Consider the following 285,000-nt stretch of genomic DNA (forward strand, 5'->3'; position numbering starts at 1 on the left):
GGGGGGGGAGAGAGGGAGGGGGAGGAGGGGGGGGGAGGGAGAGAGAGAGAGGGAGAGAGACAGGGAGAAGGAAAGGGAGAGAGAGGAAGAGAGAGGGAGAGAGAGAAGGAGAGAGAGAGGGAGAGAGACAGGGAGAGACAGGGAGAAGGAAAGGGAGAGAGAGAGGAAGAGAGAGAGGAGAAGAGAGAGAGAGAGAGAGAGAGAGAGAGAGAGAGAGAGAGAGAGAGAGAGAGAGAGAGAATGTGGACTTCTCCAGAAGTGCAGGAAGTCTTGATACTCTTCGGGTTGTTCTGGAGTTTTCTGTGGACTGAGAGATGATCAGGGTTTTGACATAAAGGAAGAAATTTGAACTTTTAGTGGTCCTTCTTCCCATCCTTATCACAACTCTTTGTTCCCGCTGGAGCCTCTTCTCTCCAGAGGGGCTGCATCCTTCCCGAACCTGTGCCAAATTAGAGCCTTATCTGAGTCCGTTTCTGTGTCCACAAAGTGTGCCTGGCAATAATGCTTCTAGCTGCTTGAGGGCTCGTGACAGATAACTTCTTCAAATTCCATCTTGGTTTTATTATGTCCCAAGAACTTTCTGCCAGTCGGCCGGCCCCCACCCACCCAAATTCCTACCTGCTTTAAAGATCTGCTCATTATAAATAGCACTTTTCAAAATAATAATTTAAAAAATCTCGATGTTTTTCTTTGGATATTTTCAAGACTTTGTGTTGAAATTGCAAGTTAAGTCTAATAAATATTTGTAAACTGAGATCTGCCAAAGCTGGCCTGTTTCTATGACCCATAGAAATGCTTTCTCATTTATAAGTGGTTGAAAAAGAAACTCACAAGAATACTATTTCATAACACAGGAAAACACTATGACAGTCGATGGAGCCACTCCTCTGTGCACCGTCTAGTCCTGCATGGCAGAGGTCCCGGTTGGCTCACAAGCCTCAAAATATTTGACCTTCTAGAAGGAAAAGAATGTTGACATTTGGCCTGGAGTCATCACTGTTAATATTTTATCCTGTTGTTTTCTCTCTGGCCCAAACATTTGTTTTAATCTGACACCTTTCCACTCAGGGCTGCCTTAGGGTTTTGGTTTTGTTTTTTTTTTTTTTTTGGGGGGGGGGTACACCCAATAGTGCTCAGGGCTTACTCCTGGCACTGTGCTCAGGGATCACTCCTGGCCAGGCTCAGGTGTCATATGAGATGCCCGGATCAAATCCAGGCCGGTCACATGCAAGGCAAGCAGCTACTGGCTGTTTCCTTAAATCCAAGGCTGAAACGGCCAGATTCAGATGCAATGAAGTGCTAGCCACAAGGACAGAATTTGGAAGTGACCCGATAACAATGGCATTTTCCACAGAGACGGGAGCTGGGACTCTTCACTTGAAAATTTGGAGCCTTGGGCTCTCCTGAACCTCTGCTTCCTGCAGTCTGGAAAGCAGTTTATCCTCAGAAAGTGTTTCTTACCAGAGGAGAAAAAGCCTCAGAGGGATCTCATTTTTTCCATAGCTTGTGGCTTGGCTGACTCAACCCAGCCTTTCCCTGAGTCACAAGTTTTTCCCCTTTTGGAGGAGCAGAGTCCCCACCCAGCCTTTCCACCCACAGCTGGCCCCTGCTGGGGGCGGCTGACTGCAGAATGAGGAGTCTGGGGCTTTCTGGACACAGGCTTCTGTAGAAGTTGCTTCTTGGATGAATGATTCTTTGTTTGGGATTTATTTACAAACAGCTCCTTGACTGTTGCAATAGCTGCAAGAGAATAAGGACCAAAAAATTTGTAACTAGACAATTGTGCAACTATGCATACAAACTTGGATCTATATATTGCATGTATATACACTGCATTCATATTTATACACATACATAACTATGTCATATGTCAATTATATCTTAACAGAAATTCTTGGGTTTTGGGGTTTTTTTTTTTTCTTTTTGGGTCACACTGAGCAATGTACAGGGGATACTCCTGGCTCTGCACTCAGGAATTACTCCTGGCAGTGCTCGGGGGACCATATAGGATGTTGGGAATTGAACCCTGGTCAGCCTTTTGCAAGGCAAATGCCCGACCCACTGTGCTATCGCTCCAGCCCCCCCCCCCCAAATTCTTGTTTTTTATCAAAGATCATGGAAAGAAAGAAAGAAAGAAAGAAAGAAAGAAAGAAAGAAAGAAAGAAAGAAAGAAAGAAAGAAAGAAAGAAAGAAAGAAAGAAAGAAAGAAAGAAAGAAGGGAGGGAGGGAGGGAGGGAGGGAGGGAGGGAGGGAGGGGGGAGGGAGGGAGGGGGGAGGGAGGGAGGAAGGAAGGAAGGAAGGAAGGAAGGAAGGAAGGAAGGAAGGAAGGAAGGAAGGAAGGAAGGAAGGAAGGAAGGAAGGAAGGAAGGAAGGGTTAAACTTCCCAGAAACCTAGTATTACTTGGTAATTCAGGGGGCACATCTGAGTGGCTGCCTCCTTAGCTCAGTTGGGAGGGCAGGAGTGTGGGTGAGGGGGACAAGGAAGGAGGCCAGTGGAGGAACTGTGGGCAGGTGTGAATGAAGCAAGTGCAAAGGCCCAGAGAATGGAAGAACCTTGCAGTTGCGAGGAACAGGAAGAAGTCAAGTGTGAGATGAAGTGGTGCGTGAAATCCAAGTGTGGCTAAGTCAACCCTTGGAGCTGTGAGGCCCTAGGATTCCATCGGGACTCTGTGCTGGGTACATGGAACTCCTTAAATTGGCATGTTTTTCTTTCTGAGTACGTTGGAAAGCTTTTACTGTTAAAAAAAAAAAAAACTTTAACATACGAGGTACCTAGAATGCTGATTTTTAAAATGCTGGTATTTCTGATGAGAGACGGGGACCATGAGAGCTAGCAGCAGGCAGGGTCGCCAGAGGGAGCTGAAGGCACTGACAGCAATTTCAAGCCCCCCCTCCCCGTCCCGATTATTCCCTGGTCCCCCGTTCCGATTTTTCCCTGTGCCCCGCCCCCCCCCCCGCTCCGCCCCCTCCCCCCCCCAACACTCCCCGGTTATTCCCTGGCCCGCATCCCCGCCCTCGGTTCCTGTTCAGCTTTTGGGTCCAGCTCGGTCTGCAACAGAGTGACCGCGGCCAGGGTGCAGGCCGAGGCCGGGGTGCAGCGTGAGCCAGGGGGCGCCCTCCCGGGGCCGGGACACGCCCTCCCTGCACCCCGACTCAAAGTTCGGCCGCGCCGCCCCCCGCGCGTCGCCGGCGCTCGGGGACTCGGGAGTCGCGGGCCAGGCTCCGCCCGGTTGGCCCAAGGGCCGCGAGGGCGTGTCCCGGGCGGCTGGGGCCGCGGCGCGGTGGGAGCGGCTGCGCTTGGGCCTGGGCCGCGGCCGGCCAAGGGGCGCGCACTGGGCGCGGGACGCGGACGCCGGCCCCGAGCGGCTGCAGAGGGACCAGCGCATCTGCGTGGGACGGCGCGCGGGGCTGCGGGTCCGCGCGGCTCTGCCGGGGCTCGGGGCAGAGAAGAGCAAGGCGCTCTCGGGACAGGTAAGGCGCTGCTGGGGTCCCCGGGGGTGCGCCCCGGGGTCTGCCCCAAGCAGGGCAGGTAACTTGTGTTCCGGGCCTGACCCCTGTCTCAGACCCCGGGCTGCTGGCTCCGAAGTGCTGGGCGGGGGCAACTCTTCCCACCCGCGGGAGAGGGAAAGCGAGTGTGGTCGCGCTTCCCAGCTGGCCACCCTTCCGTGAGAGTGGGCCAAGGGAGAGAGGGCACTGCCCAGAAAGCACTGCTGGGATCTCCTTCCCCTTAGATGGTCTTCCCATTGTGTGTGTGGGGGGGGGATGGGGAGGGGGCAAAGAAAACCTCTTTGGATTTTCACCCCTCTTTGACGGGAAAGAGGTGTCGTCAGCCACCTTCTGCAGGTGCAGCAAAACTTCCTGGTCACTGCAACTTGATCCCCTGATCTCTGCAGCCCAGAGAACTAAAATTCTTCGGAATTAAAAAAAATAATAAAATAAAAATGACCTGTTGTCTCCAGGGAATAGGGTCAGAGGCTCGGGGAGGGGAGGTTCCTCCGTGGGGTCATTCTTGGCTCGTACTTTCTATGAATTACTGGGTGTTCCTGGGCATGTAATTTATACTGGGGTCTGTGCCAAGATGACTTCAGCCAGAGTGTCAGAGTAGCCAAGACCAGGTAATTGGAGTCTTTCCGTCTCTGGTCAACAAGTTTCAGGGGCTCATGATTATTTTGGAGCAGGACTGGGACCTTGGCAGTGACTTTGATGATTGGGGAACTAGCCTGATGCAGTGTTTGAGGATTAAAAGAAATATTTTTTGAGCAATACTGGTGACTTTCCACATGGCTATGTTTTTTGTGGAAGAAAGCCTTCCAGGAAATAAGAGGCCTGGGGGCTGGCGCTATAGTACAGTGGGGAGGGTGTTTGCCTTGCATGGGCCTGACCCGGGTTCAATCCTGGGCATCCCAGATGGTCCCCTGAGCACAACCAGGAGTATTTCCTGAGTGCAGAGCCAGGAATAACCCCTGAGCATCACTGGGTTTGACCTAAAAGCCAAATAAATAAATAAATAAATAAATAAATAAATAAAGTAAGAAAGAAAAGAAATAGAGGCCTGGACGAGGCATGAGGGTGGCTCTGTGGAAGTAGATGACAGTGGGTCATGGAGAAGAATTCCAGTCCTTTTAGCCTGGAGCCTCTGAGACTGCCCTATAGCACCTTGCACCTTGCTGCTTACACTTTTCTGTGTAGTTCTCCTAGCTCAGCCCTAAAAGCTGTCCAAGGACCCGCCTGTGTGACAAGGTCCTCACGGTGAGACTGAGACTGCCCCTATAGCACCTTGCACCTTGCTGCTTACACTTTTCTGTGTAGTTCTCCTAGCTCAGCCCTCAAAGCTGTCCAAGGACCAGCCTGTGTGACAAGGTCCTCACAGTGACAAAGTGGAAGGACCCCTTTCCTCAGCCAGGCTCCCGTGACCTGGCACTCACCCTTTATCTTCACGGAGCTTAAGCCTCACAGCAGAAATGATCTTATTGATGACTTTCCGGCTTGGCTGTCCCAGCAGCCGAGCTACCTGTGATAGGCTGGGCCTGGCTCCCTGCTCTAGCCTGGTGCCGGGCACAGGGGAGGATTTGGTTAAATCCTTGGAATGTGAGATCAGGAGGACATGGAATCAGAGTGTGGGCTGTGTGGGGGCTGGCTGGAAGGAGGGACAGAGGATAAGTCAGTCCTGTCCACTTAGGGATAGGAATCCTGACTCCTTCCCTGAGTTTGGCCAGGTGCTCTTTCTTCTAACGGGTCTCTGAAGCCCCGTGCCAGGCCTCGTCCTCCCGTGCTAGGCACCACAGGTCTCAGGAACATGGGCATCCCCCGCACCAGCAGCCGTCAGTCATAGACCAGCCTCAAGTCCTTTGTAGAGAGCCCTGGGAAATATGAGACGGTAGTTCCATCCCCTCCCCTCTGGGCACAGTGTCACTGCCCACTGCGCTTCCCTACCCTAGACCCTGTCCATGTCCTCCACGCCTCCTAAGCAGGATGGGCTGGCCTACAGAACTCCCCAAATTGCCACAGGCAGATAGGGTCAGCTGCCTCTCTCTCTCTCTCTCTCTCTCTCCCACACACACACACACACACACACACACACACACACACACACACACACACCACACACACTTTTCTCTCCCCCTCTCTCCCCACCCTCTCTCTCTCTCCTGTGATAGGTAGGTCTGGTGTTTCAACTTCTGTCAGGTGGTTTGACGCATGGGTGTGCCCAAGGAAACATGTTCTCACCTCAGCTTCTGACAGGCCCCGGGGAGCAGCCCCATGTGGCCTGCAGGCTGGCATCCCTTGATGTTGAGGTTCAGAATTCTGTACCCAGGCACTATCCTCTTGAAGATCTTAAATTTAGAAGAGAAAGAAAAGGAAGCTCGTGTTCCTGCTTCCTAGAATTTATTGGGACTAAGATTAGATGGCATTTTTCTGCTTCCTTTTCTCAGTAGATTAAAAGGTGAAGCCTTACTTGTTCTCTCCCTGCTGCATTACATCTAGCCCCCAACCCCCACCCCTGGGCACCTTTTCCTGATTTTGTTCATAGCTACCATTTTTTCAAAAAAATGTTCTTAACCATTTTCAAGTTTCCTGTGTTAAAAGCATTTCCGTTGTTGTGAAACAAATTTTTATAATTCTTTTCATCTTATAAAACTGAAATCCTATATGCGATAAATAACAAGTCTCCGTTCCCCACCCCCAGGCTTCTGATAACCACCATGCTACTTCCTGTTTCTTTGAATTCAGCTCCTATAGGTCCCGGCATACATGGAGTTCTACTCCTTTGGTCATTTCGTGATTGGTCGGCTTCCTGGAGTATCGCATCCTCCGGGCTCACCCCCTGGAGCACGTGTTGCTTACTTGGGATCACCTTCCTTTCTAAGGCTGCACCACACCGGGCAGGTGGGGCTGCATTCTGCTTCTCAGTCTGCAGTCACAGGCACGTAGCTGCTCATATGAATAATGTGGTTATGAACATGGGGGAGCAGATACCTCTTCAACAGCCTCTCTTAGCTTCTTTTAGATGTATACCTAATTATAGGGCTGCTGGATTATGTGGAAGTTCTATTTTTAATATTTTTCAGGAATTTCATGGCAGAGGCAATACATTCAGCATTCCTGCATCTTGAGCACAGAGTCTCAACTTCTCCACGTTCACCGACTTTTTTGCTTTATTTTTTTTTTCTTAAGAGCCATTCTCAGAAGTTAGGTTTATCCTACCTATTATTATTCAGAGGTACATTCTTGAACACTTTGGGGATGTTGTTTCGAGAATCATGGCACCACATTTTTTTTTCTGCTTTTTTGGGTCACACCTGGCGATGCACAGGGGTTACTCCTGGCTTTGCACTCAGGAATTACTCCTGGCAGTGCTCAGGGGACCATATGGGATGCTGGGAATCGAACCCGGGTCGGCCGCGTGCAAGGCAAACGCCCTACCCGCTGTGCTATTGCTCCAGCTCCTCTTGGCATCACATTTTGCTTATCATTTTGTAGGTTGCTTTGGCTCGGTCCATTTAATGTCTGTTGCCACTCCTTGTTGACCAGGTAGATCAGCCTGTCTTCCGCTTTAAGTAGAACCTGTGGTCTTCTCTGGTCTTTGCTGCAGAGACTACCTCCACTTTCCCTTTCGGACACTCTGAGTTTCTCCTCACTGATCTCTCATCTGATCCATCCCAAGCCCTCCAAACTTAGCCGAGGGTTCTTAGGAGAGCTCTGCAATGTTGCCAGATGATTCATATCAGGGACCCAATGATTAGTGGGAGGAGGACCCCAGACCGTCACTGATCAGACACTAAGTTTGCAACACACAGCCAAGATCAACCTCAAGAGAGCAGGTCTGATGAGGTGATGTGGGCAGCATTTCTCAGGACAACATGTGGTCTTGAGAGGGCCAGTGGTATATGACTTGGGGCCAAGCACCCATGTGGTGCTATGTGGTGCCTTGCCTCTATGCTAGGACTTGCTCTGGCATCCCATGGGGAATCCAACATGCTGAACTGCGTGTGACCCAGGATGTCCTAGAAACAGTGCAGGATGGGCTCGACCTAGCCCAGATGTGCTGTGTGTATCTATGTGTGCAGATGCTGGTGACGGGGTAGCTCCCACTTGTTTCCTCTGCAGAAGGAAGAACTGAATCATGCTTGCCCCATATGGGGCCCTGACGGGAGAGTTTGCAAAGGTTCATTCATTCACTAACCTCTTAAGAAGTATCCACTAAGTGCTTGGCAATGCTCAAGCCCTGGGGACATAGCACTGGACAAGAAAAGTTACCTCCTCCCAAGAGCCTAGAATTGAGTCTGGAAAATAGTAACTATGGAGAGACAATGAAATGTCATGGAAATAAGATATAAATAAAGTCACAGTGAGGGGTGGGGGCCAGTAAACTCCTGGAAAGGACAGTTAGAAAACATTGTAGGCTTTATGGCCCCAGGGTTACATTACCACTACTGAGCTCTGCCTTTACATCGTGAGAACAGCCAGACCGCTGTACGTGAGAGTGGCTGTGTTCCAATAAAACTTTATTGACAAAACACAGGCTGAGGGCCATCTTTGACCCTTAAGCCACAGACTGCTGCAGGAGCTGGCTGCAGGGAAATGCCGCCTGAGCTGGAACTCTGAGTGGTGCCTTCTGTCTCCAGCACCCTGGGCTCCCCAATTTCAGAGCCTCAATGTCTCTCCTCTCCAGGCAGGAGTCTGCCTCGAAGGTTTGTGTGAGGACTAGAGAGATGGCTGTGTTCTTTCTGGAGAAAGGACACAGCCTGTGGTGGCTGCAGAGATCCCTGGGCTCACAGGCTGAGTCAGTGGTAACAGGGTTAGTAACCATTTCGCTTGTTGGCTAAGGTGTGGGTGATGGGATAGAGTCACAGACACCTTTCCACCCGGGGCAGGTCCAAAGTTCTGGCTATGTAGTGCCTTGGGAGCAGCTAGTGAGAGTTGAACTTCAGAGTCCCCGCCTTCCTGCCCCGTGGCCCTAATACCACTCAGCCACGTTCCACCCCTACCCCCGAGTCCCCTAGGGGGTAGGGGTGGAACTCTGCTGCCCAGAGTTCTGGCCTGTTCTGCCACACAACTTTGCTGCTGCTATCCCACTGAAGGCAGGGGACTCTGCTTCCACCACCACCACCACCCCTGCTCCAGTCCTGGGGGTCAAGTTTCTTAGGTGGGTGGGCTCACTGGGCTGCAGAGAGGTACTGCGTGGGCTGGCTGGCTCGGGGGCATCTGCAAGTTGGGGGTGTGGGCAGAGTGGTCCTCACCCCCAGCCCGCGACAGCTCAAGCCTTTTTTTGCCGTTCCTCCCACAGCCCATCCCCGGAGAAGATGGACTATCTGGCCAACACGGAGATCAACAGCCAGCGCATTGCTGCAGTGGAGAACTGCTTTGGGGCATCGGGGCAGCCACTGGCCCTGCCGGGCCGCGTGCTCCTCGGCGAGGGCGTGCTGACCAAGGAGTGCCGCAAGAAGGCCAAGCCCCGCATCTTCTTCCTCTTCAACGACATCTTAGTGTACGGCAGCATCGTGCTGAACAAACGCAAGTACCGCAGCCAGCACATCATCCCCCTGGAGGAGGTGACCCTGGAGCCGCTGCCCGAGACCCTGCAGGCCAAGAACCGCTGGATGATCAAGACGGCCAAGAAGTCCTTCGTGGTGTCTGCCGCCTCCACCACGGAGCGCCAGGAGTGGATCAGCCACATTGAGGAGTGCGTGCGGCGGCAGCTGCTGGCCACGGGCCGCCCACCCAGCACGGAACACGCCGCACCCTGGATCCCCGACAAGGCCACGGACATCTGCATGCGCTGCACGCAGACTCGCTTCTCCGCCATTACCCGGCGCCACCACTGCCGCAAGTGTGGCTTTGTGGTCTGTGCGGAGTGCTCCCGGGAGCGCTTCCTCCTGCCGCGCCTCTCCCCCAAGCCCCTGCGTGTCTGCAGCCTCTGCTACCGGGAATTGGCCACCCAGAAACAGAAGGAGGAAGAGGAGGAGGAGGAGGAGGAGGAGGAGGAGCGGGGCATGGGGCCCGCTGGGCAGCTGACCCACCTGGCTGGGGCCGTCTGCACGGCATCCAGTGGGGACGATGATGACTCCGATGAAGACAAGGAGGGTATTGTGGATGGCGACTGGCCTGGCCAAGTGAAGTTCTATGCCTCAGGCATCTCCTGGTCATCCTTTCACAGCTGACCTGGGCCTGCGGACAGGAAGGCAGTGCATCCTGGTACTTGTGCCAAACCCGTTCACCCCCAGCCTCGTCCCCTGAGGGTGGCAGACTCTACAGAAGTGACTTTCCCTCTGGACTGACCCGGTGCCTTTTCGCTGGATGTTGACATCCTCCTATAGATCCTCTCTCCTCTCCGCAAACCCCAAAGACCCTCAGGCATCTTGGGAACAGATGCCATTTCTCAGCCCCACAAGCTCTGTTCCTGGCTAGCCTTGAATGAGCAAACCCCAGGGGGCAGAGGAAGATGGGACTAGAGTGAAGTCCCCACTGCTCTGAGACGCCAGCACACGTCAGCAAGGACTGGGAATGCTGGAAGGCCTGCCCAGCTCATCGCTAGTGTCCACCTGCCTGGCGGTGCAGGACACATGAGCAGGACACAATCGAGCTCCCGGGACCAGGGAAGAGACTGCTGTACTGTGTTGCTCTCCAGGTCCCAACCGCAGCCTACCCACAGCCCAGGTGCCCTGTGTGGGCCTCTGGCTGCACCTCTCCTCCGTTCGGGTATGTACCACCCCTCATCCTATCCCTTCTCCCACCCAGTGGCTGGCAAAAGTAGTGGCTTCTGTTAGGACTCTTCATTGCATGTGACAGAAATATGCCCAGACTAATGAAATAAAAAGTGTATTGACTCAGACGGTCTAAGATTACTCTTCATTGGCTTCACTGAGGGCTGGAGCCATGCTGGGTGGCAAATGTCCATGCCAGGTGTTCCTGGGAATGCTGGCAGCACTTGGGGACAGACACTTGTACCATACTTTAGGAGGTGCCCTGCGGACACAGCCTGGTGTCTGTCCTGTGGCACTAGTCCTGAGGTGGTAGGTCTGCAGCCCCATCCCTTGCCATGAGGGGCCAGGGGGTGTCTCGGAATGGGCAGACAGTGAGCAAGGGACACCTGGAGCCCTTGTTTCCTCAGCCTGGGTTTTCCAGGGATACACGTCTCCCGGGCAGCCTGCCGAGGAGATGGTGCTGATGTCAAGTGGCCCAGGGTCAGCCACTGGCCTTGCTCTGAGCGATTGTGCCGGACTCGCGATGCATCTCCTTCCGCCTGGCTGCTGAGTTAAAGGTTATTAAGACGGTGCCCTGCAGGAGTGTCCGTGCTAGTCGTTTCCCAGTTGCCTGGTTGGCCTGGAACAGAGTCCACTGCGGCTCGGAGGAGGGTCACTGCTATTACTGTTAGCAGGAAGTAGTGACTGTCGTCAGGGAAGCTGCCCCCAACCCAGCACGGTGCTGTGAGTCACCATGACTTGGTCCATGGCTGGTGAATTGTCCTCAAGCCACATTTTGTTTTTTCTTTATGGGTCACATCCGGCAATGCTCAGGCCTTACTCCTGGCTTTGAACTCAGGAGTTACTCCTGGAGGTGCTCAGGGAACCATATGGGATGCCAGGGATCGAACCCAGGTCGGTCGCATGCAAGCCAAACGCCCTCCCTGCTGTACTATGGCTCAAGCCAAATCTTAAGCATTCACACAAGCAGAGCCAAACGGGCTCCTCCATGCGCTCTGGGCAGTGGGTGACCTGCTTCCAGGGCTGAGGCACCAAGCGTGGTGACAGGTACCGTCCCCAAGGGAGGGCAAAGTATATAGTCCAAGGTGCAGAGGACCAGGTGGAGAGGGTCAAAGGTGCTTCCAGAAATGATTTACAAGCCTATCGCTTCCCTGAGCCGCACCAACTGGTCCCGGCCAGGGTGAGGGTCAGTGTCCAAGACTGAATGGACAGCTACTCAGACAACAGGCCTGGATGCCCTGTATTTTGATCATAGCGCTGGGGCTGGGGTAGGGAGCATCCAGTTCAGACACAGGCTTCTTAGATGCTGGCCCTGGCCCTGGCGCCCGCCTTGCCTGGGAACTCCCAGGAGGAAAGTGGGAAAAGCACCGGAGGATGTTCATCTGGGTGGCAGAGGACAGCCCGCAGCTCAGCGCGCTCCAATATTGGTTGCAACGGTGCCAAGGGCACAGGAGTGGGCAGCGGGGCAGCCTGACGGATGGCCATGCCTTTCTCACCAGGGCTGGACCCTCATCCCAGCCCAGACCTGCTCACCTTCCGTCACATACTCCCATCCCAGTCTGCAGCTTCTGAGCCTCAAGGCGTTGGAATTAAAGGGATCCAAGAATTCAGATGCCAACCACCTTTGGAGCTCCTTATTCTTGCACTGACCCGTGCTGCCCAGGGGCTGGGACCCAGCTGTGAGTGAGACACAAAGTCCCTGCTCTTCGGAAGCTGGCAGGGGATGGGCGGGGAGTGGAGGGGGGTGGTGACAGACAGACAAGGAGAGGGGCCTGAGTGAAGGGGCAGGGACTGAGACCTGACGGGGAGGTGGGGGAGGTGAGGGCAAGGGGAGCTAAGTGTGAGTTAAGAACGAGCGACCCACGCCGGGGATGTCATCAGACAGCAGCGCGTGCCAAGGCCCTGAGGGAGAGACTGTGACTGGCTGTTGCAGTGACTGAGCAGCCACCAACTCGCCTGAGCCCCCTATGGGGTGTGCTAGGCTCCATGGCGGCCCCTTTACAGCCATCCGCACGGTGGGCGGAAGATGGCAGCCTCAGTTTCCTCCTCTGTGCCTGAGTCTTCACCAGCTTGACTGTCTTCACCGGCTCTGAAAGGCTGGCCCCTTCCCGGGTGTTCTGGACGGCAGCAGATGGGGTGCCAGGAAGCAAAACCAACCTTCCGAGCCTGACCTCAGTGATGCTGAGTGTGGACCATGTCCCCAGCCACCAGCGTGAGGCTGCGCTGGATGACCCCCGTAGCGCGCAGAGAGGAAGGTCTTGGGAAGAATCGGGAGCTCCCGGACTGGGAGGTGGAAGGCGCTGCCTCCGGAAACCTCATTTCTGACTGGTTGGCAACTGCATCAATCTGGCAGGGGCCAAAGGTCAGGCACCGTCTCCCCCCACCAGGATATGCTCAGAAGGGGCTTTGCTTTGGGGAAGACTGCCCTGTGGTCTCACCTCCCTCCCCAGCAGTGCTCTGGAGCTGACCGTGGTCAAGGCCTTGCTCTTGGCCACGGCACTGCCCCATGCCTGGAGTTCTCAGATAGAAGCTGAGGCCCGCCCGGCTGCAGGACTCGGTCAGTTGGGTCTGTGTCCGGGCAAGGGCACAACTCTCCTGCCAGCCCCTGCCTGTCCACTGCTGGTGAATCTTTCTCCCCCCCTCTATACCTAATCCTCAGATGGGCTTCCAGCCCCTGGGAGGGGTCCTGCTCCGGAAGATGCAGATGCAAGTCTGAGGAGCAAGCAGCCATGTTCAAGGGTTATTGCTGCTGAATGAGCAGTAGCTGCTGTTTTGTCAAACCCGTCTCTATGTTCCCCGGGAGGTGAGCCACCACGTGCAAGGCGTTCTGAGATGCAGAGCAGATGCCTAAGCCCTTTAAGGGCAGACAAAGCCAATGAATGGACAGCTGTGATCAGGGAGGACTTTCTGGAGGAGGCAGTATTTATTCTACCTCAGAGGTGGGTAGTAGGGTCTTATCAGAGATAAGGGTAGAGTACACAAGAATGAGGTTTTTGGGTTTGGGTTTAAGTTTGCCATTCTTTCCTGTTCCTTACCCTAAACATTGGTTGACTGAATGAGTCTAAGACTGAGGGTATAGTAATGGAGTAGCTACAGAGTCTCACCCGTGGAACCTCCAGTCGAGACTGATGACAGCCGTGACGCTGGCCTCTGTCCGGTGGGGGCAGGGCCCAGCCCTCAACACTGGCCATTGCTCCCACAGGTGTCCCCGCCCAGACAGAGCTTTCTGGACTGATGATGTCAGTCGTTTTTACAGGACTGGCTTCAGAGCATTTCTTCCACCTGGCCTCTCCCCTGCCCCAGCTATTCTCTGGGGGGGGGGGAAGGGGCACAGGGAGGTTGGGGCCACGCCTGCCCCCACACCAGGCAGGGAGGGCAAGACTGCAAGGCTGACCCAGTTCTCAGCCAGGATCTTATGTCTCAGGCCACACTTGCAAACCAAGGCAGCCACTTCCTCTGGCCTTCCTTTGAACTGCAGGTAGGCAGGAAGTGATTCTCCGGGGGGCTGTGAGTAGGGCAGGGGCCGCCTCTGCATCCAGGGCTTTGCACCCTGGGTTCCAGCAGGTTCTGGGCCGCTGAAGCCGCCTCCTCAGTGTGTGCCAGCCAGCTCCCTTCTTTCTCTGGACCCTGGCTCCCGGGGACAGTGGTGAGGGGGATAAAAAGTATCATACTCTTCATGTGCGTCCTGAAACGATGCTGGGGCCCTGTGACCAGGCACTGCCCAGAGGACAAACACGGGCTGGGGGCTGGGGGAGAGGGCTCCACTCGCTAAGTCAAACAGAACAGGCGTTTGTACTTCTTGGGCTCCTCACTATTAGTGGCCTCCATCATTCTCCCCTCTCTACCCCTGGACTTCAGTCCTTCCTGCAGATCCCAGAGAATATGTCATCTCCACCCTGAAGTCTTCCTGGGTTTCCCCCAAGCATAGCTATCCTTTCTGTGCTCCCAGGGCACCCTGCAGTCCTGGTTTCGGCTCCCCTACCCTCCACCATCCCCAAAGTGTCCTAGTGGGTCTGTGCCCATGGAAGCTGCCTTCAGCCCGGAGCTGTCGGAGGGAGAGAGCAGCTGAGGCATCCTTCAGCTGCAGCCTCCACAGGCCTCGCAGCCCAGAGCCCCGCACTGCTGGCCATTCCGCAGACGCTTCTCTTTGAAAAAAACCACGGGACATTTGCAAGGGGCTGGAGTGGTGGGGACAGTGGAAGCCCCTGTGTCCCAGACTGGCCCTATCATCTGCTTCCAAGCTGCTGGCCTTGCCTCTTCAGCACCGGTGTAGGCCCTCAAGCCTGGCACAGGGTCTCCTGGCCTCTGCACAGCACCCTTCTGGGTCACCACAGCCCAAACTCAGGGCGACTGGGGCGTTAAGGCCCGAACCAGCATTCCCAGGGCCCCTGGGAGGAGTTCAAGCGCAGCCTTTTGGGACTGCGTGGGCTACTCGCTGATGGTGCTCATTGCCATTCTCCTGGAGGATGCCAGGCTGCTGTGTGCCCTGGAAGGGAGGGCGCCCTGTCCCACTGCAGCTGAGGGCCAGGCCCGAGTGCCAGTGAGCACGGACGCAGACTCCCCTGGGCTGCCCCTCCAGGGAGAGCTGGGCTGCGGGATTGCCTCCTCCCCTCGGGCTGGCTTTCGGATCACTCCAGAAGGAAGAACAGGAAGATGCACTCAGGAAGGGAGGGGGAAACCCCCAGCAGGACTCTCCGGTGCTCCCTCCACTGCCTCACTATCTGCATGGGGAACTGAGCCCCCCATGTGTAGGCTGCCCCGATGCCCACAGTGCCCAGAGATCAGGGTCACTGCCACTGTGGCCAGGGCTCGTGAGCGCCTCTCAGCATCCTGTGTCCTGCTGGCTCCCTCACTGCTGTGGGACGGAGGCTCAGTAGACCAAGAAAAACATTTCTTTTTTTCTTTTTTTTTTCTGCTTTTTGGGTCACACTCGGCGATAGTCAGGGGTTACTCCTGGCTCTGCACTCAGGAATTACCCCTGGCGGTGCTCAGGGGACCATATGGGATGCTGGGAATCGAACGCGGGTCGGCCACATGCAAGGCAAACACCCTACCTGCTGTGCTATTGCTCCAGCCCCAGACCAAGAAAAACATTTCTATGCAAACCAACAACAACAACAACAACAAAATCAAAGGGAAACTTAAGTCTTTGCAGCATCAGCTCAGGGGTCTTCCACACCTGAACCCAAAGTAACCGGCTTTCCTGAGAAGAGTTCTTACCCATGGTGGTTCCCAAGATGGCGAGGGAAAGCTGGGGAAAGGGGCCTTCAGGCTGCTCCCCTTCCTCCCCCACACAGCCCAGCTTAGCATGACCCTTGAGCCCCCACAGCAGTAGCCTGGATATGGGAACTAAGAATCCTTGTAGACAGACACACACACACACAGACTCACTCACACACAAACATACACATCACACACTTACACATACACAAACTCACAACACTCACACACACACACACACACACACTATGCAGTTCACATATTACCAGCATCCTTAAACACCAAAATGCCTTCCCTGTATCCCAAGCAGTAGGTCGCCTCCTGGGGTCCCCCTACTCAGACAGCACCAGAAACTTGGTTCCAGACCAATCCTACCACTTGCTGAGAATTTTTTCCCCCAAGACCTCAGAGCTAGTTGGAGAGAGACGGAAGCAGAGTCGCTCAGGGCAGAGGGGCTGCGCCCTAGGCACAAGGGAGAGTGGGATTACACAGCGGCCACCCCGGAGTGAAGTGGGGGAGTGGAGGTCATCGCCCCTGGGAGGGGCACCTGTGTTCACCCTTGCTATGCTCTTCCATCACGAGGCCCAGGTGTTGTGGAAGAATTCAATGTATGTATGGGGTGCCTCTATGAACCACACACACACACACACACACACACACACACACACACACACACACACACACACACACAGAGCTCCTGAAACCCTGTGCTCTCCTGATACAAACAGAGGACACCTCAGAAGTGGTCCTGACAGAACTTGGAATTCCCTTTGATGTACTGGCTGGTGTCATTGTGTCTGTTCCAATGAGACAGAGTCCAGGCTCCCACACTTACTTGACCTACTGGCCCCTTTTCAGAAAAAAAAAAAAAAGAAAAGAAAAGAAAACACCTCAATCAGCATCCGGCTGGAAATCTGCCTTCTTTTTTTTTTTTTTTGCTTTTTGGGTCACACCTGGCGATGCACAGTGGTTACTCCTGGCTCTGCACTCAGGAATTACCCCTGGCCGTGCTCAGGGGACCATATGGGATGCTGGGATTCGAACCCGGGTCGGCCGCGTGCAAGGCAAACGCCCTACCCGCTGTGCTATCTCTCCAGCCCAATCTGCCTTCTTTACCTGAACAAACAGAAAGGTCCCTGGATTCACGCAGCCCTCTTGGAATGGTTTCAGCCATGCTGGAAAAACTCTGGCTTAGTGGGGTTTCTGGGTGGGAGCTGGTGGGCAGGAAGGATGGAAGCTTGGAGCTTCCAGCCCCACTCCCTGTCCTCTGTCGAAATTGAGTCAATGGAAACTGAATTCAAAGGGAACAGCACCTAACCAAACAAAAAACAAAAAACAGAACAAAAAAACTGGAGTGATAGCACAGCGGGTAGGGCGTTTGCCTTGCACGCGGCCGACCCGGGCTCTATTCCTAGTATCCCATATGGTCCCCTGAGCACTATCAGGGGTAATTCCTGAGTGCAGAGCCAGGAGTAACCCCTGTGCATCGTCGGGTGCGACCCAAAAGGCCAAAAAAAAAAAAAAAACCACAAAGGGAACGGCACCTTTGAATTCCCTAGAGTACGTAGTTCAAAGATGGTGAAACACAGCTTTTAGGACGGAGAGGGTGATGCTGTGGGAACAGTGGTCCTCCCCCTGCCTGTCCTGAGCATCTCTGCATTGAACTTTACAATAAATCAGTAAGAATGAGGAAATGCTCCCTGGAGCCCTCTGAGTAACTCAAGCAGATGATCCAGCCCAAGGAGAGGACCGTGAGAACCCTGATTTTCAGCCGGTCAGTCAGAGCACAGGTGACGACTCGGAATTGGCATCTAAGAGGAAGCACTCAAGTGGGACTAAACCATCACCAACCATCAGCCCACATCAACTGCAGTTGGTGTCACAATGGGATTGAGTGGCAGGACTTCCTGTCGCTGTTTCGGAGAACTGCTCTGAGGGGCAAAAAGTCCCCTGTCTGGTGCCCAGGCCACTGGGATGAGAGGAGTGGTCTGTGGTTTGCTGCCCTGGAGGGGCTCTCTTCCTCTCTTGGCCTCAGATTCAGCACAAACAATGCAGACATAAGCCTGGCTCTAGAAATGGCACAAAATGGCATAGATAGAACCCGCCGGATAACCATGGGACACTGGAGTAACAGGCTGCACAGAGAGAGCAGTTCTGAATCACTGATGAAGTCCAACTCAGGAGGGCCGTGGAGAATACCCCGTGGCAAGCCGGCCACCAGGTGCATGTGGGCCGGGGGCACTGTGCACATTTCATTGAAATCAGGAGAAATCCACCCAACAGCGAATAGCTCCAAGACAGGAAAACAGCACTCCAAGGCAAAACAGACACTGCTGTTCCCTGGATTCAAGTCCAAAACAATGCGATGTCCCAGTTAGGAATCCTTTGCTGTCTCACGCACAGACTGACTATCTCATGCATCAGAACACCAAGGTGCAAACGTCATTTAGACACAAACCTGATTAGAGAGACAAGCTGAGAGCCGCACTGGGCGTTGTGAAAGCACCCGTGTCCCAACAGGTCCTGATGTTTCTGCATTGAGGAAAATCAAGTCACCTAAGGCTTGAGGACTCTGAGGTGGAGAAACACGTGGCTCAGAAGTACCATGCTGAGTACTTACCTGCTTACCTCTGGCTTTCCTGGGGAGTAGCCTCCACCCGGGAGAGTGTACACAGGAAGATGCTGCTGCAAGCTCTCCTGAATCAGCACCAGCTCAAGACCAGACCAAGAGGCTTGACTGCCTCTGAGGAATAACTGAGACTCATTTCTAGCATCATGAAGTTTTTGTTTCTGTTTTTAAGAGCAACTGTGTTTATCTTTAGCCCCAACACTATGCCTGCGAGTTGGTAGCGTGTCTATGTATGAAAACTCCACACATTGAGCTGGGTCATTCCCAGTTTTCATCATACATTTTGGTGGACCTACACAGTCACTTCTGTGCAGTGCAGAATTCAATGTGCAACAGCCAGGCCGTGGGGTGTATGGGTGTGCAGTCTTAGCAGACTCTACAGCTTCTCCACTTTCAGCAGGGGAGGGTGCTGGCGAGATCGTCACCAACACTCACCACACTCAGCATGCTGGGTCTTTTTCAGATTTGCTCTAGCAGGGAACAGGCATGGAGGCCTCAGACTTGGCCCTGACCTAGCAGCTGGCCAGCCCGGCTCAGAGCAAGCAGACTTCTCTATAGTGTGTTGAGATGATGTGGGTCTTATGCGGTGCCCACGAGAAGTGGTCAGAGTATCTGTGGGGAAAGCAGAATCGAGAAGGGCAATCTGCCTGCCAGCTTTGTTTAATTTTTTTTAAAAAAAATTTAAGTTGTTTAATTAATTTTTATGTATCCATTCAGCAAAACTTATTAAATATCTAACACTGGGATATAGCTGCAAACTTTCTGGACAAAAATCGTCCCACACTCTTATCCTACTGAATTTAAATGTTGATTATATTCCCTCGTAGTTCTGGCATCTTTTCCTATCGAGAAAGTATTCCAGCCCCAAAGGGTCACACTGTTCTACCTGCCTCTTTTTTTGTTTATTTGTTCTTGTTTTTTGTTTTTGGATCACACTCGGCAATGCACAGGGGTCACTCCTGGCTTTGCACTCAGAAATTACTCCTGGCGGTGCTCAGGGGACCATATGGGATGCTGGGAATCGAACCTAGGTCGACCGCAGGCAAGGCAAATGTTCTACCCACTGTACTATCGCTCCGGCCCCCTACCTGTGAGTAGGCTCAGTGATGTGCCTCTTCTCTTCTGAAAAGATGTTGCCACTCAGGTGGAATATATCCAGAGATATATTCCACCTGAGTGAAATTATATATTTAATTTATGTAATTATATACTTAATTCATCTGTAGATAGAGATGAATTCAACTAGAGTTCACTAGATGTTAAAAGCAAGTTTGCTCTCATCAGAGCACTGCATCCTTGACAGTCTTGTACTTTTCTCCTTGAACACCACCTTTGACTGCAGTGTTTTTACCAATCACTCATTTCACTTCCTTTGCAACACACAACAAACACATTTTCTTTTTACTGGGCTTGTAAGAGCTGTTTTTACCCTCTTGCATAGAGCAGTCAGGCTATAGAACATAAGCGTGCAGGGCTAAGTAGAATCCATTTTAGATTAAATGGGCAGGTCAGACTTCACCAAATAGGTGAATCTGAGCCAAGAACTGAAGGAAATAAGACAGATATTTTGGAGAACATTAAAAGCAAAGGAAGAAACACCTGCAATTGCCAATTGCCCTGGGGTAGTCGGATAAGAGGGGGGCGGGGGAAGGAAGGAAGCATGGGTAGAGCAGAGTAGGAGAGCATGTGTGCATGGGGTGAACATGGGAGAGAAGAGGAGAAGATGATGAAGAGGAGGGGGGTAGGTTCTAAGGGCACTGGAAATACTTTGACCTTTCTTGGAGATTGACATGGGAGCTGAAGGGAGGCTTTCAGCAGAGAAGTGACATCCCTGACTCACCTTTTAGCAGGACCCATAGGTGCAGCGAAGCTGACCAGGCAGAAGGGGCACCTGAGAAAGAGAAAGTGGAACTGTCTGTCAGGTGATAGCATGATCTTTGGCTCAACAGATTTTTGCTGATGGATTGAGAAGGAAATGTGGGAGTCAAAGCAAGCAGGCAACTGGAAACAGGTAGGTGCTAACCACTGAGATCCATAGGCAAAAAAAGAAGTTGTTTGAGGTTGCTCGTTCTTTATGTACTGTGTGTGTGGTTGTTGTTTTTAAACATTGAGGAATGAAGAGGGATTGGCCAGTGTATGTTGATGAGATTAGGTGGCAGTTGTATATCCAAGAGCAGAGAGCAGGAGGAAAGGAATCCGGCAAACACAAGTAGTAGGCAGGCCCTTCCAGGCTGGGAGTGAAGTGAGAACAAAGAAAGGGCAGAAAATTAGCCTGGGCACCCCATTTTTGCAGCAGAGGTAAGGAGGATCAGGAGACCCAGGGTGAGGAAGGTGCGCAGTGGAGAGGGCGACCAACTGCTAAGCTTAGATGAGGACTAAGAACTGACCCTACCTGCTGTACTATTGCTGTGGCTCCTGTAAATACTATGTTTTGCCTATTCACACATCAGTTGGCGGAAATTTGTTTTATTATCCATTTGGGGGATATTATGAAAAATGCGGCTAGCAAACGCTCATGTTCAAGTGTTTTGCGGCCATATCCTTTCAATTTTCTTTGGAACATTCCCAGAAGTGGAATTTCTCATGGTAACTCTATGTTTAATATTTGGGTAAACTGTAAAATAGTTTTCTAAAGTAGCTGTACCCTTTTGCATTCCCACAAGTGATATATTTCTTCCCTAATTTTTTCCCAAAGTCATCCACACTTGTTTTTTTTAATTCTACATATCCTCATAGGGGAGAAGTGATGTCTCATGGAGTTTGATGGCATCTTCTCAGTTGCATACTGGCCACTTGAACACCTTCACTGGAGAAATGTCTATTAAAATTCTTTGTTCATTTAAAATTGAGTTGTTTGTCTTTTATTATTGGGTTGTAAGATATCTTTATATATTCTTGATTCTAGATTCTTCAGAAACAGAGTTTGTTATTATTCCCTCCCATTCTGTGACTTTTCCCCACTTTCTTGATAGATGTTGTAACACAAATATTTCAGCTTAAGTTCCATTTATTTATTTTAATGTTTTATTTTTGGCTTACATCCAGTGTTGCTTGGGACTTACAGCTAAGAGGTAGTGTTTAGGGGATTCTATGGTGCTGGATACCAAACCTGGGGCCTCTGCGTATCAAGCATATCTAGGCCCTATCTATTTTTCTTTTATCATTTATACTTTTCTGTCATATCTATAAAATCATTGCCCAATCCTAGTTATTAAAAAGTTATTCCAGGGGGCTGGAGTGATAGCACAGCGGGTAGGGTGTTTGCCTTGCATGTGGCTGACCCGAGTTTGATTCTCAGCATCCTATATGGTCCCCAGAGCACTGCCAGGAGTGATTCCTGAGTGCATCAGCTAGGAGTAACCCCTCTGCATCGCCAGGTGTAACCCAAAAAGGAAAAACAAAAGTCATTCCAAAGATTTTAGCACCTACATTTTAGTCTAGGTCCATTTTGAGTTAATTTTTAATATGGTAAAATAACATCCAAGTTCATTTTTTGCATATGGCTATACACTTACCCTAGCACCATTTATTGAAAAGACAATGATTCCCCCACTGAATTGCGTTGGCATCCTGGTTGAAATTTTGTTTTTAAATATAGGAGAAATAATGCACATGTGCATGCTAGTGGGACCAGCCCCGTACAGAGGAGGAAATGATGATGAAGAGGAAGGAGTTTGTCTGGGGTAGTGTCCTCAGTGGGAGAGTGGAGGAACCCAGGGCTCAGGGGATGGGCTGGTGTGATTCAAGAACAAGGTCAGTTCACGGGAAGGGGAAGAGAGAAGGTGTAGTGAACGTTCTCCACTGGATGCTTCCCTTTTCTCAGTGAAAGAGGAATCAAAGTTACAACTGTGGGGAGAGAGAGACAGAGACAGAGACAGAGAGACACAGACAGACAGAGACAAAGAGAGAGGAGAGGAAGAGGAGTTGGGAGCTGAGGAGAAGAGGTGAGTGGGAGTAGAAATAAATTGGAAATACATCTAAATGCCAGCAACACTGTAGTCCCCTCTGCTCATCAGGACAATGAGCTGAAAGTGAGACCAATTGGTGTGACTCAGTGATTTTCTTTGTCACACTCCAGCTAGGCAGGTGCGGTGGGCTCTGGGGTGGCATTCCTGGTGGCATCCTCTGTGGCAGAGCTCCCCAATGCCTGGCTCTCAGTGACTACTGCCAGTCACCCTCTTCTAAAAGTGATCAGGACCCTCCATGAAGGGGTGCTTCACCCCCACAGATGACATGTCATCTTGTCATCTCAAGGCAGAGAGATGACTGGGGATGAGGGAAGTCACGTTACTAAGCCCTCTCCCCTCCCAACTCCCTGCCTGTGTCAGTCTCCATGATAAAGAGCCACCGACTGGGCAGGAGCTCCACAGCTCATGAACTTCATGGTTCTGGTGGCTGCAAGGTTGAGAGCAGAGTGCAAGCAGGTCAGTCTCCCGTGTGGTCCTCTGCCCGGCCTGCAGAGGCACCTTTTCACTGACTCCTCATGATTGAGTTTCAAGTCATAAAATGATCGAGCACCCATCTCTCCATCAGTGTACCTTTTCCACTACCAATGTCCCCAGTATGCCTCCCGCCAGCCCCACCCCACCCCTTGCCTCTATGGTAAGCAACTTCCTTCTTACTTTCTCTCTCTATTTTTGGGCATTACTATAAAAACTCGGCCTAGTAGAGAGAGGCTCCTAAAATCTCAAGGATAGGACGAATGGAGAGGTTGCTAAGACCGCTCGAGAAATTTGATGATCAACGGGACAATGATGATGATGATGATGACTATAAAAACAATAACAAAAAAAAAAAACAGTAACAACAAGTCTCACAATGGAGATGTTACTGGTGCCTGCTCAAGCATATTGATGAACAACAGGAAGACAGTGTTACAGTGCTACTATTTGCAAGACAGATACTGAGAGGCCATCGTGTTCGGTCCTTTATCTACTTTCAGCACACATTTCCCATCTCAAGCGGTCCCTCCAACCATCATTGGCTTAGTGATCCCTTTTCTATCCCAGTTGCCTACTCTCATATGCTCATGAGGCAGGCTCTCAACCATGGAGCAGTCTTCCTGGCCCTTGTAAATCACCATGTCTTCATAAAAAATTAAATTGAAAGAAGTGTGAGTTGCATATATCATTTTATTTTATTTTTTTGCATATATCATTTTAAATACTCTAGTAAGCATGTTTAAAATTTTTTTTATTTTAATTTTTGGTTTGCGGGCCATAACCGGCAGTGCTCATGGGTGCCCTGGCTCTGCACTCAGGAATTACTCTTGATGGGTTTGGGGGACTGTAAGAGGTGCCAAGGATTGAATCTGGGTCAGGTATAATGCAACTCTCCAACGAATGAAGTCACATTATCTCCTGGCCGCAAACTGGAAACACTGCAGGAACCCACCAACCAACAATCAACAAAACAGCCCGCTTTCCTGGCGTGGAGATCCCATGTGCATGCTGTGTGGTTCCTCTGCGGAGATTCCGTGTGGTCTGGCAGTCAAGTCCCCGGCGCTGGGACGCACCAGGAGAGCGTGCGCCCTGTGCCCACTAGATGGCGCCCCCCAATAACGAATGCGGACAGCAGGCTTCCTTCCGTCCCTCCCTCTTCCGCGCAGCAACGTATTCTGGCCAATTTATCGCCAAGCCAGACTTCTCAAAAATAAATAAATAGATGAATAAATGAATAAAGAAAAAAAGACAAAGAAAAAAGTTCATTCTAGCTAAAAACACACCATCTGCCTGTGAAAATTCTCAGTTGGTAGAGCCACATCAACACCCAAGACAGGTGAATAGCCAGCCCTGAGCAGATGGTTTCCTTTTGTAATTGCTGGTTTCTCCCACCAAGTCTTCCTCTCTGAAGCCCCTCCCCCTGCTTTCCAACCTGTCCACCTGCTTGCCATGGCCCCACTGGTCACAGGTGGGGACAGGCTGCAGACAGCCTCGGAGGTGTCCACAGGACTCAGTAACAATGTTGCACTGCCGTCCCATTGTTCATCAATTTGCTCCAGCGGGCACCAGTAACGTCTCCGTTGTGAGACTTGTTGTTACTGTTTTTGGCATATCAGATATGCCACAGGCAGCTTGCCAGGCTCTGCTGTGTGGGCAAGGTACTCTAGGTACCTTGCCGGGCTCTCCGAGATGGATGGAGGAATCGAACCTGGGTCGGCCACGTGCAAGGCAAACGCCCTATCTGCTGTGCTATCGCTCCAGCCCGTACTACTCAGTACCCTCAGAAAATGTTTAAGACACTCTCAGTCTATTCCTTGGCGTAATGGGATGTGTGTCCCCAAGCCCTGTTCTTGGGAGAGTACTAATTTATCAGTATTGTATGGAAAGAATTTGGCCAAATACAACAGTGGCTAAAAATATTGCATACTTTCGAATCCAACAACTTCACTATGTAGACTCTATCCGAAAGACGACCATTTTCCAAATTATGAACAGTATATTAATACAAAAATGTCCACTGCAGCATCGTAACAGTAAAAACCATACAAAGAAAAACATACCAGGGAACTCAAATTATGTTACAGAGTATTATACAATCTTTTTAACGTACGTTTACAAGGAATTTAAAATTACATACACCACATATGTTGTTTAATGTTTGTTGGTAAAATGTTCAAAGAGGTCTAACAAGAATGCAAACACAATGGGGCTGGAGGAATAGGACAGCAGGTAGGGCGTTTGCCTTGCACGTGGCCGACCCGGGGTTTTATTCCCAGCATCCCATATGGTCCCCTGAGTGTCACCAGGAGTGATTCCTGAGTGCATGAGCCAGGACTAACCCCGGTGCAATGCCGGGTGTGACCCAAAAAGAAAAAAAAAAGTGCAAACACAAAAGAAATAAATACATGTAGCACAATAAAAGATCCTATAGTCAGAAATCTTTCTCTCCTGCTGTCTTCTATGTTTTGTGCCAGGCTGGTAATATGTATTCAAAAACACATGAACAAAATTTTTACTAAGAAATCTACAGCTAACCCCCCAGAGACAAGGAGAGTCTGAGGGGAAATCACAGAAAGGTTTCCAGCATCAAGGCAAGACAGAGCCCCAGGCCCCACTGCCCGACAGCAACGCTTGTCCCCTGAGGACACAGCTGGGTATTCTCCTCCCTGTGCCAGAATGCGGGTGGCTTTGCTGCCTTGATTTTCTCAAGAGCATCAGTTCTAGTCAGTCTCAGAATTTGTTGTTCAAAATGAAAAGTGAAGTACTGAATCCAAACTGTCTTTCTGGTTGCATTTTTGTGCTATCCACACTCATCATGGTTTTCAATGCTTTACCAATAGCATTCTGCATTAAAAAAAAAAAAGAGGGCAGTGTCAAAGGCCACTAAAACTATTTTTTTTAAATGGGGAGGATAATAAACCCTAAATTTGAATTATTAGTTCAAGGGAGCACATGAAAGCCTTATTTGGCACCAGTAGCAGAAATGATCAGTTCAATAAGTAAAGCTACTCATTTGACACACATAGAAAAGCCCCTTTCTCATCCCTACCCTGTCCCACCCAGTCGGGCAGCGTATGGGAGCTCAGAGCGGTTTCCTCAGTGCCTGGAGGGGGACACAAGACCCTTCGAGAGAGAGCCACTGGGCAGCCATTCCTCTGAGCACTTATCTTCCCCCCTTATCACTGTGGGCTCTAGTTCACTGACGTTGTCTTGACACATGTGCTGGAACATTCCTCAGCACGCCAGCCTCCTCTGTGGAGAGAGCCCTGGGTCCCGGGGAGGGGTGGGCCGTGGAGGGTGGAGGGTGAGGGAGGAGAAGGGGAACTTCCTCTAATTCCTCAAAGCCACAAATCTGGTTCCTTCCTTTTTGTTCCAAGCCTAGAAGTCTTTATACAGAACACGCTGAAAAAAGGGCTGTTCAGAAAAAAAAATAAAGGTTTATTATAATTTGATGACATAAGGAGCAAGATGTGATTCCAAAAAGCAACTGGATAATTTTCTTGGGGAAATTTTAGGGTGGGGACATTTCTTAGTGTTTCCGATCCTGCCTACCACTGAATGTTCTAGATTTAAAAGCAAGCGCCACACCTGCAGAGGGAGAGAGGACGCGCCCAGGCCTGCAGGGTGGGAGAAGGTGATGGCCCCCTCCCTGAGGCCAGCTGGGGGTCTCCGAGCCAGGAGGGTGCCCTGTCTCAGAGGCAGAGCTGACTCCAGCCTGGATTGCTCCGAGGTCCGAAGACTTCTGGCCCTGCATGGGAAGCCTCTGGTGCAGTCCAGACCTGTCAGGTTATTCTCCCGGCGACCTTCTCTGTCTCCTATTTGAGGGGCGTAGATTCACACAACCGAGGCACAGCGACAGCCGTCCGCCAGGGTGCAGAGGCCACAGCAAACGCATCTCCAGGATCATTCCCAAGCCTGATTCAGCACGGCAGCAGCCCCTTTAGCAGGCGACTGTATTCACATTTCCAGTCTGACTCCGAGGATGCGAGATTTCCCTCACGCCCAGGCACCTCTCTCTGCGCCCGGAGAGCCCCACGGTCCCGGGAGGAGCAGCCCTAGTCATCGTACTGAATCTCGGCCTGGAGCTCCTTGCTGACGTAGTTCACCAGCATCGCCAGCAGCTGCTGCTGCAGCATCTCACTGCCCATGACCAGCGTGGTCAGCTGCACCGCGTCGGTCCAGTCTAGGTGCCTGACGATGGCCGAGGCCTCGTGAAAGAGCTTCTGCTGCTCGGACGGCGGCAGCTCCATTAGGATCTGAGGAATTGGCTTAAACTGTCCACTGGTCATCCAGGCCCCTAATAGGCCCCCGACAGCGCCCCCTAGAAAACAAGAATGGGTCAGTTAGTTGAGCCTGGTCATACATGATGGCCTCGGGTTTTGCTGAGAACCAGCCTGTGGTCCTGACCAGTGGGAACATTCAGGAGTGGTTCAAGCAGGCACAGTTGCAGGCCTCCTTCTCCTCCTCCAGCCAGCGTGCAGAGCAGAGGTGAATGTGGCCTTTGCACCGTCTGGCTCAGATTGTCCCCACCCAAGCACACTGGAGCAATAGCACAGCGGTTGGGCTTTTGCCTTTCACGCGGCCGACCCGAGTTCGATTCCTCCGCCCCTCTCGAAGAGCCCGGCAAGCTACCGAGAGTATCGAGCTCGCACGGCAGAGCCTGGCAAGCTACCCGTGCATATTGGATACGCCAAAAACAGTAACAATAAGTCTCTCAATGAGAGACGATACTGGTGCCCGTTCGAACAAATCGATGAGCAACAGGGATGACAGTGACAGTGACAAGCACACACCCTTCCCGAAGTGCCACATCCACAGAGTCCACGCAAAGCGTTTCCCATCTCAGACCCTCTCACTGGACTCCTCCGGGAACCCTCTTGACCAAAGGCCAGGCCCGAGAGCACGGGCGTCCAAGGAGAGAGCCCGTCTGGTGATGAGACGGAGTTCCTCTCATCAAGTGACCCTTTCGAAAACTTCTAATGAAGTCACATAGATATGGGACCCTGGGGACAGAGAAGCAATGTTCTTCATTTATCTGCTCCAAAGTTGTATGATGATAAGCAACGAAGAAAAGCGAACATGTTTTTAGTTTGCTCAAACTTATTACACACTATTTCAGAACCTAGAGCCCCGGTGCCCATCAAATCGGGCTGAGTACAGCCCACTGCAGGAAGGTACCCTGGGCAGAGTCTTACTCAAGTGCCATCAGGGGCCTGGAGGTACCAGAAAGGCAGAGTGGGTGGGTGGTGACCGGAGTGTGGGAGCCCTGTCAAGAGAGCCAGCAGCTACCCCTTGCCAGCCAACCGGGATCATACAGAGCCCTAGCTCTGCAAAGTGCCATGGTTTTATTTTATTTCTTTCTTTTTATTTATTTATTTATTTATTTATTTATTTGAATTTTTTTATTGAGTCACCATGTGGAAAGTTACAAAGTTTTCAGGTTTAAGTCTCAGTTATACAATGCTCGAATACCCATCCCTTCACCAGTGCACATATTCCACCACCAAGAATCACAGTATAGCTCCACCCTGCACCCCCACACCCCTAGCCCCCCCATGCCCCTATCTCCCCCAGCCCCCCGCCTGTGTAACTAATAAATTTCACTTTACTTTCACGTTGATTGCATTCAGTATTTCAACAAAACTCACTATTATTTATTTATTTTTTTGCTTTTGGGGTCCCAGCTGGCGATGCACAGGGGGTTACTCCTGGCTCTGCACTCAGGAATTACTCCTGGCGGTGCTCAGGGGACCATATGGGATACTGGGAATTGAACCTGGGTTGGCCGCATGCAAGGCAAACGCCCTACCCGCTGTTCTATTGCTCCAGCCCCAAAGCGTCATGGTTTTAAAATAACAGTAACCAGATACATAAACGCTGGTGACTAGGAAGAACAGAGCTGGGAGGAGAAGCAGCTTGACGGTGAGGCTGCCCACGGGGAGCCTCCCAAGGATGACAGGTGCCACGGACTCCGAAATGGTGCAATGAGAAGCTCCCCTCTGCTGCACTCTTTCCAAAGAGCCAGAATTCCTTGTCTTGTCATGAACCCCAGACCAAGGGCTGTTCTGTAATTACCTGCCAGGGCTCCTCCTTGAACCAATCGGGCTCAGGTGCTGAAAGATGGCATCTATGCAGGTAACTCAATCTCTGGCACCACATTTTCCTCCCCGCTCCCCGCCCCAAACATCTCTGGGTGCAGCCTTGGAAGTCCCTGAGCACTAGTGAGGTCGCCAAGAATTGCCGGAAGTGGGGCTGGAGCGATAGCACAGTGGGTAGGGCATTTGCTTTGCATGTGGCTGACCTGGGTTCAATTCCCAGCATCCCACATGGTCCCCCAAGCACCACCAGGAGTAATTCCCGATCACAGAGCCAGGAGTAACCCCTGAGCATCGCTGGTGTGACCCAAAAAGCAAAAATAATTAAAAAATTAAAAGAATTTTTCTTCTATTATTATCAGAAGGGACCCATGAGTACAGCGTGGGAAGTCCCCCCAAGAAAACAACTATCAAGGTCATGAAAAAATCAAGCAAAGTCTAAGAAACTGTCCCAGACCAGGGGAGGCTAAAGGAACATAATGATAAAATGCGCCATGGCATCACAAGCGTGATCTGGGACAGATCACCACCAAGAGTCTGGGGCAGAAGATCATTAAGGCAAAACCCTGTGAAACGCAGCCCGGAAAAGCAGGGAGTAACTAGCCAGAGTGTGTTCTTAGTTTTGATAAAAATTCCATGGTAATCTACTATATTAACAGTAGCGGCAATGACACTGGGTCAGGGACACAGGACAATTCATCCTACTTTTGCGACTCCTTTGTAAATCTGGTATTATTCTGAAATTTATTTATTTATTTATTTATTTATTTATTTATTTATTTTTGCTTTTTTGGGTCACACCTGGCAATGCACAGGGGTTACTCCTGACTCATGCACTCAGGAATTACCCCTGGTGGTGCTCAGGGGACCATACGGGATGCTGGGAATAGAACCCGGGTCGGCCGCGGGCAAGGCAAGCGCCCTACCCGCTGTGCTATTGCTCCAGCCCCTTATTCTGAAATTTAAAAAGTCCATCTGAGGGGCTGGAGTGATAGCACAGCAGGTAGGGTGTTTGCCTTGCACGCGGCCGATCCGGGTTCAATTCCCAGCATCCCACATGGTCCCTCAAAACCACCAGGAGTAATTCCTGAGCGCATGAGCCAAGAGTAACCCCTGTGCATTGCCGGGTGTGACCCAAAAAGCAAACAAACAAAAAAGAAACAGTCTGTCTGAAAGCAGCTGAAACCCTGAGAGTCCACCTGCAGGTAGGGTCGCCTTCGGGAGCCAGGAAGCCCACGGAGGCCAGCCCCCAGGCGAGCAGCGGAACCTGCCCCCACCGGCTTCCCTCCTGCACCAGGGGGAAATCAGAGTCTGGGAGAAAAACCCAGTAATTTACGAGTTTTCCCCAACTTTTCCCCATGACACCAGTGAAACACTTAGCACCAACAAGAGTTGCATGCATCTGCACTAAACCTTTATGAGAACATCAATATTTGATTTAAAGCAGCACTTAATGCAAAATATCACCAGACATATCGACCAGCCAATTACTAACTCTTGGGGAAAAAAAGAAGAAAATTCCTTTGTTTTCTTGGTAAAATGATGCTGCTGCCCATGACCAGGGGTTGTGAGTTCTCCTCGCAGACACGCTGTGTTCTTCTCCCATTTCTATTCATCTGGATAAAATATGTGCTCCCCAAATGGAATCTGGGCACCACGGCAAGGTCGGTGACACCAGCAAGCCCTCCCTGAGCACAAGAGATATATGGGACAAAGACAATGTGCATCCTGAGGGAGCTTGTCTTCTCCCTGGCTAGCTAGACCGCCAGAAGCTGAAGCCAAGACTCACCCATTCACAGGATGGAAGGAACTATGATCAGGGCACTGTCAATCCTGCTCACGGAGGAAGGAACAGAGCAGGAGGGCTTAGGGATCAGGGAACCAGAATTCCACAAAAGGATTTCCCCTGACTCTGAGCGCTAGGCTGCTGGGCACAGAGGAGGCAGTTAGTGAGTGGACGCTGAGAACATAGGAAGTCTGCCTTCAGCAGATGTCCTGGTAGCACAGGGTCCAGTTGGGGCCACCTCAAGGTGACCTTACCTGGGCCTTCCCGTGGTTAGACCCCAAGTTAGAGGGGAGGGGCTAGCTTTTTTTGGTTTTTATTTGGGTCACACCTGGCGATGCAAAGGGGTTATTCCCGGCTTTGCACTCAGTAATTACTCCTGGCAGTGCTCGGAGGACCATATGGGATGCTGGGAACCAAACCTGGGGTTGGCCGAGTGCAAGGCAAATACCCTACCTGCCGTATCCCCGGGGGCCAGCTCTTTGGCACTATTCTAGCCCACGATTCAGGCCACAGCCCTGAGACAGGTAGATCTTCCATGGCCTGGCACGCAGTTATTCTTCCTACTTCTAACGCGCAAAAACAGAAACGTCATCAAGCTCCAAGGAATGCTGGGGCCATTAGCCAAAATACCAGAAACAAATGCCCAAGTTGAAGGAGGCAAGTTGAAGGAGTGTGTGTGTGTGGGAGGGAGAGTAAGGAGGGGAGTGTCGGGGCGGGGAAAGGGGGAGGATGGCCATTCTAGAAGGGTCTGTTGCTTTTCCTACATTGGACCATTTGCCGTCTGACAGGAGCGACTCTGAACAAGCTGGCTTGTGTGTACCAGTCAGAAAGAATCTGCTTCTAGAATGCGCTGGGCAAGTCTTACTTCCCCATTCTCTTCTGAAGTGGCAAGTAAGAGTTGATGGGAGAGGGGCTGGAGTGATAGCACAGCGGGTAGGGCGTTTGCCTTGTACGAAGCCGACCCGGGTTCGATTCCCAGCATCCCATATGGTCCCCTGAGCACCGCCAGGAGTAATTCCTGAGTGCAGATCCAGGAGTAACCCCTGTGCATTGCCGGGTGTGACCCAAAAAGGAAAAAAAAAAGAGTTGACGGGAGAGGGAAGGCTGCCATCTGAGGGTGGGGGGTGTCCTCCAGGGTTGCATGGCATCAGAGCACTTGGCACACCGGGGACAACGGGAGTGAGCCGCTACTGAGACGAGCTTCACTGTTAACAGGACCAAGGATGAACCCACGATCTCTGCACAGAGGCGCGTGGCGCCCCCTGATGAAGTCTCTGTGGCTCTGAAAGCCTGTTCAGGACCCCCTCCCCCGCCACGCCCCCGCCACGCCCCCGCCACGCCCCTGCCACGCCCCCACCACGTCCCCGCCACGTCCCCGCCACGGCCCCCATCAACGAGTCTGGGTATCCCTCAAGGCACCTGCACTTACCCACAGCCAGTCCCGGTGGGCCACCGACCAAACCGCCAACAAAGGCCACAGCCCCCGTGACCAGGGCGCCCCTGCCAGAGTGCTTCACGGCCGCCTTCATCTTCCTCTTCTCGGAGATGGAGCAGAGCAGCTTCATCATCTCTCCCACCAGGAGGGGCATCTCTGAAGCTGCAAGGAAGACACCCACAGGCAAAGTTTGAAGGAGCGTTAAGAGTATTTCTTAGGCAGAGAAAGTTCTTCCTCAAGCTTTGGGGGCCCCCCTTTTTCGACAGGGAATCGCACGGCCAGCACCCAGTCGGGGGACAAGCTGTCACAGAGAAAGAAGGCAGGGCCAGCAGAGGGAGCAGAAGGCCTTCCTGCCCTCTATTTTGTAATTCCTAACAGCTTAAAGCAACAGCACTTGCCACTCGCTCCAGGGACAAGCCACCCAGTCCCTCTGACCCCTGCATCAGCGGCCTTTCCACGGGCACAAGCATACCGTCACACAAAGCCTGGCAGAGCCTGGAACTTCTCACAGGTTCTGGGTGACAGGGCTTCCCAGCTCAAGCCAAGCCAGAGAGAGGGAAAGGACAGGCCTCTGCCACCACATTGGTCCGGTGCAGGTGCCCGATTCGCCATCCGGATGACAGGCAAGCTACCAACATGCTGGATTCCTGTGGAGTGTCAGGAGAATGGGCACAAGGGTGGAGCAGAGAGGGCTCTCAGTCTGCCCGTTCTGGTAGCAACACACAGCCACGCACACCTCTAAGTGACTCTAGTCACACGTCAGACAGAAAACACTGCATGATGCAACCAACGAACTCACCAGAGAATAAAAGAAACCCAAGGAGTCACACACGTACACGGATGTGGGGAAAGATAGGTGGAAAAGGCCCATGTGGGACAGTGACCTTTAGAACAAGTCTCTGGGGTCAGGAAATTGTCACACTGGCAAGAAAGCAGCAGGCTGGGAGGAGGTAGGGTGGGTTCGGGGAGGGGACTGGTATTGGTAGGGAAGTGGGCCGGGCCAGCTGTGTCTCAGATCCCCAGGGAAGGTCCCTGACGGGTTTAGAAAGTAAAACCAAAATGGTCCCGAGCTTCTCCTCCAGCCTAGCTGGACCCGAGGCTCAGGAACAATTTTTTCTTCCCCAGCTGCTTTCACTCCTGAAAAGGTATGATTGAGAAAGGCAAATAACTGCTCAGTAACTTTTGTTCATTCGAGGTGTTTTTTTTTTTTTGACCCCAAAATAATCTAGAGTAAAACATAGTGTCAAATTATCCTCCCAGGTCTGAGACTTTTGACCCAGATCATCTCTTTTGTCACGTTTCCAGCGCTTCTCTGTAATCCCAGGAAGGTAAAGCCCGTCACATGCTCTCGGCCCTGTTTGTCGCTTTCCTCCTCTATTTCTTTTCTAGATATCAGCGATCACATGCACAGACACGAGGAAGGCCTTGTAAACCAACGTACAGGGAGATTCTGCTTCTGGGTGGGTGAGGCAGGTGGCTTGGGAGTAATACCCGGAAGTGCTCATGGCTTACTCCTAGCTCTGTGCTTGGTGGGGGCCACTCTTATCCATGCTGGAGGCCCTTATTGCAATATTGGGGATCAAATCTGGGACAGCCGCAGGCAAGGCAAAAGCACCTTCAAGCCTGTACTATCTCTCCAGCTTCAGAATTCTGCATTTCTAAGAAGCCCCCTCTTTAGACTCCTTTAAGGCTCCAGAAGAGCTTGACTCCCGGACAACTGATGCCGGTTACTCACTCTTTTTTTTTTTTTTTTTTTTTTTTTTTTTGCTTTTTGGGTCACACCCAGCGATGCTCAGGGGTTATTCCTGGCTTTGCACTCAGGAATTACTCCTGGCAGTGCTCGGGGGACCATATGGGATGCCGGGGATCGAACCCGGGTCGGCCGCGTGCAAGGCAAATGCCCTACCCGCTGTGCTATCGCTCCGGCCCCCGGTTACTCACTCTTTACGCTCAGAAATTACAAACGGGAGGCCCGCTCCTGTGTCTGTCTGACCAGGCAGGGCCTAAGAGGCAGAGGACAGGTAGCCCCTGCCGGTTGCCCACGAACTTGCAGGGGAGTTTGGGTCTGTTCCTGCTCTGCACCAACATCTGCTGGCTTCCAAGACCCTCTGCTCACCGGTGGTGACCGCCTGCAGCAGCAGGGCAGCAAAGGACTTCTCATCTTTCTTGAAAACGAAAGCCCCTTTCACTCTTCTGGAAGCCAAAACCTGTCCCAACATAAATGTCACTATAGTAAAATCACCTGACAGCAACAGGACTGCACCGGGCAGAGGCCTCTCAGACATGGCAGTGACTGAAAAGTTATTTTTGCAAAACAAAGTCATTCCATTTATATATATATGATAGCAAGATAACCAAAGGAATGAGGTTCGTGGTATAATCTTTCAATAAGCTTTTGTAGACACATGCCTACAATAATAGCTAATCAACTTCGAGCTTACCTCCAGTTCTTCCCCAGCTTTTCACCTGTCCCTGGAAGGGAAACCCCCCTGAGAATGGAGGCAGCTTCCTGTTCTCAAGTCACAAAGTCCCTGGGCCCCACCAGGCTTCATCTGCACAGCAGCTGCCTGCCGGGCCTTGCACTCTGCACACCAATCCTAAAGCCAGGCCTCTGTCCAACAAGGACCTGCACTCTCAAAAACAGTTTCTGCACAGCAAGAAAACACAGGTAAAAAGCAGGAAATAGACATCTACCCACTTCACCTTCTATTGTCTACTAAAAACAACCCCAGCTTCTAAGCTGCTCTGAATGACTCTAAGTTGAAACCCACGGGGGCTAATACGGCATCATTGTGCAAATGCTGCTTCCAACCTCCATTTAGTCCTGGAGGACCAGTGCGAGGCTCAAGCCCTGGGCTGTGCAGATCTGCAGGGCCAGCAGGTGCCCCTGCGTGTGAGGGCGGGCAGGGGGGAAGAAGTGGCCTGACTCCTACTGAGTTCAATAGTTCTACCCCGCAGGCAGACACCTCATTGTGGCTGCCCGATACAAGAGGAAGCCGGTTTTATTTCCTAGCAAGAATCATTTTTAGAAGTTGAGCATCAATAGGTTAGTTGTGAAACAAAGATCTCTAATCCCGTCTCCTGAGCCCCGCGACAAAGCTCCCCTCCTGACTTCCTCAGGAAACCAGGCCTGCATCTCTTTCTCCCACCCCACTGCTGCTCTGTCTGCAGGGCAGAGGGAGGCAAGTAAGAGGGAGGTGCGGGGATCCGTCCACAGGGGACAGACCTCCCAGGAGTGGAAGTGGACCCCCACTTAGCTTGGAAGCAGGTCTGCGGACACCAAAGGGTTATGCTCACAGGAAGCCCATCTGCCAGGCGCAGGGAAGACGAAGGTAAACCTGAACTCCTGTGTCTCACAACCAGGCGTGCTGTCTGCAGGTGACAGCAGGGACCCGGGGGAGGGGCAGCACAGCTGTGATTGCAGAGAGAGGTCCTCTACCGGCCCTGTTCCGAAAACCACTCTAAGTGGACTTGTTCCTGACATCTCAGTACTTCCTTCTCTGGTGGGTTTACAAACCCCCACGTGCCCTGACTTGCATAGGCCTTGGCTTCCCATGTCTCCTGGACCTAGCAAAAGTCACATGTGGGACACCAGCACACACTGATGGACTCACCCCAACCTCTGTCATTGTTTCCGGTATGGGGAGGCCAGGAGATTCAACTCACCCTTCAGATCCTTGACTTCTCTTGAAAACTCGGAAAAGCAAGCCAGCAGACCTGGCTTCCTGCTGGGCAAACACAGCCCTCTCCCGCGGGGGCCCTCCAGGGGCCCGACCAAAGATCAAGCCCTAACCAGCCTTGCACGGTATCTGGGTTTCTGTTTCCTTGTCCTTTTCTCAAAGGCTGAAAAGCACTGGCAACCACCCAACCTAACCACCTCCCAAGTGACCATCCTTCTCTAACTATTTCTAGGTGAGATCCCCTGGTTGGTCCACTTTGGATAAGGCCATGTGGGCCGAAACCAGCGGGCGGGGATCCTGCCAGCTTCATACACAGCCAGTACTGGGACCGGTCACACACTGTCCTACACACCGTACACACACACACACACACACACACACACACACACACACACACACACACACACACACACACACACACACACACACACACACACCTGAATGGCTGCTGGGTCTCCCTCCCGCACCCCCCACCCCGCACCCCTCCACCTCCCACCCTGTCCAGGTGCCAGATTCATACATAGCCAGTACTGGGACCGGTCACACACGGTCCTACACACCATGCGCGCACACACACACACACACACACACACACCCGAATGGCTGCTGGGTCTCCCTCCCGCACCCCTCCACCCCCCACCCTGTCCAGGCGCCAGTGGGAGGAGGCCCTGCAGCATCTGCTGACTTCTAGTAGGTCTTTGGCCTCCCTGTGCCTCAGTGTCCCCATCCGGGCAAGGAACACACTGAGCGTCCAGCAGCACAAAGCGGTGATCAGGCTCCGGACCGGCGCTGCGCCCTTAACCCGGCGGGGCGCTGGGGACCCCTTTACCTGCGGGGCGGCCTCGGCCCGCCCGGCTGCCCGCTCCGCTCCGCGCAGGGAGGGTCCCCGGCGCGCGCTCGCTCCGCCCTCCCGCCTTCCGGGCGGCGCGGGCACCTTCCGGGTCGCCGGGACGGGCCCTGCGTGGGGAGCCCCCGCCCCTCGGCCGCTCACCCGCGGTCCGGATGGGTCCTGGGCACCGTCTCGGGCCCGGAGACCCCACTTCCCGCGGGGCGCGCTCGGGTGATGCCGCGGCGCGCGGCGCGCGGCCCCTGAGGCTTGCAGGGGAAAGGGGAGGCCCAGCCGCGGGGCCCAGCTGAGGTCCAGGCGCCTCGGGGAGAGGAGGAGCGCCAAGGGCGAGAGAGGGCAGGATGTGGTCACCGACCGAGCAGAGGCTTGTGTGCAGCAGGTCCGGGTTTGCACCCCGGCACTGCATGGCCCCCAGCACCCCCGGAGCGACCCCCGTCGGCCCCCCAGTCTCCGCACCAGTATTCCCTAGCACCGCAGGGTGAGGCCCAAAGGGAAGGGGGGAAAGGGAGAGGGGGATAGGGAAATGCATTAGAGGGCCCTAGGGCTTTATGTTTTTTTGTTTTTTTTTTGTTTTTTTTTTTTTTTTGCTTTTTGGGTCACACCTGGCAATGCACAGGGGTTACTCCTGGCTCTGCACTCAGGAATTACCCCTGGCCATGCTCAGGGGACCATATGGGATGCTGGGATTTGAACCCGGGTCAGCCGCGTGCAAGGCAAACGCCCTACCCACTGTGCTATCTCTCCAGCTTTAAAACCGTCTCAAATATGAAAAAAATAAGGCTTCTGGGGACTTTCTGTAACACTCCCGGTTTATCCCGACACGGTTCTGGCTGTCACCGCCAAAGGCATGGGCCCTGCCCAAGGACACCCCCGCCCCGAGTGTCCGGCTGGAACGGAAACGTGGTGCTTCTAACTAGCTTCCTTCTGTCGCGTCTATTTCCCTTCAGTCTCCGTTATGAGAGAGCCCCCCGCCCCCCACTCCAAAGCGTTCACCAGGGTTCCCCCATGGGCCAGGGTGAAGTGACCCTATCAGTTCCTAAATAGAGAATTTCGCCTGAGTTTTAAGAACGAAACTAAGACGAGTCCAGCTGGGTGGGTGACTGACCGCAGGCGTACATCCGTCCCTTCCCCCGTGGCCAGCTCCCTCTGGTGGCACTTTGGAAAATGAGACCTATGGACTCCGTAACCCCAGCTGAGCGGAAAAACGCTGGAATAGAGGGCGACTTGGCAGGGGAGGGAGGGTCTAGAAAAGTGAGCTTTAAAAGGAACAGAATGGGAGACTAACACCCAAGAAGAGTGGCGATAAGTACCCGGAGGATTACTCCACTGCTTGGAGGCTGGCCTCACATGCTGGGTAAAGAAGCAGCTCTGATAGAGAAGGGACCACCAAGCAAAGGGTGCTAGGCGGGCCCACCAGGGATGGGAGATACGGGCTGAAAATAGACTATAGACTGAACAGTGATGCCTACTTAATACCTCTGTAGCATACCACAACACGCAGTAGGGGAGAGCGAGCAAAAGGGAATGCCCTGCCACAGAGGCCGGGTGGGGTGAAAGGGACAGGGTGGGGGTGGTGGGAGGGATGCCGGGACCATTGGTGGTGGAAAATGGGCACCGGTGGAGGGATGGGTACTCAACCATTGTATGACTGAAACGTAAGCATGAAAATTTGTAAGTCTGTAACTTTATCTCACGGTGATTGCCTAATAAATTTTCTTTTTTAAAGTGAGCTCTAGAAGTAGTATAAACCACCCCAAAAGTGGTCTGGGACTTTGGTCCTCATGGAAAAGTCATAAAATGACTGCACGGAAGAAGCCCCTTAGGGACAGAGTAACCCTCTGCTCCCCAGGGCAGCCAGGCCCCTTCGGGGTCTCCGGGAGCAAGGGGGGTGTGATTGCAGTGGCCCAGCAAGCAGCTCCCACCTTCCTCAGCCTCCAGTCATCTGCACTAGTGGGTGGCAAAAGTCAGTCAACCTCTTTATACCTCAGTTTCCTGTTTTGTGAAATAATCATAGGGCCTTGTTTAGGGTGTCCTGAAGATTCAGAAAGAAATAAAAAGCAATCTAGATTGTTCTTTTTTTAAATCATAAGCTTTGTTTGTCTGGTTTGGGGGCCACATCCAGCAATGGTTAGGGCTTGTTCCCAGTGGCACTCGGAAAATAGAACCTAGTGTGGTAGGCAGATTGGTAGGGGGGCCTGCTAGTATTCTTTGGGGAAATAATAATAAAACTTAAGAATATGTTTTCTACCCCTGAAATAGCCCAAAGACATGAAGTTGATATCACTTTGACATATAGAGATCCTAATTCTTTGGAGAAGAAAAATCGAGGCACTACCCAGATGCAGAAATTGGAGGATCCACCCAAGGAAGGCCGGACCCCTCAGAAAAGAAGTTCACTGTATCACTGTCACTGTCATCTCATTGTTCATCGATTTATTCGAGCGGGCGTCAGTAACATCTTCATTTGTCCCAGCCCTGAGATTTTTAGCAGTCTCTCCTTACTTGTTTTTCCCAACGATTGGAGGCTCTTTTCAGAGTCAGGGGAATGAGACCTGTTATTTGTTACTGTATTTGGCATATTAAATATACCAGGGGGAGCTTGCCAGAGAAGAAGTTACAAAAGAAAAAAAAGTCTATAAGATTATGAAAAGACCATCAACGGTGCAAGAGATGATATTGTAGAAGACCATCAACAATGCAAGGCTTTCCTGTGACAGTGCCCAGATTAAGTTTTATGCATACAAAACTCAGGGGCGGGGTGGGGGGGGAGAACATTTGGAGGAACTGTATAAAAGCTCTTCTGAAAGCCATTTTTCAAGTTTATTCTTCAAGCCTATGTTCTCCCTTGAACACACATCCCACCTTCTTCTTCTCCTCCTCCTCCTCCTCTTCCTTCTCTTCTCCTCCTCCTCCTCCTCCTCCTCCTCCTCCTCCTCCTTTCCTCTCACATCTTTCTAAGCAAGATTTGTTCAATAAATCTACCTTGCTTCACTATTATTATTATTATTATTATTATTATTATTATTATTATTATTTTGCTTTTTGGGCCACACCCGGAGATGCACAGGAGTTACTCCTGTCTTTGCACTCAGGAATTACTCCTGACGGTGCTCAGGGGACCATATGGGATGCTGGAAATCGAACCCGGGTCGGCCTCATGCAAGGCAAACGCCCTACCAGCTGTATTATCGCTCCAATATTTTACCTCCTCTGAAATTCCTTTCTGTGAAGGAAAGGCAATGAACTCAGAACACCAGTGCCAAGGTTAGGGTTGGTTTTCCTCTCCTGCAAAGGGTAATTCCTGATTCCATACTCCCTGAAAAAATCAGGTGGTGGGATCATCTCCCATGCTGTGGCAGAACAAGTGGGCATCAGGTGCAGTTTAATGGCTACCTCGTGGGGCTGGGGGATTGTGAGTGTCTGTTGTGAAGGTGCTCGTGGCAGACTTTATCAGTCCTGACCCAAGCCAGGTATTGCCCTGAGAGTGGGTCGCCAAGATGGTTGGGCAGAGAGGAGGCACTCTTTCCTTCCTCACGCCCCACTTTATTGAGCCACCTACAAACAGGCTTCCTACATGCAAAGTGTCCACTCAAGTCCTTTGAAGTATCTCCCCAGCTGTCAGGTTTTTATTAATACCTATTAAAAGGCATTAGTAGTCTAAAGTATAATTAATCAAAGGCATTCATAATCTTAAGTCTACCTTAGATAATTCCTGTTTACATCCCCAAAGTATGGGGCCTGAGCAATAGTAGAGAGGGCAGGGTTTGCCCAGCCGACCTGGATTCAGTCTCAGGAATCTCATATGGTCCCCTGAGCACTGCCAGGAGTCATTCCTGAGTGCTGGGCCAGGAGTAAGCCCTGTACATTGCTGGGTGTGGCCCCAATATAAACATTCCAAAGGGCATGAAAATACCTTTAACATATCTCTAAAATCCAAAATGTGCGGCTCAGTCAGTCAGATGAACCCTGTGGCTAGGCAGTGGCTGGAATTATTTTTTCTTACATCACAGCTTTCAAGCACCTATAAATAGGCAAGGCTCCAGGGGATAGCTCAGTGGCAAAACATCTCTCTTGTGAGCACTAGGCCAAGAGTGCCACTGCACACGTCAAGCATAGTCCTGGCTGTTTTGTGCCTATGACCCCAGGAGCCACAAGAGATTTCTGTCTGCACCACTACTAATGGGTGCAAACGTTGCTGAGTACCACTACCACATAGTTGTGTGAGAACATCAGCCAGAATTGCAATGCTTCAGGGAGCACAGGTGTGAGTACCACAAACTGATATCCAGAAAGTACTCAGGCACCATAGCTAAAACAGACCATAACAACTAAATTTGCAAGTCTAAAGTGTATGTGAGGGAGAGCCTCCGCGCCTACTGACTGTGATCCTGAGGTCTCCTAACCCATTTTGGCACCAGAGCGGATGCTTGCAGCCATCCATTTTGACTGTGAACTGAGCTAAAATATTAGAAACCCAAAACTCAAAGTCTTCACTCTTAGCAATGAAGAGAAATTATTAGATGATGCTTATTCAGCAGGCCTGATTGTTGGGGAAAATTTCCAATCAACAATAGTGAGTTCTGTATGGAAATATGAAATGTACTCAATATATAGAGAGAATAATGGGAATATCATTAGCTACATAGATGGGGGGTGGGGTGGGAGGGGTTGTATTGGGGTTCTTGGTGGTGGAACGGGTGCACTGGTGAAGGGATGGTGGTTTAATCAGTATTTGACTGTGACTTAAACCTGAAAGCTTTGTATTTTTTTTCTTGTTTTCACGGTGGTTCAATAAAATATTTCTTTAAAAAAAATAAAATAAAATAAAAAAGAAAAATAAATAAAGTGTATGTGAGGGGGCCGGAGCGATAGCACAGCGGGTAGGGTGTTTGCCTTGCACGCGGCCAACCCGGGTTCGATCCCCGGCATCCCATATGGTCCCCCAAGCACCGCCAGGAGTAATTCCTGAGTGCAAAGCCAGGAGTAACCCCTGTGCATCGCTGGGTGTGACCCAAAAAGCAATAAATAAAGTGTATGTGAGCCCCAGTCATATATGAAGGAAGAGAAGAGTTGGGGTAAACTTTATAATGCTCCCCGTTCCCTATAAACCCAGAGTTTCCCTCTGTGCTAGATTGTGTTCATAGGGCAGCTAAGATAGAACTTTGCAGGTTCCTGAGAAGTTTATCCAGAAACTCAGAAAAAAATTAGGAACTGGATTACTCAACTTTGGAAAAGTGAAGTACTTTGCCAAAATTGAGCAATTCAGTTCCTAATTTATATGGGTCTTTCTGGATAAACTCACTCATCCAGACCCAGGGGTGTGTGATTCATAGGCAGGGTACACACACACACACACACACACACACACACACACACACACACACACACACACACACACCTGCAACCTCTTAGCAAAAGCTTATGTCATTTTAATGATTTCAGCCCAGTTACATGTGGGCATGTGGGAACTTTGCTGCACTCACAAGAAATTCTCATTTCCAGTCCTCCAGCGCCATGTAAACTCATCTACCAGCCATGCTTCAAAGACTCATAAGTAAATCTCAAAAGAGATCAACAGGGCCGGAGCGATAGCACAGCGGGTAGGGCGTTTGCCTTGCACGAGGCCGACCCGGGTTCGATCCCCGGCATCCCATATGGTCCCCCAAGCACCGCCAGGAGTAATTCCTGAGTGCAAAGCCAGGAGTAACCCCTGAGCATCGCTGGGTGTGACCCAAAAAGCAAAAAAAAAAAAAAAAGAGATCAACAAACTGTGAAAGATTTTTTTTCCAGACACCCATGTATGGCTGAGACATCATGGGTACCCTAGAGGGGTTGGGCCCCGGCAGCCACTTGCTTCCACACTCCAAAATCACCGCCATGGCCCCACTCAAAATCTACTGCCTCAGGACTGCGCCTCATCCAGAGATTAATCTGCTGAAAATTTCAGATATGCAGGGTTTGTGACTGAAATCTCCAGGCTTTCATGCAGTTGGGATGGGCTACTTTCTCCCACGTCCTTGTACTTCCGGAAGCCCCGTAATCATATAGACACACACCCCAAAGCCACCGCCCAGTGAAAAATTTAACTCTAGCTGTATCACCCCATAAAAAATTTTGGACTTCCTGGAGCACATGGCAGCAAGACATCTCAAACTACAACATTGATATACTAGTAGAAGCACACCAGATTGGATAGAATGTAACACAAAAGGCAACCAATGTCAATGAACAAAATATAAACACAGCAGGCTCAACCTGTAACAACATCTTAGCAATCTCTTATACATGGACTTAAAGTCTCCATGGTGAGATACAATTTACACTAATTTTCTTCTAAGGAAACGTTTTGATAATTCTGTTAGCAAATTATTGATAACAAATGTTTGATAACAAAGAAAGTAAAATAAATTACTGAGGGCTGCCATAGGGGCAGGATTAAGTGGTGGTTGGGAAAATTGGAGACAATGGTGGAGAGAAGATGTAATGATGGTGGTATGGATGTTGGAATATTGAATGCCTGTAACAAATCGTCATGAACAACTTTGTAAATCACAGTGTTTATATAAAAAGTGGGGGGAAATTTACATATGTAGGCCTTATATATTCCATGTAAACTACAAAATATGTTAACACAAAATTGCTTTAAAAGTTTTAATGGTGGGTGAGACATGATTATTACCATAATGAGAGCCAAGTAAAAAATAAAATTTAATGTAATATACTTTCGATTTCAGGGTTGAAAACGTATAAATGTAAATGAGAATAGGCATTATTGTATCATTTTAATTTTCTTATTTTGGTATATTGGATATGCCAAAAATAGTAACAATAAGTCTCTCAATGAGAGACGTTACTGGTGCCTGTTCGACCAAATCGATGAGCAACGGGATGACAGTTTCTTACTTACATAGGTCTAAATCATGTATTAATCACAAATTGACTCTTACTGATTTATTTTCTGATCTTTCTATTTGACATTTCTTAAAGCTTTGTTGGAACAAATGTTATAAAATAAATTTGCTATGTGCCTAAGGGATTGGGAGGGAAACTGGGGATATTGGTAGAGGAAAGTTTATACTGGTGGTGTCGGAACGCTAAATGCTTGAAACAATTGTAAAATAAGCAACTTTTTAAATCACAGTGTTTTTAATAAAAATTAATTAAAAAAGAAAGAAATCCAGCGCCAGAGCAGGCAGGGCATTTCCTTTGCATACAGCTGACCCAGGTTCAATCCCCAGCACAGCATCCCATATGGTGCCCTGAGCACTGCCAGAATTATTTCCTGAGTGCAGAGTCAGCATCACTAGGTGTGACCCAAAACGTCAAAAATCAGAAAGAAAGAAAGAAAGAAAGAAAGAAAGAAAGAAAGAAAGAAAGAAAGAAAGAAAGAAAGAAAGAAAGAAAGAAAGAAAGAAACGAAGAAACGAAGGAAGGAAGGGTAGGATATCATTGGTTTGTCCTTTCTCCCTTGCCACAGAGTTTGGGCTTATCTGGTAATAATCTCTAAACAATTTTAGACAACATTGGTATGTCCTGTTCCCCTTGCCACAAGGAGCTTAGGTATATTGGGTCACGCCCATCAAGATGCCCCCGAGTCACCCCCATTCCTTTGTTTATCTGTAACCACTTCTATGCTTTCTTCCCCAACCAGTTAAAGAGCTTTTCCCCTAATCAGACTCTGTTAATTTGTAAGGTCAGACCTTGCTAGGACAGTGAACTTGTATTGTAAGTTAATATTGCCTTGCTCCTCTCCTTCTGTCTTTTGAATAGTTTACTTTAAAGCAATGTCCTTTTTGTATAGACAAAGAAAGACAGTTGTTAATATGCTTTGGTAACATGGGATTTAATTGGCTTCGAATATTATTCACTCCCGGGCATCTGCTTTCTCGACTTAAGCCTCAGCTGCCCTTACTTCCTAGCACCCCCAAAAGCAGGGTCCCGATGAGGGACAGGACGGACCCAAGGCAAGTGGTGAGTTATGTGCTACCCTGGCATCAAGATGGGCCTGGCCAAAGTGCCTAATGCTTAACTATATGTTAAGAACTTGGTCATGGACATGTCATGTCATGATCCAAAAGCAACAATGAGACTAGGACCCTGCTAGGGATAGGAAAGACTAATCTGGCCTGAGCACTGTAGTCTGAGATCGAGATGACCCCAGGAGAGCAATTCTATCAGCTTAATGCATCTCTTGCTATGTCCATACAAGATGATTAATATTATGAACGCTTATATGTTAGTTGGACAAGAAGAGGAGAAACACACCAATGGGATTCTGCTCTTGGGTGGGTGTCCTGCTGAAAGAGAATCTGTCCTAGAAGAAGCATCCCCTGAGGGAAAGAACTTTACCCCTATTGATTGTGACCACACCAATGTGTAAGCCCCAATCCCTCATGCTTGGGGATTTAACTAGGCTGAAAGAGCGGGCTAGGGGCCAGTCCAGTGCCAGATCTGGAGAAGCCAGATCGAGATCCAGATCCAGAGGAGAAAGAGAATGAAGTAGCATGGGGGAGGAAGAAACAGGAGGAGAATCAGAGGAGAATGGAGATGGGAATGGAATAAACTGCATCTGAGACCAACCAGCCTGGCTCCATTCCTTCCTTCGCCTGCCTCATCATCGCCATCAACCTCCCCGGATTAGGGGAAGCTGCTGGAGACTACCAAATGCAGGCAGCGGGAGAAATAAAGCACCGCTGCCCTGTGCCCTGTGCGGTGCCCTCCTTTCCTCCTTTTTGTGTTTTTACACAGGAAGAAAGGAAGGAAGAAAGGAAAAGGAAAGAAATCCTTCTTATCACTTGAGTGTCTCATAATTTGACTTAGTCATGATGCCATCTACCTGGTAATAGTACCAGATTCTATAAACTGCCCTTCCCCATTCAGATGCAAATCAAAACTTTTAAATATGACTTGTGCTTCCGATTGGAGGTCCCCAAGAATTTTTTTTCATTCAATTAATTTATTAGCACAAAACACAGAACTCAGAGAAATACTTACTAACTAGATTACTGGATTATTATAAAATGGAAACTCACAAACAGCCAGATGAAGAAATGGGTAGGGTAAGGTATGTGAGAAGACCTCAGCTTATCCTTGCCCTCTCCATGTGCCATTCTCCCAGAACCCCTATGTATTCGCCAACACAGTGGTTCTCCCAAACTTGTCCTGTTGAGTTTTTATGGAAGCTTCATTAGAGAGACACAACTGACTAAAGCCTCAGTCATTGCAATTGATTCAAGTCAAGTCTGACAATCAAAAGATTGATTCTCCTGGCAGCTGGCTCCCATCTTGGGTGGTAGAGTCTCCTCATTAGGAAATTCCAAGGATTTTTAAGCACTCTGTGCATTGGGGAGGTATGGGGATAGGATGAGATTTTCCACAACTTTGATGGTTACATGAAACCTCAGTGGGAGAAACAGTCTTAGAAGGATTTCAAACGTGATTTCAAATCAAACTAAAGATAATTTCTACGTGCTGAGCTGACTGAACACTGGCTGGCAGTGTTTTATTTCTGGGGATATTTTATTTCCTAATGATTCTATAGTTCAACTGTTCAGATCCCTTAAGCTCCTTCTAACTGAATTTTTACCAGCCAGTACTTTTTTTTTTATCAATTTGTAGTCATACTTTACTCCCAACTTATCTAAGGGAGGAATTTTACCTCCAAATTGTCAAGTGCTCCCTTATAGATTTCTGAGTGCCTGAGAAGTCTTCTCTTGAGGTTTTTGTCATGGATTTAGGTGTTAGTAGAGTTTGGGAGGAGGAGGTTTCCTGTCTTATGTAAGAAGCTTCATTTTCTCATAGATGAGACTACAGAGGAGTTCTCTAGGTTTATCCTTAGATGTTTCAAGACAGCAAAGTCCCAGGACCTGTTAAGGAGTAACTGCAATATCCTTAAGCCCAATCCATGAACTGTATTAATTTATTTTTCCAGAAAGGGATACATTCTTTTTTTTTAATTTTTAAATTTTATTTTCATGAAGTTGTTCACAATAATTAATTACATTCAATATTTCAACACCAATCCCACCACCATTACAACTTCCCACCACCATTATTTCAAAGTTCCCACCTCCACTCAAACCTGCCCCACAGGCAGAGGCTAGATAATTTATTCTGTATTGCTTGTTATGCATAGTATAAGATGTCTGTTAGGGTCTATCTCACAGTGATTCAACAAAGAAGCCAAGTAAAAATTTAGTTAAAGTGTGACTTCAAACTCCTGGAATTCTGAAAATTTAAATAATTGGCGTTCAGAGCCAAGAAAAAGATATGTTCTTAATTTAATTATTATCTCTGCAGTTTACAGTTTATCCCTCCCCACATCTTCACTTATATGACACCATTAAAATTGTATCTTGGGACATGAAAGATAGTATACTTTTCTGCTATGGGGCTGACCCTGTCCTCAGTACCACAGATGGTCCTCTGAGTATTGCCAGGAGTGACCCCTGGGGATAGAGCCAGGAATAAGCCTGTCGCATTGCCAGGTATGCCCAATGTCCCTGCTAAATGGCATCTTGCAGGGTCAGGGATGAGGCAGAGTGGTGGAGCACTTGTATAACTGCAAAAATAATTTTTAAAAAGATCATGCCTTGGAGTTGTGGCCATAGCTGAAGGACTAGTGTGCATATGCTTCAAGCAGGAGGCTGAGTTCAATCCAGCACCGTATAGTCCCCTGAGCCCCACCAGAATATCCTCTAAGCACGGAGACAGGAGTAGTCCCTGAGCATCTCCAGGTGTAGCCAAATACTCCATAAAACAAAATAAAGTAAGGAAATGTTTGGTTCTTGAGCCGCAACATGGAGGTGCTCAGGAGTTACTCGGAGTGTTGATTGGGGCATCATGTGGAATTGGGAAGTCCAGCCCAGGCCAGCATGCAGGGCAGGTGCTCTACCACTACGACACAACCCCCAGACCTGTTTAGTTTTTTATTTGTTTGTTTGTTTGTTTGAGTTTGGACCACACCTGACAGTGCTTGCAGTCATTCCTGGCAGTGTTTGGGCTACCATGCAGTGCCGGGAACTGAACCCAGGGTTCCTGCATGCAAAGCATATGCTCCAGGCCGTTGACTTGTCTCTTCCTTCCCTCAGTTCATTTTAAATTAAATGTGCTGATGGTGCCCTTTTTTCATGATTTGAAATTGGTATCAGTGATGACCTAATATATATTTTATAATGTCTCACATTCTGCAAACTAAGCAGTATGTCCAGTGGTCCCAGGTGTGTGGTTTTATAACTTTGAAAAATCAGATGTTAGTTCTGATTTATGGTGATTACCTGTAGGTTTTAGAAAGTCATGATACAATCTAAAAGTTTCCACTGTCCTCCTCCATTCCTGAACGCCCATGATCCTGGAGGCCAACTAACTACTTTCGGCACCCAGCGGCTTCTTGCAGAAATGCCTCTAGACTGTGAACTAAGCTATGGCCCCAGGCCACCCTGGGAGGGGAAAGATTTTTCTCTTTCAGCCTGGAAAGGTTTTTCTCTCTCGGCCTTTCCTTTTCCAGGTGGCATGGCGACCACCATCTTATGAGGCCCACTAAACAGAGGTACAAGCTTGCAATGATGCGACTTCTGGCAGAAATTTCTCTAGACTTAATTACTAAAATACCAGAAATCCAAAACCTCATATGCTCCTCATTCTCAGCAATGGAAAACAAATTATCAAATGATGCCTTTTCGGCAGGTCTGATTGTTGGGGGAAATTTCCAAATAATAATAGTGAGTTTTCTGTTGAAATATTGAATGTAATCAAAGTAAAGATAAAGTAAAGTAAAAATCATCAGCCATACAGCTGGGGTGGGGGTGGGGGTGGGATGGGAGGTATACTGGGGTTCTTGGTGATGGAACATGTGTACTGGTGAAAGGATGGGAGTTTGATCATTGTATGACTGAGACTTAAGCCTGAAAGCTTTGTAACTTTTCACATGGTGATTCAATAAATTTTTTTTTAATTTTTAAAAATTAAAAAAATTTAAAACTAAAAGTTTCCACTGTCAGTGGGGTTAATCCATTGAGAGGCAAAGTAATGGCTAGAGAAACAGCTCTATTAACAACCAGGTGGGTTCACGTTTTAGGATTCATCCTGCCTGAACAGTGTCAAGGATTTAGGAGTTTTGTTTATTCCTCTTCCTGACAAAACCCCCAAAAAACACCAAAAAAAAAAAAAAAGACAAAAACAGAGACAAAACTTAGAGGACACTCCAGAATTAGCAAAAGTTAAAACAGATTGGGTTGATGACAGTAGTTAAGAGGGTGTGACAACTTCTCCTTGGGAAAAGTCACATCTTTACATTCTCTTGGTGCTGACTGGGCCAGAACAGAACTTTATGAATACTTTTGTACTAACACGGGCCTTAGGCGCCATTCTAGACAGTGGCTCAGTTAAGTCTGCAGAGTGTGGAGTCTCCTTGATCGCCGCTCACCTTTCTCATCATTAGCTTACTGAAAATCACACTCCTTCATGTTTCTCAGCGTTTTGGTTTTCTTTTTTGTACATGCGATATATGTTCACTGAATGTTCCTCAACTATGCCTGCTCTTCATTCAATGTGACTATGCATTAGTTTTCTGGAAAACTGCTACTGAGTCACTTTCGTTTTGCTGTGCGTAAAATCAGCCTCTTCTCTGAAGCTGTTCGGAAGCTTTGCTGATAGATATCCTCCCCAATTTAAGTTGATTTATTTATTTTTATTTTTATTTATTTATTTATTTATTTTATTAGTGAATCACCATGAGTTACAGTTACAAACTTATGAACTTTCATGTTTGCATTTTGTTTATATTCCTCCACCAGTGCCCAGTCCCCTCCCCCAATGTTCCCAGTATCTCTCCCACGCTCCCACCCCATTAAGTTGATTTTTTGACAATAAAGCTCTTCTTTCTATCCAGGTGTCCCTGTGCTTTATTTATTTTTTTTTTGACACAATGGACACAAGCAGCAGCTCACATAGAGAAATAACAGGGAAGTTTATTTTTATCTTTTTACTTAAAAAATCTTCACACAGTCGGGGCTGGAGCAATAGCACAGCAGGTTTGGCATTTGCCTTGCATGCGGCTGACCCGGGTTCGAATCCCAGCATCCCATATGGTCCCTTGAGCACCGCCAGGAGTAATTCCTGAGTGAAGAGCCAGGAGTAACCCCTGTGCATCACTGGGTGTGACCCAAAAAGAAAAAAAATTTTCACACAGTGACCAGAGCAATAGTATAGTGCATAAGTCGTTTGCCTGGTACGTGGCCAACACAGGTTCCATTCCCAATATTCCATCTGGTCCCCAAGTACCATGAGGAGTGATTCCTGAGTGCAGAGCCAGGAGTAAGTCCTGAGTACCATTGGGTGTGGCCCAAAAACAATTTAAAAAATCTTTATGAAGGTACTGTGATTTACAATACTGTTAATGACAGTTCCGTTCATCCATCATTCCAAGACCACATGCACCAACAGAGTACCCACTTCTCTCTGCGAAGGTGCTAAATATTCCTCCCATTCAAACCTCATATCTGTAAATTTATTTCTGTGAACCAACTCTCTGGGTCCAGTGCCTTTGGCAATTTTTTGCTCCCTTACCATGTACCTTTAAATCTCCATATGAGAGAGATCATTCTGACTCATCTCTCCTCCTTCTTTTTTTCTGACTGACTTCACTCAGCTTGATATCCTCTAATTCCATCTATGTCATGGAAGATTGCATGATTTTGTTCTCTATTACAGCTGTATAGATAGTATTCCACTGTGTATATATACTACAGCTTCTTGATCCATTCATCTGTAGTGGGACATTTGGGTTATTTCTGTATCTTAGCTAGAATGAACATAGGTGTGCATATATGCTTTTGAATTAATGCTTTTGTGTTTCAGCTGCTAGAAGCCAAGAAGTGGCATCTCTGGTTCATGTGGGAGTTCTATTCCTACTACACTTGGAGAAATCTCCATAGCGCTTTCCATAGACGATGAATCAGACAATATTCACCAACAGTGAGTGAAGGTAATTTCTCACCACAACCCTACCAACACTATCTGTTTCCAGACTTTTGATGTATGCTACTCTCGCTAGTGTGAGATGATATGTCACTTTTCTTTTGATTTGCATTTCCTTAATCATACGTGATCAAAAACACTTGTTCATATTTCTACTGGTTATTCACATATCTTCTTTGGGGGAAGTGTCTGTTTATCTCTTTTCTGAATTTTTGGATGGGAATTTTGAATTCTTTTTTTTTTTTTTTGGTTTTTGGGTCACACCCAGCAATGCACAGGGGTTACTCCTGGTTCTGCACTCAGGAATTACCCCTGGTGGTGCTCAGGGGACCATATGGGATGCTGGGATTAGAACCCGGGTCGGCCGCGTGCAAGGCAAATGCCCTACACGCTGTGCTATTGCTCCAGCCCCGGGAATGTTGAATTCTTTTGTTGTTGTTAAACTTCCAGAGCTTTTCAATTAGGTCATGGATATTAGACAAAACTTTTTAATTTGATGTAGTCAAATTGGTATATTTTTGATTTTTTGGTCTTTGCCTTTGTGGTCATGTCTCTGAAGACACTTCTAAGGTCATTCCCTGAGTAGTTCTATGTTTTTTTTAATATATTTTATAAATTTTGCTTTAAAATTGAAGTCATAAATCTACCCTAAATTTACTGTTGTAAATAGCATGAGATATAATTCCAATTTTCCCAACACCATTGATTGAAAAGATTCCCTTTATTCCACTTTATTTACTTAATTCCTTTGTCATGGATGAACTGTTCATAAAGTTTAACTCAGGACTCTCAATTCTGTTCCATTAATTGGCAGGTGGGGCTATCTTTAGTCCAGTACCATGCAGTTTAGATTATTATAGTTTTGTAGTATAATCCAAGGTCAGTAAATACAATACCTCTCATCTTTTTTCCTTAGAACTGCTTTGGCCATTCAGAAAGTTTTATGACTCCAGGGCTGCAGGAATAGTACATCAGGTAGGGAGTTTTCCTTGCAAGCAGCCAATCTGGTTTAGATCCCGGGAATCCCATTTGGTCCTATGAGCTTGCCAGGAGTGATCCCTGAGTTCAGAGCCAAGAGTAAGCCCTGAGCATCACCAGGTGTGACTCAAACAAAAACAACAACAAAATTGTTTTGATCCATACAAATTTTAGTAGTTTTTTTTAAGTCTTTGAAAAATGTAATTGGAATTTTATTAAGGATTAAAATTTTACAAAAAACATTCATCAAAACTGTATCATGTCTTGGGAAAAAGGCCATTTAGACAACGTTGATTTTTATAATCCATGAGCAGGAAATATCTTTCTGTTTGCTGGTGTCTTTTTCTATTTCATTCAGTAATGATTTTTAGTTTTCATAGTATAAGTCTTTCATTTCTCTTTTAAAGTTGATTTCTAGCTATTTGATATATTTAGATAATATTTTGAATCAGATAAATTGTGCTTTTAACTTCTATTCCTTTTAGTTAATTATTTTTATATAGAAATGCCACAGGTTTTTAAATTTAATTTTGTAACCTGCTATCCTGTGTTGGTTTATTGTTTCTAAGAGTTTTGTTTGGTGGGATCTTTAGAGTTTTCAACATATATTGTCATGTCACCTACAAAGATCGATAGTTTAACTTTTTTTTAATTGCCTAGTTTTAATATCTTTTTCCTATTTAATTGCTGTAAAACTTCCAAAACTATGTTGAATAAAAGAGGTAAGAGTGGACAATATTACCTTGTGCCTGATCTCTGTAGAAAGACTTTTTTTTTTACCAAATATGGTTGTAGATTTGTTGCAGATGGCTATTATTATCTTTTTTGTTTGTTTGCTTGCTTATTTATTTTGTTTTGAGGTCACACCTGGGGATGTCCAGGCTTACTTCTGGTTCTAAGTTCAGGGATCATTTCTGGCAGTGTTTAGGGGCCCAGAGCAGGTACTAGTTATCAAATCCGGTCAGCTGCGTGCAAGGCAAACACTCTACCCACTGTAGTATGCGCCTGCTCTGATCATTATTATCTTGATGTATATTCCTCTGCTCTATGTTTGGGAGGTTTTGCTTTATTTTTTAATCATGAATGGATATTGGATCATTTCAAAGGCCTTGTAAGTGTCAAATAATATAATCTTGCAATCTTTATATTTTCCATTTTGATATTGTGTATTATATGAATTGATTTACATATATAATGAACTATCATTGTATCTTCATAATGAACCTCACTTGATTATGGCACATAATTCTTTAGACACATTGTTGGATTTGGTTCTCTAAGGTCATCAGTGATATTGGTCTATAATTCTCTTTTTTTTTTCTTTTTTTTTTCTTTTTGGACTGATGCTCAGGCGTTACTCCTAGCTCTGCACTCAGGAATTACTCCTGGCCATTCTTGGGGGACCATATGGAATGCTGAGAATTGAACCTGGATGGGCCACGTGCAAGGCAAATGCCCTAACCACTGTACTATCACTCCAGCCCCTATAATTCTCTTTCTTTATAGTGTCTCTTTATGGTTTTGGTACTAGAGTACTACTAATGGTTTCATAGAAGCTACTGAGGAGGATTTCTATTTCTTCAATATTTTGGAATAGCTTAAGTAATTTTTGAAGTTTTTTATAGAAATCACTAGTGAATTCATCTGGACCCAAGCTTTTGTCCTTGTGGAGACTTTTTATTTCCTTATTCATGATTGATCTAATTCCTATTGGTTTTCTACTTCCTCTTGATTCAATCTTGGGAGTATAATACAAAAAATTCATCTACTCTCAAGCTTGGTGGCAAAAAGTTGTTCATAGCAACCTCTTCTGATCTTTTATATTTCTGAGGTATCTGTTGCAATTTTTTTCCAACCATCTCTGATTCAGTTTATTTGTTTTTCTCTCTTTTCTTCTTTGTGAATTTTAAAGTCTTTGTCTATCTTATTTATTCTTTCAAAGAATGATCTTCTGGTTTCATCGACTCTTTGTACTGGTTTTTTATTTTCTATAACATTGATGTTAGCTCTAGTTTCTATTATGTTCTGCTTTCTAATTACTTTGGGATTCATTTGATGCTCTTTTTCTAACTTCAAGAACTGAAAGGTTAGGTTGTTGCTTTGTGCTTTTCTTAAATACCTGGTATGAACTTAAATAGATATGATCTTTCCTCTAAGCACTTCATTTGCTATGTCCCATAGGTTTTTGGTAGTTTGTGGTCCTCATTCTCATTTATTTTGATGAATTGTTTTTCCCTCTATGACTTTCTCTTTGATTCAATTGTTATTTTAAAACTGTTTTTCAGTTTCCAAATATTTAACTTTTATTTTGCTTTCTTTTATTATTTGTTTCCATTTTTGTGCCTTTGCTATCTTGAGAAGATATTTGGTATAATTTCTATTTTTGTGATTTTAGTTCAAGTTGTGGCCCAGCATGTGACCAATCCTGGATAATGTTTCATGTGCCCTGGAGAGATTGTGTATTTGATCTCTGGGTGATGGAGGGTCCTGATTATGTCTTTTACTCTGTCAGTTTTCTGGTTCCTCATTAAGGGCTCTGGATTCTTTACTGATATTTCGTCTGTTTGATCTGTCCAAAGATGAGAGTGGAAAGTTGAAATCTCCCAATTCTATTGTGCTGCCATTGATGTAGCTCTTCAGACTATTAGAGTTGTTTTGTAAACTCTGATACCCTTTTATTTGGTGCATATATGTTGATTAGAGTTAAGTCTTCTTGATCTGTTGATCCCTAAATCAGTATGTAATGACCCTCCCTATCTTTTATGATCTTCTTTAGTTTAATGCTATTTGGAACCAGTATGGCAGCCCCTGGCTTTTTTTTAGTTGTCTATGAACCAGTATCTATTCATTCACTGTAAACCTGTATTTATCATGAAGAGAACGATCTTCTATCCATTTACAATGAGCCTGTGTTTATCATGGGAGTTTAAGTGTGCTTCCAGTGTGTATATCTTAGGAGACTTTAGGTATGTGATTCTAATCTAGAGATACTCTAATTTCTAATTTGCAACAACAAAAGGTTGGGTTTTGTTTACTGATCCGTCCTGCTATTCTGTGTCATTTTATGGGTAAATTTAGTCCATTGACACTTAGAGAAATTATTGACATAAACGAAAATGTTGCCACATCTATTTGAGAAGTCTGGTTATTTGTATTGTTCAATGTTTCCTTTTTATATGTGGTCATTCACTGTCCTTGTCAGGACTGGATTAAATTCCAAATATGTCCTCAGCTGCTATTTATTTGAATTTTTTTTTGCTTTTTGGGTAACACCTGGCAATGCACAGGGGTTACTCCTGGCTCATGCACTCAGGAATTACTCCTGGCGGTGCTTGGGGGACCATATGGGATGCTGGGAATCGAACCCAGGTTGGCTGCGTGCAAGGCAAACGCCTTACTCACTGTGCTATCACTCCAGCCCCCATTTTTGAAATTTTGAGAATGTTTTGATCCCTCCTTCCACTTTGAGTGACTATCTTGCTAGGTAGAAGATTCTTAGTTAGAGGTTCTCTTCTTTCAATGTTTTTTATATATTATTCTATTCTTTCATTGGTTATATTATTTCATTTGAGAAGTTTGCTGTGAATCTAACACTTCTTCCATTATATATGAGATTTTGCTTCTTTCTCTTATCTCTATTAGTCTCTGTCGATGGTTCTTGTCATTCAGATTACTAAATATCTTGATGCTATTTTGTTCAGTTTATTCTGGTTAGTACTCTGTGCCTCTCGGATCAATGCTCCCAATTAACTGTTCAAGGTGGGGCAATTTTCACTGTTAGTCCTTCCCTCTCTCTACCCTTTCTGGAGTTCATTTTATTCTGGCATTGTTCCTCTTGGCATTGTCCCTGTCCCATATATTCTCTTCACCTTTTCCCATTCTCTTTTTCATTCCCTCTTCTGTCTTGCTGGGGATGTTTACTGTATTTTCAATTTACTGATATGCTTTTCAGCTTCATCCATACTCCTTCTGAGGATTTCTACTCCATTCATAAGTTTCTTTACTCCTATTTAAATTATTTTTTTTCAATCAGATTCTCTTCAAGTTTACTGATTTTCTGCTCAAATGTCATTTTCTAATCAATGATCATTGATATGACTGTTATCCTAAAGTCTTCCTCAAGCAGATCATAGAGGTCTGATGTCATTGTCTATAGGTGCTACATTCACTGGTGACAGGGCTTGGGCTGGGCCAGTTCTGTAAATGTCCAGACAGTACTCGCGGGCTGTTGCTGGGAATAGGCGGGTGTCTGGTAGAGGCTGGAACCTTTGTTACCATGGCAGGCATGTCTAGGTTCCATGTTTTAATGTTAGTGGGGTTTTTTTTTGTTTTGTTTGCTTGTTTGTTTGTTTTGTGTGGTGATAAGCTAAAGTCTGAGAATTTCCAACAAGATTTTAAGTGCGGGAAGATGGTGGAGTACAGTTGTGGCCAAGTGGTTCAGGGTTTTTGAGGGGTGAGGGTAATTGATCTTCTTCAAAGTTTGGGGCAGCACAGGTGGAAGATTCAAAGACCCACCCAGGCACAACCCAAACGGGGGCCCAAGGAAGAGTTCCAGCTCAGGAACCCCTTCTTCAACTATTGCAGGAACCCAGATCATGTTGCATGCAGGAAGTCTAGTTTTAGAAAGTTATAGACCAACTGCTAGGAGTAATTCCTGAATGCAGAGCCAGGAGTAAACCCTGGGTATCTCCAAATGTGGTCCTCACACACCCGCCCCCCCAAAAAAAGAAAGAAAAAGGAAAGTGGCATACCAATGGAGTGATCAATAAATTTTCTTATGTTCTGGTCCTCTGACACATGTCCTCTGATGTATATGCTGTATCTTGTATTTCTTTAAAGCCAGAGAAAGATTTCTGTTTAAGGACACTGCCCACAAGCTGTGTATCTGGTGCAGGATTTGTAAGGGGAAATCAAGCATTTTTCACATTGTCATCATTCCATTCTCAGAGAAGTTTGATGGTTTTAATTTTGAACCCAGGAGCAGAGATATAGTACATGGGTTAAACCACATGCAGCCTACTCCAGATTAATCCCTGGCATCAGATGACCCCAGAGTATCACCATAGCCCAGGTAATGTCTGCCGCCTCAGGGCCTAAACAACGCTGCATACTCAGTCTCTGGCATTGAACTGTAGGCCTCACCAGGATGGGCCCCCAGGTCTCTTAAGTATGCTTAGGATACAAAGCCCCCACCTCACACACACTATTTTTAAAATTTAGCTCGCCTTTTGGGAACAGTTTTGGTGGCAAGTTCGCAGTAACCAATGGATAGGGTTTGTTTGGTTAAATCTTATCCTTTTGACTTTTCCTGGACAATTGTGCAAATATATGGAATAATGAGGCACTTAATTTTTTTTTTACTTAGACAACTCTTTTGATTTTGGTATCATTTTACATATCTGGAGTGCCCTTCTTCATGAAGGTCCCTGGATCTATTTGGAAGCATGTAGGATACACTGTTTGAAGCCCGTGTCCCACTGATGCTTTTGAGTATTGGTGGGGTTCTCTCTGATCACCACCTTGTTGATAGTAGATGGGCCCTTCTTATCATACTTCCTGTTGAAGCTATTCTGTCAGTCCTGTATGGGAAAGGAAGAGCATAGGATATTGTAAGATGGAGAAAGTAAGGTTGCAGTTACAACTTCTGGGTCACCTAGATCAGTCAGTGTTCTCTTCATTTTATATTATCTCTATGTTTTTTGGTGCTTAAGGGCTCCCAATGATCTTTACCAAGTAGTCACTTGTCTCAAGTCACCCACAAAGCCAGGATTTTAGGTTTTGATCCCCATATTCTGGTTCCAGGGCACTCTTTGAGATATTCATCCTGGCAGTGGGCAACATCATTTCCAGGGTTTATACTCTTTGTTTCATCCGAAAAGTGTCCAGCACATACTAGGTATATTAACTTTCAGGATCCCATAACAAAGCCACATACTGGCAGCTTAAAACCACTATTTAGTGTCTAATTGCTTTGGAGATAAGAAGTTTAGGATATTGTCAGGACTCCACTCACTATTTACTTGTAGGAATCTTCTTTGCCTTAGCTTGAAGCTGAATGGCTATGATGACATGGTATTCTCCTTGTATATTTGATTGTAAATCTTATAAGGGCACTGGTCATATTAGATTAAGGACTTCATCTTAGCTTGATAATCACTGTAACACTGTCATCCCATTGTTCATCGTTTTGCTTGAGCAGGCACTAGTAACGTCTCCATTCGTCCTGAGATTTTAGCAGCCTCTCCTTAAGCATCTTTCCCAATGATTGGAAGCTTCTTTCAGGGTCAGGGGAATGAGACCTGCTATTGTCACTGTTTTTGACATATCGAATACACCACAGGGAGCTTGCCAGGCTCTGCCATGCGGGCGGGATTCTCTCGGTAGCTTGCTGAGCTCCCTGAGAGGCGTATATATTTATTTCCCTCTATGATAATGTGTGGCATGTCTGCAAAGTGGCCGCACAGTCCAGAAATATGTTCATCATGTGTGAGGCTCGGCCTGAGCATGTAGAAAGCGGCCTGGAGTGTGCGGCGGTTGGGTAGTGGAGGTTGGCTGCAAGGCTGGGTCCCTTGGGGCAGGGAGGGCTCTCACCCACCCCCCTCTGGGGTACCCCAAGTGAAAACAGCCTGGCACGGAGTCTGGTAGCATGGTTATGGGGGTTTCATAATTTGATAATACCTGCAAAAATTATTTTCAAATAAAATTACATTCCCAAGCATTTGGAGGACTTTAACTTCTTTCTTTGGGATCAACAATTCAACCCATAACACCAAATGTTCATCAAATGCCAGCTATGATGACTATCATCTGAGAACACACTTGTTACACAGCTGCACACTGGAAAGAACAGCCTTGGGGCCAGAGCAATAGTACAGTGGGTAGAATGTTTACTTTGCATGCAGCTAACCCAGGTTCTATCTCTGGAACCCCCATACAATCCCCTGAAGCCACCAGGAGTGATCCCTGAGCACACAGTCAGGAGTAAGCTCTGATCACAGTCAGTTGAGTCTGACCCAAAAATAAACAAACAAACAAACAGGACAGGTTGGCCCAGGCCAGAGGCATTGTGTGAAGCTGCTGCCTTCACTCTTGAGAGAGCTGAATTCTAAAAGGGTTGTTGAGGGACAAGGTGGCTTTGAGACTGATAATGAGCTAGTCCCCGACTTCATTGCTATTTCTTTAAATAATTAATTTCTCTTCTTCCTTGGTGTTTACATCCTTCAAATATTTGTAGATGGTTATCATGTCCCTTTAGTCATCACTTAGCACCACTCTACATATTTACCATGGTGTTGAGTGGATGTTATCCTCCTCCTCCTCACCATCATTATTATTTCCTTCTTGTGCACTCCCTTAGTCCCTTAGCCATCGTCGTCGTCGCTGTATGAATTCCCTCCAGGTTCCCAACTCTCTTCCGGTGCTAAATTGCCTAGAATGGAACTGTAGATGCCAGTAGTGGAGTCAAGAGAGTAATTTTATGCTCCTTTGTAATTTTCATTGACTTACCCAATGTCACATTAAATAAGCAGCCATGCTAAGAAAAAGGAGCACACTCACTTCCCAAATGCCCCTCCAAGAAAATTCTTCTTATCCTTGCTCCATTCAGGTAATGTCTCATCAGTTTCCTCCACTCAAAATAAACACACGAAACTCTGTGCTCATGACAGACTAGGACTGCGGAGGACTACAGGAGGGAAAGAGTTGGAAAATGTTTGGATAATACAAAGTAGCAAGAGCAGCAGCAACAGCAAAGCCTTCAGAATGAGATTAGATTCCTGCAGACTGTTTGAAAGGTCAGTTGTTTTTATTTTTTATTTCTATTTATTTATTTTGCTTTCTGGGTCACACCTGGCAATTCACAGGAGTTACTCCTGGCTCTGCACTCAGGAATCACCCCTGGCGGTGCTCAGAGGACCATATGGGATGCTGGGAATCGAACCGGGGTCGGTCGCGTGCAAGGCAAATACCCTACCCACTGTACTATTGCTCCATCCCCAAGGTCAGCTGTTTTTAAAAGCTAGACATTCTAAGTTAGAGTTTACAAAATAAAATGGTAGAATTGAGACTCACCCTAAACTATATTTGTTGAAAGAACATAAAAGCCCTACTTTAATCCACTATTAGGTTTTAGTATTCCAAATGAAGTGTAGGACTCAGCCGGACAGTTCCTTGGAGATGGGCCACAGATGCTCAGTACAGGCTTGGGAAGGTCGTGCTACCATAAAAGACTTTTAAAAAAAGAAAAGAAAGGGCAAGTCCACCTTGTCTCTCATGGCAGGTCTCAATGAAGAGCTCTCCTGTACTCCGAAGACTTATTCCTAGTCTGAGAAGAATGAGTTTCAATGATTCTGTTGATCATGCAATTCTCATGCAAGCAGTATTTCTATAAATATCCTGTTTCAGTTATAATACAGTTTCTGGAACAATTGGAGTTTTATTGTATTACCATATCTGTTATAATAGATGTTTTATTACAAAAAATTATGGCAGTCACTATTATGATTCTGAAGTTTTTATTTTATATTGCTCATAGGTTGGAAATTCTTCCAAGAAGTTTATTATTTGGGATTTTTTAAAATTTGCTTATTTTTTTGAGGGGGAGGAAAGGGGCTACATCCTGCAATACGTAGGGGTTACTCCTGGCTGTGTACTCAGGAATTACTTCTGCAGGTGCTCGGGGGATCCTATATGGATACCAGGGATTGAACCCAGGTAGAACTATCTCTCTAGCCATTTGTTTGCTGTTCTTTAAACTTTGACTTTTTAAAATTTCGTTCTGCATCAGAATGTTTTATTTTGCACCAGTACATGTGTTAGCTTGGAAGTTATCATGGCATTTCATTTGTTCATCATTAGCCTGTGATACACACAATTTTTTAAAATGTTATCTAGGTTGTCCTATATATAACTGTACGCTTTAGTCTCCTTAGACTTTCAGAATAAATACCAAGACTGGGTAGCTTACATTGCACATTTTATCTCTCACAGATCTTCAGCCGAAAGTCCAATACCAAGGTGCCCATAAATGTAGATTTCTCTTCTCTTGGCTTGCAAGTAACTGGCATTCCATTGTGTGCTCATTTGATCTCGACTTTGTGCATGGGTCAGGGACAGACTCTCTCAGATGTCTCTTCTCCTATAAACATTAATTCTATTAATCCTATGACCTCATTTTACCTTAACTGCTCCCTTTTAGATCCTTACCCAAATAAAGTCTCACTGGCATTAGGTTTCAACAGAAGGATTTTGGAGACACACATTCAATTCATAGCACCATGATACTTTTATTATTATTAGTGAATAAATTCCAGAGCCCTCATATTAAATGAAACTGATAACTCTATTTTGAGAAAGAATAAGTAATCCTGGGAAGAGTGGCAATAGAGGACTTGAACTTTAAGTACTGTTACTAGATACGATCCAATTTGAAATTATACCCTGTTTTAAATCTCTTGGCCTGGAGGAGAGCATTGGGAATTGAAGCTTTTCTTGACTAATTCATCAGCCCTGGCGCCTCAATCTAGAGCCCATTCCCAAACCCTCAGCTTTTTGGTTTGTTGGTTTTATTTTATTTATTTATTTATTTTGCTTTATGGGTCACACCTGGCAATGCACAGGGGTTACTCCTGACTCTGCACTCAGGAATCACCCCTGGCGGTGCTCAGAGGACTATATGGGATGCTGGGAATCGAACCCGGGTTGGCCGCGTGCAAGGCAAACGCCCTACCTGCTGTACTATTGCTCCAGCCCCGGTTTTAATAGTGATGAACCTGGCCTGGAAGAAGATATGACCTCTGGGAAAAGGTGATTCTCAAACCTAGGACATCAAGTCTGGCTCGAAGACCAGTGGACTCTGAAAAGCCTCAAAATGCACATGCCTGCATCCCTCCAGCACCAACAGAATCCTGAGTTCAAACACTGTTTCCTGGTGTCACTGTTGAAACAGCTGCTTTGCCGAGAGCCCAGAACTCAAGAGGCGGCAATGCTGTCTCTGCTGATGGTGATGAGCTATGGACTGAGCATCTCTGAACCCCGGGGAAAACAAACACACCCTCATCACTGGCCTCCTCTCTAGCTAGAGGCCAGCTCAACCTGCACTAGGCTTCTCAACGCCCGCCGAGAGAGAGGACGGGATCTCCCACAGATATATTTAGTGACAGGTTCAGAATAAAAATCCAGCCTCTGGCTCTTCACCTCTCATTCCCACAGTTCTTCTGGTCCTGAAGAGCAGAAATTTACCCGGCATTGCTAGTACTGAGAGGGGTCGGGGGTGGGGGGTGGGTACTGAACGCTAAGTTTGCAGGCAGGAGGCCGAGACAAGTAAAACACATCTCAATGTGTCATAGCCGGTCACACTTGCCCTGAATAGGTTGAAAATTGGAAAAGTATTCGGGACCTCGTTCAGCATGGAAAACGTTTGGATGGTTTGAGGCTCCCAAAGGAGAAGCGCCCTGGGATTCTCAAGGCAGCCTTTGAGGCGCAGCTCCTTTTGCTGGATGAGTCTCGGATCTGTCTTTAAAGTCTCAACACACACCCCTCCCCCACATGACACGACCCCTGCCTGTCCGCAGCTCACTCTCCCACCCACTGTCCACTATAAAGGACGCCTGCCTCGGAGGGGCGGGGTGTTAACGGGAAAGGCCCTGTTTTGCCCCCGCAGTGTACCCTGGCTTTGCCGCAGGCCCATTCTTCCCTTAACCAGCGCAGCTATCTGGGAGCCTCCAGGCTCTGAGAAGGGGCACTCCGGGTGATGCCCGTGTTCTCTCTGCCAGTTTCTGTGTGTCAGGAATTCAGAGGCGCTGAGTGCAGTGACCCCGACGCTGCACGCCCAGTTGCTCTTTCTGCAGGGAACGGCTCCCCTTCCCTGGTCCGAGACGCAGGCAGGACCAGGCCCTGCAGCAGCCCGCACCCATGTGGTCTTCCTGCCGCAAGGCGTTTCTTTGCCTCTTGCTTTTAAGCCTAGGCTAAGGGGAAGCCACAGCCACGTGCGCCAGAGCTCTGGGACCACGCCCGGTGGACGCGCCTGCGGTGCGGGCGACGCACCAAGATGGTCTGAACATGCCAGGTGGTATCTCTCAAGTAAGCTCTTCAGTTGATCTCCAGAAACCTCAAAGGTGTCAGCGCCCACACAATAGGAGCAAACAGATTTGCAAATAATAAGGCGGCAGACAACAGGGCGAAGGGCCGGGGCGTGCAAAAACGGAATCCGCGCGCCCCAAAGTGGCTGCGCCTGGGCTGTCGGGTCCCCTTGCTCCAGTCCAAAGACATAGGTTCCACATCCCGTCTGTGCCCGGGAGGGAGGGCACCACATTCGGTGAGACAAAGGGCTGAGCCCGGCAGCCGAGGTGCGCTGCGGGGAAAATAATTAAACTGGAAGGAAATGCAGTGCGGCTCGGAAAGGAAAGCACAACGCACTCCCAAACCGTGCCCGTTGTTTTCACCGGGCTGCTTTCTACGTTCCATCAAACAATTTGCAAGCCATTTCTGTAAAATAAGCAAACAGTGGCTGAATGTTTATTAATGTTAAATGAAGTCTTCTTCTTCTTCGTGATTGAGACCACTCAGTCCCCTGCAGAAGGCAACGCTAGCAAAAGGAAGGTCTCTGGTCCCAAGTTCCAGCTGCCTAGGCTGAGCTGAGCCTGGTGGTCGGCCTCTGGGAAAGGCCATAGTTTGTTCTGGCTACAGCCTTGGCTGTGCCCGTCAGAGGAGGACCCTGTCCCCTCGCAATATGCACCAAGGACTCAAGAACCAGGAAGGGGTAGGCAGAGCTGCAGGGTAAGGGACTGTTAACTTTGCCCTTGCGAGATAAGCATACTGGTCGCAAAGGCTGCAAGTTGCAACTTTCTAAAAGGATAATATTTTCTAGAAGATGCTTTTCTAAATTTTCTATGGAGACATCAGTTGTTAGATTAAGGAACATCAATATCACTATATTTGTTACTATTGTTGCATAAGCTACAAAAACATAGTGACCTTGGGAAACAATACACGTTTAATATTCCTTATAGTTTCTATGAATTGGGAGCTGGGGAGTGCGGTCCGTTCTCTGGGCAGTTCTAACCTGCATTCCCTCATGAAGGTGCAGTCCTGTGGATGCTTGACTGGGACAGGAGAACCCACTTTACTGGCAAGGAGACCCAGGTCCTCTACACATGGACAGCTCCCTGTAAGGGCCAGGCTGGGTCTTCATCATTTACAGACATACCCTGAAGAGAAGGATTCAAAAAATATAGCAGAAGCCTCACTATTTTTATAATTCAGTTTGGGAGGGTGTGTACTATCACGTTTTCAACATACTATTGATTATAAAGCCCAGCAACTGTCAGAATGGCAGCAGATACACAAAAATATGACTCGAAGGATCATTGAGTGCCATCGTGGAAACTGGGTACCATATTGGTTATCAGTAGTATTATCCTGTAGAAGTGTTTTATCTGTAGGAGAATGTTACATGACCAAACATCCATTTGTTATTCACCTTTCTAGTCCATGCAAACCACAGGTGTGTGTTATCTTGACTGGTATCCCCTATCACAGCCAAAGCAGCAATCCATCCAACAAACATCAGCTCAGTGTCCTCTCAGTGCCAGCCCCTTTTCTCCCTTAGAAGGAGGAAGGCCTAAATGGAAAAATGAGTTGCTTCTGCAGTTATTGTGCTGTAGAACAAACTATAGGCAGTTCTGTTCATCAAAGGGTTCAGAGGGACTGGGGCCATAGCACAATGGCCATAGCACAATGCCTTGCACGTGGCAGACCCGGGTTCGATTCCCAGCATCTCATATGGTCCCCTGAGCACTGCCAGGAGCAATTCCTGAGTGCAGAGCCAGGAGTAACCCCTGTGCATCGCCGGGTGTGACCCAAAAAGAAAAAAAATATTTTAAAAAATTAAAAAAAAAAAGGGTTCAGAGAAAACCCTAAAGCCTTAATGCCTTGGTCCTCCCAAAGTAGAAATCTGAAATCAAGCATTCAATAAGGTGACTGCAGGTCAAACCTTTGAGTAAAAGTAGAACCTGGTAAAGATGAATCCCATCTATATAGAATACTTGTTCAACACCCTTCATCCTAGAACGTACAACACAGGAGAGGAACTTATTATGTCTATTTACCCCCTGTATCTTTGCTACTGAAAGAATGGCTGGTGCATAGTCGGTGCTCACTAATAACTATCATTAGCACTGTAGCACTGCCTTCCTGTTGTTCATCGATTTACTTGAGTGGGCACCAGTAACGTCTCCATTGTGAGACTTGTTGTTACTGTTTTTTGGCATATCAAATATGCCAGAGGTAGCTTGCCAGGCTCTGCCATGAGGGCGAGATACTCTCAGTAGCTTGCTGGGCTCTCAGAGAGGGACAGAGGAATTGAACTCAGGTTGGCTGCGTGCAAGGCAAATGCTCTACCTGCTGTGCTATCGCTCCAGTACAATAACTATCATTAATAATCATTATTTAACAGTTATAAGACTATTAATAGTCATAAAACCCCAAGTTCTTTAGGTTTAATAGAAGTCACTCTTAACATTAATAAATAAAGCCGACACAGCTATCAATCCATTTACAGTGGAATATCAACACAGAATCCTAAAGATGGCTGGAAAGGAGATAATAAGAGCAAACTCTCTGCCTCTCTTAGGATGAGTCCTGGAGCCGGGCCTTCATTTCTCTCCTAGTTCCCCTCTGCTCCAGCAATGGTAGTCTTAGCTCAGCTTGCAGATAACAGAATATCCAGATTTCCCCAGGTTCTTCTCTAAAGCATCTTGAACACAAGGACCATTGTACCACAGATTGAACTGAGGCCTGATGGGGCATACTGAATTACACTGGCCCTTGAAAAGCACAGGGCTGGGGGTTGGAGCAATAGTTCAGCAGGTAGGGTGTTTGCCTTGCACATGGCCAGCCCAGGTTCAATCCCTGGCATCCCATATGGTCCCCCAAATACTGTCAGGAGTAATTCCTGAGTGCAGAGCCAGTGGTAACCCCTGAGTATCACTGGGTATAACCCAAAAAGCAAAAAAAAAAAAGACAGAGAGAGAAGCACAGGGCCCAGCCAATGGCATTCCATATCATTGGGCCTTTTGCTGTTTTCTTTCCATAAATCAGCCTTAGTCAAGGGAAAAACATGGGATAGGAACATTGATTTGATCTCTGGCACTGCATGGCCCCCTGAGCACTGCCCGGTGAAACCTGGAGACCCCCAAGCATTGTTGTGGCCTTGCTAGCTCCTGGCACAACAGTGCCAGAGCATCAGTACTTGAGCCCTCTAGCCCTGTTAGCCAAGAATCACAGGAGCCTGTACAGTACTCAGGAAGCTCCCCCCATCCTGCCCTGTCCCGATTCCCTAGGAAAAAGATCCCCACTGGGCCAACCTTCATCTTCATCCCCAAATCTTCCTGTCCTCTCCTTTCCAGGTGAGGCCATGCTTACCCACTCTATGTCAGCAGAAGATGGGGTCCAGAGCTCTCAGTTAACACCTAACCTCCAGTGTGGTCAAGATCTGGTCTGGGGCTGGAGCGATAGTACAGCGGGTAGGGCGTTTGCCTTGCACTCGGCAGACCTGGATTCGATTCCCAGCATCTCATATGGTCCTCTGAGCACTGCCAGGGGTGATTCCTGAGTGTAGAGCCAGGAGTAACCCTTGTGCATTGCCAGGTGTGACTCAAAAAGCAAAAACAACAACAACAACAACAACAAAACAACAAAGAAGATTTGATGCTTCCCTATTTTCTAAATGCAGAAAACAATGGAGAAAAGGGTTTATTGTATTTCCATAATTAATCATGGAGTATCCTTTCCATCTTTAGAAGATAAAAGCTTCCTAGTTCAATTTTGTTTTCTTAATAAAATTTTTTCATTATACATATCCATATATACACACACATATATCCACAAGACTGCTGATGAAAACAAAATTTTATGCAAAAAACAAACAAATCTCAACTAAGTCTTTTCAAGATCTGTTGGTATTTTCTATACTGTCACTTGGCAGAACAGTTTGTTGTTCATGCTCTGACTTGGGAACTTTCTGAGATGGACTGTTCTCAAAAAACTGTTTTTCAGAGAGGTGGCGCAAACAAGTGAGTCACAGTCATTCTGTGGACAGGTGGACTGAGAAAGAAGTTCAGAGGGCATTTTAGAGTGATTTACAACATCTCTAAAAAGAAATTTAGCATCATCCTTTATCCTCTGTAGAGTCTGGAGCTAAATTCACACCTTTTTTTTCTCCCCATCACTTAAAATCAAAATTTTGCCCTTAATACCTCTTTTCAGAACTGCACCAAAAAAGATGATGTCTCCTCTTGCATATGAATTACCCAAAGTGTACGAGAGTAAACCCCACAGGAGTGCACTGAAGTCTTAGTCCAACTACATTAAAAGCTGCTAAGCTCGGATTAGGGCAAAGGAGTCCTTTCATTTTAGAAGACACTTAGGACAGTTTATATCACCCAGCACAGATGCACTGAAATTGACTGTGGGTGGAACTATAAAGAGAGCATATGCTACAGTCTTTGTTTCTGAGCCAGGTAGGATGATGAATTCTGATGTGGGACTAAGGCAAACCACGGCATCTGTCTCCCCTGCACACACCTGTCTGGACAATGGTCTCAGACCCTCTTTCACCATGCATCTGAAGCAACTGTCCCATTTTCAGTTGAGATCATACAGATGGATTCTCAATTATTTGATGAAAGGAGTGAACAACACAAAGCAAGATGTTTTATCTAAATATAAAGGTATTACAGGTTTGTTCTCCAACTATTGCAGATACATTTTGACTTCTTCTTTAAAAGAAAAAAAAAAGAAGAAACTTTTTCCTTTTTCTCTTCCTAATTTCTACCTACCCTACGTATTTTTGGCTTCACTGCTAAACATCTTCAAGACATGAATGAGAGATGCCACAAGGGGGTGTCAGAGATCAGGAAATCCGGAAGCCGATTTGAAGCTAAGTCAAAAGGCAACTTTGCATTTTAATCTAATAAACTAAGCAGTTCAGCTTGGGAGAACCATACTTTGATAATAGCTCATATCTTTGCTACAATGAATTTCTATCATAGCCAATTTGATTAATGTATGTACCCAGCGGTTCTATGGACATACACTTATCAAATTGGTCGAAGAACCCAAATCTCTGTATAAGCATCAAGAATTTTAATTACTGAGGCCAGAGTGACTGTACAGTGGGCATGGTGCTTTGTCTTGCACATGGTGGATCTAGGTTAGATTTCTGGAAGTCCATATGATCCTCCAAGCCCTCCAGGAATGAACACAGAGTGCAGAGCCCGGAATAAGTCCTGAGTACCACTAGGCATGGTTCCAAAACATATAAGCAAACAAACAAAAGAATTTTAAGTTTTTTGTGTTCTTATCCCCTTAAGAGTCTCTTGGCCCCATGCCTGGCTGTCTTCACCAGGGGCCCCTCGGAGGGGATGTGCTTCAGTTTCCCTCCCCTCCCCAAGCAGAGCACCTGCAGCCCAAGACCTCCGAATCCCAGCCACAGCCATGCTCAAGGCCCCTCTCCACATGCTCTGACGAGCCTCATTGCATGAAGGAACCGGCAAAGGAACCCAGGTGTGTGGGACCTGGGGCTGAGACCTCCAAGCCTGCTCGGATTGGAACTGGGCCTCTTCCACCCAGATCCCCCATTTTCCAGTAGCTAGGTGGTCACACCCAGAAACTGCCCCTGGCTCCATGTAATCCCACCAACAGCCAACATCCAGAGACTTAAAACCAAGCTCTCGGAAGTGTGCGGCCTCGAAGCCTACTTCTCCCTCTAGGAGAACCTGGCAAGCTACCAAGAGAGTTTCCTGCCCACATGGGAGAGCCTTGCAAACTCCCCATGGTGTATTCATATGCCAAAACCAGTAACAATATTGGGTCTCATTACCCTGACCCTGAAAGAGCCTCCAATGCAGCACCTTTGGAAAGGACGAGTAAAGAAAATCTCAGGGCTAGGACGAATGGAGATGTTACTGAGACTGCTCAAGAAATTCGACCATCAACGGGATGATGATGATGATGATGATGATGATGATGATGATGATGATGATGATGGTGATGACCACTAGGCATGGTCCAAAACAAATAAGCAAACAAATAAAAGAATTTTAAGTTCTTTGTGTTCTTCTCCCCTTACACCTTACACAAGCAGAAATCTTAGTTATCTACGTCAGTCCTTTTCTGAGTCAGTTGATTTAGAGATACTCTTAACAGGGGTCCTTTACAAAGGAAGGCCCAAGAAAGGGACTCTGGCAGGGTGAGCTTATTTGAGGGATAAGAACAAGGACGGACACAAGAGAAACTAACGATGGGCCAGTGCAAGGGTGTGTATCAAGGCTGGCTGGTTGCTGCTGTAGACAACCACGGATCAATCTCTGGAGACTTTTGAGAGTTTCTGGAAGGGAGTCTCAGAACTCCCTGCCTGGCCTCCCTTTGCTGAGAGTTCCTGGGGAATATTTATCTAAACTTTCAGGTTCATATGTGATATGTGTGCCCAATGGGCATTTTCTCTCTCCACGTCACAGCATTAGGGAAACCTGGGGCCAAAGTAAAAAAAAAAAAAAAAAAGACATGCTCAAAGCAAGGTGCTGTCTGGTCAAAGTAAACCAAAGCCTGCTCAATCCCTTCACCACAGCCCCAGCTAGAGTCAGAGTTGAAACCAGATATTGTTGGACCCAAGAAATGGCAGAAATAGTTCACCCGATGTACTGCTCAGATGCACTCAACCTGAATTAAAAGTAACATGTCACCAAGTCTTCAGGGCATAGGGTAGCCAAACTATGACTGAAAATGGAAGCAGAACCAAAATCCTTCAACTCCCTCCTATTCTAAATTTTTCTGGTCCTGACTGATATCATCTGAGTGCCAGATAAGGTGACTCTACCTTCCAGAGTTCTCAGTTCCTGCTTGCCTTTTTTTTTTTTTTTTTGCTTTTGGGATCATACCCAGCAATGCACACAAGGGTTACTCCTGGATCTGCGCTCAGGAAACACTCCTGGCAGTGCTGGGGGGGACCATATGGGATGCTGGGAATCGAACCCGGGTCGTCCGCGTGCAGGCAAATGCCCTACCCGCTGTGCTATCGCTCCAGCCCCCCTGCTTGCTCTATCTTTGCTTCTGTGACATTCCATCTGCCTGTATTAGAGGACACAGCCTCCCATCAACCCCCCTGACACTGAACAAGCTGGCCCCGCCTCAGTGCAGGCTACAGTGCCTAATGGCAGTCAAGATTTATTTCCTCTGCTGCTATAATCATTACTTTGCTTTTCACTGTGGTAAAATATAATCAGTATACAATTCATTGGCACTAATTATACCCACAATGTGATATGACCATTACTACTCCCGACTTCCAAACCTTTTTTCATCTCACCTAACAGAAACTTTACACAATTGAGAACTTTGTAACTTAACCCTCCCCCTCCCAGACACTAGGAATTTCTGGGCTACTTCCTGTCAATTCACCGATTCTATAAATTCCTGTAAGTAGAATTATATAACATTTGACCCTTTGTGACTGACTTATTTTATTAAACATAATGTTCTCAAGGTTTATCTGTGGTGTACCATGAATTAGAATTGCATTCCTTTTTATGGCTAAATAATATTCTTTCGGGGTCTGAGCAAGTACAGCGGGTAGGGCATTTGCCTTGCATGTGGCCAACCCAGGTATGATCCTTGGCATCTCATATGGTCCCCCGAACACCACCAGGAGTAATTCATGAGTACAGAGCCAGGAATAACCCCTGAGCATTGCTAGGTGTGACCCAAAAGGCCAAAAAAGAAAAAAATTCCACTGGTTTGTTTGGTTTTGGTTTGGGGGTCATAGCTAGTGGTACTCAGGGTTACTCCTGGTTCTGTTCTCAGAGATCACTCCTGGTGGGGCTCAGGTGACCATATAGGGTTTGGGGGATGAATCTGGCTCTGTTGCGTGCAAGGCAAGGCAAGCACCCTATATGCATGTATGGCTTACCTGTACATGCCAGCAACTGGAAGCACCATTCCTGCATAGTTAGGGAGGGAAACACTATGACAATGGTTGCAGGAAGTGGTCATTCTGGAGGAGAGGGGCTACTGAAAGGACGTAAAGTATTATACATGAAGCCCTATCACTAATGCTACTGTAATCCACAGTGCCTAAAAAAATTTATAAGTGCCTATCATAGAGGCAGACTAGTGGGTGACAGGGAAACGGGACATTGGAGAAGAGAAGTGGACACTGGTGAAGGAATTGGTGTTGGAACATTGTCTGAAACTCAATCATGAAAATCTCTGTAATTCATAATGACTGAATAAAAAATAAAAATTAAAAGAAAACTTTTAAAAGAACTGATATTTGATATGCCAAAAAAGGTAACAACAAGTCTCACAATGGAGATGTTACTGGTGCCCGCTCAAGCACATCAATAAACAACAGGACGACAGTGCTACAGTGCTACAGTTATTTCCTATGGTGGCTGAACCATTGTGTTTATTTATTTGGGGATACTCACTGTGATCTCTGGGGGCTACTTCCAGTGATGCTCAAGGATCAAGCTGAGATCAAATCCAGGCCTCTGGTGTGCAAAACAAGTGCTCCAGCCCTGTGAGCTATCTCTCCAGCCCCCAAAATGACTAGGATTTGGTTTCTTTGCTTTTTTGTGGTGCTGGGGATCACCTCACACATACATGACAAGTGCTCTATGGCTGAACTACATGCTCTCTAGCATGCCCCATTTTGTATTACCAGCAATCGTGCACAGGATTTCAATATCTTCACATCTTCAGCATTAATTCTTTTCAATAATAATAATCTAACGACTTTAAAGTAGTATTTCATCATGGTTTTGGTCTGTCTTTCCCTCACGGTTAATATTACGGAGCTTCTTTTCATATGCTTATTTTCTATTTTGCGTAGCTTCTTTAGAGCTTCTATTCAAGTCCCCTGACCATTTTCAATTAACTTGCTAGTTTGTTTTTGGATTGTAGGAGCTCCTGCGTATTCTGGTTATTAAACCCTCACCGAAGGGGCCAGAGAGGTGGCCCAGTGGTTGAGTACTTGCTCGGCATCTGTGAGACCAGGTTTGATTCCTGAACCTGCCACACAAAAATAAAACTAGAATGGTGGGCTCCCAGGTGATGCTCAGGTTGTATGAGCCCCACAGGTGATGCTGAGTCAACTGTGAGTGTGTTTCAGTCCCAGGCCTGAGGATGAGATGTTACATCTCAGCATCCGGAATTCAGGGCATCTGGCCATCTCAGGCTGTCCTGTCATGCTGCAGATAACTGACTGAGTCCTCGGCACAGAACGCTTTTTGGTGCGTCTTAACAGAAGTCTATGCCATCTTCAACCTCAGGTTTAATTGCTGCTGTCCACACTCCCCGGCTCCGCGTGGTGGCAGTAGTTCAGCCTCTGTTCACCTGCAGGAGGCAGAAGTCTGTCATGTCTCAGTTGATAACCAGGAGCCAGTTTTCAGCGTTCCTAGCAGCAGGACCAACAATGTACTGCAAATGCTAAAGGCCTATGCTGTAACTCCCATATACGGCTCACCACAGACCTCACGGGCAGGTTACCCATCAGCATGGCTGCAGGGAAAAATCAGATTTCTGTGGCGCAATCTCTGGTTCCCACATCCTCAAAGCTGACAGACGGGCAATCTTCTGATAAATGCATTAGAGAAATCACTGGGTGCTGCCCTACAGTTCTGGATACTAAACTCTCCTTCTTTCAAAGCAGTAGGTTCTTACCTTACAAGGGGCCCCCTAGCATGTCCCATACCAGTGGGGCCTCCATCCATCTTGATAATTTGCAAGTCCCTTCAGTGCTCATAGGATTCCCTTTCTATCCTTGGCACACATGCACCTTCTCACTCGGACAACCAGTTTTTTGCCACATGCAGCTCACCAGTCCGCTGGGCCTAGTGTTCCAACAGGGCTACACTCTCCGGGACACAGTGAGACCGTGAGCACTGAGGTGTGAATTTATTTATGCTCTTCAAATTCTTAGTTTACTAATGCCATTTGGAGGGCAGGCGTTAGGCAGGACCCCCATTTGGTTCCCAACCCTCAGCACAGTCCCTGGCACATGGCAAAAGTCAGTCAACATTGATCGGCTTGACTGATGAATTCAGGAATCAAAGTTATCCCCTTGGAACTTCCCTCAAGATATGAGGAAGTTTACCAGTTGCCCGTGTAGAGTAGATGTCCTCAGGGCCCAAAAAGCAGCTTATGGAAAGTTTTAATAAGATCTGTATATTAGACAATAATACCTTTTAGATTAGAGCAATAGCACAGCGGATAGGGCATTTGCCTTACACGAGGCTGACCCAGGTTTGATTCCTCCATCCCTCTCGGAGAGCCCGGCAAGCTACCAAGAGTATCCTGCCCGCACGGCAGAACCTGGCAAGCTATCCGTGGCATATTCAATATGCCAAAAACAGTAACAACAAGTCTCACAATGGAGAAGTCACTGGTGCCTGCTCGAGCAAATTGATGAACAATGGGATTGACAGTGCGACAATGCTACAGTGCTACAATACCTTATCAGTGATTCTTTCCTGATTTTAATAATTGAGCTGCATTTGTATAAGAGAATATTCTTGTTTTTAGGAAATATAAACATAGTGAACTAAAATTTAGGTTATAATTTCCAATATATACTAAATTTTAGGACAGAATAGATCAACTATATTTTACGTATAGCATTTATTTTTACTATACAGTGATTTATTTTATATATAACTTTTACATTTTTATCTGTAACTTTTAGGAAGAAAGGAAATATACAGTCAAAACTAATCTTAAGTAGTTCAGGAAAAATTATATATCTATTTCAGTTGCTAGAGAATAATAAAAAAACTAATATGATGACATGAACACAGTCAGAGCATCTGACTGCAAGGAGGATCTGAGTTCTTTGTCCAATTATTGCTACTTCTATGAGAGTTGGAGAAAATTCAAAATTAATTCAAATAAATTATTTCTATGAGAAGATTTTATCATTAATAAACCAATAAGTTTCATTAAGTTCAAAAGCAAGAAACAAATATTGACTCCTTGAAAGTGACTCTGGGATGTTCCCTGGGAATAAAAATGGAACAAAAAGTCCCAAACAGATTCTACTTTAAGTGGGTACAAAATAGGATTTGCAATTATCTTTGAAATGAAACCTCTCAACCATTAAAAATGTTTTTGTCAGTGTGTTAGTGAACTAAAATTTTGGTTATAATTTCTATTACATGTTAAATTTTAGGATAGAATAGATCAACTGTATTTTACTTATAACATTTATTTTTACTATACAATTACTTACTTTATACATGACATATATTTTTATCTGTAACTTTCATTCTGACACCCTTTAATTACAGGAGAATTTTTCTGACACCCTTTAATTACAGGATCATCACAAAAAGATCACTTTTCTAATAACCCGCGAGGCATCAACTAAGTTTCCATTGCTCCAGCCCCATCCTTACTCGCCCTGTGGGGCTCCATCCTCTCCTGCAGGGGGAGCACGGGCTCTTCCAATGACCCGCTGGGGTTCACGTCCATCCATCCTTCCACTTGGGAAATCCTCATCCTCATCAGGTCTTTATAGCTCAGTCGCTGAGTGATTTGCTCCCCTTTTTATTGTCTTGAACACATTGCAATCAGCCCCTATGCTGACATATGAGATAGGGAAATATTCCTATGTTAAGAAGATACAGAAGCATTTGTTTGGGTTCGGTTTGGGAGCTGTGCTCTGGGTTTACTCCTCTCTTTGCACTCAGGAATCACTCCTGGGAGGACTTGGGGGACTACGTGGGGTGCCAGGGGTCAAACACAGATTGGCCACGTGCAAGGCAAATGCCCTACCTGCTGTAGTATCACTCCAGCCCCCAAAAGTTTGAGTGATGTGTGCACATGTCTACAGGATTTCTGCTTCCTTGTAAGGGAGAAGGCCCCAGGGACAAGGAGACAGAGAAGACAGAGCCACACATTAGGGGCTTGCTCGGACACCTGTGTCCTATGTCCTATGAGCAGCTCAGCACTCACTGATTCGGCAGGCCAAACTGGAGTCAGGGATCTTTGTGGTATGTTGCTGCCTTGTTTTGCCATCAGAGAATAACCAAGAAGGGTCGGAGACCTTTATGCAAGGCCAGTGGCTTCTTTAAGTTGACAATGGTTCTTACTGTGTAATCCAAATACTCCTTTTTCCTGGGAGTTCCTCCATTGTTAACTGTTAGGATTCACACACAGTGACTCTTTATTTATTATTTTTGGGGAGGTTTTGAGTCCTCATATTTTTATTTAAAAAATTTTTTTTCACAGTGACTCTTAAGTGAAGTTGGGGGGTTTAAGAGGGATCAAAAGGATGGATGGTGAAGGGAGTTTTGTAATTTCCCTTCAGGCCAGTGGAACCCCAACACAGGGATGCACACACCACAGCACCTTGTGCAAACAGCAGCGTGTCAGCCACCAGGAGGGAGCCCTGAGGGAACCACAGTGTCGGGTGATGCTGATGATGGGACAGTGGACACTCATCAGCCTCTTCACAAACGGCTTTCCTGGAGGGGGCGGAGGGTGGAGGTGGTGCTGGTCGTATGGGCACTCTGCATGTGCAGACAAGGGGGACTTCTGAGCCTTCATTCAGTTCTGTTATGGACCTTAAACATTTCTTAAAAATAGTAAAGTCACTATATGACAGAAATCCAATCATAAATAACTTCACAAGTGTGCTTATCACTGTGATTCAATTAAAAAATAATAATAAAGCCTTGGGGTCAGAGAGATATTACAGCAGGAGGGGTACTTGCCAGGCAAGTGGCCAATCGAGTAGTTCCTAAAACAAAAACAAAAGGTTTTATTTTCTTTTATTTATTTAATTTTACTTTGTGTGTTACACCCGGCAATACTCAGGGGTTACTCCTGGCTCTGCACTCAGGAAGTACTCCTGGCAGTGCACAGGAGTATGTTCATATGCTGGGGATTGAACCCAGGTTGGCCACATGAAAGGCAAATGCCCTCCCTGCTATGTTATCACTTGGACCCTCATTTTTACTTTACTAATTTTATTAATTTATTAATTAATTTATAAGTATATTGGCAGAGAGTCTCTTGCCCGCGCATCTGGCTGTCTTCCCCGGGGCCCCTTAGAGGGGGTAGGCTTCAGCTTCCCTCCCCTCCCTGAGCAGAGCTCCTGAGGCTGAAGACCTCCAGAGCCTAGCCACAGCCATGCTCAAGGTCCCTCTCCACACATTCAGGTGAGTCTCACGCATGAAGGTACTAGCAGAGGAACCCAGGTGGTTGGGACCTGGAGCTGAGACCTCCAAGCTTGCTTGGATCAGGACTGGGCCTCTTCCGCCCAGATTTCCCATTTTCCAGTAGCTAGGTGGTCACACCCAGAAACTGGCCCCAGCACCGTGTAATCCCACCAACGGCCAACATCCAGAGACTTAAAACCAAGCTTCCAGAAGGTAGCTTGCGGCCCCGAAGCCTACTTCTCCCTCTGGGAGAACCTGGCAAGCTACCGAGAGTTTCCTGCCCACATGGGAGAGCCTCACAAACTCCCCATGGTGTACTCATATGCCAAAACCAGTAACAATGCTGGGTCTCATTCCCCTGACCCTGAAAGAGCTTCCAATGCATCGTTGGAAAGGGCAAGTAAAGAGAGACTCCTAAAATTTCAAGGCTAGGACAAATGGAGACTTTACTGAGACCACTTGAGAAATTCAATGATCAACGGGATGATGATGATGATGATGATGATGATGATGATGATGATGATGATGATGATTAATTTATTGGGCTGGAGTAATAGATAGTACAGCGGGTAGGGCATTTGCCTTGCATGCCGCCAAACTGAGTTTGATTCCTCCGCCCCTCTCAGAGAGCCAGGCATGTATATTTGATATGAACCCATGGTGTATTTGATATGCCCAAAACAGTAACAAGTCTCACAATGGAGATGTTACTGGTGCCCGCTCGAGCAAATTGATGAACAATGAGATGACAGTGATACAATGACAGTGATTAAAGGGTTGCAGGTCCACATCTGATGGTGCTCAGGGCTTACTCCTGGCTCAGGGATTAATTCTGCATTAATTCTTCAGGGATCAAACCAGGGCCAGTCGCTTGGAAAGTCAAGCACCTTACCTCCTGTACTATCTCTACAAAACCAAAAAATTCTTTGAAGATAAAAATCAAATTTAAAACTAGTAAAGGCCTGCAGAGGGCGCTCCTGTACACGCGTGTGAAAGGACGTGCCGAGCGGATTTGAGCTGAGGATTCCGGTTGGCCTCCAGCTCTGTCCGAAACAATATGGGAAGGGGTGGGGAGAATGTCGCTTGAAAACTGATCAGTTTGACTTAAAATTTAGTCCAGGTGAGAGAAGCAGAGATGAGGAGTGAGGGTAGGGGGCACTGGGAGGTAGCATAGATCAGGCAAATGTTTATATTCCCCCCAAATTCACACGTTGAAACCCCAGTGACTACAGTGATGATATTTATTAGAAGCGTCCTTGGGAGGAGAGGAGGTTTCGTCAGGTGACAAGCCTGGGCCATGGGGACGGGTTAGGAAGTTGAGGTGGCAACGAAGTGCTCTCTCGCATTGCTCTCTCGCTCTCTCACTCTCCTCTCCCTCCCTCCCTCCCTTGCCCCTCTCTCTCTTCCTCTCCACTCTCTCTCCTCTCTCTCCCCCTCTCTCCCCTCTCTCTTCCCCCCTCCTCTCTCTTTTTCGCTCTCTCTCACTCTCTTTTTCTCTCTCTCCCTCCCTCTCTCCTCTCTTTCCCTCTCTTCTCTCTGTCTGTCTCTCCCTCTCCCTCTCCCTCTCTCTCTCTCTCTTTCTCTCTCTCTCTCTCTCTCTCTTTCTCTCTCTCTCTCTCTCTCTCTCTCTCTCTCTCTCTCTCTCTCTCTCTCTCTCTCTCTCTCTCTCTCTCTCTCCTCTCTCTTCTCTCCTCTCTCTGCTCTATGAAGGCCCTGGCGGTGGTATCTGCAAGCCTGAAACCAGATTTCTAACCCCCAGGCCCTGGAGAACCCAGTGATTTCTGTGGTTTCTGACCTGGATGGGAGGTTGTGGGGTGCAGGGGTGCAGAAGGTGGGCAGCAGGGTGGGGCACGGCAAGAAGCAGACAGGGAAGCGGGTGGGATCCACCTGATGGTGCTTCAATGTGAGGTAGGCAGAAAGGGGCCTCTGGGCGACTATTGGATCTGGACCCATGCAGGTGACTGAGCTGCTCTGGGAGGGTTGCAGAGAGCTTCAAGGGGGGTGGGGGGTGGGGGCAGGGTCCTGGAGGTCAGACTCCGGAGCTCTGGCCAACAGGTGTCTGGGCAAGGAGGGGATGGAGGGTAGGGGTCTGAAGCCTAGAGGGTCTATAGCTACCCACGAAACCCCTCTTCACAGCCCACCCATACACTTCCCGACCTGCCCTAGCCCTTAATGCCACTCACTCAGATTGTGTGTCCAGCAAAGCCCTCTGGGCTGTCCCAGAGACATGAACTAGGAACCATGATCCTTTCCCAGCTGTTGATGCTCGTTCCATCTGCCCTGGGCAGTCTTTTTACTGCTGCTCCAAACCTAGTGAGACCCCCCTCTCCTTCATTCTTCCTTTGAACTCCCTGGTCTCCCTGGAGCCTTCTTCTACTGTCCAAGAGCTGAGTGTAAAATGGTTCAAGTGGTAGTGCAAATGCCAGGCCCTCAGTTCAATCCCTGGGGCCACATGGCCCCCAGAGCACTGCTGCGTGTGGCCCTAGTTAAAAAAAAAAGCACTGTAGCACTGTCGCCCCATTGTTCATCGATTTGCTTATGTGGTCACCAGTAACGTCGCCATTGTGAGACTTGTTGTTACTGTTTTTGGCATATCGAATACACCACGGGGAGCTTGCCAGGCTCCGACTTGTGTGCTCTCTGTAGCTAGCCAGGCTCTCTGAGAAGGGCGGAGGAATCGAACCCAGGTCAGCCGCGTGCAAGGCAAACACCCTACCCGCCGTGCTATCAAAGCATAAGAGTTGAGTCGATTCTGTCTGTTTCTCCAGGCAGGAAATGGACAAGGAGATTTCTGCAGGGGAGCCAGGAGATCCAAGCGCACAAGGAGAGACTTGGCCCAAGAACAGGCAAGAACGGTGACGGTGGGTGCGGAAGGCTTCGCTGTCAGAATTCAGAGCTTGGCACTTAGCTTCATCTGAAAATATTTGCCGACCTATTATGAGTAACAATATTTGCAGCTTAAAATGCCTTTACCCTCCGCAGCTCCAAAGTACGAAGAGGAGCTTCCGCCCCGGCAAAGATGTGCTTGCTGGGATAGAGCAAATTGACACAAGGAGCTTAAATCCTAATTGTTGGCGCCTCCTGCTCTGAGCCTCCCCAGGGTCGCCGAGGACCCGCTGTCAAACACATTAGAGAACAGCAAGGAGGGGGGCCACAGTCCCAGGGCACAATACCCCCACTTCCTCCTCTGATGTGGTGGGGTGAGGGTCAGTGAGGAGAGAAGAGATCCAGAAAACAATTGGTTCCTTAAAAAAACACAGTGGGGGGGAGGGGAATGATAGTATGGTAGGTAGGGTGCTTGCCTTTCAAGTGACCCACTAGGGTTCGATCCCTGGCACCCCGTAGGGTCCCCCGAGCCCCACTAGGAGAGATCCCTGAGCACAGAGCCAGAAATCAGTTCTGAGCACAGGCAGGTGTGCCCCCCCCACCCCCCGCAAACAAAAATCCAATTGCTGATACCTCAGTTAACTAGATTATTTTAGGGAGAAATTATTTGAAAATCCAGGGCGCGTAGAAGGTACAGCGGCCTTCTGAGGGACTGTCCCGTTTCCTGTAGCCAGGAGTTTGGTTTCTGTCTCAGCTGAGCACTTGGCAAAGCCTTCTTGGAAGACTTTTCACTGACAACCGACCAAGGTCCTGCCGTGGCCACCCTGTTCTCAGCACCACTATGAGTTACCACAGGCTAGAGGTCTGCCCTGAGGAGGTGGCCAAAGTTCAGAAAAGAAACAAAGAAAATGGAACAAGGAAGAGGCTGGGAAAGCCGGCTGCCTTGGAGAAGGAAATCCAGGAAGGTGTCCTGGAGGAGGTGGGTCCTACCTACACTTGACACCAAATGACGAGAAGGAGCCAAGAAAGGGCCTAGGGGGGGAAACAGGTGAGTTGAAGGAGCAGCCAGAACAAAGGTGCAGGAGTCAAGTGCAGGACTGGAAGGTGGATGTCTGGGGGCACCTGGGAACCTGTAAGAACGGCTCTTGTTGGCCGTTGCTAACCTTTCTTAACCAGGCACCCAGACCCCACACCACACACAGGAAGTGGGAGCAGAGGCTGGGCCAGGTCCTTAGGAAACACCTTCAGGACCAAGGTCCCAGAGCTTCCAAGCTCCACCGCTGTTCCCCACAAAAGGAGATGTTTCCAGCAAACAGATAACGAACCACTGCAGCCTTGTCGAGCGTGCAAAGCTTGTTATTGCTTACCCAGAACATCCCCCCTTTGGATCCTGAGCAGGACCAGGCAGGACTCTGGGACTCTTGTCAGTTCTCCGACTTCAGGGAGAGAATCTGATCCCTCTCTCACCCCACCCCAGGTGAAGTGGGGGCAGCCGGCTGGCAGAGGCTATGTCTGATGTCATTCTCATCTCTCCAGTGTTTTGATGTACCCATTAAAGAGAAGCAGCTGAAGAGCCTTAAAGCACAGCCACATCAGGTTCCTCAGAGACAGAGATGATCGTAGGATAGGGAGAGACCAGCAGGTTGAGAACCAGATGATAATATACATGGAAAGATAAGGATAATGATAGATAAACAGAAAGATTAGTGATCGATGGTAACAGAGAATGAGAGAGGAATTATATGCACACACATACCTACATAGGACAATGATAGATAGATAGATGGTGGATAGGTGAAGAAATTGAAACTATCTTCTGAAAATGGGGAGGCCCCAACATATTGGCCCATGCGGCACAGTCCTGGAGTGTGGTTTTGTGACATCTGCAGCAGACCAGGAAGGACTTGGAGTCCAGGACCTTCACTGTGTGGACAGGAAGGCATCATTCAGTTGCCTGCAGTCTCCAGGTTCAGGACCCAAGTCTTGGGGACATTTTTCAGGGGTGGCTGCGATGAAGATTTGTGGGGACGCAGTGGGCACCAGATCTCATCTCACTTCCTGGAGGAGAGGTGGAGCTGGCCCTGGAGAGCAGCTGGTGTGAGATGCATTTTGCTGGGCCCACAATCTCTGGAGCCCATGTCAGTCCAGGGCAGGGACTGAGCACAATTGGGGAAAGGTCTGTCACCTCCAAGGCCAACCTAGAGCCTGCCACATCCTTAAATATTGACTTCCTGGACACGGGACCTGCTGATGTGACCAATCAATGGGGATGTGGAACTCAGGCCTGCTTTGTTCTGCCCAGAGCTGATGGAGGGCTCAGTTCCCAGGGGCATACGTCCTGAAGCACCGCCTAGCTCTATGTGAACAGACAGGCTGGCTCCACAGGGGGTCGGCAACTGCATCTGTCACATCTGATGGCCAAGCCAGGACCTCCGATGTCTTTTTCAGAATCCAAAGAATGATTTGCTGAAATTCACCCCCCTTTTTCCTGTGTAATAAAGGTTCTTTCTGGTAACCCAGGCTCGCCTGCTTCTTGCAGACGTCTCAAGTTCTGGTTATCCACATGATTCCTGGCCCTGGATGGTGCCCCACTCAGAGCTCCCAGTTTCAAGGTCTTCCTGCTATTATTCCAGACTCACTCTCCCTTAAGTAAAGGAGCTGTAGACCAGGAGTTGGATATAGAGGACTCTGTCCCCCAGGTCACCCTCTAGGGGAGTGTGTGTGTGGTTTGAGGTCAAGGTGCGGGGGGAGGGGGGGTGCGCATCTACAGTTCACAATGCAGTCAAGGGGCTTTTCAGTTCCTTGTCTGTATTTTTACATGCAGATTATTTCATATACGGCTTCTGATGGACTCATTTACTGAGAAGCTAAAGATACTCTTAAATGCCTAAAAATAAACCTGAACTGCTAAAAATTCAGATTTTTCTCTCCTTCGCCTCCACCAGCTGGGCCTGTCTGCTTTCACTCCAACACCATCAGGAGCTACAAACAAGATTTACAAAAGCGAACAAGTTTACACGGGCCTGATTAGCAGATTCTCTTTTATCTTCAATTTGCCAAAACATTTTGAGGATGTTATTATCGAGACAGACTCTTTTTCATTCCTTCTTTTTCCCTTCTTCCTTTTCTCCCTCCCTTCTTTTTCTTCCTTTCTTCTATCCTTTCCTCCCTCTCTCCTCTGACCCTCTTTATTTCTCCTTTTTTCCCCTCCCCTTTTTCCTAATTTTTGTGACTTGTGCTCTTTAATTTAGTGTTTAGGAAACGTTTTGCCCAAATGCAACCTTGCAAAATTTTAGAGCTGGATCTGCTATATCTCCTTTGTTTATTTCATTATTTTAAGAGACTTCTGGTTTTTATGAACACCGTTTGGATCACCTGAAGGCCAGTTAAGAATAAACCTGTTAACCAATAAATTACATTCACCCTCATTTCCAGAGGAACCCTTTTAAATAAATATCTGCCATAGAAATAAATCAGATAAATTAATAAGAGCTCCCTCTCCCCCCTCAACCCAAACAGTGACCAGTAATGGTTATCAGACCAGTTAAAAGAATAAACCTATTAAATAAATAAATTTGCTCTACACCAATTTATGTCACCAATGTACTTAAGGGGAAACCTTTTAAAGGAGTAGATTTACAGTGCACACACAGAGATCTCCACTGGGTATGTGTAATTATGCATAAGAAAGGCATTACTTTTAAAGTGGATGAATGGGCGATACTTTTTTGATTTACTGTTAGAAACAGAAAAATGGTAATGGCATGAAATAAGCGTTTGCAAACCCATTTTGGAAGACAGGAAATGCTTGATTTACCTAGGGCACCCATCATGTTCTGTATTTCAGATCGAAGTAGATAAATGGCAAGGCAAATGGATATTTGGGGGGAAATCTATAGCCTTTCTGTCAACTCTGCAAGTTAAATGTTTGGAATAAAAACGCAGAGAGTGTCTATGTGCGAGGAAGGAATCACGATTCATCAGCAATCTGGCAAATGGAAGTGGGAAGAGCTTACCTGGAGAGGTGAGGGACTCCAGGCACATCTGGGGTCCAGAGAATCTAGCTTCCCCCCAGCCCCTAAACCATGCCTCCAGTGCTCTTCTTACTCAACTCCTACCAGCCCTTGCAACTCTGCTATGCTCCACCCACCTGAAGGAGAAGGGGGCTGAGCACTAGAGCCATGGGCTATTATTCCCTAATCATTACCATATGCAAGTTCTTAGTAAACACCAACTTGAACATGCACCTTTGCCCGTTGCTATTTATAGACACCTACAAGAAACATCTGCATTATTTCCAGAGGCAGAAAGTCAATCTATAGAGATCAGTTCAGGATCCCAGGAGTCATGTTTGCACTCAAATAAAAGATCGAAATTAGAGCACAACCCCTGCTTTTCCCAACTAGAGATCTTCCCTTCCAGGATCTCATGAGCTGTGTCCTCCGTTTTACCCTTTTGCACACAGCAGAACTATGCTAGTCAAATGATCAGGTGAGGCAAGATGGGGCCCAGATTTCAGTTCCAGCTCTGCATGCGAATTACTAGCAGAGAGTCACAAAGCCTTAGCTTCTGCACCTCCAAAATGAGTATCATCAAGGTTGGGAGCTGGAACGATAGCACAGCGGGGAGGGCGTTTGCTTTGCATACGGCTGATCCAGGTTCAATCCCCGGCATCCCATATGGTCCCGCCACCACTACCAGGAGTAATTTCTGAGTAACTCCTGAGCATCGCTGGGTATGACCCAAAAAGAAAAAAGAAAAAAAAGGTCGGAAGTCAGGGCACTTACCATGGCCTTTGGTCAGTAAAGACGAACAATTACCACGTTGCTGGAAGCCAAAGAAAAAGGTTAGGTTTGGCCGGGTTGTCACCGGATGTGCCTCATGGCTGCATCCCAGACGTTCTGAGGAGCCGATGAGGAAAAAAGGATGCAGTCAGGGCTGGGCACGCAGAACGGAGCAGGTGAGTGGGCCAGGATGGAGAGTCAAGTGAAGAGCCAGAAGAGGAATGGCCGGGCAAAGGTCTGGAGGCAGCAAAGCGCACAGAGGATCTGGGAGGCTGGAAGGAGCGTTCTGCACGCCCTGGGCGCCCTGGTCAGAACACTTGACACAGAATGCGTCTCTGGAGGGGCTCTCATGACAGACAGACAGCCACCCCCTCAGCCCACCCCAACCACGCCTCTAGTGAGCAGCTGGGAGGGCCCCGAGCACCGTCCTCTGGGGGTCTCTGGGTGGATGGTTTCTGATGGGTGCAGACTGCCCTGCCTTCTGCCTGCACAGCCGTGTCCCAGGGAGGGCCGCCTGGCCCTCGCCCTCCGCCCCGCCGGGGTCCTCTTTACGCAGGCTCAGCGAAGAGGCCAGCTGAGAGCGTGCGGGAATCTGGAGCTGGCAGATTTACACAGTCAGACGAGCTAATATCTTTTGACCGGCTTAAGAATAAATACAGCCCAACAAATTGTCGTTTTTATGGGTATTTACAACCGAGGCACTTTGTAAACCTAAGAACTAATATTTCCCACAGGAAATCTGGCTCTCAATTTTTGATAAATTATTGGAAATTCAAACCAAACCCAGCCCCAGGGTTCTTTCCTCACTCCTTTAGGCTCCAGAGGCGTGGCCTTCAAGCACAACAGAGGCTTGCCTCAGCCTGACTCACAGGAGGGCCTGGGCAGACTGAGGGCACTTAATTAAACGATGATGCCATTAGTAATGATCACAAGCGCTTATGTAGCAATTACTGTGCCCCAGGCACTCTTCCAAGTTGTTGTCAAGTATTAACTCAACAAACGTATCGTGCAGGGACCATCACTATTCCCATTTTGCAGATGAGGAGACTGAGGCAGAGATGCTGAAAGTCAGACTCTCCAATTGGGTCCCCGATCCCAGAAACAAAAATAAAATTAACATTTAAGAAGAAAAAAATGAAGCCTTTAAATGCCTCTAAACCTCTAGCGCATGTTGGGGTGAGGCTCATGTGCCTTGCCCGTGTGGGATCCTGGGTTAGATCCCAGCACCTTGTACCTGAAGGGTACAGGCCCTGTCCCAGACCAGCTGCAAGCCACAAGGAGCATGGAAAGTGCTGCTTTGGGCAGACATAGGGCAGGGGCACACGCAGGGCAGGCGTGTCCTCTGCCTGCCTGGCCCTTCTCAGATGGGCTTTCCAATCTTGCTGCTGGTGCACCGCTAACAATTTTAACCCCCCCCCCACCCAGATGTTAGGGAGTGGGGGCCCAGGTACCTCACCACCCACTTTTCACTCATGCCTTGTCCAGGGAGGTCAGGGAAGGTCAGGGAAGGTCATCCACCTGCACAGAATGAAAGGTAGAGCACGTGTTCTTGTGGCGTGAGGGTGACCCTCTCCCTAAGGCTGTGCACTGCCATGCCCCTCCCAGAGCCTCAGAGGAGCCCTGGTAGGGGTGCCATCCCAGGAGGACCCCCTACTCCCAGCCTAGGCTCAGGCTCTGGACCCTGCAGGTCAGACCTCTGCCTAGCTCAGGGGCCAGAGTCTGTGTGGCCCCACCTCCCCAGTTTTCACACACACACACACACACACACACACACACACACACACACACACACACACACACACCTCCTCCTGTCACTTCTTGGGCCCCCAAGGTCATGAGGAGGGCATTTCTGAGGTCCAGGCCATAAGGGAGGTATTCTAGCAGGCCTCGAGGCTAGACTAGGCAGGAAGCAGGGTGACCCGGGCCAGGGACTTCCCTCTGATAAGGACTAAATATCCCAGCAGAGACACTCTCACCCTTTGCTTCTTGGGGTGGATTGGCAACAGGCTTTATTTCTTCTCTTCTCTCCAGTCTGGGCTTGTCAGTGATCTGCTTCACATTTGATGACACAAAGTGTCACTGAGCCCAGTTGCCACTCACATCAGGCAGGACCAGCAACCGGAAGAAGCTATGCCAAGGCAGATGCATGGGTCCGTGGCGAGCCCTGCACCCAGCCGCACCCCGCCCCCAAACTAGGCTTGGCTGCAGAGGATGAGTAGAGTTGAGCCCGGAAATGACCTCTGGACAGTTCACTCTGCCCTAAACCATGATCCCCTGGCACCCGGGAAAGAGGTCAAATGAAAGGCAGGTTTTTGAGAAGTGGGCTTTTAGCCCCGGAATCCCTCTGGCACGGAAGTGTTTGCCTCCATGAGCACAGTTAGGGCTGCCTCCCGGGAAGCTGGGGTGCCCACAGCTCCCCCCCACCCCGCACCCGCTATCCCGGCTGTGACAAACAGGCATCTCCGCCCCTTCAATGTTGTTCCAGAGAACAACAATCCAAAACAAACATCCCAACTCAGCAAACATACTTTTTTGACAGCTTGAACATTAGAAGAAAAAAAAGAGCCAACAAATGTTGCCTCCACAGCAGAACCCTCTCCCCATGTGCTCAGCCTGGGGACTCCCTTGGTCACTGCTCGGGATGGCAAGCTCCTCCATCCTCCAACGCCTGCCTGGCTGGGGTCCGAGGAGCAGGCCCGACTCAGGATGTGACCACCAGGCCCTGACTATCCCAGGTGGCCTGGGAGGTGGCCCTAACTAGGGACCTGGGATTGTCTGGGCTTCTAGCCTGAGCCGGGGAACATGGGCAGAGGACACAGAAAGAGAAGGAAGAGGGCATTTTGGTCACTGAGGAGAACAGTGCCACCTGCCAGCCGGTCCCGCAGTCATACAACCCCCGTGTTGGACCCCTCTGGACTCCACGTAAAAAACAGAGAGGGTGATTTGATTTGATGCCTTCCAGGTCCTGAGAGGGATCCTGGGGTTGTCCATGTTGTCCACAGACTCAGGGAGCAACTGGCTGTGCATGTTGGGGCTGATGAGTTGAGTCAAGGTGATGCCTGGGACAGAAATGCGGCGGGAGAAATTCAGGAGGAGAAACCCAGCCCCTCCTATGGGATGAGGACATGTGGGGGAGAGCAGCCTTGCTGGGCAAGGAAGTTGAGGCAGTACCAGACACTTACTCAGAGTCGGGCCTCTCTTTCTGCACACGAGACAGAGCAAAGCCTCACAAGGTCTGCGCCTGAGCTGACATAGGGATATTACGGACCGAACAGCATGCCCTCCAAAATCCATATGCTGGATCGATAGCCAGTATGACAGCCAGTACGGTATCCCTCATCCCTCAGAATGTGCTGGAACTCGGAGGTGGCCTTTAAAGAAGTAGTGAAGTTACTGCTTTATAGGTGGGAGAAAGGGTGTGTCAGGGCCACGTGACTGATGTCCTGAGGAGACAAAGATGCAGACAGTCAGAGCGACAACCATGGGGAGACCTGAGTCAATTAAAGAGAAACCCCAGGTGACCAATGTGCAGCCCCAGATCTGTGAGCAAGTAAGCCCCTATGCTAAGTACCCCCTGCCCCTTAATAGTTATTGCAGTCCCAGCAAACAAATGATGTGGAGAGTCACCCAATCAGGCCTGGAGGGAGGTTTACCCCTTCCCATATGCCCTTCTGGGATGTTCCTGCTTACGGAAGAAGAACTTCCCTTTCCCATGTTTTCCCTGCTGCCCAGGGCTGGCAAAGGGCAAGGGCTAGGCCAGGCTTTTAGCATTTCTTGGTCCTTCTCCATCAATTTTTTTTTTTTTTTGCTTTTGGGATCACACCTGGCAATGCACAGGAGTTACTCCTGGCTTTGCACTCAGGAATTACTCCTGGCAGTGCTCAGGGGACTATATAGGATGCTGGGAATCGAATCTGGTTTGGCCATATTCAAAGCAAACACCTTTCCCACTATGTTATCGCTCCAGCCCCTCCATCAAATATTTTATATGGTGTGATACTTCACACCATCTGGCTATCCTTCGAGTATAATCAGTATGGCTCTATTTTGGGGAAAACTAACAGAAGAATACTTTCACCTCCCTTGTTCCGGACACTGTGCCTCTGGTAATACAACCAAATTGAGCACTGGTTCTCTATCACTCTTGGCTCTGGTGCCGAACTGCATGTCCAGCACACCGTTTCACACAGACTCTTCCAGAGCAGGTCCTTCACTGCTTCTGGGTCTTCCCCTGGGGCTGGAGGGCCCCACGTTTATTCTATTTAAGCCTAGTCATGGACGTTATTGTGAGCCTGAGCCTGGGAGCGGGCACTGGTGTGGCAGGGGTGGGTGAGGAGGTGCTAAGCACAAGTGCCCTGCCACTCTGCATCTGCAGTGCTGGCTGCTAGACCTCCCGCCATCCCCACGTGGGCCACCCTTCAGCATGCCCTTGGCAGTTAGAGGAAAGGTCTCTCTCCTCCTGAACGTCCTTGCTCTGTGAAGCTAGAGTTGCTCCCATTCCATCAAGTCATTTGGCTTCCCCCAAGGTCCAGCTTTGGTTCCCCCTAAAGAAATGAAAAGAAAGCTGCATCCATTCACTGGATGTGTCCATTTGAGGGCCCTACTTTCGTGAGCTGCAGCGGTCAGGGCCGCACTGTCGATCACACTCACCTAGAGTCACAAACCCCAAGACCCACTGGCCGTGTCTGCATTCCTTGCAGACTTGCCCGTTCTGATACTTGAGCAGTGCAATCTTTGGCCAGTGGGTAAAAAACAACTTGAACTCTCGTCCCATCAAAACACCCACTCTGAAATCAGAGGCCAAAGAGCTATTTTTCCTAAGCACACATGCAAAGCACCTGAGACCATCAGAGTGTATTTGTTAACCCCACACTGCCAGAGCTTATGTGGACACAGGCACCGTCAGGAACCCCAGAGTCCACATGACAGACTCAGACACGTGGCGACCAGGAGCAGGCGTCGTCAGAAGTGTTCCTGGAGGTACACCGCCTCAGGGCCCCTTGGCAGTCAGGGCAGAGAGAGCCGTTGCTTCTTCAGAGCCCACACAGGATGGAGAGGGCTTCGCTCTGTTCTGAAAGTCCATGGGATGAGTCAGAGGAACCAAGTGTTTTGTGGGATCGCATCACTGCGGGAGACAGCGGCAGGCAAGCATCCCCGGCCAGCCCTCTTCGGGGAGGTGAGGCTCTCCCTGGCCCTCCTGGGGTCTCCTTCCCTCTGAACTGGGTTCTCAGCACCCAGCACACTGGAATTTCCTGTCTGCGGCATGTTCTGGGTCGGAAGCAGTGCTCCCAGCAGAGTTCTTTAGCTAGGGGTGTGATTCCCCATCCTATAGGACCTGTGACAATGTCTGGGCTCCTGTAGAATTTGCCTGAAGATGGGTTTTTTTGATTCTTACAAACCTGGGGCAAAGGTTTCACTGTTATCTGGTAGGCAGAGGACGAGAACTTAGGATGAGGATGGCATAAGAACAAAGATTTGGGGGTGGGGGAGGTTGCACAGAATGTCAACCGACTCAAGGTATAGCTTTGCTCTGAGCCCGGGGAGGCTGTGGGAACTGTCTGTGGAGCAGAGGATCAACAGCACCTGGAAAAATGGGCTGGGGTACCCCTCCCCTAAGAGGGACAGAGCAGAGCAGAGTGGAAGTGGGGGCGGGTGAAGAGGTTGGGCAAAAGGGTTGGCTCCAAGTGGCCATGTTCTGGTGTGGCACTCCAGAGACTGAGAGTTCTAGAACGAACTCAGGGCTTCAGGAAAGCAGAGAAGTTTATTCCAGCATGTTCCAGTTGGATTTGTAACCTAGACATTTAGGCAGACTGCGCCTGCACCAACATCCCTCACAAACCATGCTCAGCCAAAAAACTGGGTAGGGGGCTGAGCAGGTGGGGCAGGGAGAGGACCCTGCAGGATCTGCAGGCAGTGGGGGCTGGGCTGATCTGTGCAGGTGACTTGCCAGGTGCAGGAGGTGCTCAGAATAGGCGACCATCACCACCAACAGCGATTGTCATGGGGATGTGCAAAGGAACGGGGAGGTAGGTAGGAGCTGCGGGTCAAGTCTGCTATGGAGTTTTTAAATTTTATTTATTTTATTTTAGTTTAGTTTTTTGCTTTTTGGGTCATACCCGGTGTTGTACAGGGGTTACTCCTGGCTCTGCACTCAGGAATTACTCCCAGCGGTGCTCAGGGGACCATATGAGATGCTGGGAATCGAACCCGGGTCGGCCGCGTGCAAGACAAACGCCCTACCCGGTGTGCTATCGCTCCAGCCCTGCTGTGGAGTTTTAAGTTGTCTCCTGGTGGCCCTTAACTTGAGGTACCCGGGCCCTGCTGCCCCCAGGTGGGAGGTCTTCTTTTGCCATCAGCTTTGAGTGCTGCCAGGACATGCACACTCCCCACCCCCACCCCAGGGAGAATGCACACTGGAATTTGAGTCTAGAAACAGTGCAGCAGCAAATCTTTGAAAATCATCACTAGGCCCAGATAAGGAAACTGAGGCAGCAACTTGTGTCAAGTGCCTTACATGGAGGGAGAGGACAGGCCTGGTTTAGCCGGACTGGCCGGTTCCTACAGCTCTGTCAGTGCCTTACCACCCGCTGCCCCTCGGGTGTGGGAGGGGAGGGCCTTCCAAATACCAGCATTCTTGAGTCTCCAGGGTTGCATCCAGGCTCTGCCTCACTGACTACAGAGCTGTCACAGAGGCCCCTGCTGTCACAGGGCCTGGCCTGTGTAGGTGCCACCACAGGCGCTGTTGGTTCTAATCCACAGAGGGCCATGTGAGATGGCTCAGGGGGTGGGTACCAAAGTGGGGAGCCAGGATAACCATGAGTAGAAGTGTTCACTTTCCACCCAACCTCCTGTGTGGCAAGAAAGTCCCACCTTTATTCTCTGAGAGCCTTTTTCTCAGTCCTGAGGCCAGCTACGTTACTGATCAAAGGGTTCCTTTGGAGTCTTGACCGGGAGACAGCTCAAGAGAGGGTCCTTACTATCAGGGAGTGGTCCAAAGAGCTTCGAGAAGAAACCTCCACCCCCCTCCACCCCCCAACTGGGCCTCTGCCTGTGTTGCATCTTGCAAAAATTAAAATTAGTCATCTTCCAGAAAGCCCCGTTTCAACCCATGAAGACCCACAGAAGATTCATACAGACCCTCCACTGTCACTAGGCCCAGGCAGGTTTTCATGAACAAGGCAATGGTTGCTTCTGGCCTGTTCTTGGCCTGGAATAAGAATGCGAGCTGGGGGCTAAAGTGGTAGTACAGTGGTTAGGGCTTTTGCCTTGCGCGCAGTCGACTCGGGTTCAATTCCCAGCATCCCATATGGTCTCCCCGAGCACCGACAGGAGTAATTCCTGAGTGCATGAGCCAGGAGTGACCCCTGTGCATCACCAGGTGTGACCCGAAAAGAAAAAAAAAATGCAAGTTGATTGAGACCAGAGAGATACTACAGCAGGGAGGACATTTGCCTTGTGCATGCCTTGCACATGGCCAACCCAGGTTTAATCTCCAGCACTGCATATGAACCCCAAGCCCCACCCACATCACCCCAGACTGAAAGGTCTGGAATAAACCCTGAGCACAGCCAAGTGTAGGTCACACACACACACACACAAAAAAAAATGTGAACTGACTTGAATGCAGAATCCTGGCATGTTGGTCAGGGGGAAGGGAGTGGGGCGGTCATGTCTGTTCAGGTTGGGGAGTTGAAAACAAAGACTACTGAGCTTTGCTCAAGAGTCAGACCCAGGAGCTGGAGCGATAGTACAGTGGGAAGGGCGTTTGTCTTGCATGCGACTGACCAGATCAATCCATGGCATCCCATGTGGCCCTCCCCAGCAACGAGAGCAGAGTCAGGCAGGAGTCAGGCCTCACCATCACTGGGTGTGAACCAAAAAGCTGAAGAAAAAAATAAAAAAGGATTCGAGACAAGCTCTGGACCCCTTTTGCCTGGACTCCAGCTGGACTCCAACTTTGCAAATTTGGGCAGGTTCTGTAACATCTCTGTGCCTCAGTTCTCCCTTCTTTAAAGTGGGGGCAGCTGGAGAGCCTCTTAGATCAGTAAGGCAGCATAAATGAGTGCTTAGCATGATTGTGTTAGTTTATACCAAGTCCTAATTCTCATCATCATTATAGATGGATGCACATATTATCATTGCTCTTGGGCTGAGTGTGAGTTTAAGGGAAATCTGACAACCAGCAGAAAGGGGGCATCGCCTGGAGAAAGATCTGAGAATGAACTGGGTATTTCTGAGCCAGAGGGACAGGACAATTGGCCTGGATACAGGCTCCTCCAGGCAGTGGAGGCAAGCAGGAGCAGCAAGGGACCGCCCTATCCCCACTCCCAGCACGGGCACTAAGCAGGCTGCTCCTCCTCCTCCTCCTTCTTCATTCTCTCTATTTTTTTCTTTTGAGAAAGAAAACTCATCTTGCAACAGTATGCGGCAGCCAGTAAAAACACGTTAATCTTTAACGTGTTAGCAAAACAGCCTCCAATTTGAATATTGGCTCTTCCTCCCATCTGTGGCAGTCTGCAGATATTTTAGAGTGGCAGTGTGCCTCATCCACACGCCAGCCGGCTGCGGGTGCCCTAGTGCCTCAGTGCCTCCCCCCCACCCCCCCCCCCCGACAGCAAGGCCCCCTATCCCAGACTCTGCATCCCACCCCCAGCCCTCTCCACTGCCTCTGCAGAGTATGAGATCCACAGAGGGCTCATCCCACCACCTCCTAGTTTGTCCCAAGTAAGCCCTAGGTTCGCAGATTGTGCAGACTGGCAAAATTATCCCCCTCCCCAACTGGAGAAACCATGATTTGTCAAGGAAAACTGAGAGAGAGAGAGAGAGAGAGAGAGAGAGAGAGAGAGAGAGAGAGAGAGAGAGAGAGAAGCAGCATCTGAGATCCCCTTTAATTCATCCAAGAAAGAAAGGAAACCTTGATATCCAAAAGAGATGTTCTGAACAAAAAATAAAAATAAAAAACAGGTCTTTAAACTGAGCTCAGGACAATCAAGTCCATAAGGAACTAAAACCAACCCTAGGGAATTTGTTGCTTGACTCAGAGGGTTGTGAATGCAGCACTCTAGGTGTGCCCACTGGCCCCCAAAGAAGTGTGGGTTGACAGTCCCCAATTGCCCTTGGAGACAACCACATCCTAAAGCTTAGTCTTTGGGAAACATACGCAGCTCCAGAGCTTGTCAAGTGGCAAAGAATCTAGGGAGGAATAAATAGCAATATTTTATAAGTTTTAAATTGCTATTTTAACACAAATACCAGAGCAACTATAGCATAAATCAACAGAGACACCCAAAAGTATGTTTGTACAAGAAATGTAATAAGCTGGTATAAAAAACAGTGTCAACTGGTGCAGATGGCAGAAAAAGCCAATATTCAAATGTATGCTGTTTTACTAACACATTAAAGATCAACATTTTGCTACCTGCTGCTCATGATAGCAGGATTTTTTAAAAAAACACACACACAACACACACATAGACTTGTGCGTGATATTCTAACCCAGAGAATGAAAGATTCTTAAAGAAATTGTCAAGCACTTTCTATCCTTCATCTGGTGGTTTTAAAGCTTCCATGATTCCGAGAAAAATTTGCATCTGAGAATGTGGCTTCCCCCCCGCCACCCCCCGCCTGATGTTTGAGGAAACTGGGAAAGGCAGAGGCGAAAAATGTCAGGGTTGGAGTCCTCAGTGGTCTCCAGGATTGATTAGGGGAGTGGGGAGGGCAGCATTTTCCTCGCTGCATGTTCATGGGGCCCTCTCTCTGCACAGCACACGGGGCCTCTTTCAAGGTGCCTCTGCAGGTGAGCTGCAAGACCTGAAGACCCCACAGAGCCACTTCAAGGTGATCAGGACGGGGGAGCATTAGCCTGTCATGGCGTATGGGCAGAAGGAGGCGCAGAGAGTCTAAAGGGAGTAGATGAGGAATCCGGATCTGCAGAGTGAGCTCATTCCCCACTAGAGGCTGTCTGAGAGCTTCAGTTGCACTGGGCTCAAGCAGCCTGAGCTCAAATCCTAGCTCCGGCGCACCTCCCCTGGGCTGTGCTCTGATTTTGTTTTTGTTTTGCTTGGGCATGGGGGATTGAGCCACACCCAGCAGGGCTCGGAATCTATAGAGCCAGGAGCACACACGGTGTGGTCGTGGGCATCTAAGCCAGGGCTCCCACAGGCAAGACGAGAGCCTTAACCCCTGGATTATTTCTCCAGTGCTCCCCATGGACAGGTCATCATCTCTAGGAGCATCTCCTGCTTAGTCTGAGAAATAAAAACATCAAGCCCTTCCCAAGGCCGGGTTCTGAAGTCCGAGTGGGAGAGAGAGGAAAGAGATGATCAGTGAAGAGCTAGCCTGCCTGCCCTGAGCCCAGGCTTCCAGACTATGCGTTACCAAAACAGATGGCCACCCTGCCCCCACACACAGGGCCCTCAGGACACTCAACCTCAGCCCTTGTGCTCTCCACTTTCGGCTCTCACTTCATGAGCCAGTTGACCTGACCCAGAGCTGGTCTCTCTGCTCTCTCTCTCTCTCTCTCTCTCTCTCTCTCTCTCTCTCTCTCTCTCTCTCTTTCTCTCTCCCCCTCCCTCTCTCTCTCTGGTGCGTTCTCTTTTTCTTTGGTTTGCTTTGGTGTTTGGGGCCACACCTGACAGTGCTCAGGAGTTGCTGCTCCTGGCTCCACACTCAAGAATGACCCCTGGGTTCTCAGAACCGAGCAGCTCCCTGCAGAGATGCCTTAGACCTTAATTATTTAACATGTTAGAATTCCAGGAGCAGACCCATGCTATTCATAACAAGCAACACAAAATAAATTATCTAGCATCTGTCTGTTGGACAGGTTTGAGTGGTGGTGGGAAAATTCGAAATAATGGTAGTGGGAAGGTGTAATGGTGGTGGGATTGGTGTTGAAATATTGAATGTGATCCATTATTGTGAACAACTTTATGAAAATAAAATTAAAAAAAAAAAGGGTTACTCCTTGGGATGCTTGAGGAACCATATGAGATGCTGGGAATCAAACTCATGTCCGCTACCCACTGTACTGTCTCTCCAGCCCCCAAATCTCTCTGGTCTTTTGAGTAACCCTGAAGCCGAACACTGAAACATCGCAAGGATTTGAGCAGTGCTGTTCCACATGCCAGTAAATATGTGTGGATTCCAGAGGGACAGACGGGGAAACTCATGGTGACCGCAGTGTATCCACCAAAGAGACCGAACCCAGAGTCTACTGACAGTCCACACAGGAGGAAAAAGAGACACCTGTGCAGGGCAAAGGAGAGTCTACACTGACACCCTGTGCAGTCCTTGGGGTATGTGAACATTTGATTTTTTTTTTTGCTTTTTTTGGGTCACACCTGGTGATGCACAGGGGTTACTCCTGGCTCTGCACTCAGGAATTACTCCTGGCGGTGCTCAGGGGACCATATGGGATGCTGGGAATTGAACCTGGGTCGGCTGCGTGCAAGGCAAACGCCCTACCCCCTGTGCTATCGCTCCAGCCCCAGGGGGTATGTGAACATTTGAACCTGTGCCCTCGGTGGCCAGACACAATCCCAGGAGAAGCACTAAGCCCCATGTCCAAAGTCACTCCTCAATGGCCCTGTGTACCCACCCTCAAGGGGCCATTCAGGAGAATTGGACTGATGTACTGTGGGGCTGAACCACACTTAGTGAATGATACACTTACCACAAGATCATTGTGATTTGAGTGGTTTTGTTTTGTTTTGCTTTTTGAGGGAGGCATACCTGGCGGTGCTCAGGGCTTAATCCTGGCTCTGCACCCAGGGATCACTCCTAATGGGGCTTGGGGGACTAAATGGGGTGAGAGATCGAACCCAGGTTGACTGCTTGCAAGGAAGCATTGTACCTACTGTATTATCACCTGACCCCGTCATTGTCATTATTTTAATATCCTCCCAATCCTCATGAAGTACACTACAATCCTCTCAACACTGCTCTGGTCTAATGCAGTAACTGCAATAGCACATGGTACACGCTCCATTCATTGAACTATCTCTCAGCTCCAGTGTCTTTATTTCTTGGGAAATACCTTTTTTTTTTTTCCTTTTTGGGTCACACCCGGCGATGCACAGGGGTTACTCGGCTCTGCACTCAGGAATTACTCCTAGCTGTGCTCAAGGGACCATATGGGATGCTGGGAATCGAACCCGGGTTGGCTGCGTGCAAGGCAAATGCCCTACCCGCTGTGCTATCCAGCCCCAGGGAAAATACCTTTTATAAACTGTTGTTTAAGTCAATAGGCAAGGGCTAACGAAAGAGGGATGGTCAGAGTGGACCACAGTGGACCTGGGCTGACCTGCCCCCACTCCGCTCCTTCAGGGCAGGGCGGGAGCGAATGCCAGAGGCCCGCATTAGTCACAGTTACTCCCACACTCCCGTCCAAGGGCCCTGGCATGCCTCCCGCTGCAGAGAGGAGCCAGAAGCGACACCAACACCAGCACCCTATTAGGTTGCCACTTTCCCGTAATGAATGTGACTTTAGCAACTTTGCTGAGTGTTTTTAAAAAACAGCTTCTTTTCACCAAGGCATCATTACCAGCAAACTTGTTACAGCTTCCAAACCAGCTTCACAAAATCACCTGCAACTCACAGTTACAAAGTACCTCCGTCTTCACAAGTGCCTACACACACTCAATGGGGACAGTTAGCTGAGGAGGAATGCCTGTTGTAGTGCCAGCATGCTCTTTGAGTCCAGCAGAGACCAGACAGGGCAGGAAACATCTATGCTTCCCCACATCAGTTTGACAACTGACTCGGCACCTCATCACATGAAAATGCCGCAGATGTTGATGGTACCCGAAATTATTGCAGTTGGGTCTCTCCACGGTGACCCAGTTATCCAACCTTTCTCCTCTGTATTTAGACAGATGATAGATTATTAAGAGGATGGAGAGATGATAGATTAAAATACTGATGAGAGAGAAATTTGCAATCACAAGATATATTTTTCATCTTTTTTTCTATCAATAAATGGTACAATATTACTCCTCGCCTTACCTTTCCCCACTTTCCCAACACATGCCTTGGAGCTCTTCCTTTGCTGCTCTGTGCTATGAATCACACTGGGAGCTTAATCAGGGGGGCATGCCAAAGGGCAAGTGGAGGCTGGAACCAGGAATCAGCCCTGATCACCGCCCATGTCAGCCCAGAGGCAGGCCTTTTGGGAATTCACCTGCCCAGAGGGAGTTAATTTCTGGGACCCACACCGTTGCAGTCAGGCTGGCTGATCTGTGTACTCCCTGGAGCGCAATGACAAGTGGCAATTCCATGTCGAGTAACTGAGTATTTCAGACGTTTTTAATTGTTCATCAGGCATAATTCCACCTGAACATCCTTGTCCTCGCCTCCTTTGAGCTGTGTCTCCAGGTAGCTGCTGTGAGCTCACCAGAATGCTTATTGTGCCTTTTCAAGGATGCTGGGACTCCAGGGAGAGAAAGAATGAGTATGAGCAGGAGAGAGAGAAGAAAAGTCTTTGCCATAGAGGTAGGCTGGACGGGGGGCGGGGGGTGCTGGGGGGAGGGAAACTGGGTGGATAGATAGATGGGTGAATGGGTGGGTGGGTGATGCATGCATGCATGCCTCAAACAGAGGATAAATTGGTGTGGATATTGATGGTGGGAAATGCACACTGGTGAAGGGAAGGTGTCAGAACACTATATGACTGAAACCCAATTATAAGCAACTTTGTAACTGCATATGTTCATGGTGATTCAATGTTTTAAAAAAAGTAAATCTCTGATTCAGAGTGATATTACAGTGGATGGGCACTTGCTTGTATGCAGCCAACTGGGGGTGGATCCCCAGAACTCTGTGTGGTCCCCCAAGCCCTGCCAGGAGTGACCCCTGAACTCCAGAGACAGGAGTAATCCCTAAGCACTGCTGGGTGTTTCCAACTCCCTACCACCACCACCACCACCACCACACCAATCACATAAAAATTTGAAAAGTTGTCACTGTTTAATACTTGGGAGAAATCACATCAAAAGTAAAATACAGACACAACAGCCAAGTGCAGACATAGCAACACTGGTCCCACTCACCCCCAAACTCTCCCTGTCTCTCCAGCACCTACAGCACACACACACACACACACACACACACACACACACACACACATACACACTTCCCTGCACATACCTGCACTCACAACATTTTCACTGGATTCTAGAACTGAGCTTGATGCAGGCCATACTTCCATACTTTGAATTGTTATTTATAGCTGGATCAATAAACTTATCACAATCTAATCAATACATGTCTTCCTTTGTCAAATAAGACTGAAGCTAAGGTGGCTTCCAGTTACAAGACTTGATATGGATTGTTGGAGTGCTGAGAATACCAAGGCTTTTCCTATTATCCCTGGACATATGTCCCCCAAATGCTGTTATGTACTGCCCCCCATTGCTCAAACACCAGCTGCCTCCTTTCTAAAACAATCCCCTCAGCCATACAATTGACAAGTCATTTTTTGTTTTGTTTTCTTTTCTTTTCTTTTTGGGTCACATCTAATGATGCACAGGGGTTACTCCTGGCTCTGCACTCAGAATTACTCCTGGTGGTGCTCAGGGGACCATATGGGATGCTGGGAATCGAACCTGGGTCGGCCGTGTACAAGGCAAACGTCCTACCCTCTGTGCTATCGCTCCAGCTTCGCAAGTTGTTTTTTTTTATACTAGTGATGTGAGTCATGGGTCTGACTACATGGAACTGCTTTGATGACTCCAGGGCCTGCGGTTTGCTGAGGTTGCGGGGCTATTTTCACAGCCTGGTGCCCTGGCCGTGCTGGAGAGCTGGTTAGTGGAAGTTCTGATTATCCAAGTACTGAGCAGGTGCCTTTGCCTGTATTTATGCAAGAGATCAAACTAGACGTGAGCCACATGTAATCTGAAAATGGGGCTTCTTCAACCACATCCCCATTCCCTCCCCTTTCTGTTGTTGGAAGAGAAAGTATCAAAGTCCCCAAAAAGTCACATAACATTCTTGGGGTTCATGAACAGTCTTTCAGGGACAGATGGGGTGCTCCTGCAGGATAATTTCCTGTTCTCATCTCCCTTCCAACCGGTCCCACTCCCTTCTGGGTCCTCCCATCGACTCCTGGCCCTCTTCTGCATCCTTAAGTCCATCCCTGTTGTCCTGCTAAGGGGAGTGAGCTCTTGGTAAGAGGCAAGCAGGGAAGGAGGAGGCTGGAATCTGCTGGGGGCAGCTAGAAACCAGGGAAATCCAAAGATGCTAGAGCTGCCAGAGTTGAGAAGGAAGGAGCCCCAACCCCCTGCCCCACCCATACCTGCATTCTGTTCCCGCAGCCTCCGTGAGTGTGAGACTGCTTTTGTGACTTCAAAGCCACTATGCTTGCAGGCATGTGTACAGCAAGCCCCAGAAACTCATGCGGGAATGTGTCCAGAACTCACCATCAGTCTTCCAGTCTTCCACAGGCTCAACCTTTCGCCTCCTTCCCCACATAGATATCCTTGCACCCAGAGGGCATAAGCAATTCTTAGCCCAAGGATTCCAGCAAGTGAACCGAAAGCCACACAGAACGAGAACTAGGCACCCTTCAGCCTCCTCGAGTGACCAGTCTTCCCCAGAGTGGGTGCCTCTCCACCCAGGGGATCTGGTCCAAACAGGGACATGGGGGAGAGGCTGTACTAGCCTGGAATAATGCTCCCAGCAGCACCTTTTTGCTTGTTCGTTTAAAGAGGGCCCATTCCTGGAGGTGCTGGGTCACTTTGCATTTATTTTCCCCTCTGGAAAGGGATCAAAGACATTTGGAAACTTCTTCTCTAGACCAGTGTTTCTCCACCGGGGTCATATGTCCTCCTACCATGGGCTCTCAGGACAGTCCAAGGGGGACAAAGGTGAAAATTGTATAAATGGGAACCCATGGATGAGACTAGGAGGCTATCGGGTAGAATAAGGGTGGGGGTCACGGAAAGGAAACAGGCCAAATGGGGGCTTTGATTGGGAAAAGGTTGAGAAGCAGTGTTCTAGACCTTGGCCAGAGGCTCCTCTGCTTTGTTGGCTTCCCCCAACACCCCCTTCAGCTCCCTACCACTTCTCTCTCCTCCTGGTCTGCCCGCTGGGCTTTCCCAAGGAAGTAATGGAGTGTAGTACCAGGAGAGCACTTCCTCCTCCCACGGGTAGGCACGAGTGCTGGCTTCTACCTCCATCCAATGGGGGCACCATCCACCCTCCTCCCACGGCACCCTAGTCAAGCCTGGGGCGCGGGGGCAGGTGATGACCAGGCTGAAGTGTAGGGAGAGAGCATTGAGGGGAATAGTGGGAGACCGGGCTGCCTGAGGGACCAGAATGGGTAAGGAAGGCATTGAGAGCCAGACCACACGGGGAGAGGGGGGTTGGGGCGGGGGAGGTCGACCTCAGGTGGTATAACTGCTGGAAACCTGAGCAGAGAGCCTTTGAGAGGGACAAGAGAGGAAATTGCTATGCCCGGGTCCCCTGGGTCTTGGCTCCATGACCTGTGACCTGTAGTCCTGGCCCTCCCAGGAGAGAAAGGCAGAAGCTACAGGGGCACTAGCCTGTTGTCATGAAACTGGCATCCACTGGAAGGGCACAGCCAGCCCACACACTGATACAGTGAGAGCAGGGAGAAAAAGAGTGTGACCGTTGATGTTTCAGGTGAATTTATTGTATAAGCTTTGAATTCAAGAAGACTTGTGTGTTTGGCGGTCACAACCAACAGTGCTCAGAGTGTGGGGGAGGAGCTCAGAGGTTGCTCAGGGGACGCTGTAGTATCAGGGATCGAACCCGGTTCTCTCACAAGCCAGGCATTTGAGCTGTCGTCCCAGCCCGAGGAAGAATGCTAAAAGCCGCCTCTGAAGAGGCATAAGGTGAGTTAGGAAAATAGAATATGCTCTCCCACAGGTTAGGGTGTCCAGCGGGGGATACCTATCCACCTGCATTTATGCAGTATCAAATTTTTAGAGAAAAATACAAATGTCTTGGTGAAAAGAAAGTAGGGTGTCGGGGGTGAGCAGTGATGGAGGGGGGCTGTTGCTTAGGAATTTTCTTGGGGAGAAACATCACTCATGCCGAAATCTGAGAGATCAGCTCTTCACACAGACCAGCGACTAAGAAGAGTCTTTGGGGGCCAGGTAGGGTGCTTGTCTTGCACACAGCCTACCGGGGTTCAATCCCTGGCACCCTAATGCACCCTATACAGGCCCCCAGGCATGTCAGAAGTGTTCCCTGAGCACAGAGTCAGGAGTCAGCCCTGAGCACTGCTGGGTATGGCCCGATTCCTTCTCCCTTTTTCTTTTCTTTTTTTTTTTTCCCCCAACATTATCCGTGAGGAGGAGATACGGTATTGCTGGTTCCTGGGGGTCCTGGAGATATATGTATATATATATATATATATATATATATATATATGTATATATATGTGTGTGTGTCAGGATATATATAATATATATTACCAAAAACAGTAATATATATTATATATGTTAAAATGTATATTAAAATAAAGTTTTTGGTAGAAATAACAGGGTCTTGATCTGGAAGACAGAAATAAGACCAGACTACTGAAGGGGAAGGTGGGTGTAATGAAGGGAGTTGGGTTTTGTCTCCGGAGATATGGGGAAAGGTCTTAGACTGAGATTCCAGGATTCTGTGATGAGAAGAAGCCCCCCACCCCCACCTCAGCCTCCCTCAGATGCCTTTTCAGAGTCCCAGTTTTGGCAGGCCTTCTGCGGCAGAGCAAAGTTGTGGCATAGTTCGACTGGTTCTGTGGGAGGCAGTGGAGACATCTGCTACATTGTAGACACACTTGGACACTTTTCAACACAGTGTTCAGCCTATAATTTCCTACTGCTCCACGCAATGCGAGTGGGGAGAGGCCGCTGGGCAGCTTCAGCAGCAGAAGTAGAGAGGGGACACGTGGCTCCGGGCCGGCGGGAGCACCCAGGTAAGGGATGGCATTTAGGCAGTGGACCCACCGGTGTGTCTGTTCTGAAGCTCCTCTTCCACCCCTCTGGCCTGGGCTTTCAAGGACCTTTCCACAGAATACTTTTTCTTTCTTTTTTTTTATATATATGCACAGTGGTTGAGCATTCGCCTTTCACGTGGCCGACCCGGGTTCAATTCCTCCGCCCCTCTCGGAGAGCCCAGCAAGCTACTGAGAGTATCCCGCCCGCACAGCAGAGCCTGGCAAGCTACCCGTGGCGTATTCAATATGCCAAAAACAGTAACAAGTCTCACAATGGAAACGTTACTGGTGCCCGCTCAAACAAATCAATGAACAACGGGATGACAGTGTTAGTGACAGATATCTAATATATAAATTATGTATTTATATGTAAATATAAATATTCTATATTAATAGTAATATAATATATAATATATTAATATATATGGAGCAATAGCACAGCAGGTACGGCATTTGCCTTGCACGTGGTCAACCCAGGTTTGATTCCTCCATCTTTCTCAGAGAGCCTGGCAAGCTACTAAGATATCCTGCCTGCACGACAGAGCCTGGAAAGCTGCCTGTGGCATATTCGTATGCCAAAAACAGTAACAAATCTCACAGTGGAGACGTTACTGGTGCCAGCTCAAGTAAATAGATGAGCAACAGGACGACAGTGCTACAGTGCTAAAGTAGTTCACAATATTTCACTATATTCAATATCCAAGCACCAATCCCACCACCATTATACATTCCCACCACCATATTTCAGATGTTTCCATCCCAAACCCCTATCGCTGCCCCAAATCAGAATCAAAATAATATATTTGGCATTGTTTGTTATGAAAAACCACTAAAAATGATACAAAAAGTATCCTTAGAGGAAAGAGGGTGAAGATTGTTGTATTTCACCCAGGGGACATTAAGCCTTTATAAAAGTAAAAAGAGCACAGCAGGTAGGGAAGGAAGGAGAGGAAGGGGAGGGAAGTGGGAGGGAGGAAGGAGGGAAGGAAGGAAGGAAGGAAGGAAGGAAGGAAGGAAGGAAGGAAGGAAGGAAGGAAGGAAGGAAGGAAGGAAAGAAGGAAGGAAGGAAGGAAGGAAGGAAGGAAGGAAGGGAGGGAGGGAGGAAGGGAGGGAGGGAGGGAGGAAGGGAGGGAGGGAGGAAGGGAGGGAGGGAGGGAGGGAGGGAGGGAGGAAGGGAGGAAGGAAGGAAGGAAGGAAGGAAGGAAGAAAAGGAGAGAGGGAGGGAGGGAGGAAGGAAGGAAGGAAGGAGGGAAGGAAGGAAGGAAGGAAGGAAGGAAGGAAGGAAGGAAGGAAGGAAGGAAGGAAGGAAGGAAGGAAGGAAGGAAGGGAGGGAGGGAGGGAGGGAGGAAGAAAGGAAGGAAGGAAGGAAGGAAGGAAGGAAGGAAGGAAGGAAGGAAGGAAGGAAGGAAGGAAGGAAGGAAGGAAGGAAGGGAAGAAGATGTAAAACATCTGGTATCTATTAACTGGCATGGAATTCTCAGAAAAAGGTGCCCTCCTAGGCTAGTGAACTTCTAAGGATCATGGCAGAATGGGTTTGTACAGCGCACTGCTGTGAATTTAAAAAGTGTGGGTGCATAACGTATGTATTTGGTGGCTGAGACCTGCTTCCCCAGGCTGACCGGCAATGAGAGACAAAGGAACAGGGCCACAGGCTGGTTGGTAGTAAGAGACTGTTTATTTCTCTCTTTTCCCCTTCTTCTCTCTTACAGCATTATATAGAAATCCTGAAGGTGGGATACATATAGGTGGGTTTAAACATGATCATAACAATAAACAGATGTAAAGTCCCTCCTTCAGGGGAAGTTCTAGGAGATTAATTCAGGGACAAAAATCTTATCTGGGGGTTCAATACTCTAGATTACTAGGAGATCTGCTCAAGCGTGGGATTCCAACAAAGGTATATTGCTTTCTCCTTTCGTTAGCTAGTAATCCATTTGTTTCTGGTCATTTATATGAACACACGATATACTGTAAGATATCTCTGGATGAGATATAAGAGATATACTGAGCTTAAAGGGTAGCTCTTCCTGGGGATATCTTGCTACACTTCCCAGATTACAGACCTCAGGCCAGGTTAATCTTTCCTAACCCCAGCAGGGTCCTTATTCAGTTACTTCTTTTTGAGTCATGACAGAGTTTGTTCCCATGACAGTGCTCTTAACATTATTGTACTTCAGTGGTGCTTAGCCTGTCCCTTTTCAATGCCAGGGTTGTTTGCCACTTGTCCTAGGTCCATCCAAGTCCCTCACTAGGACCCTCCTTTTAAGGGTGTTAGGAGGTCAGGGTAACTGAGGCTTAAGTCAAGTCAATATGATGGATGTCCAGGAGTAAATATTATTTGGAGTCCATTAACTCCCATGTTACAAAAGCCTAGCATCGACTCTCTTCCAGTGTCTATATAAAAAGGACATTGCTACACCATGCAAAGGACACAAAGGAAAATGAAGAGCAATATAGGATTATTAGTGCCTGATGGAATTGGGTATGCCTCAGGAGCACTGTGGCGGGAGTAACTCAATAAACCTAAGCTCCCTGTGGGAGGACTAAGAACAAACCAATGTTATTCAACACACTGTAGGCACAACTCTGTGTGGCAACCTTAAGCAGGATGTCAGAACTGGATTAGTAGACTTTGTCAGCCCACTTAAATGCCTCTGCTCTGGAACTGAGAAGTTGTGTGTGTGTGTGTGTGTGTGTGTGTGTGTGTGTGTCTCAGGGGGGACAGGGGGCAGGGGCTAGCAGGGACATGTGGGTAGGGGGAGAGTGCCCGAGGACTTCCCATACTCCTCCTGCCAGGCAGAAACTCTGCCCGCCCGTAGGAAGGAGCACTCCACAAAGCAGCCAGGGCAGAGCGACAGGAAGTACTTCATCAGCAGAAGGAACTGCATGGATTCCCAACTCGAACCCGGGCCTTGGGGCTGCTGCTGCCTGGCGGACAGGACTCAACCACCACCCCCTCCCAGCCCACCTAGGGGGGCAGTTCACCGCACGCCAATTACAGGAGCCAATTAATTCGCACTTAACGGGGATATTTTCTTTTACTGCACAGAACTGAGGGGCATAAAACCCTGATTCCTCTTCTGTGGCTTGATCCTGCTCTCCATGTGCTCATATCATTTAATAACTCCTGGTGCAGACCGAGGGCCAGATCTGCGCCGGGCGCTGGGGAGGCACACAGGCCGTTCCCCATCAACAATCTGGTGAGGAGGCCAGGCTGGCCATGCTGTTTACACTTCCATTTCCCCTCTGCGGCTCCCAGAAGTTTCCATAAAACCAGATGTAGGTAATCAAAGATTTCCCAGCCCCGAGCAGCTCTGCTCCTAAAGGCTTCCACGGAGGCTGCTCCCTCTGCTGGGGTTTGCGGCTCCAAAAGGCCCTTAAAGCCGTCCTCAATCTCTCCCCAGGAAGGGCGCGGCCGGCTCGCCTGTAGACCTGCAATCATTTGTCGACTATTTTATGGTCAATAATAATAGTAATTGCACCGTGGCTGTCCCTGGACGCTTTTCCCGTTACAGTCGGAGTACGTGGTATGCGACCCCGCGGCCGAGCAGGGCCTCCTGAGCAACATGCTTCTTTTCCACTTTGCAGTCAGAAGGAAGGCAGCTGACTCAGGGAGGTGTCTCCGTGCCATCTCCACGGAGATTGGACCCTTCCTTGGGGGGAGCTTTGCCTCACACTCCTCAGGCAGGCAGCTAGCATGATTGTGTCCTGGGCACCTTTGGGGAATGGTGCCAAGAGACCAAGGGGAACGCTGATTGAGCTCTGCCACTTCACTCCCTAGGCTCCAAGACCTGGCGCCGCCCACACCGGTGCAGATGGGGGTCCTCGGGGACAAAGGCTGGACTCCCCACAAGGCTCCAGAGCACCCAAGTCCTGGGCTTCCTGTCCTTGCTCCCCCGCAGGTCACCACATTTGTGCCAATGTGAACGAGGCAGGTGGTGACTTCAACGCCCAACAGCACAGACTGCGCATGTGCGCAGTTGGGTGTTCCGTCTCCTCACCATCTCATCCCCCTTTCCTGAAAACGCCCTTTTCGAGGAATTTCCTCATGGATATAGTCTTGGCAAGAGGGTGACCCCTTGCCAGGAGGTAGCCCCCCGCCCCCTGCTGCTTCCTCACAGTACAGAGACCAGGGTGAGCATAGCCCTGATTCTGCCCAACTTCAGAGACCTCCAGGGCGGGGGTGAGAACTCTTCCGGGGGAGGGGGGAAAGAGAAGAGGGGGCAGGAGAGAGGTACAAAGGGCAGCCCGTTTTCTGCAGGGAATTCTCTTGGTGGATGGAGTCAGTTCTATAGTCCGCAGCCGTGAGTCATCCCTGGGGGTGATCAGACTTCAGGGGGCCGGAGCACCTGCTGTGTGCCAGCCCCCTCTGCCGGCTTTGTGATTGGCATGGTATTATTATCAGTGGCAAGCTATCATTACCCACTTCCCTAATGAGGATCCTGAGGTACTGATCATTCTGGAATAAAATCCTCTTGCAAGGCTGCTGACCACGGTGGATCGGGGAGCTGCAGCCGCTGGCGCCCAGATGGTCCCCAGGGAGGGGGTCCAGCAGGCCGTTCCCAGAGTGGGGGGCCAGGAGACTGGTCGGGTTTTTGCCATGTGAGGGGGGGGGGAAATGAGCTCTCCTTACCAGACAAGAATGACAATTTACAGGAAATTATGCTCTGAATTCATAATCTGGAATGAGCGGAAATGGTATTCTATAGTAATCCATCCCAACTGACTCGCTATTGTACACGCACCTGCTAACAGTTTTTAAGCTGGGACTTTATGGAAAGGACATTTTGATCGCTTTTGAAGTTTGCTGAGCAATTCCCCCCCTCTCTCCGGCATACGGCCTTTGTGCTGGAAATTTCCCTTGCGGCCTCCTGCAGCACCGGCAGACAGGCACGTGGCCCGCACACGAGCACGCACACAGCCGCAGCCCCTCGCGTGGCGGGACTCTGGTGGGGGTTCGCAGGTGCTAAGCTGAGCGATGGAAGCTGGGAGAGAGAAATAGCAGTTGGCACCTGTGCGTGCTTGCCTAAGGAGCTGCAAATGGGTACCCGCTGGATTTAGAAATGCTTCTCGGTGTTAGGTTGAGGGAGAGAGGGCAGGGGAGGGAGGGCACAGGGCGGCTGAGGTGCCCCAGCTGTGCAGGGTCCTGAGGACCACAAGATGCCGGGCAGGGAAGGTGACCAGCAATTATTCACCTGATCAATATGCTCGGTCTCAGCTGCACCACAGAAACCACTCAGGGGAGACTTCAGGCCTCCCACTGAAGGGCAGAGGGGGCATGAGGCAGGAATCATGTTGCCCACATGCTTTCGTGCCTTGCCTGGTGCCTGGATCCGAGTGAGAACTGAGGGAGCACTTCTGGCCTGAGTCAGCCCTGTGAGAGGATCCTCACATGGCAACTCACACTGATCCAGGCAGGGGGGCCCTGGGTTCCCAGGGCCTGCTCTTTTGAGGCCCCACTGACACAGAGGCTCAGAGGATGGCGGGGAGGGGGGGTGTTGAGGAGGGGCCTAGGTAGAGACAGCAGGGGGGTTATTTCCACTGGAACATCAGAAAAGTGAGGGTCATGCCAACGCATGCCCTGGCAATGCGAGGGAGTGGACTGAGAATGTGTACTGAAGCTCTCTCCGTGGGAACAAAAATCTAGGATCATCCCAAATTCACCGCAGAGGGGACTGATAAATAAGCTATAGAAACTTGATCCCAAGAAAAGCAAGGAACACGGAGCTGAGCCCTTCTGCAGAGGAGGTTCCAAGAAATGATCATCCCAATAAAGAAGGAGGAGCCAGGGAGACAACTCAACCCACAGCGTCCATGCCTACCATGTGGAAGGCCCTGAGTCTGACCACTGCACCTCCTGGCCACCAGGCATTGCCAGATGTTGTCCTCATGGCCCTCCAGCAGTCCACTGCTGGGCGTACAACTAACATAGCACTGTAGCACTGTCATCCCATTGCTCATCGATTTGCTCGAGCGGGCACCAGTAATGTCTCCATTGTGAGACTTGTTACTGTATTTGGCATATCCAATAGGCCCTGGGTAGCTTGCCAGGCTCTGCCATGCGGGCAAGATACTCTTGGTAGTTTGCCAGGCTCTCTAAGAGGGATGGAGGAATCGAACCCAGGTTGGCAGCGTGCAAGGCAAATGCCTACCCGCTGTGCTATCGCTCCGGTCCAGAGAAGTAAAATCTAGAAGGCAGTGAACGTCCTGAAAGAGAAAGTAGAATACAGGCTCGAGACTACAGAAGTGGAGAACTGTTTCATGCTCTCTCAATGTGTCATTTGAGGAAAAGTACTAGTCAGAGCCAAGGACAAAGTCTTAGTCATCTATCGGACTCCATGACAGGGGAGGAAGTGTATGTGTGTGTGTGTGTATGTGTGTGTGTGTGTGTGTGTGAGAGAGAGAGAGAGAGAGAGAGAAGAGAGAGAGAGAAAATGTCCTGATATTCTACTGCCAGTAGCAATAGTATTGTCCGAAAGCTCAGAATTAAAGCAGACAATTTACTTACCAATATGTCATTAACAACCAACATCTAGACCCAAACTCTGAGGGCCTTATGAACATTTTTTATAAGAAAATACAAACAGCACACACAATGTGATTCTATTTTTTTTTAATTGTATAAAACAACAGAGCTGTGGGCTGGAGCAATAGCACAGCAGGTAGTGCGTTTGCCTTGCACGCGGCCAACCCGGGTTTGAATCCCAGCATCCCATATGGTCCCCTGAGCACCGCCAGGAGTGGTTCCTGAGTGCAGAGCCAGGAGTGGCCCCTGTGCATCACTGGGTGTGACCCAAAAAGCAAAAAACAAACAAACAAACAAAAAAAACAGAGCTGTGATCAGGCACATGCAGTATAGAAATATACCTCATGACGATGGGCTGAAGTGATAGCACAGCAGGTAGGATGTTTGCCTTGCACGTGGCCGACCCGGGTTCGATTCCTCCATCCTTCTTGGAGAGCCCAGCAAGCTACCAAGAGTACCTCGCTCGCACGGCAGAGCCTGGCAAGCTACCCGTGGCCTATTGGATATGCCCAAAACAGTAACAAGTCTTACAATGGAGACATTACTGGTGCCTGCTCGAGTAAATCAATGAACAACTGGACAACAGGGCTGCAGTGCTACCTCACGTTCAGAAAAAGTTGTGAAAAGGAGTGCTCTCCACACCACCCTTGATCACTCCAGAGCTGGGAAGCAGTGGGAGAGTTCATCTTATCCATAACATCTGCATTTTTCTCTTCCTTACTATGATGATATGTTCATCATGGATGCTTCAGCACTTGAAAAGTAATAATTCCTTTAAAAGCAAGAAAAAAAAGATACTCAGCATTCAAGCCCAAGTTAAATACTCTTCTTCCTGGAAGACCTGCTCAGCGCCCCACTTATTCCAAACACATGAGATCTCTTCCTCACTGAGCTTCCCGAGTAACTCCTGGTTAGATTTGCAGACTGGCCACTAGTTCAAACTCCCTGTGTCCCACATGCCTGGGAAGTTCGGGCTATCCTGCCATTTGCATCTGGAAGCTTTGCTGCCTGATTTCCCACACCACAATCAATTTCCAACCAGTTATTTATAAATCCCACAACAGTGGGTTGAACCCACAGCAAACATCACAACTGAAAAGAAATGGAAGAGAATCCCGGTGACCACCATCTTCCAGAACCCAATGAAAAGCCCAGGTACTTGGAATTAGTGATGGCAAACTCCAGGCCTCCTGGGTTGGGCGGCGGAGGGGAGGGGGGTGCTGGTCCTTCCCATTTCCCTGCCCTTATGGGACCCTGGATGTCACGCCCATGAGCTGCCTCCGGTGTCTATTTAAGCTCATTAATGGCCATGATCCAGAGACCCACAAAAGAATCTTGGAACTGAGCAGCTCGCTACAGAGATTTCTCCAGACCCTAATTATCTCAAACTTTATATTTCTAGAAGTGAGAGTGGCTGTGCAACATCCTATGTTATTCATATCAGGCAATACAAATAAATTATCTAGCATCTGCCTATTTGGCAGGTTTGAGTGATGGTGGGAAATTCAAAATAATCATAGTGGGAAGGTGTGATGGTGATGTGACTAGTGTTGAAATATTGAACATAATCCATTACTGTGAACAACTTTATGGAAATTAAAAAATAAAAAAAGAAATGGAAGAGTCCCATGGTCACAAAATGCTACCTCTGGTGGGCATGTGTATAAACACCACCACCATAACATGTGTGCTTCCACACAAAGTGCAAACCCCAAAGAGCACATGCCAAGCACTGCAGCTCAAGTGACAACCCCAGCAAGCACTACAACCAGGGATGTGCCTCTCAGTCTGGTGTGACCCCAGCAGGCACCACAGTTAGACATGTGTGAGTTGGGGCCAGAGAGATAATACAGTAGGTAGGGCATTTGTCTTGCATGTGACCCACCTGAGTTCCATACCCGGCATCCCCATATAGTCCCCCAGGCCCTCATTAATAAGTCCTGAGTGCGGAGCCAGGAGTAAGCCCTGAGCACTGCCTGCACTGTCTGGTGTGGCCCCCCAAACAAACAAAACAAATACAAATAAATGTATGAGCACCACACTCAGACATGTATGCAGCCTCCCATCATTACAATACCACCAGAGTGACAAAAAGAAGGAGGAGAAGACAGAGGATAATAAATTAAAAAAAAATTTTTTTTCTACAGTGTCATTCAGTCCCATATGCCATTGTCTTCTGCCATGGACTGGGGCAAAGGAGGCTGAGGTCTATGGCTGAGGCTGCGGTCAGGGAGGCCAGCTGGCTTCCCATGGGAACACTGATAACTGCATTATGGCCAAAGAGAGAGTTCAATAGGCTGAGTATACGTGTTACATCTGGGGGGCCCAGGGTCTATCCGTAGCCCCACATGTTCCCCCAAGCACCTCAGGGAGTGACCCCTGAGGACAGACAGTAGCAGTCCTGAAAATCACTGGGTATGAGTCAAAAATAAAAACAAAACAAAAGAACTGCAGAGCTAGAGAGATCATTTAGGGTTAGGGTGCTCGCCTTGCATGCAGCTGACCTGGGTTTGATCCCTGGCATCACATATGGTACGTTTGTGCACCACCAGGAGTAGTTCCTGAGGGAAGAGCCAGGAGTAACCCCTGAGCATTGCTGGGTGTGACATAAAATCCCCCCAAACCCAAAACAATAACAACAAAAAGAACGCATCAAAAGCATTACAAATGGTGGCAAGGATTTAAAGAAACCAGAACCCTTGTTTACTGGTAATAAAAATATAAAAATTGGGGCTGGAGCGATAGCACAGTGGGTAGGGTGTTTGCCTTGCACGCGGCCAACCCAGGTTCGATTCCCAGCACCCCATATGGTCCCCTGAGCACCACCAGGGGTAATTCCTGAGTGTAGAGCCAGGAGTAATCCCTGTGCATCGCCAGGTGTGACCCAAAAAGCAAAAAAAAAAAAAAAAAGAATATAAAAATGATGCAGCTTCTTTGGGAAACACACTGGCAGCTCCTAAACTAATCAGCATTACCATATAATCTAGCAGTTTCACTCCTAGGTACAGATGCCAGAGAAATAAAAACATACTTTCCCACAAAAACTTGTACCCGGATGTTTGTAGCAGCATTATTCACAATTATCAAGAGATAAACACAAGCTAAATGTCCATAACTGTTCATGGATAAGTCAAGCACAGTATGTACATAATGGATTATCAGTCATAGGAATACCACAACATAAACCTTTAAAAGCATTATGTTAAGTAAAATAAGTCAGTCACAAAAAGATCATATGCAATACATAATACATACTATATGTTCCAGTCTATAAAAATTCAGACCAGAAAAATGTAAGAGACAGAAAGTAGATTAGTGGTTGTTTAAGACTGGAAAAAAGGGGGCTGCAGCGATAGCACAGCGGGTAGGGCGTTTGCCTTGCACGCGGCTGACCCGGGTTCGATCCCTAGCATCCCATATGGTCCCCTGAGCACCACCAGGGGTAATTCCTGAGTGCAGGGCCAGGAGTAATCCCTGAGCATCGCCGGGTGTGACCCAAAAAGGAAAAAAAAAAAAAGACTCGAAAGAGGGCCTTAGGGTGGTAATCATTTAAAATGGAAATGTCATGAGATTGCTTTGTGATGACTGGACATATCTGCAAAATACTAACATTCATGAAATTATTCAGCTTCTTAGTATTATTATTTATCATCTTTTTTTAATCACACCTGACAGTGCTTGGGGATGATTCCTAGTCTGAGGAGTAACTTGGGGTCACTCAGTGCCAAGGATGGAAAACAGGGCTCCCACAAGCAAAATATGTGGTCCGGCCCTTTGATCTAACCACCTGGCCTGAAATATTTACTTTATTTAATTTTCAATTGATTTATTTTCAATTGAATCACATGAATTACAAAATTACAAGGTTGAGTTCCAGGCATGTGATGTTCAACACCAATTCCTTCACCAATGTCCACCTCCCTCCACCAATGTCCCATCCCCAGTCTCACTACTGGCATTTTCCCTCCTGCCCAGCCTGCTTCTACTTTTCCTTTTAGGCACTGTAGTTTACAACACTGTTGCTAATAAGGCATCATGAACTCTACCCCCTTTAACACCTAATCCTTTTCCAGGATGACCCTGGGTTTGATCATCCTGGGTTTGACCCATCTCTTCCATCTCCATCATTATTTATTTTAAATGTGTGAATTATATGATTTGGAGTACATCTCAGTAAGGTTGCTTCCAAAAGGAGCAAAAGCAAATGCATTTCAACCAGCGGACAAACCCAGAGCGCCCTATGTCCTATGAGACAACTGATCTGTAGTGGCCCAACAGTCAGAGTAATGTGAAGAAAGGGGTGTACACGGGGATAGAAGCTGTTCTACATAGAAAGAGAATGAAGATAAGACACAACAACCCACCCACAGTGATGCCAGGACTTCGACTGGACCCCGGTTGAAAAACAAAAACTGAGAGTCAACAGGGGGGGGGAGTCATTTAACATCGACTAGATAATAAATGAAATAATGAATGGGATTCCAAGATGCGTACATGCTATTTTGTTTATGAAGAAACATTTCTTTTCTTAGGAGACGCATGCAGAAGTACTTAAGTTTGAAGTTTCAGGATACCTGAAATTGCATAGCAAAAATTAAATGTATTTGAGGAGAAAATGAGAATAAGGAAATATTATATAGCAAAATATTAACAGTTGGTGATTCTAAGCAGAAGTGCAGAAGTTAACGAATATTCATTATATTATCCTTTTGATGTTCTGATAAATTTAATAAATGAGTCAGAAAATGATCATTTTTCTTTTGTATTTCTTTCCTAGACCCTGGATATTGCTTTAATGATAATCTTCTTTATCCCACATCTACAAATTCAATAAAGTTCAGTTCTGGAGGCCAGACACTCTGGGACTCTGAGCCCCACCAGCCCTTTGCCTCCCTGGGGATCACAGCAGTCCGCAAGAGTCTGTTCCCTACATGTCAGCTCAGAGTCTTCCCATCAGCCTGAGGAAGGTAACGCTCATCTTAGTCTGCACCCCCATTCTGTGTCTCCCAGCTCCGCCTCTGCCCCATCTCACAATTTCTCAGATGAGTTCCCAATCCCAGGGTGTTCCCCGTGCCTTTCCCTCTGCTCAGAGCCCCCTCTTACTGCCAGTTCCCTCAGTTCAGCTTCCCAGCTCAAGTATCAGATATTTCAGAGGGGTCCCCCTTGACATTGTCCCTTCTTCCCAGCTCAGACAAGACTCAAAGATGCTCGCCCTGCTTCTAGAGTATGCCCGGCCCTGTCCTAACCTAAGGACTAACATGACCGAGGGCTCTGTGACTACGTTCTGATCTGAAATGAGGGGTGCCCTGATGACAGTCTCAGCTTCCTGTAGATGGTATCCTCAGGATATCTCCTGCTTGTTGACATATGAATCCCATACATTAAAACAGGAAATGTTTCCTACTAGTGTCTGAGATGTGGTCCTTGATATGGCCAGTGTCTCCATGAGGACTCAAGGGCAAGGCAGCCAGGGGTTGCCCACTTCTCCCTAACCTGAGCACACAGGAGTGTGTTGTAAGGAAAATTACACCAATGGGGAACTACTTTGATAGAGGAAGAAAGAGCATTTCTCTTTGCCCCTCAAGCCAGTAAGCCAGGCTCCAACCACTTCTGAGACCTGCCTACTGGTGGTCTTGTATGATCGGCACAAGCCTAACTGCTGGCTTTTGGGTGAGCCGCCCGTATTAGAGGGTGTGGACACAGAGAACATCCCCAGTCCCCCTGAAAAAGATGCGAATGCCCTAGCATCGGCTTGTTGTAGCGTTCAGGCTCCCTCTGCTGCTCTTCCGGGATTGCCTTTAACATAGAGTCACAGCTCCACCCTATTGGGTTTGCCAGGACAGGTGGTGACAGAAAGTTAAAGGCCTGACCCAACACAGAAATAGAAGCCCGAGATTTGACTCCTTCTGTTCCTCTGTGTTGATCTCGACACCACTCCTTCACACAGCTATATGTTAAATGTAGCTTTCAGAGAACCCAAACATGCAACTGACCTCTGTTCATCCTTCTTCTAAGGCAAAAGGGTTTCCTTACAGCTAAGAATGAATGTCCTGGCTGGAGAAATAGTATGGTGGGTAAGGAGCTTGCCTCGCACGTGGCCGACCCGGGTTCATTCCCCCAGCATCCCATATAGTCCATATAGCCCCCTGACCATGCCAAAAGTGATTCCTGAGTGCAGAGTCAGGAGTAAACCCTGAGCACCACTGAGTGTGCCGCCCCCCACCCCTGACACACACACACACATACACACACAAGAAAAGAATGTCCTTCAACTGTGGGCAGGGCCAGCTTCCATGTGCCAGTTGTCTTACACTGTGAAGACAACAGGCCAGGCAGGTCCTGAAAAGGGACGACTAACATCCTAAGGATGCTGGAAGTTCATGGAGGAGGGTCCTCCAGAGATGCCCCTTGTTTCTGTGTGGTCTTAGGTAGCCACTTTCCCTTTCTGGACTGCCAAGAGCATGAAGGGTGATGGCCACATATCAGTATGTTCGTGGCATGGAGGTGAGGGGGCAGGAAAGAAAACTAGGACTTTTATAAGGAGTCCAGAGATGGGCCACCTCCCCTGAAGAGAGGGGAGCGCTCCCTTGCTGCCTCTGCCTAATATTCACCAGCTCTAAGCCCTGGGACTGTGGCCTACTTTCTTAGCAGGGGATGTTCTCATTTTTTCTTTTTGGGTCACATCTGGTGATGCACAGGGGTTACTCCGGGCTCTGCACTCAGGAATTGCTCCTGGTGGTGCTCAGGGAACCATATGGGATGCTGGGATTCGAACCCAGGTTGGCCGCATGCAAGGCAAATGCCCTACCCGCTGTGCTATCGCTCCAGCCCCGGATGTTCTCATTTTGTGAACATTATCTTACCTGTTCATTTATTCTACCTGGTCCTAACTTTGGCCAAGCCACCATCTTATTTGACTTGAGCCACTGTTTTCTGTGCCTCCAGAACGTGTTCACTGCATGCATCTATACTCTCCTTGGAGATAGTTAAATACACATATAAGATGACCCACTCTCCTACTTAGAAACCTTCCAGGATGTCAAGTAGTAGTAGAGCAATATCCAGATTTCCTCCTACCACTTTGAAGGTCTCAAAACATTCACCTGCCTGCCTCTCTCTCACATTCCTCCCCGCCTCCACCACCACCTCAGTCTATTGTTGCTCTCTCAATCCATGCTTTTTGCTATTTCACTAACACACCCACACACCAGTTTGCCCTTTGTACACCACATTCCCTCTGCCTCGGACACTTTCCACACAGTTCTTCTTTCCTATGTTGCATATGCTCATACTCAGGGCTCAGGTCAAATACCTTCCGTTGGAAAGTGCTTCCTGACAGGTATGTGCTCCCCATACAGTTACTCTCACAAGTCCTTGTAACTGGTGGGATCCATCTTATCTTGTTGGTCTCCTTAGCTGTGCCCACTCTTCCACCCTAAAGACACTTCTTTGATCATCTCTTCCCTCCACCCCTGTGAGAGAACTGACTTTGGCACATGGCAGTGCGTTGAATACTGCATGGACGTATGTATTGTGGTGGATGGATGGTGAATGGATGGATGGATGGATGAATGGATGGATGGATGGATGGATGGATGGATGGATGGATGGATGGATGGATGGATGGATGGAAGCTGGCATACTTCACTAGTATAGGCAAGTGGAAGGCGTGTGTGGCTCTGTTGGCTGAGGGAGCTCTTTAGATGAAGACCAGGAGGGTGCAGTGTGCTTCTGTTGTCTTCCGTTTCGTGTTTTCACCATATGGTATGCAGCATTCTGGGCTGCACTGCAGATGCTCTAACTTGGAACTTTCTTGCTTTTGTGTGTTAATAACATAAAGATGGAATAGAGTTTACCACACATTTTGTGTTTGCTAACTATCTACATATATATATACATATACATATATATATGCATATATATAACAGACTGTACTAGCCAACCTACTTGTGAAGCGGAAAGAAAACAGAGCAACTAGAGAGAGGGGGGAGCAGCAAGGCAAGTGTTAGCTGAGAATGTGGCCAAATCTCCAGTGGGATACCGTGTGCTTCTCCAGAGAGGCTCCAGGCAGGAAGTGTGGAGCAGGTGGGAAAGAGAGAACTTAGGGACCCATGACCCCATTCATTACCTCCCCGAACACGACGTACACGGGGTGTTTGGCTGGGCTCCTGGCCCTGTAGCTTCCTGCATCTTGTGGTTTCCTCCCTACCTCACCCTCAGCCCCCAGACACCTGACAGATGTCACTCCCATATGGGCCACGCTGCCTCTCATCTCTGGGTTCTCTCTTCTACACTCTCACCCACAAGGCATGCGGTCTGCTCACTCACCTCCTGGCCTTTATTTTCTATCTTTCACTCAAATATTCGAATCCTGAGGGTCTCCTGTATGCTGCTCTGACAGAAAAGGGCCTGAAACTTGTAAACAAGCATATAATTACAAAACATATCCAGTGCCACAAAGAATGAAAAATAGGAGCTTAAATGAAAGGAGAAAATTAAGCATGTATTCTATCATTTGAGCTCTATTTTATTTTTATTTATTTATTTATTTATTTATTGCTTTTTGGGTCACACCTGAAGATGCACAGGGGTCACTCCTGGCTCTGTACTCAGGAATTAACCCTGGTGGTGCTCAGGGGACCATACAGGATGCTGGGAATCAAATCTGGGTCGGCCACATGCAAGGCAAACGCCCTACCCGCTGTGCTATCACTCCAGCCCCTGAGCTCTATTTTAGGGCAACCAACCAGCTTGATTACTATGGGGAGTTTAATTAATTAATTAGGCTTGTTTGGGTCACACCCAGCAATGCTCAGGGCTTACCCCTGGCTTTGCACTCAGGAATCACTCCCGGCAGTGCTGAGGGGAACATATGGGATGTCGGGGATAGAACCCGGGTCAGCCGCATGCAAGGCAAATGCCCTCCTCGCTGGACTATCACTCCGGCCTCTGGGAAGTTTCTTTAGAGAAGACACAGTGAACGCATTCAGAAGAGTGTGTGGCACTTGGGGTGGAGACATGGTTCAGCTGACAAAGGTTTAGCACCACCCCAGAGGTGACTATCAAGCAGAATAACTTAGAATCTGTTTTGTTAAAGTTCTTTACAGACCACTCCCTATCGCATATCAAGGTGGACGACTCGCACACACTGTCCGCCCAGAGTCTGGCTCTAATATGGAAGTAATGAGGGAAAAAGAGAACCACTATTTTGCAAGCCCTAATCAAATAACTATCCCAGGAAATATTTGTCAGTGGATATACTATTAAGTGCAGGGTGATGAATAGTTTCTCCACGGAAGGATGAGATTATCACCACCTGAGTCCACTGGGAATCTCCAGGGGGAACCACCAGCCCCCCTTCAGAGGCAGAGCTGGCCCACGAAGCAGCTCAACTGCAGACAAGAATGGAATCTGCCTGGATTCCATGAGTGCGGGCATTTGCCTACAGGGAATACAAGAACCAAGAAGTGAAACAGCTCCATGAAGAAGCACACGGAAGAATCTAGAACATGTGAAGATGATGGAGGAGATGCCCTGCAGCAAGAGTAATCAAGATGGTATTTTTTTTTTAATTTTTTATTGAGTCACCATGTGGAAAGTTACAAAGTTTTCAGGTTTAAATCTCAGTTATACAATGCTCGAATACCCATCCCTTCACCAGTGAGATGGTATTTTTCTAGAGAGGAAAGTAAAGGATTCGCTCACCTGGTGTGCTGGGCGAATCCTGTTGAGACTGATTTACATCACTGTTTTTTAAAAAAAACGGATTTGACACTGAATGCCCTGAACAAACACCATGACCTCTTATTACCTGTATTGCAAACCATAATACACAAAAGAGAAAGGAGAGAGTGAGCAAGAAGGAAAATGCCTCCCATAGAGGGAGGGAGTCTGGGGGCAAGGGGGTGTTGGTGGTGGGAAATGTCCACTGGTGGAGGGATGGGTGCTGGATCATTGTATGACTGAAACCCAGTTATGAACAGTTTTGTAATGGTCTATCTCACAGATACTCAATTACAATTTTTTTTTAAAGTAATATGGAGTTCATGCCCAATTCAATCGGTTTAATCAATGGCTGAATAAATTGCACCTGGGTTTGATTCCTTCGTCCCGCTCACAGAGCCTGGCAAGCTACTGAGAGTATCCCACACGGCAGAGCCTGGCAAGCTACCCGTGGCGTATTCGATATGCCAAAAACAACAAGTCTCACAGTGGAGACGTTACTGGTGCCCGCTTGAGCAAATCAATGAGCAATGGTATGATACCTACATAAATATAAAATAAAATGCATAAAAATAAATTTCTTAAAAATGTATTTAAGGGGCTGGAGTGATCGCACAGTGGGGAGGGCATGTGCCTTGCATGTGGACCCACCCAGGTTCAATCCCTGGCATCCCATATGGTTCTCCAGCACTGCCAGGAGAAATTCCTGAGTGCCTGAGTGCAGGGTCAGGAGTAAACCCTGAACATTGCTGGGTGTGACCCAAAAAGACAACAAAATAAATAATATATTTGAGACAACTGGGAAATACGACTTTTAGACAGTCATAAACGATTCCAAGAATCATCCATTCTGTTAGGCATACTACTGCACCAGGGTTATGTAAGACAACAAGCACACGTTATAGAAGTGCACTGAAAATTTTAATGGGGAGTTCACCTGAAAATGCCTTAGCAAAGAAAACCAAAGTCCTCAGGGGTCCATGAAACTAGTGAGACTGAAGTTTTGTTACTGAATCTGTAGTGTAAGTAGATGAGGGTTTGCTTGTTTGAAACTTTTACAATAAACAAAAACAAATCCAACCTGCTTGGGTGGATGAGAGGTGAGAGGCAGTCACTGACTTGAGGTGGAGACCATCTGACTGAGACAGTGTGTCCCAGGAAAGGCCTCCTCTCGGGTGGGTGCTCGGGGGCAGGATGGATGTTGAAGGAGCCTCACTGGACCGCTGTGGCGCCTGTGGAGAAAAGGAGCAGCCACACCAAAGAAGCCGGCTCCAGGGAAGGCAGGAAAGGGGACATGAGCAGGCAGACTGGGGCAAAGGGAGAGGTTGGAAAAAGGCCCAGAACTCTATGACCTGACCCTCAAGACCCCAGACCACAGGACGAGAGGGACCGTTTCAGAAGGAGGGGCTGGTTCTTAAGAGAGGAGACACTTTTCTAAAATGAGCAACAAAGCCTCTATGGTTTTCAGAAGAAGAAAGTTTGCTTGGATATGCCTAAGTAAGTTTCTTTTATTTTTAATCAGTGAATCACCGTGAGGGTACAGTTACAAATTTACATATTTTCGTGCTTGTGTTTCAGTCATGCAATGCTTGAGAATCTATCCCTCCACCAGTGCCCATTCTCCACCACCGATGATCCCAGTATCCCTCCCACCCCCTAATCCCATCCCCCTCCACCCCACCCTGCCTCTGTGGCAGGGCATTCCCTTTTGTTATCTCTCCTTTTGGGTGTTGTGGTTTGCAATAGAGGTACTGAGTGGCCATCGTGTTCAATCTATAGTCTACTTTCAACACGCATCTCCCATCCTGAGCAGGTCCTCCAACTACACTTTACTTGGTGTTCCTTTCTCTTTCTAAGCTGCCTCTTCCCCCAGCATGTGAGGCTGGCCTCCAAACCATGGAGCAAACCTCCTGGTCCTTATTTCTACTATTCTTGGATGTTAGTCTCCTATTCTGTTATTTTACATTCCACAGATGAGTGCAATCTTTCTATGTCTGTCTCTCTCTTTCTGACTCATCTCACTTAGCATGATACTTTCCATGTTGATCCACTTATATGCAAAGTTCATGACTTCATTTTTTCTAACAGCTGCATAGTATTCCATTGTGTAGATGTACCAAAGTTTCTTTAGCCAGTCATCTGTTCTCGGGCACTCATTTTTTTTCCAGATTCTGGCTATTGTAAACAGTGCTGCAATGAACATATAAGTGCAGGTGTCATTTGACTATACTTTTTTGCCTCTCCGGGATATATTCCTAGCAGTGGTATTGCTGGGTCAAATGGGAGCTCAATTTCTAATTTTTTGAGAAGCATTCATATTGTTTTCCAAAAGTAATGAACTAGTTGGCATTCCTACCAGCAATGTAGCAGCACTAAGTTTCTTTTACTCATACCTCCGGGTCGGGGAATCAAACCCGGTCTCCCGCATGACAGGTAGGGATACTCACCACTATACTAATGAGGATGATAGTAACTTTCTTTCAAAGAGCCACCATAGGAAAACATGCAAGGGACAGTACAGGCAGCAGTTATTGCTCACAGGACAGTAGCGAGAAGAGACATGGAGAGATTGGAAATATTCTGGGGCCAGCAAGCCACTGCCAGCCTGCTCTGGTGAAGGGTCAAATTAAAAGGAAGCTCAAGCGAAACACCAGCTTTGGACTTTGAGCAACTGAGCTAAGGGTGGTACTGAGTGGAGAAGAAGGTGGGGCAGGGTGGGGAATCCGGAGCTCACCTTCTGGGCATCTTGTAATGCCTGGAGACCAGGAGCGGAGAGGTGAGTGAGCAGGTTCAGGCTGCAAGGTAGTGGAACCAGACCAGCTGTGGAGAGAGAAGCTGGAACTTAAATGCAAAAGGAGGAGCCAAAAGTCCTGAGGAACAAAAAGCCAGGGAATGGAATAGAAACCTGGCAGGCATAATGGCTCTCAAAAAGATGGGAGTGGGCTGCCATGCCCATCACTCTTGGGTGGGCTGAGATATCACTGTCAGTGTCACTGCCAACCCATTCATTGCTCATCGATTTGCTCTAGTGGGCACCAGTAACATCTCCATTGTGAGACTTGTTACTGTTTTTGGCATATTGAATACGCCACAGTTAGCTTGTCAGGCTCTGCCGTGCGGGTAAGATACTCTCGGTAGCTTGCCGGGCTCTCCGAGAGAGATGGAGGAATTGAACCCGGGTCGGACGCTTGCAAAGCAAATGCCCTACCCACTGTGCTATCACTCCAGCGCGGGCTGAGACATATGCCTAGAAAGAGCATATTAAAACCGTGCTAGCCCTCATCTCCCTAAATGGGGACCAGGAACCCTGCTGCCCAGCACTGCCCACCCCTATCATCTGTGTGATGACCAGGGGCTTTTGTTTCTCCTTTCCTGGGGGTGAGGTGGAGGAGCATCTTAAGGGCAGAGTCAGCGGAAGTAAATCCTGCAGTCACTCAACATCCGTTTGACAATACCTCCTACAGGTGAAGCTCATGAAAATGACACTGTCACCTGCTTAGGGACTTGTCTTCCTTCCACTCGTGAGGCTGTATGTTTGTTTCCTTTTTTGTTTGTTTGGGGCCACACCCAGCAGTATTCAGGGCTTACTCTTGGCTCTGTGCTCAGTGGTCACTCCTGGCAGGGCTTAGGGGACCACATGGGGTTCTGGGCATAGAACCTGGGTTGACTGAATGCCAGGCAGAGGTCTTCCCTGTGGCTGCACTATCAGTCCAGCCACTGATTTATTTTAAGTCATACTTGTTTTAAGTCACACTCAAGTGTGCTTAGGAGCTGCTTAGGAAATACTCCCAACTCTGTGCTCAGAACTGCTCCTTGCATAGTTCAAAGCAAGAGCACCAACCCTTTGAGCTATTGCTCCATCCCAGAGGCTGCAAGTTTGATCCCAAGCACTGCCCCACTTCTGCCAGTGTCCCTGGTGCACCCTACCCATGGGTGTGACCCCCATACAATGAGACAAACATAGCAAAAGGAAGCGGGAAATGGTACTGTATAGCACAGCGGGTAGGCGTTTGCCTTGCACTCGGCTGACCAGGGTTCAATTCCTCCATCCCTCTCGGAGAGCCTGGCAAGCTGCCGAGAGTATTGAGCCCGCACGGCAGAGCCTGGCAAGCTCCCTGTGGCGTATTCGATATGCCAAAAACAGTAGCAACAAGTCTCACAATGGAGAGGTTACTGGTGCCCGCTTGAGCAAATTGATGAACGGACAGGAGGACAGTGCTACAGTGCTACAGCGACTTCCTCATAAAGGGGTATGAGACAGGGAACTTGATCAACTGCCCCCAAACAAGGCAACTGAGCTCATTAATTCTCACCAAAACCAAAACAGATCAAAGGGAGCAGGGGGACAGACCCTGACAAGACAACCCTCCTCCTCTTCCCCCCCAACCTCCTCCTCCCCCCACCCCCACCCCCCAGCCAGAGGCCTGTGCCTTAACTCCTCTCACATCCACCCTCTTCGGGACCCTGCAGCCCGAGGAGGAAGTCAGTGCACCGGAAGGTGAAAGGTCTTTGCCAGATTGCCCTGAGATGAAGCTGGAGCACGGACCCAGGTCTGCTAGTTCCTTCTGCCTCTGCACACTCTCGGGTCCCGCCACAGCAGGACTTCCCACAGCAGGACCAAACCCTCACTGCAGAGGGGCTGTCCCTTCTCTAGGGACTCCACACCCCTCCTTTCCTGACTCTGGCCACAGAGGATCTGTCAGTTCGGATGACATCACGCTCACAATGCGTGAGTCATCCGTTCTGCTTCCAGTTCTCTTTTACATGCTCTGCTTTTTAAAGGAGACCGCCTCGGTATGAAGCTTTTTTTTTTTCTTTTTAACACCCAATATCTGCTCATTGCCTTTTCTTTTTAAATTGTATCAAGACACATGTAACACCAAATTTGCTATCTGAACCCTTTCCCAGTGTGCCATCCTGGGGTGTCACATGCCCGCACATGGCTAGGCAGCCATCACTACCATCCATCAGAACCTTTTCATCTGGTGAAACTGAGGTGCGGTCCCTCTGCTCTCCTTTCCCCTCCCCTAGCCTGGCCACCACCATTCTACTTCCTTTTGCTATGACCTTGGCTCCTTCAGGCTTCTCACAGAGCAGAATCACACCATCATCTTCTGCTTTAAACAGAAAGAGATCAGGCCTCAGGCTCTTGGCCTGTCCCTGGTTTCCCTGTGTGTATATAAAAGCACTTCCTGATGCTTCCCAGGGCTTTGTAGCCTTGAGGCCCCATTTTCCACTTCGAGAGGCCAGAGTCATAGGTTTTCCATTCAAACAAACAGACTGAGGTGGGCAATCTAATTAGGCAAAGAGACCAAATGCAGAATGCTCCAGAAGGTCTGAGAGGTTAGGAGGGTGGGCGGCTTCCAGAGCAGAGCCCTCTGTGTGTGTTCCCCACACCAATCCTCAATGCAACTCAGCAGAAGAATGAATGTGCCCCCCTCCACCCCAAACATAGGCCCAGCTTCCCGGCACCATCTGGAAAAGGTTTTCTATACCTCTCACCTTTGCCCCCTTATCCGTTCATCTGTTCACTTATTTATTCCGAAAATCTGACTGTCCAGCCCCTATGCTGGGCTCTGAGGAATGTTTGGGCCTCTAGGCCTAGGCTTGGGAGACTCCCAGGGTGGCCCCTCCTCAATGCTTTCTGCCTTTTCTAATTCTTGTTCACTTAGCCCTGGCCCTCCCTCATCTCTGCTCAGCCCTGACTCTGCAGGTGGGGGATCTCGAGGTTGGCCGTCTACAGCGGGCAGGTTGATGCCTATATAGGTGTTGAGTGAAGTTGCCCCAACCGTCTGTTTCCCTGCACAGATGTGGGTTCGACTTTGCCAAACCATCCTAGTGCTGAAAGACACCACGTGTGTATAAGACTTTGATTTTTCCCCCCTGGCATTCTGTGGACCCTAGGTATCTGTGTGTGACCTCTGTCCAGTCGTGTTTACTGTGAATCCTGCTCAGTGTCCACCTGCTCACAGCAGGATTCTAGGAGTTCCTAGAGGGCTGGGGGAAGCCTAGACCCACTAGCACTATGACTAGAGGCATACAGGGCCTCCTGAGTCTGCGGGGTTGATTGACAAGTGGAGGCCTACGTGACTAAGTGAATAATGGAGGGATGTTGCCTGGGAAGTCAGGATTCCTGGGGGAATTGAGACAGTAACCCAGGCCTCATATTCCCAGAACCATGTGTGAGCCGGCAATGCCAGTATGGATTTCTAGATCCAGCAGCAAAACACCTGAATAGGATTCTCAGCAATGAAAGACCTAGGTGGGCACAAATAGACAAAATTTTGAGAGTCTATCACCTTTTCATCAACCACAATACTCATGATTCTCTTAAAAGAGACCTAATCTCAAGTAGGTAAACAAATACCTAGGTTCGAATCCCAGCATCCCATATGGTCCCCTGAGCACCACCAGTGGTGGTGATTCCTGAGTGCAGAGCCAGGAGTAACCCCTGTGCATCTCCGGGTGTGACTCAAAAAGCAAAAAAAAAAAAAAAAAAAAAAAAAAATTTCATCTGTTCAAAAAATGTTCCATCATCTGGAAGGTCCCAGTAACCTGGTCTTGTGTTGGACTGAATTTAGGCAACAAAAGGATCAGAAGCGTCATCTGAAGCTTCACCTCAGTTTCTGGTCCTCCACTCTATCCCCCTAAGTCTCCAAAGACTCCCTCTAAGGATGGTCACGCAGGTTGGCAAAATAGCTCCCCCGCATCCTGCATCACTTTGTCAGCTAAGCAACTTCACATATTTCCATTCACCCAATTTGGGTTTGGGGCCCACCTTAAGCCAATAGTCACTGTCACTGTCATCCCATTGCTCATCGATTTGTTCAATCAGGCACCAGTAGCATCTCTCATTGAGAGACTTATTGTTACTGTTTTTGGCATATCCAATACGCACGGGTAGCTTGCCAGGCTCTGACGCACAGGCTCGATACTCTCGGTAGCTTGCCGGGCTCTCCGAGAGGGGCAGAGGAATCGAACATGGGTCGACCTCAAGAAAGGTGAACACCCAACCACTGTGCTATTGCTCCAGCCCCAAGCCAATAGTATGTTCAGAAATCTGATGCTCCAGTTGGCCAAACTTCACCAGTGGTACTTGAAGAAAAATGAGAATGGAGACTCAAGGGCCTTCTCTCTGAGCCCTTAATCTATGCCTTGCTGCTTCACCTATCTACAGAAAACCCAGAGTGAGATTTAAGTGAAAACAGGATATGGAGGTCAGGCTCAGAACAAAGTACTCTTGTGCCTTTGCCCATGGTGAGGGAGCAACTTTCTGCTTTAGAACTTCCCCCCAAGCCCCATTGGATCTCATATTCCCACTCCTTGAAGTGTCTTCAAAAATTAGTCTGCTTCTGGCAACTTGGAGCTTAGTGCAAAATACACAAGTACAAGAGCAGCCTTCCTTGTTCTACCATACTCAAACTCAGAAATTCGATTTTAGTTCTCACTGCACTTTTTAGATTGATCGCAGCCTTCTTCTGATGAAGCATTGACTAAACTGATTCTCTGGGGTAGGAGGGGACAATGCCATGGTAGAGACCACCCATCGGCTTACCATCTAGTGGGCATATCTGAATGACAACCAAGCCTTGCAGAACACGGACTGGGGCCCTTGATTCCACTTGACCTGGCAGGCCTGTGCAGACAGATTTTCAGGGATGCGGGAGAATGAGAGCCAAGCCTCCAGGGCCTTCCCACACTCGGGTTCCCTGGCACTGGGTCTTGCTTATCCTGCTTGGTCCCTAGCTCACAACTCACACTGGCACAGCTAAATTGGCCTCTCTTCTGGTATTCTGTAACTTCATGAGAGCCCCTCCTTTGACTAGGCAGGCAGCCAGAGTTGATCAGCTCTGCCCACCCAGCCACTCCTTCCCTGATCAACCCTGTCTGGCTATAGCACTATTGCTGCTTAACTTCGTTTAGATGCCTTTAAGGAACTGCTAACAGGTATGCACTAGTGTCCTGGGAAAGTGCACGGAAAGGCTGTCCCAGTTTCCCGGGTTTCTGAGGCTGTGTAGGGCACCAGCATAAGGAATCTTTTCTGGGAAAGACTTTCTTGTAGAAATTCCCATAGGCTTATTTTTCCTATGATCCTGTTACTATAATTGTCCTCTTTCACTAATGGCAACTACCTACTTCCTGAGTTACTGTGAGGATTAAATGAGATAATACAGTCCAATCACTTTGTATAGTGCCTGGCAAGCAGCTTTTATAATAATGATAGACAAGATGGAGTTTAGACTTTTTTTTTTTTTTTTTTTGCTTTTTGGGTCACACCGAGCAATGCTCAGGGGTTATTCCTGTCTCTGGACTCAGGAATTAACTCCTGGCGGTGCTGGGGGGGACTATCTAAAATGCCGGGGATCGAACCCAGGTTGGCCGTGTGCAAGACAAACACCCTATCCGCTGTATTATCACTACAGCCCCGAAAAAGGACCATTATAGTATCTGTATCATAGGATTATTATGAAGTTGAATACTTTCAAGAATTTAGCCCAAAATTGCCATTTTGGAAACACTGTTTAAGGTACCTATTATTGTTAAAATAAAACAACGAAGGGCAACACAGGATCAAGAATTTAGGAGTCTGTGTTCCCTGCTTATCTAGAGTTCTGACCCCTTTGGATAACTGAATGCATGATGCTTCTCAATAAGACCCAGGTTCTAACTTCAAGAAGACAGTAGTGCAGGTATAGGTATGTGTGTGACAAAACTGAAAATGTAACTCAGAAAGATCCCTGGAAGTGTTTAGGAAAAACTGAGCACAGAGGCTTTTTACCAATTTAAAAATGGGTCTAAGAGCTCACTGGGGCGAAGGAACTCAGGGTACAATGCCTGGCACCAAAAGGTTCCCTGAGCAGGGCAGGGAGCAACCGTGGAGCAGAGTCAGGTGTAGTTCCTGAGCACTGCACAGAACCCAACAGCCAAGTTACAATGATTCCGTGTCTGTTGCTCTTACTTGCCTATAAGTTCTTCAGGCAAGTAGATTTCTTCAAGTATTCATTCATAATAAATACAACGAGGGTACATTCAGGCAAGAAAGGGGTGAGGAGAGAAAAGGAGGAGAGGAACAGGGGCACTAAGCATGGAAAGCAAGTAGCAAGAGACATGCAGTGGTGAATGCCGGGAAAGGAGGGGGTGTGCTCTGGTCACTGAGAGCCTTGAAGTTCTGAGTCTAATGATACTAAGGCACATTACAAACTGTAAGGTCCTCTGTTTTATTGTAAAGATCCCTCTCATGCATCGGCTGGATATGAACCCAATCTTCCAGCGCCATCCATTTTCAGGTCTAGGGCTGGAGCGATAGCACAGATGGTAGGGCGTTTGCCTTGCACACGGCCGACCCGGGTACAATTCCTCTGTCCCTCTCGGAGAGCCCGGCAAGCTACCGAGAATATCCCACCCGCACAGCAGAGCCTGGCAAGCTACCCGTGGCGTATTCGATATACCAAAAACAGTAACAAGTCTCACAATGGAGACGTTACTGGTGCCTGCTCGAGCAAATCGATGAACACAAGAGACAGTGCTGCAGTTGATTTGTGGAGTTTTTGTTTGTTTGGGTTTGGGGGGCACAAAGCCATGCTCAGGGATTACTCCTGTCCATCGTCAAAGGACCATAAAAAGTGCCGGGGATCAAACCCAGGTCGGCAGTGTGCAAGGCAAACGCCCTACTGGCTGTACAAATCTGTCCCCAGCCCCAGATTTGGCAGGTGAGTTGTTACACACTCCTTAGAGGATTCCGATTGCATGTCCACTGTCCTGCCGGTCCTGCTGTCAGCTCTAAAGTCTTGGGGTAGAAAAGGACAGAGGGTAGCAGGGGGAGGTGAGGAAGGTGTGGTGAGGAAGCCTGATGGGGTGAGAGCCAGCTTTTCTGAAGCCCACTTAATGTGGATTTGATAATAATATAAAACTGACAGGAAACTCTCAGAAAGGCTCTACTCTTTGCAGCCTCAGAAGGTGCGAAGGAATCCCAGAGTCACGATGACTTTAGGTGTTCCGGTACTCTGTGAGGGAGGGGCAGGCATGGAGGTACACAGGGAAGGTGCTCAACTATTATTTGCGGCCCCGGGGGGGGGGGGGGGAAGGGGAGAGAACCCAGTGGTGCTCAGGGCTTAGTCCTGGCGGTGCTGGGGGACCGTAGGCTGAGGATCGAACCGGGGTCTGCCGCGTGCAAGACAAGCATTCTACCTCCAGTCCTGTTGGGCTCTGGCCCCATTTTTGAAATAATGCAAGTCCATATGAGAGGATGGATGGGCGTCCAGGAGGAACAGCCCATGCACCGGACTGCCGTGCCCTGGAGGCAGGGGCCCCCAGGTGATAGGCCCAGCGATCCGACCCTGTGTGACCTTGAGCACATCCCCGCCCCGGATTCACAACCCGGATCCCGACGTCGCGGGGGCGGGGAGGACGTGCAAGGAGGGACCCTGCGGGTGCGCGGATCGCTCGCCGGCCGGCCGGATGGACGAACGGCAGCCCCTCGGCCCCAGTTCCCGGCCGGCTCCCCTCCCACACACAAACACACACACACACACACACACGCCCCCACTCCGGACTCTTCCCGGGGGGCGGACCCTCGCCTCTCGCCGTGTTGACATTCCACCCGAACCCGCCACGCGGCTTTTTGCCGCTCCAGCGCCGCGCGGCCCCGCCCCCGCGCCGCGCGCCCCGCCCCTCGGCCGCGCTCGCGCCCTGACCTCCCCCGCGTCCGACCCGGCGCGGCCCCGCCCCGCGCGCGTCCCGCCCCGCGCGGGCTCCGCAGCTCCCGCCGCGCAGGCCCCGCGCGGTCCCCGGGCCCCGCCTCCCCGGCGCGCAGGCCCTGTCAGTGGGCCCCGCCCCAGCCCCGCCCCGCACCCGCCCCAGCGCCCTGCCCCCGCCCCTGACCCCGCCCTCGTCCCGCCCCGGCCCCGCCTCCCGCGCGCCCGAGCGCCTCGGCCGGCCGGCGCGGCAGCGGGGCGGCGGCGCTCAGGGCGGCCGCTGAGGGGCTGGAGCCCGGCCGGGGCGGGGCGGAGGGTGGCGGGAGGGCGCGAGGGCGGGCCGGGGGCCGGTTCCGCGCGCTGGGATTTTTAAATGTCCCGCTCTCGGCCGGGCGCAGGAGCAGCCGGCGAGGCAGCCTGCGCGGTGTAGGGGGCAGGCGCGGATCCCGCCACCGCCGCGCGCTCGGGCCCGCCGCCTCCTCCCGCTTCCCGGCTTCCCGCTCGCCGCCGCCTGCTGCCTCGGACCTGGGCTCGTGCACCCCCGGAGCCCACCCCCGCCTGCCGCCGACACGGCTTCGGGTAAGGACCGGCGCCGCGGGGACCGCTTCCAGGTCCCGAGCCGGGGGGTGCGGGGATGGGGCGAGATCGGGGCCCCGGGGGGCCCCCCGCGGGCGTCAGTCTGGGGTGGGCTCCGAGACGGGCTCGGGAGCGGGTGGATGGGGGCGGCTGAGGCCGCGGGGGCCGCTCGGAGGAGGAGGAGGAGGAGAAGGAGGAGGTGGGCCTGCTCGGGGCGGGGGGTGGGGGTGGGGATGGGGGTCTTCTAGCCTCCCCCCGCCCTGCCCCGGCTCCCGACCCGGCAGCGTGGGCTGTTGGAGGCGCCGCGGGTGACAGGCCACCCGGGCCCATCGGCCATTTTCCCGGCCGGGGCGGCCCGGGAGCTCCCGCCGCCGCCTGTCCCCGCCCGCGCGCGCGGGGCGGTGGGGGTGGGGGTAAGGGTGGGGGGGAGGGGTGCCCGGGCCCCCGCCGCGGGCGCTCACCGCACTGCCCGCTCCGTGCCCCGCAGCCCTGACGTCTGACCCCGCGCCATGCCGAGGGAGCGGCGGGAGAGGTGAGTGAGTCCGTCCCGGCGCCGGGCTGCGGGGTGGGGGTGGGGGTGGGGAGGCAGCTGCGGGCGGGGGGGGGAGGGGCGGCCGAGATTTGCGGTGGGGGGGGCCGGACTCACCTGCGGTGCCACTCGGGTCTTGCAGGGATGCCAAGGAGCGGGGCACCATGAAAGAGGAAAGTGGCAACGAGGTCTCAGTCCGTTCCAGGAAAAGAAAGGCGAATGTGGCCGTTGTGAGTACAAAGGGGGGCAGGTGGGGTAGAATTTGCCTTTCCCCCCCCTCCCCACCCCACCCCACCGCACCCCATCCCCTCCGCCATCCTACCTGGGTTGTTGTGCCCACATGTTTCCAAGCGTGTTTAGTTTAAGGGTGGTGCATTTTCGCAGGAATGGTGCACATCGTCTAACCACCTTTTTCTTCTCTCTCTCTTTCTCTCTCTCCCTGGACTACTCTCTGCTGTGCCCTTGCGGGATGCCGGTTGTTCCATGGTAGTTCTTGCAGGATCCGGATGAAGAAATCGCCAAAATTGACCGGATGGTGACAAACCAATGTGGTGGTCAGGTAGGTTGCCCTTGCGGTAGAGAGGTGGTAGGGCTTAGCGGGCGGGCCTCCAGCGGGTGGTCAAGCTAACTGGGTGCCGTCCTCCCCTGTCTCTGCCTGAAGTCCCCGTCCTGTGACTTGGCCACAGTTCAGGTGGCTGGACACTGCGCCTGTCGGGGTGGGGGAGCTAACCTCTGACAGCGTTGGGATTCCAGGAAGGGCCCGTGTGTTCCTGACCTGCACGCCTGACTTGACAAATATGCCCGGGTGTCTGGAAGAACCAGAGTGGACATCAAATAAGCTCGGTTCTCTCATTTGCCCTTGAGGAAGCAAACTCTTCAGGAAGAAAGTAGCTCGGTTCTGCAAGGCAGGGGCGGAGTCCATTCTGCAGCCTGTCTGTGGGCGGGTGGTAAATCTTATGACACAGCCCATTGGGTAAGGTGATGGGAGCTTGGTGAATATTCACAGCATCTCTCCCATCCATAGTAGTGTTTTGTCATTGAAGGGTTTAAGGGCCTTTGTTCTCCTGAAGGTCATGTCTCATCATTTTCCTCTTACTAGAAGTTCTTCCAGCCCAATTGGCAGTTGCTGGAGTTAGCACTGGGCCAGAACATTAATAGAGCATTCTATGTAATTTTGGGGGTGCCAGTCCAGTGGTGTTCGGGGTTTACACCTCACCAGGCTCTGTGCTCGGGATCATTCTTAGTGGGGGCTCACAAGATCATATGGGGTACCAGGGATTGAACCTGGGCCAGCTGTGTGCAAGGCCTTACCTGCTGAACCGTCTGAACCAAAAACTTTTTTTTTTTTAATTAACTTGTCCACTTCTCTTGCCCCTCCTTTGCAGAGCTCCCCGCCAAATTTCATGCATTCTCATGTTTCATAATATCAGAAGTTTCTAGCCAGAAAAGCCCTTTATTATCTCTCTACCTCCAGAAGTGGCTGGTAACTGTAGTTAGGGCTTTGGTAGGGGAAACAGCCTATCTCCAAACGCGCTGATCAGGCCTTCTGACCCCATCCCAGATAAAAGCCCAGCAGGACTAGGCCACTTACGGGCCCCGCCTCAGTGTATGTGGGCCCTAGCAGCTGGGTCTGGAAAATGAAGGACTTCAGAGCTGTGGGCCACGTTGTTTGCAATTACAGTTGTCACTGCGCATTAGACCCTCCTAATTAGCATTTCTGGGCCGCTTCCACTGAATATCAACAAGGGCTTGATTATTTCCTTTTCTAGGAGACATATTTCACTTAAAGAAATTAAGGTATTCCCTCCCAAGTTCTATCAGCTTTTGTTTTCTCCCCTTTTCTCCTGAAAGCTTCACACTGAGCAAGATCACTTTTATTAGCGTAAGATTTTATTTTCCACTTTATGAAACTGAAGATTGTATATTTTCTTAGCTGTGTTTATTTTTGTGGCCGAATTGAAGTTTCCAACTGAGGATGATGCAAAGCCGTCCTTCTTGATTTTTTTTTTTTTTTTTTGACTTTGGGAGTAATTTCTGTTCTCAGGGATACAGTGCCTAGAATACCTTTGACCCTACCCAAGACCACAGAGAACTGATATCTTGATGCAGGAACGGCCTTGTCATTTTCCAATTCAGTAGCTGTCCAGAGATTAGAAGCAACAGGTTTCTGTACATTTTCATAAAGTAGATAACTTCAGTTTTACATTTATTTCTGGAGGAAATCTTTGTTATTTCTCTGTATAGATTCATGAAGCTAGAATTTGGGATAACAGAAACTTGCCTACTAATTACAGATAATTTTTCTCTAGAGTTGTAATTCAACTCAGTCTAACAACCTTGAGCTACTTGTCATGCTAAACCCCATTAACTTTTTCATCAAGACTCTGCAACGTTTTATGATCCTTTCCTAGGGCCTTGGTTAATGAAAAAATAACCTTTTATCTAAAATTTCATTTAATATATCTTGATTTTTTTGCACGAAACTTGACTTTTTTTAATTAGAGTGACTTTCTGGGCTTTATTCAGTTCCTTTTCAGAACTTAATTTTGCATAAGCTAGTCCTGATAATTAAAACTGGCAGGAGGAAGTCAGGAGTACTTAGGAATGGTCAAAATTGTATTCTTGCCTTTCCATTCACTCATAAAGTCAGGCTGATCTTCCTTTGTAAGGAAGTAAGCTTCAGATCAGTCATGCTGAGTTTTGTGACAAATATGCCCGGGTGTCAAGTTAAAGGACATAGACTTCATTTATTCTGCTTCATACCGTGATTCCTAAAAACCCCAACTTTGGTTACCATTTGTCTGCTTATGGCGCACGTAATTTTTGCCTGTGAACTGCAGGTTGGGAAATGCTGCCATTTTATCTCTAGAGGCCTGTTCTCAGCTGTCTCGGCCATCTGGCATAGAGGGTGGTACCAGCTTCTTCTGCCTATCAAATTAAAATTCATTTTTGAATAAAGAGCAACTTGGAGCTATTGTAATGTGACCCTTTTTGAATCAAGGAAATGTTACCAGCACATGATACTAGAAATGTAAACGGAGATTGCTTTTCTCGAACAGCTGTTGGCAAGAGGTGTTCTGGGTAATTTGCATGCCCAGTTCTTTGCACATTGGACAAGAGCTTTATTCTGCTTTAGTCTTCTCAGTACACCCTGAAAATGCTTGGGCTTCCTCTGAAAGTGACCGGTGTGTTGTGATAGCTCTCTGACAGTACTTAGAGCCCAAGTTTCTATCTCTGTGTATAGTCATTTCAGTCATTTCTGTCTTCTCCAGTCAATGTTAAAATCTCCCTGCTTTAAAAGAAAAAACAAAAGTTTAAGTCTCCAACTTCTTTTTTTAAAATATTAATAATGTAGGAGTACTATTTATTCAGCCATGATAAAGCTGATTGAATTGGGCATGAACTCCACATTCCTTTTTTTTTATTCTATTCTAAATGTTTATTTTATTATTCTTCCCCCCCCTTTTTTTTTTGATTCACCGTGAGATAACAGCTACAAAGAAACACCCATCCCTTCACCAGTGCACACTTTCCACCACCAAAATCCCCAGTATACCCCCATTCCAACCTTTCCCCTGCTTGTGTGGCAGACAATTTCCCCCATACTCTTTCTCTACTTTGGTTACATTTGATATTTCAACACCAGTCTCACCACCACTCAAACCTGCCGAAAAGACAATGCTAGACAATTTGTTTTGTATTGCTTGTTATGGATAGAATATAACGTCCAGGAAATTGTGTCATTCTCTTCCGGGAGCTTTAGTTTATAGTCTCTGGGTCTTGGCCATTGATGAGATTACATGGCGCCAGGGGCAGTTTGTGGGTATGACTGCCAAGCTTCTGGAAAACTGGGGACCTGGGGGAAGGAGGCCCAGTCCTGATCCAAGCGGGCTTATAGATCTCAGTCATGGGTTCCCACATATCTGGGTTTTCCTGCCGATCCGCTCTCTGGTGAGGTTCATCCTGTTTTGGGTGAGGCTCATCCGAGCATGTGGAGAGTGGCCTTGGGCATGGCGGTGGTTGGGTTCTGGAGGTGTTTGGCTGCCAGGGTTCTGCTTAGGGCAGGGAGGGAAACTCATCCTTACCCTTCTGAGGTGCCCCGGTAAAGACAGCCTGACACAGGGTCAGGGCATTCTATATACTCTCTTCTGAGATTTTCAGTTTATAGTTTCTGGGCCTTGGCCATTGATGAGATTACATGGCGCCAGGGTTTAAGAGTCTCCAACTTCATTTTTTAAAATTTTTAAAATTTTGACTTTTAGATCACACCTGCCGATGCTCAGGGGTTACTTCTGGCTCTGCACTTAGAAATCACTCCTGGCAGTGCTCAGGGGACCATATGGGATGCAGGGGATCAAACCCAGGTTGACCACGTGCAAGGCAAACACATTATTCACTGTACTATGGCTTCGGCGCCAAGAGTCCAACTTCTGTAAGAATAGTGCTTGCCATGTCTTCTACAGAATCACTGGGGGGGGAAAAAAAAACAACCAAAACCCTGGGATTCTTTTCAGAGTATGATGATAGTGCCAGGCATATATCTCAAAGGATCAGAGCGTGTACTTTGCAAGCTGGAGCTCTGAGATTTACTCCCAGCATCCCATGTATCCCCCAGCATCTAGCTTGGAGTAGCCTTCAAACCGAGTGTGACCCCAGGATAAAAACACAGAAAAAGAGTAGGATAGTATGAGGAGCCTTTTTGAAAGGGAAATACCCACATGGGGAAAATAGTATTTTCCAGATATTGAAAACAGAATCTTAAAAAGTACCTTAGAAGCTTTTAAAAAGGCATTGGAGGTATAGGACAGCAGATAGCTCCTTGCTTCACATGCAGCCCACCCAGGTTGATTCCCGGAACCCAAATATTTGGTCTTGTGATCCCTGCGCGCAGAGCCAGGAGCAAACCCTGAACACCACTGGGTGTACACTCAAGAAAACAACAGAAAAAGAGAAGCTTTCAAACGAAAGAATAGAAGGCTGAGAGAATACAGTGGATGTACTTGCCTTGCACTTAGCTGACCAGGGTTCAACCTCTGGCACCACACAATGGTTCCCCAAGCACTGTCGAGAGTGATCCTGCACAAAGTAAGCCCTCATCATTGGATACGGCCCAGAATCAAAGAAAAAAACCTCTTAAAAGCATATTATTTGAATTTCTAATAATGTTTGAATACTTTATCAGTTTTGAGTTTTACTCTGCAAGGCTGTGGTACTATGTTTCAGAGGTCCTCTGGAATGTTTTGGTTCTGTCTCCACAGATGTCTTAATCTATCCTGTAACCAATGTTTGATTTGGTTTTAACTAGGTGGGGTTTTGTTTTGCTTTGAGTTAAGGAAAGCAAAAGGTTCCCAGTATATAATATATTTCACTAGTCCTACAACGAAAGAGAGATGTCACGTGGTGGGTTTTTTAATGGGGAGATTTTAATGAATACCTGGCAGTCATTTTACATATCTGATCTTTTTTTAATTTGTGAATATGGAGTGTAAATATTGTGCTGGAAATTCTAAGATGGCTTCTTGAATTGTGTGCTCAGTTTTTCTGGGTCTATTCCAGGTATACAGGTGGTGTACATGTTTTACTTTTTTCTTAACAAAAAATAAAATTCTTGTACTTCCGTGAAATTTTAGTAAATTTGTTGAACTTGTTATATCTTTGGATTGTGACCAGATAATCCCACATTATACTTCTTGACCAGTATTGTACTGCTGCTTACATATCTTTGTTTGGTTTGGGTGCCACACCCAGCAATGCTTAGGGTTACTCCTAGCTCTATACTCAAGAATCACTCCTGGCATTGCTTGAGGGACCATATGGGATGCCATGCAAGGCAAGTGTCCTACCTGGGACAATCCCTAGATTTTGTTTGTTTTGGCCAGCTTAAAAGCTATTTGCATTTTGCCTTATTCCTGTGATCTAGTACCTTGTGGTTGATGATAATAGAGGATAAAGTTCTAATTTCTAGTTTACTTGGGTATATACTACATTTTGGATTCCAAAAGCTAATGATAGAAATAAAGTGAAAACATAGTCATTATTGTGCCTTTTTCTTAAATAAGCCAACTCTATCTTAATTTTGGCCAAATATTTATTTAGATTATTGTTCAGTGAGACTTTTTTGTTACCACTCTTCAAGTCAATGAATGTACAAGTAGATGGCTTATATCAAAGATTTAAAATTGTGTTTTCCTTCTACAGCCTTGGGACAATAATAGTACCGTCTGTGTAAACCCCTGTTCCTTGATTCCCACACCTGACAAAGAAGAAGATGAACTGGTTTACCCAAACACTGTGTGTGACCCTCAGAGCTTTGCCCCATCCAGAGCCTCACCACTGCCTATACTGAAGTGAGTTGTCTACTTCTTGCCTTCCAGATATGTTATTCTGTGTGCTTAACCTCACCTCACATTTAGTATGAATGCTTACTATGACTTGTTTTGATTTCTTTTTCTTTTTCCTTTTTCCTTTTTTTTTAAAAAAAAAATAGCTGGGCAAATCGAGAAGAGGTGTGGAAAATCATGTTAAACAAGGAAAAGACGTACTTAAGGGATAAGCACTTTATGCAGCGACACCCTCTTCTGCAACCTAAAATGCGAGCAATTCTCCTGGACTGGTTGATGGAGGTGAGCTCTAGTCTTCCTGTTACCTGCAAATATTGTTCTTTTCTAGAATCTGTTGTTTTATTATGGCCTAATTGTGTGGTTGATTGCACTGACATATTCTCTGTCTCTGGCAACGTGATAAATCCATCCATTGGTCTTAACTACTTGCATACTTCCTTATAAAAAGTCCTAAAGTCTCTTTACCTCACAGATACTTTAAAGTTGGCATTAAATGTTTTTTTCATCAGTTTTCTGTTTTCTTTGGGGGCCATACTTGACAGTGCTCAGGATAATCACTGGTAGTACTGGGGTGCCATATGCAGTGCCAGGAATCAAACTGGGGTCAGGCACATGTAAGGCAAGCACTTTACTCACTGTACTATCTCTCTGACCTGTCATCAGTTTAAATTGTTGGATTGGTGACCATATCAATGTTGAAAATTTGCTAATGAGATTAATTTGTGCTTTTGGTTGTGTTTTGTGGCCACATTCGGTGATGCTCCTGACTCTGCCCTCAGGAATTAATCCTGGTGGTGCTTAGGACCAAATGGAATGCCGGGTTCAATTCCCAGCTTGGCCAGGTGTAAAGCAAACACCCTGCCACTGTAGTATCCCTCTGGTCCCTGGCTTGTTTGTTTGTTTGTTTTATTGTAGGAATTGAGCCTGAAGTCTCATTTGCAGGGCAAGTGGTATACCACTAAGCTACATTTCTGGACGCAGTTAAATCTGCTGTGAACTGTATCCAGTGGAATGCAAGCACTAGCTATGGGGAAGCCTCAATGAAAAACTTCAAGAAACGAATAATCTTATTAACAACCAGAAATTTTAAATTATTCTTTTCTAACTCCTCATTTCTCCCCCCCTTTAAGCTTATCCTAACAAAATACATTGTTCATATTGATAATATTATCATACTTCTGTAATAACCCTGTTCACTGTACAGTCTCTCTGGCCCCCAAAAATCATGTTTGCGAGGATCTGGTTTTAGTGTAAATTATTTGCATAAAGTCAGTTTCTCAAACCCTACGGACAGTGTTAAAGACTTTTTCCCCCTGAAAGTCAATCAGTTATGTTAGTCAATCAAAGTTACATAATAACTTTTTGGGAAAAAAATAGGAAAGGACAACTTTTATGCTTCCACTGGGGTAAAGCTATAGTACACAGTTCTTGGAAGGCTTATCTGTAGTAATTTGAAGTTTTTCAACTCTGGTCCAAACAAAAAGTCTTAGAAAGAGATGTTCATATTCCGTGCCCAGTTGTTAGCTGGTACGATAAACCTGAGAGTTTGTTCATGGGACAACAGAAGTTCTGGTTACACATTTAATTGGATTGTAGTTGGGTCTTAATATAAACTGGCTCTAAATGGGCTCAACCTGAACTTCTGGTGACTGATGAGATTTTCTTCTGAAGTTTTCTGTGATGTCTTTTTCTTTTGCACTCAAAAAGGATGTTCTGTTTGGGATGGTAGTGCATTACCCGATATTTGGTGACAGTGATGAATTGTGTTCTGATTATTGTCTTAGTCCTTTTATACTCCATAGACTGTCACTGTATCTCACAGTGGGTTTATACTATATATAATCCATAAATAAATATATCACCAGCTTTCAAACTTTCATCCTGATATTGTCCAGTTTTGAACAATTGGTCTTTCTTCAAGTCATGATAAAGAGGAGCACACCATCCCTTAAGAAAATGCAGTTTTTTAATGAAAATGCAGCTTTTAAGCTGTTAGGAAAAATGAAATCATGGAATTTGCTTATAAATGGATGCACATGAATAGTATCATGCTGACTGAAATGAGTCAGAAAGAGAGGGACAGGTACAGAATGACTACATTCATTTGTGGTATCACTGTATCACTGTCGTCCCGTTGCTCATTGATTTGCATGAGCAGGCACCAGTAACATCTCCATTCGTCCCTGTTGTGTTCAGGGTGAGGTGAATAAGGCCCATTATTATTACTGTTTTTGGCATATCGAATATGCCACGGGTAGCTTGCCAGGCTCTGGCAGGATTCTGCATCAATCTCTTTCGGGAGTTTTGCTTTATAGTCTCTGAATCTTGGCCATTGATGAGATTACATGGTGCTGGGGGCAGTTTTTGGGTGTGACTGCCAAGCTACTGGGAAATGGGGGATCTGGGTGGAAGAGGCCCAGTCCCCATCCAAGCAGGCTTGGTGATCTCAGCCACAGGTCCTGCATACCTGGGTTCCTCTGTTGGTTCTTTCATGGGTGAGGCTCCTTCGAGCATGTAGAGAGTGGCCTTGAGCATGGCTGCAACTGGGTTCTGGAGGTTTTCAGCTGCTGGGGCCCTGCTTGGGGTAGGGAGGGAAACTCAAACTACTCCCCTTCTGAGGGGGCCCCGGTGAAGACAGCCTGGTGCAGGGGCAAGAGATTCTGCCAGATTTGTGGTATATAAAAATTAGAGGGGACAGGTGGCTGGAGCGATAGCACAGCAGGTAGGGCATTTGCCTTGCACGCAGCCGACCGAGGTTCGATTCCTCCGTCCCTCTCAGAGAGCCTGGCAAGCTACCCGTGGCGTATTCAGTATGCCAAAAACAGTAACACGTTTCACAATGGAGACATTACTGGTGCCCGCTTGAGCAAATGGATGAACAACGCGATGACAGTGCTACAGTGCTATTATATAGTAAGGGCTAATATCCAAGGCTAGGGAAAACAAGGACTGGTCAATGGCCGGAGCCTACTACATGTATGTGTGGAGGGTAAGTTAGGTAAGATAGAGAAGGGACCGGTATGACAATAATAGTTGGAAATGATCACACTGGACAAGAACTGAGTGTTAAAAATAGGTAAAGGAAGGGATATACCTGATTAACCTATCACTATCTGTATTGCAACCACAATGCCCAGAAGGTGGGGGGAAGGGGGGGCACTGATGGGAGGGAACCTGGGGACACTGGTGCTGGGAAATGTACACTGCTGGAGGGATGGGTGTTGGAACACTGTATGACTGAAACCTAATCATGAACAGCTTTGTAAGTGTCGGTCTATCAGTGATTCAACAACAACAACAAAAAAAAAATAGAAAATACTGCTTTTACCAAGCTGTGTTTCTACCTTATTTCCCTTGCCTATATTGTCCTCACCACAACTCATGGCAAGGATTTTGTTTGTTTTGTTTTTTGTCTTTTTTTCTTTTTCCTTAAGCATTTGTTCTGAAATTTACTAAATATTTTTTTCAGGTGTGCGAAGTCTACAAACTTCACAGAGAGACATTTTACTTGGCACAGGATTTCTTTGATCGGTACATGGCAACACAACAAAATGTTGTAAAAACCCTTTTGCAACTTATTGGGATTTCGTCCTTATTTATTGCTGCCAAACTTGAGGTAAGTAATTTCCGAATTTGTGATGTAGTATATGCTGTTGTGTGAGCTCCACTGAGGTTAGGGAATTAGGTCAACTATTTGTCTATAAAATATATCCTCACATTTTCTAATACTAGTATTTCTAAAGTGGAGACATATTTAAAAACAAAACCAAAAAGCTAGAAATTAAACACAAGAGAACTAGTGGGGAGTATATAAAATACTTAGTAGAGTAACTTTAAGCAAAAAATAATAACTTGGATCTAAGAAGATTACAACTTTGTTATGACTTACAAGAGTAGATAGGCCCAACTCAAATATGCTGGTAATGGTATTGAAAAGGTGAAAATTTCAGAAATATTCTGAAAGAGTTCATGTTATTTATAATATTTGTGAGGGTGGGTGTTCCATTTCTTTCACAGCTTAGCACAATGCTTTGGAAACATTGGAGTCGTTCCTATATTTACCCCACCTCTATACATTTCCCCCTTCTTTCCATATCAGCATAGAATAAAAATGGGATGTACATATTAGAGATTGACTCTTTTGCTAATAACTTTCATTTATTTTTAGGAAATCTATCCTCCAAAATTGCACCAGTTTGCTTATGTTACAGATGGGGCTTGTTCAGGAGATCAAATTCTTAACATGGAATTGATCATCATGCAGGTAGGTTACAAGTTAGATTGTCGGTCCCTTTTTATTTATTTATTTGTTTGTTTATTGCTTTTTGGGTCACACCAAAGAGAACAGAATTGTTTTTTCTTTTCTCAGCCATTGGTATTTTTTCTCTTATTTTCCTTTAGGCCCTAAAATGGCATTTAAGTCCCCTGACCATTGTGTCCTGGCTGAATGTATACATGCAGGTCGCATATCTGAATGATGTTTATGAAGTGCTCCTGCCGCAGTATCCTCAACAAATCTTCATACAGATTGCAGAGGTAAGTGCCTCCATTGCCTCAGTTGGGGATACCTGGAAGGGATGTGTGTTGGACAGCTGTTTCATTATTCTTCTCTTTCCCACAGCTTCTAGATCTCTGTGTCCTGGATGTTGGCTGCTTAGAATTTCCCTATGGTGTACTTGCTGCTTCTGCCTTGTATCATTTCTCTTCTTCTGAATTGATGCAAAAAGTTTCAGGTATTTTGGCTTTCCAAGTGTGTTCGCAAGGTGTTGTTACGCTTATAAAACAATTATTATTATTTTTTTTTGCTTTTTGGGTCACACCGGGCAATGCACAGGGGTTACTCCTGGCTCTGCATTCAGGAATCACCCCTGGTGGTGTTCAGGGGACCATATGGGATGCTGGGAATCAAACCTGGGTTGGCCGAGTGCAAGGCAAACGCCCTACCCGCTGTGCTATCGCTCCAGCCCCTATAAAACAATTCTTGATGTCACATTGAGCCTAAAATTCCTTTTCATTGCAGGGTATCAGTGGTGTGATATAGAGAAGTGCGTTAAGTGGATGGTTCCATTTGCCATGGTCATAAGGGAGACAGGAAGTTCAAAACTTAAGCACTTCAGGGGTGTTCCTGCTGAAGATGCACATAACATCCAGACTCATATAAATAGCTTGGATTTGCTGGTGAGAATGGAGTTTTTTGTTTTTCAGACTTTTTAAAGCAGGGGCTGTATCTATACCTAGTTGGAGTGGGTGTAATCTTGTGTTTGGGCTTGGTGGTGACACTGGGGACTTCCAAGGTGACAACCATCAGTGCTCAGGGCCAGACAAATTCTTAAAACTCTAAACTCTGCTTTCATTCAAGCAGGCTCCACAGATATTCTAGAAACACTTCAATTCTTTTAATTCCTTGGGGGTGGCGGGCAGGGGGAGGGGGACAGGGGGCGGGAGACAGGGGGCATGGAATTGGTCTATAGATGCTGTGTCTAAATACTGTGTGGACCAGCGAACCCTTAAGTGGTTCTTTGCTATTTTTCACTCCCTCTAGGAAAGCAAAGAGTAAGTGATGCCCGAAGTCTTGAACATTTCTCATTTTTCTTATCAACAGGACAAAGCCCAAGCCAAGAAAGCCATATTATCTGAACAAAATAGAGTTTCTCCTCTTCCTTCTGGGGTCCTCACCCCGCCACAGAGCAGTAAGAAGCAGAGCAGTGAGCAGGGAACAGCATGACCTCACCAGCATTCTCCACCAAAGACAGTCGTGCCGAAGTGCCTGCTCCAAGTTCTCTTCTATCTCTGGCAGCAGAGGCATGCACTAGCTTTTACAGATATTTAAGTGGAAGAACGTGTCTCTTTCTGCAACAGAAGTGTTTCTGTGGATGGCATTGGACAGGGAGAAGTGTTTTTTTTATTGAATATTTAGATTTTTTTAAAAATTAGTGGGTCAAGTACACCAGCCACCTCCAGAACACCAATGAGTGCTCCAGATGCTGCTAAGGAGGGTGATACTTGACTTGATTGACTATTCATACAAATAACAAAGGCTTGAAGTTGAGGAGTACCATGTTGCTTTTGGTCTCCCGCCGGGTGTTCTGGGTTGTGTTGAACTAAATGGAACAGGTGGTTGTGAGCATTGTGATGCACAGCCTGCAACCAGCTGTGCTGGGAGCCTGCCCTTTCACACTCTCAGCTGCCAATGTACAGATGCCTTTTATGAACTGTCTTTACGTAAGTGCTGCTATGTCTATCCGTTTTTTTTTATAAAGGTAACACTGTCTTTGAGACAGCTGGCTTAATGAGCTATATCTGGTAATTTAAGTTAGAAATCAACTTGTGGCTATAGCAAATTCTTCTTGAAGCTCAAGGCATTCAAGCAAAAGAAAACTTTTGAAGTGTGAGTATCAAATGCAGTCTCATTTCTCAGGGGCTCTCCGAGCCGGGAATGAGGCTCCTGTCACTTCTCCCGCATGACCTGCACTTCGGCTGCTCAGTCAGGTTCCCTGTCTGGGGGTGGCAGGATGGTAGAGTCACCTCTTAGGTTTGATGTCGTCTATAGGACAGGTCAGAGATCATAAAACTTCTGTAGTTAGTGTTATTAAATATTCCTTAACCTTAATTTTAACCTAAAGAATTTTTCTTTGGAGAACTTTTTAATATAGCAGTGGCCTGAACTAATTCTTTCAAGGAGAAATTGCAAAGTAAAATTTTATATGTAGCTCAAGGCCAGGTTGTCTGTTCCGTGAGCACCGAGGAAATCACCAAGTGCCTTGCTGATGGGGAGGCCTAGTGTGCGTACAGTTCCTATCACATCTTACGAACATTCTCCAAGTGGTGGCCTTGTTAAGTTTGTTTCACTTTCTTGAGAGTGTTGAGTTCATAAAAGGGAAGGTGAGAAAGTAAATAAATGCCATTATTTCAACTTGGTATTCTCGCTCATTTTGCAGAAAACTTTAGAAAGAAAATCAGCTATTTCAAGTCTGTACCTATTTATATGAACTTGAAACCCTACTTTCAGATTGTAATGTTATAGTTCTGGCAAGTTTTGAGAAAATTTTCCTAATAAATGCATTATAAATCTGCATGTAATGATTTACTTCATAATACTCCTATTTTGTCATAGACACTCTTGTCTGTAAAAGTAACTAACTGGTTTGGTGGTACTGGGGATTGGACTCAGGGCCTAGGAGGCAAGGCATACACTCTACCACTCAGCTACATCTGCAACCCCAAAGAGCCGTGACTGGTTCTGTTTGGGGGCCGTACCTGGTTGTGCTCTGGGTTTAAACCCAGGCCTCTTGTATGTAAGGTATGCTTTGCTCATGTTCAACCTGTTGAGCTATCTCTCTACTCCCAATAACCTTTTAAATGGTAATCATCTGTAAGAGACTTGTTGGGAAAAACTTTTTTTTTTAAGTGGTTAATTGGTATTTTCTCTGCATAATTATGGCAGTGAAATAAAAATAGCTTCTATTTTTAAAGTTTTGTAATTTTGGAAGTTTGATAAAGGTGAGGTAACACCGTTTGAAAGCATGTTTGAGGTAAATACTAAATATGAATTATGTCATACTATAAAAATTCATGGGTTGTTTGGCAAGCCATATTGCAGGGCATTATTGGATATGTTAAAATGAGTGATAAGTTAATTGTTGGAAAGCTTTACTTCTGGAAATCAATACTTCTTAGAGTGTTAACAAGGTGTCTTGTATTCATCCTGTGTCAGGGGGTAAGACCTAGATAATTAAGTAAAATTCAAAATATTAGTATTTTCTGTGGCTCTGAAAAAAACCAAAGGGCTATCAGTAAGTAAAATGAAGCTTCCTCCAGATGAGGCAATAGCTCAAAGGCCTGGAGCAAATGCTTTGCAGTGTGGGAGGCCTGGGTTCAATCTCTGGCACTGTGTGGTCCCCTGGGCACTTCTGGGAGCAGCCCTAGAGCACCAAGCTGGAAGTTGGTGCCAAGCATCACTGGGTGTAGCCCAAATGCCAAAAAGAAATTCAAGTTTCCCCTCTTGCACTATTTTCAACTTGGTTCCTCACTAGTTTCAGTCCACCCATTTGCCAAGTAATTTTTGTTTCATAATTTAGCTAAGACCATCTGAGGCCAAGTGATACCATAGCCTTCAGGGGTGAGAATAGGAGCTCTGGTGAACAACTGCTCTGAAGCAGATGTGCAGCAACAGAAAGAAGCAAGCCAAGAGAGGTGGTACGGCACATGTGACACATCTGTCTAACTTCCCTGTGTCAGATACAGCGCAGTAACTGAGGGACTGACCATGATGATGGATTGAATTTTGGTATTGCAGATCTCATCACCATGCTTTTGACTCAGAGCATTCACTTGCTAAATACCACCAGATACCTGTTCCCCGTGAGAGAGGACCCAAGAAAGAAATATGGTCTTAGGAAGTAGGAGGGTGTACCAATACCATCTGCGCAGAACGTGGACAGCATTAGAGTTCCATCCATACCAAGTGAGTTGATAATAGAAATGATGCTGAGGTTCACAGATAAACTGTAGAGTCCTTAAGTTAACGTTTGGAGCACAGTGCAGTGTGCACTTTTATTCTCTAACAAACGAGATTGGAGATTTTTCTGGCAAAATTAGGCTGTAGCTCAGAGCAAGGATGGAAAGAGAAATCAAATCTGATAATGTCTAGTCATATTTACCCAACCGTGCATTTTCATACCACATGTTCAACATTTTGAAATTCAAATCACATTTATACCTTGGACATTGTTAGAAGACTATTTTTATCCCTGCTGTAATCATCTAATTTGCTGATTACAGGTCTCAAATTGCCACAGAGAACTCAATTTTTGAAAGAATTGTCCTGTTTGATCAAATATGTTATTCAAGCAATGCAGTCATTTGTTCCACAAGGTTACCTGCCAGGCAGAGCTAACCAGGAGTAATAGCATTAGAAGCCTATACTTAAAATCAAGCATTAGCTAATCTGCCTGTGACAATAGAGTCTTAAATATAATTTGCTGCAGACACTTCAGTTCCGGCACTGGCAGACAATTGCATTTTGTATTCAATGAGCATAGATTTCTCCCTACCTCGTCCCAATTCCAAATTTAACTCCAGAAGGCTCTAATGCGCTCGGTATCACAGGCTTACTAGGTCCTATTTCCCAGGAGCCTCAGATAAGAGGGCAATGCTATCTTATTGAATAAACGCTCTGCACCCCTTTTAAATCATTTTCCCGATCAATGCCAACTCCAAATACTAGCTTCTGACTGCAGCGAGGTTTCCGACTGCTAAACCACTTCCCCAGCTGATGTGTGAGGTGCCCATACTACGAAGCCCCTCCTGTGTGCTGGCTGGAGACACAAGTCCTTTGGGAGCAGCTGCTTTCAGGTGATGAGAGATGACGATGAGAGAGGCTAGTGCAGTGACAAGAAGGGGACTGGCAGGTCTGAGCAGAGGAGGTGCATGCTGCTCAAGGGTGCTGTGTGGGGTTGCACCGTGGTACTCCCTTGTATCCAATGAGCCAGGTCATGTGTGGGATGAAGAAAGGAAAAAGAGGTTTGAAAGGGGACAGCAACCACATCACACGGGGTTTTTGATGGCCTAGGGGAGCTGTTTGTGAACCTTAACTCAGAAAAGTCCACCCTTGCCTTTGACCTACAAGTCTCATTTCCTTTTTGGGCTCTGGAAGCAGTCACCTAGAACTGGGATTCATTGTCACTTCCCAGTGTGACTTTGGGTACTGCACAGTGTGATTATCAGCAGGGAACTGGGGATGGGGTAATAGTATTTACCAGGAGCCTCAGTCAAGAGGGCAATGCTCTCTTGCCCTCTCGTCTGAGTATTGACCCCACAGAACAGGGAGTCTGGATGCTCTTTACTGCCTGGCTGGTGGTGGCAATAAAGCAGATTTTTTTTTAAGACCCTGGGAGAGGGCAGTGAGGGCCAGTATTTCTATGCCTGCACAGCCCTGAGCACGCAGAGTTCCAGAACACTTGACACTTACTAAGAGGTGCCCTTAATACTATAGTTTCCCCTGGGACAACCTTCTCCAAGCTTCAGTTCCATCTCTGAAAACCCACCGTTTGGGTGTTAGAGGTTGAAGGCAGGTAGTGGGCCACACCTGGCTGTTCTTAGGGCTCACTCCTGGCTCTGTTCTCAGGGATAACTCCCGGCCAAAACATGGTTAACCATATTTGATGCAAGTGCCTCAGCCCTGTTCTCTCTCTGGCTCCAGTTTGTTCATTTTTAACTGTGGTGGAATTTCCTCTTGTGTGAATAAAGCACAATTTGTGTATCCCTCCACAACCCACCCACCGTGCTGATTCATAAGCAGGTTTCCAATTCTTTTATCACCACAAATGATGCTCCAAATCCGTATCTTGTCACCTGGGGCCCACATGATAAGCTCTGCTCGGGCATATTCAGCGCATGCACATTTTAGAAATCATCAGGTACTTCCACAAATGATGCCAACTTGTTCCCCACAATGTTTAGTAGTACCATTGTGCCTTCTCATTAAAACTGCTATTGATTTTTTAAATTTTTCTTAGATCACAAAAGTAAGCCGAGTGTATTGTAATAAACTAACCTATACACATATACAATGTAGAAAGTGGAAATATCTCAGAGATGTCATTGGTAGCAGTTTTGCTGTTAAAATTTGTCCAAAAAATTTCTACATTTCTAGTTTGTGGGCCACATTACATGGTAGTCAGTGCTTACTCCTGGCTCTGCACTCAGGGAATATTCCTGGCATGGCTCAAGGGACCATATGGGATGTTGAGGATCGAACCTAGATTGACCAACTGCAAGGCAAGTTGTACTATCTCTCCAGTTTGTTTTTAAACTGTGTGTTGGGGTGTCCTATACCCTGCAGTGCTCAGGGCTTATTCCCGGTCCTATATTCAGGGATCACTCCTGACAGAGCTTGCGGGGGGCCCTCTATGATGCCAGGGATCAAACACAGGTTGGCTGCATGCAAGGCAAGTGAAAACTCAAGTGGAAAATAAAGCATTATTATTTTAGGAGTTGCCTGCCAATTTTGTTACTTAGCACATAGTTTTGGGACCTAACATATAATAGGCACTTATTAAATATCCACTCCATAAAACCATGAATAGATGGACTGGTTACTTTTTTATTAAATTTTTTACTTTTTCATGTCTGGGAGAATATTTATATCTTCTACTTGCAAAAGACCAATGTTAAGACTGAAGAGCGAGACATTAACAGAAATGAATTAGGCCTTTGTTTCTGTTCTGGTGCTTGTCTGAGTAGAGGACCATTGAATTCTGATTGAATTCCAATTCCTGGAAGGGTTGCAAGGGTTGGCATATAGGAATTCAGGCTATAATACATCATCAGAGAGCGGGACAGATAAATCCATTCTCCCAGAACTATGATGAACCAGCTTAGTGGTGCCATTCCTTTCTTAAAAGGAAAAGTCCAGAGTTAATGGATTCCAGCAAACAAAGCCCCAGTGATCTAGAAATTTCTATGTCCCTCTTGCTAAGAGCCTGTGATGAAAAATATAATCTGTGTTAGGTGGAGACCCTGTATTCTTCATCCCCCTTTTAGATTCTAGGGGTCCCCTGAAAGTAGAGGCTTATATCAGGCTACAGATTCAGTACCACTCTGGTTCATCCTGTTCGGGCTGTGAAGATATTTCAGAAGTCTTTGAACCAACATTTAGAACTTGGAAGCGCTCACACAGATTTGACCCTGCAGCCTCGGTAGCTGGGTGGGCAGGGCCTGCAGTCTGCAGAGAAGCGCCCTGGTTCTGTTTCTGCTGGTTGTCTTTGTCCGCATGCTGTCAATTTTGAGAAGATAAATCTCTCCTGTACCTGTGACTTAATTTTTTCAAAATGTGGAATGTTAGAAGTGCAGTGAGAGCATCCTTCTCCCCTGAAGTGCAGCCCACTTGATATTTAACATTCTGGACAAAGTCTGCTTCCTTGCCTACCTGGCTCCTCCTGGATTTGGGGTTCCAGGTTTCTAGATTCACGGGGCAATCACAGCCACCACCGCAAGGTGTGTAGGGCTTTCAGCTCATCACTTTCTTACGAGGGGCCTCAGTTTCCTCATCTGCCCAGAGGGGCTGCACATCTCCCTCACTAGCCCCATCAGAGGAAGGGGGTCCACAACGTGTGCGCACTGGGGGAGGCAGTGCATTCCCTGGCTCTTCAGATGCCAGTGTGCCTGATAGTGAGGAAAGCTGCGCTCGGTGGTGTTTTTAAGGTTGCAGTTACATTTCAGGAAACGCCCCTGCTTCCTGTCATGCAAAGGTTTCGTTTTCCTAGATGTCAAAGTGTTCAAGGGGCAAGGACCGCAATATGCACAGCGCCGGTCAGGCTGACAAGCAGGTGACTGGAAGTCCGCTGGGGGCGGTAAGCTGCCACACCTCCCCCTGGTCCTCACATTACCTAGAGCCTCTTTTAAGTGGTCTCAACTTTCCGCCAAGTTTTACTCTAGGGCCCTTGGCAGAAAACAGCTATTCCCAAACTTATCCTTGCTTTCGCATGTAACTCTGGGGGTCCCAGATGGCAGAGACTTGGAGGACTACATAGGACATCTCACCACGGACTGGGAAATTCTAAGTCGGCCCCTGTGGTATATAGAGCTTGAGGCATCAGAGGACAAACTGCAGCTGAAACACATGAGATTACTAGTCCTGGGAGTGATTCTCTGCACTGTTCCCTTTAGTGGCAACCAGGGCAGAGGAGGGACATGGCTTGTCTGTGTATGAGAGAGATGCAGGTACCAATAAAGAATTCATGGGAAGCTCAAAAGAGGAACTGTGAGGGTTTTATTAATGTTTTTTTCTTTTTGGGTCACACCCAGCGATGCTCAGGGGTTACTTCTGGCTCTGCAGTGAGGAACTACTCCTGGTGGTGTTTGGGGGACCATATGGGATGCCAGCGATCGAACCCGGGTCAGCTGCATGCAAAGCAAATGCCCTCCCTACTGTACTATCACTCCGGCCCCATTATTAATATATTTTTATCTTCATCACAATGGCACATCAGTAATCCACACTGAATATTCCAAATTGATGCTAATGATTTCGCCCTTTTGTCCCTGTTTTAAAAAAAATAAAGTTTGTCTGCCCAAGGCAGTCAGCCTGAGCAGGAGCCTGGAGTCTGGCAAGACCTTGCAGACCTCATAAGGACCTCTCACCTGGTCGTTTTTTGTGCCTTGGCTCTCCTACTGAGGCCAATAGCAGCAACAGCTGTTCTGCTTGGAAGAGGCCATCCCAGTGTCCCCAGGCCCTGTCCATTCTCCACCATTCCTCTGTGGATAATCCATGTACTCAGACAGGGGTAATGATCCTATGATGGTGACAGAGAAGGGGTACAGGGAAGGGAGATTTGGAGTTAGTACAGAGCCAAGTATCTTTTTTGGTACACACAGAAGCACTTTTTTTTTTTAGATCAAAGCAGAAGAGTAGGTATTTTTCCAACCCCACACTATTATTCTTAGGTCTCATTATCGGGCCTAAGTCGCAAAGTAGAAAGGGTAGTGCAATGTGGGTGACAGTGATGACTGAGAGTCACGAATAGTTTGCCTACATCTGTCATCATCCTCCCACCTCAGGACCCGGACTTGTCGGGCATGGTGCCAAAGCTTACAAACGTCAGCGTCCTTCACTCCTCTCCTCCAGGGTGCCACCGTGTAGCGGCCCAGAAGCAGATCCAAGAAAGCAGCCTGGCAATGGAGGATGCTTCCTGATGCAAAAGCATACCGCACAGGGAGATGCCCAAGGGCCGGAGTGCATGCCTCACAGTCAGACTCCTGAATGTTTTCCCCAGACACTTTTTTTTTGGGGGGGGGGGGGTGGGTCACACCCGGCGATGCTCAGGGCTGACTCCTGGCTCTGCACTCAGGAATCACTCCTGGTGGTGCTCGGGGGACCATATTGGATGCTGGGAATTGAACCCGGGTCGGCCACTATGCTATCACTCCAGCCCCTTCCCAGACACTTTGTGTTCCCTCAAGACCCGTGGGATAAACCCTGAGCACAGCTAGAAGTGGTCCAACACCCAAAATAGAAATTAATAAATGTTCAAGTGTCTCCCTGACACTTGTGCTGGAATGTTAACTTCACGTGAGCAAGTCCTCAAATGAGACCCCGACTCTCATGTGGTAGACCCTAGGAAAGGGTTTGGGATGGTGCTTGGCTACTCCATCTGGGAGCTCTGCTTAGCTGGGAGATTCCACAGGCAGGTCTCCATGCGGCCATCTCTACCTGCAACTCAGGCACAGCAGTTCTGACATTTCTATCCAGGGTTCCTGAGGGTGACCTCCATATATAAGGGGAGATCACATGTTTTTCCTGTGGATGGATCTGCAACTTCATGCCTTTTGAGGTGCCAATGACAGCAACAGAGGGCTCAGAGCTTCTCCCACTCCCACTCTCTAATCCTGTCAATCTCCCCGCTTCATCTCACTTGATCCCTCAGACCTCTTCCTCCGAGCAGTGGACATCTGGCTTCCTGCCCTCCTTGGTGTAGCCCTTGTTGAGGGGCTGACCACGATCTCGTGGTGGGGGTGGGGGGACCCACATTCCCTCACCCTGAACATCTGCTGGACTTTACTGCTATAAACTATAAAAATATCAGTATTGCCACCCCAGCTCCCGGGGAAAAAAAAAAAAAGTCTCATCGTGACAGCCTGTGAAGTCTTCCAACATTTGAATTTCATCTACAAATCCTGGCTTTCTCCAGACAAGCTCAAACCTGCACAGATGGCCCTCACAACAAAAAAGTAAAAATAACAAAGCTTGCAATTCTGAGCCTTCCTCTTCTCTGGGCAGATGTGCCTCTGTACATTTCAGGAGGAACACAGCCCGTGGCCCGGCAGCCGGCCCCTCTCCTCCTGCACACTCTCCCGTGCCTTCTGGTGCGCTAGAGCCCAGCAGTTGTGGCCATCAGCGTGTGTTCTGGAAAGTGTTTCTGAGGCGCTGGGCCCGTGGGGGTGGGGTGGCAGAGTCCTGAAAGGGTCAGAGTGAAAATATCCCTCTTCACAACTCCAAATCCAGGCCAAGGGTTGAGGCATTAGAGCAAGGCCTCAGATAAGGTGGAGAGAGTGGGAGCAAGAGGCTGCTGTGCATGCTAAGAGCAGGCAGCAGGAAGGGAGAGAGGAAGCTCATGGGGAATCCTGAATTTTTTTTTTTTTAAATTCCCTAAACTCCAGCTGGCCACAGGAGCTTCCACGACCTATTTAATCATTCTTTCCACTAAAATTTGCTGAAGGCAGGTCTCTGTGCCAGGTTGTAGGATATCATTAGAGACAACACAAACCTAAACACATAGAGCAGGGACCGAGAGATAGTCCCAGGGTAGGGCACTTGCCTTGCCCAGCTGGGGTTTGATCCCTGGCATCCCATATGATCCCTGAGCACTGACAGGAATGATACCTAAGTACAGAGCCAGAAGTAACCCCTGAGCACCACCAAGTGAACCCCCTTGCCCTCCACACCCCCGCCCCCCAAAAAGAACGAACAGATCCAGTAGACAGAGGAGGTAATCTGTGCTGGGTGGCTATAGAGTCACTCGTTAGGGAGGCTAGGGGAGGCAAGAGCCCGTGCTGGACATGGGCTGGAACCTTTGGAACTGGAGACCACCTTTGATAAGCCATGGGTCTGGAGGCCCCAAACCTCCTTTTCTTGCTCATTAGTGGTGGGATTTTCTTTGCTCCACCAGTCGATGAAAAATTTTTTTTCCATGTGAAACACAATTCCAACTGCCAAGAATTCACGGGTACCTATGTCTGGAGAGCGCAGGGGCTTATCTAGCCTCAGGTACTGGAGGATATTTGGATATCTGAATATTTGGAAACTGGCCTCAGGAATGTCTCTGTTGCTCAGCTCTGCTTTATTCATGTTTATCCTCAGCTTCAGGTAGCAACTGCCTTTATCTCCAGGCTGATCTGCCTATCAGCAAGCCCTGTCTTTCCAGAACCTATGGTCAGTGTCCTGGGGATGGTTCTCATTGGTACAGTATGTATTACATATTCATCCCCTGTCCAATCACTGTGGCCAGAGGGATGGAGTGTTTGCGGGGCCAGGCATGGCTGGCATGCTAGCCCCCAGGGCAGAGTTGGCATCAGCCTGATCTGAAACTACCTGGCCCCAGAGAAAAGGGGCAGGACTGTTGCTCTGGAGAGAGCTGCACGTACAGAAATCAAAACACACTTCTCTGCCCCTAGACACTGCCGACAGCAAGGACGCTGGGGTTCTCTGCAACAGCTACCACGATCCTACTTCCAACAAAGGATTCTTACTGGCACACGGCCATCACCAATGCTCCAGCACCCCTCGTTCCACAGTGCTGGGACTCAGGGAAGGACATCCACATGAGCAGGCCTGTCCCAATACCTAGTCTCAGGGGCAGGAGCAGCCCACCATTGTGGACTGCCTTACTCTCATGCTCCCCAACTTTCCTTTCTGATGTATCTTAAGTCCTCTTTTTTTTTTTTAATTTTGGCTTCTATTTTTTTCTTTCTTAGATTAATAGCTGTAATCCTCCAACCTCGTGAAGTAAGAGAGGAATTATCCAGCAAGGGCCTCACCAGCCCAACCCCAGGCCTGGCTCTCTCTCTCAAGCACAGAGCCTCTATTTGCCAGAAGTCACTCCGGGGGGCCCAGAGGAACAGAACACAAGCTTTGAAAAAGGGTAGTTGCAAGTTCAGTCATCGGTGCCCGCCATGTGCCAAGCACAATCCAGGCAGCTCTACTGTCAGCCCTGGAAGCTGTTGCCTGTGATCCCCAGCACTGCACACATGAGGTTTCTGGCTGCACCGCAGACAGGTATGCACGAGTACTGCAAACAGTGCATGCAACCCCTGTGAGCACTGCAGCTAAAAAGCACGTCATGGCAAGAAGTGTGACCCCTGACTAGCAGGGAAGAACCAGCACAACCTCCAAGAAGCACCACAACTAGAGTGTGGCACAACTAGAGCGCAACTCCCAGCAACACCGAGCAAGAACCACAACTAACCTTGTAAGTGCCAACCTTGGTGAGCACCACGGTCCCTGACATGAGCCCTCTCCTCCTCCAGCCAGGCCAAGTTAAGGCAACATCATCAATGACAACGAAAGGGAAGGGAGCCGGGAACCCAGCCGCTGCGCTATTTAATAGAATAAAAGTGCTGCTCAGTAGTCTTATTCTACTAAATAAGCACTGCAGGGACAGCCTTGCAGTTCCCCAGGCTCCAAATACCTGTCACCCCAACACAGGTGGTGTGGGAGGGGAACTGCAAAGGGAAGCTGCCTTCCCAGGCCCAACCCTAGTTAGGTTACTCAAACTGAGCTTTCCTTTTTTATTTTTATTTTTTGGTTGGGTTTTACTGCTGGTTCTGCTGTCAGGGATCACTCCTGGCGGGCCGCGAGGGCCCATAAGGAGTATCGGGGACTGAACCCGGGGTGGCGCCGTACTATCTCTAGTCCCCGATCCGGGAGAGTTTTCTGCCCAGCCCGGGCCACTGGAAGTCCAGGCTGTCAGCCCTAGCCCTAGGCCTAGGCGACCGCCAACTCGGCGCACGCGGCGCCTCCAGGCCACAGGGCAGAGGAAGAGGAGGAGGAGGAAGAGGAAGCGGAGGAGGAAGAGGAGGAGATATGGGGAGAGCAGCTTGGGTAAAAGGAGGCCTCGGGAAGGGGCTGAGGCGCCGCCTGCGGGACGGGGCGCAAAGGACCCCCGGGGCTGTCCGATTAGACGCAGGCCCCTGGGGCGGGCGGAGGGCCCCGCCGGGACCCGATCAGTCCAAAGGACGAGTTAGTGAATCGGAGGCCGGCAAGGGGAGGCCCAGGAGGGGCCGGAGCAGCAGGAGCGGGGAGCGGCGCCCTGGCACCAAGTTCCGACCCAGGGGCGCCACTTCCTGCCTACGTGGCTACAGCCAGGCCTCCCCGCCGCTCGGGCTCCGCTTTCCCCTCTGGGAAATGGGATGGTGCCCGCCTCCCCAGGTCATCGTCGGGACGCCTCAGGGGAGGGCCTGGCGGTCCAGAACCCGACGTCAGGCTGGTCATCGCGAGACTGTTTCACCGACCTAGATGAACTGAGGCTGGGCTGGGCGCCCCGCCGCCCGCTGTCCTCCTGCGCCAGCCCCCGCCGCCGCCGCCGCCGCCGCCGCCGCCGCAGCCACCGCCTTCCTCCAGCTGGAGGCTCCACGTGCGAGTGTTTACCCACGTGACCCCTGGGTCCCGCCTACCAGAACCCCGCCCACTTAGGGCCCCGCCCATTCGGGGCCCCGCCCACGCTGGCTCGCGCGGCCGAAACGGTTCCTTAGCGCCTGTGAGCGTGGGGCGCAGGCTCAGGCGGGTAGGACGCTGGCCTCGGAGACAAGCAGACCGCTCCTTCCCGCACCAGCGTTGGCCGCTAAATTAGGTGGGCGCCGCGAGAGGGCGGACTGGGCTGGGTCCCCGCGCTGAGAGTCTGAGAGAATGCCCCCGCGGAAGGGGTTGGGCCCGGCTGACAGGGGCGGGGCGAGGCGGAGCGGGCCCGGAGGGGGCGTGGCGGGGCTGCGCAGGCGCGTTGGTCGGGCAGGCCCCCTGGGGCGTGGCCAGCGTTTTGCCCCGCCCCCAGTGCTGCGGATAGGTGCGTGGTCTGGGGCACCCTGTGGCTTCCAGGAGTTCCGGGAAATTCCTGCCTTTGGCTGAGTCCCTTCTCCGCAGAACCCGGCTCTTCTCTTTCCTTGTCATCCTTCAGTGTTGGTGTCATCCTCAGACCCCTGGATCTGGGCTGTCCCTGCCACTTCCAGTGTTGAACTCCCTCCCCTGGACAGTAATCCTGTTCTGTCACTAGCTAACCCACATGCGCCAGCTACTTTTTCTTTCTCTTCTTTCTCTTCTTTCTTTCTTTCCTTCTTTTTTCTTTCTTTCTTTCTTTCTTTCTTTCTTTCTTTCTTTCTTTCTTTCTTTCTTTCTTTCTTTCTTTCTTTCTTTCTTTCTTTCTTTTTTCCTTCTTTCTTTCTTTCTTCCTTTCTTCCTTTTTCCTTCTTTCTCCTTTCTTTTTCTTTCGTTCTTTTGTTCTTCATTTTATTTATTTATCTTTTAGTTTACTTTTTTCGGTTTTTAAAAAAATTGAATTACCATGAGATATAGTTACAAAGCTTTCATGTTAAGTTTCAGTCATACAGTGCTCGAGTACCCATCCTTCCAACAGTGCACATTTTCCACCACCAATGTCCCTGGAATCCCTCTCGCCACCCCCACCCAATCCCACTCCCTGCCTCTATGGCAGACAATTTCCTTCTTACTCTCTCTCTCTCTACTTATGGGCATTATGATTTGCAATACAGATAATGAGAGGCCATCATGTTTGGTCCTTTATCTACTGCCAGCTACTGTCAGCACTCAATAATTCCACTTACCTGCTACATCCTAGCCCCAGCCAAACTCATTGTCCGGAGTTCTGTATCCGTTCAACCACAGATCTGTGACACCCTCCCCCTCACTGGGGGTTCTTCACTGGGGGTTCTACAAGCCCTTTCAGCAAAATATCTCTGAAGTGGATCCTCCTCCAAATTTCTTTCTAACCATGATCTTTACCTCAGTAAATGGCATCACCATCCCCTCAACTTGGCAGCCACCCCCAAGCAGACTTTCTCTTTTGACTTCTCGCTCTCCTCACTCCAGTATCTCATCTGTCCCAGAATCCCATCAGTTCTTTGAAATATCAGCTACACTCATCTCCAGGCCCCCACTTTGGACCACATCGATTGTTCCTAGGAGATTCTACTTTCTCTCTTCAACCAGCCTTCATACACAGCTGCAGGTTCTTTCTCATGAGTAAAGTTCTAATGGTTGTTTGTTTTCACCAATTCTAAAGCAGTAGGCTTAAATCTCTTTGGCTTGACTCCATATCTCCTCATCCTTCTATTTTATTTTCATTTTTTTTTATTATTTAAAAAACTTTTATCGGGGTTGGAGCGATAGCACAGCAGGTAGGGCGTTTGCCTTGCATGTGGCCAACCTGGGTTCAATTCCCAGCATCCTATAGGGTCCCCCAAGCACCGCCAGGAGTAATTCCTGAGTGCATGAGCCAGGAGTAACTCGTGTACATCACCGGGTGTGACCCAAAAAGCAAAAACAAACAAACAAAAACTTTTATCAACATGCCATGATTCACAAATTCGCTCATAATTGAGTTGTTTCAGGTACACAGTGTTGCAACAGTAACTCACCATAAAGATCCCCTTCCCATCACCAATGTCCCCAAATTTCCTCCCCAGCCTGCCCCCTTGCCTGACATCATCATCATCATCATCATCATCATCATCATCATCATCATCATCATCGTGTTATAAATGCCTGGCATGTAACACATTTATTTTATATTGCTTCCTCCAACGAAACTTAAAGGAATGGCAAAGGGAATTATCAGAAAAATCAATGCAAGTTAATTTGTGATGATAGATATGATTTTAACCTATGTAAATAAATCTAAATCATTTGATACAATATAGCATGCTGTCTATTCTTATTTACAAAAGTAGCTTTTCAACTCAGGCACCTAAATATATATTGCATTAAATTTTATTTTGTACTTGGATCTTATGTAGTAATTATCATATCTTCCCTGTCATAAATAAAACTTCTTAAAAAAGTATGTGCTTAGAGCAAAAGTGAAACGGGTAGGATGTTTGCCTTGCATGCAGCTGACCTAGGTTCTATCCCCAGCACCCTATATGGTCCTCTGAGTCCCACCAGGAGTGATCCCTGCTCCCAGAACCAGGAGTAAACCCAGAGCACTGCTGGGTGTGACCCAAGAAAAAAACAAAAACAAATTCTGTGTTGATATGTTTTAGAGTTTCCATGATATAGGCAAAACTTAAAGATGTGAAATTTATTATTTATTTATTTATTTTGCTTTTTGGGTCACACCTGGCGATGTACAGGGGTCACTCCTGGCTCTGTACTCAGGAATTACCCCTGGCGGTGCTCAGAGGACCATATGGGATGCTGGGAATTGAACCCAGGTCGGTCGCGTGCAAAGCAAATGCCCTACCCACTGTGCTATCACTCCAGCTCCAAAGATGGGAAATTTATTAAGAGTGAAGAGAATTAAGAAAATTTAAATGTAAAAATATGAGTATACCTATAAAACCTCAAAGTTTTGTGCTTTCTGAAGGGAATATTCTTATTCCCTTAGAGAACATTGGGAATAAGAGAATAGATGGGTTATAGAATATTTCCTATTGATTTAAAGATACTGCTTAAGTGTCTACATTAATAAGTACAATATTGCAATTAAAATCTCTACATGGAAAAAAATATTTGATGTAGGGCCTGGAGAGATTGTACAGTGGGTGTGGTGCTTGCCATGCATGTGGCTGATCTGGGTTCATTTCCCAGCACTGCCTTTTTTAGATTTGGCTGCATTTAATATTCTGTCTCTGTCTTTGGATTTTTTCATTTTGAGTACAATGTGTTTTGGAGTTTTCCTAGTTGTGTCATTTTTGCTGGAACCCTTTAGACCTCTTGGATTTAAGTGCCAAAACTGTATTCTTCAATTCTGAAACTTGTTGCTGATTATTTATTTATTCTGTTTTGGGGCCATACATGGTGAGACTCAGGACTTACTTCTGACTCTGCTCAAGGATCATTCCTGGCAAGGTTTGGGGGACCACATAGGGTGCTAGGGATGGAACCTGGGTGGGCCGCATGCATGGCAAGAGCCTTACTCACTCTACTGTATCCCCAGCCCCCATGGTTTCTTTAACTATTATTTATTCATCATATTTGCCTTTTTTTTCTTCAGGGAGGGCAAAGAATGCGGGTAGGCCATTCTTGGAGAAATCAGAATGGTATGTGAAAAGAGGTTCATCCTCACAGGTCATTAGAGAAAAGTGAAAAAAAAATGAGAGGCCACTTTACCCCAATTATGCTGACAAACTCAACAGGCCAGATCATATTAAGTCATAGTATAGAAGGATGAGACAGTGTGCAGTGAATTTTAAAATGCACATCTCAGACCACAGTGAAGCAAGTGAAGACCCAGACCACAAATGTAGGGAGGCCCACTGTATAGAATAAAGGCCTATATAGACTTGGTACACTAGGTCCCTCTTGTCCCTCCCGTTAAGCTCATCTCTGTATCTTGGAGCTCAGTGGTTCCATTTGTATGTACCTAGAATGTGCTCAGAGGCTCATAGGAAATGCACTCAATATTGCTTATGACAGTAGAGTATTGGAATAGAGTGTGGTCAAAGAAGATAATGACAGGGACTTTCCTTAAGGACAGGAATTGTTCAGTGCGTGGCCTCTGGAGAAGAGTCTGGGAGACCTGGTGAAGAAAGTGAACGATGAAAGGACAGTTCCACTTCCATCGCTTCTCAGCGTGAGTCAAGACCTCAGTTGATGCCTGCTTCTGTCTGGGAAGGCTGAATAGGCTTCTGATCCTCCTGCCCCTCACACCTGAACTCTGCAGAGGAGTGGGAAACGTGGAAAATGCCTTGGGGTTACTGGCAAAGGGTTAGGAATATCTTCCCTTTCATGCAAGGAAACTGCAGCAAAGGGATCGAAGATCTTGCTCCAGTGTTAGGGCAGGTTGGTCTTCTACATAATCAGCAGTTTGCTGCAATAAGTTTTCTTACAATTCCAGCTCCAGGGCATTTCTTAGGGAGGGCTGCTGGTCCATCTGCCCTCTCTATTTCTGTTTGATCCTCACACCAGCCTGTGAGAGGGTTGTTTGCTGGAAGGGAACATGGTTAGAGAGAGAAGATGCTTCACTGTGAGTAGAGGGGCCTGCATTAGCGCTTCCTGCTTCCTAAGGGCAAGATGGGATTGTGGTCTGACCTGGCCTTCTTCACTGACCCCTTCACTGTCTTAGGCCTGCCTTCTCTGAGTCTTCCTCTTGCCTGCAGTCCTGACACCAAGGAGATGTTCATATTTCAGGAAAGAGGAAAATTGGCATAGCCATGAGTTTGAGATGACTTGATAAAATATTTCTTGTTTTCTCAAGTTTACATAGACCAAGTTTTCACTGTTGCTATGGGGTGGGTTGGCAGAGAGATGAAAATAAATCTGTGTAATTTTTTTTTCTATGCATCAAGTATATCTTCACTTGCTGCAGGCACACGCGCGCGCGCGCGTAGACACACACACACACACACACACAAACACAGACATACGCGCACCATCACAGACGCACACACACATGCCCGCACATATAGGCTTTAATAAAATACTTAAACCCCTCTAATGCTCTCTGTGGAAGGAATAAATATGTACTGTACTTTCAACTTCTGTTCTTTGAAATACCATATGGTCTGCACTGTGAGCTTAAAATACTCCAGTGAGCGGATGCTTTCATGCAGTAGATAGCCAGGTGGAGCTTTCCCCGTCAATCTCACAAGGTTAATTAATCCTTTAAAATACAGCATGGAGAGGTCCCTGCGTCAGGAACAGGCCCTGTCAGAGAGAGGTGGCCCGTTGGCCTGTGAGGGGCTGAGCGTTGAGTACAAAGGCGGTGGGCGAGGTGGGCTGGGCTGCTGCCCGATGGGGCCTTTGATGAGCAAACTCAGTCACTCAGATACTCACAGTTTGCGTCCTGCATAATCAGGGATAACAGGCTGATGGTTTGCATGAATAACTAAGTTTGTCATTGTGGTTAATTTTCCCTCAAAAAGAGACCCCCCATCTCTCTAGCCCCATGCATATTTATAAAGGGCAGGGAAATAAGGCAGAGAAGGCTAAATGGGGGGGTACCCAGGGAGAAGGGAGTGGTGGCTAGACCCTGCAACCTGGCCTGGGAAAGGGATCAGAGCTCTGAGGCAGGTGGGAGTGGGGAGTGAGAGGGAAAGAACTGGGGGCCGGGGGTGGGGTGGGGTGGGGGAGGGAAACAGGTGGAAGGAAGGAAAAAAATGGAGGGGTTCAGCCAGGTTTGGCTGGCCCCATTTGGGCTACCTTTTCTAGCTCTGGGTCCATTTTCCCATTTCTCCATCCAAGAAATATGTGGGACGCCTTAGGAATGCCTTCTCCAGATGAGTTCCACTTAGAGTCAGGAGGAGGGAGAGACGTCCAACACCTGTGGTTCTCCGTTTTTCACTTCCCTTGTGAAAAGCACAATTGCATCCCATTTCTATAGTTTGACATCAAGGAAGGGTTAGATCATTCATTGCCAATATTTTACATAGGCTGCAGTTCCTGTAATCTGCTTCGGCATTTCTTTCTGGGTCAAAGACGATCTTGGCAGCCTCCTGGTGGTTTGGCCTCTCCCTTTTCCAGGGAAGCCCTGGGGAGGTGGAGGGTGCGGCTCAGAGAGGCTCAGAAATAGTCTGTGGCCAGTAGATGGCAGTTCGGAGTCTTCCCCTTCTCTCTCTCTCTCTCTCTCTCTCTCTCTCTCTCTCTCTCTCTCTCTCTCTCTCTCTTTCTCTCTCGGTCTCTCTCTCGGTCTCTCTCTCTGTCTCTCTCTCTCTGTCTCTCTGTCTCTCCCACCCCCCCCCCCTCTCTCTCTCTCTCTCTCTCTCTCTCTCTCACACACACACACACACACACACACACACACATACACACACCCCAAATACCCAGGCTTTCAGTGGGGTACCACAAGGTCCCAGGTACAAATGTACTGGGGATCTAGACAAAGCAGCCTAGTGACTGCCAGACTGTCCTTCCTTGGACAGTCCAGATAGCCCTTCCATCCTGGGCCCAGCCTCTCTAGAAGGAGCTGATGTCTTAGGCAAAGACCTGAGTGGATTTCATGCAGACAGACCTGAACGAGCCCCAATGCAGCAGCAGACTTGGTTAGCAGGCATGGACAGGAGGCCGCTGGGGCTGGAATATAGGAAACTAGGATTATGCAGCAGGGTCAGGGCACCTCTGTGAAGAGTGGTCACCCAAACCATCAAATTTGTGTCTTGAAAAGACCCTTGTGGCCCAGCTGCCACATCTCATTGTAAACACATGCACAGACACTCACATATCTGCTTCCCACACACATCTAATCTCAAGGAAGTGTCCCTGCCAATCTGCCTTATGATCCCTGGAGCAAGGGTCATGATCCTGACCCCAGATCCTGCTCTCCACCCCAAGTCCTATGGCCTTGGTGAGAGGGAAGTCGAAAGTTCCTAGTCAGTGACCCTGTGACCCACAGCAGAGACCTCTGTCCGAGTGATGCATGATATTCTGAAACAGCAAGGCCCAGGGCAGCCTCAATCATTAATTAATTAATGGTGCCTCCCCAAAGACTCTTGGAGTCCTTTTCCACGTAGGGCAGGAGAGGCAGGAGCTAAAGAGGCTCCATTCAGAGGGCTGATGAATGGCTAATTGCTATTGAGATATAATGTCCACTAAGTCACATCTGATTCCCCATTTAAATTTAAATATTGTATTAATTAAACGTGGCAAATATTTAATTAAACAGCATCAAAACCACCATGACACCCCACTCTGCATAATTCAAAGGCAGGCCAGCCTCCGCTGCTAGTTGTCAGTCCCCTGCCTGGTGAGAAAGAGATACTGGAACCCAGTTGGAGACTCAGGGCACCCTGTGCCCCAGGCACTATTGTCTGATTAGACTTCAGATTGGCAGTGCCCACAGACTCCTCTCCTCCATCCCAAACCTTTCTCCTCCTTCTGCCTCTCCCCTCCTCTCCTTGTAAGCAACATTATAGGCCTAAGGGGCTTCCCTGGAGGCCATGTAGCACCTGCCTTTCCTGTCGTATAATAGATTCCTGATCTTGGCTGTTTGGATGCAAGCTAAGTCCCTTGCCAGAAGTTTTCTAACAAGAATTAGAGGGAAAAGACCGTGTTTTTTTTTATTTCTGATTACAGGGCTGAGGAAAGGAAGCAAGCTGGATTTCTGAAGTTGATAGGGGAGTCAAGAAGAGTGTAGTTCAATCAAGCACAACTGGAATCCGTTTCTTGTCACTGAAACTTAAACAAGTCTTGATAGTGGTCCACACCCTTCCCCATTCTTTCACTTATATATTGTAGGCAGATAAAAATGACCTTTAATAGTTCAACAGTAAATGATACCTAGGAGTAGCCCAAATATCTGCCAACAAAATATACTGGGTGTCTTTGAATATATGTTTTCTGCTCAAGGGAGGCGGCTAGCTTGAGAGGATGAGTCTTGTTATTCCTTCGGAGACCAGCCTGAACCCAGAATTCAGATGTTCAAACATTTTATTCTCTCTCTCTCTCTCTTGCAACCCCTCTCTCCCTCCCTCTGTCTTTCCTGACTCTCTCCCTCTTTCCCTTTCTGTGTCTCTCCCATGTTAGTTACCCTTTTACCAGTAAACCAATTAAAAGCTCCAGGCTTACAAAAAAAATCCCCGACTGAAGAATAAATCTTTATCCCCAGTTCTTTCTTTTTAACCATTTTTCACCCTAGAGGATATTTATAATTATCATTTTTTATTTTAATAAAATTTTTATTGGTTTAATAATCCCATCAAAGTCTTGGGAGAGATGAATTGACACTTCCCCGATGAAGACATATGAATGGCCAGTAGGCACATGAAAAAGTGTTCATCAACACTTATTATTAGCAAAATGAAAATCAAAACAGCAATGAGATGTCATAGCGAGAATGGCACATATCAAAAATACTGGAACCAATCCAGTATTGTCAGGGGTGTGGTGAGTATAAAGATTTTTCCCAAAAGTAAGAATTGGACTTCGGTACAACCCAGCAATTTCATCTCTTGGCATCTAGTTCCAAAACACAAAAATGTTTATTTGAAAATATATATATATGTACATGTAGTTCATTTAAGGACTTAGTATAATAGTAGAATATACAGATTACTTAATGACAGATGAATTAATGAATGCTAAATATTAGGTGAATTGATAAAGAAGTGGTTTATGTATGTGATGGGGTACTATCATTGTAAGAAAAGATTAAATTGGGCCCAAGAGATAGTACAGGGGTTAAGACACTTACTTTGCATGACTCTCACCCCTGGTTTACCCCAGAACCACATATGATCCCCTGAACACCACCAGGAATGATTACTGAACACAGACCATATAGTCCAAAACTGGGGCTAGAGCAATAGGACAGCGAGTAGGGCATTTGCCTTGCACGCAGCCGACCTGGGTTTGATTCCCAGCATCCCATATGGTCCCCCGAGCACTGCCAGGGATAATTCCTGAGTGCAGAGCGAGGAGTGACCCCTGTGCATCATTGGGTGTGACCCAAAAAGAAAAAAAAAACATACAGTCCAAAACTCAAAAACTCAGGAAAAGGAAAAAGAGAGGGGAAGGAAGGGATAAAACTATGAAATTTACCGCAACATAAATGGAACTTAAGGGAATTGTAGTAACCAAAAATAATCAGACGGTGAAGGACAAATACCTGATGAGCTCGCTCATTCATGTCATACCAAGGGACTAAATAAGGGACTCAATAGTATCAATAACAAACTCCTGGCCTTGGATTACCAAACAGTGGTGGTTTGGGGCAATGGCATGGTACAAATAAAGATCAGACTAGAAGTGACACAGGCACGGCAGTGAGGATCATGGGCACTTTGTTGGTGGTGGGGTGCGGTAACGTTATATATCAATACAATAAATTTCGATGCTATTGTAACCATCTTACTGTGACAATAATTTTTGAAAAAAATACAGTTGAAAAGAAAAAAGAAAAAATATTCTGGGTTGAGGCTACTGCTCCAGTGGTAAAGAACTTAGCTTGAACCTATGAGGCACTTAGTTTGATCCTCAGCTACCCCCAAAACAGAAACTAAAAAAAAAAAAAGATGGTTCATGATACTTGTTGAAGATGGTAAGAGAGACTTTATTCCAGAAGATATTGAAATAAGTGTAAAGGCCTCTGCAACAGGGAGGTAACTGGTGTAGGAGAGTGCCCTTGGCACAGGATCCAAGAGAGGTGGGAAGTGACAGCCAAGGAACAGGTGAGCTCCTTAAATAGAAAGTCACTTAGATGAAGTATCATGGCCAAGGGAGGTGCTAGCTAAACTGACCTAACAGGCATCTTGCTGAAGAAGGCAGCTGAAGGTGATCGGACACTGCCGCTGTCACGGTCACTGTCATCGATTTGCTTGAGCGGGCACCAGTAACGTCTCCATTGTGAGACTTGTTTGTTACTGTTTTTGGCATGTTGGATACACCACAGGTAGCTTGCCAGGCTCTGCCGTGTGGGCGGGATACTCTCAGTAGCTTGCTGGGCTCTCCGAGAGGGGCAGAGGAATCAAACCCGGGAGAAAGTGAAAGATTTTATCAAGAGGGACCAGATATTGAGGTGGGTGGGGCATTCTGCATAAACTAAGAGGTTTCTTGCTAAAATTGGACAATGCAGAGACAAACATGAAATACAGCAACAGCAGTGTAGCTGCAAAGAGTTTAGGGGAGCAGGGTCAAGCTTGGTAGATGAATCTTTGTGGCCACAAACCCCAGACATGCTGTCACTGTCACTGTCATCCTGTTGCTCATCGATTTGTTCGAGCAGACACCAGTACTGTCTCTCATTGAGAGACTTATTGTTACTGTTTTTGGCATATCAAATACGCACGGGTAGCTTGCCAGGCTCTGCTGTGTGGGCTCCATACTCTCAGTAGCTTGCTGGGCTCTCCAAGAGAAGCAGAGGAATCGAACACGGGTTGGCTGCGTGAAAGCTCAACCGCTGTGCTATCGCTCCAGCCCATGCAGAGTCAGGAAAATTAGCGTACCATCCCAGAGAATCAGGAACCTGAAGAAGTTCAAACTGTACACCAGAGGGATTTGAAGAGGTGATCTGAAGATAGGGGGACAATCAGGATCTCCAATATTAAATGATTTTTCCACCTAAAAATTCAGCCCAGATTGTCTTACTCCTTTACTGACTCTTTCAGAAAGTTGAAGAAATAGGAATTCTTACAAACAGCTTCTATTAGGCAAACATCACTGGGATAACAAAATCAGGCAGAGATTTCTCAAAAAAGATAAAGTTCAGACCTTTTGAACATAGAAGCAAAGATCTTCAACAAAATTTTAGCAAACCAAATTAAATACAGCACAAAGATCATTCACTATGACCAGGTAAGATTCATCCTGGGAATGCAAGAATGGTTTAATACACATAAGTCAGTCAACATAATACAACATATCATACATGAGAAAATTAAAATTACTGATCATATCAATAGATGCAGAGAAAACATTTGACAAAATTCAGTATCCATTTATAATTTTTTAAAAATGTCCAATAACATGGGGTTCAAGGATTTTTCTCAACAAACTTAAAGCCATTTACCACAAGCCCACAACAAACATCATACTCAGTGTTTGTGAAATACAAAGTCTTCTCCCTAAATCAGGTACAAGACAAGGTTGTCCACTCACACCAATACTATTAATATCATGTTGGAAGTTCTTGCCATTGCAACTTGGTAAAGAAGGCATCCAGATCAAAAATAAAAAGTCAAACTCATTATTTGCAGAAACTATACATTGAAAACCCTGAAAACTCTACCAAAAAAGCTCCTAGAAATAATAGACTTGTACAGTAAAGTGGCAGGCTACAAAATTAATACACAGACATCCATGACTTTTCTATTTGCAAATAAGAAGAAAGAAAATTTAAAAAATTCATTCACAATTATACTTCAGAAAAATTAAGTACCTGGGAATCAACTTAACAAAAGAGATAAAAGACTCATAGAAAGGAATTCATCAAACACTGCTAAAAGAAATAAAAGAGCAGGCTGGCAAGATAGTATAGCAGGTAAGTTACTTGCCTTGCCAAAGGCCAATCAGCTTCAATCCCCAGTACCCCATATGGTCCCTAGAGCACTTCCAGGAATGATCACTGAGCACAGAGCCAGAAGTAAGACCTGAGCACTGCCAGATGTGGCCCAAACACCCTCCTCAGAGAAAATAAATAAAAGATGAAAATGAAAACACATCTCCTGTTTAATGGATTGACAGAATTAATATTGTCAAATTGACAATCTTGCCTAAAGCATTACACAAATTCAATGAAATTCCTATAAAATACATTTTAAAGACATAAATAAAACACTATCAAAATTTATATGAAGTAATAAAACCCCCTGAATAGCCAAAACAATCACAGGGAAGAAGAAGACGGGACACTTCTCTTTCCCCAGCTTTAAACTGTATGAAAAAGTTGCAATAAAGAAAGTAGCGTGGTACTAGAAGAAGGACAGGCTGTCAGATCAATGAAATATAAGCGAGAGTCCAAAGATAGATCCTCAAAGTATATGGATAGTCAATCTTGGATAAAGAGACAAAAAATATGAAGTGGTGCAAGGAAAGTCTCTTGAACAAATGGTGCTGGGAAAAGTGCTTAGTCATAAGTAAAAAAAATGAACTCAGACACATTTTTAATATCATGCATAAAAGTAGAATAAAATGACTGGAGCGACAGCACGGTGGGTAGGGCATTTGCCTTGCACGCGGTGGACCCGGGTTCGATTCCTCGTCCCTCTCGGAGAGCTTGGCAAGCTACGGAGAGTATCCTGGCCGCAAGGCAGAGCCTGGCAAGCTACCCGTGGCTTATTTGATATGCCAAAAAACAGTAACAAGTCTCACAATGGAGACGTTACTGGTGCCCACTCAAGCAAATCGATGAACAATGGGACGACAGTGCTACAGTGCTAAAGATCTTGACATTAGACCTGATTCCATAATTTATACTGAAAAAAACATAGGAGAACACTTCATGACACTGAATCTAAAAGCATCTTCAATGAGTCAATGCCATTAACCACGCTAATGAAAATAAAAATAAAATAAACAAATGGGATCATATTAAATTAAGAAGCTTCTGCACCACAAAAGAAATGATGGCCAGAATAAAAAGACACCCCACTGACTGGGAGAGAATATTTATCCACAATTCATTTAAAAAAGGGATAATATCCAAGATATAAAAAGCACTGGTAGAAATTTACAAAAAAATACATAAAACATTAAAAAATGGGGGGGAAATATGAACAGAAATTTCCTCAAAGAAGGCAGATGGTCAAAAAATATATATGAAAAAGTACTCTGTAACACTTATCGTTGTGGAAATGCAAATCAAAATAACAATGAGATATCATCTCATACCAGTGATACTGGCACAATCACAAAGAACAAAAGCAACCAAAAAAAAAAATGGGGCTGGAGTGATAGCACAGAGGGTAGGGCGTTTGCCTTGCACACGGCCGACCCAGGTTCGATTCCCAGAATCCCATATGGTCCCCTGAGCACCGCCAGGGCTAATTCCTGAGTGCAGAGTCAGGAGTGATACCTGAGCATCGCTGGGTGTGACTCAAAAAGAAAAAAAATTAACGAAAACAAAAACAACCAGTCTTGGTGTGGAAGTGGGGGGAAAAGGGCCTCATTCACTGCTGGTGGGAATGTAGAATGGTCCAGCCTTAAGGAAAACAATATAGACAATTCTCAAAAATACTAGGAATTTAGCCTCCATATGAACTGGCAATTACTCTTTTTGGCATCTACCCCAAGGACTAAGAATGTCTACTCAGAAGAGTATTCCCACGTTCATTCCTATATAGTATTCCTATATTGAATTCCTATGTTCATTGCAGCACTATTCACCAAAGCCCAAATCTGGAAACAACCCAAGTGACTGGATACTACGAGGCATTAAAAGGTGATAACATGCAATTAGCTGCTACATGGATTTGTTTTGTTTTGTTTGCTTTTTGGGTCACTCTCAGTGATGCTCAGGGGTTACTCCTGGGTCTGTGCTCAGGAATTACTCCTGATGGTGCTTGGGAGACCATATGGAATGCCGGGAATTGAACCCAGGTCTGCCGCATGCAAAGCAAACACCCTACCCACTGTACTATTGCTCCGGCCCCTGCTATGTGGATTTGGAGAGTATCATGTTGAGTGACATTAGTCAGAAGGAGACGGACAGACACAGAACAATTATCTATCATAATCGAAGTATAATAATATCTGTCATATCGGAATATAAAGAAAGCAACATAGTAGAAGAATAACAAATACTCAAAGGCAACAGAAACTGAGAACTGGTCTTCAGTAGGAAACTTACTAAGGAGTTTGTTTCATAAACTCTCCACTAGGAGGGAGAATGTGGGGAAATTAAATGGTGGTGGTGTTTGGGGCATGGGGCAAGGAATAGGAAAAGGGAAGTGTGTAGTCTGGTGGAGGATGTGCAGCTAGAATGATTCATGCAAGAAACCCTACCATTAGCAGTATTATAAACCATGGTGTCTAAAGTAAAATTAAATTTAACAAAAGTTGAGCCCATGAATTCAGAAAAAAAGAGCAATCACAGCTAAGAAAGAAATCAGTGTCCTGGGAGTTCAAGTGGCAGCAAATCTCAACTCAGTGGAAAACCAGAAAGAGATTTAGAGGACAAATTCAGGCAATCTAACATCCAAAGAAAAAAAGAGAAAAAAAATATAAGGGGTAGACAATAATTGAACAATTAATTAAATAAAAATGTTCAGAGTTGAATTAAGCCTTGATTAAAGGGCCCAAAGAGTTTCAGTAAGAATTAATTAAAAATAAAAACTTAAAATAGACCATGGTATAATTTCTGAACTATAAAATGTTTCTTCCAAAAAAACATTAGATTATTATTAGATTTCTCAACCAATACTGTAGACAAATGTGATTTTTGACTTGAAGAACAAAACAATGACCTAAGAATCCTTTATCCATGTTAGGACTGTGCACATAAGGATTATGACAAGGTATTTCAGAGTCACAATTTTCATCTGATAAAAGCGCTAGAGCGTTGCTGTGACCCCAAGCGGATACACCAGGACATAGTAATGGACGTCTATGATGACCTGGAAATAGAATTCAGATGGATCTCAGTTCAATCCAGATACTGAAGGTGGGGAAGGTGGTGGAGAATGGTAAACAAAGCAAGCAGGGATATGATTCAAGAGGATTCCTTAGGGCTGTGAGATAGTACAGGCGGGTGGGCACTTGCCATGCACTTGGCTGACCTACATTGGATCCCTGGAACCCAATATGGAACCCAGAACCTGGAGAAGAAGAAGGAGAAGAAGTAGAAGGAGGAGGAGAGGGAGAGGAAAGAGAGGGAAAGGGAGAGGAAGGAGGAGGAGGCAGAGAAGGAGGAGGAGGAGGCAGAGAAGGAGGAGGAGGAGGAAGAGGAAGAAGAAGAAGAAGAAGAAGAAGAAGAAGAAGAAGGAGGAGGAGGAGGAGGAGGAGGAGGAGGAGGAGGAGGAGGAGGAGGAGGAGGAGGAGGAGGAGGAGGAGGAGGAGGAGGAGGAGGAGGAGGAGGAGGAGGAGGAGGAGGAGGAGGAGGAGGAGGAGGAGGAGGAGGAGGAGGAGGAGGAGGAGGAGGAGGAGGAGGAGGAGGAGGAGGAGGAGGAGGAGGAGGAGGAGGAGGAGGAGAAGGAGAAGGAGAAGGAGAAGGAGAAGGAGAAGGAGAAGGAGAAGAAGAAGAAGAAGAAGAAGAAGAAGAAGAAGAAGAAGAAGAAGAACAACAACAACAACAACAACAACAACAACAACAACAACCTTGATGCTTGATAGAAGGCACAGCTATCTGAATCTGACATCTGTGTGGTGTTTCAGAAATATGAAGTTGAGGGCTGGAGCGATAGCACAGCGGGTAGGGCGTTTGCCTTGTATGCGACCGACCCGGGTTCTAATCCCAGCATCCCATATGGTCCCCTGAGCACCGCCAGGGGTAATTCCTGAGTGAAGAGCCAGGAGTAACCCCTGTGCATCACCGGGTGTGACCCAAAAACCAAAAAAAAAATATGAAGTTAAATTCCCCTTCTAAAGAGTACGGGATGAATCCTGTGACTCACCTTACACAGTAAAATATCATAGTTGGGCAGGGAGTGGGGAAGTATGACTCTGAGACTAAGCTCTAAAGACTTGGACTTGTTTCCCTTAGGCTCCTATTTGGGGGCAGTTTGATGTGATAAGTAACTGAATCCTCCAATTAGGGCTCCATCAGTGAGCTTGGAAGAGAACCCTCCCGACCTGCTCAAGTCTCTGAGAGCTTTATAGAGACCTCAGTCAGGACTACAGAGCTAAGCCGCTTCTGGACTCAGAATTCTCAGAAACGATGAAATAATCAGTATCTGTTGTTTTAAGCTAAGCTATTTAGTTTGGGGGTAATTTGTTTCATAGCAATAAATGGCTAATAACATCTGTAAATAAATACAGTTTTCTATGCTATTCAGGATGGGAAGGTTAAACCATTATTGAAGTGAAAAGTGTGGTGAGCGGGCCTTCAGCATATAGCTTGCGGTCCAACATTCGCATAAACAGGCTGAGAAAGCTATTTTACAAGAACCAGAGGACTGGGACACTTTTACAAGAGCAGGATGGTTAGCCAACAGGAACAGATAGATCAGCCTTCTGGATATCTACTGTTATCTCCCCTAGTTGCCCCGGGTGCCATTAGTTACTTTTAGATTTACCTTAAGGCCATGACGCAAGTAGATTGAAGCCTAAGCGTACATAAGCACTGTGTGAGTTACAATAAAGTAGCTTTTGCTCACCTCTGTGTGTGTGTGTGTGTGTGTGTGTGTGTGTGTCTCCCCTCGCCCTATCACTCTTGCACTCTCTCCTCATGAACCCTGTTATCTGGTTCCGCGGGTCTGGACAGATGGGGCCTAATGTGGGCCGAGGCACGAGGGATCCCTGTAAGAGCACCGCTGGAGGAGTGGCCACGTTCATAGAAGTCACCACTGTAGGAGTGAGTGAAGACTTCGGGAAAGGTAAGCAGTGATTATCCCCTATGTGCTTCAACCTAGATCTGGAATAGACTAGGTGGTTGAGGACCGGCCTAAAAGAAAAGCTAAGGTAATTCCTTCCTTTTCCCTCTTTCTTTCTCTCCTGCCTATGGGGTGCTTGACAGAAAAGTATTTTAAAACTTCCAAATTAGTGGGTGAAAGAATGATGAGTAACCTCAGCAAGTCAGCAAAAACATCTAGTACAGAGAAAAACACTAATAATGCAATAAAAAAAGAAAAATTTAATAAAATTAGTAAACTGTAAAAAGCTGGAAAAGTGAAGCCTAATATATGCCACGTATAGTATGATTTTTTTGCATTAATTTGGAGAAAAGAAATAAAATCCAAGTAGATATCGTTTACACGAGACACCTCTAAAAGAAAGTATGGGACAATATGAATAGCACGGAGTTCAAGAAACAAAGGAAAGAATTAGACAAAGGGAAACTATTAAATGTGAGCTCAGAGGAAATACAACCTTGATAAGCATATGGACTGAGGAAAGTGATGATCAGTCACACTGAGAAAAACTCAGGAATGGTCAGAAAACAAAATAAAATACAACTACAATATAGGTTCTACATAAGGTATCAGTTATCTGAGTGTTCAGTATTCAAAACCCTGAAATTAAGAGGTTACTTTGGAATTCAGAAGAAGTCCTCCTAATGCAACAACAATAATGATGACAATAAAAGGCAACAGAATTTTGGGGGGGCCACAGAGATAGTACAGTGGGTAGTATGCCTTGCATGCAACTGACCCAAGTTAATACCTGGCATCCCATATGGTCCCTTGTGTACTGCCAGGAGGGATCCCTAAAAGCAGAGCCAGGAGTAAGTCCTGAGCACCACCAGGTGTGCCTTCTCCCCCCAGAAATGGGACAAAATTTTTACTGAGCCCTTATTATGCGATAGATAAGATTTTCAGTTCTTTTATTTTTTTTTTTGACTCAATGAAATGAAAACATCACCAAGAATCCTCTCTCCAGCTAGTTATCATTCAGATTTGAAGGAACAATACAGAGGTTTATGGAAGTTTATGGAATTGATGGCCAGAAAACTATCTTATAAGGAGTCTTAAAGATACTTCTTTAAAAGGCAAGAAAAAACTCCTTAGCATTTGCCATTAGTATGATATTCACTTGTGGTGCTTATGGTTACCCCTACTAGATTAAGAAAGGTTTGTTTACTCCTATCCTACTAAGAGATTGTATAGCAATAACATATTAACATTTCATTTATATTGAGTGTTAAATATATGATCAGGTGTTTTTTATATCCATAGAAATTTTTATTACAATCCTTAAATTATTAATGCAGACAGTTAAGCAGTATATATCATTTGTTATTTTCTAACATAAAGCCAATATTCCCTTTCTTAGGATAAAAAACACTTTTATACTTCTATAGGCCCATTCAGATTCTCCCCTTAAATTTTCATTAACTCTCTTCACTCTTACTAAATTTTACATTTGTAGGATTTCTCTATTTCATGTAGATATTAAAAATGCATTCATACAGATCTATTCACAATATTATTTTAAAATTCATTTACCTATAAAAAGATATCGCTTTTGAAAAAACATTTTACTTTGTCAATTTTGTGGAATTCCAGGAGATTAGCTCTATTCATCTGTATGTGTGGGTGTCACCAGCTCCACAATAAGAAAGCATTAATAAAAGAGCAATGTATTCCAAATATGAGATAACAAAGAAATATAGTAAGGAAATAACAACTGGTCAAAGCCACCATAACTGAATATTTATCTATAGAACTGAATTTACATGGAGATATGGGTAGGAAGAGTCCTTGGGACACTAGTGGAGGGAGGTGAGATCTCTGGTGAAGGTTATGGTGTTGGAATGATATGTCCATGAAAAGCATGATAAACAGTATTGTAAACCTAGGTATCTCAGTAATAGCACTGTAGTCCCGTTGTTCATTGATTTGTTCAAGTGGGCACCAGTAACGTCTCCATTGTGAGACTTGTTACTGTTTTTAGCATATTGAATACACCATGGGTAGCTTGCCAGGCTCTGCCATGCAGGCAGGATACTCTTGGTGTCTTGCCGGGCTCTCCGAGAGGGATGAAGGAATCAAACCTGGGTTGGCCACATGTAAGGCAAACGCCCTACCCACTGTGCTATCTCTCCAGCCACCTCAGTAATAAATAGGTTAAAAGAGAGAGAGGCAAGGCCTCTTGAGCATAGGTATGGATCAATCAAACTGTTATAAACTGAATTACAATCCAAACATTTCTCCCTATTTTCAGTTAGTATTTATATCAACTATCTATAGCACTTGGACAAATGTAGCCGTATTTTTGATGACCATAGAAATATCTTAGAATTATATTGTAAGTCCTTGGGCTTCAGGGAAAGCAGTGAAGCAGCCAAGTAGCAAGTAGCGAGGTAGTGGTACTTTTTGCGAGCAAGGAAAACTACTTGGCCCTGGGAGCTCTCATCATATTAGCAAATTAAGCTCTCATCTTGTTTAAGTTGCTAAATTGGGTTTCTGTTAAATGCAATCCTGACTAATACAAATAGAAAGCATTAAGAGAGGTCCTTAGAATGATAGTTGAGACCACAAAGAGACGTCTTACAAAAGTTAAATGTAAAATAGAAGGTGTTTTGACAGGCTAGCACACAATTTAATTAAAAACATTACATTTCCCAAAAAGGCAACATTATATTTGTTACTTTCAAGTCATTTTTATTCAAGTATTACTTACATATGGGGAATGATCTCAATTTATGTATTTTTAATAGGAAAAAACTAAACTAAGAATTGGGACCATCAAGAATTTTGTAGTCAAGTGGATGGGCATGAAAAGTTTCATGCTGAGTGAAATGAGTCAGAAAGAGAGAGACAGACATAGAAAGATTGCACTCATCTATGGTATATAGAATAACAGAGTGGGAGACTAACACCCAAGAACTGTAGAAATAAGTACCAGGAGGTTGACTCCATGGCTTCGAGGCTGGCCTCACGTTCCGGGGAAAGGTCAACTCAGAGAAGCGATCACCAACTACATTGTAGTCGAAGGCCATGTGGGGGAAGGGAGTTGCGGGCTGAATGAGGGCTAGAGACTGAGCACAGCGGCCACTCAACACCTTTATTGCAAACCACAACAGCTAATTAGAGAGAGAAAACAGAAGGGAATGCCTTGCCACAGTGGCAGGGTGGGGTGGGGGGGAGATGGGATTGGGGAGGGTGGGAGGGACACTGGGTTTACGGGTGGTGGAGAATGGGCACTGGTGAAGGGATGGGTTCCAAACTTTGTATGAGGGAAGTATAAGCACAAAAGTGTATAAATCTGTAACTGTACCCTCACGGTGATTCTCTAATTAAAAATAAATAAATTAAAAAAAAAAAAGAATTGGGACCATTACCCATTCTACCATTTTTTATTCCTAACTACTGCGGGCATTGAGAAAACCATGCCTCTTGTGTATCTATCTGGAATATAATGTTATTTGTACTATCAAAATCTCTTTTAAATTATAATTGCTTTTGTCTGGGGGGAGATGCACTCCTGCTGGTGCAGAGTACACACCAGGGTCCAACCACTGTGCAGTGCTAGGGTGCCATGCAGGGCCAGGGATCAAGCCCACAGCCTTAAATACCCAAGGCATGAGTTCTACTACTTGAGCACCTATCATTTCTTTTAGCATCTTGATACAGAGATAATCCTTAAAGCCAATCAATTGTCACTAGAGGGGTCAGTCACAGAGAATGAGACAAATACACAAGGAGATGAGCAAACCCACAAGGACTGCCCAAGGCCAACCCTCAGGCAGCTGACAGACTAGCCATTATTCAATCTCATATGCTTCTCCATCCTGGCTCCCAACATCGGAACTATTGTTTAAGTTGACAGAGGCATTAAGGAGAGTTAGCAAGCATATCAAAATGCAAAGGGTAAATTACAAGCAGAGTCGGGGATATTCCACAGACACCCTTAAAGCATAAAGTTGTGACTAGTTCCTATTCTATTTCTGTCTATGTTGTCCACCCCTCCCCCTGTCCGACACATTTTAAAAAGATCCTAAACTGTTTTAGTCTATTCTTTCCTGGGCGCGTTTTCCCCCATTATATTCTAAAATATCTAAACTGTTTTGTCCGTGGGATGATCCAAACTTTGAAGTTTTTGTTAGAGAGATGATTTCTCACAAACTATTTGTTCATAATTGAGAGTGCTAAGCTGCTGGTTCTTCTCAGGAGATAGACCCGACTCTTGAGGGCAAGATTCAAGGCAGGATATGGATAGGGTGTGAGGCCCAGCTGGATTATGTGGGGTTCTTGCAAAGAAGAGTAAAGGGACCAGGAGGGATAGTTGGGGACATAGGACACATGCTTTTTTAAGCATACGGTTGAGAGTTTTGATCCCCGGTGCCATCATATGTGCTAAGCAAGCACCATCCTGGCAGTTGCCCTGCTGTGATCTTAGGTCTCATAAACAACCTTGGGACACAGCACAGTGAAAGGTGTGCAAGGACCATAACCTGCGAGCACAAGTGAATGGGTGGGGGGGAGGGAGGGAGAGTAAGAGAGAGAAAGCAACGCCAGGGAGCACTGAAGCCAACATATGAGTGAGCACCACAACTAAAGCTCATATGGCCAGCAAGCCCCGACAACTGTGTGGGGCCTCACAGCCAGGAAGGTGTGATTGCAACTACAGCCACGAGGAAGGGAAGCGGGATTAAACGGGATGATTTAAAGAACAATAAATCAGGTCTATTTTTTTAAATGTAAAAAACAATGAAGTAGAATATAATCACAAAATAAGACACAAGTGAAATGATAAATAAAATTGAAGCCCACTGAGCCCCTAGAAGCAGTGCTCTTCAACAAGCCCTTTTAGCTTCCTTCAGCTTCTACCTTAGGTGGGTTGCAAAGGCCCAGGAGTGAGGCGACCCACGGTAGGTGACTGAGCCAGAGTGGAACGTGGGCACTTGGGACTGTTGATTGCACCCTTTTCCACCTTTTAGACCGAGGGGAGAGAGACACCTAGGAGTGAGGTGACCCGCGGTGGGTGACAGAGCCAAAGTGGAACCTGGATATTTTGCGGCTGTTAATTCCACTCTTTTCCATCTTTTATTTCCTTATTTCTCCGTCCTTGTATGTCGTCGTCCCATTTCACAGTTTCAGTGTTGTTGTTGTTTTTTTTTTTTTGCTTTTTGGGTCACACCTGGCGATGCACAGGAGTTACTCCTGGCTCTGCACTCAGGAATCACTCCTGGCGGTGCTCAGGGGACCATATGGGATGCTGGGAATCGAACCCGGGATCGGCCGCGTGCAAGGCAAACGCGCTACCCGCTGTGCTATTACTCCAGCCCCTTTGGTGTTTTCTTTTTCTCCAGAATAATCGTGCGGCCCAGCAGGGCGCGCCCAGGACAAGACCCATCGCTATCCCCCGCCTCTGCGGGCACTGCGGACAGTTAGCCTCTGGGGGCCAGGCCCTGGGGGTCATTCTGCAGGTGGCCTTCGCTGGGCCATCTTCATTCCCGGAGCCTTCGAGTCTCTGGCTTCCTCGACGTGCGTCCCAGCGCCCGAGTCAGTGCTCCAAGGGCAGCCGCTGCCCCCAGCCTCAGTTTCCCCTACTGTGCCTCCAGGCTCCAAACGCGTGCGCCACGATGGTCACCTTGGAGACCGCATGCTGGGGCCGGTCCTCCACCCTCTTTCTGCACCCCCTTTCCGCTCCAGCACCCCACCTTGAGCCAGCTCGTAAAGTTTCACGCTTGCCCCCCTGGCATCCACTCCTGGCCGGACGCGTCGTGTGCCGAGCAGCTGCTGCGGGGCTCGGGGGCCGTCCCGGTGCGTGGGTGACCCTGTCGCAGGCGCTGCGGGGAGTGACCAAGTGAGAGGGATGTGCAGGGGTTGACCTGATTTTTGCACAGCAAGTAGCTTTGCCTTCCTCCAGCCGCTCCCACCTCGACCCCCCAGCTACCACCCAAGTCCCCCAGTCCACGTCCACCCGGAGTGAGCGCTCCTTTCCCGGCTTCCTTCCCCGTGGGCTGGAGCCGCGGAAGGCGGCGGAGCGAAGACCCGACCCGCCGTGGGCAGTGCAGACCCTGGCGGGCTGCGGCGGAGGCCGCTCAGCTCCCGGGGCGCGCCCACCGGGGGGTCCCTGGCACCGGCGTCCCAGTCCGGCAGTGAGCGCCCGCCCGGAGGCGGATCGCAAAGCGTCTGCTGCCATCTGGTGGCAGCGCCCGGCAGCGGTGGCGCAGCGCGGGGAGACAGGCCAGAGGCCGGAAGGTGCAGCATCACCTCTAACCCCCGTCCCCCTCACCCCCAGACTCCCCGACCGCGGCACGCAGCATCTGGACAGAGGCCGCGAGGGGCTGCGCTTTGCGCTGTTCTCCGCGCGCGGGGGTTGCGGGGAGCACTTGCAGTAAGGCCCTTCCTTCTGCGAAGTCGGACTTCTCATCTGTAAAGAGAGGCTGCAGGAGGCGTAAGTCTTGCGGAACCTTTAAAAGGATTCCGTGGGCAGAGGTGTGTGAAGCCCTGCCCGCGGCCAAGGTAAGTAAGATGGGAAGAACCTGGCTGGCATTTGCTGTAAACTTTATAAAGCCTCATTTTTGTCTCTCTCTGCCTCTGTCTCTGTCTCTCTGTCTCTGTCTCTGTCTCTCTCTCTCTCTCCTTTCTTCCCAAACCCCACCTCCCAGTGAATCTAGCCCAAAGCACAAGGTAGTTGGTAACAACCACCTTTCTGTGTGCTCTGCACCCACTTCACTGGCATAGAAGATTCAGCTACCCTCCAGGTTCCCAGAGGTTTGTTCTTGCCTAAGAAGAAAGTCTCAGGACCTGTTTAGAGGGGACCCTGGTGCAGTCACAGACCAGGACAGCTGTGCTGTTGTGAAAGCCTTCCAGACTTTCCTTAACAAAAGGAAGTGCTGGGGCCGGAGTGATAGCACAGCAAGTAGGGCGTATGCCTTGCACACCCAGGTTCAATTCCCAGCATCCCATATGGTTCCCTGAACACCGCCAGGAGTGATTCCTGAGTGCAAAGCCAGGAGTAACCCCTGAGCATCGCAGAGTGTGACTCAAATAGCAAAAAAAAAAAAAAAAGGAAGTGCTGCTTAGCTCATTAATGCTAATGCTCAGGTCCCTGTTCCTAGGAGCTCTGCAGGTGCCAGTAGATCTGCTAACCCCTGCCATGCTGCGGGAGGGGCCGCAGAGGCGGGCTGATGTCCAAGCATACACATCCCACCTGTGAAAGCACAGCGCCAGCTCCAAGGTGCCAAATATTTGCCTAGCTGTTCGACGTATCTTCAAACAATGTACTCGCAACCGAATTCCTCCCTAGACTGAACGTCTCCGTCTTTCCTGGCCTCCTTCCTGGACTGGCTTGTCCTGTCCACTCTAGGAGAAAGTTGTCCTGACTTCCTAAACAGGCCTGGTGTGTGGACATGTGTGGTCAGCAGGACTGTCCTGATCTCCAGGGCCATTCTCGGGGGTGGCTGCCAAAATCCAGAGATGCAGACTGGTGTGCAGGGAGGGGCGACTCTGCTCCCAAGCAGCTGCTCTCTGACCTTTGCGGGGGTGCAGGACTCTCCCCTCAGGGGCTTCCTCTGGCAGAGGTGCAGAATGCTCCCAGAGCAGCTGGCAGCAGCAGGCAGCAGGCAGCAGGCAGCAGGCAGCATGCTTGTTCCAGTCCACGGCAAGAGTTCAGTTAAGGGACTTGAGTAATCTGGAGACCCAGGAAGGGCTGCAGGCCAGAGCCGGGAGACGACATGATTCTGGAGGTCAAGGTGGCAGAGCCACCAAAGAAGTGCCACTCCAACAGGTGCAGTGACCTCGGGAAGAAGAGCCTGAGGTACGGCTGCCCCAGCTACTCTCCTTCCTCCCTCCCTTCTGCTTGGACCCCCCCAGGAGAGAGAGTGTGGCTCTCAGTGGGAAGTACAGAAGGCTGGGGTAGAGCTTGGAGGGGTCTTAGCACGTCCCTGGCCTCCCTGTGTGCCGGGGATCATCTCTCTCTCTCTCCATCTCACCAGCTGTGTCACTCAAGGACTCACCTACTCTTTGTTTTCTTCCAGAAACACCAGCCCCCAACTTCCTGGGCCTGTGAAGTGGGGGGTGGGTGGGGACCAGGCTCTGCTCTCCCCGTCTTTGCATTGAGGCCCAGCCAGCTCTCTGCCCTCCTGTAGCCCCCAGCCTTTCCCACTCTCCGCTGAGGGGCGGGGGTGCACGCAGGCACTCTCAGCTCTCCCTGCTCCGAGTAAGACGGATGAGGGTTAACGTTCATCTTATTACCTCAGGACCCCCCACCTTTCCTTCCTTCCATTCTTCCGCCCCTCGCCTCTGCCCTGGAACCAGTGCTGTCTCTGAAGGCATAGAGCAGGGGTTGTGGGCCACAGTGGAGAAACCCACAGGAGCCTCTGTTTCCTCCTCCGTTCAACGAGCCAGCCACCCTCGGAGATTTGCATACTGGCAGGGTGAGAACCCAAGGGACAGGACTTGTGCCCCCTGAGCATGCACACCTGAAACCGCAAGAAGGTCAGGTCCGGGCTCCTGTTGGGTGTGAGGAGGCAGGACACAGAACTGCAGACAGCGGGGCTGCAGGAACAGAGGAACTAGACCTCCTGCTCCAGCTCGAATTAGAGATGGAGGTGCAGGGAACTCAGTGACAGTACAGCGGGAAGGGCGCTTGCCGGGCACGTGGCTGACCCGGGTTCAATCCCCCGTCCCCCATAGGGTCCCCTGAGCCCCAGCAGGTGTGAGACCTGAGTGCAGAGACAGGCAGAAGCCCTGAGCACAGCTGGGTGTGGCCCCGAACAGACAAACACACACAATGGAATCGCAGCATCCCCAGCGGGAATACATATCCCTGATGAAGTGTGCCCCCGGTGAGGGCACCCGTAGCAACAGCTCCCATGGCACAAAGCAAAGCCTCCCCTCCTAATCTGGGCATGATGTGTACCGCCAGCTAATGCAAAATGAATTTTCATGTTATTTTTGCTTATTTTTAAGTCCGTTGGGTGCATTGTGGCTGATCGCTGTTCTGACATTTTTCTTCCCTCATTAAGAAAGGTGCCCCTGGTGAGTTACCTGGGCTGGGCTCAGAGCAGAAAATAAATATCGCTGGCATCCACTTTCCTGAGCTCTCTGGGTGTAATTAAGAAAAAGGCACCTGCAAGAAAGAGGGGAGCAGGCTAGAAATTGGGCTCGTGGCTGCTCTTCGCAGGAAATCCCAGCTTTAAGGAACCTATGCAGACAGGCCTCTTCCTGCCACCCTTGCTGAGCCCAGTCCCCTCAGCTGCCACTCTTGGGCCAGAACTCTCCCCTCCAGGGCATTTCCTCCCCTTGTGGTTTTGTTCCCCGTCACACCCACCTCTCATTGCTGCTGGGGCAGACAGCCCTGTGCTTTTTCCCATCCAGCCACCTGATCTTCCTTCGGGAACGCATCCTTCATGGGCAGGGTAGCCAAGGCAGACCCAGCCAATCCAGTCTGGCAACTTGGCAGCAAGTGTCCCATGAGGTACCCTCAGCTGAGGCTCAGCCTGGGGCTAGGGCCATTTCTTTACATCGCTCTGGGGCAAACTGTCTGGAGAAAGATTCCAACCCCAAGGACAGCTGCACATTTTTTTTTTTTCTTTTTGGGTCACATCCGGCAATGCTCAGGGGTTACTCCTGGCTCTGCACTCAGGAATTACTCCTGGCGGTCCTCAGGGGACCATATGGGATGCTGGAAATCGGGCCACGTGCAAGGCAAACACCCAACTGCTGTGCTATCTCTCCAGCCCCACAGCCGCACCTTTGTGATAGGACCTGAAGTCCTGCTTGACCCTAGACTTTGCACATATGCCTACATCAGAGCGGACAATGCCAGCTGCAGCTCTGTGCTCATGCCTCCCCAGGAGCTGGCTTGTGATGCTCATGCAGCATCTGCATAGGGTCAAGGTGTTCCTCGTGCAATGCCCAGTTCCACATGTGGACTCGGCAGGTGCGGTTCCTCTGTCCCCGTCTCATCCCTTGGTCCCTAGAGGATGGGATTCTCCATCAGAGGCTGATTTTTTTTTTTTACTTAATGAGCCACTGCACCCTCCCCCCTCCCCCCCACTACATGCCTGAGTTAAGTGCTGGCTTATTTCATAGCAAAACCGGTCTGAGTTCCTGCTTTCTGAGAGCTGACTGTTCACTAGAGAGGCAGCAATGAATCCAGTATCGTCAGCATCACAACAGTCGTTAACGGTGATAAAGGGTGATGGTTGTGATAGAGGAAGAGAACAAGGCTCCCTCTGAGAATAACTGTGGCAAGTGGAGAACTGGCAAAGCCTCTCCTTGGGGGTGTACACACCTGCCACCTGGTAGATGGTGGGGTTTGGGTGACCATGTTTGAATGAGTGCTAGGAAAGGGAACAAGAGAGGCGCAAGTGGCATACAGCAGGGCCGGGAGCTGGGCCGGGAGCTGGACACTGCCCCCCCCCCCCGGGGCCCACACCGGGGTTCAGGATGGAAGGCCAGGAAGAAGGTGATGGATGTGGGCAGAAACAAGCATGACCAGCCCAAGCAGGAGCCATTTCACTGAGGCTACTGGCACAACAACCGTGTGGACTTTAAGATGTCCTGTGCTACTGTGACCAACCCAGGCACAACCTTGAAAGCTGAGACTCAGGTAGGCCAGGCTCTGTTCCCTGGGGTGGACACCCTCTCTGCCTCTCTGGACAGAGAACCAGAGCTGGGGACCCACCTTGAGCTACCCCTGTGACTAGGCACGGGGAATGAGACCAGGTGGGTGGGCAGGAGGGGCACTGCAGAGGGAGGGCTCCTAACTGCAGCCCAGACACTGCGTGAGCTCTGAAGAGGTCGCCCAGCTGGGCAACAGCATTTGTTGAGTTGATTGGCAGCAGGAAGGTGGCAGTGGGGCGGGGTGGGTGGGTGGGTGATGAGAAAAGCAGAAATAAGGGGATGGGGACTCTAGGTTCCTCTTCTGCTTTGCCTCTGGTCCTGACTTTTCAGGCAGAAAGGCAGGCCCTGGGCTCAGAGAGCACACACGCCTACATGAGAGCGCACAATGCCAGCTGCGGCTCCATGCTCATGTCTCCCCAGGAAATGCCCTGTGAAGCCTATCAGCATCTGTATAGGGTCAAGGTGTTCCTCCAGCAATGCCCAGTTCCATGTGTGGACCAGGCAAGGTGGTAAGACATCCCAGTGGACTGCCCAAGTATGACCCAACCAACCTGACACCATTCAACCCAGCCCCAGGTTCTCGCTAGAAGAGAGCTGTGAGGCTATGGCACGAACCCCAATTCAAGAAGCATGGGCAAACCACCCATCTTTCTCAAACTTAATTTCTGCACCCAGGATGCATAAGAGGTTGGAGGGGGGACGGGGCACCTGTGCTATAGAGTAAAGCACGCTACACATGCCAGCCTGCTCCTTGCTGGCCTCCAAGGCTTTTCCGGTTTCTTTGCACACAGGAGCAGCTGCCTCATGCTCTATCAGCCAGGCTGTCACCCACTCATGCTGTTCTGAGGCACCTCTGAATGTTTTCCTTCTTCCTGCCTCCCTACCCAGGGTTCAGCACCGGGCCTTGTGCGTCCTTGGTATTCAAACTGGTACTTTTTGAATGACATATGGATGCCTAACAGGAATCGCTCAGTGTTTGTGGGTATATCAAACTGTTTTTGCTAACTTCCCTCAAAGCCCCTGCACATCCTACGCATAGCATCGCTTGCTCTGCCAGCAGGAAAAGGAGCCTCACTTAGTCCTGGGGAATCAGTCAGCCAGGAGTAGCGGGGGAGGGGAGGCCCGGAGCTGCAGAGGCAGACTAAGCAGTGCCCTACATACTACTGCCTGGTTTCCTCATGCATTTGAGGTGTGGCCCTTCCTTCGCTGGTCTGGCTCTGGGGGAGCTGGAGATGGCAGAGTCTCTGCCCAGGGTCCTGGAAGATGGGCACTTAGCAATGCTCAGCACTGCTCCATCCTGCCAGAGTGCCCGTGTACGGGGGTACAAGATGCCCTTACTGGCCCTCTTGGGAGTTGCAGCTCCCAATCAGGCAGAGTCCTGCATCCAGAGCTGGCCATTCTGGGTTGGTCCAGTTCCAAACCCCAGATAAGAACTGTCCAATCTTCCATATTTCCAGGGGGCTCCTTTTGAAGCAGAAATAGTTTAAATCCTAAAAAGCTGCACACAGTTAGGGTTAATTTCTTTAAAAAATTATTTTCATGTAGACAAAAGCCACAACTATTGATATAATTCTAGAGCTGAAATTGATTAGATAACAAAGCTACAATGTTAAAATCAATACGTATAAAAAATCCATTTTTATGTGAGCATTGTTATAGCTTATCACAGGGTTAAGTACTTGTCTAAGAATTTATTAAGCTAAGCTGTGTGTTGCTGCAAGTTGAGCCTTCTGTGTTGTTGTTTCTGTTTGTTGAGTTTCGTTGGCTTTTATGCTCCTTTCCCATCTACTTTGGTGTGCTCCTACTGGAATTTCACTATTGAGGAATTAGGAGACCTCCGGATCAATGGGGGTCAATGAGTTGGCATGGTGTGGCTGTGGGAGATGGGCTGGCTGCCAGGGCTTCTAGAAGTACGGGAGGTTGGGGGGAGGCTGCCGCCCACCCTCACTTGAGAAGTCACCAGAGTTTTCAACCTGGTCACAGGGTAACTGAAAAAAATTCTCAGTTTGTTGTCTCTGCAGAGAATATTCGTGAAGCTGTGGAATTGAGCAGTTGGTATAGCTGCTGGGCTTTCACTGGTCGGGTACTTGGCCTCCCCTCCTCCAGAGGGCGCCCCAGAGTTTCCAGCTTTGGGAACTGGCGTTTCCATGAACTTTCAGCTGCTTGGCGTGCATCTCCTCAGAGATTTAGTCGTGAATCAGTAGAGCAGGGCCGGTGGGTGAGACAGCGGAGCTGTGGCTGTGGGAGGTGAGCCTAGGGTTAATTTCTTATAGTTGTTTTGATACAGGAGTACTTGCTCTGAGAAGTGCCACTACACACACACACACACACACACACACACACACACACACACACACACACACACACACCATGGGGCCTCATGAGCCTGATTTCAAAATTTCCAGAGTCCTTCTGGACCTCACCTGGCTCTCACTGGAGTACATCCTGGTGTCACTTTGGAGCTTTAAAACAAACAAATAAAATCCAACACTAACCATGTGTCTTCTCTCACCCTCCTCACAGCAGGCAGGAGGCTCTCTGGACATGACTGGTCCTGTTGCAGGAGGCCCGGTCACAGAGTCACTTCAGGAGACAGGTGATTGCGACAGGACCCAGGGCCGGCTCTTTGCTTACTTACTCAACCTGGGGACATCTCATGAGGAAATACTTTGTGCGTGTTGGATGTGCTAGAACAGTGGGTCAGATGTGGTATGGGATGTTGGAGGGGAGAGGATGGCAAGAATGAACCAGTGGACTCGACCCAGCTGCCTGCCCTGGGGTCTCACTTCAGCTCACTGCTAGTGGATGGTGAGGTCATTTACCCTCCTGTTGCTGCAGTTTCTTCACTGGGAAACGAGGAGAATGCTAACAGCTCAAACCTCGGTGGGCTTCTCTGAGACCACACAGGTGCATGGGAGCCATATGAGCTGGGCACTGCTGGCTTTTGCATGGGCACAGCACCGGGAACCCCATCATCTTGGCTTCAGCTGCTGTCACCTATAAGTAGATCTGGACACTTTGAGTCCTCTGTTCACCCTCTTTCCAGGATTAGAAGATCCACTTCCACTTACTGAAACTTCCAGTATATTAAATCATGAAAGATGTCCACGCACGATTCCATCACTGTATCACTGTCATCCCATTGTTCGTCAATTTACTCGAGCGGGCACCAGTAACATCTCTATTCTTCCCAGCCCATAGATTTTAGCAGCCTCTCCTTACTTGTCTTTCCCAACGATTGGAGACTCTTTCAGGGTCAGGGGAATGAGACCTATCATTACTGTTTTTGGCATATCAAATATGCCACGGGTAGCTTGCCAGGCTCTGCCTGTGAAAGCAGGATACTCTTGAAAGCTTACCAGGCTCTCTGAGAGGCATATATGCTGGGTCTCATTACCCTGACCCTGAAAGAGCCTCCAATGCGGTATCATTGGGAAGGACAAATAAAGAGAGGCTTCTAAAATCTCAGGGCAAGGACGAATGGAGACGTTACTGAGACTACTCGAGAAATTTGACGATCAACGGGATGATGATGATGATGATGATGATGTGTGTGTATGTATATATATATATATTTTACTCTCTATGATTTCTTGCCTATTGTCTGAACGCCATAAAATATGGTGTGGTAATTACGGAAAATGGGTAGGAAGTGTCTTATAATGTGTCACGCAGCCACAAAGCAGCCTGGAGCATGGCGGCGTTTGGGTAGTAGAGGTCGGTTGCCAGGGCTGGGTTCCTTGAGGCTGGGAGGGTTCTCACCCACCCCCCTCTGAGGCACCCGGAGTGAGAACAGCCTGGCATGGAGACCGGTGGCATGGGGGCCTCATTTTATACTCACATCTGGGAGGAGCAGCCATTGAGATAATCGTGCCTCTCTCCTAATCCCATAAATGAGGGAAAATGGAATGCATTTTCATAAGGAAGCTAATGCTCTTAACAGACAGACCCACCCACTCCCTGGAAGGACGCTCTAGGTATTGAGACCGCAGTCTGTGCTGACGTTCAGCTGGAAAGAGTTTCCTCCTCCCTTGCCTGGCCTTAGAAGACCCTTCCTTGTGGCTGAACGGGAAAAGGTAGCAGGGGCAGGAGCTCTCCTGGCTCTTGGCCTAGGCAGAGGCAGAGCCACTGGGCTGGGAAACTCAGGCACAACTGCCGTTTATCTGCGGCTCCCTGAAGTGCGTCGGAGCTGGCCTGGGTGGGCACAGTGAGATGCGAGAGGGTAGCCCTGCCCTAAGCGGGCAAGTGGCACATCAGGTCTCCCAGAGCCTGGTGCTGGATGGGGCTCCTTGGAAAGCCCCTCAGGTGTCCCTAAGACTGGCCAAGAGCCCGTGGAGAGTGCTGAGATGATTGGCAAGTAAAGGGGACATCTCAGCTCTCTGTGTCTCCATGCTCCCTGGACAGATTTAGCTCTGTGGTCTCTCCATGTGACTCTCACGGAGGCAAGAAGTTCCACGGCCTCAAACCTGACCCCAGGTCGTTTACCCCGTTTTCCAGGAGCCATTTGATGAGGAGGCTTTCCGTGCTCTACTCCATGCGCATAGCTCCTTTGTTCTGTTGAACTGCTCAGACATCTGAAGGCTTATCTCTGAACAGTGCTCAAGAGACCATGTGGTGACGGTGATTGAACCCAGACCTCCTACGTGTGCACTAGCCCTTTGAACTATCTTCCTGGCACAGGGAAGTGGTCTTTAAGCTGAGTGGTTTGAATGCCTACACATCCTTTAGTATAGTTTGGGAGTTTTCAGAGTCCGCACACCCAGGAGCCATGAGCCCTCAGAAGCTCATGCTTTTCCCAGGGTGATTCATGGGAGAATCGCACATTGGAGATAACGCGGATCCCACTCTGTGGAGAGCTCCATCTAGGGGCAAGCAGGGGAATAGCCCCGGTCTCTGTCCCCTTTCCACAGTCGGGCCCTCCTGTCCTCCCCAGTGTGACTCCACGTGCTTCCTTGGCTCTCTTCACTCTGGCCACAGAGACTTTCTCTTGACCGTCACTTACCAAACTTCTTCCTGTTCTGTGATCTCTGTCGTTGCTCCTCTCTATCCCCGCAAAGACCAGGTTTTTGCACAGCAAGTAGCTTTGCAACCCTCACGTTCTAGTTTAAGATCACCTTATCTTCCTCAAATAGCCAAGGCAGCTGAAAAGAAAAGAGAAAAGGAAATGAATCTCCTGACTTTAAATTATACTTTAGTAATGAAAACGATATAGCTTTTATACATTTTATCTGGAATAAAGGCAGACTCTCAGATCAACGGAATAGAGTTTAGACCTCAGAGAAAAACCCTCAGATGTATGCACAATTTATGACTAGGAAGCTTGGGTGCATGTAGCATGAAGTGGCAAAAAGAAGTCTTCTGAAAATATGGTTTTGCAAAATCTGAATAAGAAAGAAAGAGATAAAAAAGGAAGGGGCCAGAGCGATATAGTGCAATGGGAGGGGCGTTTGCCTTGCATGCGGCTGACCTGGGTTCAATCCCCAATATCCCATGTGGTCCCCTGAACACCACGGAGTAACTCCTGAGTGGAGAGCCAGGAGTAACCCCAGAGCATCACTGGGTGTGACCCAAAAAAAAAAAAAGAAAAAAAAAGAAGGAAAAATAGGAAGAAAGAGAAAGAAAAGGAAAAAAGGAAGAGAAAGAGAAGTAGAGAGAAATGAAGAAACAGAATCCATTATATCTCATACCAACCACAAAAGTTGCTTCAGAGTGACTTAAAAACCTCAAGTTTAGATCCACATTCATAAAACACATCACGGAAAACAGAATTATCCAGGATATGGACGCAGAGAGTTCTTTAATAACTTAAAGAACCATAGCTTCAGGTCTTCAATGACTCTACTGGCAAAAAAAAACACAACAAAAACACAAGCAAACAAATGGAGTTGCATCAGACTAAAAAGTTTTTCATGGAAAAAGAAATGTAGACTAAAATAAAGACACTCTGCAAAGGGAAAGTGTACTGCGTGGTCCCCTGAGCACTGTCCAGAGTCTCGCATGAGCACAGAGTTGAAAGTAGTCCCTAGACAAAACAGTCAAAAAGACCCCTCCCCCAAAGAGACCCTGCTGAATGCGTTAAAATTTTTGTACACCATATCTCTAATTAAGAACCAATATCCAAGATATGTTAAGCACTCACAAAGTTCAGAAACAAACAAAATACAATGACCCCATCACAAATTGAGGACAGAAATTAAGAGGCACTTCCCCCAAAGAAGACATGTAGAGGGGCCGGAAAGATAACACAGCAAGTAGGGTCTTGCTTTGCATGTGCACCTGACCCAGACCTCAAAACAAATAAATAAGCAAACAAAGCTACAAATAGAGCTTCCAGCAATTCTACTTCTTGGTATCTACCCCCAAATACCAAATATTCAGTTGGAAATATAATGTTCATCTGTGTTTATTGCAGTTCTTAATGTATTAGCCAGGATATGGAAAGTCCCAAATGTCCAACAGATGAGTGGAAAAAGAAGTTGTGGGAAAAGATGAAATTTTGTCATTTGCTGCAACTTGGGAGGAACTAGAAGGAGTATAAGGCTAAGAGTCAGAGGGAGAAGAACAAATACAGGATTACCTCACTCAAATGTGAAGAAACAACACAAAAGAATAGACAATTTTCTAGTGACGACGAATCTTTGTTTACAAAACTTGGATCACCAAGCAACGGTGGAAGGGAGGAAGAGGACTAAGGCTACAAGTGATATGGGGACAGGGCCTTGGACACTTTGGTGATGGTGAAGGTGCAGTTTGATGTAGCACTGTAGCACTGTCTTCCTGTTGTTCATCGATTTTGCTCAAGTGCATACCAGTAACATCTCCATTGTGAGACTTGTTACTGTTTTTGGCATATCGAATATGCCACAGCTTGCCAGGCTCTGCCGTGCGGGCCAGATACTCTTGGTAGCTTGCCAGGCTCTCTGAGAAGGATAGAGGAATCGAACCAGGGTTGGCTGCATGCAAGGCAAACACCCTACCTGCTGTGCTGTTAAAACTATAAACACTATTGCGGCCATGCAAATTCATATCTCTTCACCACAGGTCTGACTCTAAAGGAGGAACTCCTAACAATAATAGTGAGTTTTTTGTTAAAATGTTGAATGTGACCAAAGTAAAGAGAAAGTAAAGTGAAATTTATCAGTTACGGTGGTGGGGGGATGGGAGGTATACTGGGTTGGTTGGTTTTTGTTTTTTGGTTTTTCTTTTTTTTGGTGGTGGAATATGAGCACTGGTGAAGGGATGGTTGTTTCAGCATTGTATAACTGAGACTTAAGCCTGAAAGCATTGTAATTTTCCACATGGTGATTCAATTAAAAAAATAATAATAAAACAAAATTAAAAAAAATAAAACCATAAATGTCAACACTATTGTAACCACATTATCTAAACTACAATTTAAAAATTTAAATAATTTTTTATCTTAAAATTAAGATGCTCACGTCTAAAGAAGCACCTACAATTGTGCCAGAGATGTGCCTGGAGTAGGGGTCAGGGAAACCTTGCCTCTGCTCTCCACTGCTGAGGACAAGCCCGGGCCCCTGGAGAGACTCAGTTAGGAGTTTGTGCCTGGGGGCAGCCTCATTAGCAAGAGTGAAGCCCAACACCCTTGCCTTAGGGTGGCCCAGGTGGGAGACTGCCCCCAGCATAGCTGGTTCATTCCTCTCTCCGCCTGATCCGCTTCCCTGCAGGAGGACCGGAAGAGCCATCCCTCGGCTCAGTCTGCTCAACGGCTTGGCAAGAACCAGGAGCACTCTGTCCTCAGAGGAGGCTACCCAGTGTCCTGAGCAAAGGGCAAGGGTGGGCAGGAGGGAGCAGGCGGGGCTCCTTTAGTTCCAGAATTAGGTTTTTGTAGGACAAGACACCCTTACCCAGAATCACATCCTGCAAGCCAATTAAGCTGAACCAAATGACGAAGTTGTGGTTTGGAAAAATCTGGCGGCCCGAGTCCATCAGGGGGACAGCGCAGGGGGGAGAAAGACGATGCAAGGAGGGCAGAGGCTTGGAGAAGCATCTTGTCCCAGAACAGACCTTGCAGCCAGGACACCAGACGTAGCCAGGTGAGAGCAAAGAAAGTTTCGCTATCTCCCTCCCAGAGATATTTCTAAGAGCTTTATTTTTCTTGCCAGTTGGCTAAGAAGCAAAAAAGGAACAATAGATTCAAGCTGAAATAATTTGCATTTATGATGAACACAAGGAATATCTACCTTGCATTTTCCTAAAAAAGAAAAATTAAACCCCGTTTTTAATTAACTGATAAACTATTAATCAAATTTTTGCAATGTTAGGTGACACATTATTCATTTAGATAGAATGACTGTGAACTTAAACTAATCAAATCTGATTTGCCCACATAGGCTTGATTGAAATACATTTTAACTAGCATATACAAAGAGAAAATCTTGGATTTCTTACCTAATCTTCAGAGTATACTGCTGAGTTAATAAGGGCAGTTTTTTTTTTTAAATGAGACCACCATTTCTTCATCTGCATATCAAAATCAAGAGGAACTTAATTGCAAAACACATATTCCTGAAATCTAATCATTACACTGCTTTAGGGTATTTTATTGAAGCATGTTAAATTATGGACAGAATATTAATGACGGAGCTAATCAAACCCAATTAGTCACTTCTAACAATAGTCACATAAATATACAAGTCAGGTACTAAAGTACTGTAGATATGATGTAAAATTGTTAAAATATTAAATGTATGGGATATTTATGAAATATTCATGAAGAATTTAAAGCCCAAAATTATTGGGTAAGTCACTTTAAAGAAAACAAGTTAGGTGGGGGTCCCACAATATTTCACTAGGATTCCCAAGTTTTCACAAATTCTTCAGTTTCATTCGAATCCAGGAGATTAGTGAGTCTATGATCAATCAATCAGCAAATTCTAACAAGATAACTTACCATATTCATGACCCAGTATTTCTCTTTTACATCCAGAGACTTTTTCTGTCTTTGTTTTTCAGACTTTTTCAAGGCCTGGTAGGAAGGTAAGTTTGGGGGTCTTTGGGCCCCAAAGAAGCAGGGGAGAGTAGAGTTCCTGGGTTGTAGGGGTTTGCTGTTCTGTGACTCTCAGACAAAGCAAGCAGGTCAGGGCAGAGACATCACTGCCTGGTGGTGATCCTCTCCTTGGTAAACTTCAGCAAAGGGTCGACAAGGCCTCAGGAATCCCCAGTCTTGACCTGCAATTTTATTGACCATCCTAAGCATGGGGAACAGGCCCAGGCACACAGGCCTCGGGGCCTGGGAAAGCCCTCTCTCCTGCAGAGTCTCCTGCTTCACCCCACACCTGGTAGGTCCAAGTCCAACATTCACAGTGCCTGCACGGAACCCGCCATGGGCACACTCCCCGGTGTCTCCTGGATCAAGGGAATTTCCATGCTTTACAGTCCACCTTCCAGAACCTGTTGTATTTTGGGGTTCAGTTAATCTTCTTTCCCCTCTCCAGCCCTCTTTCCAGAATGCTATACTCCTGCTACACAAAACTGAACCTCAATTTGAAGGATACAGGAGAGCTGAGCCTGGAGCCCGTTTTGGGGGGCTAAATATCACAGATGAAGTGATAGAGGAAATAGGGGATGCTTCTCTCCATCGGTGATCCCTGCATCCCTCTTACCAGCCATCTATCCTTCCATCCATCCCCTCCATCCACCTCTTTCTGCCCTTCCATCACTCCGTATATATAGTCTTCCCCCGCTCCCTTTAGTCAAGTATCCTTCCATCATCTGTAACTCCTTCCATCTTTCCTTTCCTCCCTCTTCTACTCCTCCCTCCATTCATCTATCTTTTCCTCCCTCTATTCTTCCACTTCTCCATCACTTCTTTCATCACGCCTATTTCCTCTACCCCTCCATATATTCTTCCATCCCTTCTCTTGCTCCCCCTATCATCTATCCTTCTGTCCATCCTCCCACCCCATGTCCCTTCCATGTTTCTATACTTTTTTATCCCTCTTTCACCCATCCATATACCTCTCCATTCATCCACATTCCCTCCACCCACCAGCCCATCCCTTCATCCCTCCCTCCATCCCTCCATCCATCCATCCATACACCCATCCATCCATCCATACATACATACATACATCCCTTCACCCCTACTTTCATCTGCCCATTCATTCATCCATCCTATAAAGTAACCAAGTATGCACATCCCCTGAGCTCGTACGGGACACTTTCTGAACTCAAGAATCACAGAGACAAAGCAGATGGTATGTTTCTTTTCCCTACATATCATGTATGCTTCTATTTCTCACAATATCCTCTCATTAAAAAAAAAAACTCTTCAAGTCTCTAAGGATTGGGGAAGGGTAAGTTTCACACCTGGATTCTCATTGAGCAAGCAACTTGGGTGTCGCAAGAATGTCCTGTCCCCTGAGTTCAAGCTCCCAGGCGAAAGCACAAGCAAGGTATAATCCTTAGGATGGAGGGGGAAGGAGGGCCTGCTGAAAAGTAAGGATAGGGAATTTCTTTTGCCCTGGGTTATCCTGAGAGGATGGGCTCAGGAGAGCTGGCCTGAGGTGGAAGGTACCACAGAGGACAGCAAGTCCTGTGACAGCAGCCGGCTCCTGAATTTCTCAATTGCTGGAGTCAAAGTGTCTCCCCTCTCCCTGCCTTCTCTCAGCCAGTTAGAGCCGTGATCTGGGCCACTTGCTACCCAAAATCATGCCTGAGGGGGACTGGAGCAATAGTACAGTGAGTAGAGCACTTGCCTTGCACGCAGCTGATTCGGGTTCAATCCCTAGCATTCTAGACATTCCCCGAGCCCCACCAGGAGTGAACCCTGAGTGCAGAGCCAGGAGTGAGCATTAGATCACAGCCTGACGTGGCCCCCCAAACAGAAACAAAAGAAGAATCCCGGCGGGCAGAAGAGAAATCCAGAAGAGGTGCATTCTGGATGCCGAGACAGTCTGAAGAGAAAGTATCATGCTGTCAGGGCAGGCGAGCAACCGCCTGCTCCTTTCAGCCACGGGCACCGCCATGAAGGGTTGTTTAGCAGGACTGCTCCACAGAGCATTTCCCTGGGGCTCTGAGGCACTAACCCTAGTTCTCCAAAGAGACTGGCTGTGATTTAGCATCGGGCTAGTGTGTGTCAGCCTTCCTGGGGCAGTGGGGTGATTCCAACCAGATGAAGCTGCATTCTGGTAAGGAGCCACATACACTTTCAACCCATTTTTAAACATCAGACAATAATGCAAGAGGGGCTGGAGTACACGCTTTTCCTGCCAAAGGTACTGCTTTGTTCTCCAGCACTGCACAGTCCCCTGAATACCACCTCCAGGATCGACACTGAGCTCTGTACAGTGAGTAGCCCCTGAGTGCCACCACACATTCAAACAAAAAGAAGGCAAAACCTTCTTGCCATTTCTGCCACAGATACTATTTAAAGAAGTAAAGAGCAACCAACACTGATCCTGATGTGACAACTGTCCCCCCCCTCTCTCTTTGTGACAACTGTCCTGTACTGCCCTTAGATGCAAGTGCAGTACCTCCTCTGCTCTTCTCTCTATTGCCAAGTTTACATCCCCACGCCTAGGAGATGGCTCAGTGCAGTCAGCTTGCATGTGTGAGACCCTGGGTTTGATCCCTTGCACCGCCAGACGTACATCCTCATCGTCATGTGAGAGTTTCCCCACATCCTCTCTCATATTTGATGTTATTACAGGAAAACAGATGTCTTGAAGGTCATGGCTAATTTTACTTGTATCTGCTTATTTGCTATGCCTCTTTCTGTCCATTTTATTATTATTGTTTTGTTTTGTTTTGTTTTGGGGCCACAGTCAGAAGTGCTGAGGGTTTACTCCTCCTGGCTCTGTACTCAGAAATCACTCCTGACAGGCTCAGAGATTGAACTCAAATCAGCCGAATGCAGGACAAGTGTCCTACCTGCTATACTATCTCTTAGGCCCCTTTTAGTCCGTTTTATTTTACTATTTTTAAAAATATTTTTAAATTTAATTAAAGATCCATGATTTAATAAGTCATTGACAGTTAAGTTATAAGCATGTACTAGTTCAACACCAATCTCTCACCACCATGTCAGCTTTCATCCACAAGTGTTCCCGTATTCTGTCCCTCCAGAACCCACCCCTGCCTGAACATTTTTATTTTTTGTTTTTGGGGGGCAGTGGGGAATCAGATCCAGCAATAGTCCAGGGTTACTCCTGGCTCTGCACTCAGGAATTACTTGGGAGACCAAATGGGATGCTGGTGTTGAGCCATGCTAGACAACTGCCCTTCCCTCTGTGCTATGGCTCTGTGACTCCCATCCCGGCCTATCCATTTTAATACATCTTCCCATCAAATTCTCCAAGCTTGCCTCTCTCCTGAGACTGGGTGCCTTCAGAGGGCATAGCCACTGTGGCTTTCAGGGTGGCAACTGGGGCTCTGGGTCCTTCTCTGTGAAGCAGATATGTTGAGGGTCTCCCAGGACCTTTGGGTGATGGGGGGCGTGTGTGTGCTCTGTGCAAGCAGCTCTTTCAACCCCATGGGATTCAAACCAATGGATGAACTGAGTCAATCTTTTTTTTTTTTTTGGCTTTTTGGGTCACACCCGGAGATGCACAGGGGTTATTCCTGGTTCTGCACTCAGGAATTACTCCTTGTGGTGCTCGGAGGACCATATGGGATGCTGGGAATCGAACCCAGGTCAGCCACATGCAAGGCAAATGCCCTCCCCGCTGTACTATCGCTCCAGCCCCAGACTGAGTCTATCTTTTGCCAAGCGGTCTGACCTGGGTCTACACTTTTCATTTTCATGAGAGAGCAGGGTGATTTAGAGCCTGGCTCAGCCTCCCCTGTGACTAGAGCAGCTCCCCTGACCTCAGGCTTTGCTGCAGCCCCAATGACTTCTGCCCCAGCCCTGCAGGCTGGTTTTTTTTTTTTAATTTTTATTGAATCACTATGAGATAGTTACAAGCTTTCATGTTTGGGTTACAATCTCACAATGATCAAACACTCATCCTTCCACCAGTGCACATTCCCCACCACCAATATCCAGGGTATACCCCCCCTTTCCTACCCTCTCCCTGCCTCTAAGGAAGACAATATTCCCCATACTCTCTCTCTCTACTTTTGGGCATTATGGCTTGTAACACAGACACTGAGAGGTCATCATGTTTGGTTCATTATCTACTTTCGGCATGCATCTCCCATCCCAAGTGGTTCCTTCAGCCATCATTTTCTTAGTGATCCCTTCTCTATTCCATCTGCCTTCTCCCCTCTGCTCATGAAGCAGGCTTCCAGCTATGGGGCAATCCTCCTGGCCCTTGTATCTACTGTCCTTGGGTGTCAGCCTCATGTGATGTTATCCTATACTCCACAAATGAGTGCTGTCCTTCTATGTCTGTCCCTCTCTTTCTGACTCATCTCACTTAGCAAGATACTCTCCATGTCTATCCATTTATAAGCAAATTTCATGACTTCATCTCTCCTAACAGCTACATAGTATTCCATTGTGTAGATGTACCAAAGTTTATTTAACCAGTCATCTGTTCTAGGGCAGTTGGGTTGTTTTCAGATTTTGGCTATTGTGAACAGTGCTGCAATGAACATATAGGTACAGATGTCATTTCTACTGTGCTTTTTTGCACCCTTGGGATATATTCCCAGAAGTGGTATCCTGCAGGCTGTTCTGAGGGTGCCTCTCTCTGAGCAGGCCAGTCCAGATCCATGAGGGTGGCACATGTGGGAAAGCCTCAGAGAGGCAGCTTTCTGGGCCCCTGAGCACACCTGATAGAGGGTTTCTTTCTGCCCTGTGATCCCCCTGCTGCCCAGGAGAATAACCCTGCTTTGACACACGGAAGAACCTGCCAGGGTGCCACCTGGATTTTCCAAGAGTTCTGTCTGGCCCCTGAGGATTCCCAGGGAACATGATGAAGTTTGCTTGTTAGCTGTCATGTCACCCAAAGCTTTCTGAAAAGTAGTGTCAACACCTTCATTTGGCTTTATTTATGCATTCATTCTTTCATTTGGGTTGGAGCAATAGCACAGCGGGTATGGCATTTGCCTTGCACGCGGCCGACCCAGGTTCCATTCCTCCGCCCCTCTCAGAGAGCCCGGCAAGCTACCAAGAGTATCTTGCCTGCACAGCAGAGCCTGACAAACTCCCCGTGGCGTATTTGATATCCCAAAAACAGTAATAACAAGTCTCACAATGGAGACATTACTGGTGACCGCTTGAGCAAATCGATGAGCATTGGTATGACAGTGCTGACTTGATTCTTTTATTTGGAGGCCACACCCAACAGTGCTCAGGGGCTACTCCCGGCTTGGTAGTTAGCATGGGTGCCTGGGCTAGAAAACACAGAACTCCCGCTTGCAAGTATGTGCTCCAGTCCATTGAACTAATTTTCTTGCCTCAAAATGCACTTGTTTCATTTTCGTTTATTTTGATGTTTTGGATTTTGGGGTCACACCGGGTTGTGTACAGGGCTTACTCCTAGCTCTGTGCTCAGTGATCACTCCTGGTGTTGCTCTGGGGACTGTATTGGGTGCCTGGGATCTAATCCAGGTCATTCACATGCAAATCAGTCCCTACCCACTATACCCTCTGGCCCCTAGGTGCTTATTTAGGGCAGTTTGACAAGTTTTGAAAATACATATACCTGTCTAAACAGATTCAAAATCTTCCAGGATATCAATGTGTTTCCATGGGTTCTGATCCTTTTCACATGAAAACTTGATTAACGCTGGTTTGGAACTCCGGTTTTGAGGAAGGGCAGCGTGTGGGGGCTGGAAGTGAGGACTGAGCCCGGGCTCGGGATGCCGGCTCTCCAGCTGAACCCACACAGCGTTCAGAAGTGCCTTTTCAGCTATCAGAAACATTAAACCAAGAATCAAAATAAAATGAACGAAGAGCCAGGCTTCCAAATTGCTGCATCACAAAGTGTTAATCAAGATTTTCAAAAATAATGAAGCACATTTAATCACATTGCCACTCACTAAAAATATCATAATTAATATTTTGGTGAGAGCAAAAAGATTGTGTTGTTAATAAATAAGTTACTTTAAATGTTGTTTATTTTATGTCTGTTTTAGCCTTTAAAGCCTGTATTTTCTGTATGTTTTCCGATGCATTTGGTAAAGTAATATCTCAGACCCAAGGGCTTGGGTGATCTCAGGAGACGGATGAATGGTGGCATATTTCAGACTTAACGAGGCTCTGAGATGTCCTATCAGATGCACTGCAATGTCCCAGGGCAAGGGTAAGTGGACTAGTTTAATTTCCTAACCTTCTTCATCCGTTGCCCTTGGGGTTAAGTTGCCTGCTGCCCTGTACACCGGATGGACTTCCAACAGTCTATGAAGGCTCTTTGAGGGGTTGGGGGTTTCACACCTCATTCACACACACTCAGGGATTATTCCCAGATCTGTGTTCTGCTTCAGGGCTCACTCCTGGCGGTGTTCAGAAAACCACGTGGTGCCTCTGCCCAGCCCATGGAGCCATCTCTCTGGACACATGGGAAAGGCTGAGTTCTTGGCAGAAGTGTGGTACGCAGGGTGGGAGACTATTTCTTCTGTGCCAAGTGCCACTGAAGCTGATGGCTGGGAAGATAAGGGGTAGCCAACTACTACCCTTGCCAAGAGAACTGTGCTTGTGAAGTTTTGGCAGAAAAGAGGCCATACTCTGGGCAGGCAAATAGTACAGAGTTAAGGCACTTGCCTAGCATGCAGCAGAATCCAGTTCCCCGGATGCCCAGAATTCAGATTCCTAGCACCACGTATGGTCCCTTGAACACTGCGATGAGTCATCCCTGAGCAGGGAGCCAGGAGTAATCCCTGAGTACCACTGGGGGGAGTTGAACCCCCTACCCCTGCGAAAAAACAGGGCATAATCTAAAACGAAAAAACCCAGAGATTATTCAGAAAGGAATCAACTGAATTGTGTCTGTGAACAACTGGATTTAGTGTCTAAACCTCACCCTTGATATTATTATTATTAAAAGCACAACTGTCCCTCCTGGTCTCCAACCCACCCCTTTCCCTGGGCGCCCGGCCCAGATTATTGGAGGGGTGAACTCTATGAAATTCTTAAGGACGATAGACAAACTGTTCTGCTCAAACTGTCTCGGAGCCTAGAAAAAGACCCAACAGTGTTCCAACAGCAAGAACTTATTATTGAAATGACAGTCACCACAACCTCCCACTAGAATTCATCTACAAATGTAATGTAATCTCAACCAAAAATGAAAGAAAACTCATTCTATTGCAATTCTTATGCTTTTCTTTTAATCCCCCTCAGAAGACACCCCACGATGCCTTTCAGGTTTGCTTTCAATCAACTTAATTGACTTACAATTTCCATACAAAACCCTGCAAGATTAAAGTGCACACTTTGATAAGATTGGCAAATGCAGGCACTCCTGAAAGCAGCACCTTAATAGAGATCCAGAGTATTTTCGTCACCTCGAAAAGTTTCCTTCTTCTGTCCCTCACCCCACCAACAACTGACCCACTTGTTCTTCCTAAAGTTTAATTTGCATTTCCTAGGTTTCGTTTAAGTCAGATTAGGCTTGGTGGTATACGCATTCTTTTGTTTCTGGCATCTTTCATTCAGCATAATTATTTTGACATTTATCCCTGGTTTGTTTGTGTTTATTACCAAATACTTTTCATTTGTATGGATATACCACATTTTATCAGTTCATCTGTTGTTTTGCTATTTATGTTTTTCCAGGTCTTAAGTGTTGTGAATAAACAATGAACATGTATCAATGAGTCTTTGTGTGACTGTATATTCGCGTTGCATTGCTGCTGTGATGAATTACCACTAACTCAGCATTTACAAACATCACTCACATCCTGTAGGAATTCTGGCCACCGTGATGCCACTAGGACTAATCCATAGCCTCATAAGGCTGACTTTAAGGTGGCTGTGCCCTGAACTCTCATTGGGAAGCTCTACAAGAACCTATTTCCAGGGCCTCGTTACTTTGCTAGCTACGTCCTACACAGCCTTTGCTTTCAGAGACTGTCCTCTGGTCCTTGCTCATTGCCAGCTGCTCCCCAGAGGCACAAAAACTGTTCTTATGCTCAAAATCTCTTTGACTGCTTTCCTGCAGCAACTCTTCTGCTTCTAACTAGAAAGCATTTTCTGCTTTGTGGGCTCCTGTGATCAGTTCTGACTCAACTCTAAAACACAGCCTAATGTCAGTTAATTTTATTTGCAAAGACCCTCTTCCCGTATTCACATATTCAGGGAGTAAAGTATGAATATCGTCGCAGGTCATTCTGCCAGCCATAGGTTTTGTGTTTTCATTTCTGTTGGGTCCATAATACTGGAAGTGGGAAGTTTGGGTTTCAAAGAATATGTTTAACTTTTACAAAAATTGCCTATTTTCAATGCCAAGTGACAGTAGCAGCAAAGGCCAGGAGAACTGGTCCATGATAGGAAGCTTTGCTACAAAGAAAGAGGGAGTGCGTATAGGACAGAGAAGTGACAATGACAATGATATTTGGAAATGATCGCTCTGGACAACTGTGTGTTGAAAGGAGGTAAAGTGACATGCCTGACACCTTTGCAGTAAGAGTATTGCAAACCACAGGGTCTGAAAGGAAAATGAAAGACAGAGAGAAAGAGTTAGAGAGAGAGAGAGAGAGGCAGAGAGAGACACAGAGACAGTGAGAGAAAAGAAGTGTCTGCCATAGAGGTAGGCTGTGGAGGTGGGGAGGGTAACTGGGGACATTGGTGGGTGTTGCAGCAATTTGTCACTGAAAATCATGAACAACTTTGTAACTGTGTATCTCACAGTGATTCAATTAATTTTAAAATTATGTATTTTTTAAAAAAAATTTGCTTTGGGGAGTCACACCAGCCATGCTTGGGGCTTACTCCTGACTCTGTGCTTAAGGGTCACCCGTGGAGGACTTGAGGGACCAATATCTTGTGCCAGAGATGGAACCAGGGATAGCTGCATGCAAGCAAACACCCTCTCCACTGTACTATTGCTCTAGCCCCCAAATAGCATATTTTCTAAAGTGATTTGATATTATATGTTCATATATTCTCAGCAGCAATATAAGATACCCATCTTATATTCTCACCAATATATAAAAGACCTATTGGTTGCATTTTCCTGCCAACACTTGGTATTATCAGTTTTCTCACATTATAATTCTTTTTAATATCTCATTATGCTTTTGATTTGCATTTCTTGATGATGAATAATGTTGAAGAATTCTTTCACAGCTGACTCAGGTTTGATCTCTGGAACCAGAGGCTTATCTGAAGTGATCACAGAGCCAGATGTAACTCCTGAGCATCACTAGGTTTAGTCGAAGAAACAAAACAAAAGGCTGGGCTGGGCACAGCAGGTAGGGCATTTGCCTTGCATGTGGCCAACCCAGGTTCAATTCCCAGCATCCCATATGGTCCCCCGAGCACTGCCAGGAGTAATTCCTGAGTACAGAGCCAGGAGTAACCCCTGAGCATTGCTGGGTGTGACCCAAAAAGCAAAAAAAAAAAAAATCTTTTTATCTGATTTTTCCTCTTACTTTGCTGTCATTGTTACAACTGGGGGTTGCACATTGGTTGTGGTGATCACCAAGGGTCACAAGCTGGTGACACCAGGTCATCCAATGGCAGTGCCATGAGATAGTAGAGTGTGCCAGGAATCAAATAGCCTCAAACCGACAAGGCAGGTACTCAAAACTGATCTACCTCCAAGCCCCTCTTTTCATGTAACTATTGGTCATTTTTATATTTGCATCTACAAACAGTCTATTTTCAAATATTTTGTCCATGTTTTTGGTTGGGTCATTTATCTTCTTATGACTTAATATAATATCATAAACGTGGCTGTGCTATTAGCATACACAATTCATGGAAATTATGCATTTGGTAAGATTTTAAATATGTTAGACTGGCTTACATATTTGTTCATACTTATCAAACTATACCTTTAAAATTAGTGATTTAAGGCTGGAGAGATAGTATAATGGATAAAGTACTTACTTTCCTAACACTCAGCTGATCCTGATTTGATCCCTGGCACCCCAAATGGTCTCTAGACCACCCCAGGAATCACTGAGCACAGAGCCAAGAGTAAGCCCTGACCAAAGCTGGGTGTGACTTCTAAACCAATAAATAAATTTAGTGTTTTAAATTTAGGAGCTAGAGACATAGTACACAGATAGGGCGCTTGCTTTGCACGTGGCCAACCTGGGTTTGATCCCTGACATCCCATAGGGTCCCCTGAGCACTGTCAGGACTAATTCCTGAGCGCAGAGCCAGGGTAAGCCCTGAGCACTACTTGGTGTGGACCACAAACAAACTAAACAATGTAATTAAATGGTGTGCATGCTTTGTGTGCGGGAGTCCTGGGATTCATCCTTGTCACTGCACAATCAACTACACACCACTAGGAGCAGCCATGAGCAACAAGCAGGGTATGGCTCCTAAGCACCACAGGGTGTGCCAACGCACTCCACCCCCACCCCCAAACAATAAGTGACTTGATGCTGCTTTTTTAGGGAAATAAAATGTTCATATTCTGGATTTAGATGATCTGTGAAATAAATATATGTTATGAAAATTTTTCTCTCTGCCCGTGACTTACCTATGAATTTTGTTAGAGTGGCTTTCCCGAAGAAAACATTTTAAATTGTGATAAACTGTGTCTTTTAAGTTGTGTGACTTTTACGGCTCATGATTTTGTTTCTAGGTTGCAAACATCTTGCCTTAAGCTTTCTTATAGAAGCTTCTCTAAAAGAATACCTCATTATAATTTTTATCATTTATGTATATTCCCTTTCCTTTGTCAAGATTGTAGTTGATGTCGTTGCAGTAAGCTGTGGTCACACAAGCGCACACACACACACAAACACACATACACACACACACACACACACACACACACACACACACACACATGGCTGAGTTTACCAGAGAGTGCGCAGCTCACATGCTTGGCTGAGCTCTGCACTCTTATCAGTTGCCATGCCTAAATAAGTGCTCATTGGGAAAGTACAAGTTACAGCTTTGGTGCTCCCAGGAGGAGACTGAGGTGCTCACGCACAGGCCCAGAGGGGCTCTCACTTCTGGACATGGTGCTAGCACATCTCTTCCTTTGCACACTTTACCACGGTGCTTTCTTTCCCACACGAGCTGCAGAGTGTCTGGAGTTCACTTGTAGCATCGGGGATCAGACGGCAGAGCTGCCAGACCCAAAAAACAGAACTGCAGGATGAGGCTCAGTGCCTGAGAGACAGCAGGGGACTTGAACTCAGAACTAACTGGCTCAGCATTTAGCCACTCCACTATTCCTACAGGCCCTCTCTGTCTGGGGGTTGAGGTAGGTTTGTTTAACATCTAGAGGCGCTCTGGCAGTCACTCCCAGTAGTGCTTGGGGGGATCATTCAGTGCTGGGAGAGAACCCAGGTCACCAGTATGCAAAGCAGGTGTCCATCCATCTGAGACCAGGCCGACTCTAGAACTTCTTACAGGACCTTTGTTCATTATTTATTTATTTATTTATTTTTGCTTTTTGGGTCACACCCAGCGATGCTCAGGGGTTACTCCTGGTTTTGCACTCAGGAATTACTCCTGGCAGTGCTTGGGGGACCATATGGGATGCCGGGGATCGAACCCGGGTCGGCCGCGTGCAAGGCAAACGCCCTACCCGCTGTGCTATCGCTCCGGCCCCTGTTCATTATTTTTAATTATATTCTATGATTAATTTTGTGTATGGCTTGAGTGAAAGGTCAATTTTTTTTTTCTTTTGGGGGAGCACTCCCAGTGGCGCTCAGGAGCTCATGATTCCTAGCTCCATGCTCAGGGATTGCTCCTGACCTTGTGCTCAGGGTCCATGAAGTGCTGGGATTGAGTGTGGGGTGCCGGTATGAAGATCCTGTACTCCAGCGCTTTGAGCTATCTCTCCGGCCCCATCAATGATCTTTCCTTACGGAAAGCTGTTCTGTTTTTGTTTTCATCTTTGGGTCACTCCTGGCAGTACTCAGGGCTTACTCCTGGCTCTGCACTTAGGTCTCACTCCTGGCGGGCCTGGGGAGGCCATTCAGGGAGCTGGCAAGGCAAGCGACCTATCAAGCATACTAGCACTCTGGCCCCAAAGCTGTTTCATTTTTAGAAAGCTTTCTTTTTCTCTTACTGGATTGTTTTGCTATACTTGTCCGAAAGCAGTTGAGGGGCCCAGGATATGGTGCAGTGGTTAAGCAGCTTCCTTGCTTGCATGAGCCCCGGCACGTTCTGTATCACCAAGTGTGATCCCGGCGTTGAAGGAAGATCCCTGACTCCAGGCATTCCACAGACAGTGTTTGCAAGCATCACACACAAGTGATCCCCAGACACCACCGCTACGAAAAGGAAGGGGAAGAAAGCAATAGATTATACCCATGAGTCTATTTTAAGGCTCTATTACACTGCTCATCCTTTGGCCAATATTTCCTGATTACTTCAAATTATAGTATGATTTGAAATCAAGTAGTATAAATCTCCAATTTTGTTTACCTTTTAAAAATATGTTTGTGGGGCTGGAGCAATAGCATAGCAGGTAGGGCTTGCACGCAGTCAACCCGGGTTCGATTCCCAGCATCCCATATGGTTCCCCGAGCACCGCCAGGAGTTATTCCTGAGTGCAGAGCCAGAAGTAACCCTTGAGCATCACCGGGTGTGACCCAAAAAGCAAAACAAAGAAACCCCAAAAAGTAAAAAAAAATATGTTTGAATACAAAATAAATTATTTCGGTTCTACTTTGGGGCAGGAGTTAGGGTTCGGCATAGAAATTCCTGAAATATGGTGGTGGGAAGGTGTAATAGTGTGGGATTGGTGTTTGAATATTGAATGTAATCTAATATTGTGAACAACTTTATAAAAATAAAATAAAATTTTAAAAAATGTGTTTGCCTTTAAAAATTGCAATATAGCTACTGCAGGTTATTTATGATTGCTTCTATACTTTAGAATTCATTTGTTAATTTCTACAAAAAAAATCATCCTGGTTTGTGTTTTTGTTGAGATTGTTTTTCAAATTTAGAAAATTTGGAAAATTTGGAACGAAGGGACATTCCAATAGTTCTGCAACTTTTAGTTAAGAAATGTTTTATATTCTTTGGGCCTGGGAAAGATAGGACAGCAGGTAAGCACTTGCCTAACAGGAAGCCAATCCAAATCTGATCCCCAGAACCCTATCTGGTTCCCTACCATCACCATATAGGAACCAAAAAAAAAATAGAAAAAAAGAAAATTCTTTTTTTTTTTGGAAGGCATGATTGCTTTATTATTATGACATAAAGAGCATCTCCAAAGAAAAAAAAAGCTGTAATACCAAAGATAGACAAGTTATTTAAAAAGAGACTAACATTTTATAAGACATTTTGAAACAAAACTAAGCTTGTGAAAAGTGTTTTAATTCAGGTGGATGGGCAGAATTGATACTCTGGGAGGTATAAGAAGTCCAGATTTGAGTGAAAGCTTTAGAGCAAAACACCATAGCTATCAGAGTCATGTGGCCACACATTGAAATACCAATTCTGGAGCCTGTATAGATGAAATAAAGGAAAATTCTTTAGATTTCCATCCACTTAATGTTTTCTAGTCTTAATTATAGAAGATATGCTTATTTTATTTTATTTACTGCAAAATGTTTTACATCTTTGATGCCAATTTATTTATCTGCTTTTTATTTGGGGGCCACACTCTGCACAGGGTTTATTTCTCAGTGCTTGGAGGTTACTCCTGGCAGTATGCAGGGGACCAGGAAATGTAGGCCTCTTGCATGCTAAGCATGTGCTCAGCTTGTTGAGCTTTCTTTCTAACCCATATTTTTATCGGCACCATTTAAAACAACATGTTAAGGGGCCAGAGAGATTGTACAGTTGGTACTGGCCCCACCCAGGTTCAGTCCCCAAGTTCTCCAGGAGTAAGACCTGAGCACTGTTGGGTGTGGCCCCCAAACCAAAACAACACAGTAAAATGATATTTAAAGGTTTTATTATTCCTCCAGCACCGCCAGGAGTGAGCCTTGAGCACAGAGTTAGGAGGAAGCCCTGAGCACCTCCAGGTGTGACCCAAAGATACCCCCTTCCTTCCAAATCACAAATAAATAAGTGTAATTATTCTAATTATTTTCTGTTAGTATTCCTAAATATAATTGACTTTTAAATATTATCTTTGCATGCTGAATCTCCATTGCTGAATTCCCTTATTAGCCTTAGAAGCTGTTTTGTAGAGGCTTTAGAATTTGTTGCTGTGGTGATAGTGTGGCCAGGGTGGCCACACCTGCTATAGTATGGGAAATGCATTCCAGTGATTCTGGGATTGAATTGGGGTCAACTGTGCAGGGCAAGCAAGCACCTTACCCCTGTACTATTTTTTATAACTGTCAACGATATGAAGGAGAACAGGGATGGAGCTCAGCAGAAGAATGCATGCTTCTTATATATGAGGCCCTAGGTTTGGTCCCTGGAATCAAAAATACATAATAAATGTATTTATGTATGCTTATATATCACTGTCACTGTCATCCCGTTGCTCATCGATTTCTTCGAGCGGGCACCAGTAACGTCTCTCATTGTGAGACTTATTGTTACTCTTTTTGGCATATCCAATACGCCACGGGTAACTTGCCAGGCTCTGCCGTGTGGGCGCGGTACTCTCGGTAGCTTGCCGGGCTCTCCGAGAGGGTCGGAGGAATCGAACAGGGGTCGGCCGCGTGAAAGGCAAATGTCCTACCGCTGTGCTATTGCACCAGCCATGCTTATATATATTGCAAGTAATTGAATTCTGAGACATCTTATAGTATCTTATATTGGGAAGAAGTTTAATAAATTTACATGGTTAAGTTTGTTCATTTTTTTCTTCATGTTTATAAGATTTTCTTCAGTTTGGGGACTAAAGAGATAATGGGTAAGGCATTTGTCTCGCATGAAGTCAAACTGGGTTCAGTCCTTGGCACACCCCCCTATGGTCCCCTAAATTTTCCAGGAGTGATTCTGAGTGCAAAGCCAGGAGTAAGCCCTGAGCATCACCAGAGCACTGCCATATATATATATACATATATTTATATGTGTGTGTATGTATATATATGTATGTATATATATACATATATATATATATTTACTTAAGATTGGGCTGGAGTGATACTGCAGAGGTAGGGTGCTTGCCTTGCATACAGCTGACCGGGGTTAGATCTCCAGTACCACATATAGTGCCCTGAGCCCGGTCAGGAGTGATCCCTGAGTGCAGTCAGGAGTATACCCTGAGAACTACCGGGTATGAGCATAACAAAACAAAATAAAACAAAAGAAAAGAATGCTTTCCCCATTCAATTAAAAAAAAAAAAAGAAGTAGGTCCATGGAGCTAACTCCAAGGGCTGGAGTGCACGCTTTCCACTCTGGAGGCCAGGATTCAATGCATAGCGTTGCAGGATTCCCTGAGATTGCCAATGTGACCTCCTCTCACGATATAAAGTTTTTAAAATAGTGTCATATTTTCTTTTATTACACTAATAAAATTTTTATTATTTTAAGTCTTTAAATCATCTGATGTTACTTTGGAATTATTATTTTAAGTTAACGCTATGATTCTTTTCCAAAACAACAGGTTTATCAAATATCTATTGTGACTTTCTTTTAATTTGAAATGCCAAATCAAAACTACATTTGATTTAAGGGTTGTTTCTAGAATTTCTGTTCTATTCCACTGATCTCTCATAGCCTTATGTCAATACTGTGTTGTTTGACTGCTGATGTCTTAAACCATATTTTGGTATTTGCAGGCAAAGTACTCCCAATTGCTCTTTATACAGATTTTTTTTTTATCTTTGACATTTACACTTCCAGATGAACTTGAAAATATTAACAAGTTCATAATAAAATCTATGTGGATTTTGTTTGGGAATACATTAAATATATAGATTAATTTGTAAAGAATTATAATTGGACAGCATTGAATGATTACATATGATTTATAGCTTTATTTTTCTTAGAATTCTGATTTTAATGATCTTGGATAAAATAATATTTGGTTTCCCCAAGTAGTTTTTGCACAATTCTTGTTAGGTTTAATTTTAGAGTTTGTTTTTTGTTGTTCTGAAATAAATCTATTGCTGTGAAAAATATTTTTCTATGCCAGAGAAATAGTACAGGTCTTTAAGGCACTTGCTTTGTATGTAGCCAACTCTAGTTTGATCCCCAGAATCATATGACTCCTAAGCACTACGGGGTAGCCCCTATAAACCTAGGAGTAGCCCACGAGCATGGATTGGTGTGACCTCAACTCTTTTCCCAACCAAAAAAAAAATTTTTTTGTCAGATATGCCTTTCCCAAAAAATCAGGTAATGTAGCCAGGGCTATAGCTCAGTAGTAAAGCACACACCTTGCATATGTTAAGCCCTGCATACTTCCTGGCACTGCAAAGCAAACAAAACGAAAACCAGAATCAGGTTGCTACTTTAATATTGTCTATGCTGTGATTCCATTCTTGGTAAGGAATATGTCTTGGGGCTGGAGTGCAAGCACAGTGGGTAGGGAATTTGCCATGCACATGTCAGACCTGGGTTTGATTCCCAGCATCCCATATGGTCCCCTGAGCAGTGCCAGGAGCAATTCCTGAGTGCAGAGCCAGAAGTAACCCCTGTGTATCCCTGGGTGTGACCCAAAAAGCAAATATATATATATATATGTATATATATATATATATATATACATATGTGCACTGATCTGTTAGCCAATGTTTGTGCCAGATCTGGGCACTCAGGGGCCAAAGTGATTGTACAGTTGGTAGGGCACTTGCCTTGCTAGTGGCTAGTTAAGATACCCTAACCTGGCATCCCTAACCCACCGGGAGTGATTCCTCACTGCAGAGAGCCAGGAGTAACCCCTGAACCTCACTGATGTGGCCTAAACCCCCCACCTCCCTCACCAAAAAAAAGAATAAAAGACCTGGGGACTCAGCAGAGGCAAAAGGAATTGGAGGTAAGTTAGGTTAGAGCAAATGATTTTTCAGTCTCTGAGGTGATTTTCACATGCTGATGATGTATGATCTATACTTGTCTCTCTCGGTACATTTACTGAGAGGGCAGACAGGAGACACTCAGGGATGAGAGGGCCACTAGGTCTATAATATATGCAGCAGGCAAAAGAGAACATTGACCTGATTTCCTCCTGAGAATAGAGGACGCTAATCCCTGAGTCCAGGTGTGCACGTAAGTAACGGTACTGCTTGGCTACTTGCTTCATTGCAAAGCAAGAAAAACAAATTAAAAAAAAATAGGAGGGCACCACTTACAGATCTGTGCCAATAAGCGGCCTTCATCAGGTTCTTTTGGTTTCTCCAGAAAATAGCACATTGTTGGTGTTCCTATACCCGAGGTGATAAAAAGACGTCCCTGGCATATGATTAGTATCAAGTAATAAAGTGGTAGGTAATAAGTGTTTCAGAGGAAAATGGAAGCACCAGTCACAGCACTTAGCAATGGAGCCCTTTCACCTGCACAGAGCAGGCAGAAAGAGGTCCCCATTCCCCATTTGTCTCCACTGGCCATAACCTGTTACAGAGGCCAAGGGTTTGTGGCCTGAAGCCCACTAAATCGAAAAGCTCCTGGTTTTCTCTTTATTTTTTAATTTTTATCTATTTATTTTTTTGCATCACACCTGGCAATGCACAGGGGTTACTCCAGGCTCATGCACTCAGGAATTACTCCTGGCGGTGCTCGGGGGACCATATGGATGCTGGAAATCGAACCCTGGATGGCTGTGTGCAAAGCAAACACCCTACCTGCTGTGCTATTACTCCAGCCCCTGGTTTTCTCTTTAAAGCATTTCTTCCTCCTCCCTCTCTACCTCCTCCTTCCATTTCTTTTCTTTTCTTCTTGTATTTTTTTTTCTGGTCACACCCAGCAATATTTAGGAATGATTCGTGGCTTTGCATTCAGGAATACCTCCTGGAATTGCTCCAGGGACCATAGGTGGGGATGGATAACATTGGTTTGTTCTTGCTCCCAAACTTATGAACCTCTGTGTTTGCATTTCACTCATACAGTGATTGTTTACCCATCCCTCCACGAGTGCCCATTCACCTCCACCAATGATCCCAGTATCCCTCTTACCACCCCCACCCCATCCCCCACCACCCCACCCTGCCTCTGCTGTAGGGCATTCCCTTCTGTTCTCTCTCCTTTTGGGTGTTGTAGTTTGCAATAGAGGTATTGAGAGGCCATCAGGTTCGGCCTCTTTCATATAGTCTACTTTCAGCTCGAATCTTCCAACCCGAATGGGTCCTCCCGACATCCTCTACTTGGTTTTCCCTTCTCTATCTGAGCTGCCTTTTCCCCCAGCATGTGAGGCCAGTTTCCAAGCTGTGGGACAAACCTCCTGGTCCTTATCTCTACTACTTTTGGGTGTTCGTCTCCCACTCTGTTATCTTATATTCCACAAATGAGTGCGATCTTTCTATGTCTGTCTCTCTCTTTCTGACTCATTTCACTTAACATGATACTTTCCATGTTGATCCACTTATATGCAAATTTCATGACTTCATCTTTTCTAACAGCTGCATAGTATTCTATTGTGTACATGTACCAAAGTTTCTTTAACCAGTCATCTGTTTTTGGGCACTCAGGTTTTTTCCAGATTTAGGCTATTGTAAACAGTGCTGCAATGAACATACAAATGCAGATGTCATTTCTACTATACCATTTTGCCTCTCCGGGATATATTCCCAGGAGTAGTATTGCTGGGTCAAATGGGAGCTCAAATTTCTAATTTTTTGAGAATTGTCCATATTGTTTTCCAAAAGGGTTGAACCAGTCGGCATTCCCACCAGCAGTGAAGGAGAGTACCTTTCTCCCCACATCCACGCCAGCACTGATTGCTTTTGTTCTTTCGGATGTGTGCCAGTCTCTGTGGTATGAAATGATATCTCATTGTTGTCTTAATCTGCATCTCCTTGATGATTAATGACATCGAGCATTTTTTCATGTGTCTTTTAGCCATTTGGATTTCTTCTTTGAGAAAATTTCTGTTCATTTCCATCCCCCATTTTTTGATGGGGTTGGAAGTTTTCTTTTTGCAGAGTTCAACCAGTGCCTTGTATATCCTTTATATCAACCCCTTATCAGATGGATATTGGGTGAATATCCTTTCCCATTCTGTAGACTGTCTTTGTATTTTGGTCACTGTTTCTTTTGAGGTACAGAAGCTTCTTAGTTTAAGGTAGTCCCATTTGTTTGTCTCTGTTTTCACTTGCTTGACAATGGCATGTCATCTTTGAAAATACTTTTAGCTTCAATGTCACAGAGGGTTTTGCCAACCTTGTCTTCCATGTACCTTATGGATTCTGGTCTGATGCTGAGATCTTTAATCCACTTTGACCTGACTTTTGTACATGGTGTTAGGTAGAGATCTGAGCCCATTTTTTTGCATGTAGCTGTCCAGTTTTGCCAGCGCCATTTGTTGAAGAGGTTTTCCTTGCTCCAATTCACATTCTTTGCTCCCTTATTGAAGATCAGATGATCATATATTTGAGGGTGTGTGTCAGGATATTCAACTCTGTTCCATTGGTCCGTGACTCTGCCTTTGTTTCAGTACCATGCTGTTTTAATTATTACTGCTTTGTAGTAGAGATTGTAGTTGGGGTGGGTGATTCCTCCCATATTCTTTTCCCCAAGAGTTGTTTTAGCTACTTGTGGGGGCTTATTGTTCCATGTTAATTGAAGGAGTGTTCGCTCCATTTCTTTGAAGAATGTCATGGGTATCCTTATAGGGATCACATAGAATGTGTACAATCCTTTGGGGAGTATTGCCATTTTGACAATGCTAATTCTCCCAACCCATGAGTAGGGGATATCTTTCCATTTCTCGTGTCCTCTATTATTTCTTGAAGTAATGTTGTGTAGTTTTCTTTGTACAAGTCCTTTCCCTCCCTAGTTAAGCTGATTCCGAGGTACTTGATTTTCTGAGGCATGAATGTGAACGGGATTGCTTTTTTCATGTCACTTTCTTCTTTCTTGCTGTAACGTGAAAATTAATTGACTCCAAATTATATTTACTCCTTAGTACCCATGATATTTTCATGACTTAAGTCTCAGTTGCCCTTATTTCCTAATAACTCCAAAAGGAGGGTCCCAGTGAGGGACTTGGATGGACCCAGGGCAAGCAGTAGGCAACCCTGGCATCAAAAAGGGACAGGCTAAGAACCATAACCATAAGACCATAAGTAAAGAGCACAGTCATGGAACAAACTCTGTCATGACCCAAAAGGAGATAAGTGAATTAAGAACCCTTGCTGGTGTTAGGAAAGACTAACCTGGCCTGAGGACTGTAGTTTAGGATATATAGCAAGATATCCCTAGGAAACTCAATATCTCTTACTATGGCCATACAAAGTGACTAGAAACAAATGGATTACTAGCTAAGGATAGGAGAAAGCAATAAGCCGTTAGATGATGAGCAGATCTCCTAGTAATCTAGGGTGTTGAACCTTCAGATGAGATTTTATCCCTGAGTTAATCTCCTAGAAGAACTTCCCTTGAAGGAGGGACTTCACATCTGTTTATTGTTCATTGTTATGATAATGTTCAACCCCACCTATGTGTACTTCCACCCTTCACGATTTCTTCATAACCAATACTATAAAAAGAATAAAGGGTCACTGATTACCAACTAGCCTGTAGCCCCATTCTTTCATTCCTTTGTTTGCCTGTTGCCATCCACTGGCCTGGAGAGGTGGTTTTCGGCCACTGAATGCACCCATGCTTTGAACTCAAATGTGGTGCTAGTGATCAAATCCCAGTCGGCTGCATGCAAGACAAGCACCCTACCCACTGTACTATCTCTCCAGCCCCTACCTCCTTTTTTGAGAAGCTGACTGGTAGTCTGTCCCCAATTCCTTCCCCTTCCCTCTCTCACATTGTTTTGATGTCGACTTTGCACACTCCCTTGTTTGCTGTGCTCATACAACGGGCCACTGTGCGCCATGAGGAAGTTTCAGCGCAGACCCATGTCTGTGCTTGTAGATCATCTTAGCTGTGATTGCTGGAATTGCACCCTCAGTTGTGGTGCTTGCACACACAGGGCAACAATTTTTTGCAGTGTCTTGGACCATAAAGAGCAGAGTTGTCGGGAAGGAAGGCTGCCAGGAGCTCTGCCCAACAGGAGTTCTGTTAAACTCGGTGCCAGTAACACTGGGATTGAATTTGAGGCCTCATGCTTGCAAATTTAGCCTTTTGAGCCATATTCCAGTCTTGTTTCAAACACTTTCTCTTTCTGGCAGGGCAGGGCTAAGAATACATGTTTATTTTCTGTTTGGGAGCCATATCCAGCTGTACTAAGTATGTACTTGGGGCTCTGTGCCCAGGGATCACTCTTGACAGGGTCCAAGGGACTACATAGGGGGCCTAGGGTTGAACCTGGGTTGGCTGTGTGCAAGGCAAGTACCTTACCTGCTATACTATCGCTCTGGACCCTGAGAGGGACTATATGGGGTGCTATATGGCAATTGAACCTGGGTAAGCTGCATGGAAGGCAATCACCTTATTTATTGAGCTATCTCTCTAGGCCTTAAGAACACGTGTAACAACCATGAACAACCCTGATTTTTTAGAAAATTTATTTTTATTTCTTCTGGTTAGAGGCCACACCAGCAGTTCTTGGAGGTTACTGTTGAACCAGTGCTTGGAGGTAATCAGTGATAATCAGGGGATCGTGTAAGGTTGATGTAGGTGGACCCCACGGGTGGCTCACAAGAGCCAAGAGGAGAAAGACAGTTACTTTCTCCCGATCTGCCTCTGCCACCTGGGACCCAGGGTTACTGGGTTCTTGTCTTGCTCGCAGAAAAGAATTTCAAGAGTAGACAAGCAGTGAACTAAACAGATTTTATTTAGAGGGTTTTTTGAAGGGAAGGAGGAAAGGGAAAGTGGGAGAGAGTGGAGAGTAAGAGAGACAGAGCAACACGCTCAAGAGAGAACGTGGGTTTCTCTAATGGCAAAGAGAGCCCCTACACATACCCCAGCATTAGATAGGAAAGCATAAAAGTACACATCTCAAGAGGGGAGATGCGGGCAACACATGTGCTCCAGGCACCACATATGCTTGGCCACATGGGCGCAAGCAGCACACAGGCTCGGGCAACATATGTACGCCCTTCCTTTGTTCAAGGTGGTCTTTATAGGGTTTCTCCAACCTGCCCCGCCGTGGGGCTTCTTCCCAGATAAAAGTCCGTTATTAGGAGGTTACCAGGGAGGTTGGGAGTGGTGATGGTCTTCTTCAGGCTGAATCACTAATGTTAATCAGATTGAGGGATAGGTCCGAGGGAATTTGAGGAACTTCCTGCCTGGGGAGGGGTCCAATCTCCTCAGGGTCCGCTGCTCAAGCTCTTATCCTATCCACAGAGTGGATCAGCCTTGGAATTTTTCTCCCAGAATTTTTGCTGACCAGTTTCATTGTCCAGGGCCTTTCCCTATCTACCTGCCTACATCAATGTCAGGGTTCAAACCTGGTTCTCCCACATGCAAAGCATACACATGCATAGATGCCCTTTGAATGATATCTAAGGACAGGTGACCATTGTTCCACATTTGTTGTTTTCCTTAATTGTCAACATACCCCACCAAAGTGATATATTTATTATAATTAAAGGAAAGCCATATTGACACATAACAACATAAAGATGTAGTTATTCTTTGCCTTGTACAGTCTATGAGTTTGAACAATATACAATGACATATAGAATATTTCTACTGACTTCTGTATCCCATCTGTTCTTCTCTCTCCTCCCTAATTCTTGCCAACCATCAATATTTTAACTTTCTCTTTCCTTTTGCCTTTAATACAATGTCATATAGTTGGAATTATATAGCTTATAACCTTTTATGATTGGATTCTTTCACTTGTTAATATGCATTAACTATTCCTCCATGAATTTCATGATTTGCTTGCTCATTTCTTCTTAGCACTGAGATTTTTTTCTTTTTTCTAGGTGAATTACAATATTTGACCACTCAGTTACTGAAGGAAAGTTTCTTTGAAGTTTTGGCAATTTTGAATAAAACTTCTGTAACCATTCATGTGCAGGTTTTTGTGTTCATATATTTTCAACCCATTTGGACATAAAAAAAAACAAGAAATGTAGTTGCTGAGTCATATGATAAGATGATTTTTGGGTTTTTTGTTTGTTTAATTTTTTTATGGGCTACACCCAGTAGTGCTCAAGGCTTACCCTTGGTTCTGCATTCAGGATTTAGTCCTGGCAGTGCTCAGGGGACCATATGGAATATTAGGAATTGAACTCATGACAGCTGGGCTGGAGTAGCTGGCACAGCAGGTAGGGCATTTGCCTTGCATGCAGCAGACCCAGGTTTGATTTCTCCACCCCTCTCAGAGAGCCCGGAAAGCTACCAAGAGTACCTCGCCCACACGGCAGAGCCTGGTAAGCTCCCCGTGGCGTATTCAACATGCTAAAAACAGTAACAAGTCTCACAATGGAGACATTACTGGTGCCCGCTCGAGCAGATCGATGAGCAATGGGATGACAGTGATGACAGTGACAGTGACATCTGTGTGGAAGACACTTTACTCACTGTACTATCACCTGGACTGAGGATGTTCAATATTTTAGAAACTAGTAAACCTGTATTCAAAAGTGTTTTTAGTGGGGACTAGGATGTGAGGAACACTGGGGCAACATGGTGGGAAGCTGACACTTAGTTGGAAGATGCGGTGTTGGAGTGTTTTATGCATGAAACCGTGCCACTATCAATATTGTAAATTATGGTGCCTAAAATAAAAAAATTAAATCAGTATAGAGAAAGAAAGGAGAAAGAAAGAGTGGTGTGTGCATTTCTACCACCCACAGTTTCTTTACTTCCACATCCTTGAAAGTGTTTGGTGGTGTCAGTGTTTCAGATTTTGGTCATTCTCATAGGTGTGTGGTAATATATTGTTTCACCTCTTCTTTTTTTTTTTTTTTTGGCTTTTTGGGTCACACCCAGTGATGCACAGGGTTACTCCTGCCTTTGCACTCAGGAATTACTCCTGACAGTGTTCGGGGGGCCATATGGGATGCTGGGAATCAAACCCGGGTCGGCCGCATGCAAGGCAAATGCCCTCCCCACTATACTATCACTCCAGCCCCCACCTCTTACTTTTTTATGAAAAAAAAACAAATAATCAGGAGCTGGAAAGATAGCACAGCCAGTAGGGCACTTGCCTTGCACACTGCTGACCTGGGGGCTGGCCTGGGTTTGATCCTCAGCATCCCATATAGTTGCCTGAGCACTGTATGAATAACTCCTAAGGACAGAGCCAGGAGTGAGCTCTGAGTATCGCTGGATGTGGCCCACAAACAAACAAAAACATAAACACGAGCAGACAGCTAAGTCTTTATATTTCTGAGGTGGTGCAGGTCCATGGGCCAGTGTTGAAGGACACTGATCTAAATTCTCCTCTCTCCACACCTCAGCCCCTGGTTTCATCTGTTATCCATTTATTCGCATGTTTACTTCATCTCTCCATGTACCTGCTCCCTCTTTCATGCATATGTTCCTCACATAAGTGAAGATAGCAGGGTTAGGGAAAACTGAAATAGATCAGACCAATACCTGTAGAGGGAAATATGTGATAACCTCTGTCTTGGAAAGGCCACTTTGTACTCTCTTGGCCCTGCTATGGCCGAGGCAGAGATAATCTAAAGAACACTTTTGTACTGATAAACCCTGACCTGGGTCAGGAGTGGCCATCAGTGGAGACTGGAGTGGAGCCCTTTCTGACCTCACTTCATTACCATACTAAACCCTTCATCACTATACTAAAAATCACATCCCTGATGATGTTTCTCTGCCACTTTCCATACACACTTTCTGATGCTGTGTGTTCCTCAAGTATACATGTGTAACTTTCCTCTCATGAATATGCATGCATTTCCTGAAAACGACTAGAATATGTATAAGCTGTTAAGTCATCTTAGCTATACAAGGCATAAAACCAGATCTCATTCTTCTCACTTCAAAGCTTATTCTATAGTCTGTGGACATCCTTCCCAGCTTAAGTATGTTTTTGTGTCAATAAAGCTCCTTTTTTGATGGGGAGAGGATAGGTCACTCCTGGCTCTGTGCTCAAGGGTTACTCCTGCTATTGGTCAGGGAATCACGTGCAATTCTAATATAAAACCAGGGTCAACTGCACTAAAAACAAGCACCTTAACTCCCGTACTAGTTCTCTAGCTCACAGTAAAGCCCCTCTTTTATATTAAATATTTCTTGTGCTGTTTTTGGCTTATAGTCCCCTACATTAAGCACAAAATAATGTTATGAAATTTAAGTCTGATATCACTGACAGAAACCCTTGCAATAAGGAAAAACCCAAACACAGATTGATTCCTGATTGAATAACCCCCATTAATGGTGAAATAAAAGAGTACTGGCCATTTCCCAGCATTTTTACTATCTTCCTTGGGCTCACTGCCCATGCAAGAAATTGTTGCAGGTGGGAAGAGGAGACTCCACAAAAGCAGATCCTAGGTAGGTGGTTAATGAAATGTTCCAGGTGACTTGGGTGAAATGGGGAGCAACAGTTTCACTCAGGGCACCCCAGATAGGGGCAGGTTAGAGTCCTCCCCACACCAAGGGACCTAGCCCCAGCAGCTGAAAACCCCCACAACCCAACTACCACCATGCTCAAGGCCACTCCCCACAGCCAAACGTTTCCCACTTAAGTCTACATGTGATCAAGGGAAAGAGTCTTAGACTCTTGATGTTCTTTTCCATGATTTTAGTCCTCATCTTTTACTCTTCTTGAAGTTTCTTTGATTCCGAGGGGATTTACTCATTGTGGGTGCTGCCTCAGTTTCAGCATTTGTGTGGTGCCTTTATGTCTTTGAGCTACTTCAGGGCTGGTGACTTGGGAACTTTTTCTAAATCACATCTTGATGTTATTTGTTATTGAAAAAAAAATCTCATTGCTAGGGACAATGTTGCCCTCTCTGTCTGCTACATAAACAGTAGTTAACTGACTACTATACATATATATTATATATGTTATAACAGGGATCACTTTTCATGGGGCTCAGGGGACCATATAAGGTGCTGGAATAGAATCTGGGCCAGCTACATGCAAGGCAAGTGCCTTGTTCCTTCTACTATATCTCCAGCCCTGGTAATCTGAGTTTTGTAACCTAATATCAAGGGTTGATGATCATTTGATACTGTCTGTTTCCTTGGATAGGCTCTTCATAGTAATCCCTTTTTAAATTTCTCTCTTTGTTTTGCAAAGAGTCCTTCATTTCTATTTTGAATTGATCACTGCAAGTGATAACACCTAGCTAGGATTAAATTGTTTTATGTGGGCAAGGGATATGGCTCACAATCTTGATTGATATCCCATCTCTGGCACCACAAATAAATAGTATATGAGCTAAGAGGAGAAATATGGCTCTGGGTGGGAAAAGTCAAATTTAGAGTCCATTTGTATGAAGTTTAAAACCCAATTACACAAATCAAATCTAAAGTGTTAGAAGACAAAATTAACAGTCACCAGAGATGGGTGAGAAGTGGAAAGGGATGTTGAATAATAAAAGAACCTTGGAGGAACTTCTGGGGTCTAGATATGTGACATTTCTTGATTTGGGAGCTGTAACACAGGTATGCTCACTGTGTTGAAATTCATCTGGGGTGCTTTATAGCATGAAAATTATCATTCAGTACAAACTTAAAGGAAAATACCTGGGGGCCCCAGAGAGATAGTACAGCGGGTATTGCAGAACTGGGTTCCATCCTGGCACCACACATGGTCTCCAGAGCTCACCAGATGCTCAAAAATCCCCTGGCAAATCCCCTTAAAAAAACAGGGGCTGGAGTGATAGCACAGTGGGTAGGACGTTTGCCTTGCATGCGACCAACCCGGGTTCAATTCCCAGCATCCCATATGGTCCCCTGAGCACCACCAGGAGTAATTCCTGAGTGCAGAGTCAGGAGCAACCCCTGTGCATCGCCGGGTGTGACCCAAAAAGAAAAAAAAATCCCCTTAAAAAACAAGTCCCAAATAGGCAGTTCTTGATTTGCATAATATTGTATTTACTAAATCCATACATATTGGAGTTTTGTCCTCGCTTTCCCTGCAGGTTTCTGTACTCAGATAATTTTGGTAATACCTAGGCCTGTGATCAATAGCTTTGTAGGATAAGCCTATGTTTAACGTTGTGATAAAATTCTGAACTGCCTTCCAAAGTGGTCATACCATTTCACATCCCCATCAGCAAGTTACTTTTAATGCATACCCATAATCCAACAAGTTGTTACTGTCAGATTTTTAGATCGTAGGTATGTAGGAGTACTTCATTGTTGCTTTACTTGCACTCCCCTAATGACAAATGACATTGAGCATACTTTCACATGCTTATTTGCCATGTTTGTTTTCTTTGAGAAAGCATGGGAGGTAAAGCGCTTGCCTTGCATGCAGCTGACCGTGGTTCAAATCCTGACACCACACAAATGTCCCCTAAAGACAGAGGCAGGAGTAAGTACTAAGCACTGTTGGCTGGGACCCAAACACACTCCTCAGCCCAAGAAATCATTAAAAATCTATATTTAGATTTATCTATATTTAGACACATAATAAATGTACTGCATATTGCTTGTTACAACAAAATAGCAAATTGAAAAATCGAAAACAAAATAGATCCATCAGAGTCAATCATTGAACCAAATGATTACAACTGAGAAATATGTGGAAATTTTTATTGGACTATGCTGAGGAACTGGCAGAGGAACCCAGGTGTGCGGGACCCCTGGCTGAGATCTCCAAGCCTGCTTGGATCAGGACTGGGTCTCGTCCACCCAGATCCCCCATTTTCCAGTAGCTAAGCAGTCACATCCAGAAACTGTCCCCAGCCCATGTAATCCCATCAATTGCCAAGCTCCCAGAAGCTACATCTTATAACCGAAGAGCCATGTTATCCCTCTCAGAGAACATGGCAAGCTACTGAGAGTTTTCTGCCCGCATGGGAGAGCCTGGCAAGCTCCCCGTGATGTATTCATATGCCAAAACCAATAACAATGATGGGTCTCATTCTCCTGACCCTGAAGAGCCTCCAATGCGGCACCATCGGGAAGGACGAGTAAAGAGAGGCTGCTTAAATCTCAGGGCTAGGATGAATGGAGACGTTACTGAAACTGCTCAAGAAAATCGACGATCAATGGGATAATGATGATGATAATGATTTAGATTTACACTTGTCAACTCCTTTCTATGAATTTCTTTTAAATAAAGATATCATGTAGGAATATCTTTGCCAAAATATTAACTTTCTACAAACAATGAAAGACTTAAAAATAGTCAAGTTTAGTAATCTGATAAAGGTTTGATATAGTACAACTAACAAACAAATTTGGTCCTTTCTGTGATGGCATTTTTATTTTTGTATATAGGGACACACTTGACCAGTGCTCATGGCTTATTATTGGCTCTGTGCTCAGGTTCACTCCTGACAGGGACCATATGTGGTACTGGGGACTCTAGGTGGTGCTAGGGGTCAAACTGGGGCCAGCTGCATGTAAAGCCTTTCTCCTGGATTATCTCTCCAGCTCTGTGAATACAATATTTCTAGGTAATAATTAGAATTAGGGCCTGGAATTGATTCAAACAGCAGGAATGCATGTGAGAGCCTTAGGTTGGATCACTAACAGTACCTGTGGAGCAACTCTGGAGCACTGAGCTAGGAGTAGTTTCTCGTATGGCTGGGTGTGATCCAAAAATAAAATCAAACACATAACAAGATAATCGTATGTAATAATAATATATCAGAAAACAATAGACTTTTAGGAATTTCATGTTATTTCTATAATTTCACGTAATTTCACATAAGAGCATTATGCAGAGTGCCTGAGAACAGATGACTGGTTGAAGAAACTCTGGTACATCTACATAATGGAATACTATTCAGCTGTTAGAAGAGATGAAATCATGAAATTAGCATATAAATGGATGGACATCAAGAGTATCATGCTAAATGAAATTAGTCAGAAAGAAAAGGACAAACATAGAATTATGGCACTTATTTGTGGAATATAAAGTAGCATAATATGAAACTAATACCTAAGGACAGTAGAGATAAGTGCCAGGAGGACCACACCACGGTTTGGAAGCTGGCCCCACGTGCTGAGGGAAAAGGCAGTTGGAACAGAGAAGGAACCACTAAGTAAGTGATGATTGGAGGGATCACCCAGGATGGGAGTTGTGTGCTGAAAGTAAACTAAGGACCAAACACAATGACCTCTTAGTATCTGTATTGCAAATCATAATGCCCTAGACTAGAGAGAGACTAAGAAGGATTGTACCTGCCACAGAGGCATGGAGTGGGGTGGGAGGGGGGTGGCGGGTGGGACACTGGGAACAATGGTGGTGGACAATGTGCACTGGTGGAGGGATGGGTGCTCGAACATAGTTAGACTAAAACGCAATCATGCAAGTTTGTAACTGTATCTCATGGTCATCCAATAAAAATTCTTTAAAAAAAAGCATTATGTAATATACAATTACATTCTATAATGTAATGTAAAATTATACTATAAATAAGACAGTATTGCTTCTTGTTTCACAATGCTTCCCATATAACTTAAGGTAGTAGATATGTCTAATCATTGTATCACTGCATTACTGTCATCCCGTTGCTCAACGATTTGCTTGAGTGGGCTCCAGTAATATCTCTATTCATCTCTGTCGCATTCAGGCTCAGGGGAATAAGGCCCATTATTGTTATTGTTTTTGGCATATCGAATATGCCACAGGTAGCTTGCCAGGTTCTGCCTGGCAAGATTCTGCATCACTTTCTTCTGGGAGCTTTGTTTTATAGTCTCTGGATCTTGGCCATTGATGAGATTACATGGTACCTGGGGCTGTTTGTGGGTGTGACTGCCAAGCTACTGGAAAACGGGGGATGGGTGGAGGAGGCCCAGTCCCTATCCAAGCAGGCTTGGAGATCTCAGGCACGGGTCCCGCATACCTGGGTTTCTCTGTCGGTTCTTCATGGGTAAGGCCCGTTCGAGCATGTGGAAAGTGGCCTTGAGCATGGCTGTGGCTGGGTTCTGGAAGTTTTAGGCTGCTGGGGCTCTGCTTGGGGTGGGAAGGGAAACTCAACCCGCTCCCCTCCAAGGGGGCCCTGGTGAAGACAGCCTGGTGTGGGGGCAGGAGGTTCTGCCATGTCTAATCAGTATTTTAAAAATAATCCTTTCTTCTTCTTGGTTGTGGCCACACTAGTGATATAGTGCTGGGGGTCAAATTGGAGCACCTTTGTGCAATGCATAAGCTCTAGTTTTTGGAACCATCTCTATGACCTTTATATCTCTTCTTATAAGGAAAGAGAACAAATCTCAGAAGTTATGGGGCCTCCTGAAAATTCTTTTGCATTAGGTTAAAAGGAGAAAGACTTCATTTAGAATTTGATTTTGAGAAGTTTGTTAAAAATATCAAAAAGATTTAAATTCTTAACCCAAAAGAATCACGGATAATTCTAAAATAATAATTATCCATTTTACCAAAGTGACAATAAAAGATTTCAAAAGCAATTAGAGAAGCTTATATGGTTGCAAACAAAACTAAGCTCCTGTGAAGCAAATGCAATTACTTTGATAACATAATATCTTTGCTTCCTAGGGAAGTGACTGAAAGGTAAGAAAAATCTTTTTACAAGATCTTGTCCAGAGATGACAACTTTGCCCACTTAACAGATGAAAGAAAATGGGGAGTTAGAGTTTATGCAACAGTATTGATCTTATGAACCTATTTTTAGGGGCCAGGATGGTACAGTAGGGAAGGGTACTTGCCTTGTATACTGCTGATCAGTGTTCCATCCTTGGTACCTCGTATGGTCCCAAGAACTCTGCCTAGTGGTTCCTGAGTACTGAACCAGGAGTAAACCCTGAGCACCATTAGGTGTGGCTCCCAAACTAAAACCAAACAAAAGAAAAACAAAAAACATCAAACAAACAAAAACCCTATTTTAAAACTCTTATGACAAAACTAGTAAGTAGTATTCAGCTGGACACATGTAAAATTTCTTCCCTGGGAGTTTTCTTTCACAAGTCTGTGACTTCCCTTCTATTTCTTCTTCTTTTTCTTCTGTGCCTTTATTTTTTTTTATTTTTTGCTTTTTGGGTCACACCTGGCGATGCACAGGAGTCATCCTGGCTCTGAACTCAGGAATTACCCTGGCGGTGCTCAGGGGACCATATGGGATGCTGGGAATCGAACCTGGGTCGGCCGCGTGCAAGGCAAATGCCCTACCCGCTATGCTATCGCTCCAGCCCCTCTTCTGTGGTTTTAATTGGCCAACCTGTATTTGCAACAAAATTGCTTTCTTTTCCTTTTATAAAAACAAATTTATTGGGGCCCACACCACACATAGTACAGAGAGTTGGGTCAGTTTTTGCCTTGCACCCAGCTGATCCTAATTTGAACTTTGGCATCCCATTTGGGTCCCTGATCATGGCCACAAATAATTCCTGAGTACAGAACCAGGAGTAACCCTTGAGCATCACCAGGTTTGGCCCCCACACGAAAAAAATAAACACTAAAAAAATCCAAAAAACCAACCCCTCCTCAAAATATCCCCCCCCCAACAACAAAAGAACATTTCTTGGTGGCCAAAGGCAACAGAACTGGAGAGTTGGTCTGCAGAACTGAGGTGTGTGTGTGGGGGGGGTGTTGGATGGGGGATGGTGGGCATATATTAGGGTGTGTGGAATAGGAGGGGTCTTTGGGATTTAGGTGGAAGGAAGGAAGGATTTAGGTGCCTTGGTGGTGGGTGTGGTGTTGAAATGATAGATTCATGAAATTACCAATAACGGTATAGTAAATCATAGTAAATCAATAAACAAGCAAAGCACTCACTTCCTGGCCCAGAGACACTATACAGGAGATAGATTCTTGCCTTCGGGTGGCTGGCCCCATTTTGATCACTCAGTGATGCTCAGGGCACACTCCTAGTTCTGTGCTCCAGGATGACTCCTGGTGGGGCTCAGGCTGGCTCATGTGAGGCAAGCTCCAAGCATATGCTTTGTCTCTTGTTCTGCAACATCAATCTTCAGATTTTCAGCTCCTGAAATGACCTTAATTTCTCTACATTTGCCATATATCAAAGGTAAATGGACCTTTGTTAAAGTTCCAACATTCTATATTGTTTAGAAATGATCTAGAGAGTCACTGAATTTCCATCACTTAACTTGAATCACCCAAACCACTAATGATGTAATTACAAATAAGAAAAGTAAGATTACAAATAAGAATGATTATATATATCATATTATTTTGGAACATTATATTATATATTACTTGGCAAGTAGTGTTTTTTATTGGGGCAGGCACGTTTTTTGAATGTTTAGGCCATACTCAACTATGCTCAGGGCTTTCTCTTGACCTTCTCGTTACTCCTGATGGTGGTTAGGGAACTACACGCTGTGCAGAGTATTGAACGGGGGTAGGCCTTATGCAAGGCAAGTGCCTCACCCCTGTACTGTCTCTCTGGCATGGAATCGATCATTTAAAACTATTAAAAAAACTGTCGCTGACGCATTTACCACTTACAGCGATTTATTTCCCAATTTCTCCCTTTTCTCGACCTTTCACATGTAGGAGGTATCAGGGACTGAACTTGTGGTTGCAGGCTTGAAGGCAGGGGCTTATTTCCTTTGAATTACCCCTGGCCTCCTCAATTTTTAAAAAACTAATTATTTAATTATTTATTATTTTTTAATGAATCACCATGAGATAACAGTTACAGACTTACAAACTTTTGTGATTATGTTTCAGTCATACAATGATCAAGTACCCATTCCTCCACCAGTGCCCATTCTCCACCGCCAATGTTCCCAGTATCCCTCCTGCCCCCTCCCCCGGCCCCCCCATCCTCCCCTACCTCTGTTGCAGGCACATTCCCTTTTACTGTCTCTCTCCTTTTGGGTGTTATGGTTTGCAATATGGGTACTAAGTGGCCATCAAATGTTCAGTCCATAGTCTACTTTCAGCACACATCTCCCATCCTGAGTGAGCCAAGCACCATTTATTTTGTGGTCTCTTCTCTATCTCAGCTGCCTTTTCCCCCCAGCATGTGAGGGTGGCTTCCAAGCCATGGAGCGATCCTCCTGGCTCTTACCTCTATTATCCTTGGGTGTAAGTCTCCTATTATGTTACTTTATATTCCACAAATGAGTGCAGTAATTCTATGTCTGTCCCTCTATCTCTGATTCATTTCACTTAGCATGATACTCTCCATGTATCATGAAATTATATGCAAATTTCATGACTTCATCTTTTCTAACAGCTGCATAGTATTCCATTGTGTAGGTATACCAAAGTTTCTTTAACCAGTCATCTATTCTCGTGGCCCCCCTCAATCTTAAGCTATTTTTCTTGCTAACAAACACAACCATTGCTAGTTGCCTCAAAACTTTGGTCTCATTTGTACCTATTAAAATCTCAAGATTACAAAATTGCAACAGGTTTTATAATGGTAGAAATAATGAGCTCATTTGAATGATAAACCATACATAATAAAGTTGAATATCTTTATGTTAATTTTGGAAATGAACTTGCCTTATGAAGCCAACGCTTTGATTTTCATTTATCAATGGCGTCCTAATTTGAAAAACATTTAGGTGACAGGGGAAATAGCTCAATGGGCCGCCACATGTTTGACATGTAGGTGGCCCAGATTCAATCCACATGGTCCCCTGAGAATCCCCAGGAATGACTCCTGAGCACAGAGCTAGCTGTAACAATTTGGGTCTTGGCTTGGCTTTCAAAAAAAGGGAAAGTTTAATTTTATTAAGTGCCAAGTCACAGGTCAATCACAAATTATTTTTTGACAGCAATCATTGGAAGTAGTGAAAATAATCATGTACAGGGGCAGAATTAGATAGCTCAAGGGATCTAATGTACATGATCCCCCAAGTTCTCTTCCTGGTGCCAGTGCTAGCAGGTGGTCCCCAGCACCACTGGGTCTTGGCAGCACTGTGTCACCAGGTCCAAAATCTGTCAGGTGCAATATAGTGAGGAGTGACCCCTGCACCCCTGGACACTTCTAGAGAGGTCCTACCCCCCAATTACCACATACATACAGAATGTAGGGGAGTGCACATACAATATGCAAACAGAGCTCTCTCTCTCTCTCTCTCTCTCTCTCTCTCTCTCTCTCTCTCTCTCTCCCACTTTCTTGGGAGTGGTTCACACCTGGTGGCCTGATGGTCCCCAGAACTTATTCTTAGCTCTGTGCTCAGGGATCATTCCTGGTGGAGCTAGGGCACCCGTAACTGTTGCTGGTGGCTCAGTAAATGGGGGAGTGAGGGATGTTGGCTGAGAAAAAGATTATTTCAACATCTCTAGGGGTAGGACCCACCTCGGCCACCAGTTCTTGGGGGAAGTGTCTGCCTAGAGCCCGTCAGTCCCAACTTCAGCACAGGCATTCAGGGTCTATCTCCTTTCCCTCACAGAAAAGGATTTCAGGAGGAGGTGAAATAGTGAAGCAAAACTGTTTTTATTAAAACTTATTTAGGAAGCTATGAGGAGAGAGTAAGAGAGAAGTGTGAGTTTGAGAGAGAACACAGGCTCTTCAGAGTGGAAATAAACAAGGAAAGAAACACGGAGGCAAGCAAGCAAGATGTTCAAGGGAAAACAACTTGCTTTGGAGGAGTTTTTATATAGTTCTTCCACTTTTTTTTTCCTGGAGTTTTGCACACATAACAGGCGTTGTCACAGGAAAGACTTGCACTATTGATGGTCTTCTCATAGTCTTGTCCCTTGCGCTGTTGATACTCTTCAGAACCTCCTATATTTCTCTGCAGCTTCTCCTTTCCTGAGGGATCCACCCTTCTGCAAGTGGGGCCTTGGATTTCTCCCTTTAGGGTGCTTCAACTTCTCCTCTTCAAAGATTCAGGATTTTTCTATCAAAGGGATGTGGTCTTCATGCTTCTAGGCAGGGAATATCCTCTTAAATATTATTATGCCCCCAAAGTACATTTCCAGGCTCTCCCCACCCCTGCCCCTGCCACCTGTCAGACTATCCCTGGACCACATAGGGTCTAAGGAATTGAACCAGGTTGGCTGCATGCAAGGAAAAACATTCTACCCACCGTACTATATTTCCAGTTCCCAAACAGAGTAACAACTGGAGAGATTTCATTATTCAGATTTTATTCAAATAATTCCCCTTCTTTATCTTCTAATAAAGAACCTCCAAGTTTTTTTTTCTTTTTTCTTTTTTTTTGGTTTTTGGGTCACACCCGGCGATGCACAGGGGTGACTCCTGGCTCTTCACTCAGGAATTACCCCTGGTGGTGCTCAGGGGACCATATGGGATGCTGGGATTAGAACCCGGGTCGGCCTCGTGCAAGGCAAACGCCCTACCCGCTGTGCTATCGCTGCAGCCCAAGTTGTTTATTTTTAATTGGTTTAGTTCCTAAAGAAGGTGTGGGCTAGAAAAAAACAGATACAAGCATTAGAAATGGACAAAGGAAGCCCCAAGAGGGTAAAGACAGGTCTGTTTCTGCCACTAACTTTTGAGGTTTTAGTTTATACCAAACTATTCCATTAGTGGAATGATAATCTCATCCTTTATCCCCAAATGAGAATCCAGACAGAAAGTTGGATGAAGGGATTATTAAAAAGTTACTGAGTACTCAAAAAAAAAATGAGTAGGGCAGAACAGAAGGAGGGAGATCAGTCCTGTCAATGATTTAGGTCTTTGAAGCAGGGCTCTGGGGACTGGAGGCCACTCCCAAGGATACTTAGACCAGCTGTGCTTGGAGCCGCCAAATAATACCCTGTTGGTGCTGGTGGATCATTAGGTACACGGGACGATGGGCTCAAATTTGGTGCCTTGAGCATGGTTGGGCACTGCTTTAGCCCTTTGAGCTCTCTCATTCAGGCGTTTTGCTTGTTTGTTTTAGTTTTTTGGCCACACCTGGCAATTCGCAGGGGTTACTCCTGGCTCTATGCTCAGCAGTCAGAGTGGTGCTTGACAGATCCTATGGGATGCTGGGTTCGAACCTGGGTCAGCCGTGTGTAAGGCAAATGCCCTTCTTGCTGTATAATAGTTCTGGTCCCCTGACTCAGGTCTTTTAATCATTTGCAACATAATTTTCAATAACATGGGAAACCTAACTTTCCAGTGCACTCTTTGCTTTTTGCTGTTTTTCTTTTTTTTTTTCTTTTTGGACCACACTCAGACTGATCAGTGGCTTTTCCTGGCTCTGTGTTCAACAGTAATTTGTAGTGGTACTTAGAGGACCATATTGATGCAAGAATTTTTGAACCTCAGTGGACCATACTGATGAGGTCTGCTGCATGCAAAGCAGGAGACTTAACTTTTGTTCTACCTATCTCTCTGGTTCCCTTTTCATTATTTTATTATTTTGAGGTGGGAATTATGGGTTACACCTGTTAATGCTCAGGGCTTATTCCTGGGTCTGTGTTCAGGGATCACTCCAGGTGGTACTCAGGGGAACTTATGTGGTGCCAGGGACTGCCCTGGGTCTGCTGCATACCAGGTATCCTATACTATCTCTCCAGCCCTGGTTATTTTACTTATTTATTTTTTTAATTAAGAGCTCATTCTAGCTGTCGAACTCTGAGATTATATTAGGGATATGTGTAAATCACAGTGTGCGTACTAGTGATGGAAAATATAATGCAATTGGTCTTAGGAAATTTACTGGCATCTTTAATTGGAAGTCTGGAAGTAATATACTCTTTCTTTTTCTTTTTTTTTCTACTTCTATTTATTTATTTTTTTAAAATTTTATCACCACGTAGAAAGTTACAGAGTTCTCAGGTTTATGTCTCAGTTATACCGTATTCAAACACCATCCCTTCACCAGTGCCCATATTCCACCACCAAAATCCCCGGTATACCCCCCGCCCCCCACCCTAACTGTATAACTGATGAATTTCACTTCATTTTCTCTTCACCTTGATTACGTTCCATATTTCAACACAAAACTTACTATTGTTGTGGGAGTTATACCCCCCAAACAAGATAACCCTAATAAGGAAGCATTTGATAATTAGTTTTCCATTAAAAGATTGTATGTTTTCAGGTTTTAGAAAAGGTCACGTGGCCCCGTTAGCGGCCGCGCGGCTCGGATGTGTCCCAGTCCTGAATCCTGGAGCCGTGTTAGTTGCTGCTCAGTGTCGCCAGGGCTCCATCTGGAGAAGGTGTGCTAATATACTCTTAAGTTGGCTGTCTGAGCCTAAATCAAGGTCTTGGTATCTTGGCTCTGCTGGTCACAGAATCAACCTCCTTCTGAGTTTAGAACTAGTCTAGGTGGTCTTCCTACATCTGCTTGTAGCATAAGGATACACATTTTATAATTCCTTGATAAGGGATAGATGGATTTTTTTTTGTTATAGAAACACTCAAAAATTGAGGAAGAATTTTTTTCTGAGATTTCCAGGAAGACTCAACCACAGAGAGCTCAACCACATGCTTTGCATATGGGAAGTCAAATTTAATCCTTAGAACTGCATGGCCCCCCTAACACTGCCTGGAGAAAACCTTGAGCACCACTGGGTGTAGTCCCTGAAACTGAAAAGCAAAATCATAAATGACAACAAGTAAACAAAAACCCAACCAATCCCAAACAACCCAAGCCCAGAAGCCTCCAGGAAACCTGCTTATGGTGTGTCAAATGCCTCTTCCTGAATACTTAACAAGGAAACTGTAATATCTTTTGACTGAGCTGGGGATGCTCAGGTTCTGAAGGCACAGGACCTATATGGGTTAGAGCTGACCATCTGAGTGGTAGATGCATAAGAGCAGAAGCAGTGAGATCAGTTAAAGAGGTGATGAGAACTGAAAGATGATGGTGTTAGGGAGAGACAATCAGAGCAATCAGATTCTGCTTCTTTCAGAGATACTAACAAGGAGTAAGGAAAAGAGAAATTAACATTTCCGTATTGTCCTGTTTAATTTCTTTGAGGAAAAGAAGAAAAGGTGTATTTGAGCAGAAGAGAGGGAAGAGAAATGAAATAAGCAGACATACTTGGCTTACCTGGGAACTACAGGTAGTCCCAGCTTCTTCCTCACCCCCACCCACTAGCACAATGCTGAAGGAATAGATTAATCCTTATGTTTAGGGATTAAGTAAGGCCTATTGACGTCAGTAAGCATTTATCGGGTGGGTAACATCTGCGTACAGAGGCCGCATAAGAAAGAACACAGGAGATAGGAAATACGAGAAAAATCACGGGGAGCCACCCTGAAAAAAATTTCTGAAAATAGTTCCTGCACAGCAATATATTAAACACTCAGCATTAAATAAGGGGAAAATGGTAATGTGTCCAGTTAATTAACACTCAGTGAAAAAATAGCGGCGCGTCTTAATTCATTAGAGCTAATTCAAAAGAGTTGAATTTGCTAAAACTAACTGTGCTCTTAGAAGCAACTTTGTAAGTGGTCTATCTCACAGTGATTCAAGAAAAAAGTTAAGTAAAAAAAAAAAGCAGCATCTTCAATGCATGCATTCGGCTCTGATCTCCCCAGGCAGTATAAAACGACGGGGAGGGAGGGAATTGTGCGTGTGTAGGGGGTGCTGGGGCGGGGGTGGGGGTGGGGGAACAAGCTGAAGACAGCGCGGATCGCCCGAGCACCCAAAGTAGGTCGAGGGAAGCTGAGTAGAATGAAAGCCTCCAGAGGGGGGGCGGGGGAAGGGCTCCGGGTTTCACCAGCGCGCTCGCTCCACGTGACCCGCGGGGGGCGGGGCTGCGCGGCGGCTTCCCGGCGTGCCGCGCGGGGCGGGGCGAGGGGGCGGAGCCTGCGGGGGAGGCTCTGAGGAGGCGCGGCCGCCGCGGGACGCCTGGCTGGGGCCCGGCCACACCGGACAGCGGAGCGGCGGCGGCGGCGGCAGCGGCGGCGGCAGCGGCGGCGCTTGGCGACCGGCCTGCGGCTGCGGGTCCGCGGCGGCGGCGGCATGCGCGTGTGAGATGCGGCCGCGGGCAGTCGGGACGCGAGCAGCGGCCGCCGCGGCAACGGGAAAGGCGGGCGCGGCCTGCTCGGCGCGGGGCGCCCGGCGCATGAGGGCGAGCACGCGGGCGCTGGGCAGCTGCCGGCCACGCCGCCTCTATAAACACTGGTTTAGGACTCGTTCGCCCCGTGGACGCCCCGGCGGCCCCCGCCATGGAGGCTCCGCCTGACGGCGGGGCCCCGGTGTCGGCCGCGAGCGCGGCGCCGCTGCGCGCCCCGGACGTGGCGCGGCTCCGCGAGGAGCAGGAAAAGGTAACAGGCCGCCGTCGGGGCCCCGCGCCTCCCCCGGCCGGGCGCGGGGGCCGCGCACCGCCTCCCCCCCCCCCCGCTCCCGAGCGCCCTCCCCCGCGCCGGCCGGCCGTGCCCAGAGCCCGAGGACCCCGCCGTGGGGGGCGGTCCGGGGGGGTTGGGGGGGCCGGGACGGCGCGCAGCCGCCGGGCCTCCGGAGAAAGTGGGGAGAAAGTTGTGTCACGTGCCTTTGTTGTCTTTTGTCTGGAGGCCTTTGACCTTGGGGTCGGGGCGGGGGGCGAGGGGGGAGACAGCGAGGACCAGACGGACCAGCACTTTTCAAAGGGAACCGCAAGTTTCAAAACTCTGCAGCAGCGGTGGGGGGGGGCGGCTTTCGGGGTCACTTTTCCTTCTGCACCCTCCTTCTTCCCCCAAACGTTGCTAACATTGCCCATTCTGGTGCTCTATCCCGTCGCACTTGAGAGTTTTAAGTGCTTGCAAGGGGTGTGCGTGTTGTTTTGCTTTGGGGGGCCGTACCCGGCGAGGCTGAGGCTGGGGCTGGGGGTAGGGGGTTACTGCTGCCTCTGCACTCAGGAATCACTCCTGGAGATGCTGGGGTGGGAAGGGTGGGGGAGTGCCAGGAATCCAGCCCCGGGTCAGTCACAAGTGCGTGCGTGGCCAGTGCCCCTCTCTCCTGGGCTAGCAGCCACTGGGGCCCCGTGCTGGAAAGTTACAGGCTTGTACCTAACACTTCATGGACAATTGCAGCTTTGGTTGCCTCGTATTTGACCCAACAGGATATCGACTCTTTTACGTTTTAGCTTACCTAATGGGATTGTGTATATGAAGAAGGGTATACGAAGAAAGCACTTTTCGGAAATTTGTAAAAGTTGATTTTCAGTAACTTTTACGATGATCTTTTTTTCCCCCCTCCAAAAGTCTGCAGGCTACAGTTCAGCACATGCTGTAGTGTTTCATAGCCCACTGTCATCGGAAAACTTGGAATTCTCACTTGGAGAAGCAACATTCAATTTACTTAGAATATCAAGTTGGATGTGTATATATTAAGAATTATTAAATCTTAATTCTTCTTGGGGGAGGATTGGTCTTAAGCCCCTCACGAGACCAGTTTATTTTTGGCGCAACTATATTTCTGTTATTTTCGTTTTTGGGGCCACACCCAGGGCCTACTCCTGGCGCTCTGCTCAGGGATCACTCCTGGCAGGGCTTGAGGACCTTGGATGGTGCTGGGAATTGAACTTGAGCCAGCCGCCTGCAAGGCAAGCACCTTACCCCATTTATTATCACTTCAGCCCTATTTTTGTTCTTTAAGAAAGCGAAACAGACTCCTTGGAAATGGTGTACCCGTTGTCTTTAGTATTTCACATCTCCTCATCGTATATGTACTTGTTTAGTTTTTTATTTGACACTTAATAGGTGTAGCCTTGGTTTTATTTTGATGTTAGTGTGGCTGAAATACAAAGGATATGTTTTGATGTACTCTGAACAGCTTTTTGGTATTAGCCAGTTACACTTGAAATCTGCCTTCTTGGCTTACAGCCCTGTGGGGACCTGAATAACTTTTCAGTAGACATTGACTTATTTTACCCAATTCTTCGTGTTTTGTTAATGTTATTTTGGCACACAGAATAAGCATGTGTCTGTATGTCCTGAGTGTGCTAAAATTATTTTCAGTTCATTCCAAAGCCTCTCAGGAAATAAAATATTTTTTTAGGATATGCTTTATTAGATAGGATTATATAAAGTATACATACTTTATATAGTTTAAGAAAACTTCACCTGTAAACTAAGCCTTTATGTGAGGGAACTTAGGCTTTAAAACCAACCCAAGTCTTAAGAGTACAATGAACTTCGATTTTTTTTTTTGAGGGGGAGGGGGTTGAGTGGGCCAGTGGGAGACTCCCCCTAATTCCTGATATGATGTCAGGGAACCTGTGGGACATGTACCTGGGACTGTGCTCCCTTGGACTCTCCCTGGCCTTATAGCAAACTTAGGTGTTTTGATAAAGAAGTGTCTAAACATTTCCTAAGAATGAGAAAGCACAGAAAGTCACAGTAGCTTCATATTAGTATTACCTGGTATTAAATATTAAATGTTCTCTAGTACTGTGTTGGTCTCTTCTTGAGTTCGGTGAGAGAGAATTTATCTCTTTTTTTTTTTGGCTTTCTGGGTCACACCCAGCGATACACAGGGGTTACTTCTGGCTCATGCACTCAGGAATTAACTCCTGGTGTGCTCAGGGAACCATATGGGATGCTGGGAATCGAACCTGGGTCAGCCGCATGCAAGGCAAACGCCCTTCCCGCTATGCTATTGCTCCAGCCCCGAGAGAGAGAATTTATCTTTTTTTTTTTTTTTTTTTGCTTTTTGGGTCACACCTGGCGATGCACAGGGGTTAGTCCTGGCTCTGCACTCAGGAATTACCCCTGGCCGTGCTCAGGGGACCATATGGGATGCTGGGATTTGAACCCGGGTCGGCCGCGTGCAAGGCAAACGCCCTACCCGCTGTGCTATCTCTCCAGCCCCCGAGAATTTATCTTTTTAATGATTTTTTTCCCCCCAATTTCTATAGATTAGTTTCTAGCTGGCAGACTGTAGATGTAGAGATGAAAAATGAGTTTATGATATACAGTGAATACCTTGATTTTGGGGTATCTTTTTCTCTGGGGAACTCATTGAAAAAGATTGCTAAGGTAATGTGTTTAATATTCAGCTGTTTTTGTTCATCATTACTTTTACATTTTTTGCTTATCTTTTCCAGTTTTCAGTTTTCCTTTCCTTTTATTGCAATGAGTGTGGTACCTGTCTAGGGTTGCACCTCTGGTTTCCGAGCTTGCACATGTGCTCGGTGGAGGTTGTACTTCTTCAGGTATGGGTGCTTTCACTCACTGTGGTTGCTGCTTACTGAACTGCAACTCCTGACTGGGGTGCACTCTGATTTATGCTGCACACCTTGTGCCTCTGGTACACAGCTGGCTCTGGTGCCCTGGAGAGGCACAGTCTGTAGCAGTGTGGGGTCCCAAATTGCGGAGCTGTCAGTACATGTCTGTGGCTCTGGGGGTTGAACATGTGGTTTGCAAAGCAGGCGCTTCTGCCACTGAGCTCCTTGGGTCCCTGGTTTTCTGTTTTTTTTTTTGTTTTTTTTTTTAACCCCCGTTTTAAATTCAGCTTAGGAGTGTGCCTGGCCCGGCAGGTGGGCAGCAGTCGACCCGCCAGGACCCGCCAGGCACCCTTAGCAAATTTTACCTTATCCTCCCACTGCTTTTTCCTTGCTCTGTAATACTGAATAATTTGTGTGTGTGTGTATGTGCGTGAAGCAAGTTTTGTTTTTATTGAATGAAACTTATTTAGAAAGATATGAGGGGAGAGAAATAGAGGAAGTATGTGTTCAAGAGAGAGTGTGGGTTTCTCCAGAGTGGAAATGTAAAGCCAGCAAAGAGACGAGACAGGCAAGGGAGACATGGATTTGGGGGAGGCTTGAAGAGAAAATAAGGGCAAACTTTTTTTAGTAAGCAGAGGATAGAAGACAAGGGTTCCTGATTGAATAGCAACAGTAAATAACAGGATCTGTGATAAATGCACAGTATCACATTGTATTTTAATTTACTTATAGTTTGGGTCACATGTTTTTCAATAGTGTTGACTATTACAGCTTTGGTATACATTACCACTGAACTTCACATATTTTAAATTTGGTTTTCACTTCTAGCATTAATGCTTAAAGTTTTCTTTATTCCTCATTTGATACAGCAAACAAGTTCAGAAAGTCTCCCTATAGCTGTTTTGCTTTTTACCTCTTGAGATTTTTGGGCCATACCCAGCAGTCCTCAGGTACAGCCATCCCTGGCTCTGTGCTTAGGGGTCACTCCTGGGGTTGCTTGGAATATCCTGTGCAGTGCTAGGGATGGACCTGGGGTCGGCCAAAGGCCAGGCAAGCACTATCTCTCTGGCTCCTAGTTTTTTTCCCTTAATATACCAAAAGTGAGTTAAAGTAGGTGGGAATTTAGATACATTTTTCTCTAAAAGCTGTTGGTAAATTTAATTTTAATTAACTTTAATGAAAATTGGAAAGCTGTATCTTTAATTGCTAAAGTAGTTTTGGTGCCCAAAAACAGCTCTTGTCTATTTGAACTTTTTTTTTCTAGATAACTAGGGTTGTAGGGTCTAATTTATTCAGAGATCCACTCTCTAGGTCCAGAGAGATAGTTCACAGGACTGCATTTGGGAGCCCTATCATTGGCACTGCACTATCTCCTGAGCACTTCCAGGAGCCCCTCCATGAGCACCACTGGGTGTGACTCACCAAACTGGTAAAACCAAAATTAACAAATATCCGCTCTCTAGTTAAATTCCCCCCCCACCCAGCTTTTATTTACTCTGATAAAATAATTACTCTAATGTTTACTCCTGTAATAATCTGTCAAAAGATAGAAGGATGAGAGAAAACTGGGATTATCTTTTTAAAATTTTTACCTATATTAAAAATCAAACTAATAGCAATAAAATATCTCTTGGGGAAAATGTAAGCTGATGAGGAGCCTCTCTAGATCTTGTTCATAAAATCTGTGATCTCAAACTGTAGTGAGCTCTTCTAGGGGAAGATCTCAGACCAAGGTTCTGTTCAGTTTGGTTTTATTTTAGAATGGATTATGTTAAAATTTTGGTTTCTTGGCTATGATTCTTTCTCTCTCTCTTCTCCCCTCTGCTCTCCCTTCCTTCCTCTCCCCTCCCCTCCCCTCCCCTCTCCTCATCTGCCATACCCAGCTGTGCCTAGGGCTTACTCTTGGCTCTGCTCAGGAGTCACTCCTGGTGGGCTCATTGAGAGACCATTGGGGGTGCCGGGGATCAAACCTGAGTTGACTTCATACAGGGCCCAGGTCCTACCTGCTGTTCTCTCTCTCCAGTCCTTTGGCTAAGATATTTCTACGAAATATAATTTATATCTCCAGATACTATGTTTCGTTAGCAGAATACTATGTTTCATTAGCAGGATTACTGAGATTTTCATCCTATTATAAAAAAGTGGTAAATAGTATCATTTTTTTAGAGATTTATTTGCAAGATCATAGTACCTTTGAAAAGTTGAAGAGGGTAATATCTATTACTTTTATTGTAGTTATTACTGATGTACTAATTACATGTATTCATATAATTCTTGGAATTTTGGCATAATTTATACTCTACATAGATCCTGTGCAATTAATTGCATTAAGAGTAAATATCTCAAATTGTTCATAAAACATAACAATTTAATGGGAAGTTTTCATACTTCTCATGATGAATTAATCTTTAGCACATAATTTAAGAAACTGCTGTGTATTTTGCTGTGTATTTTGTATAATAGTTGTGCTTCCCAACCTCAGATCCTAAGTCATGCAAATTTTCAACAAACATTGAGTACCTAATCCATACTACACTTCTTCTGCTGAGGATACTTTAGTGAACAAAATAAAGAAGACATTGTTCTCAGGGAGATTGCCTTTAGTGCATTTTTAGAAAAGGTTTTTGGGCCATGACTTACCTCTGGTCCTGTGCTCAAGGATCACTCCTAGCAGCTCTTGGAACAATATGGGGTGCCTGGGATTGAACCTGGGTTGGCCACGTGCAAGACAAGCCTTAAAATGCACCTACCTTTGGTGCATTTTTAAGGTTGAATAGAGACTTTACTTGACTTATTTTTTAAAAATTTACTTATTTTTTTATTGAACCACCCTGAAATTCACAGTTACAAAGTTGTTCATGACTGGGTTTCAGCCATATAGTGTTCCAATACCTGTTGAAACAGGGACTAATACTAGGTGGTTTGTGATTTGTAAGGTGGTCGAAAAAAGGAAGTAAGATTAGCATGTGTAGGGTTTGAGTAAAGGTCTTTAATAAAAGGTGAACAGGGAAATTTGCTGTGGTTTCCTTTGAGCAGAAACTTGTTTTAACTGGAGGGTTAAGGAGATACCCAAAGGGTGGAGTGCATGCTTTGTGTATGGGGAGAGGTTCTATCCCAGTATCCTGAACCCTGCCGAAGTCACCCTCAAGCCAGGAGTAGCCCCTGAGCATTGTCGGGTATGGCCTCCAAAACAAAAACCAAAATATAAAATAAGAGAGGGGGTTAGTGATTAATTCTGTAGAAACATGGAGGAGATTTGGGAGGATAGTTTTCTAGTCATGAGTCAGCTGAGAGCTGTACCAGATCATTGTAAGCATTTTATTTTTGTGAGCTGAGAAGCTATTATAATCTATTTCAGTAATCATAATGTTCTTAAATCTTAACATCTATTTGTCATGCATGAAGAAGGAATGGGGATATATAAATTCTACATGTACTGAGTACCGTGATGTTTTACAGATTTGATGGTAGAACTTTCATTAACTCCTAATTTTTCAGGTGAATAATTTGTGGGCTGTTTGATATTTTTGCCTGAACTCTCTCAGGAGGCATTTGTGTCCTCAGTTCTATTTAAAATGCTTTTCAAAGTGATTATACTAGTTAATACACAAGTGGGTAATGGGTGAAGGTTCTTACTTCCCATTCTTATTAGTACCAGGTACTGTCTGTTCTTTTCATGTTAGCTATACATTCTAATAATAACTAATGAGAATTTTTTAAAAAGATATAGTATATTTAGTATACTACACCCACCAAAAGAGTATATAGTTCTTTATAGTCCACATATAAGAGAGAGATCATTTTGTATTTGTCCTCCCTTTGACTCAACTCAAAATGATAACCTCCAGGTCCATCCAAATTGCAGTAAACAAGAATTGCATCTTTTCTTAAAGCCAAGTAGTGTCCAGTTATGTGTGTGTGAAGTGTGTGTGTGTGTGTGTGTGTGTGTGTGTGTGTGTGTTTATTTAATTTAATTTATTTTTTTGTGGCGGGTCTTACCTGGTAATTCAGAAATTACCCCTGGTGGTGCTCTAAGGGATTTGTAGAGGGCCAGGGGTTGAACCTGGGTCGGCCACATGCATGCCAAACACCTTACCTGCTATGGTACTGCTCTGGCCCCCAATATTCTTTATTCACTCATCTGTTCTTGGGCACTTGTGTAATGTCCATGCTTCACTGTGTTCTTTAATGAACATAGGAATACAAGTCTTTTCACATTATGTTTTTAAGCTCTTGGGTTAGATACCAAGAAGTTGAATAAGTGTCATATAAAGACTCAGTTCTTAATTTTGAGACATTTCCATACTGTTTTCCATAGAGGCTGAGCTGGATGACATTCCCACTGGATGAGAATTCCTTTTTCACCACATCCCTACCAGCACTGTTTCCCATCTTTTTAGTGTATGCTGTTGTCAGTGGTGAGACATGATACCATGGTTATTTTGATTTGCATTTCCCTGGTGAAAAGTGATGAAGAACACATTTTCATAGACCTACTGGCCATCTGTATATGTCTGCTTTAAGGAGATGTCTTTTTAGCTCCTCCCCCTATTTCCTGATGGGGTTGTTTATTTTCTTATTAAATTTTGTGAATGCTTTATATATAAAGCATCTTATATATGGGGTTCACATTTATATATGGGGTACACATATATAAAATGACTTACATTGTATATTAGTCATTTGTCAGATATGTGGTGAGTGAATATTTTTTTCTTTTAGCAAACATTTCTTTTTGTTGTACAGGAACTTTTTAGTTTGGTGTCATCCGTTTTATTTTTGCTTCTGTTTTATTCACCATTGATGTTAAATCACTAGATACCTCGAGTTTATCTTGAAGAGTTCTATCTTTGTTTTCCTCTACGTATTTTATGGAATTAAATTTAGTATTGAGACCTTTAACTCAATTTGAATTAACTTTTTTGTTGTTGTTACCTGTTGATACTCAGAGACTCAGAGTTTTTTTACTTTTTAAAAGTTTTTGGGTTACATCTGGCAGTACTCAGGGCTTACTCCTGGCTCTGTACTCCTGATGGTCATGGGATGATGGGTGGCATCTTGATCCCAGATCGCAAGGCCTTACCTACTGTGCTGTTGGTAAGGTACTGGGGTTTGAACCAGGGTTTTCTGAGTGCAAGGAAAGCACCTTTACCCATTGTCTGTCTCTCCAGCCCTTGAACTAACTTTCGTATACGGTGTTAGGGTGTTAGAGAGGGGTCCAGATTCTTTTTTTTCTTTTGCATGTGATTATCTGAACACCATTGGTGAATAGACTTTCCTTGCTTTACTTCATGTACCTAGTTATGTTTTGGAAGCTTAACTCATCATGTCTACGATAGGTTTTCTTTCCTCTCAGTGCTATTCCATGGATCTTAGAGTCTGCTTTTTCCCCAATACCTTATATTTTTGATTATTATAGCTTTGTAGTATGATTCAGTGCTAGAGAGAAGCCTCACATTTTTTCTCAGAATTGATTTGGCTACGAATTTTATTATTTCATATTAGCTTTAGTGCTGTTTGGTCCACGTATTTGAAAAGTGTCAAGTGGCTTTTGATGAGAACTGCATTGAAAATGTATATGGATAGTGCTTTGGGTAGGATGATTATTTTAACAATGTTTCATTTCCTGAATATGGAATGTTTTTATTTTGTGTCATCTTTAATTTCTTTTTATAATAGTTTATAGTTTTCTTTGCATGAATTTTTAACTTTCTTTGTTAAATTGGTGCGCAGGTAATTGATTTTTGGGGCACATCTATGAATGTGATTAAAGTTTTCTTTATTTCTTTCTCTGCAACCTCGATCTCATTGTTCTGTGTATTGATTTTGTGTCCTGTTGCCTTACTGTATAGGTTTATTGTTTCTAGGAGGGTTTTTTTGTGGAATCTTTTTTTTTTGGGGGGAATGCACATACCTGGCAATGCACGGGGGTTATTCCTGGCTTGTGCACTCAGGTGGTGCTTGGGGGACCATATGGGATGCCGGGGGTCGAACCTGGGTCGGCCGCATGCAAGGCGAACGCCCTACCTGCTGTGCTATCGCTCTGGCCTCTGTAGTGGATTTGTTTTATGATTTCCCTCCTGCTTACTTTGGGCTTCCTTTGTTCTTTTCCTAGAATCTTAAGATGGCTAGTTAGGTTATATACTTAGGCTTTTTCTTGTTTCTTGATGAATGCTTGCATTGCTGTGAAGTTCACTTTTAAAACAGCTTTTTTTTTGTCTCATACATACTGGTAAAATGAGTCTTCATTGTCATTTCTTTTCAGAAAATACATATTTTTTTAACTTTTTAAAAAAATTTTATTGAATCACTGAGATAGTTACAAGCTTTCATGTTTGGGTTACAATCACACAATGATCAAACACCCATCCCTCCACCAGTGCACATTCCCTACCACCAATATTCCCAGATACCCCCCCCCCACCCTCCCCCTGCCTCCATGCAACAAGTATTTTGAATTTTTCTTTAATTATTTTCTTTGACCAATTGGTTGTTCAATCATAAGTTGTTTAGTTTTCAAGTGTTTTAAGTTTTCCTCAACTTTGTTCATGGTTAATTTCTACTTTAAAGTCTTTGTGTCCTGAGAAGATACTTAATATGATTTCTGGGGCTGGAGTGGTTAGCACAGCGGGTAGGGCATTTGCCTTGCATACGGCAGAACAGGGTTCGATTCCCAGCATCCCATGTGGCCCCCTGAGCTCTACCAGGAGTAATTCCTGAGTGCATGAGCCAGGAGTAACCCCTGTGCATGCCCGGGTATGACCCAAAAGCAAAAAAAAAAAATAAAGATACTTAATTTGATTTCTAGCCTCTTGATTATATGGACACTTCTTTGGTGCCCTAGCACTTGGTCTACCTTGGAATATTTTTGAACATTCTTAACTTTTGGGGGATGGAGAACTCTTTATGTCTGGACCATCTCTTATGTTTCTTTGCTGAAGGCCCATGTTTATATGTACTGATTTTTTTTTTTGGTCAGGCTTTGAGCCACCTAGCTGTGCTCAGGGCTTACTTTTGGCTCTGTGCTATCGGAGGTCACTCCTGGTGGGGTTTGGGGATACCATATATGGGTATTGAACTGGAATTGGTGGTATGCAAGGCAAGCACCTTACATGCTATACTACCTACCTTCCCGACCTGGCTTCTCATTATTGTTTCAGGTGATTTCCTTCTTCCATTTATTGTGTAGGTCATTAAAAATATGTATAATTGTTAGTATGGAATAATTAGGGTAATAGAATCACAAAGTAAAGAAAAAATATAATCACAAGGATTTCAAAATATTAGATTTATGAAAGTGTTTATTGTACTTAAATAGTAATTGCAGGATAAAGTAAATTTTATATTTTGTAATTAAATTTTATTCTTTGCAAGAGTTCTAAGAGAAATCACAAAATATCAGTCCAGCAAGTAAAACTGCTCAAAAATAAAATTCAAAAATTAAAATTAGTTCAACAAGCATATGTATTTTGCATTTAAATTTATTACTATGTTACTTAATTACTACAGGGTTTTCCTCAATTTTCTCAGTCTATATTTGAATCTCCCTTTCTTCCATAGTGCAGACCTTTGTTATCAACTTCTGTCAACAGTATCCACAAAATGGTGTCAGATTTGGTGTATAAACCATTGAAACAGCCACTGTGAAGTAAAGTTCAAGATTTCTTTCTTATGAGCCTGGAGAGATAGTATAGCAGCTAGGGTTCGAAGGTACTCCTGGCTCTGCACTTAGCATCATCATCACTCACAGCAGGCTCTGGGGAACAGTTCATACCATATGGGATATCAAGGATCAAACCTGGGTTGGCCATGTGCAAGGCAAGAGTCCTATCCACTGCACTCTCTCCAGGCCCATACAAAGAGATCTTGAACTTTACTACTAGAGTATGCAAAGCTAGCTTTCCAGACTCTTGATAGTTACTCTTTTTTTGAGGGGTTTGAGGGGGAGGACTCACTTCTCGCTGTGCACTCAGAAATTACTTCTGGCAATGCTCGGGGAATTAGATGGATACCTTTTAAAATATGCACAGAGGGCTGGAGCAATAGTATAGAGGGTAGGGCTTTTGCCTTGCACGTGCTGACCTGGGTTCGATCTCCGGCATCCCATTTGGTCCTCCAAGCATCACCAGGAGTAATTCCTGAGAGCAGAGCCAGGAGTAACCCCCAGTCATCGCTAGGTATGACAAAAGTCAAGTAATAAGGATAACTGTAAATGTTAAAAAATAGGAATTTATAAAAATAAGCTAAACACATTTAATCTGTGGATTGGCCATTGTTCCTAATAGTTTGATTTCTTATTAACTGAATCATGCAAGGTTTTCATCATGTGAGTTTTTTTAAAGAATGAAAAGATAAAACTGAGGGGGCTGGAGCAATAGCACAGCAGGTGGGGCGTTTGCCTTGCACGCAGCCGACCCCGGGTTCAAATCTGAGCATCCCATATGGTTCCCTGAGCACCGCCAGGAGTAGTTCCTGAGTGCGGAGCCAGGAGTAACCCCTGTGCATCTGCATCGTCGGGTGTGACCCAAAAAGCAAAAAACAAACAAACAAAAAACCAAAAAACCCGAAAAGATAAAACTGAATTAAGTACCCTGCTCTGATTAAGTACCCTGGTATAGATACTCTGTTCACAGACTATCTCTTTTGCCCAAAAGACACAAAATTGCAAGGAAACATGTTAACTGAAAGTTAGCAGTGTAGTAATCTCTCTCTTCCTAATTTGTTGCTTTTCATTTGGGTTTTAACCTATTGCAAGCTAGTGTCTGCCTTTGTCTTTTAATTGAAATGACTGTAGCTCAAGTATTTTTATTTCTCCCTTGCTAGCCTCAATTCTGGCTGTATTCTGCTGCTTTTGCATCTTTCATTGTTGCTTGGTAAACTCTTGAAATTCTATACATTAGGAGCTTTTGTGATTGCCTTTCTGTTGTCCCTGTTGTTTTTGGGTCACACCCTGCTATGCTCAGGATTTATTCATGGCCCTGTGCTCAGGTTTCACTCCTGGTGGTGCTGGGGGATTATAAGTAGTCCAGGGATTGGGGACTGAACCCAAGTCAGCTGGGTGCAGAGCAAACACCCTGTTTTTCTGGATCCCTTTTTGTGACCGCTTTTTTCCTGGTTCTTCTGCCCCTTCCTACTTTCTCTCTTCATTGTATCTAATGCTTAAAAATGCTGGTAATTTCTATTTTTTCATCTTCTCAGCTGTACTTTGTTCACCATTCCATGTTTGCTTTGTGTCTAATCTAGACCTGTTTCTCAATGGTGAGCCACTTGGATGATCCACAAGGCTTATACTAACTGAATTTATTAGTTAATTTGTCATTTGCTAAAATTGTGTTTGTTGTCTTTGAAACTGATGCTTTGAAACGTTATTTCTGGAAGGGATTATCCCTGTGTGGGGGTTATCCCCAATGTAGTTCTTGGGGGACCATATAGTACTACTGGGTATTGAACGCCCCGGGCTCCAGCTTCAGCCTTTGAGCCATCTCCCCAGCCCTGCTTTGTTGTAAATTGTCTTTTCCCTTTCACGTTGGGCTTTCTGATCCTGTTCCAGGGCAGCACTGTTTAAACCAGAATCTTGTTAGTTTGCTTCCACCCATCTCTCTCTGACACACCCACTAGTTTACTAAATCTTGTCAGTTCTTTAAAAAAATATATATGCATATGTATCAGAATAATTTCGTTGTCTTAATTCCCATTTTCCTCCATTGTAGTTGATGTTTTTGTTGTTGTTGAGACAATTGGGGGTTGCGCATATACGGGGTTGTGATGCTCAGGGTCCTTTAGGTGCTGCAGATCAAACTGGGGTTTGAAGCAGAGTTGGTTACATATTCTCCCAGTCCCTGTCTTTGGCCCTCCTTCTCCCATCACTTCATCCATTCTCCTCCCCACCCTGTATGTTAAGTGACCACTAGCTTATTTCAGTCTCTCACTTGAAAATAAATGTCAGATTTTTTTCTGTTAATAGCTACTGCATTATTTGATATTGTCAGTCATGATTTTAATGTTTTGCTGTGCTGAGTCGTATGAAAGGCACGCACTTTACAACACAAAGACATATCCTTAGTCTCCTTGCCAGCCATTTTTGTTAGTATTCTCATGCTACCTCATTGTGTATTATTCATCTCTAATTTGTTATCTAAATTAACTAGTTCTAAAATGTTATCTCCACTTGGGTTTTTAAAATTTTCTCATTCATTGCATAGTTGGGCTTTTTCTACTGTTCACAGTTCATTTTTCCCCTTTCTCTTGTGTATTAACTTCATAGTTATGCTTTTTATTAGTTTTATTTATAGTTATTATTTTAGAGATTCCTATATGTATCCTTCACATATTAGTCATATCTTAAGTTAGAAGGAAATAATCTGAAATTCTATCATTTCTAGAATGATTCAGATCTTTTTTAGTTCTTTTTTTCCCCTTTGGGACACATGGGCAGTGCTCACTGCTGGTCCTGTGCTCAGGGATCACTCCTGGCGAGGCTCGGGGGATCATGTGTGGTGCTGTGGACTGAGCCCACATTGGTCATGTGCCAAGCAAACACTCTATCTGCTGTACTATCACTTCAGCCCCTAAATCTTTTATAGTTTAATTTGACCAGCCTTCCCTCATATGTAAAATTATCACATATTTTACCTTTACATTAAGTCCTTTCATTATTAAATATAAAGAGGTATGAAAAACAAAAGTTATAGAATAATACTATAGTTATTATAATAAAATAATAGCTACAATAGAATAATGACTGCTAGGGATATCCAAGGGATTGAAAATAGGATGAGGGGTGCGACAGGATGAATTAATAAACACGGGAAGGGCAAGAATAGGGAGAACAGTAAGAATGTGCTGAAGAGACTAGGGGGCAGGATTTTGTAAAAATTTTGATCTTAGATAAGCAGCTAAATAAACAATGGGACAAGATTTCTAAACTCTTCTGTGCTTAGGAGTCCTCCTTGCCATTGGTGCTGTCCTCTGGTGTCAACCATCCAGTAGGTTCAGTAGTCATTTGTGCCTTCCTGAGACTCTGTGTTTGTGTTAATTTCATCTTTCTTTGGGAGCTGCTTCTCTGCTCTTTCTCTGAGTTGCCAGTCTTCCTCTCCACTGCTTATTCGCTCTTTTTAATTTCTTTGCAGATTTTCCAGTAGAGAATCGACTTTTTGTTTTACGTAAACCTGGTCAATTTAAGGGCCTGAATGTAACTTTCCTAACTTTGAAGATCTGCACTGTCCACTCTTAGAGTTTGAAGCGCCCTTTAAAACTTTATGACATGTTTCCTGATACATGCTGATGTTTTGAGGCATTTATAGCTCGAGCAATAGGAGGAGGAGGAGGAGGAGGAGGAGGAACACATACTGGGTAACTGTTCATTCTGTTAAAAATAATCCTGTTGAAAGCTATAGTCCGAATCGAAAGAGGTGCTGTCTCTACTGCAGAATATTTCACACTTGCTTCTCCTTGGCTCACTTCTGGCTCTGCAGCTAGATTAATAGCTAAAAACTGGCCAGCAATCATTCTGTCGTCCTTTTCTGCCATTGCCCAGGCATTTCTCTTCATTAATATATTGAACAAAGGCAAAGACATCTCTTACGAATGCAGTAGCCCACAATTTGCTGTATTTTGAGATTGCCTTCACATCAGACTGTGGACTGTTCAAATTTCGAGGAGTTCATGGAATAGGAGTTTGTCTTGCAGCATTGCTAGTTATTATGTTTGATACTATGGTACCTCACAAAGCCAAAACAATTTTAGCTGAAGATAAAAAAAAAAAAATCTCACAGAAAATTTCACAGGGGAGAAAGAAGGGATTTGATTCTGAACATCTGTTCAGAATTTGATTTGATTGGTACCTGGATGTGGTACAGTCTCCACTATTTAGACTTCATCTTTCCTGTGTGATTTTAATCCCCCAAACATTAGCGTTGTTTCATTTAATTTTTTTCTTGAAGATTTATGGTTTCTAATAGTATTGTTTCATACCACTACTGTAGTTTATACATACTATACCACACCCATCACTGGAGTACCAGTATATCTCCATTGCTGTCTCCTCCCACTTAACTCTCAGTTCTTTTGGCATTATCTCATAGTTTATTTTTGTTGGATATCATCTGTTCTCTTGCATTGTTTCTTTATATTTCACATATGAGTGAGGTCATCTGTTGCTTGTCTTTATCCTTCTGATTCACTTCACTTAGCCAGCACCTCCAGTTCTGTCTATGTTGAAGTAAAGTGCAAGATCTTTTCATATAGTTGAGAAGTATTCCATTGTTTATGTTGTTTATATACCATAGTTTATACCATTGTTTATATTCACCCATCTGTTGTGGTGATTATAGATGCTGGCTATTGTAAATAGTGTTGCAGTGAGTATAAGCATCCATCATTATTAATATTTTTGTGTTTTGGGACTAGATAGTAAGGAGTAATTGTTGGGTTATATGGAGATCTTTAAAATTTTTGGGGGGATATCTCTATATTGTTTTTTTTTTTTTTGCCTTTTTTGGGTCACACCCAGCGATGCTCAGGGGTTACTCCTGGCTTTGCACTCAGGAATTACTCCTGGCGGTGCTTGGGGGACCATATGGGATGCCGGGGATCGAACCCGGGTCGGTCGTGTGCAAGGCAAATGCCCTACCCGCTGTGCTATCGCTCCGGCCCCTCTATATTATTTTTCATTGAGGCTGAAGTAGATGGCAGTTTTACCAACAGCGAATATAGGTTTGTTTTTTACTACATCCCTGCCAGCATTGGTTGTTTTTGTTCTTTTTAAATATAGGTCAGTTTCACTAGTATGAGGTAAATTTACTGTCATATGATTTATATTTCATGATAATAAGTGGTGTTGAACATTTTTTTCACTTTCTTGCTGGCCATCTCTATGTTTACTTTGAGAAAGTATCTGTTTGATCCTTCCCCAACCTCTTTTTTTGGGAGGGTGGAGGTGGGGAAATGCCCCACACTTAGCTGTGCTCAGGACTTATTCCTGACTCTGTGCTCAGGAATCATTCCTGGTCGGGTTTGGGGGACTATATGGGGCGCTGGGCATCAAACCTTGGTTGGCTACATCAAAGGCAAGCACCCTACCTGCTGAACTATCTCTTTAGCCCTCTCCCCATTTTTTGGATGTGGTTGCTTTTTTGTTGTTGAGTTTTGTGTTTTTATTACCTTGGCTTTAAACATACATCCTTAGTTAGATGTATGTGAGTATTTTCTCCCAGTTAGTAGGATTTTTGTCATCATTTCTTTTGCAATGCAGACGTTTTTCAGTTTAATGTAGTCCATTTGTTTATTTCTGCTTTTTCTTACCAGTGAGGTCTTCTCATTGAAGACTCCTTTGAGGCCAGTATCATAGAGAGCTCTGCCTATGACTTCCTTGTTACATTTAGTGGACTCAGGTGTAATATTGACATCTTTAATTCATTTTGAATTATCCTTTGCGCAAGGTGAAAGTAGGGGTCTAGTTTCTCCCAGCCCCGCCCCCATGAGTCTGACTTTTTAGTGTCGTTTATTGATGAGGCTCTCATTAATGCACTTAGACTCTTAACCAAGAGGCTAAGTTAACTTTCCATACATCTGAGGGCTTACCTCTGGGCTCTGAGTTTTATTCCATTGAGCTGAATAAAGTCTGCCTTTATTCTAGGATACACACTTTATTATGATAGCTCTATAATATAATTTAGAGTAAGGAAATATATGATGCCTTTCATTCTTTTTCTTCGAAATTGCTTTGGCTATTTTGGAAGATTTTTGTTTCATACAAATTTAAAAGTATTCCTTGAAGAATGTCATGGGATTATTGTTTGGGATTTATACTGAATTTCTACAGTACTTTGGATAGGATGATCATTCTAACAATATTCTTGCAATCCATGAAGAAATATTTTATTTTTATAGTAGTGATTTCTAATTTTCAATTTTCACTGAATGTTTTTTTTTTTTTAATTTTTTTTTTAATTTTTTTTATTTTTGGGTCACACCTGGTGATGCCCAGGGGTTACTCCTGGCTCTTCACTCAGGAATTACCCCTGGCGGTGCTCAGGGGACCATATGGGATGCTGGGATTAGAACCCGGGTCGGCCGCGTGCAAGGCAAACTCCCTACCCGCTGTTCTATCGCTCCAGCCCCCTCACTGAATAAGTTTTAAAGTTGATTTCTAAGTACTTAGTTTTGGGGCGCAATTATAAATGGTATTTTATTTAAAAAAATTTATTAAAGCACTATGATTTCCAAAATCGTTCATAATTTATAGATCAGCTTCTTTTTGTGGCAGGATGGGAGCCACGGAGGGGCTTACCCTGTGATGCTCAGGGCTTACTCCTGAATCTGTGCTCAGGGATTCCTCCTGGCAATGCTTAGGGGACCATATATAGTGCCTGGGATAGAACGTATGTGTCAGTCTTACAAGGCAAGTGCCCTAACAGCTGTACTATTGCTTCAGTCTTAGATCAGCTTCTTTGGATAAGTGGTTGTTAGCTTGTGCAAAGACCATCATTTTAATCATCTTTCAGGTCTAGAATTCGCAATCACACAGTTTCTTTTCTTTTCTTTTCTTTTCTTTTCTTTTCTTTTCTTTTCTTTTCTTTTCTTTTCTTTTCTTTTCTTTTCTTTTCTTTTTTTATTGAATCACCGTGAGATAGACAATTACAAAGCTGTTCATGGTTGAGTTTCAGTCATACAGTGTTCCAACACCCCTCCTTCTACCAGTGTACATTTCCCACCACCAGTGTACCTAGTTTCCCTCCTGCCACGCACCCTCTAATCCTCACCCCCACCCCCAACTTACCTGCCTCAATGGCAAGCACTCTCCTTTTGGACTTTATGGTTTGCAGTACGGTACTGAGAAGTTAATCATGTTTGTTCCTTTACCTACTTTCAGCAAGCAGTTCTCATTCAGAGTGATCATTTCCAGCTATCATTGTCATAGTGGTCCCTTCTCTATCCCAGCTGCCTTCTCCAGCACTTGAGGCAGGCTTCTAAACATGGACCAATCCTCCTGGCCCTTGTTTCTACTGTCTTTGGGTATTAGTCTCATTCTATGGTTTTATTATTTTTATTTTTACTTATTTTTATATCCCACAAATGAGTGCAATCTTTCTGTGCCTGGCTCTCTCCTTCTAACTCGTTTCACTAAGCATGATACTCTTCATGTCTTTTCACTTATAAGTGAATTTCATGACTTCATTTTTCCTAGTGGCTATGTAATATTCCATTGTGTAGATGTACCATAGTTTCTTTAACCAGTTGTCAGTTGTCTATTCTTGAGCACTCGAATTGTTTCCAGATTCTGGCTATTGAATCACCCCAGTTTCTCTAGATATAACTAGAGTCAGTTTGATCCTACTCAGAATCATCAAATCTTACCCTTCATTTTACTTACAGGTAGAGAAATGGAATTCTCTTTCTGTCCTAGATGGAAGGAGGGGAGGTTACTAGGAGTTAGGTCATACCACTGTCATCCCACTGTTCATCGATTTGCTCCAGTGGGCACCAGTAATGTCTGCATTGTAAGACTTGTTGTTACTGTTTTTGGCATATCGAATACACCATGGGTAGCTTGCCAGGCTCTGCCATGTGGGCGAGATACTTTCGGTAGCTTGCCAGGCTCTCCAAGAGGGGTGGAGGAATCGAACCCGGGTTGGCTGCATGCAAGGCAAACACCTTCCTGCTGTGCTATCCGCTCTTGGAGTTAGGTATGGGAACAAAAGGAAATTATTGATATAATTTCTAGTAAAAGTTTAGTAAAGAGTGACTATGCAAGCTGTAATTTAAGCAGTATCAGGAGTAGAGAACAAGGCCAGGCATGTGGCTCAGTAGTTGAGGACAGACCTGGCATATGTGAGCTCCTGAATTCAATCCCTGGCACCAAATGGTCATAATTTCTGCAATTGAGAAATCCAGCAAGCACTAGGAGCAAAGTTCTTTTTAAGTTTGTGCAAATTAGTTCGTTGACAAAACTGAGTGGACAGGGTTGAGTGAGGCAATTTATTCCACTTATTTTGAATATTCATTTCTCATTGCAAATGTTACTGTCTTTGAATGCAGGATTGTGTTGGGGTGGTGTTGTTCTGTAACATATGAAACATATACTGTATTACTTCACTAAATTCTGAAAAGTCAGAAATTGAGAAACATTTGTTACAGAGGATTTTGGCATAGGTGATTGTAAACTACCACCCCTTTCCTTTTGTTGGTACTGTGGGGCATAGGTGTTTTGTTTTGCTTTTTTCCTTTCTTTTTGGCCACTGTTGGCTGTGCTCAGTGCTTAACTCCTAGCTCTGCATTATAGGTGTTACTTCTGGCTAGATTCAGGGGACCACATGTCGTGCCATGGATTGCCTGGTCTGCTGTCCCTTCACTGTGACTCCTTGATTGAGGTTCTTGCACACGTGGTTACAGTGCATTTGAGATCACACACTTCTGTGGCACTAAGTTAGGATCCCAGTTAGTGTGTAGGGCAGTGGAAGGTGGGCGTTCCGCACATGCCTGTAGGCAGGCGGAGCTCCACCTCTGAGCCACATCCCCAGGTCTGATCTGTACGTCTCTTTTTTTTATTAAAAAAAATTCCATTAAAAATTTTGTTATTAAGGCATCATGACTTATAGTTATAAGAATAACTCGGTCATTCTTAGCTTAGTTTCCTATTCCACATTCTTGGATTGGGAGAATCAGTGCTGTCAAAATGAACATTACCAAGATTACTATATAGATCAATGACTTGTACTTTAAAAAATCTTGTTGTATGCTTTCTGTAGAATGCAAGAAGTTAAGTTATAAAGTCACTTGTTAGAACAGTTACTCAGAAAATGTAGCTTAAATGGAATTAAACCCACAAAACTTTTGTTTTCTGTAGCGGAGGTGAGTTACATTGATGAGAAAAGTGAGCATGGCTTATACATCATTAAACTTTTTTTTTTTCTTTTTTGGGTCACACCCAGTGATATACAGGGTTTACTCCTGACTCATGCACTCAGGAATTAACTCCTGGCAGTGCTCAGGGGACCATGTGGGATGCTGGGAATTGAAACCGGGTCTGCTGCGTGCAAGGCAAATGCTCTACCCGTTGTGCTATCGCTCCAGCCCCTACATCATTAAACTTTTAGTACAACTAGTTTTCTGGATACCTAATAATCCAGAAACATAGCCATCTAAACATCATTGCCTTTTGGAACTGAGAGATAATATGACAGGTAGGATCTTGCCTATTGTTAATCTGGGTTCAATCCCTGGCATTCCATCTGGTTCCCTGAGGAACACAAGGAAAAATTCTTGGATGTAGAGCTGGATTAACCCCTGAGCATTGCTGGATATGATCTCCCTCCAACTCTCCTCTTAAAAAAAAAGACCACTCTTAATTTTTCAAAATATCACAGTATTTGTCATCAGTTTTAAGTATTTCCATTATAATAGAGCTACATTTAGTAGAATTGTTGGGATTATGACTGGTAAATAACTGAAAGAAAAAAGAGCTCTAATGTATGAAAAACTAATAAAGGTAAAAAATTAACAAAGAATGTAATGAACCAAAACATGTTAGATATAATCTATATATGTTTGAATATGGAAAATGCATTAGAAGCCTGAGCGGGAGAAACTGGGCTAAATGTGAAAGGAAAAATAAAGGGGGATCATTTTGATTCCATCTGAGCTACCTTTTTTGTTTGTTTGTTTTTGGGTTACACCTGGTGATTCACAGGGGTTACTCCTGGCTCATGCACTCAGGAATTACTCTTGGCAGTGCTCAGGGGACCATAGGGGATGCTGGGATTCGAACCCGGGTCGGTCTCGTGCAAGGCAAACTCCCTACCTACCCTATTGCTCCAGTTCCCTGAGCTACTTTTCTTTTTTGAACGTGTCCTGACAAGTGACTTTGTAATTGAAGTCAGTCCAGTTGTAGTTTGGTACTTACAACTTTTCAGCAAGTTAGAAAAATTAATCTGTTCCCAATTCTTATACAGAGACCCCTAAAATTTGTTCCTTTTTAAATTGCAGGATTAAAAAAAATATTAGGAAACTAGGCAGTTCTTCCTTTTGTATAGAGGGTTCTTTAAATGATCTGTACTGTTTAATTTAGTTTTGTTTTATGGGACTGTGCCCACCTGTGCTTAGGGCTTCCTTCTGACTCTTGTGCTCATGGGTGATTTCTGGCAGTGCTCAGGAATGCCAAGGATTGAACCCAGGTCAGCTGTGTGTAAGGTGCTATACTATTACTGTGGCTCCACTATTTTGTCTTTGTTGAAGTAATTTTTTTTTTTTTCTGAGTTCTTAGGGCATACCTGGTAGTGCATGCAAGCTCTACTTGAGGCTCTGTCCTTGGAATCACATTTGGTAGTGCTTAGGGAACCATATGGTGTTAGGGATCAAATCTGGACTGCCTGCTCGTGAAATCTGTGCTCTGCCCTTTGGACTGTCTCTCTGGCTTTGAAGTATGTTTCTTTTTAACTTCAGTAATGATGTGTATTTGTTGCGTTGACAATATGTTCTTAAAAAGTTACTCTCAACCCACAGATTGATGTGTGTTCAGTATCTATTGGCTTTTCTCTTCGATCCCCCGACCCCCATCTCCTTTTTCCTGTGCAAGGATCAAAACCAGGGCCTCACACTTCAAAACCAAGACCTGTACTTACATCTCTGGCCTCTTAGTATCTGGATATGTAGGCATATCACAATTATAAAATTATCCTGTGTATTTTTGTATCTGCCTCTTTCACTTCTCTTTTGGTTCTTGACATATTTAGCCTGGGTTTGAATAAGTACCTAATTGGGTCTCTGTTCTGAACCCTAAATGTAGCTTAAATCTTTAACATGACAATATCTTGACAGTTGAAGCTTTTCTTAAAAATTACCAAATGGACTTTTTGTGTTGTTTCATGCTTCAGTATCTGTATTTGGTAAGGACTATTTTAGGAAAAAAGTGAGACAGAAGTGGGGTGGGTGTGGGGGGGGTGGGATATAGGAGAACAAAGTCTACTAAGTAGATTGTAGGAGATGATGGTGAGAACGCATGCCATTCTATCCAGGATTTGTTTTTTAAACATAAAAAGCATATGTGCCAAATTTACATATTTACTAATTAAAAAAGGCTTCCTGGAAACATTAAGTAGACTATCTTCTATAACCTTTAACACTGTCACTAATGGATATTGCATAGAAAATTTTGTAGAAGGTCCTTTAAATAATGTAAATGATTATGAATATGTAACTAGTTAATATGCAGCTACGAAAGGATTATCATGTAGAGGTTAATGAACATTCTGCTCTTACGGTTTGCAGGGCTTTTCTTTTTGTGCTTTTGGCTCACTTCATGCTTGGAAACACATGCATTGGGATTGGAAGAGCATCCTGACTATTTTTTGGTCTCATCTTTTAATGGGGTTGTTAAATAGGAACTTTATAAATAGAATTTCATGAAGATTTTTTTTTCAATTTGTATTTAATTCTGTTTGTTTCTTAATTACTGCCAAATCAGAAACAGTGAAATGGATTCATGTAGTTTTAGCCTGGCTCTTCCAGATGTAATGTCAGTACTCTATTATGTATTACCACTGTTATTAAGTGTTGCTATGTGATTGATACTTACTGAGAGATCTTCTTGCTAAAATGGACTTTTTATGCTGAGCTAATGTGTAGTATGGTTTGGTATCTGATTACAGCATGTATTTTGGTACAGGATTGCTGCCTTAGTATTTAAAATGTACCAAAAGGGGACATTTATTTCAGGAATTAAATGTTATAATAGAGGAATTTAGTGACAGGCCAAAAAAAAAAAAATCTTGTGATTCCTGTGAGCATTGAGCCATCTGAAAGGCAATATTGATATTTAAGCAGTGAACTAGAGCAGTTCAAACCAGATAATATTGCTGTCTTTTTTACATAGCCTTCATTTTAAGTATTTTGACTTTTATCCCTTAGTTTCTCTGTTTCTAAATTGGTACTACATTATTTGATATTATTGTTTAAAATGTTTATTAATGACAATTAAGAAACATGACTAGTAATTTTTGAAAACTGTTATTTTTTGAATTCCTAGTGTTTTTGAATTCCAAGTATTTACCCCTCTCCTTTAATGTTTAGTGTTCTTATTTGTTTCCTGAGCCTTTTGTGATCTACTTAAATATCTCTAAGGAAAGCAGATAACTTTGTGCTTAATTTTATTGCCTCTTATTATAAACATAAGTTTAAACTGGCTTTGAAGTGCTTAAAATTTTATCATAATTCACTGGGGGGAACAAATGGGCTGTTCAGAGCATCTCTTTATCCAGAGTATTTCTTCTTGAAAATGTAGAAAAAAATAACTGAACTCATTTTTATTGCATCAGAATAAAAATTACAGGTGAAAACATTTGGAGATATACTGACAATAAAATACTTTCTCTACTGTCATTTTTTTTAAACTGATGAAACGTGGATGTTACATGGGTTTTTCTTTGAGTAATTTATAATGTTTGCGTATTCTTAAAATATGTAACATTGAAAACAAGCCTGTAGATTGTACAAAATACTAGTTATCTTATATCATATGTCACCTAATAGTTATGAAGCGGGTTTTGTACTAAAGTATAAATCGGAAAGCTGTAATTTGTTCTGCAGTTATCAGCCTGCATTAGAGGGTTGTGATAAAGTATGCTGCTTAAAAACGAACATTCACATCTCTGTGCATTTGACAAATAAAAATGTATACTGAGTTGCTGTTAAATCTGTAAAGCCACAGTTCTAGTTTTCTGATAAACTGATTATGTATTTTTGTGTATAGCTCTGTTTTTCATAAGCAGTTATCTGTTTTCATGACAGGTGGTCACTAACTGCCAAGAGAAAATCCAGCATTGGTGAGTGAAAGAGGGTTTTATTTCGTTTTTGAAATACTGATGGGGTCATATACTTGTAGTTAAAGTATGTACTATTGTTTATGTAACTGATATTAAATTCTAGTACTGTTTTGAATGCTTGATGTCATTTTTATTGACTTATGATTTATTAAATTAAATGTCTGATTTCCTGAAATTGTCACTGTTTGTGTTTATTCTAATTCTTTTTTTCTCTTTTAAAATAGCAGCTGGAAATTTCGAATCTGGCTAGTCATAGCTGTATTTTAGGAATTTTAGCTCATATTTATTGTAAAATAATAGTCAATCAGTTGTTTTAAGATAATTATAGAAATCTGCATTTTTTTGAAACCTGAGAGCTTGTTATTAGGGCTGCACTTTCTGAGAGTGTGGAGAGAAAAAAGCATCTATTCTAATGTGCTTATCTATAGTTAATAGGACAATACTTGCTAAATAATACATCTTCTGAGAAAAATGCTTAATTTAATGGTGAATAAAATCTTATATTCTGAGTTATCATGAGGTATATAGCTGTTGATCTTACAGATATCAAATTATAATATATCCATGCTGTGTTTATGAAGATTTTACTGAGAGAACAACAGGAGCTGTCTTGATTATTGTCTGCAGGGTTATTGCAAAATCATGGTAACTGCCCCTTTAGTAGTGAGATTAAACCTTTGGTTATACACCATCAAGCATATAATATTTTAAATTTATTTTAAGAGGCTTTTTCTTCATGCCTGAGAGATCTCTAAGGAAATAATTTATAGTTAGTGTATATCAAATGTTTTTGGTTTAAATGCACATAGGCTGCAAGCAGTGGATAAGAGTAAAAATCGGTACAATCTGTACAAATCATCTTATTAAATTCTGACTATTGGCTTGCAGAAAATAATCTAAAACTAATAATATCCACTTTATAAATAAAAATTCAGAGACTTCATTAATTTTCAATAAATGCAGTGTTGTAGTTGCATCTATTGGTGGTGTAAGTCTGTCAACATTTCCATAAATGGCCATTAGCTTTTCATTATACATTCGGTCCAGGTTAAACTTGAAATATAAGTTCTTGTGCAAGGACTTAACTGTTTTCATTCCTTAAAAGTGATCCACTTTCCAAATAATTCTCAAGATAAGGTTTTTTTCCTCCTCCACTGTGAATTTCTATCTTTTGGTAAGGTATTCATAAAATTAAAATAGGTTGTATTCACTCAGAACAGATGCTAATTTACACAAATGTGTGAATAACAAATTTGTTTCTGGTCTGTTTTCTAAGATTCTCTATTAACTGAAAGTTCTTTAAGGCCAAGGTGAGGTGTTGTCATCCTTTTATCTACAGCACCTCCTACTGTGGTTGGCACATTATAGTCACTTAATAAATGTTTGAGTAAATGAAAACCAAATATTTAATTATTATTATATATATGTGTATGTATCTTTATTAATTTATTTTTTAAACTTCACAATTTCTCTAGCAGTGCCAATGTCTGAGCATCAAGAGATACTTCCAGGAGGGCTCCTGTGATTCTCAATTACAATTTCCAGTTTTCTAAAGCTCCCCAGACTATAGACATTTAGCACGTTTCTCTGCACATGTCTTAAAGCAATGCCCTGCATTATTTATACATTAAAATTAAAACATTTCTACCTGCATATTAAAAAGTTTACATTAAAAATTAATTTTTTCAGTTAAAATTTGTTGTTTTCCTTTGAATCATTTCTAATGTGGCTCAGGAAACATACTTTTCTTCTTTTTAATGAGGATATATTGCTAGAATCTAAATGATCAGTGAACTTACCAATTTATTAACATTTGAAAATTAAAATATAAATGTATTCCTCTGAAAGCCAAAAACTTGTTATTTGGGAGCATTGTAGTTGCATCTGCAATCTAAATTCTCACAACATTCGTATTTTCTTAATTCTACAAGTGAATTCCTGCTGTATGTGAATTATGCTACCTATTTGATTTGAAAGATTCTGCTATAGAGGAATTAATTTAATTAATTTATGTTGTGAAGTTACAATAATTTTGTGCTATTTGTAGAAAGAGAAGCAAGAACAGAGACCTGGAGCCATATTTGAGGGTGTCTTAAATAATGTTTTTAAAAGGATGTTTCTTTTCATTCTTCTGTAATCTTTAGTATTTACCTTGTCTGAAATACATTAATATAGCTAAGCTCCTTTCATACATTTCAAATAGAAAATAAAATTATTTCCTGAAAAAGTAAAAATGGCCTTAGACAATAAGATTTTCTTGAAAAAAACTACTTTCAGAAAATTCCAATTTGGTCAACTAATGACATTTATAGTACTTGTTTAGTTAGTAACATATAAAGAGGAGGTATTTGAACCTAATAGGAAATTTGTTCTCATACTTTTATTTATTTATTTATTTTTTTCCTCATACTTTTAGAAGCTAAGAGTGCATGCTTAAGTTTTGTGAATATTTAAACAACTTTAAGTATAATTCTCCTCTTTGTACTTTGTACTTAAATCCGGAAATAGGGTGCTAGAAAAACCACATAGTATTTTCTCATTAAAATGTGACTGTGCTTTCCACTGTTTGATCTTTTAGAGGCTGATTATTCTGTTTGTAGATTGTTTATGATTTTTGAAGATCTCTAAATTCTTTCCTAAAGAGCATAGGATTTGGAGTCACACACTTATATTTCATTCATTATTTAGTAAATTGTCATTTACTAATCTTGGTCAAATTACTAAGAGTCTCAGTTTTCTTATCCTGTTTTTTTTTTGGGGGGGTCACACCCAGCAGTGCACCGGGATTACTCCCGTTGGTGCTCAGAGGACCATATGGGATGCTGGGAATCGAACCCGGGTTGGCCACGTGCAGGGCAAACCCTGCCTGTTGTGCTGTCGCTCCAGCCCCCTTGTTTGAGCAGTTTTAAATTGAGCCTTACTTAATGTTTTAAAGTAAGCTTTATTTTGAAGAACTTAAAACAAAAGGTGAACTTGTATTGTTCACCTTTAATAATGTTTTATTCGTGATTTCATCTAAATGGTTTCAATTAAATTGCTACCTTCTACCTCTTCCCCCACCTCCAACTTTTTTGAAGGGAATCTGAAACATATCATTTCATTTAGAAATAATACCTCTAAGATATAAAAGACTATTTTTTTTTTTAAATACAGGCATTTAAAATATAGGCATTCCAGAACTGCTAAAAAACAAACAAACCTTTAAATCCATAAAAATCTTGGCATTGTATTTATATGGTAAAATTAAGAAATACATAGGGTATAAGTGGTGTGTCCTTTCCGATCCCTGATTTCTCTGTTTTGTGAATTTTTAAAAACCAATTTCTTGTAAATTTTCCCAAAAGCTGTTTTCATAAAGTATATGTGTGTTCCTTTACTTTTTTTTTGCTTTTTGGGTCACACCTGGCGATGCACAGGGGTTACTCCTGGTTATACACTCAGGAATTACTCCTGGCGGTGCTCAGGGGACCATCTGGGATGCTGGGATTCGAACCTGGGTCGGCCACGTGCAAGGCGAACGCCCTACCCGCTGTGCTATCACTCCAGCCTACTTTTTTTTTTAAACAAATAAAATTAGTCTATATGTTTTCATTTCATAATGTATCTGAGAGTTTATTCAGTCATTAACTTTTGGGGGGGTTGTGCTCTCCACCCCCTTTTGGGACTGCAGTGGTGCTCAGGGACTGCACCCAGCTAGTTTTTGGGAGGCCACTCCCGCAGTCCTTGGGGCAATCATACAGTGCCCGTGCCTCTCAGTGTGCAACACATGTCTTCTCTCCAACTCCTTGAGCTCTCCTCTCCTCCTGCCCTTTGGACCCTTTCTTCACTTCTGAAAAATTATGTTCTTATGTTTAGATTTTTGTCTGTGTTTGTTTCTAATAATAGCTTTCTGATGACTTTGTGAAATACAAAGACTATGGATTATTTTACCAGCAAACATATTTCCTAGGTGTAAAAGAGTTGAGTAAAAGGATTATGTAACAATTTTCCCTGAAATTTGTGGTAGATTTAACTTGACATTATTTTGTAGTATCGAATAATAAATGGAATTCTTGGGGCTGGAGCAATAGCACAGCGGGTAGGGCGTTTGCCTTGCACGTGGCCGACCCGGGTTTGATTCCCAGCATCCCATATGGTCCCCTGAGCACCGCCAGGAGTAATTCCTGAGTGCAGAGCCAGGAGTAACCCCTGTGCATCGCCAGGTGTGACCCCCCCAAAAAAAAAGCAAAAAAAAAATGGAATTCTTTAGTACAGATACATCAAAAATTTTAATTTAGTGTATTCCTTGTTTCACCATGTTACTCTGATCAAATCTAGTATATAATACATAATATAATATAATACAATTTACTGTAATATCTGATGCAATCTGCTGTATCTAATATCAATATCTAATGTACTGTAATCCTTTCAAGAATGTTTTATCATTTGTTTTGATTATGAGAGTGTCCTTTGGAAAATTTTTGACTGAACAGATCCTTTGGAGGATCCTTTCTAAAGTCATGAAATTTATCTCTTTACCCATATATAATCCATTCCTGAATTTAATATTTCTCTATTGTATTTTTAGATGTAACTAACCCAGGCATTTATCAATCAGATGTTTTGCCGTATTTGGTGAGACAATAAGATTTAGTTGCAGAGGAGGTACTCAATGAATGAAATAAATATTTTCTTGGGTACTACATAGGAAGATATGTATAGTGGGTTGACCAACAGTCATTTCTAAAGATTGTTTTTTTGTTGTTGTTGAGGTTGGGAAGGGGCACCCTTGACCGCATTCAATGATGCTCAAAGCCAATACTGGCATTGCTTGGGACCATTTGGTGGTGGAGCTTGAATTTATGGTTCGATCAACCCTTTGAACCATCTTAGATTTTATAATTTCTTAAAAAGCAAAGAATTCTGTCTCAGATTTATCCACATAGTAATACTAATATAAAATTCCTTCTCCAGTGCTGGAGCGATAGCACAGTGGGTAGAGTGTTTGCCTTGCACACAGCCGACCTGGGTTCGATTCCCAGCATCTCATATGGTCCCTTGAGCACTGCCAGGGGTGGTTCCTGGGTGCAGAGTCAGGAGTAACCCCTGTGCATTGCCAGGTGTGATCCAAAAAGCAAAAAAAAAAAAAAAAAAAAAAAAAAAATTCCTTCTCCAATATTTTCTGCCTATTTCAACAATGATTCAAATTTTGTTTCTGGTTTTCTGGAAATTGGAGTGTGTCATTGATGTCAAAGTACCTATCTTCCTTCCTTCCTTCCTTCCTTCCTTCCTTCCTTCCTTCCTTCCTTCCTTCCTTCCTTCCTTCCTTCCTTCCTTCCTTCCTTCCTTCTTTCCTTCCTGCCTGCCTCCCTCCCTGCCTCCCTTCCCACCCCCACTCTCTCTTTCTCTCTTCTTCTTTTGTTTGTTTCAGTGTTTGGGTCACACATGCCTGGCATTGCTCAGTTTACTTCTCTGTGCTCAGAGATCACTCCTGGTGGTGCTCAGGGGATCACATGTGGTACCAAGAATTGACCCTGGTGGCTGCATGCAAGACAGATACCCTACCTGTTATACTCTCTGGACTTTCCTTTTTCTTTTTCTTTGAATAAAATGTTTGAAAATAATTCTTTCTCCTTTTTAATATTCTTAATAAAAATTAAAAAAATAGTTGAAAGGACTGTTTGGGTGAACCTTACTCATTTTTTCTGTTGTATTTCAAAGTAAGTGTACATAACCTATAAATACTAGCACGTATACATAATTTAGCTTATTCTCATCTGTTTTACAATTTAAAAATTATTTAAAGCTGATGGTAACAGTTGTTCCAATTCCAGACCTGTGTCAGCACTTTCTACAATTTTATACAAATAAGGTATTTTCATGCAGTAGGATTTGATCTTCATCTTTGTTGTTTTGGGCCATACCTGGCAGTGCTCCGGGATTACTCCTGACTCTGCACTCAACAAATCATTCCTGGAGGGTTGGGGGACCCTATGAGATTCTGGGGATAGGATCTGGATCTGCTGTGTGCAAGGCAAAGGCTCTCCCTATACATGGTACTCTCTCTGGCCCTGATCTTCATCTTTAAGGTGAAGGTTAGTTTGTAGTTTTGTTATGTTTTTTTTTTTTTTTTGCTATTCCTTGTTTCCAGTTTATTTTTGTTATGAGGCTACATCCTGCTGCACTCAAGGCTCTATGCTCAGAGATTGTTCCTCATGGTGGTACTCAGGAGACAATATATGAAAACAATATATAACTGGGTTCAATCCCTGGCACCATATATTGCATGACAAGTGCCTTACCTTTGTACTATCTTGCACTTGCTCTTTTTAAAACAAAAAAAATGATCCTTAGAAGACATGTGTAGCAAGATTCAAAAGATTATTGTGAAAGTTTGTTATGTATTATATTGGTGCTATAGCCCTCTCTTTTAAATAAAGAGCATAGCACGAGGAGATCTAAAATAAAATATTTACTGGGGAATTAAAAATATTTATATTTTAATTGAATCACTGTGAGATACACAGTTACAAAGTTGTTCATGATTGGGTCTCAGTCATATAGTGTTCCAACACCTGACCCTTGACCAGTGTACATTTCCCATCACCAGTGCCCCCAGTTCCCTACTGCCCCCCCAGACCCCCAAGTCTGCCTCTTTGACTTCTCTCTGTCTCTGTCTCTCTCATTGGAGAATTTTTGTAAAAATAATTAAAAAGGCTGAGCCAAATATATAAGGACCAGATGTGGTGAAACTAAATTTAAAAAGTCCATATATTAGAAGACTTGATGTTTATCTTAATTATATTTGGGTTTTATTTTCTATTTGAAAAACATTCATTTTAAGCAGTTACCTTTTAAATTTTTTAATTTTAATTTTAATTTTTCTGACTTTCTCATAACTTTTTTTTTTTAATTTATTGAATCACCATGAAGCATAGTTACAGAGTTGTTCATAATTGGGTTTCAGTCGTACAGTGTTCCACACCCATCCCTTCAGCATTGTACATTTTCCAGTTTTTTAAAAAACTCCATATTTTATATGACCATAGTGTAAAATAGAAAAAGAATCTGCTTCAAATTGTGCAGATAAATATTTATACTCATTAATACTTTCATTAGATAGTTTTTCTAGATTTCTGCTATATAGTCTTTGTGATGTTTAGTAGGATTATTTAAGTTTCAGTTGTTAGATTGTTTGGAGGTAATTCTGACTAAATGCTTATTACTTCCACTAGTGCTGGGGGGACTTTTAAGAGAGAGAGTTCCTAGAGACATTTCTTGACTCCTGCTGGCCTCTTTTCAAATGGAACTTCTCCATGGACTGCAGTTCAAATTCTTTTTTTATTTTTAGATAACAACTCAAAATTTAGAAATAGCGCCTCTAATCTTAAACTGTTTTCCAGCATGTCCATATTGTATTCTGGAAAGAAGTAGGAATATACTGTTATTTTCATAAAGAAAATAGATATTTGTTAGAGTCCCTTTGTTTGTTATTTTTTTAGGTATATTTTCCAAAATAAGATACTGAATGTCAAGTCTAATACCAGCTGAACTATTGTAAAACATTTAGACATCAGAGATGAGCATGATGTCCATGAGCATTTGTATAATATTCATACCTATATGAAAATTGTTGATATTCTGCATATATAGTGCACAATGATTACTACATGCAGGTATTGTACAAAATTAGTCTTTCATATCAGTATACCATTTACATACTATATATACAGTATATGATTTTTTTTCTCACACTGATTCCTGTTTACAATCTGTCTCAATTACTGTACTGCCTTCCAGTAACACAATATTTATATCAAGTTAAATTTAGCATAGATAACTTATTAATTGGGTAATAGCTTTTCTTTGAAGTTTTTAGAATTTTTTTTTTATACTTTATGGGAAAAGAATTACGAATACTCAAGAGTAGGTAGGTCACTTAATATTTGATACTTTTGAACCTATGAGGTATGTAGCATAGTAGCTCTGACATTGATTATATTAAGACTAGGGTTAGTTTGTGAAAATAGCTGATAGAACTGTGATTAACCCTCTGTTCTGACTTCAGAACCATGTGTTGTTGTTACTTCTAGGTAGGAGTAGCTTACAAAATTTTGTCTATATTTTTCCAGCATAATTTTTCTCTGGGGCTGGAGTGATAGCACAGCGGTTGGGTGTTCGCCTTTCACGCGGCTGACCTGAGTTTGATTCCTCCACCCCTCTCGGAGAGCCTGGCAAGCTACCGAGAGTATCGAGCCCTCGTGGCAGAGCCTGGCAAGCTACCCGTGCGTATTGGATATGCCAAAAACAGTAACAATAAGTCTCTCAATGAGAGACGTTACTGGTGCCCGCTTGAACAAATCATTGAGCAACGGGATGACAGTGACAGTGATATTTTTTCTGTAAACCTGGAGTAACTGTGTGTTTTGTGTTTTGGGCTACTCCTTGTGCCACTCAGGAGTTCTTCCTGGCTTGCACTCATTTATCACTCCTGGTAGTGCTTGGGGGGCCATATGGGATGCTGGGAATTGAACCTGGGTCAGCCATGTACAAGACAAGTGCCCTGCCCATTCTACGATTGCTCTGGCTTCTAGAGTAACTTTTTATAAACATTACCATACAGGGAGCCACATGTGGTCCTCAAGCGCGCCCCCATGGATCATTCCTGAGCACAGAGCATGGAATGGTCCCTGAGCACTGCCAAACCTCCCCCATCCCCAATAAGAATTATTTCTGAATTTTTTAAATAAGGTTTATAATGAAAAGACATTTTTAAAAAATAGCAGTTTGGGGAAAGTTTATTAAAAAAAGTGTGAATACTTGAAAATTAAGAAGATTGCTTGAAGTATATAGTTCAGAAGAAGAGGATGAATTCATTGCTCTCTTCCATGGTATTAAGAATTCGCTTGGGGCTTTTTTATCTCCTGCTTTCTTTTGTGGTAAGAGGAAAATGTTGACAAATGACATTTACCACAAGAATTGTTTTTCTTTACTTTTTGGGTCACACCGGCATTGCACAGTGGTTACTCCTGGCTTATGCACTCAGGAGTTCCTCCTGGCAGTGCTCAGGGGACTATATGGGATGGTGGGAATCAAACCTGGGTCTGATGCGTGCAAGGCAAATGCCCTACCCGCTGTGCTATTGTTCTAGCTCCGAATATTTTTAGGATGAATAATAATATCATGATATTATAAAGATTATATATTTTTTATTGATTATGTTACTATTTAGGTGAAGTAAGTAGTAAACTGAAACCAATACCGTGTAGTTTATGAATCAGTCCTTTCATTATTGTGGAAAATGAGTACCAGTGTTAAAATTTTTTTAACAACTTTATTTATTTATTTAATTGGGGGGGGGGTGTTATACTTGGCGGTGCTCAGGGGTTTCTCATGGCTCTGCACTCAGGAATCACTCCTGATGGGCTCAGGGGACCATATGGGATGTTGGAGATTGAACTTGGGTTGGCAGCATGCAAGGCAAGCTTCCTACCCACTGTTCTGTTGCTCTGCCCCTCTGTCTTACAATTTATTCATTCTAATTTTAATTTTACAATTTGTACAGGCCCTTTTAAGTTACTTGTTGAATTGTGGTGATTTTAAAGTTTTGTTACTAAAAATAATTGACATTACCGTTGTCCTTTTTAAATATTCACTGTGCTTAGGCTGGAGAGATAGTACAGTGGGTTGGGTGTTTCCATGCTGCTGTCCTAGGTTTGATCCCTGCCACCTCATATGGTCCCCTGAGCATGCTAGGAATACTCCCTGAGTACTGCCAGGTGTGGTGCCTCTCCCAGTCTTTCCCCGCCCTTGTCCAAAATAAAACAAAACAAAACAATTTCAGTGCACTAGTTTTGCCTTCAGCCTGTAGAAGAGATCCAATCTTTAAAGAAGGTTGAACAAGCACAGGGCTATTAATTATCAGATGATGCAAGGACTAAGTAGGGTTGGCAGTATGAAAACATGACCATCCCACCTCCTATAGAATATCTTGTATTTTTCAATATACAGGAGCTCCCTTTTACTAAAACATGAAACAGATTCTAAGGCAAAATTGAAATGTTTCTTTGTTACCTCTACATGATTTTTCTAGATCTTGTTTGATCCTCTTTTACCTTAAAATCATATTAGTGAAGGATTGATGACTCCACATTTTTTAGTTTTTTTGGGGACTGAATTTTTTTTAGCAATTTCATGTTTATATTTTCTACTCTATATAGTAGGACTGGAGCGATAGTACAGTGGTTAGGGTGTTTGCCTTGCACGTGGCCGACTCAGGTTTATTCCTCCGCCCGTCTCGGAGAGTCTGGCAAGCTACCGAGAGTATCCTTCCGTCACGCTAGAGCTTGGCAAGCTACTTGTGGCGTATTCGATGTGCCAAAAACAGTAGCAACAAGTCTCACAGTGGAGATGTTACTGGTGCCCACTCCAACAAATCGATGAACAACGGGACAACAGTGCTATTCTATATACCTAATGTTTATTTACTTAAGTTTTAATGTTTTATCTTGCATTACCGTTCCCCTTACACTTTAGGCATTTCTTTACTCTCCTCCTTAATATCCAGAATTTTAAAAAAATCTAAGATGATCTTCTGCCTTGAAAAATAATACTATGCGAGTGAGTTTTAAAAGTCAGAGTCTGAGTCTTAATTCTTTGAATGTATTATGGAATAATGTCACTGCCAAACTTTGTAAAAACTGGATTTAAAATTATACCATTAATCTTTCAAATGATAAAATTAGTTTTTTGATTTGTATTCTGATTATTCTATAAATTGCTATTTATTCATTCAGTTTTTTTTCTGTCAACAGGAAGAAGGTGGATAGTGATTATAATGCTCTGCAGGAAAGACTCAGTACCTTACCTGATAAATTGTCTTATGATATCATGGTATGTTTAGTGTGTTATTATTTTAAAGCAGTATCTTTCTGTTCTTGTTCTGTTTTTGTGCCACTGCTGGCAATGCTCAGGAGTTTCGGCTTTGTACTCAGGAGTCACTTCCGGTTGTGCTTGGGGGACCATATGTGATGTTGGGCACTGAACCTGGGTCAGTTGTGTACAGGTCAAGCACTTTATCTCTCCAGTTCCCTAACACAGTTTATTTCTTCTAGCTACATTAATTATGATAAGTATAAAGGTTTTTCCTTATATATATATATATATATATAGATTTGCACAAGATGGGCTATACCATAATAAGTAAACTTAGTTTTATTTCATAATATGCTAATTGCAAAAGTGAATATCTATTTTTTTATGTAATTCATAGTAAATTATCACATTATGGTAACATGGCTCATAAATGTTAGTACACAATTTGACATATTTATTCTGCAAATTTTTTTTTCTTTTTGGGTCACACCCGGCGATGCACAGGGGTCACTCCTGGCTCTGCACCCAGGAATTACCGCTGGCGGTGCTCAGGGGACAATATGAGATGCTGGGAATCGAATCTGGGTTGGCCTCGTGCAAGGCCTTTGTGCTATCGCTCCAGCCCCAGTATGCAAATTTTTATGTTAAAAAACTATTATAGTAATATGAGACTCAGTTCTTTTCTGTTTGTCAGAACCAGAAATTAGTCCATAATGCTTTTTTTTTCAGAATTAAAGCCTTAGAATATTGATTTTTATATAAAAAGATAATGCTAATTTTTGAATAATCTTTTTATGGACATAGCAATCTGTCAGCTCTGCATTAGATTCTTTCATTAATGAATATTATTTTTCATACACACTTTTAATTACTCTTAAGCCAGAAAATCTTATAAATGTGTTATTCTCTATCATACTTGAGGGAGATATTTTGTAAATTTTGTGCCTCGTAAAGCTATTAATTTTTGCTTTGCAAAAAAGTTATTTGAAGTGATTTTAAAAATTTTAAAGTCTAGTATTTTTTATTAATATCTTATTAAAAATCTTAATTAAAGAACCCTGATTTATAAAGTTATTGGTAGTTTTTAGGCTAGAATATTTCAACACCAATCCCACCACCAGCTTCAGTTTCCCCTCCACCAGTGTTCCCATACTTCGTCATCCATCCCCCACCAGAGCCTTCCACCCTGACAGGCACATTACGAAGTTTGGTGGTTGCAGTTCATGTCTCATGTCTCCAGTGTGGTTGAGTCTGTGCCTTGGATGTAGAACTATACCACTCTCCTACATTAGCAGTGTAACTGAAGCTGTAACCCTCATTTCCCATTCCCTTTCCTGTCCTTCCCACCGTAATTTCTTTGTTTTTTGGTCTTTCTCCCCAAGTTCCCGGATCAGTGGTGATTTGGGCGTCCTGTTTTAGCTACATTATATTTTCTTTATTCAGTTACTCTATATACTACAGATAAATGAGATCATCCTGTGTTTGTCTTTCTTCTTCTGGTGTACTTCACTCAATGTGATATCTTCCAGCTCCAACCAGGTTGCAGCAAATTGCATGATTTCATTGTTCTTGCAGATACGTAGTATTCCACTGTGTATATTACCACATCTTCATAATCCACTCATCTGTTGTTGGACACCTAGGTTGATTCCATATCTTAGCTACTGTATTGAGAGCAACAATGAATAACGATGTACCTATGTTCTTTTGACATATTGTGATTAGTTTGCTTTTATTTGTTTTGTGAAGGAACAGAACATACATTCAGAAACAATTCTAGTTTCTCAAAAGCTTCTTATAAATGTGGTATTGACATCTTTTTATGTTTTTTGTTTTTGAGGGGAGGGTCATACCTGGCTGTGCTAAGAGCTTACTCCTGGCTCTGGCTCAGGCTCTGGCAGTGCTCTAGGGACGGACTGTATGGAATGCTGGGGATGGAATTTGGGTTGGCCATGTGCAAGGCAAACGCCCTACCTACTTTGCTATTTCTCTATCCCCTTCTTTTCCTATTTAATGTTGCTTTATTAACCCAAATTATTTGTGTAGATTTTCTGTGGAGTTTTAATAGTAATTTTCTGTGAGATTGACACTGTAGTTTTCTTAGTATATAAATAAAAACCTCAAAAGTTTTTAATGTTGTTCCATAAAATGTAATTTTCAATGTGTTGGATTTTAATTTTGCCTTTTCATTCTTTTAAAAAATTAATAGGTACCATTTGGCCCATTTGCCTTCATGCCAGGAAAGCTTATTCATACCAATGAAGTCACTGTTTTACTGGGAGACAATTGGTTTGCAAAATGCTCAGCAAAGCAAGCTGTGGGCTTAGTCGAGCATCGGAAAGAACGTATGTATGATTATTATAAATGGTGTTTCTTTGCTGAATGTATACCAGTTCACAAATTATTAAACTGATGAACTTTTTGTTAAAGTACCTTCCATGGTGTATTAAAAATACCATCACAATTTGTTATTCTATATAATTATAGGTAGTATAAGCTGGAGAATAGAACGGTTTAAAAATTTAGAAGAGCTGACTTGGTATCATTTTATATTTTACAAATTGATTTATTTCAGATGCCTTTATAAGCTTTCATTTTAATTTTTTAATACGTGGAGTAAATTTACTCCTAATTAATCGAACTAAGAAAATAACTACTTGGCAAAATATGGACAGTTTTTAAGCATATTGTTTGGTTTGGAAGGTCATAGTTTTTGTTTTATAGACAAGGAGTTCAGGTCTGGAGTCCTACCAAGGCACCGTAGTACTGTTAAGTGGTTTGAAGTCTTCCTTACTGTTTTTAGTTCATTAATTTATTTTTAGCTTACCTATGGTAAATATATACATATCCACATACATAGAATTTGGACTGGAGTGATGGCACAGTGGGTAGGGCATTTGCCTTGCACGTGGCTGGCCTGGGTTTGATTCCTCCATCCCTCTCAGGGAGCCCAGCAAGCTACTGAGAGTATTTGCCTGCTTGGCAGAGCCTGGCAAGCTTCCCGTGGCGTACTTGATATGCCAAAAACAGTAACAACAGGTCTCACAATGGAGACGTTACTGATGCTGCTTGAGCAAATTGATGAACAGCAGGACGACAGTGTTACAGTGCTATATAAAATTTGTAATGAGATGGGCTAGCTTGAATTCTAACTTAGTTATTTTGATATTAGGTGTATTTAATGTCTGACAAATTTTTATTTAGTTGAATACTTAAGTTGATAGTGTAGTATTACCATACTTGCTTTTCAAACCTGCCAGTTTAAATGCACACTTGAAAATAAAGTTTGAGGATCTTTGTGTATAAATGAGGTTATTTAGAAATGAGAGTTTTCTAAATTGATTTTATTTTTTTAACTTAAGCAATGTTGCTACTTAGAAGACTTTAATCAGTGACATTTTTCATTTATAGTACAGCGGGTAGGGCATTGGCCTTGCACGCGGCCGACCTGGGTTTGATTCCTCAGTCCCTCTCGGAGAGCCCAGCAAGCTACCAAGAGTATCCTGACCACACAGCAGAGCCTGGCAAGCTACTTGTGGCGTATTTGATATGCCAAAAACAGTAACAACAAGTCTCACAGTGGAGACGTTACTGGCTGGTGCCTACTCGAGCAAATCAAAGAACAACGGGACAACAGTGCTACAACAGTGCAACAGTGCAGTGAATGACCACTTATGAAGGATAGAGAAATAGTATTATAGCATATTACTTCTCAGTGTTAAATGTGGTTTTGATACCCGGAGGTAAAGTATAGTAGACAGAGCACTTGCCTTGCATGGAGCCAACCAGGTTTGATCCTTGGTGCCCCATATGGTCCCTTGAGCAATGCCAGGGAGTGATCCCTAAGCAGAGTGGGGTATGTCCTCAATGCAGAAACAAAAAATGATTTTGGGTAGTGACCAAACATTGACTTGGGAATCAGTATTTTATTTGCAGGGTACACACACAACGTTATGTTGGGAACCTGCTATGATAGGTACGTTCTAAGGATTTTATTCACATGATTTTGTAGTAATTTATAATAATTGAAGAGAAACATTGTACTCACTTTGAAAATCTGATGCTATAGTTTTCTTTAAAAATATTTTCTTCCCTTTTCCTTTGTTGACTGTTTTAGCAAAGGTGGAGGTTGCATACACATCTGGTGTGGTGTTCACAGTTGCAGTGCTCACTGGTTCGTACTTTCTTGTGGTTTGTTTTTGGGCCACACCCGGCAATACTCCGGGCTTACTCCTGGCTCTGCACTCAAGAATTTTTATTCATGACAGTGCTCAGGGGACCATATTGGATACCAGGGACTAAAGCTGCGTACAAAGCAGATACCCTACCTGCTGAGAGTATCTGGCTTGCTGCCACTTTTTCAGTTGTGGTGTTTGCACATATACTTATGGGGGTCACACTTCTTGGTCATGGCATATGGTTTTAATTGTGATGCTTGCTGGTTGTTGCACCCCCCTTTTTTTTGTGGTGCTTATATATATCTGACTGATTTGCAGCTGGAAATTGTTCATGGTGCCAGTTACTGTAGACAGCAGAACTGCCACTTCAAACAGAAGAGCTGCCAGGATTGTACTGGGCATATGTGGGACATTGGAGATTTCAACTCACTGCTTGCAAGGCAGGTGCCTCAGGCCCAAATATTTTATTTATTTTTATTTGGGTGGTGCTGATGTGGACCACACTCAGCAGTGCTCAGGTATCACTCCTGTTGGGACTTGAGACCGTATATAGAGCTGGGGATTCAACCCGAGTTGGCTGCATGCAAGGCAAATGCCCTACCTGTTGTATTATTGCTCCTGCCTTCCAAATATGTTATCTGAGGGTGGAAGTGGTATAACAAGTTAGGCACTGTTGACAGGGAAGATAGAGGAAAGTTATTGCATGTTTTAAAATAGTAAAAAAAAAAAAAAGAAAGAAAGAAATTTAATACAGTTGTAGCAAAAGGAATCAGGAAATGGCTTTGAGGAAGATGATTTCTCAGTGGAAGAAAGGCAGAAAGGCATTCTCAGTGCCATCCCTTCTCTTCATTTTCACCATTGATATGAATATGGCATCTCTCCCTCCCTTTCTTCCTTCCCCCTCCCCTCCCCTTTTCTCTCTGCCACACCTGGCTGTGCTCAGGTTTTTACTTCTGGCTCTGCATTCAAGGATTACTCCTGGTGGGGCTCGGGGACCATATGTGGTTTGGGGATTGAACCCAGGCCAGTTACATACAAGCAAGTGTCATACCTTTTACAGTATCTCACCAACCCTGACCAAGTTTTTTAAGTTTAAATGAAGCAAAACAGACATCAAAGGGTCAGAGAGAGAGTATGGGATTCAGGAGTTTGCCTTCCATGTGGCCAACCCTGTTTCGGTCCCCAGCACTACGTATGGTCTTCCAAACACTGTCAGGAGTTAACCTCTGGTTATCACTGGATGTGGCTTCTAGCAGCCCTACTTTAAAAAAAAAAAGGTTGAATTTTTATTTGGTATCACTGTATCACTGTATCACTGTCATTCGTTGCTCATCGATTGGGTCGAGCGGGCACTGTAACGTCTCCATTGTGAGACTTGTTGTTACTGTTTTTGACATACCAAATACGCCACTTGCCAGGCTCTGCTGTGAGGGCGAGATACTCTCGGTAGCTTGCCGGGCTCTCCAGGAGGGACAGAGGAATCGAACCTGGGTAGGCCGTGTGCAAGGCAAACGCCCTACCTGCTGTGCTATTGCTCCAGCCCTTATTTGGTATAATGTTCTATAAATCATAAGTTTTTTTTCCTTAAAACCAATGCCACAGTTACACTACAGATAGGATACAGATCACATCAAATATCAAAAACTCCCTTATCTTTCTTTTTGCTCTTGAGATACCCCACTTCTCAACAACTGACAGCACTGACAATAGTCTTTGTCCTGTTAAACATGCCTTTTCTCAAATGTCACAGACCGTATAATCTTTTGAGGTAGACCTTATAAAAATTCTTGGTTTTTGAATCACTATGAATTACAGACTTACAAAATTATTCACGATTGAGTTTCAGGTGTACAGTATTCCAACACCAACCCCTTTGCCAGTGTCTATTTCCTTCCACCAATGTCCCCCTCTTGCCTGCCTCTGTAGCGGGCACTGTTTTCTTTTTTCTACCCCCTGCCCCGTACACACTTCAGTCATTGAGGTTTATAATCCTGTTGCTGATAATATATTAGGTCTGAGTGATCACTTCCCTCTATCGTTGTTGTAGCGGTCCCTTCCCTGACCTATCCTACCTTTTTCCCTCACTTGCCACCATGGCACTTTTCCTACCAAGGAGCAGTTCTAATCTTCTCTTCCATTGCCTTTGACATTGGTTATATCCCTATTACATTTATTTTCCACATATGAATGAGACCATTCTGTGCCTGTCCGTCACCCTCTAACTAGAAATGTTTCACTCAGCATGATACTTCACAGATCTATTTATTTATCAGCAAACTGCATGACTTCATCTCTCCTTATGGCTGAGTAGTATTCCATTTTCTATATGTTGCATAGCTTCTTTATCCAGTCATCTATTCTTGGGTACTTGAATTGTTTCCCAATTTTATCAATTGGGAATAGTGCTGCAATGAATACTGGAGTGCAAATGTCTTTTTTGCATTGTGTTTTTGGGCCCTGGGGGTATATTTCCAGGATTAGAATCGCTAGATCATATGGATACTTAATTTCTAATTTTTGGGGAATGTCCTTATTTTCTTCCAGTATGGACCAGTCGACATTCCCATTAGCAGTGAATGAAGGTCCCTTTATCCCTGCATTCATGCCAACACTTGTTCTTTTTTTATGAGTGGCAGTTTCTGTGGTATGAGGTGATATTCATTGTTATATTGATTTGCATGTCCCCAATGGCTAGTCATATAGAGCATTTTTTATGTCCCTTTTGGCCATTTGTGTTTCTTCTTTGAGGAAATTTCTATTAATCTCTTTTCATTTTTTGATGGGTTTGGTGCCTTTTTATTTTTTCTGTGAAGTTCTACCAGTGCACCAAATGGTATGGAGAGTTCTGCCTGTATTTTCCTTTATGGATTCAGGTATGATATTGAGGTCTTCCCATTTTGATTTGACTTTTGTCCATGGCATTAGAAAGAGGTTTGATTGCATTTTTTTGCATGTGGCTGACCAATTTTCCCAGCATCACTTTTTTTTTTTTAAATTAGTTCTGTGTTTATATAACCACTTGTTGAAGAGGCTTTCCTTGCTCCACTTTGTGGGGTTTGCTTTTTTATCAAAGAGTAACTGACCATGTATCTAAGGATCTGTCTCTAGATTTTCTGTTCCATTGGTTCGTGGATTACATGTCCAGTGCCTCAACAAAGTATGAGTTCCGGTATCTTTGCTCCCTTCCAGCATTCAGTAGTGTCAGTTATTTAGACTTTGGAATTCGTGTATTTTGGAGTTAGGGTGGTTCACACTTGACTTGTGTGGGGGGTGTGGCAGTGTGCTTGGCAAGATGCTCCTAGAGGTGCTTGGGAGAATGTGTGGTGCTAGGAATCAAACTTTGGTGTAAAGGATATTTAAAAAATTTTTTTTAATTAGTGAGTCACCGTGAGGGTACAGTTACAAATTTACCCATCTTCGTGCTTGTGTTTCCCTCAATGTTCGAGAACCCATCCCTCCACCAGTGTCCATTCTCCACCACCAAGGAACCCAGTATCCCTCCCACCCTCCAATCTTGTCGTTTCCCCCCTCCTCCCCATCCACCGCCTCTGTGGCCGGGTATTCCATTTTGTTCTCTCTCTCCTTTTGGATATTGTGGTTTGCGATAGGGGTACTGAGTGGCCATCATGTTCAGTCTCTAGTCTACTTTCTGCACGCATCTCCCTTCCCGCGTGGGATCTCCAACCACATTTTACTTGGTGTTTCCTTCTCTATCTGGGCTGCCTTTCCCCCCAGCATGTGAGGCCAGCTTCCAAGCCATGGAGCCAACCTCCTTGTATTATATGCTACTATTCTTGGGTGTTAGTCTCCTACTCTGTTTTTTCATATTCCACAGATGAGTGCAATCTTTCTATGTCTTCCCTCTCTTTCTGACTCATTTCACTTAGCATGATACTTTCCATGTTGATCCACTTATATGCAAAGTTCATGACTTCATCTTTCCTAACAGCTGCATAGTATTTCATTGTATAGATGTACCAAAGTTTCTGGTGTAAAGGGTATTTTTTTTTAAATTTTTATTGAATCACCATGTGGAAAGTTACAAAGTTCTCAGGTTTATGTTTCCGTTATACAATATTCAAACACCCATCCCTTCACCAGTGCCCATATTCCACCACCAAAAACCCCAGTATACCTCCCACCCCCAACTGTATAACTGATGAATTTCACTTCATTTTCTCTTTACCTTGATTATGTTCCATATTTTAACACAAAACTCACCATTGTTGTTGGAGTTTCCTCCCAAGACAGCCCTACTACCAAGGAAGCATTTGATGATTAGTTTTCCATTGCTGAGAATGAAGAGATATGTAGCCCCACTGCTCCAAGTACATAACTTTTTTTTTTTCCTTTTTCCTTTTCCTTTTTTTTTCCCCCCCTCATCCCCCTTCCCGCACCTCATAGTATGGTGGACGCCACGCCTCGTTTCTCCCTGAAAATGGGAAACAACCGGGAAAGAGGGATATTTCCTCTCCTCGGCTGGCGTGGGGCTGTTGCTTAGTTCACAGTCCAGAGAAATGGCTGCTACTTTAATAACCTTCAATATTTCAACAAAAACTCACTGTTATTATTTGGAGTTCCCCCCCCACCCAAGTCAGACCTGTTAAAAAGGAACCGTTTCACCTTGCTGACAATTATAGATGTTAAGTCACGCGGACACGGCTGCCGTGTCCACGCGGTTTTGGATTTCTGTATAAAGTCCAGGGAAAATTCTGCCAGAAATTGTATAGCCCAGTTCACAGTCCCAGTGCATTGCTGTAAGAAGCTGCGCTGGATGCCCGAATGTGTTAGGTCTCTGGAATCAAAGTCTTTAGGCGCAGAGGGTCCGGTTCACTCTCAGCAGCTCCGAATTTATCTGGGCCGAGGGCGTGCCGGTTACACCCACTTCCCATGATTCCCTAGGAGCCCCAAGTGTAAAAATCGTATACCTCTGGGTTAGGAGTCTTAGAAGATGGCTCCTGCCATGTGGATGATGCTGCTGCTGCCATTTTCTGTGCAGAGAGACAGGGTGGGGAGGAAAGATCCACCCCCAGGCAGCACGGAGTTGTAGCCCAGTTCACAGTCCCAGTGCATTGCTATAAGAAGCTGTGCTGGATGCCCGTATGTGTTAGGTCTCAGGAATCAAAGTCTTTAGGCGCAGAGGGTCCGTTTCCATCTCCATAAAGGGTATTTTTAAGTTTTGGGGCCACTATAATTTATTTAACCAATTTTTACTCTTATACAATAGGATTTTCAGTTGTTTGCTACTAATGGTACATTGAATAATCATTGTTTTTATCATTTTGTACTTATGTGTCTTTATATGTTAGATAAATGAGAAAAATTGTTGGTATGAAGAAATTCGTGGGTTTTTGTTTGGTTTCTCGGGCCACACACAGCTTTGCTCAGGGCTTACTGCTGACTGCTCAGGGATCACTCCTGGACTGGGTTAGGGGATGGGGGATGGGGAACCATATGCAGTCTCAGGGATTGAACCTGGACTGGCTGTGTGCACTACCTGCTGTCTGTACTATTTCTGGTCCCAGACATGTGTGTTTTTAACTTTGATAATGCCAGTCTAAAGAATGACTTCTCTGCCAACCCAATGTGATACCAAACCTTTTTTGAAACTGCTAGCTTAATTAATCACCTTCTTCAACTTCTCTTTCTCCTCTTCCTCTTCCTCCTATCTCTTTCTTTCCTTCTCTTTTCTCCTTTCCATTTATTGTGACAAAACAGACAAAAAATAAAGTGTACCATTATAACGTTAAACAGTTTTGCATGTAGTTTCATGTGGTTTAATCACAACTCCCGCTGATCTCAGAACTTTTCATCTTCCCAAAGTTAAACTATTGTAAATAGAACTCCCCAGTAAGCAGTATTCTATCTTTTCTCTCTGTGACTTTAACATTTACATGCCTGATAAAGTATAATCATACAATATTTGTCTTGTAGCAGACTCATTTCTCTGAACATAAGATTTTCAGGATTTTCCCTGGCATGTGTAAGAGTTTCCTTTCTTTTAAAGCCCCAGTAATATTCAACATTATAAATACACACATATACATATATATATATACACACAAAAAATTATGGGTTGTTTCTACCCTTTAGTTGTTGTGGATAATGCTGCTATAAATATGGGTCTGCAAATCTTCAGTTCCCTGCTTTGAGTCTTTCAGATATATAGTCAGAAGTGGTATTACTGGATTGTATAATTCTTTTTTTTGTCAGTAGTGGTGGTGTTGGTTTCTTCTTAAACTTTTCATTTCTGGTATGTAGAAATGCACCTTATTTTGAATGTTTGGCTTTGTATTCTACAGCTTTGTTTTTTTTTAATATTTCTATTAATTTTTGTTTTGATTCATACCCAGTGGTACCAGGGATTAAATCCAGTGATACCTACCAGTTAGCTGTGTGCAAGGCCTTACTGTAACTCTGTACTATTCCTCTGACCAGTGACACTCTTATGGAAAAACCATACTGTTAACCTTAAATTATTAGTTGCGCCATATTGTTTTATCACCAAGGATGATTTTCTCTCCCCTTCCTCCCCTCCATCCTTCAGTGCTTACTGAAGGGATCGGGAGGCTTGAGCAGACCATATGGGGTGGCAGATACCCAACCATGTCAGTTGTGTGCACGCCTCGCTACCTATTGTACTATCGCTTCGTCTTCTCAAGGCTTACTCTTGGCTCTACGCTCAGGGCTCACTCTTGTCCTGGCTTTGGGGATGATATGTGGTGCTAGGGACCAACCCCTGTCAGCCTTGTACCTGCTGTACATCTCTCTGCACCTTTATTTTAAATTTCAGTGGTTTAGTTCACTTTGTTGTTTTAGTGTCATATCTAGGAAATCACCAGCAAATCCGATGTTATGAGGCTTTCCCCTGTGTTTTATTTTAGAATTTCTGTTTTAGCTTTTCACTTAAGACCATCCATTTTGAGTTATTTTTGTATGTGGCATATGGTGCAAGGATCCAGTTTCATTCTTTTGCATGTGGTTATTCAGTTTTGCCAGTAGTCTTGCTTTTTTTTTTTTTTTTTTGCTTTTTGGGTCACACCTGGCGATGCACAGGGGTTGGTGCTGGGGGGGGGGGCGGGGGGACCATATGGGATGCTGGGAATTGAACCCAGGTTGGCCACATGCAGGGCAAGTGTCCTACCTGCTGTACTATCGATCCAGCCCCAGTCTTAATTGTATTTCTTTCAATTTCCACTTTATTTTTTTTTGGGGGGGTTGGGTCACACCCGACAATGCTTAGGGCTGACTCCTGGCTCTAAACTCAGGAATCACTCCTGGCAGTGCTCAGGGGACCATATGGGATGCTGAGAATCGAACCCGGGTCGGCCGCATGCAAGGCAAATGCCCTACCCGCTGTACTATTGTTCCAGCCCCTCAATTTTCACTTTATTTTTATAAATTAGTTTACAGTAGTTTATTACATTCGATATTACAACACCAGTTCCACAACCATTACACCTTCCCACTGCCATTATTTAGAATATTCCCACCACCCCCAAAGTCTGTCCCTAAATATTTTGTATTGCTTGTTATGAATAATCTGTTAAAATTGATCCAGAAAAATTTCCTTTGGGGAAAGTGTGTGAAGATTGTTGTATCTCACCTTGGAGCCATTAAACCCTTGTAAGTCTTTATTGTAAATACGGTCCTTACCCCATGAAATGGTTTTGGTATTGTTGGATATCATTAGAAGGCTGGAGAGATAGCTCAATGGGCTGGAGTGAAATGCTTTATATTCAGGAGGCCTGATTTCAATTCCTGGCACAGTATATTCCCCCAAGCACTGTGCTAGGCATAGTAGCCTTTAATTTCCACTGCATGAGACCTGTAAACCAAAAAAGAGTGAAAACCTTATACAAAATCATTGGCAGATATATGGGTAAAGTTTATTTCTGAACTCACTGTTATGTTCTGTGTATGTCTTACCTTATGCCACTACTACAAAATTTTGATACAGTTAACAGTATTTATTTATTTATTTATTTATTTATTTATTTATTGGCTTTTGGGGTCACACCCGGCGATGCTCAGGGGTCACTCCTGGCTTTGCACTCAGGAATTACTCCTGGTGGTGCTTGGGGGACCATATGGGATGCTGAGAATCTAACCCGGGTTGGCCGAGTGCAAGGCAAATGCCCTACCCACTGTGCTATCACTCTGGCCCCCACTTACAGTTTTTTTATAGTAAGTTTTAAAAGCAGAAAATGTTAGGCCCTTCAGCTTTGAGTAACTTCTTCTTTGTTTTTTTTGGGTCACACCCAGGGCTGAGTCTTGACTCTGTGCTTAGGAATTATCCCTGGAGAGGCTTGGAGGGACCATATTGGGTGCTGGGAATCAAATTTGGGTTAGTCACATGCCAGACAAGCACCCAACCCCCCCCCCCAGTACTGTCTTTCTGCCCCATAGACCTCCAACTTTGATTCACTTTTTCAGATTATTTTGGTTTCTCTCATTTATTTGTATCTTTATTTTCTTAAAACATTGAATTGTTTGAGTTGAGATATTTTAAATGTAGGAATTTATAAGTATAAATTTCTAATCAATACTTTAATTACATTACCTAAGTTTTGGTATACTGTACTTTTATTTTACTATACCCAGATAGTCCCTAATCTTACTTTTTAGAGTTCTTTCTTCTTTATTTTAAGATATCTTTTCACTGCCAGGAATGAACCCAGTGTTTGTATCCTCCTGCTAAGCTACATCTATTGCCCTAGATTTTTTTCCACAGTTGTTGAGTGTTTTGCTGAATTTCCATATAATATTTGTAAATTTCCCAAGTTTTCTTCTGTTACTGATTTTTAATTCCATTCCACTGTGATTGAAGAAAAAAATTTTGGCATGATTTTAACCTCTTTTAAAATTTAAAAACTTTGTTTTGTGACTTGTCAAATGATTTTTATTGGAGAACATTACATGTTTTTCTTAAAATAATGTGTATTTTGTCCCTGTTGGATTTAGTGTACTGTGTGTATCTGTTAGGTGCCATTCGTCTATCGTGTTGTTCTGGTCCTCTGTTTCTTTATTGCTGTTCTTTCCGGTTAGTTTATAAGCCTGAGTGTGTCCTTATGTGCCAAAATGAGGCATTGTTCTTCCAATTTTCATTTGAGGATTGTTTTGCTTTTAAATTCTGTTGATTTTTGTTTCATTTATTTGAGTTCTGTTGGGTATATATGTTTATAACTGTTATATCTTCTCAGTAGATTGAACATTTTGTCAGTAGACATATCCTTTGTTTTTTAATCTTAGTTTTTCTTGGTGGGGTGGGGGTGGGGCTCCCAAGGAGTGCTTGGGGACCCAGGGGCCACTACAGAGAATCTCCGCTCACTATGTTGGTGATTCAGATCAGGGCCTAAGAATGCATTATACTGCTTGGACGCTCTAGTGTTGAGGACGTCAGGGACGCCCTGGTGGTTCTAGGGGCCACTGACTGTACCAGAGTGACACCTGGTGATGCTCAAGGGTGTTAGAGAGAGACTCCATACAGAGTGTGTGCCTTAACCCCTATTCTTCTATCTCCTTGGCTCCTTGTACATTTTCCTGACACTTTGACACTGGTGCGGATAGTGTAATTTGTGTTTCTTTCGTCTTGCAGCTTCATCAATCGGATGGCATTGAATAGAGTCTAGTATGAAATTTTGGCAGCAGTAACCCATCTGGCTTAGTTGATAGTCAAGTCGGAGCCATTGGTGATACACGTTGTCTAATGGGACATCTGTGTGAGCCACCAGTGGTAGATGTAGTGTCAATATGTTAAAGTCTTCTTGTATATTAGTATAGCCATTCCAGTTCTTCGATGAGCAACGGGATGACAGCGACAGTGACAATACTATTTGCGTGGTATTACTTTTTCTATCTTTTTCTTTTTTTGGGGGGGGGGGGCGGGGAGAAGGGCAAACCGGGGATGCTCAGGGATTACTCCTGGCTCTGTGCTCGGGAATTATTCCTGGTAGTGCTTGGGGGAACTATAACTCTGGTTCACGTGTTCATTTCTTCCTGTAAGACATTTTGATCCAGCTTCTCACTTCCTTTATTAATAATCTACAAGTATTTTTTTGTGGTTTCCATGTAGATTGTATATAATAGTTCTAGTTTATAGTGATGTATTTTGAATCGGTACCTGACACTATATTTTTGTTACTCCATTTTATATTGGCTTTTTGTTTGTTTCATTGGTTTTTGGACCATACCCAGCAGTGCCTAGGGGTTACTCTTGGCTCTGCAATCAGGAATCATTCCTGGCAGTGCTGGGGGACCTGAGGAAGGTATCCGAGATACTGGGGATCGAATCTGAATCGGTTGCATGCAAGGCAAATGTTCTACCTGTCGTACTATGGTTCCAACCCCTCATCCCTACCCCCGCCCCCCACACACACACTATATTGTCACAGAGTATACATGCTCTTGTTTGAGGTTCCCTATATATAGCAGGTTACTTTTTGCTTTCAAGATTCTGTCTTTATCAGGGTTTGGTTATGTGTAGACTTGTGGGTTTTTTTCTACTTGAAGTTAGTAGAGCCTTTTGAATTTGTAGGTTCTTATTATTTGACAAATACGACACTGTTATGATAATTGTTCAGATGCTCTCTTTGCCATGTTCTTTTTCTCTCTTTTGAGATTGCCTTAATGTGTATCTTTGTTGCATTTGAGAGTTTACCATAAGTAAATCCCGTGGGCTCATTTATTTTGCTCCCTCTCCCCCTTTCTGTTCTTCAGACAATATCTAATGTCAGTACTCATGTGTTTTTGTTTGGGGGCCATATCTGCTGTGCTTAGGGGATTCAAACCATGGTTAGTAGTATGGAAGGTCTTCTCTCTGTAATATTTCTCCTCCCACCCCTAATCTTTTGTCCCCACTATCTATGGGACTATTGTCCCCCTGCAGCTTTAAGGTTTGGTACCATTTCATCCTCTTACCCACATCTTATGTCAGTGAAAGAGTTTTCACTGTAAAAAACTAGCCACACCCTTTCTGGTAGAGTGTTCCAAATAAGGTCTAGTTTGTCCCTATGATTCACGTGAGGAAATTGGTATCTGATCTCCAGAACAAAACTTTTGCATTGAAGATGTAGGGAAAGTACATGTTAAAATGCTGTAAAGCTTCCAGCCACTCTGGCTTTTCCTTACTTAATTTTTTGTTTTTAAATTGAGAAACCATAATTTAACAAACTCTTGATTAGTTGAGTTTTAGGTGTATTATGTTCTAGCATTAATCCTACCACCCGTGTCAACTTCGCTCAACCAGTGTTCCCAAGTTCCCTCCTGCCCCACCAGCCTGCCACCTTGACAGGTTCACTTTAAAGTTGGGTTGGTAGGTAGGTGGTAGATCATGAAAACATGATCTCATGTTATCAGTGTTGCTGAGTCTGTACTTTGGATATATAGTTATGTTACTGCCCATATTACCAGTTTACCCAAGGCCCCAATTTCTGTTCCCTTGTTACTTCCCTTTCTCATCTTCTTCCTTTCCCTTTTGATTTATTTTCTTCTTTGTCCTCCCTATTTGGGCTGGAGCGATAGCGCAGAGGGTAGGGCATTTGCCTTGCACACGGCCGACCTGGGTTCGATACCTCCGCCCCTCTCGAGAGCCCGGCAAGCTACCGAGAGTATCTCACCCGCATGGCAGAGCCTGGCAAGCTCTCCGTGGCATAATCTATATGCCAATCTATATGCCAGTAACAAGTCTCACGATGGAAATGTTACTGGTGTCTGCTCGAGCAAATCGATGAGCAACGGGATGACAGTGACAGTGATAGTCCTCCCTACACTCTGGTTTCCCCCCCCCCCATGTTTCCTCAGTTGCTATAGACCATTCACTGTTTTCTAAACACTTAGAAAGATAATTTGTATTTGTTTTAAGGGAAGATTTTTTGTTTTTTGGACCACACCTGGACCCACTTATACTCTCTTTCCACTGAAGATTTAATGTTTTGCTGATCATAAGAAACTTCTGAGATGCTTGTGGTGAGTGAATATAGTCAGTAATAAATGGTTCAAGATTCTGAGGTGACAGGGGCTTACAAGTATAGAATATATGGGATTCGAGTGATAGCTCAGTGGGTAACAGTACTTGTGGGGACAGTACTTGCATTGCCTTTGGGAGGCCTGGGTGGGAGTGACTCTTAGCACTGTACATGATTCCTCAGCACCACCAGGAGTGAGTAACACCTGAGTATTAAGTCAGGAGTAACCCCTTTGCACTACTGGGTATGTCTCCCTCCCAAAAGAAACAACCACAGATCAAAATTGCAGTTTGGAATATATACAAAAAGAAAAAGATTAACTAGGAACATAGCTCAAAGGGCTGGTAAGCATGCCTTGAAGCCCATGTTTGATTACTGGCACCACGTGGTACTATGAGCACCACGGTGATCCTCAAGCACTGAGCTGGGAGTAACCTGAACGCCACTGAGTGTGCCCAAGTCCCCAAATCATCCCCCTCAAAACAAAACAAAACAAACAACTCCCCCTCCCCCCACAGAATGCCGAATGGTCCAGCCCCTTTGGAAAACAATATGGACACTTCTCAAAAAATTAGAAATTGAGCTTCCATTTGATCCAGCAATACCACTTCTGGGAATATACCCCAGAGAAACAAACAAGTATAGTCGAAATGACATCTGCACTTATATATTCATCGCGGCACTGTTTACAATAGCCAGAATCTGGAAAAAACCCGAGTGCCCAAGAACAGATGACTGGTTAAAGAAACTTTGGTATATCTATACAATGGAATACTACGCAGCTGTTAGAAAAGATGAAGTCATGAACTTTGCATATAAGTGGATCAACATGGAAAGTATCATGCTAAGCGAAATGAGCCAGAAAGAGAGGGACAGACATAGAAAGATTGCACTCATCTGTGGAATATAAAATAACAGTAGGAGACTAACACACAAGAATAGTAGTATATAATACCAGGAGGTTGGCTCCATGGCTTGGAAGCTGGCCTCACACACTGGGGGAAAGTCATCCCAGATAGAGAAGGGAACACCAAGTAAAATGTGATTGGAAATCCCGCGCGGGGAGGGAGATGCATGTTGAAAGTAGATTAGAGACTTAACATGATGGCCACTCAATACCCCTACTGCAAACCACAACACCCAAAAGGAGAGAGAGAGAACAAACTGGAATACCCTGCCACAGAGTTGGGGTGGGGTAAGGGGGGTGGGATTAGGGGGTGGGAGGGATACTGGGTTCATTGGTGGTGGAGAATGGACACTGGTGGAGGGATGGGCTCCCGAACACTGCATCAGGGAAAAACAAGCACGAAAATGTGTGAATCTGTAACTGTACCCTCACTGTGACTTACTAATTAAAAAATAAATTAATTTTAAAAAATAACCCACAAAAACCTAGAAAGGCAAAGGGATAGGTGAAGCTAAGTTTGAGAAATTAGTGCCATATCTTCATGATAATAAAGTCATTTACTTGTTCAAAAGTGGGACATTAATTTGGAGGTGTTAGAAATTTTATTTGTTTTTGGGCCACACCCTATAGTGCTCAGTAGTCTCTCTTGACTCTGAGCTCAGGTATCACTCCTGGAGGTGCTAAGGGGACCATATGTGATACCGGTGATCGAACCTGGTTCTGTCATGTGCAAGGTAAGTGCCCCCACTACCCACTGTACTTATTGTTCAGGCCTCTGATTAGGAGATGTTTGATTCCTTTCAATGTGGGTATTCGTATCTTACAATTAGGAAAACTAAAAAAATTTATTTCTTGGGGCCGGAGTGATAGTATGTGGATATGGTGCTTGCCTTTTGCATGCAGATGACACAGATGACACATAGACCAGCACTACATATGGTCCCCTGAAAACCGTCAGGAGTGATCTCTGAGCGCAGAGCCTGAAGTTACACTGCCAGGTGTAGCCCCAAACCCTGAACAGACAAACATGTATTTCTTTGGAGATGGAGAGGTAGTTTGGGAGATAAGGTGCTTGCTTGCCTTGCATGGGAGTACATTGTCCTTAACAAAGCCAGAGATGGCCCTACCCTTTCCGCCCATCTCCATTTCTTTCTCCTTCCCTCACCTTCTCTTTCTCTCTGTTCTCTTTCTTCTCTTTGTTTTTTCATTCTTTTCTCTTCTCCCTTCTTCTCCCTTTCTCTCCTCTCTTCATCTGCTTTCTCCACACTAATAGTGAGTGTTTTCTGCTAATCTTTAGTGAATCTTGATTCACCAGTCATACTTGAGAGTTAGGACTGTTAGTAAACCGTGTATAGGTGCATGGGTAAAGAAATTAATGTAGTGTGGTGGGATTTTTTGGATGTTATTTTTTTTTTTTGTAGAATATACAAAATGTTGCTTTTATGTTAATCAGCATCCTACAGAATTTTAAAATAATTATATTTTAGTGGGGCTGGAGCAATAGTACAGCAGGTAGGGCATTTGCCTTGCATGTGGCCGACCCGGGTTCGATTTTTTTTTTTTTTGTAGAATATACAAAATGTTGCTTTTATGTTAATCAGCATCCTACAGAATTTTAAAATAATTATAATTTAGTGGGGCTGGAGCAATAGTACAGCGGGTAGGGCATTTGCCTTGCATGCGACCGACCCGGGTTCGATTCCCAGCATCCCATATGGTCCCCTGACCACCGCCAGGGGTGATTCCTGAATGCAGAGCCAGGAGTAACCCCTGTGCACCTGACAAGGTGTGACCCAAAAAGAAAAAAATTACAAAATCAGGCTGGATGTCTCAGCATTCTGTATATGTATTATTTTCACAGAAATATTTCTGTTTCTTAGTTCTCACCCATGACTGAAATCCCTGAAAAATTATTCTGGGCTGAAAATCTTGTATTTAGTCAAGAATAGGGAAATTACCTGTCTGTGCCTTATGAGGGTGGGGCTTACATCTTAATAATTCCACTCAAGCTTTCATTCAGATCTTTCAGATCGTTGTTTTTATTCTGACAGTTCCTTTCTAGGAGATGAGAGTTTCCCAGATTCGGCAGCCTGTGTTGTCTTGCTGTAGCTTTCCCTTGTAGGTAGGCTTTGGCTGTTGCTGTTAAGCAACATCAGTTACTTACTTACCCAGTTTGCACAGCTTAGTTGACATCCTTTACCTACTGTTAATTTTTGGTCTTCTTTTTCATTATCTTTTTTACCTTAAGATAAGTTATTCTTTGCCAGGAGGACTGAGAACTTGCCACAAGTGGGGGTGGGGGAGTGCAGTTAGAGCAGGGAAGGGACCAGTAGGACAATGAGAGTTGGATATGATCACTCTGGACAAGAACTGAGTGCTGAGAGGAGGTAAAGTAATACATCTGATAACCTTTCAGTACCTGTATCACAAACCACAATGCCTAAAAGGAAAGAGAATGCTAGGGAGGGGGAGGGAGAAAGAATCTGCCATAGAGGCAGGCTGTGGGGGTGGGGTGCCGCAGGAAGAAAACTGGGGACATCACTGGTTGAGGGACTGGTGTTGGAACATTGTATGACTGAAACCCAATCATGAACAACTTTGTGACTGTGTATCTCATGGTGATTCAATAAAAAAAGGGGGGGAGGAGTTATTTTAATGAGGTGTAAGGGAAAAATGAATAAAGTTTACAAATTCAAGCAGATTAGCACACTTAAAATAATGAATTGAATTGCCGCCTCCTGTCTCTATGGCTGATACTTCTCTTCTACACCCCCTCTGCCCCCCTCCCCCAAGCATTCAGTTCTTGTCCAGAGTGATCATTTCCAACTATCATTGTCATAGTGATCCTTATCTGTCCTAACTGCACTCCCCTCCCCCCTTTTGGGCAAGCTTCCTACCATGGACCAGTCTTCCTGGCCCCTGTTTCTACTGTTTTGGGGTATTATTCATATACTTTTTAGAAAGCATTCCACAAATGAGTGCAATCATTCTGTGTTTATCCCTTTCCCTCTAGCTCATTTCACTCATCATGATACTCATATATAAGCAAATTTCATGACTTCATTTTTCCTAACAGCTGCATAGTGTTCCATTGTGTACTATACTTTCTTTATCCACTCCTCTGTTCTCAGCTCTTGGGTTGTTTCCAGGCTCTGGCTATTATGAACGGTGCTGCAGTGAACATAGGAGTACAAATACTTTCTTGCATGGTGTTTTTTTGGCCCTTGGAGTATATTTTGGGGAGTGGAATTGCTGGATCTTATGGATACTTAATTCCTAATTTTTAGAGGAATGTCCATATTGTCTTTCAAATGACTGGAGCAGTCGACATTCCCATCAGCAGTGGATGAGGGTCCCTTTATCCTTGCACCCGCTCCAACACTGGTTGTTCTAATTTATGAGTGGCAGTTTCCGTGGTGTTAGTGATATTTCATTGTTATTTCGCTTTGCATTTTCCTGATGGCTAGTGATATAGAGCATTTTTTAAATGTGGCTTTTGGCCACTTGTGTTTCTTCTTTGAGGAAGTTTCTATTTATCTCTTCTCATTTTTTGAGGTGTTTGAGTGCTTTTTTTTAAAAAAAAAAAAACAACGTTCTACCAGAGTCTTATTTATCTTTTAGATTAACCCCTTATCAGATGAATGTTGGGTAAATAATTTTTCCCATTTGTGGGATGTCTTTCTATTGTTAATTTCCTTTGAAATGCAGAAGCTTCTTAGTTTATGTAGTCCCATTTGTTTATCTTTGTTTTCACCTGCTTGGTCAATGGTGTTTCATCCTTGAAAATACCTTTAGCTTCAAAGTCATGGGAGAGTTCTGCATATGTTTTCCTCTGTGAATCTAATGGATTTGGGTCTAATAACAAGATACTTAATCCATTTTGATTTTGTTTTTGTGCATGGCATTAGAAAGAGGTCTGAGTTTATTTATTTATCCCTGGGGCTGACCTGTTTTACAACCATCACTTGTTGAAGAGGCTTTTTTTTCTCTACTTCATATTTTTTGCTTCTTTATTGAAGATTAACTGATTATATACCTGCAGGTGTGTCTCAGGATATTCAAGTTTATTCCATTGATCTGAGGGTCTGTCTATATTCCAGTACCTTGCTGTTTTAATTACTTCTGCTTTGTAATACTGTTTGAAATTGGGGAAAGATGCCACCCATCTTCTTTTCTGCAAGGACTGCTTTAGCTATTTTGGGCTGTGTTGGGGGGTGGTGGTTATTGTGCCATATGTATTTCAGGTATGTTCTTTTCTTTTAAAAAACGATACAAGTATCCAAGTATCCTTACAGGTACTGCATTGAATCCGTACGGTGCTTTGGGGGAGTTTTGCCATTTTGATGATTTAATCCTTCCAAACCAGGAGCAGGTCTTGTCTTTCCATTTTCTTGTACATCTTTTATTCCTTGAGGTAATGTTTTGTAATTTTCTTTGTAT

The 285,000-nt window shown here is 45.5% G+C and overlaps 4 protein-coding genes across 7 annotated transcripts in view; 3 read left to right on the top strand and 1 right to left on the bottom strand.

Moving 5' to 3' along the window:
• Window positions 1-3,314: 3,314 nt before the first annotated feature.
• On the top strand, window positions 3,315-10,333 carry PLEKHF1 (pleckstrin homology and FYVE domain containing 1). The gene is made up of 2 exons (XM_055145926.1): window positions 3,315-3,471; window positions 8,789-10,333. Exon 2 carries the CDS (start codon window positions 8,805-8,807, stop codon window positions 9,660-9,662), a length of 858 nt encoding a protein of 285 aa, XP_055001901.1. The 5' UTR covers window positions 3,315-3,471; window positions 8,789-8,804; the 3' UTR covers window positions 9,663-10,333.
• Window positions 10,334-25,913: 15,580 nt separating this feature from the next.
• On the bottom strand, window positions 25,914-129,118 carry C8H19orf12 (chromosome 8 C19orf12 homolog). 3 transcript variants are annotated; one of them, XM_055145627.1, is made up of 4 exons: window positions 36,322-36,399; window positions 32,285-32,459; window positions 31,807-31,974; window positions 25,914-26,817 (listed from the first exon to the last, which is right to left on the bottom strand). In XM_055145627.1, the coding sequence occupies exons 3-4, from the start codon at window positions 31,964-31,966 to the stop codon at window positions 26,552-26,554; spliced, it is 426 nt and encodes a 141-aa protein (XP_055001602.1). In that variant the 5' UTR covers window positions 31,967-31,974; window positions 32,285-32,459; window positions 36,322-36,399; the 3' UTR covers window positions 25,914-26,551. The 3 variants fall into 3 exon arrangements, with proteins under 3 accessions (XP_055001602.1, XP_055001603.1, XP_055001601.1); XM_055145628.1 differs by lacking the exons at window positions 32,285-32,459; window positions 36,322-36,399 and adding an exon at window positions 129,044-129,118; XM_055145626.1 differs by lacking the exon at window positions 32,285-32,459 and having other exon boundaries at window positions 36,322-36,426.
• CCNE1 (cyclin E1) lies at window positions 128,272-142,873 on the top strand. Of its 2 annotated transcripts, XM_055145624.1 has the most exons (12): window positions 128,272-128,585; window positions 129,070-129,114; window positions 129,254-129,341; window positions 129,602-129,670; window positions 135,310-135,458; window positions 135,599-135,734; window positions 138,922-139,068; window positions 139,621-139,716; window positions 139,854-139,988; window positions 140,074-140,185; window positions 140,473-140,630; window positions 141,055-142,873. In XM_055145624.1, exons 2-12 carry the CDS (start codon window positions 129,092-129,094, stop codon window positions 141,175-141,177), a joined length of 1,236 nt encoding a protein of 411 aa, XP_055001599.1. In that variant the 5' UTR covers window positions 128,272-128,585; window positions 129,070-129,091; the 3' UTR covers window positions 141,178-142,873. The 2 variants fall into 2 exon arrangements, with proteins under 2 accessions (XP_055001599.1, XP_055001600.1); XM_055145625.1 differs by lacking the exon at window positions 129,070-129,114.
• Window positions 142,874-228,586: 85,713 nt separating this feature from the next.
• The window catches only part of URI1 (URI1 prefoldin like chaperone), a 79,011-nt gene continuing 22,597 nt past the window's right edge, over window positions 228,587-285,000 (top strand). Inside the window, exons 1-4 of the mRNA XM_055145515.1 lie at window positions 228,587-228,954; window positions 252,618-252,652; window positions 263,449-263,527; window positions 265,719-265,854. Coding sequence (XP_055001490.1) covers window positions 228,856-228,954; window positions 252,618-252,652; window positions 263,449-263,527; window positions 265,719-265,854 — 349 coding nt within the window. The 5' untranslated portion in view covers window positions 228,587-228,855. The remainder of the gene's footprint in view (window positions 228,955-252,617; window positions 252,653-263,448; window positions 263,528-265,718; window positions 265,855-285,000) is intronic.

Source organism: Sorex araneus, chromosome 8 (genome assembly GCF_027595985.1).
Source record: "Sorex araneus isolate mSorAra2 chromosome 8, mSorAra2.pri, whole genome shotgun sequence".
Taxonomy (NCBI): Eukaryota; Metazoa; Chordata; class Mammalia; order Eulipotyphla; family Soricidae; genus Sorex; species Sorex araneus.

Bases quoted from the DNA above. Each gene is read 5' to 3' on its own strand.
- CCNE1 (XM_055145624.1), top strand. From the start codon at position 129,092: ATGCCGAGGGAGCGGCGGGAGAG. The intron at 129,342-129,601 runs GTGAGTACAAAG...GTTCCATGGTAG, and splicing joins GAAAGGCGAATGTGGCCGTT to TTCTTGCAGGATCCGGATGA. The intron at 139,069-139,620 runs GTAAGTAATTTC...ATTTATTTTTAG, and splicing joins TTATTGCTGCCAAACTTGAG to GAAATCTATCCTCCAAAATT.
- C8H19orf12 (XM_055145628.1), bottom strand. From the start codon at position 31,966: ATGCCCCTCCTGGTGGGAGAGATGATGAAGCTGCTCTGCTCCATCTCC. The intron at 26,818-31,806 runs GTAAGTGCAGGT...CTTGTTTTCTAG, and splicing joins CCCACCGGGACTGGCTGTGG to GGGGCGCTGTCGGGGGCCTA.
- PLEKHF1 (XM_055145926.1), top strand. From the start codon at position 8,805: ATGGACTATCTGGCCAACACGGAGATCAACAGCCAGCGCATTGCTGCA.